Source organism: Acomys minous (assembly GCF_964271855.1).
Source record: "Acomys minous genome assembly, chromosome: 16".
NCBI lineage: Eukaryota > Metazoa > Chordata > Mammalia > Rodentia > Muridae > Acomys > Acomys minous.
Window position 1 is genome coordinate 64,206,833 of NC_140498.1, and position 282,743 is coordinate 64,489,575.

The following is a 282,743-nucleotide window of genomic DNA, read 5'->3' on the forward strand; positions in this document are numbered from 1 at the left end:
GAAGCCCCAGTAATTACAATACGCCATTCATTGGAAGATTTCAGATACTCCAAAGTATGAATTGATGATAGATGGTGTGTGTGTGGCTTCTCTGACTTAAAGTCCTAAAAACTGTTTGCATATTGCAAATTAATGCCATCTGTCCTCAGTTTAAATATATCACAGTGTGAGTAAGCTTTCTTTCTTTCTTATTTTTTTTTTCCCGTACTAGATGTATGTTGGGTTTGGTCTTGTAAATTGCAGTAATTTGAAATTAGCACGTTGAGTTACTTTAGGTTTAGGTGAATGAATTGGATGGCACTCCAGATCAGTGGGAGCATCATTTACTTTTCTTCAGTTTAGAAAAAAAATATATGTATATTTGAGCCAGATTTTGATATGAGCCATGTTGTCAGAAACCATGCAGGAATTGTTGACAGACCAGTTTGGGAGCCCAAGGTGGGGGAGGGGTGGCCCTGCCCAGCACCTTTTTAATGATTCAGGGTTCTTGGCAGAAAGCCTGCCCTGGAGAACACCTTAGCTACATCCAAACACTTGCAGCTTTGGAAGAACAGTGTTGGTATTTGAAAGCAGTCCGTCAGTTGGTTTTCCACCCTGAGCATGGACAGTATGCTGTAGGGCTTGACTGAATCACAGGCTGCCTAGGCAGCCGCTTGTGCTGTTGCTATAGGACATATTAAAGGTAAACTTAGGTGACACGTACAGAAGGTAGAAAGATATCTAATGGCACTTAATTTGAAATAAAAGGGAAATTACTCTCCAGGGGGGAGAGTTAACCAGCTGGAATCCTTTCCTCGTTACCTATGGACCAGTGTAGCTCAGACCAAGCCGGTGTAAGGCCTCCCAGCAGGCTTTGCAGAAAGCAGGAATTTACCAGTGTTGTCCCATGGGTTCAGCTCCAGTAGGGTGAGTCAGGGGTTCAGCAGTTCTTACACTGGTATAGACTGAGCTTTACTCAGAAAAGAAAACCTCGTTAATCAGAAGTGCATGCCTCATAGCCTAGGATTTATTTTAGTTAGTGTTTTTAAATAGGCAGCGTGCCTGCTAGCGACAGGGAAGGGTACCGAGGTCTGCGTGCAGCTCCATTGTCGGCTGCTGGCTTGACATGCACAAGCCCTGGCTTCAGTCCCAGGACCGTGCAGACAGGTGGGGTACATACCCATCACCTTAGCACTTGCCCTTTCAGGTAACCTAGACAACAGAGTAAAGCGTCTTTTCCTGCTTCTGGGTCTGCCTGAGTGGCTCGGTGGGACCGTTGTCTTCTTTCCCAGTTCCTGGTTGCTTTGCTGTTTAGTGCGGCTGAGGTGTGAAATGATCCCGCTCTGTCATGGAGTAGTACCCTGAAGCTTTGTGCCACCGTGGGCTCTCCATCCACCTGGGTCCCTTAACCGTCATTCAGAGCCAAGCTGTATCTTTGTCCCCGTCCTCCCCTAGCCAGCTGGTACTGGGCACAGGTAAGGCAGTACCAGCCAGGGAACCAGCCCTTGTTAATATTAATTTGTTTCTGTCATCTCAGCCCCTCCCAACTGATACACCCTGTTCCTTTTTGACAGCTGTGAAATGCATGATACTTTAAATGAACCCAGTTCAGATGATCTGATGGTTTGTTAAAGAACAAAGAATTGAAGAGTACCAGTTTTGAATAAATATTAGATCAAGCCTTCCCCCCAAATGGGTATATACCAATGGATACTTTATGAAACAAAACAAAAAACAACCCCCTACCTACTTGTTTAAAAAATATAAAGAAGACATAAGTATTATTTTAATGGGGTTCAAGTCTTCATTCTTTGGACATAATTTTTGTATTAGAATATGGTGTTCTGAGATTCTTTCTAGGGGAAAATAAACATGGAAGCCATGGCTACTGGCTGTGCTCCATGCAAGCTAGGCCCACAGAACAAAGGGTATTGGAAAGAGCTCCTGTGTTCTGCAGGGTCATCACAGGGCAGAGGTGGAAGACGCTGACTGAAATGCCAAGAGGCACTGAAAAATGTCCGCTTGGCAGGGAGCAGTTGGTGGGCCTGAGCTGTCTGGCTGCTCAGGAGATGGCTCTGCATGGGCAGCAGACGAGGACAGTGATGGCCAGAGGGACTGACTGTGTAGAGGGTGCTTGCGTGGGAGTCAGTGGGGGGCCGGGGATTGGAAGGAAGGGGCTGCTTCTTTCAGCCGCTGGGATGGCTGGGAGGTGGCCCCAGCACTAGAGGCAAGTGGCCTGGATCCCAGTCTTGGCCTGGCTGCTGCCATCTAAGTCTGGGACATGGTGGGGAGGGTGTGCACATAGTCCTTACTCTGATTGCTGCTGCCACCGCCACTGCTGCTGTCACTTGGAGAGGCACCTAGTGACAGAACGCTATCTAATGAGGGAATAAATTCCCCCTCCACAGAGTAGGAACTGTCATGTTCCTTTGCTTCTCTAAGTGCAGGCTGACAGTCTCTTAGGTGTTTTATAGGGACTCCTAAGTTAGCACTGGGTTAGAGATAAATGACCTACAGTTTCTTCTAAAAGACATTTGTTGGAGCAGGAAAGATGCTGCAGTGGTTAAGAGCACCACTGCTTTTCCGGAGGACTGGAGTTCCAGGCCCAGCACCTACGTTGGACTAGTCACAATTAATAGTTAATGCTGCGCCGGGAGGTCCAACACCCTCTTCTGGTCTCCATGTGCATAGCCACGTAGACAGATGTATAATTAAAAATAATTTTAAAAAAGATTTATTTTATTATTGTTATCTATGTATATGTATGTGGGTGCATGCATGTAAGTGCTGGTGCCTGTACAGGTTCTCGTGAAGCTGACTTACAGACAGCTGCAAGCCACCTCATGCTGGTGTTGGGTGTTAAGCCCAGACCTCTAGGAGAGCAGTATGTACCACTGAGCCATCTCTCTGGTACTGAAATGAAAACTTTTGAAAGACAAAAGTGCTAGGCTGTCAGGCAAGTAGCCGATGACGGCTGAGATGGAGAAGAGAAACACTATTGCCAGTTCTTTGTTACAAAGTTAACTTTCTGTTTCTGATTGGCCTTTGGTGGTGGTGGTGGGTACCACTATAGTTAGAGGAGGTTGAGACGCATCTCTGAGCAATTTATACACAAGCCTCAAAGATATTGTAACTCTAGGTGAAAAGTAGCCGTGGGGCTGGGGAGGTGGCTGAGTTGGGGAGTAGCACTTAGTATGTTAGAAAGAGGCTGGGGTTTGAGTCCCCAGCATCTGTACAGAAAGCGTCCTCTTGAAAGCCAGTAACCACAGGAGGCTCCCTGGGGCTTTCTGGCTTCCCGCCTAGCCTGGGCTTAGGTGGGTGACTCTGTCTCAAGAGTGTAGAGCAGGACACCCTGTGTCCTCCTCTGGGGTCAGGTTAAGGCTTTGGAAATGCAAGGCCTGCCTTGGCTATGGTGCTGGGTACTGGCATACTGTTGCTTGCTTTCTTAAACCCTTCTTACAAGCTCTAATTGGATCCCAGCGGTGGCTCATTCAGTGGGTGGTAAGCTGGTGTTTGTGTGGTGATTTTCCTCCCTCCCTTTCTGGCACGGTGCCGGATCCACTTGCACTCATACTGCAGGGATGGCTGGTCAAGCCTAGAGTAAGCAGGCCTGAATGTGCCAGAAGCTTCTTTCTGTTTCCCTTTCCTTAGGTCCGTACTGGCTCACTCAAAGCTAGAGCTTTGTAGCTTTCACACCCAGTGATTGGAGCCACCCCCTCCCCCCCAAATTCTAGAACAAGATACTGTCAAGGCCTAGCTTCAATGCTTCAGGATTGGGACATAATTCTTTGGGGGTGGGGTGTACCTTCTTTCTCCTGGTCCCTTTTTATGGAAACAAGGTCAGAGTTTATATGTTCTTTTAAAAATTATATGTATTTGTGTCTCTGTGCTGGTGTGCATGTTTGAATACAGAGTCCCTGGAGGCCAGAAAAGAGGGTGTTGGATCCCCTGGAGCTGGAGTCACAGGCAGCTGTGACCCACCTGACATGAGTACCGGAAACCAAACTGGATCTTTTTCTTTTAGACTTACCTGTTTATGTACATGAGCACTCTATTTGCATATATGCCTGCATGACAGAAGAGAACACAAGAAGACAGCATCAGACCCCATTATAGACCGTTGTGAGACACCATGTGGGTGCTGGGAATTGAACTGAGGACCTCCAAAAGAGCAGACAGTGCTCTCAACCACTGAGCCATCTCTCCTGCCCCCAAATTAGGATCTTCTAAAATAGCAGTAAACATTCTTAACCACCGTGCCGTCTGTCATCTCTCCCTGTTCTAGCATGTTCTTAGGAGAGCATGCCTGTTGGGAGATGGATGCAGCCTTGGGTTCTATCCTGAGCACAGAAGCCAGGAGTGATGATGCACGCCTGGGTGAACATAGGAGGACCGGAAGTGGAGAGTCAGCCCTTGCTACAGAGAGAATTAAGGCCCGCCTAGGTCATGTTAGATAGGTGCTGGAGAGAGTACACCATTGGGCCGTGTAGTAGTAAAGACAAGTCCGTTATTCAAGCTCTTGTTTTCCAAGCAGGAAGTGTGCTGCTCACTTTCGTTGAGTTTCCTCCTTTCCGTAAACTCAGGAGGTAGGTTGGATTGCTGTCCTCATTTTGGAGACACGCAAGACAGTGGAGTCAGTGCCCCAGTTCTAACCCACACCCCTGGCCTTGGGCAAACTGGGAGGTTCATCTTTCAGGCCAGACAATCCCTCCTTCATCCGAGTATTGCAAGGCTCCAATGAGGAAACCCAACACTCAGCTGTTGCTTAGCTCCCAGCAGGGACTGGCCTTGCCAAGGCTTTACTTAAGATGGTTTTGTAAGTGGACTCAAGTTGAAGTGCTGTGTGGAGCCCTTGGTTTCTTGCTTTATGAAGTGGAGGAGAGATTATGTCTGATATATATTATTTTTTTGCCATAACATAGCCCAGGTGGACTTCAACCTTGAATGCTGGGTATGGAACTCAGAGTTCTACATCTTCAGACCCGCCTCTGTGCCTATTTATCCAAATTAAAGCCTTACAGCCAGCCAGTCATTGAGCCTGAAGCCCTGTGACCTGCCCTGGAAGTGATCAGTCCAGGGATGTGTGGATCAGGAAGTGTTTCTCCCTTTCCTGGGCGATAAGACAACAAGGAGAGAGAGAATGTTTGTTCTGTCTGCATTGTGCTACTTTTACCAACCTAGTATTTATTTATCTTTTGTGGCCATTTACAATGTGCCTGACCTCTGCTATTGATGACTTACTAAAAATAGAGCAAACTTTGCCTTATTAGTTATTACTTAGGTTTTTTGGAAATGTTACTCAGCAGTTGCAGTTCCATTAAAAAGTTTCAGGGCTGGAAAAAAAAAATCGAGAAGCATAGAATGGCATATGCCCGTAGTCATTTACAGTGCTTTGGAGGTGGAGGCAAGCACGTCACGAGTTCAAGGTCATCCTTGGCTACGTAACAAGATCAAGGCCAGCCTGGGCTACATGAGAGCCTCTGTCAAAAAACCAAAATGAAATCCCAGTGACTTCCCAGAGATAGAGAATCCCTGCTGTCTCAGCCCCCCCTGGCTGTGTTGTGACTCTTGGTTCGTTTCCTTGGGTTTTGTCACCGGCTCCTTTTCTTGGAAGAACTTCACTTTCTTTCCATTTAGTCCACAGGGCAGGTTGTCACTTTGAGGCAGAGCAGCCTGCACCTCTGCTTCCTCAGCCTGTGAACTTGAGCACAAGGGGCAGGGGAGCTCTGTGAGCTGAACACTTGCTGGACTCTAGAGCCCTTTTGAATGGGACCTAACTGCCCGAGAGCCCCAAGAGGAGGGACATGAGACTGTGCTTCTGGGCTTGAGTTTGCCTGTGTATAATGTATAGGTAAGGCGGCTGATGTTTTCAGAATTCTGGAGGCTTAAGCCAGGCCTGATGGCACACACCTGTAATTCCTGTACTTGGAGGACTACAGCAGGAGGGGTGTGAGTTTGATACCAGCCTGGCTACATAGCAAGACCCTGACCAAAAAACAAACAAACAAACAAAACCACCAATAACAATAAAAAACCCCAATCAAATGAAAACTAAAAGCAGGTCGCTATGGTTGTTGTATATCCCAGGGCATTCATTGCTAACAGCATAACGTCACAGGTGGTACAGTGAGGGAGCCCGCACAGTGGCCCCACTGGGGCCCTGCCTGCCAGCAACCCACATTCCCACAGTGCCCAGAAGTCTAGGAGCCCCTCTTGGGCATGGCGCTATTATTTAACTGTTGAAGTGGGAGTGGACACGTTTTTAGTCACCTGCCAGTCACAGTGGCTGTGAGAAGACTTGTTGGGCAAGGGCACAGGAAGTTCTTCTGGTGGCCTGAGACCCCAGGCTTTTCCTGGGCTGTTGTTTATATGGGTCCAGCGTCACTTCCAGAGCTGGAGCGCCGTCTGGGAATGCTTCCCAGCAATCTGGGGGTGGAGCGAGGAGGAGGTCTAAGAACAGCCAGAAACTTCACTCTTTTTTCTCCGCTACAAGTTCTCTGCTGAGGTCTGTCTGCAGCCACAGCCTTAAAAAAGAAGAAGAAGAAACAGCTGCTGCTTTGGAACAGGATAGATCAACTAATTAGTAATTAAAAAATAACATGCACTACTTTTGTTTTAATTTGGTAATGGGATGTCCCAAAATTAGCTTTTAACTTAGTATTCATGGTATTTTTAAAATGCATTAATATTGCACGCAGGAGGCAGAGGCTGGCAGATTTCTGTGAACTTGAGGCTAACCTGTTCCACAGAGTGAGTTCCAGGCCAGCCAGGACAACATAGTGAGAGCCCATTTAAAAACAAACAAAGCATTACTCTGAAGTCTCAGCAGATTTGACCCGTATTTCCAAGTTTGTCCCATAAGTGGCCCATCTCCCCCTCTCTCCTGACTCAGCTCTGGTGCCACTGACACCCACTGCAGAGTATCCCTACTCTTAGAAAAAGCCCTGCAAAGCCTCTTTCCTTTACCTCACGGTTCCCTTTGCTAAAAGATTTTGTGTGGATTTAGAGCCCTTGATCACTAATTAGGGTGTGGCTGATGCCCGGAGCCAGTGTCTTTGGCTGTGAAGCACAGTTTTCCTTCCTAATCATCAGTGCGTTGATTTGTTTTGGAAAGTAGCGTGTTCCTCCCCGCCACACTGCTGCACGTGTGGGCTCCCAGCTGTGCGCCTGGCAAGAGTGGTGCAAGTCTTGAACCTAAATTTAGATTTCTTCAGAAGCTTCGAAAGGACTTCCTCAAATCCACAGGCTGCGAAGGCTGCTGCCGACTGAGGGCTTGCAGTGATGCCATGCGCCTCCCTCGGGGAGTGAGAGTGAGTGTGGGGCTGGAAGGGCCGGCTCTGCCTTCGTGGACTGCTTCACTGGGGGCTTCTGTTAAAAAAAAAATCAAGATTGGGAGGGAGAACTGGCAAGATGGCTTGGAGGGTGTAGGCACTTGCTGTCCATACTTGATGACTGTGTTCCAGAACTCTTGTGGTGACAGGAGAGAGCTGACTCCCACACGTTGTCTTCTAAGTCCATATGCATGCTGTGGCACTACACCCCCCCCCCCCACATAAATATAGCAGGAAAAAAAAAAAAAGATCGAGAGGGACTGGCGATATACTGCAGTTGGTAGCGTACTTATGTAGCATGACCAGAGCTCTGCCCCGTTCCAGCACTGCAGACGCCACACATGGTGTGCACGGCTGTGAGGTGGAGGCAGAAGATGGAGAAGTTCAAGTTCATGCCCAGCTGGGTAGTGAGCTGGACACTGGCCCGGATTACCCCTGTCTCAAGAAACTGGAAGGTCATGAATGACATTCTCAAAGAACAAATTTTAAAAGAATCTCCCCTTCCCTCCCTCTCCCTCTCCCTCCCCCTCTCCTCCCCCTTCCTGTCCTCCCCTCCCCCTCCTCTCTCATGTTGCAGAGAGGATTTGGTAGTAGTACGGCAGATGTGGAAGTAATCTGAGCTGTAGCACCTAGGTGGACTTCCTCACCTCTCTCTCTCTCTCTCTCTCTCTCTCTCTCTCTCTCTCTCTCTCTCTGTAGCACCTAGGTGGACTTCCTCACCTGTCTCTCTCTCTCTCTCTCTCTCTCTCTCTCTCTCTCTCTCTCTCTCTCTCTGTAGCACCTAGGTGGACTTCCTCACCTGTCTCTCTCTCTCTCTCTCTCTCTCTCTCTCTCTCTCTCTCTCTCTCTGTAGCACCTAGGTGGACTTCCTCACCTGTCTCTCTCTCTCTCTCTCTCTCTCTCTCTCTCTCTCTCTCTCTTACACACACACACACACACCATCAGTGTATATAGACAGTGGTTGAGTTGAATCTGGACATTGGGGGTTAAGGATAGTGATGGAATTGGAAGATTTTGAATCACGGGTGTTTTGTACAGTGACTTTCCCTCCTTGAGTCACAGAAATGGTATTTGAAGCTGAGTCACCTGGCTAAGGCAAGTAACCCTAGCCCTTGGCAGGCTGAGGCAGGAGGATCCTTGGTTGGTCTACGTAAGGAGACCCATTGCCAACGAAACCAAATGAAAAGCAGTGGTGTTTGTTCATTGTTTTGGTTGGTTGATTGGTTTGGTTTTTCAAGACAGGGTTTCTCTGCGTAGCCCTGGCTGTCCCGGAACTCACTCTATAGACCATGCTGACCTCAAACTACTCAGAGAGATCTGCCTGCCTCTGCTGTGATTAAAGGTCTGCCCCACCACCGCCCTACTAAAGCAGTGGTGTTTTAAGGCTTCTCTTGGCATGTCACTCTGTGATCTCGTAGGACTTGAAGGGGAGGCACAGACAGGAGAGCCCTGCAGAGGGTGCTGTGGGGGGCCCATGTGGAGATGCTCTTGCCCTAGAGGGACTTGTGTCCTCAGAGGTGTCTGTTGGGGGAAGGGCTTAGAGAAAGCGTCACCTGCCGCCTCTCCTGCACAGCCTTCAGCTCTGCAGTGTCTGTGGGACTCGCTTAATCTGGTTTTTATTTCATTTTGGGTTATTTGTTTGTTTGTTTTGTTTTTGTTTTGAGACAGGGTTTCTCTGTGTAGCTTTGGCTGTCTTAGAACTCACTCTGTATACCAGGCTGACCTCAAACTCAGATCCACCTGCCTCTGAGTGTTGGGATTAAAGGCAGCATGACTAGGGCCTAATCACATTCTTGAGAATTGTACCAAGGTCCATTACTGTTCAGTAAACACCCAGAATCTTATTCCCAGCAGCCGCGAGCCAGTTTCCCTTCTGTAACTTCCCTTTACTTACTTAAATATTTATTCCTTCAAAAAAGGTTAATTTGTTTTGGTGAGAAGGTAATGTGTGCACCGTGCAGCATGGAAGCTGTGACGTGGACCGTTTGAAGCGTCGTGCTTGGCCCATGGCCGCAAGTGGCTCTCGACAGGGGCAGCTGCAGTTGCTCATCTCCTCTTCCTCTGTACCCCCTAAAGGGGGAGCCTACTATTCACAGTTTTTTGTGTTGCTGCTTGAACTCACTGTATTTTGGACATCTTCCTTTGTCAGCATACTGTTGTAACAGCACGGTTTCGTGTTTTTTGAACCTTAAGCTGAGGTGTCAGAGAAGTGGCTTGCCAGTTCAGTTGTCTGCACTCACGTTGGGCCATTTGCACTGCCTGTAACTCCAGGCCGTACATGCTATAGACATGCATTCCAGCAGCACACTCAGCACAAAATAAGTACATCTTAAAGAAAAAAAAATTAGAGACAGATACTCACTGCATAGTTTATTCCTTCCTAAGGCTGCGCCCTGTAATACAGCTCCTCATGTGGTGGCCTCAACCATAAGGTCGTTTTCATTGCTACTTCATAACCAATTTGCTTCTGTTATGAATCATAATGCAAATATCTGTGTTTTTTTATGGTCTTAGGTGACCCCTGTGAAAGACTCAGTTGATGGGGCCATGACCCACAGATTGAAAACCACTGCTCTAAAACATTTTCATTGCCACCTCCCGCCTCTACCCCCAAAACAACAGCAGAAATCAGCACACCTTAGGCAGAGTCATGCCACCCCCACCCCACCCCAGCCCTGGCAACAACTAATGCGCTTGTTTCTAAGAACATACATGTCCCAGGTATTTCATACCAAAGGGATTGTGTAACATGTGGTCTCTTTAACTTGGTGCATGTTTTCAGATTTCATTCATCTTGGAATCTGTTGGTACCAGGTCTGCTACACAGCCCAAGACAGCCTCGGGCTCATAGTCTTCCCCTTTAGCCTCCTGGTTACTGTGTCTACGGGTGAGAGCCACCACAGCGGCCTGCCTTCCTCCTTGTCATAACTGAATAGTGTCCCATCGTCCAGAGAGGTCACTTTGTTGACATTGCAGAGGTTTGTACTTTTGGCTAGCACATAGGATGCTAGTAAGCATCTGTGGATCTTTACTGCCTTGGGTGCCCTGGGTGTGGAAGTGGCTGGGCTGGATGGGGACCTCCTTCAGTTCTGAGGAACTCCACATTGTTTCCCTGAGGTGACATTGTTTCACCACCCCAGCCAGTGCTCTATGTGGGCCTCAGTCTTCCACATCCTTGCCAGCACTTGATATTTTCTGTTGCTTGTTTTGGATTGGTTGTTTTTAGGTGTTATAGTCACCATGATGAGTCTGAAGTGTTTCTTTATGGTGTTGATTTAGTGGCTGATGATAATTTGTGTCCTTTCTGGGGTGGTTTTTTTTTTTTTTTTTTTTTGACAAATACCAGTTATTAAGTTGTCTTTGTTGTATTATGGACTTTTGTATCTTTATACTGTTTTTTAAAAAATAAATTTTAGCGTGTTGGTGTGGATGTTCATGTGTATGAGGTGTGTGTGTGTGTGTGCGCGCGCGTGCATGTGTGCACGCTATTTGGAATTGCTGTCTTCTGTTGATATATAGTGCTTCCTCCCTGATTGCTGTAGCTTCTCAGTAAGGTTTGAGAGGAGACAGACGAAAGACCTCCTTCTCCTTCTTCTCCTCCTCTTCCTCCTCCTCCTCCTCCTCTTCCCCCTTCTTCCTTTTTGTTGTGTTTTGTTTTTTCCAAGATAGCTTTAGCTGTTTGGAATTCCTGTAATTGATATGGATTTTAGCAGGAGTGCACACTTTCTGTTTTTAAGAGGTGGCTGGGGTTTAGGATGAGGTTGTTTGACTCTAGACTGACTCCAGCGTGATGCCATTTTCCTGTTAATAGCTCAGACTGTTGGTGGACATAGGCTAGCTTTCTGTTCCATTGCATTTCTCGAAGGAGTGTGTTGCAAGTTTTAGTGTGTGAGTCTTCTCTGCTCAAGTTTCTTCGTGTGTATTCTGCTCTTTGGTGTCTCTATAGAGATCCTTGTCCTTACTTTCACATAGGGATTGCCATGGCTAGTGTACAAAAGGAAGTTTGAGCCTAGTTTATTCTTATTCTGCAGCTTTACAGAGCTCATTCCCTGGCCAGCTCTCGTAGCTTTTGTGCCTTGTGTGTGTGGCATTGTCATTTCTGCATGAAGGTTTCTTTCTAATCTGTATGCCTCTTGTTTGACAAAAGCAGACAGCCCAGCCTTTTTCTCATTACTAAAAGGGAGATGATCCAGTCTCTCACCAGTGAGTGTGATGTCAGCTGTGGGGCCCATAGATGGCCTTTATGTAAATGAGGGAGTTCCCTTGAGTTGGTAGATTGTTGATTGCTTGCACCAGGAGAAGCTGTTGGAATCTGTCAAATGCCTTTTCTGTGTTACTTCCGGTTATACCATAGTTTTCTTCCCCCTTTATTCTAAGACGATGCATTGCACTCCTTGACTTGTGTACTGAATGGCTTTTTTGTCCCTGGGATGACTCTCTCGGTGGTGGTGCATAGCGCTTCCCTTGCAGTGCTGTATTCCACTTTCTAGTGCTGCCCAGGAGTGTCTGCATCTGTGTTCATGAAGATGCTGGCAGATGCAGGCCTTTACGGCTGCAACTGTCCTTCACTGCACCACTTCTGTGGAATCTCAAGCACTTCACTAGTTCATCTTTATTTCTTTCTCTGGAGAACTTCTAATTTGCCTTGTCATTGTTTGTGTGTGTGCCTTGGCACTCATGTGGAGGTCAGAGGATAACCCTGGGCATCAGTTTTTGCTTTCTGCCTTGTTTGAAACAGGGTTTCATCACTACTGTGCACTGTGGACTGGCTGGCCAGCCGGAGATCTTCTGGAGAGTCTCCCATCTCCCCATAGGACACCTGGGATTACAGAGATGTGCTGCAGCGTCCAGCTTTCTACACACTCAGGGGATCTGAACTCAGGTCCTCACATTTGCACTGCAAGCGCTTTACCCACGGCGATAGCTCCCATCCCTCCTCTGTCATTTTCCCTTGAGTTAAATTTGCTGTGTATTTCACACATGCATGCACTGCAGATCTCCCAGGTGCCCTGAGGGCAGAGGAAGATGCCCAGTGCCCTGGAACGGGAGTTACGGGTAGTTTCGAGCCATCTGATGTGGGTGCGGGAAACAAACCAGGTCCTCTACAAAGCACAGCAAGTGTTCTTGAGCACTGAAATCTCCTTCCAGCAGCCCCCCCCTCCAAAAACAAGGTGAGCACATGAACACAGATAAGTTCAGCTCTTCAAGTATACATACTATACAGTCTGGTTTAGCAGAGATCCTCTTCAATCTAAACTCACAAACAAAGAGGTTGAAAGTGAAATGCTAGGAAGAGCTAGTCTATGCAGAGTGCCCTCCAACCAGCGGGATGGCTGTAGTAAGACCCGCTCAAATACACTTGAAGCCAAAAATTGTCACAGGGGACAGACTCTCGTGTAATGGCGACGGTACAAGAGCTACAATCATATGTGCACTAACTAACTACAAGGTTCCAAACACTTGCTTGGAGACAGACAGACCCGAGGGAGCACACACAGCCCTGCAATGGCTGCCGGAGACATAACCCATTAGAGGAACAGACAGAAAACCACACTGGTCAGCAAGGAAACAGAAGACTGACACAAGATCATAATCCAACTAGACCTAACAAGGCCACAACACCCACCCAGCAATAACAGAGGCCATATCCATGTTAGGGATGGACGGGACATTCTCCAAGGTGTCACTAGCTGGGCCACAAACAAGTTTCAATTAATTTTAAGACACTGAAATCATTAAGTATCTGGAGCATATGCACATGTTGCATTTAAACTCACAGAGGCTCATACATACACATCAATTTAAAAAATAATCTTTGAACAGGAACTCACTATGTTGCCTAGGCTGGTCTCTGAATCCTCCTGTCTCAGCTCCCCAAATTGCTGTCACAAGCATGCACTACTGTGCCCAGCATCAGTCTGCCTTTTGTTTTCATATCTTACATTTTTTTCATCACTCTGTTCCTCCATTGCTGTTTTGTGGGTTTTTGTTTCTGTTTTCCCAGACAGTTTCTCTCTGTAGCCTTGGCTGTCCTGGACTTACTTTGTAGCCCAGGCTGGCCTCGAACTCACAGTGATCTGCCTGCCTCTGCCTCCTGAGTGCTGGGACTAAAGGCATGCGCTACCATGCCCAGTCACAGTTAAAATCTTAATTTATGACTATCTAGTTATTGATGTAGTATATAAAAAATATGCTCTCATTTTTCTTGTTATTATTACAAAAATATATGTCTCTACATCGTGCTAATCACCATAGATAAGTAGTTTGTCTATGACATCATATTTTAAACAAAGAAGTTACAGGATAAAACTACAGTATTGGGCTTTAGACTTAACCTTTGTATTTTCCTTTATTTATTTTATTTTATTGAAACAGCATCTCATTACTTAGACCTGACTGCCCTGGAACTTGTTGTGTAGACCCCACTAGGCTTGCACTCACAGGGATCTGCCTGTTTTCTCTAATGTAGTGCCCCACGTGGGGTGCCCTGCTTTTGTCATTTACTGTTTCCCTCCAGATCTTGTTTATCTTTTTTTTTTTTTAACGACCACATACAGTGTTGGGCCAGTTTTCTCACCCCGTCCTGTGCTGTTGGACCACTCAGTCTTCAGCAATGCACCAGCTAACACTTGCAGACAACATTTCTGTACATGCGCTAGGAGTCTGTGGACTGCTCTCCCAGAGCAAGACTGCTGAATTCAATAAGACACACACATGGGCTGGAGGGAGGTTGGCCATGAAAGGTTAAGGCTCCCCACTAACAGCACACACATTTTGAGAACTGTTCTAGATGGTTGGATTCCTGGGCAGCATTGTATGATTTTATGTCTGTCCCAGTCTGTTTTCTTCACTGTCTTTTCATGATTGTTTGCTGACCTTGGATTCTGCCAGTCTGGTTGGTGAGAAATAGCACCTCCATGGAGGCTTAATCTGCATCTGTTGTGTGAGGTTGAGCATCTTAACGGAGTCGAGAGGGCTGGTCAGGGTTATTTTCTGTGAACTATTTGTTGATATCATCTCTCCGGGAGAAGAGTGGGGCTGCTCTTCTGCTGCTTTAAGTTTCTAGGTTAATTTGGAAAGAACATGATAATGTTGACTCTTTCCCTCCACAGCTTAGATTTTCCCCGAATGTTCAGTTCTTAATTCCTGTCAGTGTTACCGCTGACACTTACAGCTGGGGATCTTATTTTTTTATTTATATGTTCTTCCTGAGCTCTCCCACCTACTCACCTTTGAACTGAGACTAGTGTATGTGCCTGGTTTTTTCCGGAATCCCTCTGGATAGTGCTTCAGCTGGTTCTTGAAGTAATCACAGTGTTTAAAATTGGGATGGCGGAGGAGCTTGTCTTTTTCTTTTGACACTTCCTTGTGTCCTGTTGAGGCCTTAGCACCCTGTGCGAGTCGTGAGCAGTGGTAGGGGAGCTGGTGGCTCTGGGTGTCCTTGCCTGATCTTGCCTTTGATGGAAGTATTTCTTGTTTCCTGCAAAGCCTAACCCTAGGCTTTAAATTGAAGTAGATATTTCTTGTTGTGTTGGGAACATTCTTCTGCCTTCTTTATCAGGTTTTGAAAGATGATGAAGGATGTGAGGCTTTTTTTTTTTCACATCTTATTTGGTGTCTGTGGTGATTCCAGCCTCTCAGGGCGGGTTGGAGGACAGCCTGGAGCTCAGCCTACAGGGTGTCTTGGAGGAGTGTGGAAGGCTGGATACGAGTGAGGAGAGAAGGTGGAGGCTGGAGCCACCATCTGCTCTGCTGTGGAGACACTGACAGAAACCAGGAAACAGGAAGGAGCTTTCTCTTGGTGTCAGACTTTAGAGCTCTGACAAGATACCTCAGAAGTGTAGGGGAAGGAGGACTGTTTGTTTACAGTTCTAGAAGGTTCCATCCATCCAAACAGGAAGGTGTGGACAGAGCACATCATGGTGGGCAGGAAGTAGAGCCAAACAGTACCAGGAAGAAGCCTGGATAAGACCTAGCTAGCCCCTAAGGACACATCTCCAGGGACCCACAAACCCGAACAAGGCAGTGCCTCTTTCCACAGCTCTGCCTCCCAATAGCCAGTTTCCAATCTTGAATCCATCAGTGGCTTGGCCATCGGGTCCCTCTTGATGTGGAAAAGCCCTTGCAAACACAAGTGTGCTGTACCAATCTTCTGGGTGCTACTTATTAAAAAGATGTTCAGTGTCTGTGTGAGTGTGTGTGCTCACAGGCGGATGCCATAGCACACATGTGACGGTCAGAAGCTAGCTCTGTGCCATTGGTTTTGTTGTTGTTGTTTTTTTTTCCTCGCACCGTGTGGGATTCTTTCAGGCCTGTGTGTAAGCCATCTCACTGGCCCCCCTAGGTACTTTTCAGTCCAGTCAAGGTGACTGTCAAGATTAACCATACTTTAATTGAGACTTCCCTTTATAGGAGTCGGCCTGCTGGGTTGTGGGAGACTTCAGAGGGGAGTGTACCAGAGTGGGTTTGGAGAAGAGAACAAACGGGCAAGTAACTGCATGAAGATGGGTGCCTCATCTTTCTCATGCTGCTTTGGGTGTCCAGAGTGCTTTTCTGTGGGGCGCGGTCACTTCCTCATAGCATGTCAGGATAAGCTGATGTCTTTAAATGGCTGATGTCTTGGCGGAATAAAGTTGTGCATATTGCGTTAGTCTGACAGCGGTGTCTCTAGTGACTAGGTAGAAAAGGTGGCTTTGCAGAGCCCTGACCTGTGCTGGGCAGCACTGCTGGGCCCCAGCTCCCCCTGCAGTGGGTAGGGGGTGAGCCGGCTCTTGCTTTAGCTTATGGGAAGAAGGCTCGGGTCAAGCCTTTGCCCTGCCGTAGCTTGCCTCTGTCTGTACTCTCAGGACACCCTGCTCAATTATGGGCTTACCAGGAGATGAATGTCATGGTGTGGCATCTGTGGCACATGGAAAATCATTTCCTGGAAAAAGGAAAGTTTTTTTTTTCTTTTTCTTTTTTTTCCCCTGGAGGGCATCTTCTAGGATAGCTCCAGTTTCTGATTCTGTCTAGACCAATTCTATGTCTAACCTGTTGTCCTGACATCATTATAGTGTGACCTTTTTCTAAGAAGTTTCCTGGTTTGTTTGAAGAGTGGCTTTACACAAAATCTACCTGACTGATATCTGAGCTAGCTTCTCCAGAACGCTCTCTATTTTAGACCTTTTAAAGTTACACTTCTCTCATGTTTTCACTCTCCCTGAAGGTCACCATGTGAGGCAGGTGTGCAAAGAGAAAGAGGTCTCTGTGGCCCCAAATGAGGGCCTTCGCTCACAGAGCCTGTTTCCAGTGTTAAGTGCTCTTATTGTTGAATAGAGGGACAATTCTTTGGGCTGGGGCTATAACTCAGTGGTTGAGCTCTTGCCTTGAGGTATGCCCTGGCTTGCATACCTCAGTGCCAGGGGTGTATTGGGGGGCGTGGCAGTTCTTTCAAGATGAGCGAGCCTGTTAGGATTTCACAGTTACAGTTTTTAAGTGCAAAGGCTTAGCAGGCAATGCCTGCTTGTGAGCCTCTTACTCAGGCTCTAGACTATGGCATCGGCCTTGTGCCCCGTGCGTGTGAGCAGGGTGTGGCTTCCTCACATTTGACTTGCTTTCCTCTTTTGGGGGCTTTCATAGTTTTTTCCTCAAACCTCTGTGTTTAGAGATGTCTGTGGGCAATGAGTTCTTAGACCCACTCAAGCAGCCTTGTTTTTCATCCTTTTGGAGGCTTGTCACGTGTTTTCTGGGACAATTGTGAGTCCATAAAATTAAGTTTGCTGGTAAGAGGAGCAGAATGTCTTTAATAGCTCTTTGTTGTTACTAAGACCCAGGAGGCAGTAAAGGCCACCTCTTTAGTCATGAGAGGTCCCTTAAGCTGGCCTCAGCAAGCCTAGGGGAAAGCCCGGGTTTCTTACTTCCTGAATTTTTGAGTGGAAGCTTGCTGCTGCTGGGAACTGCTGGGATTAATGCTCACCTTCTCTGTGTTTGAGGGAAGTTGTCCCCATTTATAGAGGATATGAGACCAGGGGGTTTCCGTGACAAGGCCATGTGGCTGGGTCATGAGGAGCCAGAAAGCCCAGTCAGGAGCGATTTCAAGTTTACATCCTATTTTTCATTATCAAGCTTTAGTTTTTACTCAAACAACACACTTCCCATTGTAAGGAGTGTGTGTGTGTGTGTGTGTGTGTGTGTGTGTGTGTGTGTGTGTGTATGTGTGTGTGTGTGTGTGTGTACACACGCACGCACGGCTGTCATGTCTACTGCTTCTTAGATGACCTCTTTCTCCCTTGGTCTGTAGCAATGTGGGCCACCAGTCACTTTTTTGTTCAATCTTGTTTCTTCTGGTGACACAGGATGTACCATTATTAAACACTTGTCACTGATTCAAATGTTACTTTTCCTCTTGGTTGGTAATTAAAGCAGCTTTAGTGTTTCTTTTATCTTGCTACATATATTTGGAGGCTGGCTAGTGTTTTGTCAACTTGACACAAACTGGACTTATCTGGGAAGAAAAAGTTCAGCTGAGAAAATGCCTCCATCAGATTGGCCTGTAGGCAGGCCTGTGGTACATTTTCTTGGTTAATGACAGATGTGAGAGGGTCCAGTCCCATAATGGATGGTGCTACCCATGGGCAGGTGGTCCCAAGTATATAAGAAAGCAGGCTGAGCAAGCCAGGAAGCAGCATTGCTTCATGGCCTCGGCATCAGCTCCTGCCTCCAGGTTCCTGCCCCGACTTCTCTCAGCAATAGACTGTTACCACAGAGTTTTAAGCGGAAAGAAACCCTTTCCTCCCCACGTTGCTTTTGGTCATGGTATTTTATCATGGCAGTAAAAACCCTGAGACAGTTGGGAAAGTACATGGTTCATCTTCAGCACAACAGTGTTGCCTGGGTGACAACTAGGAAGTGCTTCTTAATGTTGACAACTTCGGGGTCATCTGAGGAAGGCCAGCTAAGAGGGAAAGAAGGATGCAGAATTCATTCAGTCTCTGACTGCCCCTGCTTGTGGTTCAGGTTAAGTGTATACTCACTACTTAGCCCAGGGTAGCCTTGAGCTCAAGAATCTTCTATTTCCTGTGTGCTAGGATTGTAGGTGTGTACTACTGCACTAGGCAAGGGCTCCTTACTCCTTTAAATACAGGGTATTATGTGGCCCAGGCTGGCTTCTAAGTCCTTATGTAGCTGAGAGTGACCTTGGACTTCTGGGCCTCCTGTCTTTCTCTCTCTCCTGAGTGCTGGAGTCACATACACAGGCTACCCTCCGGGTTTATAGATGGTACTGGAGATGGAACCCAAGCTTTGCAGATGCTAGGCAAGCAGTCGCCAGCCCAAGGCCTTAGAATTCTTAAACTGAGAACCCGCCACCTGTCTGCCTGAGTGCCTGCTTACCCCCACTGCTCACTGTAGTGGCAGCCAGAGTTCAGGCTATTTTCCTGTGGTTCTTGTGACCTTGTGTTCCCACTGTTAGCAAATGCTTCAAATACTTTCCCCCAAATTTTGCCCTTCATTTCCCATAGTGCACATTCAGCCCATAAAAGGACCCATTGAGATAAATGTTAAAGTTCCAGAAATCACACAGTGTGTCTTAATGGTAGATTTTTAAAATCAGATTTGCAGAGGTCTTGGAGCAGTTTAATGATGGGTGGAACACTCCTAACTCTTTGATATTTCCCACTTGGTTTCTTGGGGATCACATCTCAAGAGAGAAATTTGAATACCCCAAATACCTCTAAGTTCAATAGTGATGTATTGGCAACTACTTCATGTAATATTCCCTTTGCAAAGGGAGAGACTTTGACTAAAAGTCTTGGCTTTCTAGAATTTCATACTGGTATAAAGGGGGTCGGGGAAGGAGCAGCTGACAATCCAGGAGATAGAGACGACCACAAGGGTGTGGAGTGGGGCCTGGGCACATGAGAGAAGGAGTGGGCAAAGGCATGGGGCAGGGAAGCAGGTGCCATTTGTATGGTAAGGGAAGGGGGTGGGTCATTTGGACTGCGTTGACATGTTCTTGTGAGAGAAAGCAGTATTGGAAATAGCATGGTGTTTATGGGAGCCCAACTGTGTGGTGAACATCCTTTTGCCATTTAGGTCTCATCTGTGAAATGCAGTGTAAGCTTAAAATATGTGATTAGAACTGAAATATCCATCTTTATAAAACAAACATGAAGAGCAGCACACCTGGTGGTTATGAACAGCATGAAAGTCAATTGTTTGATTTCAGATTGTTGGTAGCCTGGACATTTGCTGATAATCCCCCAGGAGGGGCTGGGGTGTGGCCCTGTTGTAGAGCAGCTGCCTAGAATCCCCCAGTGAGGGGCTGAGGGTTTGGCTCTGTGGTAGAGCACCTGCCTAGAACCCTATTTAATTTCTACTATTGTTTTTCTCTTTGAGTATCTCTCAATATAATCTTAAATTTTACTTTATTTTATTGTTTGTGTATGCTTATCATATGTGTGTGCACACATGCACGTGTACGTGCAAGCAATAGGATTACATACACAGGATCCAAAGAAGGCTGACAAGAGCACTGGATCGCTGGAGCTGGAATTGCAGGCAGTTGTGAGGGCACAGTATGGGTGCTAATCCCTGGCCACCCAAGAGCAGCAGGTGCCATCAATGTGACTTCAGATTTGAGTGGAGACAATGAAGAGCAATGGAGCGGAGTTCTTGCTCCCCAGTCTCCTCCAAACACAGCACTCATGGAACAACCTACCGAGGGCACACACTGGGCCCTTTCCCTAAGACTCCTATGAAATCAAATGCACTCCTGTGAAATTTCACTCCTCAGAAGATGTGAAGACACAGAAGAGTACTGAAAATGGGTGCCGCAGTGCCAGCTAACGCGCTTGTCATGAGTTACTGCGGTAAACGCATGGCTTTCATGCTACAACATGACAAAGCAGAACTCTTTACAGGTAGGTATTATGTCAGGCACTGATTTCAATCTATGACTCAGCGTATTTTAATATATATGTATGGAAACCACAGTTTTTTCATAACCAGACTTTGTAAACAAATGAATGCCAAGATGTGACAGACGCACATATTCCAAAGCTGCACACAGACCTTCCGTTTAAGGCAGAGACGATCTCATCTCTGCTTTTCTGTCAATTCAAGGACACTGCCTGGTGTCATGGTGACTGCTCTCACAGCCTATGCTAAAACATGGATGACACACAAGCTCAGAGATTAAATTCCTCTGTTAGTGGAGAGGATGGCTGGAGGTGAGGTTCAGGATTCTTTTCCCTTTGAGACCAGGTCTCACTATGTAGCCCAGGCTAGCCTCAAACTGACAAGGATCCTCCTGCCTCAGCCTCTCAAGTGCTGGGATTATCGGTATAAGCCTCTGTATGTTCTTGTCCCTGTATGTCCCAGGGAATAGATGTCTCAGTTTCCTCCTCACTGTAGCCAGGAACTCTTCCTTTCTAGTCTTCTATTTTGAGCCTCGGCTTGACTATTAATAGAGCATTTCCACTGTTGGCTTCCAGGCTCTGACTCTAGTTAAGGATGGCTGTTCTAACGGGTGGCGACTTACCCAGCTTGTCACTGATCCCCAGGGATGCCGCTGCGTGTGCCTGTAAGAGCTCGCAACCAGGAGCTGCTTTGTGTGCTTCAGATCAAAGTATTCCTCGTGGTAATGATGGCGACTTGGAGATGCCCAAGTTAGAACTGGGCTGAGTAGTCTTTATTGATGTCCTCTTGACTCTTGAAAACTGCTGTGCAGTGTAGAGGATTTGAGGGCTGCCGTGGGTGCCTTCAGGTGCTCCCGGGAAGTTGGTCAGCTGTACTTGGGAAGAGCTCCCCTTGGGGGGGGGGTGCCTCTAAGACCTTGCTGGTTTTCGTTACCTGCAGGTCAGGGGTGTCTTAGCCAAGTACATACTGTTTTTGCCTGTTCTGTGTGAGCTATTTTATGCAGACTTACAGTTCATGGGTTTGCTTCTGCGCCTGTAGGTCAGAGGTCAATGTTGAGGTGTTCCTGTGTCACTCTCTAGGTTCTGGTTTGTGACTTCTCCCACAGACCGTGGAGCTCACACGCTTAGTGACTGGCAGCAGTCCCAGGGATCTGCATTTGTGTCTCTGGCACTGAGTGTGCTGGGTTTTTCCGTGGGTGCTGGGGGTCTGAACTCTGGTCCTCACGCTCACATTGCAGATTGTTTTTCAGGATGAGCCGTATCTCCAGCTCCCTCTTTTATTACTTGATGGAGCTCAGTCCCAGAGATGGCGGACAGATTGCACTACCCTGTCCTGCTTTATCAGTTCCTGAACATCCCCAGCTGCGAACCCCTCCATTGTAGCCTCTGCCCCCTTTTTGTCTCCTCTCTTTCTGCGATTCCACTTAGGCTCAGTTTAGAGTTTCTTACTATGTGAGGTCAGTTTTTCTGTCTCTCTTTGTTGTTTGTTTGTTTGTTTGTTTGTTTGTTTTTTAAGACAGGATTTTGCTTTGTAGCCCTGTCTGTCTTGGAACTCTGTAGACCAGGCTGGCCTCGACCTCACAGAGATCTACCTGCCTCTGCCTCCCGAGTGCTGGGAGTAAAGACAGGCACCACCACGCCCAGCTCAGTTTTTCTGTTTCATAAGGCAGACTCATGGTATGGACTCATAATTTATGGGTTCTCTTCTTTTCCAATAAAGACATTTAGTTTTAGGGTTTTTTTTTTTCTCCTATAAAGGGGACAGCAAAATGGCTTAGCAGGTATTGTGAATGCCTGAGTTCAGCCCTGAAACTCTTGTGCAAAAGCAGATGTGGCAGTGCACATCTGCACTCCAGCATCCCTAAGACAGGATGGGAAGCAGAGTGAGGAGACTTGCCCTACAGCTAAGACATGCCGGCCTGAGGCATGCCGCGAGTCAGAAACATGGGGGCCCAGGCCGCAGCAGGTGGGAGGAGAGAACAGGGCCCCAAAAGCCGTCCTGTGACCTCCACACCTGAGCCATGCAAGAATTATTTAGAAGTGGGACGTTTAGTAGCCAAGTGTCTGCAGATTTTCCTATCTTCTTACACTGCTTCCTGCTTTCATTCCATGACTAGAAAACATACACTGCATGGTTGCAGTTCTAGCGGTTACAATGTTGACATCTTCCGCTGCTATTCTAGACTTTTCTATTTCTCTTGGAGTTCTGTCATGTTTGCTTAATGTATTTTGAGGATTTAGGCATAGACACAGATAGAACTGCAGACTTTTTGGTGAACTGATCTTTTTGTCATTACGCAATGTCCGCCTTTATCCCTCGTGATTTTCTTTGCCCTGAAGTCTGCTGGGTGTGTATGGATGGGGCTGGTCCAGCCTTTTTATGATTATTATTTACATGTTAACCCTTTTTCTTCCTTTTTGAGCCGAGATTGCCATCGCTGTTCATACGCTGAGTACCAACCAGAGTTACATTCTGACCATTTTTTAAAAAGATTTATTTATTTTTTTAAAAAATTTATGTGTATGGGTGTTTTGCCTGCATGCATGTCTGTGCACCATGTGCTTGCAGAGCTCGTGGATGCCCTGGAAGTGGAGTCCCCGAGGGTTGTGAGCTACCGCATAGTTGCTGAGAATCAAACCTGAGCCAAAGCTTTGGGCGAGCAGCTAGTGTTCTTAACCACTGAGCCGGCTCTCTAGCCCCGCCTTTTTGACTTGTATGTAGTAAGACTCAGTGTGCTATGAATGGGTATTGTAGGAGCGTACTGCTGCTTGTCTCAGGACATTTATTGTAACCAGCCTTTATGGTGCCTCCAGCATAAAGACAGTGCTGTCTGTCCGTTTGTTTGCTGCTTGGTGCTCACATGGCACCCGGGGCTGGTCATTTGTAATCAAAAGCCACCCATTGTCAGGCAGCACCCTGAGCCCAGGCGAGGGCTGCTGTCCGTACACTACCCCCAGGTACTGTCCTTTTGAGGGCTGACCCAGAGGGACCAACACTTCATCAGGGACCCCTTGCCTTAGTAGTTAGAGAACCACAGCCTCACCCTGAAGGCACTGGTCGGTAGGTTAAGGCTGAGACAAAGCACGGCCCCTGGGTTCCCTGTAGCTTCAGGCACTGCTGTGGATCTGGGCCTAGTATGTGTTTTGAGATGAGGTCTCATGTGGCCCAGGCTGGCCTTTTTACCTTGCTGTTAGCCAAGAAGGTCTAGAAGCTCCTGTCCCCACTCCCTGAGTGCTGGGATTACAGGTGTACACCGCCATGCTTGGTTTATGTGGTGCTGGGATCAGACTGAAGGCTTTGTGCATGCTAGGCAAGCACTCTATCCACCGAACTAAGTGCCCAGCCCTGCCAAGTGGAAGCCTGGCAGTGTTTGAGTAATGCATGGATGGTGGCATTTGGGGAGATGGTTGGCTGTAAGTAAAGGCCACCAACAGCAGCCAGTGCTCGGTGAGCCCTCAGCTTGGCATCAAGGCCCAGCCTGAGGATAGGCTCATGCTGAGGCCAGGCTAGAAAAGGCTTGCTTGATTCATTCATTCATTTCATTTCATCATACAGTGCAAGGAATTAAACCTAGGACTTGATACGTGCGAGAAATTCTCTGATGCTGAGCTACATCGCCCCCAGTCCATGCCTGAGATTTGTTTATAATCACCTCATAATTGAAGACTTGGCTTCTTTCGGTAGTTCAGCCTGGGCTAAGTAGTCTTCTCCTGTCATGTGCATCAGGGAAGCCTCAGCTGTTAAGAGCACTTGCTGCTCCACCAGGGGACCTCACTCCGGCTCCCACCCACCCATGTTGGGCGGCTCACAACCTCCTCTGATTTCATCTGCAAGGGATTCCATGCCCTCCTTTTTGCTCCACTGGCACCTGAATACACATGTCCACACTCACACACCAACACAAATACACATAAATAATAGAAATAGTAAAAGTGTAAACGTATACAATGTATATATTAGAGTGGGGCCAGTTTTCCTGGCCAGGTTTCTTAAGTGAACTCTCCATATGAGTAGAGTATACACGTGAGCTGTACTTCACTTGGCACACGATAACTTCTGTGTGAAGATTTTAGGCATGAAATGGCAGAATTGCTTGGGGTTTGGGTGCCATTTTTAGAAGATTCCAGCATTCGCAGTAGTTTCTTGTCATTATGGGGGCAATGGCTTTTGTTGACATGCTGCCACTCTTCTCCCAGGTACAACTCCACACATCACTATGGTGGTAATTACTTCTCACTTGATTTCTGTAACTACAGCTGGAAACAGTGGGTGAGGGGCTCTGGCAGGGGAGGAGAGCGAAGCCAACACTTATCCACAGCGCCGAGCTGAAGGCGGCTTTTAATTAGATTGATTCGTAATTCACTCTGGGGAACATTTCCTAAATATGACGGTTTCAGGAACACCAAAGCAGCTTATACATCCTGGAAGGAGTGGGCTGCGAGGAGCAGTGTGTTCTGAGTGTGCGGCTGAGTTCTCCCTGTCATTCCGCACAGGCTGCCCGGGGATGCTCTGTCTGCCGCCTCCTGACTGTGGCATGCTTGGTCCTGCCCACGCCCACATTCCCAGCCCTCCACCTGCTTGTCACACAGGTGATGTGGTGTGGCCAGGGGAAGGAATGTCACCAGAGACTTGTGTATTCCCCAGTGGGAATAAAACTGCTCTGACAGACAGTGGAAAGAGGGTGGCAGATGGGTCAGTTCTCATTGCTCACAGTCCTTAAGATCCCCGGGTCCTCTGAGGACAGTGAATTAGTGAGCACCGGGTCTGAGCTCCTGGAGGAACGCAGAGCACGCTTTCTGTCAGCCTCCATCACCAGCTGCCTCACAGACAGCCTAGTTTCACGTACGCTGCTTCTGGCTGTTGATTCGTGATGGCTGAACTCTGGGCTAACTACTCTGTAACCCAGGTCCAGACAAAACTTTGTGTTTGCCAGGCAAACATCCACCAAGCCACACTCGCAAGCCCCAAGCCTATTACTCTATCGGGGTAATATATAATCAGTTTACAGTTGAAGACTTGGCTTCCAGTCTCCGTTCAGGTTTGGCTGTTTGGCTGTTTGGCTGTTTGGTTTCTTGTTTGGTTGGGTTTTTCCCCCTATTGAAAAGAGACAACACATCAAGGAGCTGGAGAGATGGCTCAGCCTCGCATCCATGCTTAGAAACACTACCCAGCACTTTAGTATGACGTTTGGGGATTGTTTTTAAGTACGGACAAACCAGGAATCTGTTAAAAAACAAAGACAAAAAAACTTGACACCAGGCAGACTGTGAAAGGTAGCTTGTTTATAGTATCGAGTCTGGTAGAGTAGCGCCTCATCTGACCTCAGCCAGGATCACACACTGCTGGTGACGCCATAGCTTTTTTGCAGTAGCACTAGCATCCTCGTGGTACAGGTGGGAAGATGAAGGTCTGGAGAAATTGAATCATTTCCCTCATGGTGCCATCTGGTAAAGAGCTGCAGTCTGACTTGTTGGACTGTGCATTAGTACTTTTAAAACCCTCACCTGCCCATTGGCCTAGGGTAGTGAGGAAAGATTCTGTGTGGCCTGGGGCTTGCATAGTCGACTTTGGGGCACACTCACACCACTGAGGGCAGAGGTGGACAGGGGCATTTGTGACATGTGGCTAGAAATTAAGCTCCATGGCCCATCCTGGGAGGCAAAGACAATAAAATCCATTGCTTGGTGGCTATGACTGCAGATATCTGGGAAAGGAACCTGGCAGGGCACCTGCTGTGTTTGAAGAAGGCTGCGACTTGAGCCCCTTGGTATTTTCAGTTAGTTGGGCCACCTTCTTAGCTTCCTATACCTAAAGTTGCAAAGACTAGTCAGTCCTCATTGGCCTGGGCAGCTCCCGACCTTGGTAAGTCCTTAGTCTGTGAGAACCTTCGCTCCTATGGACAGCTGACATGGGAAGGGTGCTGGTGCCTTTTCACTTCTGAGACTAGGCTCGTTGTGTGTAGCTCAGCACGTGCCACCACAGTGGCTCTAGCTCGTTCCTGGAGTGCTTCTGAATATTGGCACGATGGGGTGTGTATGTGAAATGGATTGGGGGCCATCTCATTTCCTGTGCAGCCCTGACTCTGTGGGTGTGTAAGGCCTCAAAAAGACACCCACCTCCACTCTTCCAGCATCCTCAAAATGACATTCTGAGCCCAGGCCAAGCGGACCTGTAGGAATCCAGGTTCTCAGGGAGCCTCCTGCAAGCTTTCTCCTATTTCTTCCTCATTATCCTACAAATATTTTTCAGGAGATGCCAACATAGCAACTTGAGAGGAATGCTTCCTGGGCTGCCTATGGCCTGATATATCATATTTACATTTGTTCCAAGTTTGGTGGATACACATTATATGAACTTCTCCAAATTGTGTGTATTTCCAATTCATGTAAAGAAACGAATAAGTACCGAAAAGCTGGTGCTGTGTTTTGGGTATGCGTTTCTCTTAGATTCTTGGGGTTTACACACAAACTCCTGAAATGCCCGGATAGTAAATATTTTATGCTCGGCAGCCATATGGTCCCTATTGCAGCTACTCGAGTCTGGTGTTGTAGCCATGGAAACCAAGCAAGCCCCTGAGTGTGGCTGGGTGCCAGGGAAACTTTATATAAAACCAGGCCCAGTTTATTAACTGTGGCCTAGCTCAGAGCAGCTAGGGTTAAGCCCTTGCAGAGGCCTGCACACAGGCAGCCGAGGCATGCCATGTCAGAAAGATACTTCCATGGAACTTGGAGAAAAAGATTGTAATACCAGCCAGGTGTGGTGGCGCACGCCTTTAGTCCCAGCACTCGGGAGGCAGAGGCAGGCGGATCGCTGTGAGTTCGAGGCTAGCCTGGTCTACAAAGTGAGTCCAGGACAGCCAAGGCTACACAGAGAGACCCTGTCTTGAAAAACCAAAAAAAAAAAAAAAAAAGATTGTAATACCAAACCAATCAAGTCGTTGGGCATTGTGTCTTTTTTTTTTTTTAAAGGTTTGCTTTTCTTATCGTTAAGCTGTGTGTCTGTCTGTGAGTATGAGCGTGTAAGAGCAGGTGTGTGCTGAGTCCAGAAGAGAGCACGGGACTTCCTGGAGCCAGAGCTCCAGCTGTGAGAAGTTAGTGAGTGCTGCCTCTCTCTCTCTGACATGGAATGTTCTATTGTCCGGCCAGCTGGCCAGCCATACCTGCAGACACATACCCCTTAGTTTTTAAGGCAAGGTCTAACTCTGTAGCCCAGGCTGGCCTGGATTCTGCTGTGATCCTCCTGGCTAAGCCTTCTCAGGACTGGGTTTATAGCAGTGAACCACTGCTCCCGCCTCTTGTTTAATGCTTTCAAACTGTAAATTGACCTCTGAAACCTCAGAAACCAGGCCCTCAGATGTGAGAGATTCCTATATTTGATATTTTAAAATGGAAAGCAGAGTGTTTGCTTCGGTGTCATGGTCAGTCCCGTCTGTCTGTTCTTCGTCCAACCCCCACCCTGTGTCCCCATGTTCCCCTTTCTTGGTCTCTCCCCTTCTCCTCTTCATCCTGTGGTGTGATGGGAGCTGATTGTCAGTCAGGGTCAGCAGTTTATGTGGCAGCAAAGTCAAGAATTCTCCCTCCATCCCCCAGCAAGATGCCTCAGCCCCCCTCTGCTGTAGGGAAGGGGAGGGCCAGATTTCGAGCCTTTCAGCCAGGATCAACCTGTTTGACCAGTGATTATTTGTTTTTCAGTCAGTAGAAAGCCCACTTCTTAGAAAAGCTGTGTGCATGCAGCAGTGAGATAAAAGATTGACACATTTGGGTTTGCAGAAAAGCTTGCCTTAGGTCACAGAGGGGAACTTTGACCTTTGACTGCTGGAGCAAACTGAGCTACCTAGTGTTCTTTCTCTTCCTGTGGGCTGGTCCTGACAGGAAAGCTTTTTAAAGGTTTCAGGAAAAAAATCATTAACCAGTTTTATCTTACCTTTTTGTAAAATTATCAACTTATATGTATACATTAATTTTAATTATTACGGTGGCAGGGGGAGGGCATGCATGTGCTACAACACACATGTGGAGGTCAGAGAACAACTTTCAGGATGTTGGTTCGAACCGTCCTTCCACCGAAAACCGTGTAGGTTCTGAGGATCAAAGTAGGTCATCAGGTTTGGTGGCAAGCATCTTTGACCAAGCCGTCTTTGGTCCTGTTTTATTATTTGGAGGGGCTGCTGGGGATTGAACTCATGGCCTTTAGTATGCTGGGCAAGAGCTCTCCCTGGAGCCACACTGAATCCTCATCATTTAGATTTTCAAGACTCTGTAACCCCATCTACCTCACAGTATGCAAGCAATGGGCAGGCAAGTGCTGAGATCTGCCCACCATGTCTGATTTCTCATCCTGCGTATTTACGTCTGTCCCAAATCCACCCACTCCTGCAGATAAGCCGGTCTCAATTGCACCAAAGCAAACCCCCAGATGAAAGCAAACTTCCTGGTCCCAGCACAGCACGCTGTCTTGAGACAGATATCCTCTCTAGCTCAGCCCTGCGTTCTGGTTTCCCCTTGTCCTCCTCTCGAGGGCTGGGATTGCAGGTGGGCACAGCACACCCGGTCTATGGTGGACTTCGTGCATGCTAGATTGAGCTACAGCCCCAGCCCAGGTTTTTCTGAATTCTCATCTTCTTCACTTTAAAGTGTTGTTGCACTTGTCAGGATCCATCACCTTAGATAGACCTCTACCTGCTGCAGACTCTGCATCACGGGAGTTGAAAACTGGCTTGGAGAGTTGTATGGGCAGCTACTAGGGATATAGGGAGCATTACAGAGCCGTAAAGGCCAGCTGGCGGGCAGGAAGCTTCACGTAGCTCCTGGGGCAAGGTCTGGGCAGGAGAGGAGGAGGCGGTAGGCGCTAGATGGAGGAGTATGTTAGAGGGCTGTGTGGCGGTTCTGGGGCCCCGGAGGTGTGTGCAGTGTGTTCGGGTGTGTATATGGCAGTGTGCACACACTGTGTGGAGGCAGCTGCGTGCATCAGTACAAGCAGGCACACCTGGCTGTCTACCTCGGGGAAGGCTTCCGGATGGTGGTGATCACATGGGGAGTGGATGCTGAGTGCTAGGTGTTTATTCAGTTTACAGAACTGTTATATTTATTTACATTGTTTTGTGAGTGATGCTAATCTTAGCTGCCCCGGGTGTTGTCTAATGAAGTGCTTTATTCACTCATCCAACAAACCATTATTTCACGTTGAAAATGAATCAGAGCAAAGAGGTACCAGCGCCTGTTGTGGCAATCTTGACCGGAGAGTTGCCTGGGGCTGAGCAGTTGCAGCCAAGGACAGGCCGACTGGAAGCTGTGACAATGGTGAATTGAGGGGACCGGGTGAGGGGTTATGTGCAATTAGCCGATGCCATCTGCAGTGCTCATCAGTACAGTGCCCTAAGACTGAAGGGCTTGGCTTGCAAGGGGCAAATGCTACTGAGTAATTTCCAAGACACTGTTAAGTTTGCTCTTTGTTTTTAAGACAGGGACTCCCTTGGGCCAAGTTGGGCTGGAACTCACTGGAGATGAGGGCGGCCTTGAACTCTTGCTGCTTCTGCTCCCACCTCCTGGCTGCTGGCATGTAGTTGTGCACTACCATGCCTGATTTATGTGGTACTGGGGATGGAATCCAGGATTTTGTTCAGGCTGTGGCCCCAGCCTGATTTTTACTGAAATATAATTAGACCATAAGCGTCTCCACTACGGTAGACTTCACACCTGGAAGTTATTTCAGTCTTTAAAATGTTACTTTTTAGTTGTTAATGTATGTGTGGGTGTGTGCCCAGGGAGGTGGAGCTCCTGGGACTGTAGTTACAGGCAGTAGCGAGCTGCCCATTGTGGGAGCTGGGAACTGAACCAGGTCCTCTGCAAGCGCGGTGTGTGCTCTTAACCTCTGAGCTATCACCCCAGCCCCCAAGGCAGGCTTTTAGTATATGCAGAGCCCTCCCTGCCCTCCTTTGTAACCACTGGCAGCCACTAATCAACTTCCTGTGTCCTTAGGGTCTGCTTGCCTGTTCGGGGTATTCCCTATGAGTGAAATTGTGCGACGTATGTCTACTGCTTCTGGCTTTTCAGAGTTTTCACACTACATTGAAGGTGCATCCATGTTTTTACATGTATTTGTCATATTAGTACCCCCTCCTATGGCTTTTGTTTGTTTTTATTTTTTGAAACATCTTGAGCTGTGTAGCTGAGGCTAGCCTCGACCAATGATCCTCCTGCCTAAGTCCCCTCAATGCTGGGGTTCCAGCTGTGCATCACCTCAGCCCATATGGCAGGCCCCTCCCCTGTTCTGCAGCTGAATGATGTTCTGTGATGGATTGACCACGCTTGGTTCCTGCCTAATCAGATGATGGGCATACGGATGGTTTCTCTCCCTATCCTACACCACTCAGCTGTTCCGTGAGCCTAAAACTGGGAAATGGCTCAGTTTGGGAGGTGTTCATGAAGACTCCAATCTGAATCATTCCTCCTGGAGGGGACTGATGTAAATAGCCAGGCATGGCAGCCCCTGTGACCCCAGTGCTATGGGGTGGGAGGCTGGCCTATGTGGCAAAGCTAGTGGAAGGATTGATCTCTGACCTCAGAACATATGCTCTGTGTGTTTGCGTCTGCAGATCTGTGCACTTAGAGAGAAAAATCCCAGCTGTCCCCAGAGACCAGGGGGGCCATCAAGGGTCTTGGCCTTGAACTCGAAGGGGAGCAGTTTTGAGGCAGTGGAGAGTCTGGGGAATTGTGGAGGATTTCGCTAATGCTGAAGAATAATTCAGCATAGGTAGCAGGGGTGGTGTGAATCGTTGTCCAAGATTTGGTTTACATAGTGGGACGGCTACTAATGTGTCATCTGAAGTGTGGTCCATCAGCGTCCCACTTAATAACTGGCAAACGCGAGCAGCAGAGGCTTGCTCCCCTCCTCTGATGGTTTCATATTCCAGCCAATTATTTGAAATTTTGTTAATAGTCTGACTCAACAGAAATTTGCGGTTTCTGAGTAAAATCTAGTAAGGTGGCGGCGCTCAGAGTGGCTATCTTCAGCTACCTAAAGAGCTTGTGGCCAGCCTGGGGCACATGAGACTGTGGGGCAGGCCTTGAGTGGGTGTGTTCTCCGGGCGCGGCCATGGACATGTCAGGGACCGCAGCCTCAGGCTCGTGGGCAGATGGCGGTCTTCCTCTTGCTCCAGGTGTGGCTGTTAAGACATGTCTGTCATTGCTTTCTACCCCTGGATGTTTCCCACCTGCAGACTGCTCTCCTGCAGAGACTGTTCCCACTAAGATAGCTAAGCCTGCTTCCTGTTCAGCTGTATATACTTACCTGCCTCCTTGTCTGTCTGTAGTAACGCCTCCTCCATGTCCATCTGATCGCAACACACGCCGCTTCTGCAGTGCTGCAGCTACTCCATCAGAGAGCCCAGCTTTCCTGTGTGTCCATCTGTCTGTCTGCTCTCACTTCCCTACTCTAGGCCAAGTCCCTGGGGCTGTGCAAAAATGAGGCAAGACTTGGTCTCAAAAACTTCAAGAGTTCTCGACTAAATCCCCAGTGTTGTTAACAGTGTGTCTTCTGCATTGGTCTCACAGATCCTGTCTAGGTAACTGTGCAGCAGTGTGCTGAGTTAGGCTTGGTACTCAGAGGAACGCTGCTCTTTCTTTCTTTCTTTCTTTTTTTTTAATTTATTTTAATTTTAATTTATGTGCATTGGTGTGAGGGTGTCAGATATTGGAGTTACAGACAGTTGTGAGCTGCCATGTGGGTGCTGGGAATTGAATCCAGGTCCTTTGGAAGAGCAGGTGGTGCTCTTAACCACTGAGCCAACTCTCCAGTCCCCGCTGCTCTTTCTTGGTCGGTAACATTTAATTGAGATATAAATACTATATGCCATAAAATGTCGCCTTCTAGTATACCAGTCTCTGGTTTTTAGGATATCCTAAACTCACTACCATAGTCAATTATAGAGTGTTTCCTTCACCCCAAAGGACCCGCGTGCCTGCCTCCCTCAGCTCCCAAGTCTGACCCCACAAAGTCTGTGTGAGAGTTCCTGTCCTGGAACTAGCTCTGTAGACAGAGACCTGCCTGCCTCTGCCTCCCACGTGCTGGACTAAAGATGTGCGCTGCCACTACCCATATTGTCCTTATCTTTTAAAGATTTTACAAGCACCGTATTAATTATGTGGTGTATGCATTTCTCTGTGTGGGTGTGTGCACACTAGAGTAGGTGCCCGGAGGGTCTCGACCTCCGTTTGGGAACCAGCTGTGGAGCCTCTGCAAGGGTGGTTCACTCTGAGAACCACGGAGCATCTCCCCAGCCCCTGGTTTTGGTCTTTATAGATATTAGTTATAATTTCTTCTTTTCTCCAGCTTACTGGCACAAATGTGTTCTTTTCATTTTGTTTAGTTGTATTTTTATTTATTTTGTGTGTTAAGGTGTGCGCGTGTGCCAAGGCGTGGCTGTGGAGATCAGGGGTGTGGACACGTGGAAGTTGGAGGAAAATACCCAATTGTGTGTTCTGCCCTTCCACCCTGTGGAGCCGTCTAGCCAGCGCCTGTCTACTTGTGTTTTGTTTTGTTTTGTTTCAAACAGGGTAGCTGTAGCCCTGGAGCTCAGTCTGTATCCAGGCTGGCCTCAAACTCAGAAATGTGCTTACCTCTGCCTCCTGAGTTCTAGGATTAAAGGCGTGTGCTCCCATGCCTGCCTAGCCTGACCTTTTAGATCAGGACCTGGACTCTAGTTTGATGGTCAGTACTCCTGTAGTCTTTTTTTTAAATTGATGTGGGCTGTTTGTTGGCTTTATTTAGAATTATTTGTTGTTCTTTACTAAGGAGCTTTACTTTGTTTACAGTCCTTGGTTTTGTTTTGGTTGTTTGTTTGAGACAGTGTCCTATAATTTAGCTCAGGCTGGCCTTAAACTCAAGATTCTCCTATCTCAGCCTTCTGGGTGTTAGTGTTATGGGCGTGTCCTACACCCAACCCACCCCCTGCTGCTGCTTTTGCTGGACTATTTTTTTCATGTGTGTAGGCATATTTTTGCACGCGCACATGCGTGTGTGTGTGTGTGTGTGTGTGTCTGTATGTATGTCTGTGTGTGTGTCTCCCCATCCATATGTGTGCACAGGCTCAAGGTTGATGTCTGGAATTAACTTCTAGCTCTTGTGCCTTGTTCATTGAGTCAGCCTCTATGAATCAAGCCCAGAGCTCACTTACGTGGCCACTTTGCTCAGGGAATCCATCCTCATCTTCTGAGGCAGGAATTACAGGCTGGCTGCCATGACCACCAAGCATTTACATCAGTTCTAGAGATCTGAACACTGGTCCTCTCAGTTACATGACGGGTGCTTTGACCATTGAGCTACCTCCCCAGCTCTCTTGCTGGTTTCTAACAAATGAAATTTGCCTCTGCAATTTGAGGTAGGATTTTGTTATTGTATTCCACCGCTTTCAGTTCCCTGTTGCCTTTCTTTTTCATCCAAGAGCTGTTAGAAAACTTGAAAAATCTCCCTATGTGCGGGTTGATTCTAGCTGATGAAGTTGGTGTTTTTCTTCTATGCCTGTGACTTCTGTGGGGGAGTTTGGCAGTTGCTAGTTCTGCGTTCACTCTGCAGCTGGGGTTCCTGCCTCTCCATCCAGCGCATGAGAGCCGGGAGGAGGTGGGGATGTGATGCAGAGGTGTTCTCTTGAGGCTCTGTCTTCAGTTACCCAGGACACTGTCCTGTGCTCCCACCATCCCTCCTGAGATCTCTTCTGGACTTCTCCTGCCCACACACCCACATGGGCATGCTAGGAATGCTGCCCGTGAGGGAGCTCTGGGAGTGCGTGGAGGAGCTCTGTCCTGCTGCCTCATTATTCAGTGAGGAGGCGGAAGGCAGCACATGGGCAGCTTGACAACCTCCGCCTCCACATTTGAGCCCCGTCTCGGTAGGAAGTGGGAACTCGGGATGCCAACATGGTCACACACCTCACTGTGCTCTCTTGGTGCTGGGGTCGATCGAACCAGACCTGTGTACTGGAGGCAAGTGCATTCTCAGCCTCTGTTTGCCTTTTTAAGTGGAAAAAAAGACAGCACAGCTAACAGAATAAGCAAACGGACATCCTCACAGCCCTGTGAAAACTATTTTGTGAATCAATTTTTGAAAGAGTATATATTGAGGATAGTCTTGGGTTTTCTGTGTTTTTTTTTTTTTTTTGTTTTTTTTGTTTTTGCTCTTATGTCTTGAACCTCATCCCTTTTTCAGTTGCTTTGTCCTCTTCTGGTGTATTTATGCACCGACCTGGAGCAGTGCCATGGTCAGCCTTTGAGTTGGCTGATGGTGAGAATCATAAATGGCATATTAATAACCCGAGCAGAGGCTGCATGGGGTGAGCTAGCATAGCACTGGCAACTGGCTAAGAAGCTGACAAGAACACCAGCTCCTAGCCCTCCCCTCTCTTCTACAAAGTCGTTGATAATATGAAAGGTAAGATTTTCCTCATGAGTGTTTTTCATATAGTCAATTGGAAGGAAAAAAAACCTTACAACCTTAAAGTAAGAAAATTATGCCTTATTTCTTACTATTATTCTCAGCTTTTTTGTAACAACAAGTCACTCATGCTGTCCTTGAATTTGCTACAAAGCTGAGGTTACCCTTGAACTGCTAATACTTTGACTTCTGCTGGGATTATAGGTATGTGCCCTTGTGTCCAGATGTGAGTTTTTGATTTTGAGACAAGGTCTCACTTTATAGCCCCAGCTGACCCGAAACTGTAGACTAGGCTGGCCTGTAGTTTATGGAGAACCACCAGCCTCTGTCCCCTGAGTGCTGGGATTAAAGGCGTGGTCTACCTCATCCAGCAAAAAAAAAAACCCTACTGTGTGTATACATGTCCTCGTTGACTTGCTGTGTGTCCATGTGGAGGCCTCAGGTTTTGAACTCAGGTCATCAGGCTTAGTGGCAGATGCCTGTATTCACTAAGTTACTTTACTAGCCCCTGTTGTGTCTTTTTATTTGTTTTTATTTTTTGTTTGTTTGTTTGTTTTTGGTGCATTGTGTCTCATAGTCCAGGCTAGACTTAAACTCACATCACCAAGGATGACCTTGAACTTCTAATCCTCCGTCATGTATCACGCTGGACTTGGAAGTGTGTGTCTCCATGCCAGATTTCTACAGTGCTAGGAGTCACCCCACTAACCCGTACTCCATTGTGTATGATCCGTCATGGAGGAACAATACATCCTCCAGACAGGGTCATACTATACAACCTGTGGTTTTTTTGTCCTTTCCTGTTTGTTTATTTGTTTGTTTGTTTGTTTTAATCATCTGAAAGCTTTCCCAGTCCCAATGGACATGAGCTCTGGCTAGAGTCAGTGAACCAGTACTAATACGTTACTGTTGGCTGGGGCCCTTGCGGTCTTGAGGTTTCCCTAGTTTTTCAGTGTTCTTTTTCACTCCTTGGGCTCCTCTTGGGGAGACAGTCTTTCAACCTTTTCTTGTTAGGAGGCCATGGCAGTTTTTAGACATACTAGCTGGGTGTTTTGTGGACTTACTCAGTTGTTGGATGTCTCTCCCACTGAGAGACTGTAGGAGGCAGCTCCCTTGGGTACCGCTGTCATGTGCCATATCACATGCTGCACTAGCAATGGGACTTAACAGTGCTGACTCTGTGGCCACTTGGTTATAGTTGATTGTGTTGATTGCGTCCCCACTCTAAAGGCATTCTGTTCTGCTCCTTGCATACCTGTCGGTGTTTGGGTGTGGGCAGTTCTGCAACATTGTGAGGATGGAGCCAGCCTCATTGATTTGGGGTGCCTCTGCACACTCAGATGTCTTCTTTATTACTTTAATTACTTTACTGCCTCATTTAGCCGTATCAGTATGACTGCTTCATGGACACTGATGGTCCTGTTTTGGTTAAAGCTTGGACCTTGTTATTGCCTTGTTTCGTTGTATAGAACGTTCCAGGCTGGTCCTTATGAGCTGTTAACTGACTCCTCCATCCAGTCTGGGCTGATCTCCCTTTAAAACATTTTTTTTTAATTTTTATTATTTTATGTGTATGAGTATATGGTCTCTATGTATGGTACACTCCCTGTACCATGTGACCTAGAGCCCAGGAGAAGGCTGGGGAATTGAACCTAGGTCCTCTGGAAGAACAGTACTTGTTCTAACTGCTAAGCCATCTTTCCAGCCCATTGATCTCCCGCCCCCCTCTCTTTTGAGATATTGTCTTGTGTTACCCAAGCTGGCCCCTAACTCCTGTGCCTAAATGGACCTCCCGTCCCACCTCCCCCTCCCCAGTAACTGAACCATTTAGAGCCGTACCTGGCTCCTGCGTGCATTGTGCACTGAGGCACATCTGCATCTCAGTGGTTTGTCTCTTACTTGTTGCTTTGTGACCCTGGAATGGTACTGTGAACAGTGATGTATGCATACTTCATACGTGCATTTCCATTGGCTACACACCACAGCGTAGACTGATGGCTCATGATCAGCTGAAAGAAGACAGTTTTGAAGGATCTTCTCACTTCTGTCTTTGACCACAGTGCTTTGAGCATCTTAATGTTGGAAACATTGTCCCATTCTGAGTATGGTTCTTTAGTGCAGCAGCGGACTCCAGGGTCCTGTTGGAGCTTTAACTCACAAAGTAGGTCAAGTAAGAAGCTTTTTTTACATTTGCTTTCCGTGGGGAGGGATGCACATGCCACAGTGTGCTTGTGGACATAAGAGGACAGGAGTGGGTTTTCTCCTTTCACCCTGTGGGTCCTGGGCATTGAATTCTGGTCCTCAAGCTTGGTGGCTTTACCTGCTGAGGCCCAGCCCCGGATAGATGAGTGCTGATCAGTCATCGGCTCTGCTGGGTCATCCTGAGCAGTAGTATTGATCTCTGGGCACCTGTTTTCTTACCTACTATTGTTTATACTACCTGATTTATACTATGAGTGATGGCTAGCTAAGTAATTACACTGTGTGCAAGGTAGCCCTGAGTGCTTAGGTGTTCTGAAACCTACGCAGGAAAGAAAGGCCAGAGGAGCATGTTGTAGATGGTGATGGACATGGAGGGGGCGTTCCATAGCATGTGCGTGCTTCATAGCGTGTCACCTTGCTGAGCCTCGTCCCTTCTACATGTGGCTCTGTTAATGTAGTACTTAGGCTGCTGAAATGGGGCAGCAGCCAAGAGAGAACATTCTGGCAGCGCTGTTTCTCACTGTTATTTACTCCTCCCCCCTTTACTACTCCCCCCCCACCCCATTTATCTGGTCTGATGATGGAATTAGAGACCAATGTACATTAACTTTTTATCTGTGAAGTCACCCAGGCGTCCCCTTTACTCTGAGCGTTTAGATTGGCCTCATCAAAAGAAAGCTATGTCTTAGATGTATGCATGGACAGTTTATAGGAGCCAGATATGCATGCCTGCAGTTCTGGCATTCTAGATGCTGGGCTTCAGGTTCTAGGCCAGCCTGGGCTACACAGTGAGAGACAATGTTCAAAAAAGAGGCGGGGGTGGGGGGGTTAATTCCAAGGGTAGAACTAATTCCATTATTTTCTGGGGTGATGATCAGATCCATTTTGCTATTGAGAGACAACTAGGGGTTAAAGTTCTTTGCTTTTCTAGAAGGTTTTGTTTTTTTACGGTCCAGCTTTAAGAGGCCAGACCACGCCTAAGAAGTCAGTTGTAAGCTGCTGTAAAAAGTACAAAAAACTGAGAGTGATCTTAGTTCGCTTTGCTTAAAAGTCAAGCCCTTGGGGTCTGGCAAGGACAAGCAGCCTTTGTGTCTGTTCTTGCCAGTGTCCTCAGCTCCCGTCAGACCTTGGTGTGTGGTCCACCAACAGTAAGTTGTTGGTTAAATGTACAATGACATTGTAGTCCAGAACCCACAGATCTTCCCAACTGTGGCCTATTAAGCTGTTAGGACAGGGCCCACTCTCGTCCTCTCTCAGTCTCTCTCCCACCAAGGTTTCACATCGCCTCGGCTAGCTGCCAACTCTCCACAGAGCCAAGACAAAACCTTGCACTTCTCACCCCTCCCCCCTCCCACGTGCTGGCATTTCAAGCATGCGCCATCACGCCTGGCTTATGTGATGCTGATGGTGGAACATGGGACTTCATGTGTGCTGGGCAAACATTCCTGCAGATACATTTCTAGTCTGAGCTTTTTCGGCTCTTAAACCTTAGTTTTCTATGACCAATGAAATGATGGTAGAGGTGTAGCCATCTGGTGGAACTGGCATGGTCGTTAGCTGTGCTGTATGGGCAGGGCCTGCTCACCCTGTGACTAGCTCCACTGAAGAGAAGTAGGTTGTATTTTTAAATTCTCACATAACAGGATGTGCCAACAGCCCAGCACATTCCATTGATAGATTTCATTGAATACTTCCGGCGAGGGCATGGATGGGTTAGACGGTTGTCTGGGTGACAGTCTGTTCCCCGAGATGGTGTTGGAAGCACCTGCTTTGCAAAGCACTTGCTCATTAGCTCCTGGTTGTAGAATTACCCTGAGCTCTTTAGGAGATGGGTGACAACTAATGATTGCGGGATGCATTTGGGGGATTAATAAGCACTGTCCCACATGTGGTTTTTCAATTAGTGATACTGGAAAGGAGAAGTAAATTATATATGGAGACAGCATTCAATAGCTAATGATTTCTGAATACTTCTGGGTTATAGTATTTAATTAAAACTTTCACTGATAAAACACAAGTCTTCCTTTAGTTCAAGGGAAGGAAATCTGTCTTTACCTGTAAGTGCCCTGATTTTGTCGACCACTGTTGAGAAATGTCCTGCTGATTAGGAGAGAGATAAGACCTGGATAGTGTCTTAGTGACTTTTCTGTAGCTGTGACAAAACACCATGACCAAGCCAACTTATAAAAAGAGAGCGTTTAATTTAGGGCTCATGCTTTGGGGGATTACATGGCCATCATAGTGGGGACATGGCAGCAGTAAGGCATGCATGGCACTGGAGAAGTAGCTGAGAGCTTATGTATGATCCAAACACAGATAATGGAGGGAGGGAGAGAATGCTAACTGGAAATGGCTCTGGTCTTTCAAACCTCAAAGTCCACTCGGTAACACACCTCCTAATCGTTCTCAAACAGTTCAAACAACTGTAAGCCAAGTGTTCAAATATATGAGCCTATAGGGGCCATTCTGACTCAAACCACCATGGATGGAAATGGTTCTACTGAGACAGGCTCTAATTGAGACTGGTTTCCTATCTCCCAAAGCTATGGGGTACAATAAGTGATACTTGAAAAGAAATTATTTAAAAAAACGGAGCTCTGTAAATTATGTCCCGTGAGAACAACTTCTTTTGCCAGGAAGGGGCCATACTGTTTCAGGGGGCCAAACCCAGGGGATTAAAAAAACAATATTTAGGGTTACTGTGTAGCTCAGCAATAGTGTCCTTTCCTAGAATCCCTAGGAAGGGGCTGGGGCATGGCTCAGCTGTGAGCACCTACTTGCCTAGAATCCCCCAGTGAGGGGCTGGGGTGTGGCTCAGTGGTAGAGCCCCTGCCTAGAATCCCCCAGTGAGGGGCTGGGGTGTGGCTCAGTGATAGAGCACCTGCCTAGAATCCCCCAGTGAGGGGCTGGGATGTGGCTCAGTGGTAGAGCCCCTGCCTAGAATCCCCCAGTGAGGGGCTGGGATGTGGCTCAGTGGTAGAGCCCCTGCCTAGAATCCCCCAGTGAGGGGCTGGGGTGTGGCTCAGTGGTAGAGTACCTGCCTAGAATCCCCCAGTGAGGGGCTGGGATGTGGCTCAGTGGTAGAGCCCCTGCCTAGAATCCCCCAGTGAGGGGCTGGGGTGTGGCTCAGTGGTAGAGCCCCTGCCTAGAATACCCCAGTGAGGGGCTGGGGTGTGGCTCAGTGGTAGAGCACCTGCCTAGAATCCCCCAGTGAGAGGCTGGGGTGTGGTTCAGGGGTAGAGCCCCTGCCTAGAATCCCCCAGTGAGGGGCTGGGGTGTGGTTCAGGGGTAGAAGACTTGTCTACCAGGCACAAGGCCTTGGATTTCATTATCAGTACTGCACAAAGTAAAATTTAGAAACCATGTAGCTCAAATACGAGTTTTCTTAGAATTCAACATCCAAACAAATCCTTAGAGAGCATTGCTTAAGGTGTAATGGCTCTGTTCATTCATGAGACTTTCTTAAAAGTTCCAAACATCTTTGGGATTTTATTGCATCCTTTTGTCACATACGTTCTTTTCCTTTATTGTAAGAGCACCTCGGGCTTGAAACTACAGAGTATTCTTTTCTACTGCTAAAGTTGTCAGTAATGCTGCCTTAAGAAATGGGAGCTTATCCTGAAGAATAAACTCGGTTGGAAGGCAGGATGCAGGGCCACTGCGCTTTGAACTCTGGTCTTGGGAAGTTGTCACAGGATCCAGGGGTGTCACTGAAGAGGCTCTTGCAGATCATCTGCCTTCCTTCCTTCAGCCAGCCAAGCACGTGGTTATTCATCCTCAGCATTTATTGCTCACTGGCTTCCTGTGGTGTTTAGGTGGGATGGCTCAGAAGACAGCCCCTGTCCCTTAGAGTGGCTATTCAGTGGATAGATAGGCCGTCCCAGGGAGCTGGCTGGACGGGGTTATTGCCTACTTCATCTGCCTAGTAACTGATTCTAACGTTACCTCTGGGTAGCAGGTCCGCCTGGCCATGGGGACACGTGGGAAGAAGGAAGTCACAGCCTTCTTTCCAGTGCAGGTGGATGTCTAGGAGGTTATGTGGTAGCAGGGGACCTGGTTTCAGCCTCTGAAGAGAACAGCAGTGTCTGATAATGAGTGGAGGGAATGAGGCACTGGGATCCTGTGAGATTAGCTTCATGGTACTAGGGTAGAACCCAGTGTGCAGCCACCCGATCAGACACTTCAACCCACCAAGGTAGAGAAGCAACCCTGCCCTGGGCTGAGCCGCCACATCCTGTGAGAGTCAGTGCAAGTGCTTTTTACGTATATATACTTTCAGTACATTTTACTGTGTGTGTGTGTGTGTGTGTGTGAGAGAGAGGGGGGGGGGCGGGCGGGGGTAGTGTGGATGGGGCAGGGAACAATTTTTGGAAGGCAATCGTCTTCTACTTAATGGGGCCTGGGATTTGAACTCAGGTTGTCAGGCTTGCTGGCAGAGCATCTTTTACTCACTGAGCCACCTCCTCGGCCCAAAAGAACGCATTAAGTGATATAGGTGTTCACAGATGGCAGTAGTGGGTAGAGTGTGGTGACAAGCAGGGCAGACAGCCTCAGTCCCAGCAAGGAACCCTGGTGGCCATGCTCTGACAATCCCCTCACCTACAGGTTCTGGGGCGTGAGTGCAGCTCAGCACTCCACACTTCCGTGGCAGTAGTTCTCGGGCGTTTCTGGTCCTTTGTAACTTGATGCAGGGAGAATACAAATTTTGTCAGTTTAGTGGTGTCTGAATAGCTCGAATGTCCATGTGTGGTGGGAAGTTGCTGAGGGCCGGGGAGAGGTGTTTTGGTAGGTTGCTCATGCAGTAGTCAGCTCTGCCCTGTGCTGCGGTTTCACTCCCAAGTCTATTTAGATACAAGCTGCAATGTGATTATATGTGTATTTATTTATTTGTTAATTCATTCTTCGTCTTATAATTTTTTGTTGAAAAGGAAAGAAAAGAAAAAATAATATGCCTGGTGGTGGTGGTGGTGCAAACTTTTAATCCCAGTGTTCAGGAAGCAGAGACAGGTGAATCTCAAAGTTCAAGGACAGCCAGGGCTATACAGAGAAACCCGGTCTTGAAAAAAACAACAAAACAAAACCCATCAAACAAAAACACATTTGTTTGTATGTGTGCAAGTGCACTTGGAGGCTGCAGGAGGGCGTTGGACCCTTGAGCTAGGTAGCACAGTAGCAGGCTCTATGCCTGCTGACATCAGTGCTGAAAACTCAGGGCAGAGGACCAGTCTGTGCTCTTAGCCACGGAGCTGGCTCTCTGGCTTTCGTTTTGCCACTTAATACACATTCAGGGATTTCCTGAGATTGTAGGAGAATTTATGGGCAGTGGCTTTGGGACAGCAGCCTCGAGCTCAAGAGCCTCATGCTCTGCTTTGGGCAGCACTTATGTTCTTACTGGTCCCTGTCACTTAAACACTTTTGTTTTTAGATTTGTGAGACTGGGGCTCATCATGTAGCCTGGGCCACCAGGAAACTCAAAATCCTCCTGCTCCACCTCCTGAGTGTGGGATTATAGGCATGAATTATTTATATGGTGCTGGGGAGAAGCTACAGCAGCGCTGTGTGCCCTGAGCGCTCTCCTCCAGCAGCTGAGCCGCACCCATGCTCTCTAACAGTTGTTTTTAGTAATGGGTTGTAAGCTTTACAACGATAGTTTTCAGCATGATATCCTTCCTTCCTTCCTTCCTTCCTTCCTTCCTTCCTTCCTTCCATTTATTATTTATTTGCTTCTTCTTCTTCACAGGCCCCTGTTTTGTATGTGCATGCCATAGCCACTGTCACTACCAGACCATTTCTAATGGTGGAAACCTTCCCCTTCAGAGAAACCCACCTCACTGGCGTGGCAAGTCTACTTGTGTTATGAGCGTTCAAGCCATGTGGCTCTTCACCCCACGCCCTTCCTTCTAGAGGCAAGATCTCAGAGAGGCCTGGAGCTCTTGATTCATCTGCCTCACAGCATGCCTGGGCCACCATGCCCCCTTCAGCCATGTACTTCTTAAAATGTGATTACAAGGGAGAGAGTAGGTCACAGGTGGCTGGAGCAATAATTACCAGGTCAGTCAAGACGTTTATGTCAATGTGGGTATCCACACAGTATGGCCAGGGTGTTAGTGTTAAAGCCATTGATGTCCTTTTGTCTCGTTTTAATTAAAGAACATTTTAAGATGAAAAATTGACAAAGGCCTGGTGTCAGAATGTGGCATAGCTGCTTAATTGTACCATTGTCTGTCTGTGCTCTTTGGGGCTGGTGAAAATGCTGCCTGGGGGATGCTGTGGAAATCTTGGTCCGAGTGAGGCTTCATGAGGGAAGTGCCGGGCAACTGACGTGAATAGCCGGACTGAGGTCTGGGGTAGCCAGGAGTGGAGAACAAGGAGTAGTGGGGAGGCCATGTGCCACGAGGGCGTGGGAAACCTCAGAACACGAGGAAGCGTCTAGCACACAGTGTGACATAATACAGAGTTGATGAACAGACAAGTGCTGTCTCAACAGATGCACCTGTGCACACCTGTAATCCTAGCACCTGGAGGCTGAGGCAGGAGGATGGCAAGTTCATGATGAATCTGGTTACGTAGTTTCACGCCAGCCTGGGCTACATGGTGAGACTACCTGGTGATGCCCATGAAAAGCTAGGTGCCGTGGTATACGTGTGTAATCCTAGGGCTGGGGTGTGGAAACATGTTGGTAGATCTTGGGGCTCCTGCTGGCTAGTCTAGCCAAAGTGCAGAGCTGTAGATGCAGTGAGAAACCCCGACAAAAACTAGACAAACAACAACAAAACCCAAGTCACCTGGTACAGGCACTTGCCTTGCAAGTCCAGATGACCTGAGTTTGATGCCAGCGTCTCACAGAAGGCTGAAAGGAGGAACTAACTCCACAGAGTTTTTCTAGAGGACCCACATGAAGCCTGAGCTGCCCATTGGCTACATGTGTGTGGGGCCCTAGATCCAGTCCATGCATGGTCCTTGGTTGCTGTTTCAGTCTTAGCAGGCTCCTCTGGGCCCTGGCTGCTCGGCTCTATTGGTCTTCTTGTGGTGCTCCTGTCTCCTCCAAGTTCTTTTCTCCTTCCTCCCAATTTTCCACAAGACTCCCTACACATCACCCAGTGTTTGTGAGTGCCCACATCTGTTTGGAACCACTGCTGGGTAGAGCCTCTATCGGCTCCTGTCTGAAAGCATAGCAGAGTATCTTTAAAGTGTCAGGGGTTAACTCTCTCCCGTGGGATGGCTCTTGGGTCGTGCCAGGCATTGGTGGACAGTCCCTCAATCTCTCCGCTATCTGCTCTATCTTTATCCCTGCTCTTCTTGTAGGCAGGGTGGGTTTGGGGGTCAAAGCTTTTTTGGGTGGGTGAGCTTGGATATTTAAGAGGACGAGAGAGGAGTTAAAAAGAATGCAGTAGACATACAAACACCACAGTGCTATAATTCCAGTGTTTAGGAGGCTGAGGTAGGAGGATTGCTGCTGTGAGTTTAAGACCATTGTGAGCTATGCAGTGAGACCCAATCCCCCAAAAGAAAGTTTAAAGTTGCAGCAACAGTTTCTAGAAACTGAGACTAGGAAGCTAGTAAAACAGTGACACTTCTGATGTGGATGGTGTGTGTCACAAATAGCCATTTTGTAAGCAAAAACGCCTCCCTCCCAACTTTAAGGCTCAGGGAATGTGGTTACTCTTAGCGTAGCCACAGCTTGCGAGAGCTTAGGAGACCATGGGATACAGGAGAGGGGGCCAAGGACCAGGCCACTTCAGAGCTGGAGGCAAGCCTCGCCTGGTGCTGCACACCTGCAGGAGTAGAGAATAGGCAATAGCGGGCATAAGGAACAGTGATCTCAGCACTGAGGAGCTGGACGGAGGGTCTGCAGTCACAGTCACCCCAAGCTGTCTGATGGGTTCAGGGCCAGCTTGGACTACCTGAGACCCAGGCTCTATGAAACCCAAGCCGAGAGCTGAAATGGCGGCAACTGCACAGTGATCTGTTTTGAAAAATAAGTCAAGTTTTCCATAAATTTCTCTCCTTTTCTTTGTCGTTTTACTTTTTTAGACATTACAGTTCTCGTGTGGCTCAGGCTAGCCTCTGTCTCATTACATAGCTAAGGCTAGCCTCTGTCTCATTACATAGCTCAGGCTGGCCTTGAACTCCTCATCCCCCCACCCCACTCCCACCCCTGCCTCTACCTGCTGGTGCTGGGATTACAAAGTTTATGAAGTGCTAAGGATCAAACCCACAGCTTTGTGCATGCTAGGCAAGCACTCTACCATCCGAGTCTCAACCCCAACCTGAGTAAATGTCTTCTACTCATTGCCATGTCCCCAGAGTCCCACATGTAATTAGTGCATAAATGAATTTGTTTTAAAACAAAGGACAAAGCCAGACGTGGCAGTGAACACATTTAATCCCAGCACTTGGGGGGTCTGTGAGTTGGAGGCTAACCTGGACTACATAGCAAGTTCCAGGCCAACTAGGGCAACAGAGGGTGGTGAAAGTGGCCACTGTCTGTGCAGCATCATTTTGGACTGTAGGAAGAGTGAGCTCCCGTTATCCCTTGTCCCTCCTGTGTCAGCAGGAGGGTCAGAGAGGCCAGAGACTGCAAGTTGGCAGCCATTGCTTTCGTAAGAGAAGTTCTGTCTCTTTAGATTCAGTGACCCTCAGTGACCTGTACACAAACCGAGGCAAAGTTTTCTGGACACTAACGTTAAACCGTCTCCATTTTATGATGTAACCAAATTCCACTGGAACGAGCTCAAATGAAACCATCAGTAGCTTTGTAAATATGAATGATGATTATTAGGTTTGAAAAGTGAGATCAGCATTACTCCATTTAGGAGTCATCGGGCTCCAGGGCCCCAGAAACCTGGGCCCAGCTGTGGCGAGTGAGTAACGTGGAGGTAGAGGTCAAGGTGTGCTAGGTTCAGAGTTAGAAATGGGAAGCCGCTGTAGCATATTTATTTACAGGCAAGATCTTATGTAGTCCAGGCCGGCCTTGTACTCACTTTGTAGCTGAGGATGACCAGCACCTCCTGGTCTTCCTGCCTTTACCTCCCAAGTGCTGGTTTACAGGTGTGCACATCTGCACCTGGTTTGTGTAGTGGTGGGGACCAAACCCAGGACTGTCTCTGTTCGCTCGGTCTCCTTAGGAAACATTAATGTAGTGCCAGCCTTCTGCCGCCACACAGCCTGTGGCTCCGCTCATCAGGAATGTTCACAATTAAGCAAATTACCAGCACCAAGAAATAGACCAGTTGTTGCCTCAGGCTGGAAAGTTTGAGGTGATGGAAGTGGCTGCTACTGGGACAGCAGTTCTTTGGGGACAGTAAAAAAAAAAAAAATTTGAAGATGGATCATGGTGATAGCTGCGCATGAGAAACCATTGGGTTATATGGCGTCTGGAGTGGGGGAATTGGGTGGTGTGCAGATGGCATCGCTATAGCTGTTCCTTAAGAACAAAGTGGAAAAGTAGACAGTGCAGTGCAGTGAACATAGAACAGCATATCCCTGAAAACTAGCAAGGTGGGTGGAACAGGACAACAGGGAAGTGCATTGTGCATCTCCTCAGTGCTTCCACCGTGTGGCAGATGTGTGGCAAGATACACCAGCTGTTCACTTAGCATCTGTCTGACTGAGGCAGGGCCTGGCCACGTCCCTCACACTGGCGTGGAACTCATTAGCTAGCCCAGGTTGAACTCATGGTCCCCTGCCTCAGCCTCGCTGCGGTGGCCTCCACTACAGGTGTGAGGCCTTCACTCAGGAGATAAGGATACAGTTAGTTACGCTCTCGCTGTCCTCCCTTCTTTTAAAAGTTACTACATTTATTTATATATGTGGAGGATGGTGCAAGGGCAGCTCACACAAAAACTTGTGGGAGTCTCCTTCCACCTGTGGGTCCTGGGGAATTGAACTCAGGGTGTCAGGCTTGGCGGGACGCACCTTTCCCTGCTGAGCCTTCTTGCCAGCCTTTTCCTCCTCCTTTTTGGTTTGTTTGTTTTGAGACAGGCTTTCTCTCTGTAGCCCTAGCTGTCCTGGACTCACTCTGCAGACTACCCTGTCTTTGAATGTAAAAGATTCCCCCTCCCTCTGCCTTCCAGAGTAGTGGTGTGCACCACCACTGCGTGGATCCTGTGCAACCGTCTAAACATACAGCCTTACTTTTTCCCACAATACTCTGTTCATAGCTGTGTTTTCTACTATTCTTCCTTGTCTTCTAGTCTCCCGTGTACCAAAGTTTATGTTTGCAAAAGTACAGGATTATGTGTAGCTCAGAGACAGCCTGTATGCCTGGTGGATGCAAAGCCTCTCCTCCTCTGCCCCCCGCAACTCCCCCCTCCACAGAGTTATTTATCAGAATACCCAGAATGCATAGCTGCCTATGTTGTTAGCAGCTCTGTAAAGGTAAATGCACTAGCTCTTTAAAAATTAGTGTTTGTGTAAGCTTCAAAACATACCAGTAATTCCATCTCTGTGTTTGTGCATTTAATGTTTTAAGCTTAAATTGCAGTGTTTAAATTTGTTGATTCCCCAACTTGAGGAAAAATGCTTTTCAGATAGCTGCTAGGGATGTTTATCTAATGTGACACTAAGCTAGAGAGATCACTGGCACATTAACTTCTGTCATTTCCCCCTCCCATGGAAGTCTGCTCCATCAGTGCTAACTCCAGTGTTTGCTTGTTTTCAGTATTATGTGCCAAGAACCTTGCAAAGAAAGACTTCTTCAGTAAGTATCATCCAGCTTTGCTCTTGTATAATGCAATTTATGTACTTCTGAAAATTAATTTTCCCATGTGTGTATGTATATGCACACACATGCTCGTGTCTGTGTGTGTTTCCCACAGCGTGCATGTGGTGGTTCAAAGACAGCTTGCAGGAGTCACTTCTCCCCTTCCTCAATATTGGCACCAGGGATTGAATTTAGATCTTCTTGGCCCTGACATTTAATTTTTTAAAACATGAGTGTAGTCTTCTAAAAATCTAGGAGCCCAGAGCTTGACAAGCATCTCCCAGCTGCACACAGCATCAGTTTCATCCTCCATCCCAGCATGCCCGTGTCCCCTGCTTCCTGACCTAGTAGCTGCTAGGACCCTGCACTCTGCTGAGTGGGGTCATGTTCTTTGCTCCAGTGCAAATGAGGCCTTTCCGATGTAAGTGGCTTGACTAAAATTGCCAATCCAATTTTGCAAATTAAATCCCATTTTAAAATGTCTGTAATGGGAGGAACTATAAAGTAGTGAGGGCCGTGCCCCTGAGTGTGCCTCACCCGCGCTGAAGTCAGCGCCTACAGCCCTGAAAACTCCCACTTCCCAGTCCCCAGGGGCTCCGTGCTTAAGTGGCATCATCCACACTTTCAAGATGAGGAGACTTCGGCTCAAAGGCTTTATCCAAGTGGCCAGGGAACTCACAGCCAGGCCTGTTCCAAAACCTCCCGTGTTGCCTTGTCACTTGTCAGCTGCCATAAACCTGTCAGATTCATATGCTATCATTTAGGGACTTACCCCAATTACGACTTGGGGACTCTATGATGCCACAGCTAACACAGGCAAAAGGCCAGTAAACAAAGTTTCTGGGGACTGACTATCCAGACCTGTACTTCCTCACAGATCCCGTTCCTACATTTAGTCCCTTTAATGACCGAGAGAGGCGGGGCTGGCTGGAGAGAGACGGCACATGGCTCGGAGTGTCTGTGTCCCATCCCTCTCAGCAGCAGCTCACCACCTGCGGGAGATCTGACGCTTGTACCCACACACACATGTACGCACACATGCACATAAATAAACTGTAGCAATGTAGAACTCACTGGAGATGGACATTTGCATTTGAGCCTGTTTTCAGGCTCTTCTGATAATCCAAGTGTGACGGAGCGCAGTACGTCTCAGACTGTCTTTGCTAATGAGGACTAACCGTCAAAGCGAGACTAGTGAGCAGGGCCCCTTTGTCCCAAGGGGTGATCTCGCCGGTCTCTGCTCGTAGGACGCACTGTGCAGGTAGACTGCCCTCTCATCTGCCTGTGTGTGTCTCTCTCCCCCAGGACTCCCTGACCCCTTTGCCAAGATTGTAGTGGACGGCTCTGGGCAGTGCCACTCAACCGACACTGTGAAAAACACCTTGGACCCAAAGTGGAACCAGCACTATGACCTGTGAGTGAAACCTCCCATAAGGCTCTGGGGCTGCGGGTAAGCAGGTGTCAGGCTTTGCAGAGACACAACACACACACTTAGAGAAAGAAAAAAGATGGCTGACTTTTTACTGATAGCTAAAGGGATGGCCAAGCGAATGCTCATTGCCGACTCTGCAGTTAACATCTTCTGCTGTTCTTGGCTTTTGTTCTCACGGGTTTTCACGGTTTGTTGTCATCTTGGACATTTCAACCCTCCTTGTCGTTTTTTAGCAGAAAAACAAACAAAAAAGAGCTATGATTCATGAATGCCCCAGAGTGCTACTTTTTTTTTTCTCAGTGAAACAATGTTTCTTTGGTACTAATGTTCTCTACCCAACCCATTCTACAGTTTTGTATAGTCATTCCAAATTTAGGATCCTATGTTTATACGGACCCATGTCCCCACATGATGATTAGTAACACAAATTGCCCTGTGTGTGCATGCACAGGGTGGGGTTGTTAGTAGCAGTTGCATTTTGTGATTTTCTTCACATGGCTGGGATGTGGTTGCCTCGTCTTGATAGTTCTCCTGTGGACGACCCCTAGCATTGAGTAGGTTCTGATCTTGCGTGTGCCTTTGTGCATTTTGGATGGACCGTGGGATGGTAAGGAGCCCAGTGGTCTCTGTTAAGCCGGGGCCACTGCCTTCCACAAGTGCTAGAGCGTAGTCAGCCTCTTTGCAAGACCTTACCACGTGCTGGGCCTGCTGGAACAGGCCTGTAGTCCTGGCACTTTGGGAGGCTAAGGCAGGTGCATTGCAGGTTGAGGGCCTGCCTGGTTTACAGAGCCAGTTCAATCTAGCGGTTACATGGGGAGAAGTAAACACAAACACATACGGGCCAAGGCAATGACTCCACCAGAGTTCAGCTTGGGGTTGCTTACAGGAGGGTGGGTAAGGGGTGACTTAGAGGAGCAGCAGCAGCTCTGAAAGCACCCCCTTCCCCTTCCCCCCACCCCCCAGCACCAGTGATAGCCCCTGGAAGGTGGGCCCTGTTCTCTGCAGGACCTGCAGGCAGCTCAGCAGCTTGGAGAGTCCCCTCTCCTCAGCAGTCCTTATCATACAACCTGGAAGGGGAGGGAGGGGCCTTGTCAATCTGGTAAATTCAAGGACTTCCTGAGACTTGTGAGTTGCTTACTTCCTGTGTTTTATTGCAATTCCTTTAGAATTGCCTGAGTCTCAATAAGTCTCCTGGTATAGGATATTTCACTTCCAAGGATACTGCTTCCCAACACTAGCATGGGCAACTTCGACTCCATCTCAAAATGTTGTTGTTGTTGTTGTTAAAAGGGGTGGAGTGGGATGGGATTGATCATGTGGCTCAGGTAGAACACGTCCGTAATGTTCTTCACCCCTGCCAGGGAGAGGTTAAGGGTGTAGGTCAGTGGTGGAGTGCTTGCTTTGACCTGAGGGAGGCCCCCGGCTCAATCTTAGCACAATAAATAAATGAATAAAGGAAAAACAACATTTAAGACACTTACTACAGCATGGTTCCCAGCACTCAGTGCTTGTGTGTCTGGCTGGGGTCCTTTTCCCATGCTTGTGAGACATGGCCATGTCTACGCCCACCACAAGGATTCTGAGTCAGCCAGATGACTGTAGATGCGGCTGTCGTAGTTCAGAAGTGTGCCTGAACAAAGCCGTGTGCTCCCGCAGGTACGTTGGGAAGACCGACTCCATAACCATCAGCGTATGGAACCACAAGAAGATTCACAAGAAGCAGGGGGCTGGCTTCCTGGGCTGCGTGCGCCTGCTCTCCAACGCCATCAGCAGATTGAAAGACACTGGCTGTAAGAACCAAATGCTCTGCTGCCTCTCGGTGCAGCTGCAGAAAGCTTAGGAGGCACCCTTTCTCTCTTTCATTTGTTTTGAAAGCTGAATACAGAATTCCTGCTTTCCTCCCTAGTTAACGATCCTTGGGTTAAGTTTTGAATTGTTTGTTTGCAGACCAGCGTTTGGATCTATGCAAACTAAATCCCTCAGATACTGATGCGGTTCGTGGCCAAATAGTGGGTAAGAATTTTCTCATCTGCATAAAGGGCGCTTTGGCGGAACCCACCGTCCTGCTCCCAGTACGGATGGGGGACAGGCTCCCAGGGCAGACTACATCGGGCCATCTCTCCAGTACTAAGCCTTTCCTCTTGTGTGGTTTTCATTCTTTTCTCTGGTTCCCTTCATCCTGTCATTGAAACTGAGTTCATGTGACTCCAGTTGAGATGGGAGGTTGTGACTCATAAGTGCCGTGCTAATCACCACCAGCATGGACAGTTGGCTGTTAGGTTATGCAGGGGTAATACGAGCTGAGGCCACGTGCTGAAGAGTGGACTTGGGGCGGCCACCTATGCAAGAGCTGGAATGTATGGCTTCTCTGGGAAGCCCCATCCTATATGGCAAAAGCAAAGAAAATGTCGGACAAAGTCCATGTAATGTGATTGCTAGTCAGAGGATTCCACTGTGTGGAGAGAGTAAAATGTGCTTACAGCGTTGCCTGGAGGCACGCCGATGGAGTGACCTGTCCGAGTCGCCCGTCCCCCTGCCCACCCTGTTATTGGCAGTGTTTTAGGGGAAAGCACATGTTGGCTGTGTGCACTGCACGGAGTCAGTGGAGCAGTAGCCAGGCTGAGTCACTCTGCGACGCCACATGCCTCAGGCCCCAGGACAGGGAACAGTGCATCCGCCCGGGAAGCCACTTCAGGATAAAGTTCTCACGCACTGCATTCCCACTTGAATTTCTTCTCTCCTCTGTGGAGGGAGGTGTGAGGACAGAAACCAAAACACTGAAAACTTAAGAGCAAAACGTCTTTCTCATCTGCACCAGTGAGGCGAGAACATGAATGTTTTGGTTTTGTTTTGTTTTGTTTTTTAAAGATCAATGGTGTTTGTTTGTACCTTCACTAAACATAAATCAAATCTTCTTAAGATGGAATAACTCAATGGAATTAAATATTGTATTCTATAGCGTGGGGGGAAGCATGAGAAACCCAGCACCTCTTCTGCTCTCTGCTTTCGAGGAGTGTTCGGATGACTGTGGTGTGTGCAGCTGTTGGCCTGAGATGCTTCCCACTGAAAGCATGGGCTTGCACACTCCCTTCCTCTTTAGGGCAGGAGACATATGTTATAGAGTGTCAGTGGTGCACTGTGCTACAGGGGTGCAGAGCAGCCCTGGGTTTTAATGCAAGCTTCTCTTTTGTGTTGTAGTTAGTTTACAGACTCGAGACAGAATAGGCAGTGGCGGGTCGGTGGTGGACTGCAGAGGACTGCTGGAAAATGAAGGGTACGTACGCCGCCATGATGCCAGCCGTTTTCTCTTTCCCCGTAGAAGGAAATGCCAAACCGTACGTGACTGTGTAGGATAAACTATGCTCCAGGCTACTGGTTTATGAAGAAAGGTGTAACTAGCTCGGGGATTGTACCCCAAAGACTCAGGAGCCAAGTCAGGGCTCCTCCTACCGGCTAGAGGTGACAGTTTAGCTGGACATGATGGATAGGACTGTAATCTCAACACTAAGGGGACAGAAGCAAGAAGATCCCGAGTTCCAGGTGAGCCTGAGCTAGCGGGAGGTAGGGAGGAGGAGGAGGAGGAGGAGGAGGAGGAGGAGGAGGAGGAGGAGGAGGAGGAGGAGGAGGAGGAGGAGGAAGAGGTCGCAGAAACAGCTAGCGTTTGTATGGGTCAGCCTTGATGTCACTCCCTAGGACTCATGCACCTTGGCTTTTGAAATGGGGTCTTTCATTGGCTTAGGACCCACCAGTGAGCCCCAGGGATGCACCTGTCTCCTCCCCAGCGCTGGGATTACCAGCACAGGCTTCCACACCAGCTGGGCTTTGGTGAGGTCCCCACCGCTTACACAGTAAGCACTTTACCAGCGGAGCCATCTCCTCAGGCCCTGGATGTTAATAGTGATTTATAAGGCAGTTAGACATTTGAACATTGGCTTGTGTTTGATTTGCGGCGGTGGTGGTGTTCATCTGCAATAATGGGGCGGTCACTGTCTTCCTAAAAAGAAATGACTCTGTGCTAAAATGTGTCCAGGTAGAATGGTATGTGGTAAAGTGCCGGGATTGGGCTGACGGTGGCCTCGTGGGGGGAGGAATGGAGAGCAGCCTGGTGACACCGCCGGAACTGGCTGCTGCCCCCCGACAGAGGCCCATTGTTCTGGTCCTTCACGTCGTGCATGTATTTGAAAATTTTCAATATGAGGTGGTTTTTTTTTTTTAAGTATTTGATCATAAGGGGAAGTGACTCATTAAGGTGAATTGTTTTTTGAACTGCTGGAGGGAGAGTTAGAAAGCACTTAGACTCATAGTCTTCTATGGAACCGCGAATTCCATCCTCAAGTAAAATAACAAGGAAAAATGGAGCGTTTGGATACAATCAGGAAAAATGAAATGCGGGGAGCACCTGCTGCTTCTCCTAGGCCATCAGCAGCTGCACCTCAGGTGCCTCCACTGGCGCTCTGAGGCCTGGTTCGCTCTGGCCTCCTGTTCCTCGTCAGGGTCCCTCTCTCATTGGACACTCTGAGTATCATGAAACTTAGCATTGGGAACACTGTTCCTCGTTAAAGGGATATAAAGCAAACGCGTGTGACCTTTGAGTGTGTCTTGTGACCTTTCGTGATGTGTCCACACCTGCTCTGCCCCCTTCCAGAACAGTGTATGAGGACTCAGGCCCCGGAAGGCCACTCAGCTGCCTCATGGAGGAACCTGCCCCATATACAGACGGCACCGGTGCAGCAGCCGGAGGTGGCAACTGTCGGTTTGTGGAGTCTCCAAGCCAAGACCAGAGACTCCAGGTACAACGACTCCGAAATCCTGAGATTCGAGGGTCCCTACAGACGCCCCAGAATCGACCACATGGCCACCAGTCACCGGAGTTGCCTGAAGGCTATGGTGAGTGTCTTAGTTTGTTCCCTGTTGCTGTGCTATACACTGTGACTCAAAGTAATGGGGGAGGAAAGAGTTTGCTCAGGCTTATCAGCCGTAGCTGTAGCTGTCACTGAGGGCAGGCAGCGTAGGAACTGCAGCAGGCACTGAAGCGGAAGCCATGGAGGAGTGCTGCTGCTGCTGCTTGCTCCTCACGGCTCGTCCACCCTGCTTGCTTGCTTTTTTTGTTTTGTTTTTTTGAGACAGGGTCTCAGTCTGAAGTCCTGGCTGGTTTAGAAACTCACTATGCAGACCAGCCTGGCCTTGAACTCAGAGCTCCACCTGCCTCTGTCTCCTGAGTGCTAAGACTAAAGACATGTGCCACCATGCCTAGTCTCACCTGCTTTCTTATGCCATCCAGGACCATCTGCCCAGTGGACTGGGCCATCCCAAGTTAATCATTAATCAAGAAAGTGCCCCACAGACTGGCCTACAGGCCAATCTGATGGAGGCATTTTCAAGTATCCTGTGCACCACTGCTAGTGGCCTTGCTGTGCCTTTCATGGCTGTGACATTGGATGGCCCTGGCCACATGTGCATGGGAAAGCTGTAATGAACTCTGGAGCAGGCATCCTTTTTCTCTGTGGAGAGGCCACCTGGAAATGCTAGCTACATCTACACCAGAGAGACAAGGCAGTGTGAAGAAAGCAAGTAACTCACGGTGGTCTGAGATTTGGGCATGGAAGGGACGTCACGGGATGGAGTGAGCAGAGCCACGTGGCTTCGGTGGAGTGAAGGGCCAAGAGGGGGTGTTGACCACAGCAGCAGACCACCCAGGTGCACACACATTAGGAGGTGGAAGGTTGTGTCTGTGGCAGAAGTGGGTTGAGGCATCTGCTCCAGGGTGGCTCAGTGAGGGAAGGCCTAGGAGAAACGGGTTCTCCCCAAACATGGGGACAGAGTGGACTTGAAGCCAGCCACAGCCTTACAGTTCTGTTCTCGGTGATCATAAAGAGTGTTGAAAGAAGCAGGTACATGAGGTGCACACTTGCAGACATGTACAGGGGTGCACACCTGTGTTCACACCACTGAGGGTGTCAGACAGGTACAGGGGTGCACACCTGTGTTCACACCACTGAGGGTGTCAGACAGGTACAGGGGTGCACACCTATACACTACTGAGGATGCTAAAGCAGGAGAATCATGAGTTCAAGGCCAGTTTGGGCTACATCACAAAACCTGTGTCAGAACACCAGCATACGTACATACGTGCATACATACATACATCATACATAATATAACTTAAAAATAAAAATCTTAGGAGTCTGAAAGTGTTTAATCCCAGCACTTGGGAGGCAGAGGCAGGTGGATCGCTGTGAGTTCGAGGCCAGCCTGGTCTACAAAGTGAGTCTAGGACAGCCAGGGCTACACAGAGAGACTCTGTCTCGAAAAACCAAAAAAAAAAAAAAAAAAAAAAAAAAAAAAAAGAATCTGAAAGTGGGATTAGAGTAGAAACCGAGGTGGAATTTACTTACACAAATCTCCTTTCTCACGCAGAGCAAAGGACAACAATACAGGGACAAGTTTACTTTTTGCACACACAGACTGGAGTCAGCACATGGCACGACCCCAGGATCCCCAGGTAGGCCTCACAGGCCTGAGGAGCCAGCCCCGCTCTGGGAAGCTAACAGTGCAGCACTGTGGGAGGGGAGATGGAGGCTGGGACTTGCTGGGCAGGGGCGAGCGTGGGGGAGAGCAGAAATATGGTGGGCCCCGGTCGCTGTTGAAGATGGCCACGTGGCCACCTACTGTGGTGTCTGTCTGTCTGTCTGTCTGTCTGTCTGTCTGTCTGTCTCTCTCTCTATATATATATGTTTTTGTAAGTGTATAAACTTCCATGATAAAAAGTTAAAACAGGAAAGATAAAGACTCAGTCACCCATTTTCTCTTCTGCTTTGCTGCCCCTCTTGCTTCAGTCCCTTGGGGACCATTCCGGGGGGACATGAGGCTTTTCTATATGAATGCCTTCTACAAGGCCATACATCCGAGCCCAGGTCAGAGAGCTCCCGCCCCACCCCGTGCCAGAGTTAAGTTTCTTTCCTTCCTTGCTATTTCCCTTTTCTGTTCCCTTCTCCAGTAGCATTACTCCCTAAGAGACCTTGGGTAATGCTCATTTCCTTTTTATTCATAATTTGTTCCCCTCAAAAAGCAGCTTCCCATCTCTGCTGTTGAATTGAGTACTCAGGGTCTGCCATTTGCATGGGAGTATTACCTGCAAATGAATGAGACCCCTCTTGGTGTGCATCGGTAAGAAATAACAGGTCCCCTCTGCCTGGATCATAGTGAAGTTATCAAGGGACCAGAAGCAAAAGCACTTGCTGAACGTGGGGAGGCCTTGTTGTAGGCCGTCATGCCAGTGCGGGCATGCTCTGTCCTCCCCAGTCTTGAAAGTGTGGGGGCCTTAGAAGCTTTTCAGTGGAGGAATCTTTGCTACACCAAACATCTGGTTGCTTTGATTTGTGATTCCCAAGAGCTTACGGACAGAAGTCAGGTGCTTCCTGCTAGTCTGTCCCTCTGTTGTGTAAGAAAGGTTGTCCCTGGGGTAGCCTCCGCTCCTGTGGTGGACATAGACTCTCGAGGGTTGTGCTCTTACTAGCCAGGCGTGGCTGCTGTTTGTAGGCCAGAGGCTTGCACGTACTGGGCTTGGCACGAGTAGCAGTGTGACGGGACGTGAGCGCCTTGCTGGGAAACCCCTGTGGCTGCTGGCGCTGGCCTCGGTCTTACTCCTTGGTTTTCAGTGGGCTAAAGCTCTCTGTATGTTCTGTTTTGCTAGAGACCTTAACAGTGTGAACTGCGATGAACTCGGGCCGCTGCCTCCAGGCTGGGAAGTAAGAAGTACAGTGTCGGGAAGAATCTATTTTGTAGATCACAATAATAGGACAACCCAGTTTACAGACCCGCGGCTTCACCACATCATGAAGTAAGACCTTAGCATCTTTGCTGGCCTCTTTACTTTATAATTGGATGCTTCCTTGCAGCAACGTTGGTGTTAGGCAGGGGGTGGAGCGAGCGCTCGGCAGTGGTGTGGGTGTGTGCAGAGGCCATGGTCAATGTCGAGTTCTTCCTCCATCGTTCTCTACCCTAATTTTTGAGCAGGGTGACCTGGAACTCACCCCTTTGGCTTGTCTAGCTGTCTAGCAAGTCCCGGGATCTGCCTGCCTCCACCCCCACCCCACCCCCACCCCCCACCCCCGGCACCACTAGAGTTTTTACTTAGGTGCTGGGAATCTGAATTTAAGTCCTCGTGCTCACAAAGCAAGCACTTGACTTCCCGAAGCCATTCGCTCAACCCCACAGGAATAATTTTCTTAATGTATCTCCTGTAGTGTTTGCTTGATGGTGGGCACGAGGAAAACAAGGCAGACATTTGAACAGTGACACAGCTTAATAAGCCTGGAGATTAGCATAACCATTCCTAAGGCTAGCTCGTTGCTGGTGTCCTTTCCCTCCAAGCAGCCTGAGTGAAAATCCCCGAGATGCCGGCAGGAAGAGATTCTCCAGCAGCACATTCTATAAAGCCCTGCTGTACGGGGGCTGCTGCTTGCTGCAGGCTTTCCCGTGCCTGGCATTCCTGCCTCGGAAGTGGGTGTGATCGTTTGTGCCACCCGTAGTCAGTAGTCCACAGACACAGCCTCACACATAACTCTGCAGTGTGGCTGGCCTTAGTGGCAAAACTTGAATAAAGCAAAATGGCATGCTGTCCCTAGTGGCCCAAGTCCTGTCACTGATCTTCGTTCTTAGCTTGATCAGAACGAGGTGTGGGTACCACTGGGTGTCACGGGTCGTTTATGTTTCCCTCCTGGCCTGCCCCCCAGTGACCTCCTGTGACAGTCTCCTGCCAGCCTCATTGCATCCCTGCCAAGGCCCTTCCAAGGGCGTACTAGTTGGCATCAGTGACATACATAGATGCCTGACACACAGTGACAATTTCTGTCATAATTTTCAGTAATCATATAGCAGATTGTATTAGTCAGGTTCTCTAGAGGAACAGATTGATTAATCTGTGGTCCAGCTAATCCAGCCATTGTCCAAGAATCCAGGAGCTGGTCAGTCCATGAGGCTGGTGCCTCAGTATATGCTCAGTCTATGCGGGATCCTGAAGAAAGTAGGCATTAATTGCCAGTGAGGGAAATGGACTCACCAGGGCAAGAGCAAGCAGGCAAAGAGAGCGACCTTTCCTTCTTGTGTCCTGTATCTAGGCTGCCACCAGAAGGTATGGCCCAGATTAAATATGGATCTCCCACCTTCAAGGATCTGGATTAAAGCTCGTATCTCCCCACTTTACAGATCCAGATTAGAAATGGATCTTTCTACCTCAAATGACCTAATTAAACCAAAAAACAAAACCTTCTAGGTGTGCCCAGCCATTTGGGTTGTAGTTCATCCCTGTAGTAAAGTTGACAACCAAGAATAGCCATTGCATAGATAAATGACTGCTGGGAATTGGGGTGTCTCTGTATTTGTACCCCAGACTAGCAGTATCATTCATCGGAGCAGTCCTGTCATTAGAAGTGTGTGCTGGGGTTTAGTGTGGCCTGCCCAGTGACGGCTGTGTCTCTTTTTTGCAGTCACCAGTGCCAACTCAAGGAGCCCAGCCAGCCGCTGCAGTTGCCCAGCGAGGGCTCAGTGGAGGACGAGGAGCTGCCTGCCCAGAGATATGAGAGAGATTTAGTCCAGAAGCTCAAAGTTCTGAGGCACGAGCTCTCTCTTCAGCAGCCCCAAGCTGGTCATTGCCGCATAGAAGTTTCCAGAGAAGAAATATTTGAGGTAAAGAATTACATCTTGCTAAACCGTGTAGCCCCATGGAGAAACACGCACGGGGCGGGGTGGGGGGTGTTGTGTCAGGTGAGCTGTGTTTGCCACCTTGGTGGACTCGATGCTTTCTGCTTGGTATTCCAAGGATCAGTTGTACTGATTTGTTTCTGTTGTTCAATATTTTATTATAGCTAGGTGTAGTAGCACTTGCTTTTTATCCCTGTACTAGGGAGGCAGGGGCAGGTGGGTCTTCATGAGTTTGAGGCCAGTGTAGTCTATATAGTGAGTTCCAGGACAGCCAGGGTTACACAGTGTGACCCTGTTTCAAAAAAAAAAAAAAAGGCCTGTTTCCATCAGGGGTCGTCATTATGCACGGCTCTGCTGCACTGTTCTCGGCCTGTCTCGCGCAGCCTCTGCCCCCCACTTTCTTCCCTCCCATAGTCTTCTTGTTTCCCTAAAGTTTCGCTTCTGCTTAAATATGTGTATGATTTTAGATATCTATAAAATTTAGGAATCCAGTAAATGAGAAAAAAAAGCCCACATATTTTTCTAGGACAGGCTTAATTTACTCTCTGTGATTATCTCCATTGGCTTCCATTTTCCCTCCAAAGATAGAGCTTAATTCTACACATAAGAAAGATTCCGGTGCCTGTGCCGCCACATGTTCTTTGTGCACTCCCCTCTCGTTGGACACCTGGCTGGGTTGCATGATTCCGCTATGGAGAACAAGCATGGATGACTGTGGAACCCATGGAGCCCTCTGAAGTCCATACATGCACATTGTAATCCAGTCGTAGTTTGTTGAGAAACCTCCAGACTGACTTCTAGGGTGGCTGGATACTTCGCACTCCCACCCGCTGTGTATGAGCATTTCCCTTTGTTCACATTCTTAATAGCGTTTATTTATTTTCTTACTGCCTACTGTTCCGACAGGAGTGAAATGGACTCCCTGTGTAGTTCTTTTTGAGTTCCCTGTATAGTGTATGTATGAGTCCTCTGAGATGAGTACAGCTAGCAAATATTTTTCCCCCTGAGGGGTCACTTTTCTTGTGTAGTGAGATGCAGGGCTTGTCAGGACCAAGGCTCGTGCTGAGCGGAATTGTCTCTGACAGCAGTGCTGAGTGCTCAGTGGCTTCTGTGCAGAAGCTGGTCACTTGGGGCTGGGTTCCTAGGTGGCCATGAGCAGATGTCCATCATTTCTCAGCCTGGGTGTTCTCCTCACACACACTCATTCCTTCCAGAGTTTCAGCTGAGGCGCTTCCTTCTCAAGACAGTGTGTGGCCATTTAGCCTGGTCTTGTCTCTTAAGAGAAGGAAGGAAAGTGGTTCTGTCCCCTGCCAGTTCCTGGCAGTCAAAATCTCAACATGGTTAGGGCTTTCTGCACAAGAAAGTGGCTCATGAGGTAGAGCTGTGTTTGGGCTTCACCCTGCCCACTTATGTGGAGACACTTGGCAGAAACCATCAGAGGCAGTTTACCTGTTTGGACAACTTGGTGAGCACCTATCTCAAAGTTGTAAAAACAAAAAGGGGCTGGGATGTTGCTCAGCAGCAGAGCACCTGCCTAGAATCCCCCAGTGAGGGGCTGGGGTGTGGCTCAGTGGTAGAGCACCTGCCTAGAATCCCCCAGTGAGGGGCTGGGGTGTGGCTCAGTGGTAGAGCCCCTGCCTAGAATCCCCCAGTGAGGGGCTGGGGTGTGGCTCAGTGGTAGAGCCCCTGCCTAGAATCCCCCAGTGAGGGGCTAGGGTGTGGCTCAGTGGTAGAGCACCTGCCTAGAATCCCCCAGTGAGGGGCTAGGGTGTGGCTCAGTGGTAGTGCACCTGCCTAGAATCCCCCAGTGAGGGGCTGGGGTGTGGCTCAGTGGTAGAGCACCTGCCTAGAATCCCCCAGTGAGGGGCTGGGATGTGGCTCAGTGGTAGAACTCCTGCCTAGAATACCCCAGTGAGAGGCTGGGGTGTGGCTCAGTGGTAGAGCCCCTGCCTAGAATCCCCCAGTGAGGGGCTGGGGTGTGGCTCAGTGGTAGAGCCCCTGCCTAGAATCCCCCAGTGAGGGGCTGGGGTGTGGCTCAGTGGTAGAGCCCCTGCCTAGAATCCCCCAGTGAGGGGCTGGGGTGTGGCTCAGTGGTAGAGCACCTGCCTAGAATCCCCCAGTGAGGGGCTGAGGTGTGGCTCAGTGGTAGAGCCCCTGCCTAGAATCCCCCAGTGAGGGGCTGGGGTATGGCTCACTTGTAACACTTGTCTAATATGTTGAAGTACATGGGTTCCATCCATCCCATCCTCAGCCCCCCAAACAAAATCTTTTCTCTGAACCATGGCTTTGATGTGTAGGAGTCATATCGCCAGATCATGAAGATGCGGCCGAAAGACCTCAAGAAGCGCCTGATGGTGAAGTTCCGAGGGGAGGAAGGCTTGGACTATGGTGGAGTGGCACGGTGAGTTACTATCCATCTCCTTTCCCACGAGTCTCAGGCCACTGTGGCTGCATTTCAGGGGAGCTATTTGCCCCTCACTTCCCAAGTGGCACAGTGGAGCAGGGCTGGAGCATGCCCTGCTCCACTGCCCACATTCGCACGGGCACCCAGCTCCTCCTGCTGACTTGAGCTCCTGATGTCACCAGTTAGAAAATGGGTGATTGTCCCTTTGTTTACCTGGCATAGTCAGGATTAAACTCTTAAGCACACTCCTTCACCTCATGAATCGGAGCACAAGGGCCGCTCCTGAGCCTGACATGGAGGCAGATGGGGTGGGACCCACGTGTAAATTCTACTTGTCCCCAGGAAAATTTACAAGATGCTGGCATTCTGGTTGGACTAATTAAAGTAAATTTTAAAAGAATAATGAAAGCCTGTCTTTCCTGCCCAACTCTTTTCACTTTTCAGACAAGGGCTTCTTAAGTCTCCAAGTTTGTCCTAAGAGGCTTGTGGTATCATCCAGGCAGATGGCACCATCCGAGTTCAGGGATCTGGTCACAGCCATGGATGCTGGGCAGCAGTGGGGAAGGGATGAGCGTCTGCTGTAACATTGGCCTCTCTTCAGTCCTCCATGTCTGCCACTCAAGCTCTCTGAAACACTTTTCTTTTTAAAGACATTCTGACTTTATGTGTGGGTGTTTTGACTCCCTGTGTGTCTATGCACCATGGACATGCAGTACCTACTGACGCCAGAAGAGGGCATCAGACTCCCCTGGAACTGGGGTTACACATGGTTTTGTGAGCTGCCATGTCGGTGCTGCGAATCAAACCCAGGTAACCTGCAAGACCAGTCAGTATTCTTAACCACTGAGCTATCTCTCCAGCCCCTCTACTTTTAAATCACAGAATAATATTTAGCCCTTTACAGTTGGATTCGTGTGTGGAGTCCATGTTTTCTCTTGTGTTGTTTCTCCACATACTCCTCCCCATTTACCCTGCCCCAGAATTCACTACAGAGCATAGACTGGTCTAAAACAAAAGTGATCTTTCAGCCTTAACCTCTCGAGTGCTGGAATTACAGATATGAACCACCACACGTGGCTTCTTTTAAAAATTAGGCTTTTATCTTCCATGCCCCATAAATTAAAAAATGCCCCAGGACACCAAAGGCAGCCATCTCCTTAAAGGCCTGGTCTGTCCATGGCTCTCCAGCCTGAGCATCAGTATGAGCTTCCTCTGCTTCTGGGTCAGACCCTTGACATTGGGATCCCAGCCTCTTCTTTCTTGACTTCTCCCCTGTGCGGTGTAAATTTTCTTCTGTCTGTGCCCCTAACAGTGGCTGCATGGTGAGGAACTTTGTTTAGCTCATGGCCAGATCTCTAGCTCCAGAGTGGCTCTGATCCCAAGCTCCCAACTCTGTACATTCCTACTGTGCACAGAAGTCGCACTTTCTCACAGCTCCCCCCCTGCTCACAGCTCCCCCCCTGCTCACAGCTCCCCCCCTGCTCACAGCTCCTCCCCTGCTCACAGCTCCCCCTCCTGCTCACAGCTCCCCCTCCTGCTCACAGCTCCCCCTCCTGCTCACAGCTCCCCTCCTGCTCACAGCTCCTCCTCCTGCTCACAGCTCCCCCTCCTGCTCACAGCTCCCCCTCCTGCTCACAGCTTCCCCCCTGCTCACAGCTCCTCCTCCTGCTCACAGCTCCTCCTCCTGCTCACAGCTCCTCCTCCTGCTCACAGCTCCCCCTCCTGCTCACAGCTCCCCCTCCTGCTCACAGCTCCCCCTCCTGCTCACAGCTCCTCCTCCTGCTCACAGCTCCTCCTCCTGCTCACAGCTCCTCCTCCTGCTCACAGCTCCCCCTCCTGCTCACAGCTCCTCCTCCTGCTCACAGCTCCTCCTCCTGCTCACAGCTCCTCCCCTGCTCACAGCTCCCCCTCCTGCTCACAGCTCCTCCTCCTGCTCACAGCTCCTCCTCCTGCTCACAGCTCCTCCTCCTGCTCACAGCTCCTCCTCCTGCTCACAGCTCCCCCCCTGCTCACAGCTCCTCCTCCTGCTCACAGCTCCCCCTCCTGCTCACAGCTCCTCCTCCTGCTCACAGCTCCCCCCCTGCTCACAGCTCCCCCCCTGCTCACAGCTCCCCCTCCTGCTCACAGCTCCCCCTCCTGCTCACAGCTCCTCCTCCTGCTCACAGCTCCTCCTCCTGCTCACAGCTCCTCCCCTGCTCACAGCTCCCCCTCCTGCTCACAGCTCCTCCTCCTGCTCACAGCTCCTCCTCCTGCTCACAGCTCCTCCTCCTGCTCACAGCTCCTCCTCCTGCTCACAGCTCCCCCTCCTGCTCACAGCTCCTCCTCCTGCTCACAGCTCCCCCCCTGCTCACAGCTCCCCCCCTGCTCACAGCTCCCCCTCCTGCTCACAGCTCCCCCCCTGCTCACAGCTCCCCCTCCTGCTCACAGCTCCTCCTCCTGCTCACAGCTCCCCCCCTGCTCACAGCTCCCCCCCTGCTCACAGCTCCCCCTCCTGCTCACAGCTCCCCCCCTGCTCACAGCTCCCCCCCTGCTCACAGCTCCCCCCCTGCTCACAGCTCCCCCTCCTGCTCACAGCTCCCCCCCTGCTCACAGCTCCCCCCCTGCTCACAGCTCCCCCCCTGCTCACAGCTCCTCCCCTGCTCACAGCTCCCCCCCTGCTCACAGCTCCTCCTCCTGCTCACAGCTCCCCCTCCTGCTCACAGCTCCTCCTCCTGCTCACAGCTCCTCCTCCTGCTCACAGCTCCTCCTCCTGCTCACAGCTCCTCCTCCTGCTCACAGCTCCTCCTCCTGCTCACAGCTCCTCCTCCTGCTCACAGCTCCTCCTCCTGCTCACAGCTCCTCCTCCTGCTCACAGCTCCTCCTCCTGCTCACAGCTCCCCCCCTGCTCACAGCTCCCCCCCTGCTCACAGCTCCTCCTCCTGCTCACAGCTCCTCCTCCTGACAGCCTTTACCTTAATTCTCTTCTGTCTCTTCCCTTTTTTCTCTCTCCTTTCTGCAGTGTTTCCTTACCTTATCTCCCAGTGCTTGGAGGTGAGGCAGTGTTTTTAAGCTACTATATAACACAGTCATTTATTGAATTCCATTCTAGTCAAGTATGAAATGAGGAATTTAATGCATTAATGCATAGTTAAGTCTTCTCACTGGAGAGCCTCCCATCAGCCTCCCGAGCATGCTGTAGGAATTGCATGTACTCACTAGTCACCAGCTCCGGGGTCTTGGTAGTGACCTAGGTGCTGGGTGCAAGTGCACACCATGCATGTTCTCAGCCCCACAGTCACGTACTCGTAACCCGATGAGGGACATTGTGCTTAGAGAAGCGCACAAGGGCAGGGAAGCACATTTTTGGCAGACAAGACCAAGGAGGTCCCCTAGTCCTTAGAGGACGCACAACAGAAAGTCCAGATGGGAGAGCATCAGTCTTGCCAATTTGGTCTGACATGTCTGTGTATCTTTTGTGTATCTCCATCACTTCCTTGTACTGATGATTTTGATCTAACCTCTCTCTGTTTGAAGGAGTAAGAAACTCCACAGTAAAACTTGAGGCTGTTGTCTCGAGGTCTATCCATTTGGAAAGTGCTTTGCCCCAAGTACCTGCAGGATTGAACCCTTCCCATAGCACAGTGCCTCACAGCCCTTAATTGTGTTTCCAGCAAAAGTAGTTATTGCATTTTGCTGATTTTGATTTGGAATTTTTAAAAAAAATAGTAGAGTGATTCAAGCATTAAAGGAATGTAGAAAATAAACTAGCCAATGTATTCCTGCCAGATTTCTGAAACTCTTAGCGTTCTCCAATGCCTTTAGATTCATCTAGTTGGCTTTGGTTTTGGTTTTTACATTACACAGTGATGAGCGGCTGAGGAGATGCTTAGTCTGTAGCGTGTCTGCCCTGAAGGCGTGAGGACCTGAGTGCCAGCCTCAGAGCCCACACACGCCCCACACAGGCCATGTGTCCGTGACCCTGCAGCTGGGGAGGCGAGACAGGAAATTACCAGGACTCACTTGCCAGCCTGCCTCAAAAAACAGCCTGGAGAGCGATCAGGGACGACATATGAAGTCAACCTCTAACCTTCACATGAACACATTCACATAAACATGTGTACACACATACAAATAAAATTCCAAAAATGAAAGTGGTCCATGCGGCATGGTCCAGAGTAAGAATTCAGCTGGAACCTAGCAGGGTATAGTTGGCCACACAGTCTCTGCTTCCCGGGAGCTTGAAGCATTCCCCTATCAAACTCTTTACTGGAGAGTGCTTAGAAGTTGGAATGGGCAGTGGTGGTGCAGGTCTTTAATCCCAGCACTTGGGAGGCAGAGGCAGGTGGATCTCTGTGAGTTCAAGGCCAGCCTGGTCTACAGAGTGAGCCCAGGACAGCCAAGGCTACACAGAGAAACCTTGCCTCAAAAGAAAAAAAAAAAAAGAAACTGGAACTGGAGAGATGGCTCAGCAGTCAAGAGCACTTGCTGCTCCTGCAAAGGATCTCGCCTAGGTTCCCAGGACCTACATGGCAATTCACATCCTCCTGAAACTTCAGCTCCAGGGGATCTGATGCCCTCTTCTGGCCTTCTTTGGCATTGCACGCATGTAGCATACATTTTCATGTACTTAAAAAAAAAAAAAAAGTATGAAACCGATACTGTTAGCCCATGTGAGCTCTGTTGTTATTGTTCCCAGGGAGTGGCTGTATTTGTTGTGCCATGAAATGTTGAATCCGTATTATGGACTCTTCCAGTATTCCACGGACAATATTTACACACTGCAGATCAACCCAGACTCTTCTATCAACCCTGTGAGTATTACAGTGAGGACTGAGGAGTCCAGCTGGAGATGCTGAGGAGAACTCAGGGCAGGGGTGGGGACCACTTAACTTGCCAGACCTGATTCCATCCCAGATTCCAGCCAAGTTCAGATGCAGGGCCCGCTCTCTGCAGGGGAGGGATGTGGATCTGAGCTGCTCTGTCCCCAGCACTTTACCTTTGAGGAACTCTGATTTGGTGGTAGATCATACCCCTTTGACTGTCATATTAAGAGCTAGGTTGCCAAGTCTGTACTCTGGTCAAAAATGGAAAAGGCCCATAATTCAGCATGTGGTAGATATAAGAGACACACCCAAGGGTGGGTCTGAAACCATGGGGGACTTCTGTGGGACCACAGCCAGTGTCACAAGGCCACAGAGTTGAAATCAGGGTCAAGCTCTACTAGAGAATTTAAATACGAATAGACCTGTGGTTGGGAGAATGGCTCAGCCACACAAGCATGAAGACCTGAGTCAGACTGCAGAACCCACACAGAAAGTCTGATGTGCCTGAGCGTAGTGACACACACTTTAATTCCAGCTCTTGGGAGGTAGAGGCAGCCATATCTCTGAGTTAGAGCCCAGCCTGATCTACAGAGTGAGTTCAAGGACAGCCAGGGCTATGTAGAGAAACTCCATCTTAAAACTCCAAACAAAGCTGGGCGCAGTGGTGCATGCCTGTAATCCCAGCACTCAGGGAGGCAGGCAGATCAACAATGCCTGGTTCCAGGCCAGCCTGGTCAACAAAGCAAGCCCAGGCCAGCCAGGGCTACAGAAAGAAGCTATCTCAAACAAAAACCAAAAACAATGCCCGAAGCCAGGCATGGTGGCGTATGCAGTAGGGAGGTGGAAATGGGTGATCCCTGGAACTGGATGGCTGGGCAGCTAACCTGTAAGATCCAGGTTCAGTGAGAGGTCCCGGCAGAAAGTGGGCAGCACCTGAGGAATCAAGGTGACCCTGAGCTTTGCTGCGCACACACATGTGCACTTGCACATACTAACATGCACAGACACCACACATGCACAGACACACAGTGTGAGTAAACCTTTCCTCAGCCTGGGAGTGGAGTTCTGACATGTGTTCTGAGGTGGCTGTGACTCCGGGCTGGAATCGGACACATGAGCCTTGTCTGCCTCAGCACCACAAGCGCTTGAGGAAGGAGACACACCCTCTCAGTTGTCAGGGCAGCCGCCGTGTGTTAATTTTGTACCAGGCCCCTGCAAGTTAAGTGAAAGTTCTCAGGGAAGATAGCGGACCTCCACATACGGAGTGTTAGGCCAGGGTATGGTGGCACACGCCTATCCTCCCAGGACTCTGAGTGCTGAGGCAGGAGGATTCCCAGTACCAATCCCACCTGAGTTAGAAGTGAGTGACTCCGTAGCTAAATGGCAGCCTTGTCCTGTCTGGCCATGGGTGGTGATGGGCTGCTGAGGATATGTCTTGTTATTTCTCGAGTCAGGGGAAGCCTGTGGGGACTGGATGTCACCTGTGGGTCACCTACCCCACCCCACCCTCCCACCCCGAAGCAGCTCATCCTTGTAATGGCTTGCTGTTGTCTGGTGCCACCTACAGGACCATCTGTCTTACTTCCACTTTGTGGGTCGCATCATGGGTCTGGCTGTGTTCCATGGACACTACATAAACGGGGGCTTCACAGTCCCGTTCTACAAGCAGCTCCTGGGAAAACCCATCCAGCTGTCGGATCTGGAGTCAGTGGATCCAGAGCTGCACAAGAGCTTGGTGTGGATTCTGTAAGTGTCATCACTCCTGTCCCACAGCCCCAGAGCTCGCAGTGTGTTTGTGCTTTGGGGGGAATAGGAGTGAACTAAAGAGAGTGGCGAAACTATAACAAGGACAAGCATAGCATTGCGATTACAAATTAACAAACCAGGTGTAGCCGAATGTAACTGACTCTGTGTGTGTGTGTGTGTGTGTGTGTGTGAGAGAGAGAGAGAGAGAGAGAGAGAGAGAGAGAGAGAGAGAGAGAGAGAGAGAGAGAGAGAACACACAGCAAGTACTCCCATAGTTTCTCAGGTGATCTGTAGAAGGCAAGAGAAAGTATTAAAACAAAATTAATATTTAGTCACCTTTGCTTTAGAGTTAGCCAAAATGCTTTGCAAGGTAGCAGGAACAGGATGAGCTATGGGTTTGGTGTGTCCCTGTGGAAGAGCCAGGCCCTGAAAAGAGAAAGAGGGGGCTCAAGAGATGGCTCAGAGGTTAAGAGCACTGGCTGTTCTTTTAGAGGTCCTGAGTTCAATTCCCAGCAACCACATGGTGGCTCAGAGCCATCTATAGTGAGATCTGGTGCCCTCTTCTGGCGGGCAAGCACACATGCAGACAGGGTGTTGTATACATAATAAATAAAATAAATCTTAAAAAAAAAAAAGAAAGAAAGAAGAAAAGAGAAAGAGGCCTTATTTTCCTGGCTTCTGTCATTTTGACTCAGCTGCCTCTTCACAGCATCCTCCCATACTAATTGCCCCTAGAGCCTTATGTCCCATGGTGTCATAGGATGATTGAGTGACACCCCCAGGGAATGGGAGTCACAAAGTCAGGGGCAGAACCTGAGCTGGGCCCGCCAGCTACCCAGCACAGGCCTCTCCAGCCCCCTAGGAATCCCTGGCACAGGCCTAACCAGCGTTTGCCTGTGTCCACAGAGAGAATGACATCACGCCAGTGCTGGACCACACCTTCTGCGTGGAGCACAATGCTTTCGGGCGGATCCTTCAGCATGAACTGAAACCCAATGGTAGAAATGTCCCCGTCACTGAGGAGAATAAGAAAGAATACGTCCGGTAATATGCAGGGCTGGCTTCCGTGGGACAGCCCAGATCTGGGTGCAGAGGTGCCAAGCTGGGGTCAGCAGCGGTAGCTGCCAGTGTGTCCAAGGACTCCACTACAGTATCTCAGCGCCAACCTGAGGGGCATTTACATGCATTAGCCATTCAGAACTGTGGGTGTGTCATACTGTCAAGCGCACCTTGCAGACCCAATTGGAAATCTTGGCAGTCCTGGCAGGTCTCACTAATCCCTTTTGCCTTTTTTAGTAGAAAACCAGAATGTCAGGACTGGTTCGTTTTTAACTTGACATAAAGGCTGGGTATGTGGTATGTGATGCAGAGCTGTAATTCCTGCACTTGGGAGGCTGACACAGGAGACCAGCCTGGGCTACGGAGACCCGTTATTCAGGATGAGCGGGGAGAGAAGAACAAAGGGGACAGATAAAGCCAGATAGGATAGGACAGACCTTAATCCCAGCACTCAGAAGCTACAAATCAGTGGGATTCCAGGCCAGCCTCTAGGAGAGCCGGTTCAAGACCAGCCTGGGCTACATGAATGACGCCTTGTCTCAAAAGGGGCTGGAGTGATGACTTGGCTGTACTTGCCGCTCTTCCAGAGGACCTGCACCCACATGGTGGCTCGTAACTGTCTATAACTGCACCTCCTCTTCCGGCCTTCACAGGCACCAGGCACACACTTAATGCAGATATGCAGGGAAAGCATGCATGTGCTTAAAATAATCATTAAAGATAAGACCAGATGCATAAACTAAGCTACCAGGGGAGGCGGGGGCAGGCTGGTGTCCACTCAGCAGGTTCTAACCTTAACCTCATACCTGCTGTCACAGCTGCTCCAGCCACTGTGGGGACAGTGCGTGCGTTCATGGTCCCGCCCCAGTTACTTGAGTTGTATGGCTTTTCCCCTCAGGTTGTATGTTAACTGGAGGTTTATGAGAGGGATTGAAGCGCAGTTCTTAGCGCTGCAGAAAGGCTTCAATGAACTCATTCCCCAACACCTCCTGAAGCCCTTTGACCAGAAGGAGCTAGAGGTAAGTGCTAGGCCCCGGCTGGCCTCTGTGGGGAGGGAGACTGAGGCCACCTGAACTGCCTCGTCACACACTGGGAGGAGGCTGTCCCCTTGCGAGCAGTGGCTGAATCTTCCTGAATAGTTCCAGGTGTCCGTGCCTTGGATTTTTGGCATCTCTAGCCCTTATCTTGGACCCGGCCTCGCTCAGGCCAGTTCTCTGCTCTCCACTCTGGCTATTAATAGACTAAGAACATGTCATTGTCATAGACTTGGACAGTGACTCATTCATCCCTCGCCAGCTCTGCCTGGTGCCAAGTGGCCTGAGCCTTCCATCTTGTCCTCATAGCCAGCTGCACACTGTGACGCTGAGGGCTTCAGAGGGGAGCGTCTCTGTGTGAGGCAGTGAGTCGCCAGCAAGCTCTTAAAGTGGAGAGCATGCTCCAGGACCCCTCATCCCACGTGGCCTTTGGGGTTCTCTCCCTGCCGGCCATTTCCAGTCACTCTTCCCTGGTGCAGAGCAGCCTTACGCCTGTGGGTCTGGGATGTTGCCCACTGGCAGCAGTGTGCCAGACTGTGCCGCCAGAGGTGGCTGCTGGGCTTTGGGAGTTGCACTGTCAGTGCTTCCTGAGTGTCGGGAGTCGTGGAGGAGGGGGGGGTGGGGGCGGTGTGTTAGGCGGTGTAGGTGTGACCCCTGCCTGGTCCCTTTCCCCAGCTGATAATAGGTGGACTGGATAAGATAGACCTCAACGACTGGAAGTCCAACACAAGGCTGAAGCACTGCGTGGCCGACAGCAACATTGTCCGGTGGTTCTGGCAGGCGGTGGAGACCTTCGATGAGGAGAGGCGGGCCAGACTTCTGCAGTTCGTGACGGGCTCCACGCGCGTTCCTCTCCAAGGCTTCAAGGCTCTGCAAGGTGACTGACGTGGAGTCAGGGCCACTCCCTGGGGGTGTGTAGCTGCTGTGTTCTGTCCCAGGCTTCAGAAGCAAGCACTGAAATGTGGGCCATTCCACCAGAGAACGATGGTAGCCAGTTTTCTCATAACAAATGCTTAGTCCTGGGGTGCCTGGCAGGGGTGGGGGGGGGGTCACACCGGTGCCCCCTGTGGGCCTATGGATCCCATGTTCTCTAAAAATCTAAGAGTAGGAGGGTGTTCACAAACCAACATGGGTGCCCCTGAGCCTTGAGCGACAGCCTACCACCACCCTATAGGGGCAGGTGGAGGTCAGGGGGAGAGCCCTAGAGCTTAACTACTCTGGAGCTGCTGCAAGTGTGGAGTCCTCCTGGCCTTGAGGGACTGAACGTGACCTTATTTTCATAGGCAAGCCTGTAGGTGACTCTGCGGGAGCAACAGGGCTCCCTGCCCAGCACCCTGACTCTGGAGTCTTCACCTTGCCCTAGCATGGCTGCTAGTACTTGGCTAAGCCTGGGCTTGCTGCTTCTCCCCACACCAAGTGGGTGGGCGGAGCAGGGCCTGCTGCCCCTCATGCACCATGGTGCACTGCAGCACACTGAAGACATGGGCGTTATTCTCTGCCCGCTAAAGAAAAAACGGGTTCAGTAGTGAGTTGTGTAGGGGTTCAGATGTTTGTGACCCCACACCCCTCTTTCCTCATCTCACTAACCGCCCCCCGCCCCCCCAGCTGGTGTGTTTGCTAAACGTTCCCATTGAGAAAAACCCTTCTGTCACAAAGCTCTTTCTAAAATTCTCCAAGACCAGACAGGGGCGTGGGTGTGACCCAGGGTTGGGAACAGAGTCCCCATCCAGTCCCGGAGTGGCTGGTCCCCTGGGAAGGAAGAACGAATGCTTCCTAGAGCAAGGGCTTCACCTGGAGGCGCAGGCCAGGTGCTGGGTGACTGTGAGGCACCAGGGTCAATCTTCCCAGCCCAGCAGGCCACACTGCCCATCCTGCTGCTCTCAGCACGGCTTGGCCCCGCTTTGAGGAGTGTGTAACCCACCTGTCAGCACAGAGCATGTCCTGGCCGCTGTAGCTGCAGCAGCAGGAGGAGGCTAGGAACAGCCACAAGCATCCAGGAGACCAAAGTCCAGTGGCTTGTGTTTCCCGTCAACTAAAGTGCAGGGACAAACCAGTCTCTGCCTCAGTGACTCCAAAAGAGAGGTTCCTGGGCAGGCCCTACGTAGGGGCTCAGGAAGGCATCCGGCTGCCCGGGGCCCCCTCCCAGGCACTCCCAGGCTTTGTCTGTGAAGCGCCTTAACTAGAATGTTGTCTTGTAAGGCTCTACAGGCGCGGCAGGGCCCCGGCTGTTCACCATCCACCTCATAGACGCCAACACGGACAACCTACCCAAGGCCCATACCTGGTAAGCTCCCCACTGTGGGCTCATGTGTCGTGTCATCTTCAGTAGAACCTCCGATCACACCCGAGGGTCACACAAGACCGTAATTGACTCAGCAGGTCCCACTGTGTCATTGCTTTTGATGTGATACAGAGCAGTTAAAGCTATAGTGCCTACCACCTAGGGCTGGAAGGCTCATGGATGTCTCTTGGTTGTGTGTGTATGTGTGTGCGTGCGCGCGCGCATGCTCACACACATGTGCCCAGCGGAAAGGGGGAGTCACTGTCTATCTGATCTGTGGCTCCACATTTTTCCTTCTCAGAACTTCATTGACAATATTGTCCACAGTGGATTTGTGTCTTGGTAGTTAAACGATTCTGTCTCAGGGTCATTACCTCTACTTCAGGGTTCAGTTCCCAAGGTTGCTGGGGTGCTCCATGGTAGGACAGAAGGTTCAAACGCTGGCTGTGACCTAATGAAGACGTTTGTAGAGTGAACAGTTTATGTATTGCAGCTGGTGTTCACATCTGCACGATGGGCTAATGGGCTAACACTTTCATTCCCAGGATCATGTAGGACACCCAGGCTGCCTTGCACGGTATGCCATGTGTTCCTGCAGAGTGGGTGTGTGGCTTTGGCCTCTGTCCTTCAGTAACCTAGCATCTCTGGTCTAGATTTTTATTTTTTTTAATTTGAGACAGGGTCTCTCTGCGTAGCCTTGGATGTCCTGGACTCGCTTTGTAGACCAGGCTGGCCTTGAACTCACAGAGATCCACCTGCCTCTGCCTCCCAAGTGCTGGGGTTAAAGGTGTGCGCCACCACGCCAGGCTTCTGATCTAGATTTTTAAAGAGTGTACCCTTCACCCAGTTCCTTACCACCATTCCTGATTGTTCTGTGCCTGTGACTGACTGACAGGCCACAGCTCTTCTCTTTATTGGTTTCTAAAATTACTATAAGATAATAGATGTATCTCTTTGCACAAATACTTAAAATGAGTTTCCCCTAGGTGGTGAGTTTGGGATTCATCTCTCTTTCTAGGATTTGGCGTTGTCTCACTTGTCAGACCCAGCATGCTCTAGCAGGGAACTGACCAACCCCCAGCGGTCGGTAGGGTACCTGATGGTCAGGCCAGTGTGGAGAAATCAGCCAGAGACAGAACGGCGAGCAGGAAGTGTACAGGCTAACATTTTGGTTTTGTAGCTCTTAAGGTTTTGCTGTGGGTTGACTGGAAATACAAAAGCAAAGCAAAAAGAACCTGTGCTGAAAGCTGAAGCAGTGTGTTCTTCCCAGTGGAAGATGACCCTCCCCGTCCTGCGCCGCTGTGCTTGCTCGCAGTGTGTCTGAGGGCCGAGTGACGCCCAGCAGTGACTCTGGCTCCCTCTGTTCTTTTCCAGCTTTAACCGGATCGACATCCCACCCTATGAATCCTATGAAAAGCTCTATGAGAAGCTGCTGACGGCAGTGGAGGAGACCTGTGGCTTTGCCGTGGAGTGACGAGAAGCCAGGGGCTGCAGAGTCTCGCTCACAACCACCAGACCCAAAGCAAATGGCGTCTGCGCGCCTCCCGCATGGCGGGCTGAGGCCTGAGATTCTAGAAACCCGAGGGAAAAGGCTCGTCTCCCTCCTCCTCTGGGGCGGGCAGGCCAGGGGACTTTCACAGGTGGCTCCCACCCATTTATCCTTCCTTTATTACAGTTCACCACCCTCCATCACCCATCCAATAAAACGCAGCCAGGTTTCACCCTCAGCCTCCTGGGCATGGTGGGAAGGCTGTGGTGTCTCCGGGAGTATCGACCCATGATCAGGGCCAAGCTGGGCCCCTGAGGGTTGGGTGTGCATGGTCTCTGTGCCAGCTCTCCCCTCTCAGTGTAGCCTCAAGGCCTCTTTTCAAGTTTTAGCAGCTGCCGATAGCTCAGATCCCAGGCATCACAGGCTGGCAGCCTGTTGCAGGTAGCAGGTGGATTTCGAAGCAGGAAATAAACGCACAGTGTATGCTTGCTGGAATTCCACCATGGCAGGAAGCTCGAGGCAAAATGTGTTTTCTCCTTGGAGAGGTAAAGGAATTGGAGCAGCCTTCATGGAGGCCCAGGCTATTTCTTTTCAGGGTATCCTGGCTGAAAAGATGGTTTTGCACAGGGGGAAAAAAATCTTTAAAAGTCCAATTTGCTGTGTTCTCTACCCAGTTTGAAATTCTCATGTCATGGAGCTAAGCAAAGAATGACCAAAATCAGCCTCAGACCCCTGGGCCCAGCTCTGTGCCTGGGGATCCGGAGGCTCCTGGCTGTCTTGAAATGTTACTGGACTTTTTTTTATATGGGAATTGCTAAGAGCTAAACTAACCGAACAATTTTGTCACCACAGCCACTGGATTGGGACAGCAGGAGAGACTGCTGACCTGGGGTCCCCTGATGCAGCTCCCCAGGGTTGGTGCTATGCACAAAGCAGGGTGTGACGGAGCCTGTGGCAACAGGGTGGGGGCTTTACCTCCCTACATGGCCCTCTCCCCCAGTGGCAACGGTGATGCTAACAGTTCTACTCAATTTGCTTGCTCAGTCTTTGTCTTCTGATGAGCAAGGCCAAAGCCAGCCTAACGCCGCCGTCTCTAACACCACTTCCAATTTGCACAAGTGTTCAGAAGCGTTGACTCTTTCACCAGAGCGGCTGGATTCAGGCAGCTGAAGTCTGGTGAAAGGCAGAGCAGCGGCCATTCTCCATGTGTGGTTTTGTTGTTTTTGTTTGTGGTGGGAGCCAGAACAGGGTAATTCATTAGCAAGACATTTCATGGGTACTGGGGTTCAGGTTCAGCCATGAGTTGGGGTTGTGTGGGGAATGACCAGGACGGTCCTGTTGGGCCACTGGCTTTTGTGTTCTTTTCATTGCTTACCCTCAGGCTGGGGGGTGGGGAAGTGTCTTCCCTCCCGTCCCTGCTGCTTCTGTCCAGTGCACTCTGGAAGCAGTTTTGAAGTGACCGGCGGTGGCCGGATTCACAGGTCCCACGCACCCCCTCACCCGAGGTTTGTCCAGCTTGGTGGCCACTGGCACTATAGAGTGTGACTTAGCTGCACTCTGGTTGCAGTGCAAGGTCCGCAGACAGAAAGGATGCTAGGTACCCTCGTCGCACAAGGGCTGGATCCGTCCCACCTCCCAGGCCAGCCTGGGGCCTTATTCGTCTCTCGATTGTCTGCCTTGCCCCAATAGGGCTTCTGTGTTTCGTCCACCTTCGTGCTTCTGAGGGCGTTCCAAAACCCGGCTCCCTCAGGACTCAGAGTTTTAAAAAAAATGTGAGGAAGCCTGTGCCCTAAGTTGTAACCAGTCCATGGGAAGCAGCCAGACCCTGCAGAGTGACACTCTTTCTGAAGGTTAGAAACCCTGCCTGTTGCCATCGCGGTGTCCCAGGCTGCAGTGATGAAGGAAACCAGGGTCCTGTGCTTGGGAGATGTGCTGTCGAAGTGTCAAGTCACAGCGTTCCTGCTGCTGGAGCGATGGGGGACAAGCCTTAGGAGTCCCCTGTCAGCTTTCCTTTGAGGAAGAGCCAGAGGTCGGGCCCTCAGGGGCACACATCCCACCCACTAAGGCTTCTAACCGTCTTTCTGCTCGCGTCGCCTGTGGGTTCCTCCCGTGGCCACTTCCGAGTGTCACAGCCTCCCCCAGATGTCTGTTCTGCGCAGCACTGTCCTCTGTTGGTGCCGCTGCACTTCCTTGTCCGTCTACCGTGGTTAGGCCCTTCTGAAGCTCCTCAAAGGACACTGCGTGGCCGGCCCACGGCAAAGCTCCTGGTTGCCCTGCTTTGGGTCTGGGTGAAGCCCTTTCCTCGATTGTCATCCCTTCTGGTGGCCCCAGGCGATCCACTGTCACCACGTCACCCAGATGCTTCAGGGGCCCTGCTCTCCAGGCTCCCCTCACCAGCGGCCCGCAGCCACACTCAGGGATGCAGCAACACCACTCTGCTCCGCAGTGCTCCAGAGAGGAAGTGCCCGGCTGCAACAGTGGGGAGGCAGCGCGCCGCAGCCTCTTGCTTTCTGTTGGGAGACTCTGCCACAAGATGGGATGTTGACCCCTACCTTGGCTTGGCCACATGGTCAGGTTCAGGATAGGTGGACCTTGGACTGGCCTTCTGCAGAGAACATGCCCCACCCGACTGCAGCAGGTAGAGGGCCACCTGGCAGCCTTCTGAAACAGTGTGGATTTTTAAATGTGTTTATAATGTATTCTAATTTATTTTGTAAGGTCCTGTTTGAAGTGCTGCTGCTGCCCTAGTTGCTCTCCCAGTTTTTATTGCCATTTACTTGTGACAGTTGTACACTAATGTTCTGTTTTATGTCGGAATCGAAAGTATTTAAAGAAATGCTAGTTCTATTTAATGCAGTTGTGGAACCAGCTGGAAACAGGAAACATGACTGTAGAGCAGGCTGGACCCGGGAGGTCATTTTGTTACATATGCAATAAACTCACAACTTTACTTTTTTTTCTTTTTCCATCTGTTACTTTGATGTGGAGACAAGATTCTAGCGTATTTAATTTTACAAGCAATAAAGTCCAGCCTCCAAGAAAACAAGGAAAAGCTAGAACTTGGGGGGAAACAAATGAAAATATGAGTGCTAACCGGATGTAGTAGATGATACAGTTCAGTCTGTCCCTACCGCGTTGGACTTGAGGTGGCAGCTGGTGAGCCAGCCCCTTGTAAGCTCTCCTCTGCTTTGCTTATTTTGAATAAGGCTGCCCAGAATATAGGTGTACAAACAGGTTAGAATCCATATCACAGTAGAACTGTTGGGTCAGCATACCCCATGTTAACTTTTTGAGGACCCTTCCTACTGCAGATGCTTGTCATAAAACTTAAGACATTGTGGTAAACTTGTCCTGAATCAAAAATACCATTCACTCACCTGTGAGATGGTGCCACATCTCCTGACACCCCCCGTGGAGTTGGGTTGCAGCTAGTTTAGTCGGAACACTAAGCCCTGCTCCTTCCCAGAAGGTACTTGGTCTCTTCCATCTCTGCAAGAAAATGGAACAGACTGTGTGCCTTGAGCTCAACAGACTTCCCTCGAGATTGTGCGCATCTGAGAAGTGCACTGTCAGGTCCCATCTGCATCTGTGGGAGCCGCACCCCGACTCTCAGCATCAGCGGTGCTTCCTTGCTGTGTCCTCACACGGCAGCAGCAGTTGAGGGGCCCTGAGGTTTTCCATGAGGATCCTACCTTAGGACCCAGTCACCTCCCAGGGCTCACCTGCCAAGACCGTCATTGTAAAGGTTGAAACTTCAAGACAGGAATTATGGTGGGGGGCGGGGGCACACAAAACCCATAGCCGTGAGGCTCTTGCTTCATCAAGAGCATCCCAGGGACAGAGTGGCAGGCTGGTGTCACTTACCACTTGCTATCTCTATGCAGGGAACGCTGGGGGCAGTGTCCTCAGCCATCGGGGTCTTAGGCCTGCAGTTCACAGCTGGAGATGACATGGTCACTGCGCCTGGAAAACCCAGTGACTACAGTTGACTGTAGAGGGGAGAGGCACATGCCCAGGAGGGCCAGAGAACATGTCTTGGGGAGGCGCTACATGATGGTCTGTTTGACATCTCTACCCAGAACAGCTGGATGTGGAAGTTACTCTGCACACCAGTCTGGGCCAGCTCCCCAGCCAGAGGGGGCCCTGTAGCTGCCACCTTCAGCCCTCTCCATCCTGGCTCTTCCTGGAACAGCTCTGGACTGCGGCAGTCCCGCTTGGTGATTAGACCCTACCCATCCGAGTACCCACAATGCCACAGTCACCCATAATACTTCCTTCCCATTCCACCCCGCTGTTCTTCCTGGGCTGTCTTCTGCTGCTTCAGGAAGGGACAGGTTGGGTAACCTGACCCTAGACTGCCAACTCTACCCCTAATGGCCTGTCCTTGCCCAGCAGTGAAGACACCCTTAACCTGCCTGTCCAGCTTGGTGCTACACATCACTCTGGTCATAGGACCAAGTGTCAGGTGGTGAGAGCGCTGGATGTTCCAGCAAGCCCAGGCCCAATTGCCTGAGACAGCTAAGGAAGATGGTGACAGGATCACCTCTGAATTTTCATTTCATTGAGGAGGCATCAGCAGAGTGTCTGTTATGAAGAGAAGAAATTACACCAATTAGCTTTGTACAAAAACAGTGACCCGGATCATCCCAGCATGAGGGAAGTGGGCGAGGCAGGAGGAGCAAGGGTTAGCCTCAGCTCCATACGGAGTTTCAGCCTGGGTTACAACACACTATCAAAAAAAAAGAAATCCAAGTGTTGGACCGGTGAGACGGCTGCGGTCAGAGTGCCTGGCTGCACAGCCTGATGACCTGAGTCCACTCCCCAGATCCTTCAGTGAAAGGAAAGAACAGAAAACAGCTCCCCGAACACTTGTCTGACCTCTACTCACTCACCACAGCACATGGACATGGACACACACACACACATACAACACAACACAGTAAATAAAGGGCCCTTAAGCATTTACTAGTGTCTAGTAAATATTCAGCAAGTGTTGGCCTTTAAAAAAAAAAATCAGGAACCAGGAGGCCATTACTAGGGCTCCAACTCTGACTAGTGAGCTGGGCTAAGTGGGAAGAGCCCGTGCTGAACAAGTCTAAGGACCCGAGTTCAATCCTGGGAGGCCACGGACTGGAAGGAGAGAGCTGACTGACACAAGTAGTTATCTGACCTCTGCACGCTGCCCATGAACACAAAGATGCCAGGTGGTCCATGCCTTTAATCTCAGCACTCAGGAGGCAGAGGTGGGCAGATGTCTTGAGTGTGAGGTCAGCCTGGCCTATATAAATGAGTACGAGACCTGCCTGAGCTATATGTGTCTAAAGACAAAAACAAAAACCCGCCACCCTAGGCTACACAACAAAACCCTGTCTGAAAAGTCAGATAAGGCAGGCAGATCATTGTGAGTTCGAGGCCAGCCTAGTCTACAAAGTCTAGGACAGCTGGGGCTATTACACAGAGAAACCCTGTCTCGAAAAACCAAAAAAAAAAAAAAAAAAAAAAAAAAAAAAGCCAAATAAGGGATGGCAGGTAAGAGCTGAGCTGATGGCAGACATGAGAAAGTTCATTGAGCCGTCCTGAGTGCTGCCCTCGACCATGCAGTGTCACTTAGGAGCTTAGTTCCTGACTAACAGCCCTTTGGACGGTACTACAGATAACATTCTAATCTGGACTCAGATTCTGGTCTCAGGGAAGCAGCTGCTTTCAAAAGCAGACAGGGAGGAGACAAGTGTGGACAAGCCTACCTACCGCACAAAAGGACGTAGCCGACGGCTGAGCAGCAGGGCCGGGCAGTCAACAGTGGCTTCCATTGTGTTGAGTCCCTGGGTCAACCATGCGGGAATGAGAGCTGAGCTCCCACTGGGATCGGCTGAGCCCGTAGAGCCCTGTGCACGGCCCAGGGAAGGACAGGGAGGGTCTTTGGAGAAGATGTGGGTGGCCGTGGGAACTTACCCAGGAGGCAACAGCCATGTGAGGAAAGGGTGGGTGGGTCCTCAGGTCACGGGAGGGGAACTGGGAAGAGATCGGTACGGCCGACTTAAACACTTAGGCTAAAGCTAGTCTGAGCACAGCGACTCTTGCCTGTGATTGTAGTACCTGAGGCTTGCACAGGAGGATCGGAAGTTTGAGGACCACCCAGGCTGCGTTATGAAGGCCAGGCCATCCTGGGCTACACAGCTAGACCCCATGTGCTCAAAGTAAAGAACGGAGGCACGTGCCAAAGGGCGGAGAACAGTAGAGTCCTCAATCGCCTATGTGCTGTTTAGAAATCCCCAAACAGGGCTGGGGAGATGGCTCAGAGGTTAAGAGCACTGACTGTTCCTCCAGAGGTCCTGAGTTCAATTCCCAGCAACCACAGGGTGGCTCACAACCATCTATAATGAGATCTGGTGCCCTCTTCTGGCCTGCGGGTGTACATGCAGGCAGAGCACTATATATGTAATAATAAATAAATAAATCTTTAAAAAAGAAAAAAAGAAATCCCCAAATAGTCTGGAGAGATGGCTCCAAGGATCCTAGCTCAGTTTCCAACATTCAACCAGGTGCCTCAAAATCACCTCTAACTCCAGGGGATCTGGGCACTAGCACACATGTGGTAGGCAGGCAAACAAGTAGACATAATATACACGCGCACGTGCGCACACACACACACACACACACACACACCTTGTTGCAAATAAATCATTTGGCCAGTCCAAAAGAAAATAATGGTAGAAAACGCAGGTCCAGCAGACATGATGTCACTATAAGTGGATGTTGCAGGCTGGGGAGATGGCTCTGTGGCTAAAGCACATGTCACACAAGTGTGAGGATCTGAGTCCAAATCCTTGGGACCCAAGTAAAAGTTAGCCATGGTGTGGCACATGCCAGTCAGTGTTCAAGCTGCTCCTGTGGAGACAGAAGAGGGGGAGACAGGAGACTGCTGGGAAATGCCTGGGCTAGCTCACCTGGAACGAGGTGACCACCAATACTTGAGATTGTCTAACTACACAGGTACACCATGATGCACAAATGTCTGCGCGCGCGCACACACACACACACACACACACACCACCTGTCAGATGGCAGAGACAGCTCAGTTGGTCCTGTGCTTGCTGTGTAAGCATGAAGACCTGAGGTTGGTCCCCAGAACCCGTGTGACAGGCCAGGCGCAGGGGTGTGTGCTCGCAAAGATGGTAGCATCCTTAGGGGCTCACTAACCAAATCAGTGAGCTTCCAGGTTCAGCAAGAGCCCCTGCCACAAAAAGTGTGGTGAGTGAGCCGGGCGCAACGCTGCACACCTGTCGTCCCAGAACTAGGGAAGCAGAAACAGGTAGATCTCTGCGAGTTCGAGGCCAGCCTGGTCTACAAAGTGAGTCTAGGACAGCCAGGGCTACACAGAGAAACCATGTCTCAAAACAACAACAACAACAACAAAAAGTGTGTTGCGCAATTGAGAAAGACATCTGACTTTGAGCTCTGGCCTCCACATGAGTAAGCAAGTGCATATGCGCGTGTGCGTGTGCACACACACACACACACACACACACAAGAAAGGAATCTCTGCTAAACAGTCAACTGGGAGCAAACGTCCTGTGGAAAAAGTAGGCCATCTGGAAAGAGGTCAAAGGTCAGCCATGCCCGCAAAGAGCCAGCTGAGCAGCTTCACTGCCGTTCTCAAGGCCAGCTTCCTAGCGCAGGAAGGGTGTGTGGTCACTGTGAGGACACCGGGCCATCCTGACAGTCCCAGCCCTGCCTCATACTCCACTGCCCCTGGAGGACTCTCTCCTCCAAGGCTCTTTGCTGGCCCAGGACACCCTGTACTGACCACAGAAATAGCTGTTCCATAAACAACTACCTGAACTCCCGTTTCAGGGGGTCCAGCGCCCCCTGCTGGCCAAAGCATGTACTGCGTGAGTGGATGCATGTCATACACATAAAAGTAAAATAGCCCATATATACAGCAATGGTTTCCTTGGGAAGGTTTCTCACCCAGCTGAGGCTGGCCTCAAACGTGTTTCATCAGGGATGTCCTTAAACTTCTGGTCCTCCTGCCTCTGCCTTAGTGTTGGGGTTACAGGCATATGCCACCACATATGTATTTGCAGGGGTTGGTGTGGAGAGGGGACCAGGGCTTCAAGCATGCTAGGCAAGCCTACTACATCCTCAGCCATAATAGCCGCCATTTAAAAATACGCATTTATTTACTTTGTAGGCAGGACGGTTTTGCCTGCAAGTATGTATGTGCACTCGGAAGTCGGAAGGCAGTGTCGCTCCTGGAATTGGGGTTACAGATGGTTATAAGCCATTATGTGGGCGCTGGGAACCAAACCCAGGTCCCTCTGCAAGCACTACAAATACTCGTAACCTCTGAGCCATCTCCCCAGTCCACTAACAAGCTCCTTTAAAAATTATTACTATTGTGTGTGTATGGTGGGAGGTCAGAGGGTAGCCTTTTGCAGTCAGTTCTCTCCTTCCGCTGGGATTCCGGGAATCGAACTCGGGTTGGTATGCCTGTGCAGCTGGCACCTTTCCCCCACTGAGCCACCTCACCAGCCCCGCGCCACCCCCCACCCCCCACTAATAACTTTTATACTTGACAACTGCCTGGCTGTTGCCCTCTAGGTTTTTCCAATGTTACTGGCAGTACTGGAGCTCTCAAGCTTAGAGTACGTTTAACGACTGGGAAACTATTTCCATCCTCCCCGACTGTGGCAGTGGTAAGAAGAGCATTTGGGGTTTGCTAACTTAATGCGGTCTTTCTCTTAGCCTGGAAACAGCCGTTTCCTGTCTCTCCTCTTGGTGATTGTGATTATTTTCCTCACATAGTTTAATGATGGCAGCAACGTTGGTTTCCAACAGCTCAAATGGAAACTGAGCACCAATTACAATTCTTTAGGGCTCACTTTACTTAAAAGGGAATTTTATAAGGTGTTGTGGGCTTTTTGTTGTTTTTTGGTTTTTGTTTTATTTTGTCTTTGTTTCTTTTTTCTTGCCTAAAAGGATGGGAGGCCATGGCTGTCCGTCCCTGGTGCCTTTCCCTCCAGCTGAACTCTACAGTTTCCTCATGGAGCATCTTTGTAAGCCCAAGGCTGGACTCGGTCTACTTTTATGGAAAGTAGACTTGCTTAAAATAGTTTGTCATTTAAAAAAATTTATACTGGAGAAATGGCCCGGCTGCTCTTCCAGAGGGACCCAAGTTCAATCCCCAGCACCCACATGGCAGCTCACACCTGTCTGTAACTCCAGATCCAGGAGATCCGACACCCTCACACAGGCACACATGCAGGGAAAATAGCAATGCACATGAAATGAAATAAGTAAAAAAAAAAATTAAAACCTTACACTTTGGGGTTCAGTTCCCAGCACCCACATGGTTCACAACCATATTTAACTCCAGTTCCAGAGCCTCCAACTACATCTGAACTCTGCAGGTATCAGGCACACATATGGTGAGCATACATACACGCAGGCAGAACAGTAACATACATAAAATAAATCCAATTTTAAAAAATCTTATGCTTTTAGCCAGGCACGGTGAAGCACGCCAGTAATCCCAGCACTAGGGGAGGCAGAGGCAGCAGATCTCTGTGCGTTCGAGGCCAGCCTGGTCTACAGAGTGAGTCCAGGACAGCCAAGGCTACATAGAGAAACCCTGTCTTGAAAACAAAACAAAACAAAACAAATTTACGCTTTTGCAAATTTTTGATTCATGAAAAGAATAGTACATTCAAATAACAACAACACACGAGAGGTGTCAGCGTAGTCTGTAACGCGGTTGCTTCCCATGCATGAGGACCTGAATTCCATCCCTATAGGCAACATAAAAAGCAGGCACAGAGGAGGCTGCGACAGGCAGATCTCTGGGACTCACTGGCCAGGCAGCCTAGCCCACTTGGTGAACCCCAAGCCAAGGAGGGTCCCCATGTGGAAGGTGGTGACGTTGCACAAGATTACAACAGAGGATGGCGCCCAACACTGTCTTCTGGCCTACATGTGTACATCCACCTCTATGCCTGCTCCACAAAGACACACTGGCACATCAACACATCGGCAGTGTGGTGGACTGCAACATTTTAGACTCCGGTGGCTCAGACGGGAACTCTGATGGCCAACTAGAGCAGGCTCAAATACCTCCCCTGTGTAGAGCAACTGAACACACACGCAGCAGGAAGGGGCCGAGGAACGGCTCGGCAGGGAAAGGCACTTGCAGCTAAGGCTCATGGCCAGAGTTGGATCTTAGGTCCCACTTGGCAGCGAAAACCTTGACTACCACACGTTGTCATCTGATCACACACACATACCCAGGTGAGCGCATTCCTCCGTTTCCACCTCTCATTTTACATGTCATTGTCCCCAGCCCTCCCTGGCCTGGTGTAGACTGCAGGAAGTCAGAGTCTAGCCCTGGTTTCCTGCTGTGAGAGGAGAACAAAGGAAACCAGATACACATCTAAGCCGTATCAGGCCAGCCTGAGGCGCACAGCTCAGCTGTTTAACACAAGCAACGTGGCTTGCTAACAATTGCCGAGGAGGACTGTGAACACTGGGGTAGGGGGTGAGGGGATGTGAACACACAAGAGACCGCTGGTTGAAGAGAGAAGCTAAGACCCTGTGGAGAGGCTGGGGTGAGAGTAAAAATATATATATATAACATTTAAAAGCAGTTACGTGGCTTGGTAAGTAAGAGCACTTGGTGCACAAGCATGAGGACCTGAGTTCAAATCCCCAGCTCCCGTGGACAAAGCCAGGTACCCATAACCCCAGTGTACAGGGAGGTGGAGACAGAAGGATTAGTGAGTCTTGCTGGCTCCTGGTCTAGTTTCAGTTGTAGGAGACCTTGTCTCACAGTAAATGACAGAGCAGGCCATCCAACTCGCTCCTGTGGCCCCGGCACACAGCTGTACCTGTACAAGCCCTCCCGCCACGAGCAGTTAAATAAACTGATGTATATCAGAGATTACAACATCATCAACCCATTCACGCAGGCCAGGGCAGCTGCACGGCTGCAGACAAAGGGAGAAGTGGCTACTTTTTCCAGGTCCCATTTTCCCGGAAGAAAATCAGAAGACATACAACTAAACAAGAAAAAAAGACCATTTCAGGAGTGAAGACATAGCCTCATTGAGCCACCTCTGTAGCCTAAACACACACACACACACACACACACACACACACACACACACACACACACAGAGAGAGAGAGAGAGAGAGAGAGAGAGAGAGAGAGAGAGAGAGAGAGAGAGAGAGAGAGAATATGAATCATTGAAGAATAACAATATAGAAGTTATTAGAAAAAGACATTAGCCGGGCGGTGGTGGCGCACACCTTTAATCCCAGCACTCGGGAGGCAGAGGCAGGCGGATCCCTGTGAGTTCGAGGCCAGCCTGGTCTACAGAGTGAGTTCCAGGACAGCCAAGGCTACAGAGAGAAACCCTGTCTTTAAAAAAACAAAACAAAACAAAGGAGCTCAAAGTGTGTGTGTATGTGTGTGTGTGTGAGAGAGAGGGCAGGGGAGACAGAGGGAGAGAGGGAGAGGGGGAGAGAGGGAAGGGGAGAAAGAGACAAAGAGAGGGAGAGACAGAGGGAGGGAGAGAGAGAGATGGGGGGGCCCACTTAGATATATGAAAAACATGACTGCTGGGAACTGAACCATTGACTCGAGGGGTTCAATTACAGTCTTAAGCCAGCGGAAAGCAGAACCAGTGAGTCTGTCTGTCTATCTATCTTTCTTTCTTTCTTTCTTTCTTTTGGTTTTTTGAGACAAGGTTTCTCTGTGTAACAGCTCTGGCTATCCTGGAACTTGCTTCGTAGTCCAGGCTAGCCTTGAACTCACGGGAATCCGCCTGCCTCTGCCTCCCAAGTGCTGGGATTGAAGGCGTGCGCCACCACCATCTGCCAAACCAGCGAGTTTCAAGGCAGTTTATCTGAAATTATTAAGTGGGAGCAAAAGAGAAAAGAATGACCTCCCCCCCCCAAAAAAAATAGAATTCAAGGAAAGGGACCGAAAGGACACCATCAAGAAAGATTAACCCCAAAAGCCCCACACCATGTCCCACCATCAGTTGGTTGAGGGGCAAAGTCAAAGCAGAAGTATAGGGCTAGTTAAGAGAACTCTAGATCTGTACCTGGCACCCCCAATCAGGCCACAACTGCCTGTAGCTCCAGTTCCAGGGGATCTGGCATCCAGCATCCCCTGGCGTGTCCTGCAGGCATGAAGTGTCCATACAGACAAGTAGGCATGAGCACATAAGACAAGACGTAAAAGGAGGACGCACGCATGTGCTACTGTTGTGTGAGTTTCCTCCAATATGAAAGCTTTCCATCCAGTAGGGAGGGTCCTTAAGCAGGAAGGTAAGAACAAATCAAAACAACTTCCGGAAGTCCCTGAAGCTGATGAGACGCACTAGGCCCCTCCCTGCCAGAGGAAACAAAAGCTGAGAGCACCTCTTGGAGGAAGCGAAGCTGAGCTGTGAGGAAAGCCTGCCGACAATCCAAGCTGCAAAGGAGACTCTTGAGACCAGACCATCTGCCTCCAAGACACAGAAATCAGCTGACGCTACCGGAAAACATTTAGAGCAACTGAGTCGCTTGGAAAGGGCACTCTCCCACCAGGTGAGCTGCCTGCAGGCTGTGCAGTGCGCTCCCGGTTCCCAGGTTTTGTGAGCTGTCAGCCATGCTGGGGTGGGCTTTGGTCAAGCAGCTGTCTTTGCGGCAAGCCCATCCACTCATCCAAAATGGCCTTTGATGGTATCTGTATTTGGTCTGTCATGTATTTCCTATCTGGGGGTGAGTAGATATGTATGCTGCATCTCCCCAGGAAAAGTTTTGTCACGTAACAGTTATGTATGTTTGTGTGTGTTTGTGTGTGTGTGTGTGTGTGTGTGTGTGTATCAAAAGATATGAGAAAGTTCTTGCTACAATGGGTTAGCTGTGAATTTACAGCCCTCCTTCCTCTGCCTCCCAGATGTTGGGATAACTGACAGGCACCACAGGCAAACAAAACTTTGGGAGCAGAACAAGAGCAAGCTGTCATGAACAAGGGATGCTTGGCAAGATGAGAGGTGGATTTAAAGTGCTACACACACACACACACACACACACACACACACACACACACACACAAAATAAAGAAAGAAAGAAAGAAAGAAAGAAAAAGAAAGAAAGAAAGAAAGAAAGTGCTACACTACAGGTCTGCCAACTGTGCAGTCTAGTCAACAAAATGAAGGGAAAACTAAGATATCCCACAATTAAAAACAATAATGAAGACTGAAAAACAAGCAGTTCACGGCCAGTGGTACTACCTTACAGGATGGGACAAGCTTGAGATGGGAAAGCAGAAGTGGGAAGCTGTGTGAAAATGGCAGCTCTCCAGTGAAGGCAAGTGTGCGCTCAAACAAATCCTGCATGATTGTATGAATGGTTTAGTGATGGGCCACATTTCTCTTCATGACTTGGAAGATAAAAGGTGTACTTTTAAGGGGGGGGTGGTGGTATTTTATTTATACAACTGTGTGGCAGCCTGGGGGGGCCAAGAGAGGGAGTCTGACCCTTTGGAGCTAGTTACAGGTGGCTGTGAGCTTCCTGATGTTGGTGTGAGGAATGGAACTCTGGTCCTTTACAAGAGCAGCAGGTGCTTTTAACCACTGAACCATCTCTCTCCAGCCCCACGAAGCTGCAACCTCACATTTACAAAATGAGATGGAGCAGAGCTGTTTGCACAGCATCAAGTTCTTATATTGGGGTTAAAATTGGCAGAGCGTCAAATCAGACTGCTCTAATTTTAGGACATTAAGAGACAACAAATTATACTAAGTATTTATTTTTAAAAATTACTGATATAACTTTTTTGAGGTTTGTTTATTTTTGTTTTCTCGAGACAGGGTTTCTCTGTGTAGCCTTGGCTACCATGGACTCACTTTGTAGACCAGGCTGGCCCTGAACTCACAGCAGCCCGCCAGCCTCTGCCTCCCAAGTGCTGGGATTAAAAGTGTGTGCCATTGTGCCGGGCTTGATCTAAGTTTTATAAATAATAGGAGGGATCCCAAAAAGTGTCATTACAAAACACAATCGCTCAAGCACACAGGGGGCAGCAATGTAAGAGATAGGACACGAACCAGCAACTGGAAGACAGATGACAAAGCACAAGCCGGAGCCTTTCTGTTAGTAACTACTTTAAATGTAAATGGGTTAAACCCCAATCAAAAGATACAAACTAACAGAATTCATTAGAAACTAAAACAGTAACAGAATGCATTAGAAACTAAAACAGAAGCCAGGATCTAACGGCAGTCTGTTTACAAGAGAATCACATTAGTTCCCACGACAGTTAGACTGAAAGACAATTATTGTATTTAAATGGGAAACAAGTGTGGGGGTGGGGTAGGGGGGTTGGAGATATGCCAAAACCAACAAGAATCAGACATCAGGCCACTTAACCAACAGGGCCCCTTTACAAGCGCACACTGTCATTAACTCTTAAATTTCTGAAGCAAACATGGTAGAACAGAAGGAGAAACAATTCGGCCACATAGGCTGGAAACCAAACACTGTTTTCAGCAGATACAGCAAGGAGAAGGAGGGGTTGAGAGGAGAGAAGACTTGCACACTATATAGGCCAATCAGGCCTAACACAGAACAGAGGCTCGTCGGCGAGCTTTTAACCACTGTATTTCGGTTCTTATGCCTCTACCTACCTTCCAACCCTTATCCAAGGGGTGTAGGTCTCTTAACTATTTCCTGCTGGTTAGGGGCGTCAGGTTCTTTTAGGGGCATGTCCTAGTTAGTATTTGTAGTCAGGATATTCAGCAAAACAGCCAATGTGCCGGGCGTGGTGGCACACGCCTTTAATCTCATCACTCGGGAGGCAGAGGCAGGCGGATCGCTGAGTTCGAGGCCAGCCTGGTCTACAGAGCGAGTCCAGGACAGCCAAGGCTACACAGAGAAACCCTGTCTCAAAAAAAAAAACAAAAAAACAAAAACAAAAACAAAACAAAAAAACAAAACAGCCAATGTACCAGCAGGATGGCCCAGCAGCAGCAGCGGGCAGCGGCAGGAAGAGCAGTAGCTGCCTTCTTCCTTTGAGTGCCTCCATGCCTCTCTGGGATCTGGCATTTATATCTTCTCAGAATTAAATTATGCTCAGCTGGCAAGGATCACACCACTCTCATAGCATGGGAAAAAAAAAATCATAGTTAACACCTATGGACAAACTAAAACAGTCCCATACTCCACACCTGGCACTAAAACAAAAACATGTTATAAATGAGTTTTTTGTTTTTTTCTGTTTGTTTGTTCGAGACAGGGTTTCTCTGTGTAGCCTTGGCTGTCCTAGACTCACTCACTTTGTAGACCAGGCTGGCCTCCAACTCACAGCCATCCGCCTGCCTCTGCCTCCCGAGTACTGGGATTAAAGGTGTGCACCACCACTGCCCGGCTATAACTGAGTTTTTTAAGAAACCAAAACTTCCACTGCAGAGGCTCTATTGCAGAACAGAACAGTGTGTGTATCTTTAAGAACTGGAAACTTAACTCCAGGCTTCATGCATGCTAGGCAAGAGCTCTACCACCTAGGCACCACCTGGGCCACAAGATATCTTTTCCAAAGGCGCCTGAAATGCCACTTAGGGTTAACCAAATGTTTGGCCACCAAAAAAAGTCTAAATTCTTACAAGCCTGAAGGCATGGGCAGGCAAGGTGGATCAACACTTCCCACCATGTCTGACAACTTGAGTTCCATTCCCAGGTCCCACATGGAAGAAGAGAACCACTTCCTCAAAGTTGTCCTTTGACCTCCACAAGTGCTGCACACCCCCACACGCTTAAGTCCTGGCAGGTTTCCCAATCATAAATGGGAAAAATCTAGAAGCCAATCAGAGAAGAAAACCCAAAAAACTCACAAGACTGTGAAAAATACACACTAATGGTTCAAATGTTAGACAATGGAACAGGTTTAAATCAACCGGGCAGTTCATACAATAGACCCAGTGTACGCACACACAAACACACCATCAGTTGGTTGTCAGCTGCCAAGACCTTCTTAAACAAAATAGTCATCAGCCAATGGTGTTGGGAAAGTAATACAAACATACAAAAGAATTAAGCTGCACACTTACCTCACACCAGATACGCGTGTTAACTCAGGAGGGACGATAAATATAAAACACATCAAAATTAAATACTTGTTCTCGGAATGTGGAGGCCGAGGCAGGAAGATTGCTTCAAGTTTAAGATCAGCTTGGGTGGCCACACAGTAAGTTCCAGGCCAGCCAAGCTAGATAAATCCCTGTCTAAACAACCCAAGAGGGCCTGGGCAGGACTGGAGCAGAGTGCTTCCCTAGTATGCAGACTGCCCGGGGTTCGATTCCCAGAGCATCATAAACAGGGCATGGTGGTACATGCATGAGGGAGGTGGAGGCAGCCATGAGAGACTAGCCTGGGCTATACAGGACCCTGTCTTTTAAAAGAATAGTTTGCTTGTTTGTTTTGGGTTTGTTTTTGTTTTTTCTTTTTCTCTTTTCCAGACAGGGTTTCTCTGTGTAGCCTTGGCTGTCCTAGACTTGCTAATTTATAGACCAGCCTGGCCTCGAACTCACAGAGCTCCACCTGCCTCTGCCTCATGAGTGCTGGGATTTAAGGTGTGTGCCACCACCGCCCGGCTAAGAACAGAATTCTTCACACACACACACACACACAACACACACACACACACACACACACACACACACACACACACACGCATACACGCATGCATAGACACAAGACTAAGGATTTTAACTTACCTCAAAATGGTAATTATCTATAAATGTGCCCTCTGTAGATAAGTGCCTACCTTCTGACTAGGCAGCCTTGAGCACAGCAGCAGACATCACTACCACAGGGGGCTCAGAACATCTCGGCTCATGTCACCACAGCCTCCTGGGGCCCTAATCTTTCCCAGTCTTTCACTGGGGAAGCCTCCTTCTTGTCCTGGCCACTGCAATGAGGTTGGTTGCTAGCAGAAAGCGGAGGCAGTTCCAGAGGGGTGTCATGGCTGAGCCTGGAAGGGAGCCTCAGGCCTCTTCCCCAGGTAGTGCTGACTCCAGACTGGCTTGCAGAGAGAATCAACTTTCCTTTGCTTCCCTGCTCGACCTTGTGTGACAACGATGACTTCCATGTCACCATCAGCCATCAACTCCCGCCATTCCAGCATCCAAGACATTTTTCTCACAGAGGGAGCAATTCTCAGGACACTAAGACAGATAGCCAGAGGCGCCAGCTGATAGGTCCATGAGATGGACTCCGTCCAGCCCCTCAGCCAGTCCGTAATCCAGGGTGCAGCTTAGCAGGATGGCACTGAGCTGGCTTGGCTCTGGGACCTTGGGAGGCTCCTCACCCTCTTTTCAGCAGGCAGGTCACTTTCTGTAACGTGTAGAGCCATCCCTATCGACTGAGGGCCCGTACAGTCCAAGGACTGGGGGTAGACAAAGACACCAGCAAGGCTACTGGTGCTAACCAGCCACAAGGGAGCTTGTAGCCAGGTCATGTTCCAGCCATATGCTGGGATGTACAGCTAGTTTCCTCTTAGGAAGGAGCCAGGAGGCTGCAACTCTCACACTTGACTTCTCAGACTAGGGTAAGCTTAGCCTCAGGAAACGGGTCTATGCAAGCTGGGGACAAAGGGAAGGCAGAGAGTCCAGGGCCAACAAAGGGTTGTGGCGATCCATGCCATGTGTCATACACAGCTGTGCAGAGTCCTTGTAGAAAGTTGGCACCTGTGAAGACTAACTCTGTTAGGTTTGGGTGGAGCCTGGGTTCAAGCGGCAGCTACACACATCCTGTGCCCCGCTGATGTCATAGCCACATGCTTAGGACTATCTCGCGTCCATCTGTACTTTGATTCACACTGTTTTCCCCAAATGGAAATCTGGCCAGGGTTGAGATGGGACAGATAAAGGAGAAGCGACAGGGTTCCCCATACATGGTTAGAGGCAGTAGGATGAAGATGGGCAGTCCAGGGACACTGCCAAAGTCAGGACTGGTAGTCCTGTCACTGCCTTTAAACACACTGGTTAGCTTCTGACTGTTGGAGCCAAGACCCCACCCACCTGTGACCAGGGACACGGTGTCCCCACAGGCAGCACCACCCCATCATCTAGTATCCACGCCCCAAGGTGTCTAGGAGGGGCCAGCAGATGCTGGGGTAGAGGAGACACCACAGAGAAACCAATGCTAACACAAAAATAGGGAACAGCAAATACTTTTATAAAATATTTATTCTAAAAAAAAAAAAATCACACTGTACAAATTTAGCTAGAACGTTCTCAATGCTCAGATTTATAAAAATGTCAACATAACAGAGACTAAAAGGGACAAACTTTCACTGCTTTCTTTTAAAATTAGGAAGGAAAAACAAAATGATTTTGTCTTTTTTTTTTCCTGGTACAATGATAGTAAATTTCTAAAAGATATCCGACAAGCCAGCAGTAAAAAGTACAAGGTTGGCCTGCTGGCCTCCACAGTTCTGTTTCCGCCCAGCTGAAACGGAATCTGATGAGGCCCAGGGCAGCTTCCCCCTGCGGGCAACGCGGGCTCACTGAGCCGCACTGTCAGACTTAGCGAGATTTCCAAAGCAGTGATGGAGAGTGTGAAAACCTGTGCTCAGAGAAGAACGCCTGTCTGTCTGGTTCCTGATTCCTGTTTCTCTAACACTGTGGATTTCTTTCCTGGACCCCGCCGAAGGTCTCTGCACAGAGCACAGCTGCTCTGAGGTATGGTTTCTGGGAGCTAGGGGACGTGGGGGGGCATTCTCAGTCTGCCCTTCACACTGAGGCAGGAGTACCACAAGCGGTAACCCCAGCCTGGGAGCCCTTAGGTTAAAAAGCATCTCAGAAGCTACTTAGCTCGGCTCTGCCATCTCTAATGGCCTGGCCACCCTTGTGTGCAGGGCCCCCTCTGGGACTAATCTCACACTCTTTCACACACAAACTACTGGGAAAGAAACTAAATAAAGTGGGCAACAAGGCAGAGAGAGGTCTCAACAGCCAGGGGCTCAGAGGCTGAGAGGCACATTTCACATTCCGGGTTGGGTGACAGCTGAGGTCACAGCCATGGGTGCCAGGCAGGGTCCATGCGACATAGGTTGTCCAGGCTATTGGCAGCGGCCACTAGGGTGTTCACCTTGCTTTCCCCACCATCGAACTGGGCCAGGTTGTGCAGGCGGGTCATGATGGCAGTGACAGCTTTCTGAACCAAGGAGACCAGCTGCTGGCTGTCCATGTTCTCAGGCTGCCCGGCGGCCGACAGCGGCGACGAAGTGTCTTCCTGGGTCTTTTTGTGCCAAGCAATGATCTCGTCCCGGAGCACAGTTTTCAGAATGCCATCCACCTGTGCAAAGGAGATGAGGAGATGGCTTGTGTCCCACCAGGGGTGACCCATCTAACATGAGTGGCCAACGCCAGGCTGCCACCTAGGGACTGAACAAAGCACCTGTTCTCTCACATAATGCTGGGACAATCTGATGAGAATCCATTGAAATGTAGTCAGTGTCCTGGGCACCGGGGAGGACACCAAAACTGGCAGACTTGAATGTTGTGTCCTGCCACGGTCTGTGTTCAGAGCAGAAAGCCCTGCGCTGGCCAAGGTGCTGATGGCATGTTGGTGAGGCAGGCAAGCAGAGGACAGGTAAATCCGTCACCTCTTGGCTTGAGTTGCACACACAACCTCTCTGAACAAGGCCATTGCATCATTTACCTATAGCTCCCTAGTGACCCTTTGTAACTCCCATTTTGTGGTAAACAGCTCCTGGGAAATTAGGGACACTGGGCTGCTCTGGTCTGGATTGTTTTAGGTGCATGCACAGAAAGACAAACTGTCCTCTAAATGACCCCCTAGGGAGAAAAAGACCCTAAGTATCATTTTATACCCATGAATAACGGCATTCATGAGCACTCAAAACCGAGTTGGACATAACTCAAGGCTGTCAATCAAAACAAAAATCCTAGCTACTTCACACCCTTAGGAACCAACTTTTCTCTTGCTGCTCCCAGCATCTGCTCCACACGGGCACTTTATCTCTGAACATCCCTTGTTATTTGCCTACTTGTTAATTATTTATTTTTAAAATATTTAAACTAATTTTATTTTATGCATAGGAATATTTTTGCCTGCAACATTTATGTGTATGACATGTGTGCCTGGTACCCGCGTAAGTCAGAAAAGGGCATTGGATTCTCTAGAACTGGAGTTACAGATGGTCATGAGCCAGCATGTGGGTGTTGGGAATTGAACCGGGGTCCTCAGCAAAAGGAACGAGTGCCCTTAACCCCTGAGTCCTTTCTCTAGCTTCCACCATCATTTTTTTTTTTAAACAAGGGCCTCAAAACTCCTTCCTTATCTATAGCAGCAACCATTGGTACTACCAGTGCCTTGCATTTTCCCTAGGTGTCTGTGTCTGCTTGGGCCTCACTCCAGCCCTGTGGAAGGGAGGCAGTGAGCCAGAACATACTTCTGCCTTTCCTGTGAGGAAGATGTGTAAGACAGGAGCTGGAAGTGGCTATAGGGAAGCAGCAAGCAGCAGACCAAGGGCTGTAGTCTGCTTCTGGCAAAGTGGCCTCCTTCCTGCATTTTTAGGCAATGAGCACTCCAACCCTTCTCCAAACACTCCATCCTATCAGCTCCTTCCTGGTTCACAGGCCTCCAGCACCACCGAGAAGATGTCTGGACCCACCTTGAAGTTTGGCTGGGCAAAGCACCGTGCAACAGCGATCATGGAGGCGGTCAGCGGGCCAGAGACACCAATGGTGGTCAGGAACTCAGATATGTTGGGTGTGAGGCGGAAAGGGACTGGACGGTTGGCATCCAAGTCCCCAGTCGCATCATTTATGTCAAATCGGAAGTAAGCAACATTCAGCTTGCCTGTGTCCTACATTTCAGAGGGAGACACTTTTTAAGGTCCACATCAGCAGGACAGAGGCATGAGAGCAGTGTCTGGCTGATGACAGCAAGTTACCTGAGCAATCTGTAACATCTCAGGGTTGAGCCTATTGAGATGCAGGACGAACTCCGCAAAGCCGATGAGCGCCAACTGGATGGTGAACATCTTCCGGAAGGTCCAGTAGTCGGTAGCGTTGGGGAACGTGTGCAGGGCCCACTCCTTCAGCATGCTCCGGGGCACCATGTTGCCCTGGACCTCTTTGAGAATGTCTCGGAGGACCTGGAACACACCACTGTGTGACTCTTTGCCCATTATGTCCCAGCAGGTGGAAAGCTCTCGCATTGCCTGAACACGGCACACCGCACTCCCCTCAGCGCTTCCTGTACCCACCGCCAGTGCAACTGTCTGAATGGAAGCGACTGCTGTGCAGAACACGCCTCTCAAGGGCAATACACAAACTACTTTCACCTCACGACCGCCAAACGCGAGAGCCAGCTAACGAAAGGGACAAAGGCTAGCTGGGTAGCAATATCCTCTTTAGATCACGTACAGACAAATGTCATAAACCCAAGAGCTAACCAAAAAAAAAAGAGCGGAACAGACATTTGTATGAACTCAGTTCTGTCCTGTAAGTCACCAAATCTCAGGAACTTAGAGACAGCTTTAGCCCAACTGGAGAAGGCCAACAGCAGGCTAAGTCCTGGCAAGAGCAGCGAGCTTGGTGGCAACTTCCTGTGTCTTTCTGCCGCCACAGTAGCCAGGACTACTAACCCGCAACCCTGGAGCTGCTCCCCCACCCCCCCCAGCATCCTACAGAACATCCCACTGACAAGGTCTGTCTGTATTTAACACTGCAGGAGCCGGAGACCACACCAGCAGCTGGAGCCCTCAGGAGCCGGGCCAAACAGAACAGCGGGTACAGAAGATGGGGGTCTTCAGCACATTCCAGAACCTAGAAGGCCGAGTGTGCTTGAGTGGATGTGCCCCTGAAGCTCTGCCACAGCAGAAGTGAGGGCAAAGGCAAAGCTACGGACCACCGGCTCATGATGCCGCATGTCCCCAGACACCGTCACAACAGACACGAGGCGTGTCGGTTCAGACATCAAAGAAAAGCTGTCAAAGCAAGAGCTGGGCTGGTAGTTTAGTGGTAGAGTGCTTGCCCACCATAGGTGAGGCCCTCGGCTCAATCCCCGGTACCGCCAGTACACGTGCAGGCATGCACACTCGCATGCACACACACAGATCTATCTTGTCACACCATCTACTGACGACCAAACGGAATTGATATCAATGGCTACATGTGACAGAAGAACAGACTTCACAAAGTGAGCCCAGAAAAGTCACTACGCCATGTAAGAATGTCTAGAAATCACTATAAAAAGACAAGTCAGGAGCTGGGGGAGATGGCTCGACAGTAGGGCACTCTCGCAGAGGACCTGGGTTGGGCTGCCAGCAAGCTTATGTGACCCCAGTTCCAGGAGGTCCACTGCCCCCTTCTGACCTTCACAGGCACCAGGCGTGCAGAGGACAGACAGACAGACAGACAGACAGACACACACACACACACACACACGTGCATTCAGGCCAAACACCCATATACGTAAGAATGGATATTTAAAAAAAGACAAACTGTCCAACAGAGAATTTGAACAGGTATCTTGCAAGGAAAAAAGACAAATAGCCAGCAACACAGAAAACGCTCTTGTCATCCCCAGGGAGCAACTACAGCGATGAAGCCAGGACTAGCCCTTCATGCCTTCCAGGTGGCTGCAGTAAAAAGAAGGGGGGGGGGCGGTAAAAAAAAAGCAGGCAGTAAGTGTTGGGAAGGACAGAGAGGAATTAGGACACACACTGTAGGCACCTAAAATATAGCTCACTAAAATTTTAAACATGGAGTCACCAATCAACCCAGGAATTCTACACCCAGGTGTAAAGACAGGAAGAAATGAACACATATTCACACAGACAAGTGTGACAATGTCCACAGGAGCTCTCACTACATGACAAGAAGCCCATCAACAGACAAACCAACAACACTGTGTTCATCCCCTAGAAAACAACGTGACAATGAATAAGGAACAGAGTGCTGACACAGGCCAACAGAGTGGCTTAGAAACCATCGCAGTGAGAATGCAGACACCAAAGTCTAATTTCCTTCATGCCGTGCCAAGAACAGGCAAATGCAAAGACAGAAAGACCTGCGGTCCACCTGGGGCTGGGACTGGGACTGCAGCGAGACGGGGAGTGATCGGTGATGGCCCTACAGGGGGAGTCAGCTACACACACTCGGTGCCTTCTATCTATGTGAATTCTATCTCTCAGCAAAAAGTGTTATTAAAAACACAGAACTGAATCAGTCAACACAAACCACCCAAGTGCAGAGAGGAGCCTGAGGGGCTGGGAGTCACGCAGTGGGCTTGTGTCCCTACTCAGGCAGTGCTTGTAAGCGGGACACCACTACTCCTTGGGTCACTGGTGGAGCACACAGCTGTAGCTATGGCTTCCTCTGTCAGACAAGAATGGATACGTCATGTCTGCCAAGGGGACACAGAGTGACCAAGTCGTGACCTGTGCTATAACAAATCCAATTCTCAAAGGAGGCCCCAGTTCTGTCCAGAAGCCTGTGAGGAAGCAGGGGTTCACTCCCCGTGCCTGAAGAGCAGGAGCTGCCTCAGGCCCTGCAGCCAGGACCCTAGCTTAAATAAAACTCAAAGCTGCAGGACCCAGAGAAACTACAATGAGCCCCGGGCAATACAGGGGAGGTCATGGCTTCCACCCCGTGGCCTCTCCTGGTAATGCACAGAAGGACCCCGTGGCACCTGGGGAGGGGCCAAAACAGCTGCCTCTTGCCGCTCCACACCACCCTGGACAAAATCTTCCCAGCCAAGGGCAGGAATCTGCAAATAAGGAGAGGGCCCTCTGTCACCTAGGGAGCACAAGCTGTCTGGGACTCCTGTGGCCCACTTAGTGCTCCTGCCCCAGGCAACCCAAACAGCTGGGTCCCCAAGGTTTCAACCCACGGGGTCTAGAGGTGTGTTACCCAATCACTGGCTGCCAGGTGAGCATGCCATCCATTGGTGTTCACAGTCTAATTTCTGAGCTTTTCTGTAAGCGCAGGATGGGGACAACGGACTCTCTGAGGTCAGGAACCTCACCACAAACCCCCTGCAGCAGACGGCCACCAGCCATCTGACCTCGGCCATCTGGTGAGAAGTGACCTCCGCAACCAAGCAGAATGGGTGGAGGCCCTGGGCAGCGGCCGGCCTCCTGCCTGGTACCTGGTGGCTGGCCTGCGTCCCCCGTGCCTGCACTGTGGCCAGCCTGTCGTAGTAACGGGAGATGGGGTTGTCGTGCTCGATGCCTTTCTTGGCACAGCGCTGCTTGTAGATCTCCACGAGGGAAAGCGAAGACGGGTTGTCTTCCACAAGGCGCATCTGCGGGGACACGGCCACAACCCGCGGAACTGAGGAAGAGAAGGAGGAAAGTGAGGGACAGTGAGCAGGGGTGAGGGAGAGTGAGCAGGTTAGCGCTCAGCCTCCCCTTCCCGCCACCAGCCCAGAGCACAGTTAACTATGTACCAGACAAGGCTGGGAGAGCCCAGGCCACACGCCTCATTTACCCAGCAGAGGCCGGCAGCACCAGATGGAGGGTACATCCTCCCTGGGGGCCCCAGGCATCTGTCAGCAGGGACTCTACCCACACTCACTCCTCGGAGGCCTTCCCTAGCTGGACCCCAGCTCTGGCCTAAGGCACCTGTCACATTTGTCTCCTTGCAACTAGAAGGGCCAGCTCCCTCTTAGCATAGTCAGGTAACTGACACTCCTCTGTAACCTGACGGTCAGGGATGGACTCCATGCAGGACACAAGTTCCACTGCTCTGTTCCCATGACTACTACCTCCTTGAGGGGTGGCTTCTTGAGCAGTGTGTATTTTGAGATGGCATTTGTCATGGGCAAACTCCTGAGCTCCAGCTAAGAGCCACCCAGCAGGCAGGTGTGTGCCATCTGCCACCTCTGCACCACAGCTGTCTGTGATGACAGCTGTCAGAGTCACTTGACTTTGGGTTCTTAACCCCCGTGGGGGCAGGTCATTGATAAAACAGGGTAATAATTAAGATGCCATTTTAAGGAATAAAGAGATTCTGCTGAAATCAGTGGGAGGGAGCCAAGACTGACTTCCTTGGCTGCAAAACCTGGTGCACCCTGTTCCGGCTGCTGAGTCCTAAGCATGGGGTAGTGCTAAGGGGTGCATCACAGCTGCCTGTGTTTTCTAATGACAGAGTAAGCTGAGGAGACAGACTGCAGCTAAACCACAGCTGCTCTGGCTTCCATCCATGAGAAATTCCCATGATTCCAAGATACCAAGTTGGACTATTACTAACCACTAGCCCAGTGATGGGAATTTAGCACAAATCATGGCACATACATGTCACAGTGCACACAGCTTGCTGACACATGACAAATTTCTTCAGATGCCTTTTTTAATTCTTTCAAAAGATCTCTTGAGTTCAAGGCCACCTTGGCCCACACTGTGAGTTTCAGAATAGCCAAGGCTTCATCGTAAGCCCCTATCTCAAAACAACCTAAAAAATATTTAACGAACAAAACACCTCCCAAAACCTAAAGAGTCACTTTTATCTAGGCATTCACTTTTTAACTTTTAAAAAGATTTACTTCTAATGCGAGTATGCTTTGCCTAGATGTACGTATGTGCACTGTGGGAATGCCCGGGTACACACAGAGACCAGCAGAGTGCTACAAATGGTTGTGAGGCACCATGGGATAGCTGGGAAACAAAACCCAGTCCTCTGTAAGAGCAACCAGCACTCTTAAACGCTGAGCCATTTCCCTAGTCCTTTATTTTTATTTTTAATTTTCTGTATATAGTGCATGTGTGTGTGCATGTGAGTGCAGCCGCCCACGGAGGCCGAAGAGGGAGCCATATCCTTGCAACTGGAGTGACAGGCAGCAATGTGGGTGCTGGAAACCGAACTCTTGCAATAGCAGCATGAGGGCTTCTCCAGCTCCCAAATCTACTGATTTTGAGATATTAAAAGTTAAATGCCAGACGTCTCTCATCAAAATGTTCTAGGTTAAGCTAGGCAAGGAGGGGTGGGGGGGTGGGGGTGCCTTTAATCATAGCACCTGGGAGGTAGGAAGGCTGATCTCTGAGTTTGAGGCCAGTCTTGTCTCCATAGTGAGTTCCAGGCAAAAGAGACTATCTCAAAAGAAAAAAGAAAAGTTGGGTTGGGTGGGGAGGGCTGGTTACACCGTTACTGTCACGGCTTGTTCCATATAGGATTTGAGCACAGGCATTGCAGGAGCTCCCAGCTTTAGAGATCACACACCAAAATGCCAGCAACCCAGGTGTGGAGCGACTGCACTCAGTACTAGCTGACGGCATCACTTGCTGCTCGCGGGTTAGCTCTGAGATTAAAAGCAACGCCACACAGGGCTACAGCACCCAAACCAGACTGTGCAGAGCTGGTCACAGGAGAGTGGGGCCTGAGTGTGCGCTCTAACTCCACAGTGAGAGGCCAGCGGGACAGGGCATGCAGGCTGCTGCTCCTTCAAGCTTCCCACGAGAAGGTGGCCTGAGCTGCCCTGTCCCCGAGGTGTGGCCCTCGTACCTGTGAAGAACAAGTGCCTCTTGGTGGTCTCCTTCCGCTTCTCCAGGCAAGGGTTCAGCAGGCGGAGCAGCTGCAGCACACGCTCCTCCCGCCGTGACTCGGTGAGGCAGGCGTCATTCATGACGAGGTACGGGTAGATCTTGCCATTGTGTCCGCGGATGTACAGCCTCCGGGCAGCTGTGTTATGCTTCTGCACAATCTCCACGCGGGGCATAAAGCTACAGGGCAACAAGGAGAGCATGAAGCAGACCCTTCCGTGGGGAAGACAAAGTCGAGAACTGTCACAGACACGCAGGCTGGGTGGCTCAATGGCCACCCAGAGATGCTACAGTAATCTAGGACTGGTGGAAGACAGGGAGGAGCAGGTGTGGGTGTGTGGAAAGGCAGAGCCAAGTCAGAAATAAGAAACCAGGTGCACGTTGGTTGCTGGAGGCGGCTTCTCCCGAGTGCTGCTCACATCTCAAGGGGGACCCAACACCAGGCAACGCTACAGCTGCCAACTCTGCTTTTGCTTTTAGTTACTTATCTTGACTTTTCCCCAATTACATTTCTATTTTCATTTTGCATACATGGTGTGTTTATGTCAGTCAGAGTGGATTCCAGGTATCGAACTTGGATCATCGGACTTGGTGGCAGTCCTCGTTACTTACTGAGCCATTCGCTGGCCCTTTTTCTGGTGTTCTAGATAGAGTTTTAACCAGACCTGCCCGGCCTAGTACTTGCTGTGGAACCCAGAGTGGCTCTAACTCAGAACCATGTTCCTGCCTTAGCATCCTGAGTTGAGGACTTGCAGATGTGCACTACCACACCTGGGTCTAGTTATGCTTTTAATATTGCATGTTAAGAGTTAATAAACACATTCAGTTTACCAAGTTCTATGGTGATTCAGAAAAGGTTTCTACAAGTAAACCTGGCCTTTTCTCAGGACATTAACCCTACAGTCAGCTCAGGTCCTGGAAGAAACCAACAACGCAACTGTACACCCCATGCCAAGGACCCAGCAAGGCAGCAGCCCACAGCCAGCCTGAAGCCCCTCTGTGTGCTGGGCCCCACCCCCAGCCCCGTGTGCTCACCGAGCGATCTTGATGTAGTAATGCGTCGGCTTAGGCATCAAAAACTCCCCAGGGATCTCCACTTCAGCCGTCTGAGCTGAGAAGTTGCTCAGGAACCGACACTTTTCTTCAATGAGGAAGAATTTGGGAAGCTGCTTGGTTTTAGCCTCAAGGATTTTGATCCACTTTTTCAATTTAGAAATCAGATTATGAAGCTTCATGGATCCTGGGACACTGAAGTCAAAATCTGTGGAATAAAATAAACACAATTAGAACCAGCTGCAGGGGCTAAGTATCGCATAAGCTGGGTTGGTTAGAGTTGAGCACGAAGGAAGTGCCATCCAGGAACAGGGCGGAGAGGGAGAGGGAGAGGGAGACAGAGCTCCAGGCCTTTGGCTGTCCCAGCCAGCAGCCCCGGCACGACCTCCACTGCAACGTAAGCAGTCTGTTTCAGGCTTTCTTTTGATGACATCGCTCTGGTTTACTACTGGCCTTTACACGATGACTGAGGGGCGCACACACACTGAGTTGCACTTTACGCCCTGTCATTGCTCAGATAAAAGAGGCTGGGGATGCGGCTCGGCAGTAGCTCACTCAAGTCCTGGATCCAGTCCTGGCACCACTAGCACGGGCTCTGAGGCTCCTCCCAGCTCAGGTGTGCTCCCTTCCACTGTTGAGTCAGGATTATTCTATACTCCTCCTCCTGAAGGGAACCCGGCGGTTTTTAGTTTGTGGACCAGCAGTGAATAGTCACGCACACCTTGCTACGTGAAAAGGCCGAGTGCCCTCCCTTCTCTTTAGGGCTGCTGGTGGAGACAAGCTCATCACACACCCAGGCCCGTCACAAGCGGCCTGTGGGAGCAGGTCAGCAGCTGGTCAGACTGTTCTCGTTCAACTTTGGCTGTGATCTGAGGAAACCTTGTGATTTTAACTTTTTTTTTTTTTTTTTTGAGTTTTTGATTTTTGTAGCTTTTACATTGAGATCCAAGCACTTCGGCCCATGTCTGGTTCTATTTCAGACTACATTTGATGGAAGGATCTGACGTTTTAGATAAAGACACCAAGCCTTCAGATAAAAGTAGGCTGGTCCTCAGTATCTTTAAGAAAAATGTAATGGCTGGCTCCCTTCCCCCTAGCTGGGATGCCTTGCCAAGCCACAGTGAGGGAGGACACGCTTAGTCCTGCTGTGACTTGAGGTACCTGGGTAGGTTGACTGATACCCTTTGGGAGTCTGTCTCTTCTCTGGGAAAAAGGAAGGGGGTGGGGTGGGGGAGGGGTGAGGGAGGGGAGCAGGAGGGTGGGACTGGGAGGAGAGAAGGGAAGGGGCTGGGATCAGGCTGTAAAGACATTAAATTGATAAATGAAACAAAAGTATGATGGTAAAGTGCTGATCTCACACACTTCCCTCTTTATTAGGGCAATGGCACTGCAGACTTCAGAGGCAAGAGTCTTAAAAGAAACAGAGGGCAGAACCCAAATTCTTTTTCTTTTCTTATTATGTACATCTCTGTGGGTGTGTGATGTCTGTGTGTGTGAATACACCACACAGAGTGCAGGGGTTGCCAACATGCATGCGCGTCCCCAGGTGTGACCTAACATAGGCTACCATGTGGAAGCCGCAGGCAGAGGCAGATCATGTTACCCTCAAGCACTTTATTTTCACAAGCAGGAGCCCAGGGGTTTCCAGACCACCTGTGAGGTGACAGGGTCACATTCTGTACGTCAGGTGGAGTCACAGGAGGCTGCATAATTAACAGGAATCTACCATACAGACACAACACACAGTTTTAGTAGCACTCTTTAAGGGCAGTAAGGCTTGAAAAATTACTGAAATTTTTGGGTGCAGGTGTGGCTTAGTGGCTGAAGACTTAGCCAGCTTGAGAGAAACAGGGTGATGCACCACATGTCCCCTGTGGTACCAGTGAATAAAGGATGGTTTTACACAATCACAAAAACTGTAAGCAAAAATGGTTCACTTAATTTTGAGAAGCTGAGGCAAATCTTGTTTCCATGCCTACAGTTGATTCAGATGGCTGAAGAAATCTGTTTGGGGCAAGTTGCTCTGAACAGTATGGGGGGCAGTGTGTCATGTAAACACACATACATGTGAGCTAGGGAGGCTTTCCTAGGAAAGAAAATGTCTTCACTTGAACCACAGACAAGTAATGGAAATAGTCCCCGTCATCCCACCTCCTACTTGGCAAGTTTGCACCCCATCTGTTGCTTTGAACTCTGCATTTTAATCTGTTCCCCCCCACCACTCTAGTTTTTCAAGACAAGGTTCTCTGTGTCACAGCCCTGGCTGTCCTGGAACTCACAGTGATCCACCTGCTTCTGCCTCCCGAGTGTTGAGATTACAGGTGTGCGCCACCACGCTGGACCGCACCTTAACCTTTAAAACCCTCCACCTCGCCGAGCAGTGGTGGCGCACACCTTTAATCCCAGCACTTGGGAGGCAGAGGCAGGCGGATCGATGTGAGTTCGAGGCCAGCCTGATCTACAAAGTCAGTCCAGGACAGTCAAGGCTACACAGAGAAACCTTGTCTCGAAAAACAAACCAAAGAAACAAACCTTTCACCTCAACTTATAGCTTTCCCCTAAAACCAAGAGAGAAAAGGCAAGGGTTTGGCTTAAAAGACCTATCCTTTTCTATCCCGTTTCTGAAGGCTAAACTCCAGCCCTTCAGTGGAAAATAAGACATGAAGTCAGACTGCTGGTAGTCACGGCTTCCTTATGATTGAGTACTGAGACAGGGTCTCACCATGCAGCGCTGGGTGTCCTGGGACTTGTTATATAGGCCAAGCTGTCCTGGAACTCCTGAGTGCTGGGATCAAAGGTGCACACACCACCACATCTGGCCCGAGTTTATGTTTTAAGAAAGTCTAACAGGCACATGCCCAGTGCAAGGCTCACCTGTGGTGAACTGGCCCTTCAGCTTCTGGAAGACGGGGTCCTGGGCTGTGGCTTGTGCACGGCGGGCCAGAGACTCGGAGGCTGCGCTGGAGAACATGGTTGAGACATTGGACACGTTCTCCAGGCCTACTCCGAAAGTGCTCACTAGCTTCTTAACGAAGTTAAGAGTGTGAGGGGTGATCTTGGCGTCCGATACGGCACCGCTCTTTTCAAAGGCGACAGAGTAACATTTTGCAAGGCCCTGCTGGAGTTGCCTGAGCACCTGGCGGAAGGGACGAAGACCATCAGCCAGAGAGCAGTGAGGGAGCCCGTGCCACGCTGGGCCCACTCACCACAGGTCACTTCCGCCTTTACCAGCACCCAGCGTTACCTACAGACTCCCACAGCAACAGGGAGCCGGCCCAGAGCACAGTAAGATACACTACTGGGCAGGAAAGCGTGCTGTGTTTTATCCCCAGCGGAAGTGACTGCCCTTAAGGAGATAGCGGAGTTGAAAATAGGCTGAAAGTAGCAACCTATACCACAACCACAGCCCTTCCGTCACACAGGAGCCACCAGCAGCCAAACTGTAACTGAGGCCACAGAGGTGTGAACTGCAGGCTGCCTTAACTCCATTTCCTTCGCAATATCACACGCAGCCCAGGCTGGCCTTGAACTCCTGATCTTCCTGCCCTTTCTCCTGAGTTCCAGGATGGCAGGACCAGACCCCCATGGCTTACACGGTGCTGGGATGAAGTCCAGGGCTCTGGATATCCCAGGCAACCACTCTGCCTACTGAGCTTCAACAGCCTCATCCTCATCCTTCAGTGACTTGAAGCTGTACTGCTGTCCAGAGAACATCTGTTCACCTGGTCCATGGTTACACTCAACTGTGAACAGCTGGGCTGACCAGACACCCCCGTCTGAACACAGCATGCCTGCAGACACTTCCGGTACCATCCTCCTCTGCGGGGAGGTGGCAGCAGCGACAGCAGCAGGCTCACCTACCTCTTCATGCCAGTTCTCTCTGAACCAGACCATCTGGTCGACGATGCCTTCCAGGGAAGACAGGAGGGTGGGGTGAAGCTCCCGCTGCATGTGCATGATTCGGCTGCAGCGCCACATGGGCGCTGTTGCTCTTATGGGCCCTGGATCTGATGCAGAATGGGACTGGTTACCCACTGAACTGGGCTGCTGCTGTCCAGAATCTGAGAGCAACACACACAACGCCAATGTCAGCGCAAGGCCCACTGATGCCAGGCTCAGGGCGCTACAGGACCTACTGGCCACAAGGCCAGCAGTTCCTGCCATTGTGGGACAAGATCTTTCCTCCCCAGGGACAGGGTAAAGATGCCCTGGTTCTAACAACAGCTGTCTTGCTAGATTGGGGAGCAGAGAGCGAGTCTCTGCCCTGACTACAGGTGGTCCAGGGAGACGCTAGCATGTGCCCACAGACCACCTGCCACTAAAGGTCAAAGAACCTAAAAGCAGCTAAAGAAAAATTGGCCTACACACTTGATCCAGGAAGGCCAACCCCCACTTGCAAAATGACATTCTTGAAAAATAGTCACTCTCTGAGAAATATGCTGCAGCTCTGGCTCAAGCTCACTGTATTTAGTCAAGAACTAAGAAAAATAACCTCAATTTTCAAATGACCAAGCCAGAGCAATGAAGGCACTGTGCCCCATATGCCCCACTCAGTCTTACTCCCTTTGGGAAGCCCTGTGCCACGTGAGGAGGCCAGCTGGCTTATGAAGCACCATGCTAACCAAGTCCCCCCACTGTTAAGTCAGCTCTCTCCTCACTAAGGCTAGCCAAGGCAGGCTTAAAGTCATGCTCGCTGTCTGTTCTTAGGAACAAGAGACCAGACTGCCGATAGCTCAAGACAGTCTTTGTCAGGCGTGCAGCACATCTACACACGGACAGCTTTGTTGTTGAGGAGGAGAAAGAGCGCTCTAATCTCCTATGGCTGGGACCTCATGGACTCTATTCCACCTCTAGTACGTCAGCCCCATGAACGCCTGTCCCACTGTGACAGGGAAGAACCTCAGACTCTCTCAGCTGTTAGGCTTGGTCCTCTGGTCCTGACTGAAAAGACTGACCACATGTAGAAGGGGAGCCGTGGGGCACAGATGTGCCTGTAGCGGTAGTGATGTAGGGTACCCCATGATTGAGCCCTCTGAGGCGCCACCCCAGGCAAGACGCACCACTCTTGTAGCGCTCCCTCTGCTCAATCTTCAGGGTCAGGTACAGAGTCCGGATGGGAAAGTAGACCGCTTGCGGATACACCCGTCCAACCTGCTGGGGACAGCGAGGAGTCAGAGGCATTACTCCCCAATACACACAGTGAAAGGGGTTTTGTTGTGCATTTGGGCCAAAGAGAGCAACAGCAAGCAACAGGTGTAATACATAAAGCTGTTGACCAACACATGAAATAGCTTGTTCAGTTGTTTAAAACCCCACCAGACCATGTGCGTCTCACGAATGCCACCTGGTCACCATTCATGGCAGATACCACGCTCCATTCCCGTCAGTAAATCTTAGGATAGCAAGGAACACTAACCCCAGTCCTTAGCCAATGAAAGACACCTGTGCACCTGTTAGTCATATTGGGCACAACCATTCCTGTCATAAAGGGCTCCAGTTAAAGCACAAGCCCAGCAGGGGCAGCTTCCGGCTGCGTAACTGCAGGAGTCAAAGAAACACGGATTCAAGGTGGTGGGCGCCAACTCTACCATATCAGCTTGTGACCAAGAAGAAGACACCCTGTCGCTCAGACCTTTCCAGATGTGCCACAGAGAAACTGCCAAGGCCACAGGGCACCTGGCTCCTGTGTGTGCAGCTGCTGCATAGATAACAATACGGGAGGGACCGAGGCAGTAACCTGGCAGCTAAGCTCTAGGCCACATGCCAGGGTTCAGGAGTATCGCCCACGTGCTCGCAAGCAAAAGGAAAGCCTTCTCGAGGAATTACAGGACAATCTCCACGCAGAGGGAACGAACTGGAGAGGTGCTGCCTGGTCTGCCGGGCACAGCCGGTGGCTGCTCGTTCAGGAGGAGCTGTGATTTTCAGGTAACAGAGGCTCCGCGTATCCCAATCTAACTGACTACACTACTACTAAAGTCATCATGGCTCAGGCCCCCTACAGACACACAAGCGGATGGCAGCTCCACCTGGCTGATGAGGTTCAGCAGCAGCTTGCCCTCAGAGCCCACCAGGCAGGTGAGTAGCTGTGGGATCCACGCCAGCCACTGGATGGGGGGCACACCGATGCAGTACTTGTCCACAGCATCCGCCAGAGTGTTTTTGTCATCATCGAAACTCAGGAGCCACAGCACCTAAGGCAGAGGACAAGTTTTAGCTACATGAGAATTCTGCGAGCCGCAAGAGGCTTTTCCCAACCTTACATGGAGCGGTGTTAGCAAGCACGAGGGAGAATCAAAACAGAGCTTAAAGTGCCAGTGTCGCAGTTGAGCAGATTCTATGATTTGCATCTAGCTTTTCTTTTGAGTTAACCTGACCGACAACTGCTACTTGAGTCAAGCTGACGTCCGGCAGTAATTGCACTGAGACAACAGGCACATAACCTGCTTGTTCACAGATGTGCTCTCACCCAAGCAAAACGAATTTCTTAGAGAATCTGATTATCAGCAACCAGCACCAGGCAGACTACGGGCTGGTGCCCGGCATCCTTCAGTGTTGACAGATGGGCCTCCAGAAGCTTGTGACTGTCAAGTGCATGAGGGTGGTGATGCCACGACAGGGTAGGGTCGGCAGCTGGCTTAACCACCATGTGTGCTGATGCATACTCCACAGCTCATGCTCAACTAGGGATTCACAAGACGCCAGGGAGTTTATTCCTAGGCCTGCTGCAAACACTGATCCAGCCATGCTGAGGTGCTGCATGGAGAGCGCGGAAGCGGGTGGCCTAGAAGGCTTTGTCCAGGGCGTGACCCCAGAGAGCACCAGACATAAAGGCCAGGATGTTCAGACCTCTAAGTTACTCTGCGGGGTGACAGGAAGTGAGTGAGGCAGGAAAGCTGACCTCAGATCTGAATCTGGATCTGCACCCACGCTCAAAAGCTACCAGCTGCTCCATGGCAAAGAGGAGCCTCCCAATCTCACCTTGGCTAGGTACTTCCTTGACTTGCTCTCGTTCTGATGCCGGCAGGCGTGCAGGTAGCAGGTGATGGCAGACACGCCCAGATGCAGCTGCCGCTCCTTCACGAAGATGCTCTCCAGGTAGTCCCCCCACATGGCCCAGGCCTTCACCAGCACGTCATGCATCTGCACGGCCGCTGAGAACGCCTTATTGGCTTCCTCAGATCTGTGTGGAACCAACACACATGGCATAAGACACCACATAGCTTCAGAGGCAGGATTTCAACTGATGGCGGCACCTGTCACCCAGTGTGAGATTCTAGATGGCCTGAGTTCAGCAGGGACATTATTAGCTAGATGGCCTGGGCTCAGCGGTGATATTGTTAGCTAAAGAAACATAAGATTCCAGGAGGCTCAGACCTAGCGTTTGCCAGCTGAGCAAACAGGTTGAGAATTGCGGGCTGACAACAAGAACAAATTGAGGAGAACGAGTTAAAGATTCTCCACTAGCCTCCACCTCAACCCTGCCCCCAGAATTTACTACCTCAGACCCCCATGTACCTGAAAGCTATCTACCTCCCCCACTTAGAATGTACTACCTCAGACCCCATTCACCTAAAAGGTCACCTATTGTTAGCCTTTCACCTGATAACTAACCACGGTTGTTACGTTCTGCTTCTGTGAGAGGGTATTTAAACTCTCTACCATTACAAGCTCTCTACGGAGCTTGGTGGACCCCGACCTGTCGGCTAATAAATTCCTTTGCTTTTGCATTGACTTTGGACTCTGTCTCTCAAATGGGCTTCCAGGAATAGACTCAGATGACCTGAGTTTTACACTAGCACTTGGGAGGCGAAGGCAGGCGGGAGGATCTTAGCCTAGGACACATAGCGAGCTACAGGTCAGCCTCAGCTGGGCTGTCAGGTACTATTTCAAAAATTCATAGCCAGCTAACCAAACAAACTGAACACTGCGGAATAGTTAACATTTGGTGGAACTGTTGGTGTGGCCTTCCCTAAAGCGCCACTCTGATTCCCGGCAATGCCACCAATCTGCTCTCCATCTCTGGGTTCTGAAGAATTTAACACACTTCTTATAAATCAAGCTATTCAGCCTACGACCTTTTAAGTCAGACTTCACCTAGTGCAAATCCACAATGAAGCACATGGCAGACACCATTTTGTCTTGTAGCTGCAATTCCCACTGTGGGTGCAGAGCTGGCTGTCACTTAACACTGATGCTATTTACACATCCTGCCTGTAGTGACTAGTGCTGCTCCACACACACTGTGTGGAACAAGGACTTGACTGCTTAGATCTTTTTAGACCAGTGCTTTTCAACCTTCCTAATGCTGTGACCCTTTAATTCAGTTCCTCATGTTGTGGTGACCCCCAGCCATAAAATTATCTCATTGCTATTTCATAACTATAATTTTGCTTCTGTTATGAATTGTTGTGCAAACACCTGATACGCAGGGTGTCTGTTATGTAACACCTGTGAAAGGTGTCCTCCTTGGGAGCTGCGACCCACAGGCTAGAAAACACTGTTTTAAGACCAAGGAACAAATCTCTGGGGCCCACGGCAACTCAGTATTAATGTTTAGTGCGCAACTGCCTCTTGTCGAACTGTTGCAGGACATGGATACCAGATACCATTTTCCTACCACGCTATTGTTGTATATAAGACGAACCAAGAAATCATAGGCCTCTGTCCTTTACGAATATAAAGGCTCAATCCCCAGACAAACTAGCAGCCAATTCCAGAAGCATAGGAAAGGCTGTGACCAAGTAGAACTTGTGTAGCGAGACATGGGTGGGGTTCAATATAACTTCATCCTTGAAACTGGATCATGGATAGATTTGGCCCACAGTCAGGGATGATGCATCTTTGGCTCTAAAACAAAAACTACTCTCCTAAGTCAGGCAGGGGTACAGTGCTTGTATCTTCTATTTGGGGGACCCAACAGGATGACTGAGGATCGGAGCTTGAGCCCTGACTGGGTAATGCAACAAGTCCACCTAGAACAGAAGACACAAAAGAAACTATGCTCCCAGCAGAGGCTGAGGGCAGGGCCCTTGTCCCCAGCACGTCTGTGCTCCTGCCGCGCTCCTCTGAGACGCTGTGCAGGGCTACACGTGGCTCTGCTGGGAGCTCCTCGCCACAGTGGGGACCACACACAGACTGTCTCACTTGTCACTGTGAAACTGTGCTGGCTTCAAGTCCTTAATGGCCAGTTAGAGAGCCTGCCCTGCTTACTCCCGCCACACACGGCCCCCCATCAACGCAGCATACGTACTTGTTGATCTGAGCCAGGAACATTCCCTTCAGAGCATAAAACTCAGCTGTCATCTCCTTTGTGAAGTATTTTAGGTTTGTGGACTCGATAACTTCAAGGCCCTGTTCAGAAATGGAGAGGGGACAAAGGCTCTTGAAATTTCTACATAATTCACCGAGTGCTTACAAAGCCCTTCTTCCTTTCTTTTATTAACTTATTCATATTACAACTCAATTGTTCTCCCATCACTTGTATCCTTCTGTTCCTGCCTCCCTCCCACCTCCACCCTATTCCCCTACCCTAGGCCCATGCCCGAGAGGGATTTCTTCCCCCACTTTATGGTCATAGGCTATCAAGTCTCATCTTGGTGGCCTGCCTATTCTTTGAGTGGCACCAGGGTTCCCCACCAAGGGGAGGATGTCAAATATGGGGCACCAAAGTTCATGTTAGAGTTAGTCCCCACTCTCCACATAACTGTGGAGAATGTCCTGTCCATTGGCTACATCAGCATAGGGGTTTGATGTTTACTGCATGTACTGTCCTTGGTTAGTGCAATAGTTTGAGCAGACCCCCCTGGGCCCTGATCCACCCGTTATGATGTTCTTCTTGTAGGTTTCTAAGATCCTCTGGATCCTTCTATTTCCCCATCTCCCATATTTCTCTCACCTACAGTCCCAGTAGGATGTTCTCACATCTATCCCAATCTCCTGGTAAGTGAAGACTTTCATGGGACATGCCTTTTGGGCTAGTGCCCAATTATAAGTGAATATATACCATGTGAGTCTTTCTGCTTCTGGGTTAACTCACTCAGTATGATCATTTCTAGTTCCATCCATTTGTCCACAAATTTCAGTATTTCCTTGTTTTTAGTAGCTGAGTAGTATTCCATAGTGTAAATGTACCACAGTTTCTTTATCCATTCTTCAACTGAGGGACATTTAGGCTGTTTCTACGTTCTGGCTATTATGAATAAGGCTGCTATGAACATGGTTGAGCATATGTCCTTGTTGTGTGCTGGAGCATCTCCTGGGTATATTCCAAGGAGTGGGATAGCTGGGTCTTGAGGAAGCCCTATTCCCAGTTTTCTGAGAAAGCACCAGACAGATTTCCAAAGTGGTTGTACAGTTTGCATTCCCACCAGCAATGAAATAGTGTTCCTCTTTCTCCACATCCTTGCCAGCATGTGGTGTCACTTGAATTTTTGATCTTAATCATTCTGATAGATGTAAGATGCAATCTCAGAGTTGTTTTGATTTGCATTTCCCTGATGACTAAGGAGGTTGAGCATTTCTTTAAGTGTTTCTCGGCCATTTGATATTCCTCTGTTGAGAATTCTCTGTTTAGTTCTGAGCCCCATTTCTTAATTGGGTTATTTGGTTTGACGGTGTTTAAGTTCTTGAGTTCTTTATATATTTTGGATATTAGACCTTTGTCAGATAAAGGGTTGGTGAAGATCTTTTCCTAGTCTGTAGGCTGTCGCTTTGTTCTCTTGACAGTGTCTCCTGCCTTACAGAAGCTTCTCAGCCTCATGAGGTCCCATTTGTTAATTGTTGACTTTAAGGCCTAGGCTGTTGGTGTTCTGCTCAGGAAGTTGTCTCCTGTGCCAATGTGTTCCAGGCTCTTCACTTTTTCTTCAAACCGATTTAGTGTCTCTGGTTTTATATTGAGGTCTTTAATCGACTTGGACTTGAGTTTTGTACATGGTGACAAATATGGGTCTAATTGCATTTTTCTACATGTAGACATCCAGTTAGACCAGCACATTTGTTGAAGATGCTATCGTTTTTCCACTGAATAGATTTGGCTTCTTTGTCAAAAACCAAGTGACCATATGTGTATGGATTATTTCTGGGTCTTCGACTCGATTCCATTGATTAACCAGCCTATTGTTATGCCAGTACCATGCTGTTTTAATTACTGTTGCTCTATAGTACAGCTTGAGATCAGGAATGGAGATGCCTCTGGAGGATCTTTTATTGTATAGGATTGTTTTAGCTATTCTGGTTTTTTGTTTTTCCATATGAAGTTGAGAATTGACCTTTCAATGTCTTTTTAAAAATTGTGTAGGTATTTTGATAGGGATTGCATTGAATCTGTAAATTACTTTTGGTAAGATGGCCATTTTTACTATGTTAATTCTCCGGATCCATGAACAAGGGAGATCCTTCTGTCTTTTCATGTCATCTTCAATCTCTTCAGAGATTTAAAGTTTTTTTCAAACAAGTCCTTGATTTGCTTGGTTAGAGGTAATTCCTTGATATTTTATATTGCTTGTGGCTATTGTGAAGGGTGTAGTTTTCCTAATTTCTTCCTCTGCATGATTGTCATTTGTATATAGGAAGGCTACTGACTTTTTTGAGTTAATTTTTTATCTAGCCCATTTGCTGAAGGTGTTTATCAGCTATACAAGTTCTCTGGTGGAATTCTGGGGGTCACTTATGTACACTATCATATCATCTGCAAATAGGGATAATTTGACTTCCTCCTTTCCCATTTGGATCCCCTTAATCTCCTTTTGTTGTCTTATTGCTCTGAAAGCCCTTCTTTCTGAAGACCACGTCCAGCCACACTCACTGTCTCTTCCACATGGTCGTCTGGGCACAGGCAAGGCCAGAACCAGCCTTACCTCCTCCTTTATAATAGTATGTTTCTTCCTTAAACACATCAGCTAAACACTTGGTGGAATCGTGACCACAGATGCAGTTCTAACACTAAATGGTTTCCTCTCCTTTCTTCCTCGGATGAACAGTTTCCCACTCTCCTCCTCCTTCCTCTCTGCGTGGCCCAGGAGCCCCGACATGAACACCCCGCTAGGGCCCTACCTGCATGCACTCGTTCTTGCCCATCACTCCTGCCAGCTGGAGGTAGCACTTCACTTGCTGTCGAATCTTCTGGAAGCAATCCACGATGGGAACAGTGGGAATGGTATGAATACGGCTCAGTATATCCAGCGCCACATTAACTAGACCTTGTTTCCGGGCAATTTTCCCATACTGGATGATGGCAGAGGCTGAGGCATGAACTCCAAGCATGGCATTATTGGAACTTGGGTCATGGTGAGAGCTATTTTCATATGCAGTTACAATAGCTAAAGAGCAAAGGAAGTCGCTGTTAGGCACGCCACATGCTTTCTCCTAAGTGTGCTACAACCGGGCTTAAAGAAAAAAATGAAGAACACACATAACATGGCTCATGAAAACAGGATCCCCCTGCCTCTCTCCCTGGAATCCTGCATCACAGACTTGAGCCGAGAATAAGGCTTAGTTAGTAGATAGCCGTCTAAGATGCACAAAGCCCTGGATTTGCTCCCTAATACAACCAAGATGGGTCACAGCGAAGCACATCTGTAGCCCCAGTATTCGGGAGACTGAGGAGGAAGGATCAGAAGCCCAGGTTACCCTCAGCCCTCAGCCATACAGTGAATGGGACCAGTGTGGGCTGTATGAGGCCCTGCCTCCAAAAAAAGGGGAGAAAGAGTACAGTGTGTCTGTCTTCCCTGAGGTCACAGAATCACAAAGGTGGGTCCTCAGTGGAAGGATTCCTGGTGGGTTTCGGGCAGGAAACGAGGACTGGACACAAGCCACCTGGGCACAGGCATTTTCTAGGCAGGGGCCTGCACCGCCGAGGTCTAGCAGGAGGAATTCCTGGCTAACTGGAAACATTATCAAGTGGGCACAGGGCTGAGCACAAAATCTTCCCACTTTCATCTTTGCCCCTCACCATTACTACCACTACCTCAAAGTCTGTGGGGAGGAAACAAAAAACAAAACAAAACAAAGACATGAAACCAGCACAGCAGGGCGTCTGGAAAATTACATGATGAATGCATGCTGGACCAGGTCGGTTTACCCTGGTAATGGTGCTGCCGCCACATGAAGACGCTGCTCCAGTGGGACAAGTCGTCAGACACGATGGGCAGCCGATTCCGCCAGGTCTTCACCACTGTCTTCATGTCATGGAGGCTGTTGTTCCTGCCTAGGTTGGTCGGCTGCAGGCCTGCATTTATCTGTGCAGCTTCCTGGAGCTCGATGATCTGCTGGGCAGCCTGAGGGGAGCACGGGAGAGTCCACAGCTGAGGGCTGGGCCAAGAGCTCAGCGGGCAAGCCTGACAACCCGAGTTTGATCCCCAGAACCCGCAAGGCAGAAGGACAGAACTGATTCTAGAAAACTGTCCTCTGACCTTCATAAGCCAGGCCAAGACGCACACACAAATACAAAGCCAAACAATCCAAACCAATGAAAGGCTGGCTTCCCAGAAGTATTTTTATGGGGATTGCCTGGGATTTCCCTAAGATGTCTTAGCTGGGGGCTGTGAGACGGGGCTCAATGGTAAAGGTGCTGACTGCAAGACTGAGGAACTGAACTGGTCAGTGGAAGGAGAGAACCAACGATCCCAAGACGTCCTCAGACTTCCACACACATACATATAGAAGGTAAAATAAGACACTAGATGTGGTGGTGTCTGTGTTTGAGCATTTGGAAGGAAGAAGCAAGTGGATCTCTATGTATGAGTTTGAAGCCAGCCTAACTTCTAGGCCAATCAAGGCTACACAGAGAGACCCTACCCTGTCTCAGAAAACTAAACAGCTGGGTATGGGGGCACACGCCATTTATCCCAGCACTCAGATCTTTGAGTTTGAGGCCAGTCTGGTCTATAGAGCAGGTTCCAGGATAGTCGGGCTACATAAGGAATCCTGCCTTGAAAAACAAAAACAACAACAAAAACATTTCTTAGCTGTATGGAGGCAACTATCACTTACGTTAGGTCCCCTAGAACTGCCATTACAGATGGCTGGCTATGAGCCATCATGTGGGTGCTAGGAATTGAACCTAGGTCCTCTGGAATAGCAGTCAATGCTCTTAACTACTGAGCTATCTTTCCAGCCCTAGTAATTATCTCTTTAAATGCAGTCCATAGACAGACAACCAAAAAATACTTCTATTACAAACCATGAGAGAAGTAGTAAGGCAATCAATAGATCAAACTGTTTTTCACTCAGTTTCCAAGACATTCAGACATCAGGATCATGTGACACACTGCAGTTTAAACTCTATGCTTTGAATATGTAACTGCATAATAATTTCTATGTTTTACAATTAACTGTCACTCGTGGCTGCTACTTTTATCAAATAATTCATAAATGCAGCCATTAACTATTTCTAGGCATAGAAACTATCTCAGTAGTCGCAAGAGGGGGCTGCTTGCCTAGCATTAAGGCCCTGGGTCCAATCCTGTGTGTGTGTGTGTGTGTAAGGAATCAAAGGAAGTCAGAAAACCCTGGGAAAACCCTGGAACTCCAGCAGCCACAGCAGCATTGACCCTGTCTTACACTACAGAGGAAAGGTCTGCTTACAACTAAAAGCTTGAGAATATCTCAGTAACCTAAATTTGGACGATCGCATATGTGCAAAAGAACTGTCATTTTAGGGCACTTTCCAAAAAAGCAAAGGTAATAGACACATAGAAAAGCACCAAAATGACAACAAGACGTTGGTCAGTTAAGCCATGGCTCCTCAGGCTCAGACAGGAAGTCCACATGCTTCTGAGAAGACGCACTGCCCCGCCCCGAATCCCTGCTCCTAAAACTCTCTGGGATTTAATCTCCTGAAACAAGCTACAGGGTTTAGGGGATGCTCAGGACTGGATCAGCAGCAGGGAAGCCCCAGATAAAATACTAGTAGCCCTGGTAGGAAACAGCAAAAGACCTCCCCCAAACCCCCCCCCCCATTCTATCTGATGTCCCACACAACTCTTCCCAGAAAGAAAACTTGTCACAAGATGTGGTCCTCTTGTGGTCCTACTTTATACTCCTAGAAAGTAACCTCAAATGAACCATCTGCAACGGTTCACACGGAAGCCCACACTATAGCTAACACTGTGCTGTTAACAACATAAAACAGACTAATATGTACACCGTGACAAACTCCAGTGCCAGAGTATTTATTCATTCAATCACCAGAAACATTGCTACTGATGCCCACGAAGACAACAGGGCACAAGGCACTTCAGTCTTTCAAAGCTGGATGAGGCCACCTGAATGGGAGTGTGCCAAAGAAGGTCCTATGGGAACAGCAAGACCACTCAGGAGAATGTTTCAGACCCTGGAATTCCAAAATGAAAAGCCACATGGTTCTGACTCTGGCGCTCCTTTCTCTGAGGCTGACTTCCCATGGGAAAGGACAAGGCCCGGGCCTGAGAGCTGGCCCTGCCACCTGGCTCCTCTATGGCCCTCAGCTGCTCCAGGCTGAGGAGCTCCAGAAGGGAAGAGGAAAGCACCTACCTGCAGAAGCGGAGTGTGCACATGGGACACCACATGGGGCAGCCGCCGCCACTCGCGGATGGCCAGGCTGCTGGCCATCTCCACCAGGCGCTCGATGAAGCTGAGCTGCTGCTCCTCCGGGTGGCAGATGGCCAGGTATCCTCGGTACATGTTAACCTTCCAAGCCATCTCCTTTGGACAGCTGACCTCCACCTGGGGTGAGGGAGGACAGGCGAGTGGTGATGGCTCTCTCCCCACTCTTCCCAACAGAGAAGGCAGCTGTTTACACTGCTCTTCTGAGTTTCTCTCCTAAACTCCAGTGAGCGGCCAATCTCCAGGTTGTGGACCACACCACAAAAACTCCCAGAGAGAGGACAGAGACTGGACTCCTGTCATGGCGCCATATGCACCGACTCCTCAGGACCCAGTCATCGTAAACATGCCCCTCACACTACGCATCACACACCCATGCCTGCCCACAGGAGCCTGTCCCATCCACGCTCTTCAGATAGCAGAGAACACGCTGGCCTCTCTGGCTCCAGGCTTTTGTGTTATTTCTGATGATTATTCTAACGAAGTCTGCTAACTACAATTGTTCCCAGCATCTTCATGGTGTTACTTTTGTCCTCAGAGGTTCAGGTGTCCATACCTAATACTAATTTTCAAAGGAAACTGAATGCCAGGATGGAGAGATGGCTAGCGCTGTGGCTCTCAACCTTCCTAATACTTTAATACAGTTCCTCGTGGAGTGGCAACCCCTCCCCAGCCATAAAATTATTTTTATTGCTACTTTATAACTGTGCTACAGTTATGAATCATAATGAAACATTTTTGTTTTCTGAGGGTCTTAGGCAACCCCTGTGAAAGGGTCTTTTGACCTCCAAAAGGTCACGACCCTCATGACCCATAGGTCGAGAAACACTGGCTTAGCAGGTCAGGAACACTTGCTGCTCTTGTAGAGACCTGCAGTGTTGTCTGAACATCCACAAAGGACAGCTTACCTGTACACCTGTAACCAGCTATAGGAGATCTAATGCCTTCTGGCCTCTGCAGGCACTGCACTGTTGTACGTGGACACACACACTCTAACAGAATGCTCACCTAATACCAAACTTAACTCAAATTTAGTAAAGATCAGCCAGGCGTGGTAGCACACACCTGCAATCCCAGCACTTGGGAAGCAGAGGCAGGTGGATGTCTGTGAGTTCGAGGCCAGTCTGGTCTACAGAGTGAGTCTAGGACAGCCAAGGCTACACACAGAGAAACCCTGTCTCAACAAAACAAAACAAAATAAAACAAACCTTTCAGGAAAGATCTCAGTAACGACATGACAGGGGTCTTACCTGCACCAGTGCCTCCTTCATGGCGGTCCAGTTGGACACCCTCCACGCACACTCCAGGACGAGGTAGGGATTTATGTGGCCTTTGGACTGGCCAAACTCAGTCAGGGCTTCCCACTGGTTCAGCTCCTTGGAACACCTAGGAGACCAGGGTTATGAGTAGACGCTCAACCAGGACAACACACTGACAGACTGAGGAAGGCAAAGAAGGGTTCTAAGACAGCGTCAATGCGGAAGAAAAGAATGCGGGGGGGGGGGGGGCCACTCTCAGGCTGCCTGCCTGCCTGCCTGCCTGCCCTATGACCACACAGACGCAGAGCAGAGCTCCAGACCCCGAGGAGAGGCAGGAACGGTTTGTTTCCTCACCAGCACATTTAATTACACAAAACATGTAATGAATTTCTCAGATTTTGTACCAAGCAACCCTTTTGAGAAGCACTCAAGAAGAATTCACAGACACGTTCCCTTGGTTCTTTAGTTCATTCATAATTAATTAAACCCCTGATGGGGTCTCAAACTCAGAGGTCCACCTGCTTCTGCCTCTAATGTGCTGGGATTAAAGGTGTGTGCCACCACACGCAGCCCATCCATGACCTTCTAAAGCAGCGGCTGCGGCTCCACAGGGGAGTCAGTAATGGAATCTGAGGGTGGCAAGCAACTAAAGGGCTCTGAAGACACAGCAAGCACAGCAGCTTAAAATCAAACATATGACTAATCCGAGATGCTCCTGGTAGCACTTGCTGTGTTGAATTACACTACTTTCCCACACACAGCCTTGTGGCCACTTTGAGGATGCCCATGCCCACAAGGCCACGAGATACCAGTCAATGATGCTGGAAACACCTCGGTTCAGATTCCAGACAAACAGCCGTGTGCTAGGACTGCAGTGCTTTACTGCTCATACAGTTTTCTGGTCTAAAAGAAAATAGCGTAGTAATGAAAAACGAAGACTTTAGTGGGTGTTTTTCTATTATTCCTCAGCCCACATGTATCAAGTTAATGTATCTCTGTAAACTGTATTATGTTAGAAGGCTAGATTGAAAAAAAAAAAACAAACTTGTGTTTGAGCAGGTGATGGCAACACATGCCTTTAATCCCAGCACTCGGGAGGCAGAGACAGGCAGATCTCTGTTGAGTTTGAGGCCAGCCTGGTCTACAGAGTTCCAGGCTACACAGAGAAACCCTGTCTTGAAAAACCACAACAAACAAACAAACAAACAAACGGGTGTTTGATGGGCTGGCAAGATGTCTATGTGGTAATGGTGCTTGCCAGCAAGCCTGAGACACATGCAAATACATAGGTGTTATTTGAATCTTTTAAAAAATCTATCAAAAAAGCCCCAGCAAGTCCTGGGCCAGCTCACCTGATCCAGTGGTCCTCCCACAGCTGGTACTCGGGGAAAATGGCGGGGGAGGCATTGCTCCGCTCGTGTTCCTTTTTGGCTTTGTCCATGGCCTTTTCATAGGATTCTTGGGCCTAAAAAGGTAACAATGCCATCAGACTACAGGAAATAGTGTTTTCCTTGTCTCCTCTCATCTGTTTGGGGCAAGCTAGACACAAACCTGGGAGCAGCTATAGCCTTCTTGCCCAAGGATACTTGATGCCCACACCTCCTCCCTTAGAGACAAAACCCAGAAGGAAAGAATCGCCCTCACAAAGGTGGCAGAGAGCGCCACAGGACACGCAGTGCGTTCGGCTCTAGGCCCAAGCGTCACCCTGTAAGCAGTGCCTGTGCCACACAGGAAGCACGAGGCTGAGGACTGGAGCCCAAGCCCCGAACGCATCTACCCACTGTCTCAGCGGGTGACGGCTTCAGGCTTCACAAGCTGGGCCTGAGCCCGGTGTAAAGGCAGCAGGAGAGAGAAGTCTACACAAAGCTGCCCTCGACCTCCATACGTGTGCCATGTCACATGTGCTCGTACATGCACACACACGTGCACAGAAAATTATAAAGTTTAAACCATGTAAGGCACATAACAAAACTTCAAAGGGTCTTCATGAGCAGATAACACAGTGTAGCTGGGGTCCAGAAGGCTTGCTGAGCCTACTGACGCTCTGGGTTCTGAGTACCTCAACAGGTGACGACAACACTCAGTGAGACGGCAATCTTCCCAGTGTAAACTTATTGTAACAGGAGGGAAAGCCACCAGCTGTCACCCGGAGGCATCACCTGCTCAAAGAAGCCGTGCTGCTCATAAGCAATGGCGGTGGCAGTCTCCGAGAACTTGCATCGCTTCTGCCACAGGCCTGCCCACATGTCCTCTTCTTGTAACAGGGAGTAAAGCTCCGCGAGGGAATCCAGTATCTCCTGAAAGACACCATTGTTTCTGAGTGCTTGGGTCAGACACAGACTTCTCCCTGAAGCGTGCTTTAGAACCTCTGGGGAGAGGTACTTATTGAGAGGTCACTGATGGGATGAGGAGAGTCACCTGCTGAGGTGGCGTTATGCTCTCCTGCTCGTAGAACTCGGCTGTTTGCTTCGGCTTGATCTGCAGGCTCAGCCCCTTCTCAAAGGCCTGGTGCTCCAGCATCAAGGTAGAACGGAACCACAGGTTGTGGGTCTTCCCCAGGTACTTCAGCACGCAGGGTCTCATGGGGATCGGGGGGACACACTGGGACATGGCTTCCACAAAGCAGTTCAGTGCGCTTGGCTGACAGTCTCGCTGCACCTGATGACTGCCACTGCACAGGAACGGGCTGATCTCCCCCGCCAGGGCCTAGAACCAAAGAGTGAGCTGTTTCCGATCTTCATTTATAACATGACAAGCCTGAAGCAAGTAAGCTATTGCACACATGTAATCCCAGTACTTAAGAGGCTGAGGCAGGGGATGTTGAGTGTAAGGCCAGCCTGGGCTATGAGCTGAGCTTGTGGTCAACCTGGGGTATGTACTGAGACTCTATCTCAAACACAAATACGAAGACTGGGTCTTCCCTCGGCACCTGGCAGCACCGTGAAAACTGGTCCCTGGGTGAGAACCCGTATTTTTATCACGCTCTGGAACTTACCACCATGCTCATTTAGGGTTCTTTATCAAAAGCAAGCTTTAAGATGTGACTCACATGCTGCTGTCTGTCAGAGAGGATTTTCCACAGCCTCGGGAAAAGCTGGACCCAGGTCTTCTCGGCCAGCGTGGTAGAAATGTGGCACAGCTGAACAAAGGCACTGAGCAGTGCTCCGGTCTGTGGGCAGAAGAGGCCGCGCTTAGACGTGTTTCCTGCACCCCCACTCTGAGGGTCACCAAGGCCATTGCTGCGTCAAGCCCCACCCACAGAGGCGTCAAGTGTGGGAGCAGAGCCACAGCCTCCTTGCTTCCTAGCAGCAACGGCAGCATGAAAGACGGTGCGTGAGGGTATCCTATGCCTGCTCCCTCAGCATGCTATGATGTCCCAGGACAGCAACAGATAGAAGTTCAAAGACTGACTGGTTATCAAGAAAATGCAATACAGAATACAGAAATTATCAACTGATAAGTAACTGATTTTTCTTCCTTCGAGGCCCACATAAACAGCATTGCCATTACTTCTGTGTGATACTCCTCAAAAGTGACTGGGTGCACAAAGCCTTAACTGATCACAGAGTCAAAAAGCAATAGTTCCGGGCTGGAGAGATAGCTCAGTGGTTAAGAGCACTGTCTGCTCTTCCAGAGGTCCTGAGTTCAATTCCCAGCAACTACATGGTGGCAGCTCACAACCATCTATAATGTGATCTGATGCCCTCTTCTGGTGTGTAGGTGTACATGCAGGCAGAGCACTGTATACACAATAAATAAATAAATAAATAGATCTTTTAAAAAAAGCAACAGTACCCACACCCAGGATTAACCAGTGTCTACGGAAGCCACAGTGCCTATCTGAGGAAATTGAGGAGACTGCCGACAGCAGGGGCGTGGGGAGGCCTCTCTCCAGATGACAAAGTCAGCCTGTCTTCCCACTTCACAACATCTCCTGACTGGAGGCACGTCAATGTTAACCCAGAGTTACTGCTCGTTATTGGCATCCCTAAGTCATTTTACCATTTCCACAGTACAGTAAGGAGTAGAGACATCAGCTCCCCTGTGTTCCCTCTACAGCCCTGCATCTGCTTCCTTGATTACACTAAACGCTGACTCCAGACGCTCCCAGAACCATAGCCAGAAGCTATATGGCTTCAGCTGGGGTAGGAGGGAGAACACAGAAACTGGTAAGAGGATGGTGTACTGGTGCGGAAAGACCCTGTGCAGAAACAAGAAAATAAAGGTGGAGGCAGAAGACATTCACTTCCAGACTTGCCCACAGACCTTCACTTCCCGGAGCGTATCAAGGAATTTGTCGTGTCGGTTGGTGAGCATGTGCAGCTGGTTGCCAATGTCCTTCTCAGAAAGCTCTTTGGTTTTGGGTGTGCTGGTCTGATCGCCAGGAGCCAGCTCAATATCAATCTCTACGTCCTAAACAGAACACACGCACACACAGAAATGCAGCTGGTCAAGGGATTCGCAAGAACTCCACATACGCAGCTCCTATCAACCGCCTAGAAACTTTCAAAAGGTGTTTAATTCTGTGTCCATGTGTCTGTGGGGAACGTGCATCTGAGTGCAGGTGCTCACAGAAGCTAGAAGGGGGCCTCAGGTCCCCTGGAGCTGGAGTAGCCAGTGCTGTGCTGACACCTGAACATGGTGTGACCTCTGTGAGGGTGGCAAATATCTTAGTCACTGAGCCAGGTCTCCACCTCTCCATTTTTGAGTGATATTTTTCTTAGTTTTCTAGAAGCTTTTCCCAGAGTATGGGCTGAGTACTCCTACCTAATCGGAAAGCCACTAAATGTGAAGGGCTTCAAATGCTAGGCTTCTTAAGCACTCATAAGATGCTCAAATTTTGGAGTTGTTGAACATTCACACTTTAGAATTTGGGGTCTCAGATATAAAACTACAGGGGATAGAAATACTCAAAATGTGCAATTTATGTGTTTCTAAGCATTTTAGATCATCATTTCTTTCTGTGTTTGAATTATAGGAAGCAAAATAAATAGTACAAACTTCAGTGGGATCAGAAAAGTGTATCGTTGGTTCTGAGAAGCAGCCAGGCTCCCCAGCAGCCTCGCTCCGTCACATTAACGCTGCTGAATCACTGAACAGGACATGTCTGGGACACTGTTTGCTATGCCATTAACAGGAACGAACTTCCTGTCTTGAGCTTCTAGAAAGTCACAGTCAGCAAGGAAAAAGGAAACTATCCCTGAAAGTCAACAGGTTAACTATACTTCCACATTGAGAGTCACTGAGGGTGGCTACTGATGTCACTCAGACCGTATCAAATGACCTGAGTAGCCACACTTCTCATTTAACTGAGTTGTGTAGGGGCTTCACACACGCTAGGCAAGTGGTACTCTGCCAACCAAGCTACAACGCCAGCCCCAAACTCCCCCTTTTAGAGCAAAGTGAACAAGTGTTCTACCTTGTTGCTAAGTGACTTTCTTCTAAAATCCACACCCCCAGCGAGGTGTGCTTCACAAAGCCAGTAGCCTCAAGAGTGCCAGCATATGCACTCCCATGAGACTGAGGCACCAGCGTCTTTCTAGATGCACTTTCAGCTCCATGCTATCATCCAGGCAGCTGGTGATACACAGGGCTCCCAGAAGGCTCAGCTCAGCACTGGGCTCCTGAGTGATGGGCATCGCTTCTAGTCCAAGTACAGCATCAAAGCATCACATTCACGAGGGAAATATCTCAAAATAAACTCCTGTTTTAAGCAGAACTGGCTCAAAGCGATGCCACCAGGGCATGGCAACTAAGATGCTTTTCATTTTTTATGGCAAGGAAGTCTAAACTCAGGCACCACACTCAGCTTTCGGGCAGTAACAAGTTCTGATGCAGTTCTTGCCAACGCAAAACTAGTGGCAACTTTGTCCAGGCAGCCAGAGCCTCACCTCTTCTTTAGACTCACTGTTCTCTCGCTCCCGAGGCTCCTGCTTGACGTGAGTGACCATGGCGAAGGCAGCTCGGTCGTGGCTGTCGGCCAGGTTGATGACGTTGGTAATGGATGGGAGCACAGCTCCCTGGCAGCTGGTACCAATGGGCGTGCTCTTCTCACACACGGCCAGGAGGAGCTAGAGGATCATGGGAGAAAACACCAGGTAAAAGGCAGCGCCTGGCACTGGGAATGTGAGAACACTGGAACAGCAGAACAGCAGCTGCCACACAGACAATCCCAGGCCCACAGCTCAGGTCACAGTGCCCCCATCTCCACCCCAGGCTAACTGCGGGCCAGAACTGGCTTTCCAACTGACCTTAAGCCAACTTACTGTGGCTTAGCATCCTCTGTCTGCCCAGAGGCATTATCCAGGCAGAGATCCTGCTTCAAGTCCCTCTATTCTTTTCTCTTCCTACATGCGGCACAGCCCCAAGGGCCAGCCCAGGGAGCCTCCTAGGCCAGCTTTAGACCCACTCTCTCAAAAGCATCTCTTTCCACAGAGCTAGCCCCATGAGTCTCCTCACTCCCTCAACCCCTCAAGACTTTTCATAGCCTCAGAGAAACAGCCCATACTTCTCAAGGGGCAGGGGCATGAGGACACGTAAGCCCTCCTGTGACGGGGCATCAGCCCTTGACTGCCTATGAAACCTCTGTGTTCTCAGCACTTCCCTGATGCATTTCCACCTGCAGCAGTCCCTGTGTGATCACTACACAGCCACTGCCTGTGCCGCCCCAGGCACTAAGGGGAAATCAGCTGTCCCTGTTGCCAAGCCTTAGCTGCACGATGTGGACTGAAATCCTCTGGAACCATATGCCCAATCACACGCTTTCTTTCCTAAGTTGCCAAGGCCATGGTTTTATCACAGCAACAGAAAAGTGACCAATTCAGATTACCTGCTGCCTTCTGTCCCCTCTTAGAAAGCCCCCAGGCTCTCCCAGCCACAGAGCTGAGTTCACCCGCCCTACCTCAATGCACTGCTTGATCCAGAAGTGGCTCCCCATGGCTTCCCAATTCTGGGAACAGGTGACATATAGCAGGCGCTCATAGACACGGCGTTTCATAGAGTTGTCAAAAACCTCGAAAAACTTGGCCCTGATCAACGGCTGGGCACAACGCAGCCCAGAGAGAAAGGCAGGCTCAAGCTTTGCAGTCAGCTCACTGCCAGAAAGTGCCTCATCCCTGTAATGAGAGGACGCAAGAGAAGAGCCAAGTGACCACCTGTATCAATGCTCACAATAATGTAAACCAGGCCCAACCCAACAACCCCACTGTAACAGCAAGGGCGTGCTTCCACCAGGAAGCCGTAAGCAGCATTTCTGCAAGGTGCTAGAGAGATGGGTCAACAGTTGAGAGAGCAGTGCTTCCAGAGGACCTGGGTTCGAGTCCCAGAACCCACATGGCCACTCACAACCCTCTGTCACTCTAGTTCCAGTAGATCTGGCACCCTCTTCTGGCCTCCATGGATACTGCACATATACACATGCAGATAAAAACACCCGCACACATAAAATAAATCTTAAAGAAATGCCATAAAGGTGTTGCCTTACTGTCAGTGAGTATTCAATTTAGTTGGAAGTAGAAGATTAAAGTCACACTGGGTGGGGAGCACATCACGGACCCACAGGCAACGTGACCAGTGCTCAATTACCTGTAGACATAGTTGACAAGGTCCAAAAACTGGGCATTTAGTTCAAGATCCTCTGGAAAGCGTTTCTCTATGTAAGTCATCATCTTCACCAGCAAGACTGACTTCTCCCGGAGTGTAGGTGTCTACAAAATTGGTTTCCCCAAAGAAAGTGCCAATTACTTCTACTTGAAAAAAAAAACCCACAAATCTGAAAGCACTTCACAGCCACCTGCCCGACTCTCCATGCTCCTGCTACTTTACCAATAGCTTAATTATTTACTGCAATCATGCCAGCTCATTTTTAAAGAGAAAAAAAAATTAAATGTGATTGTGATTATCATTGGGTGCAAAGTCAAGTTACAATAACCTGACTCACTGGGAACAAGTCAGCTCCCACGCACCCTCCTACAGGACAGTCCTCACCTGCAACAGTATCTTACAGCTCACTGCTACAGCCATTAAAGAATAAACTTACAAGATTCATGTAACCTTTTAACAAAAGAAAAGCCACTGTGAGAAGTCGGCTTGGCCCACACAGTGGCCCAGTGACCCAGTCAAGCAAAGCCACTGTGGGGCCTACATACCAACAAGCCCTCTGCTCTGCATGCTTCAGAGCTCCCAGGTTCCAGACAGGACCAATGTGGCAGAGTGTGGCGCCCTCCTGTCAGCTCACCTGATTGGCTGCCATTGGGGAATTATTCTTAACCCACTCTTCCACGATCTTCACGACGGCTCGGAGGATCTTGGCATCTGGGGACTTCTCGATGAGGGAGGTCAGGATGGTCTGGATGAAGTTTTTCCGCATCTCCATGCTCATCACCGCCAGACGCGTCTTCACAAGATCCAGGCTCAGCATCACCAGCTCACTTGTTCCAGCTGTGCAGGCGAAGAACAAATACGTGAGCCCGACCCTACAGCTGTACTTAACGGAACCACTGTCTGTAGAACACATTCACAAATGCTCGCTCTCTAAGCCTCTTCTCCGGACACTGGCATGCTGGGATCTGAAATAACGCCATTTCTTTATGGCTGCACCTTGCAAGGTGCCCTCTAGCAGTGTCAGCCACAAGAAAGGGACGACAGCACAGCAACCTGCTACCCCTCATCTCTCTCCCCCTCCCACCCCCACTATCCCCCTCACCCCCACCACAAACACACGCTGGTGGGAGCCTTGCTCAGTTCTGGAAGTTGACATAACCCTGATCAGGCACTCTGCCGCAAAGCACTGGGATAACTTGGTGGCAGTGCTGAGGGTTCGTAATCTCTCCATTTTCAACTGCTTTTCATTCTTACACTCAGAGTTTTTAAACTAAACTCTTAGCCTGAGCCATGTTCTGACTTTAAGCCTGCTACAAGAGCATGTCAACAGAATTTCATGTTAACCCATGTACACGGCAATGTTCAAGCACACAGCCTGCCATGAGAAGAAGACCCACAAAGTCCATGGAGAAAGAACAGCAGCCCCAGGCTGTCACCTGCGGTGGCTTCGGGGCTCCCAGATGCTGCCTGCGGATTTAAATGCTCTCGGACCATCTTCTGTAGGGAGCGCATGAAGACAGAGATGAGCCTGTCGATGTAGCTGGGGTTGTTGCAGCAGGCCGACTTCAGGATCATAAGTGTCCCTGTGGAGGAACAGCAGCTATCTTACAACTGAGCTGTGTTCCATTAGTATGGAGCTAGCCTAGCAAACCCAAGGACCCAAGGTTGATCCCCAAAAGTCAGAGGGGATGCCACACAATGTCTGAGTATCTGCCAAGAATTGATCTTTAACATCATCTTGACCCTGACAGAACAGGAACACCACTCCTGGGTCACGGACAGAGCTCTCAGAGGGCATTCGCCATAAATGTGCCAGCATCTCAGCTGTGGACAACGCTGGCTGCTCTGGTTGCATAGCAGCCATGGTACAGCCAGCCTGATTTTAAGGCAGGTAACTGAGTCCATGATAAAAAAGGGATGTGTCCTGCTGTGCGCTCCTCTAACAGTGACAGAGCTAAGTCCACCAGACAAGGAGTTTGGCACAGCCAGCTCCCCTAGGCTGCAGTCACCTACAGAGGAGGGAGGCAGAGCCCATGGAGGTCCCCCCTACACAGGAAGGAGGCCAGCTCTCCTCTGAGCACCTTGGAGAATGAACAAGCAGAGATGTTCCTTTACCCTGTGATGGAAGCCAAAACACCCAAGATGGTCTCCTTGACATCACAAAAGCCAGTCAACTGGCTCTAGAGCAGCCAGGTGTAAACAGGAAAACAGACTAATTAAACCAAACGTACTTAGGCCCTGAATTTCAGAGAGCAAACAGCCAGTTTTGGAAAACAGGATTTTTTGTGAAATTAGTAATTAAATTTATCCAGAATTCAGGTTCTGACACTAGCATTTTCATAAAAGGGCAATTTATATATATGTTCTTATATATAGATAATAATACATAAGGGCTGGAGAGAGAGCTCAGTGGTTAAGAGCACATTCTGCTCTTGCAGATGACCTGGGCTGGTTCTCAAAACCACTGCTGAGCAGCTGACAGCCACTGTTCCCTCCAGCTCTAGGGGAATCAGGCCTCCACAGGCACTCTGCATGCACATGCACACACACAAAAATAAAACATTTAGCTGGGTGATGGTGGCGCACACTTTTAATCCCAGCGCTCAGGAGGCAGAAGCAGGCGGATCTTTGTGAGTATGAGGACAGCCTGGTCTACAAAGTGAGTCCAGGAGAGCCAGGGCTGCACACAGAAACCATGGGGGTGGGGGTAGGGGCATGGGGGGAAATGATGATAACAAGAAACCCACTTAAATTTTTTTTAAAAAAAGAAAAGAAAATGGTATACGCCAACTTATTACTAATTATGGCTAATAGAGAGGCTTCCAGATAACTTTCATTTAGTGTAAATAAAAATATTGATTTCTCAAGTTTTACAGGATGACAATGTAATAACGGGAGGAAAAAAAAAATATGGTACCAACACAATTCCAAGTCTAAATGTGAACTAATGTGATAAGGGCAAAGGAGTACATCTAGCTCAGACTTCTGGGTATCTGGGGCAGTTATCCAGCTGTCTGTGTTACGAGGGCAGAGACACGCCCTATGAATAGCTGTGAACTGGCACAGCGCAGGAGGCATCGATTCCCACGCCAGCGCACAGGCAACTCCCTTCAAACCATGTCTACACCGAGGCTGAGCAAAAGACTCAAGAGAATTCTTTCTGCACAAGTGATGGACCAGCACATCAGCCTGAAGGGCGCCCCCAGCCTCTCTCTAGACAGCTGTCCAGTGAGCAGGGAGCACAGCCCACGTGCACCACTTCTGGGAAACCGCATAGGCGCTTACCGAAGAGCTGGGAGGGGTTCGCGTTGGTAGCCTTCTCGTAGTTCGTGAGTCCCTCATAGATGACCTTGCCCACGGCTGCGTAGAGGCACTCCAGCTCCTCATACTTGGAGGCCACACTTGACGTGCCTGAAACAGCAGTGGGGCAGGGAGCGGGGGTTAGGCTTTTAGGGCACACAGCCCCAGAGAGCAAGCTCTAGCGCTGGTGTGTGCAGCACAGTGCCCTTCCTTCCACCACAGGACAGTCTGCGCACGATCTGGGAGTGACTGTTTCCCAGCATTAAGGACAACTCTTATCCTGACAGCTCTAAGTGCGCTTAATCAGAACACGAGCAATTACAATGTTTGCTATGGTACTTTAACCTAACCTCCTTTAAATACCTGAAGAAAAAGAGAATCATGAATTTCCAAAGAGACACAAGCCAAGTCAAGTAACATTTTAAAAGAGAGACAGAGAGCCTGGTCTTGGTGGCACATGCCTTTATTCCCAGCACTCGGGAGGCCTAAGCAGGCAGATCTTTGAGAGCTCAAGACCAGCCTGACCCACATGTAAGACTGTTGAGGGGATGATCTGATGTATTTTGATGCTAATTAATAAACAGCCATTCCACCTGGGCAGGGCAGAGGAGAAGGAAAGAGTGGAGAGAGAGAGGGATGGGGGGGGGGAGAAGAGGAGGAAGGAGAAGGAAGACAAGGAGAGGGTCCCGAGAGGAGAAAGAAGAAGGCCACATGGGTTAGATGGAAGAGAAACGTGTGACAGACATGATGGAGATTCAGCCCAGATGAAGAATATTAGCAAGTATTTGAGATTATGAATGGGAGGTAGCTTGACAGAAGTTATTAGAAGCAGAAGGCATGGGATTGAGACAGGGATCCCATACCTGCCTCACTATGGGAAGTAGTTTAGAGGATTAATGTCTGCCCTGCCCCAGGTTAACTAAGGCTAGTTTAAAATATAAACAGTTGTCAGTGTCTTTATTGATTGCCAGCTGGGCATATTGAATATATATAATTAAAAACAATAAGTGGTGCCCAACATGGGGCCCAGGTATCCACACTCTTAAAAGCCATATTTTATCATAGTCTGAAAGGGGTTAATAGCTCCCAGAGAGCGTCCATGAGCCAGAGAAAAGATGGCCACAGACATGTGGCCAGTTGGAGACGCAGAACTAGGAGGCTGGCAGTTTTATAATCTGGCCTAGGAAATAGAATTAACACCCTAAAATAATAATAAAATAAAAACTACTACGGTCCCTCTCCAAGGCACCATGGCAGAAGGCCCCTGAATCTTTTTTGGCTTTGTTTTGGTGTTTATGAATTTGTTTGCAACGGGCTTAGTCATGGTCACACTTCTCCTTACCCTCTCTAAAAAAGTTCAGGGAGACAGGCAGAGAGCCGAGGAATGTGAGACTAAGTTACTAGCAACCATAAAGGGGAAAGAAACTGAACTTTTCATAGAGTTGATAATGCCTGGGATTCAAAGCTCCTTAGCTGCAAGGTGTTTATCAGGGCTTTCTGGAAAAGGTCCACCAGAAAGATAAAACAAAAACTAAATTCCAAGGAATGGAGGACAGGATTTCACTAACTGAAGGCTAAATTGGCACAAATGGCCCAAGGCTTAGACTTTTCTTGTTTCCTTGCTTGATTTTTTGCTGAGATTCCTAAAGATTTTGACTAAATTGGGATGAAATAGTTAAACAAGGTGGTAATGACACCAGCCTTTAATCCCAACTCCGGGAGTTCCAACCCGGCCTCCATAGCTTGGCCCCCTGCTGATAAATTACTTAAGATTTAAACTGGCAAAATTTTTGATACATTCTTTTAACAATGAATTATATGTGCTTTTTGATCTAAAAGATATATACACATCAATCTGAGGTTTATGTATATTAAAAAAAGGCAATAAAAATGCTTTTAAAAAGGCCAGCCAATCTCCTTAAAAGTAAAACTTCCAGGAGAGATATGGTGCCAAAGGGTCAATCAGCCTAAGAAATATGTTTTCTTGGTCAAAGTAAAGACTAAGGTTGAACAGGTAGACAGACCAGGTGCCATAGAGCCTAGAGAAGGACATTTAGAACTATATAATCTTGTTTTGATTTCAATATGACGATAATCGTATGTTCATTGTTATATGTTAATGGTGATGTTATATTTTGTCTTTAAAAGAGGTCAAAATGAAACAGACCTAGATAAAAACGAGTCTGCTACCTTAAGTGAGTCTATGTTTACACCAATTCAAACTGCAGAACAAGCAGTTAACTTATCTTGCTAATCCCACTACCTGGAAATAGCTCTGAGACTGGCTGAGACCTGTGCATCCTGCACACCTAATACATTCATAGTTTTAGAACCGTATAACGCTTGTGAGAAATTATATGCTTTCAGAATAAAAGAACAGAACACTGACGCTGGATCAGACCTGACAGGATTCATTCCTCCAACATGCTGAGACGCTGACATCCTGCATCCTTCATGTTACAGCCCCAAGTGTTTCGGTTCTGGTTCCTCATCAGAAAAGGACAGCTTCAAAGAAGGCTCCTGATCCCAATTGGTCCAGCATTTCACTGTCCCACACAGGACTAATATTAAGCCTGAAATTTCTCAACATTTAGAGACTGGACCACAAATACTGTTTCCCAGCTTGTTTAACCATTTAAAAAAAAAAATTTGGGCCCCCTACAGGTATTCCCCACCCCAAATCAGCTTGAGGAAGCTTTAAGAGAAAGATGCCCCATTTCTTAAGGGGATTGGGTAGGTTTTTGGTTGCTTTCTCAGGCTATAGATATATATTGTCATTAAAAGGCATAGAGGTAGGGATTATAAAGAAAGGGAGTATAGAGATATGTAGGGATGATAGGACAAAAAGTAGATTATTGAATCTACTTCTCAACTTAAGGCCTTAATTATTACTCACAAATAAAGTTAATTTTAATTCATTGATATAGAATTTTATATATTGATACAAAATAAGTTTAATTTTGATACATTGAACTAGAATTCAAATTTAATATTATTTTTCACACATTATATTTCTACTCTAATATAAGGTGTTGTACACATACAATTCACTTAATACATGGTTTACTTCCAATACTCGGATGGTGTTATTGTTGGCTGTTTAGGATAATTAAGTAATACAAGCCAATTGTTGATCAATCCGTAGTCATGTCAAGTATAAGAACTTACATGCTAGGTTTAACAGATGTGATTCTATAGATGGATATAGTTGGGTAAGGTTTTCAAAACCTTCAAAGACCTCAGAGGCCTACAGAATATGACATTTTAAAATGGTTTTTATTGTTTTAAGGATTTTTTTGACAATAAGACAGGTTAATTCCTGGCAGCACTCAGCCCAGCACATAGAAGATGAGAAGCATCGAAGAACCTCCATGTGGAGATGGCTTCAAGTGTGCAAAATAGCCACTGGACAAAAGTGTCCTGGGTTCTTCCACAAAGTTCTGCCTAAAATGGGCAAACTTGGTTGCAGGCAGAGTTGACGGCCAGACTCTGCCAAGACAGGGTAAGCAAGTCCTCAATGATCCCTGCTTCACAAAAATGTCTGTCAGGTACACTGGGCCGGAAGGCTGAAGATGATGCTCCAACGTTATATAGTTTTGGGTGCCTGTTCAAGCAGTAAACTGTTGCTGTCATTTTTTCAGTTAAGCTGCTAAGCTGCACTTCCCTTTTACTCCAGTAGTTATATTTATTCCTTCTCAAGTCTCTGATGGGGTTGAAGATCAGATAGTTTTAAAATGAAACAGCTGTTTAGGAGTTAAGATACTTTTATGTCTAAATAAATATTTTTAGGTTGATAGATATAATCTTTGATAGATGTTGATTAGACATTATGTGTGTTAGCCTTATCTATTGGTTTTTATAGTTTTTTATAATTGTACTTACTGTATATATTTTTTAAATGGCCTTTTTTTATTTAGACAGAAAAGGGAAATTGTTGGGGGATGGGCTGATGTATTTTGATGCTAATTAATAAACAGCCATCCCACCTGGGCAGGGCAGAGGAGAAAGAGGTGTGGCTAAGATACCTGGGCTTAGAGAGAGAGGAGAGAGAGAGGAGAGAGAGAGGAGAGAGAGGAATTCGGGGAAGAGGAGGAGGAAGGAGAAAGAAGGCAAGGAGAGGGTCCCGAGAGGAGAAAGAAGAAGGCCACCATGGGTTAGATGGAAAAGAAACGTGTGACAGACATGATGGAGATTCAGCCCTGATGAAGAATATTAGCAAGTATTTGGGATTATGGACGGGAGGTAGCTTGACAGAAGTTATTATAGAAGCAGAAGGGCATGGGATTGAGGCAGGGATCCCATGCCTGCCCCACTATGGGAAGTAGTTTAGAGGATTAATGTCTGCCCTGCCCCAGGTTAACTAAGGCTATTTTAAAATATAACCAATGTCAGTGTCTTAACTGATCGCTAGCTGGGCATACTGATAATACTAATAATACATATAATTAACAAAACAAAATAAAAAAGTAGTGTTGGAAGTAAAACGAAATGGGACAACATGTACACTAACTGCTGTAGGATGAGTACTCTCAGGGAACAGTCCCCAGGGCCCCTCCGTCCCTGCAAAGGAGGGGCAAGGGGGACGGGGCCACTTACTTGGCTCTGTGGGGAAAATGCTCATCAGTCGGGAGAGGAGGCTGTGGACGGCTCGCAGCACCTTGGTGTTTCCACACGTCATGCAGGCTGCGATGCCCCGCTGCAGCGGCTTGAAGCTACTGAGGATGGCTGGCGACTGCAGCACAGTTAGCAGGAAGTTCAGCACTTCCAATCCTGTGCAGATATTCCCATAATTCACCTGGTTAGGCTGCTCCTGGAAAGGGAAAACAGGCTACTCTCAGGTAAAGTAAGTGGAGAAGCAAAACCAGAGAGTTCTGAAACCAGATGCCATCGAGTATTTGGAACTAGGTGAAAAGCCACTGAAGAATGAACACAGCACAGCTGGCACAGCACAGTAGGACTTTTATAAGACTGCATCCTCTAGAATATCACTAAAAGTTGGACCAAGATGGCAAGTTATTATAATGCAGGATGCTTCTCTTGGCTACTTACTTAAAATACAAAAATCCATACCAAGAGAAATGCTTTTCAAATTGCATTATTTAATCAATGTACTAGATGATGGTGTCATTAAAAATAAAAACTGTTTGTAGGAAACACAGGCACGGCTTCCAGAAACTTCCAGTCCTGTGGTTTACATGCATGATGTATACAGCTGTGAGGTCAGGTCCCAGCAGTTACTCGGGAGCACAGCAGCAATGGTGTCTGGGATGTGAGCTGTTACAGCTAGCCACCTGACAGGAAAGCTAGTCACTATTTCAAAGAGGCAGTGAGGAAATCAGACAACCAGTTTGATTTGCAGCACGAGCCCCCACACCTGCCCTCATGGCCTTCTTTTAACCTCTGACAGCAGTGTTGACTCTTTTTGCAGTCCCAATCAGTCAACACCTACACTAGGCTTCCTGATGGCCAAGAGTGAAAGCTTTCAAAGTCCACCAACAACCAGACAGGGGGAAACTGAGGTGGCAACTGGAGACCAGGCCTTTGCTGCCATCAGAAAACCCAAAGATCGAGGTCTTCAGGAAAACAAGACAGTCACAACCAGGAATGGCACCAAGTGCATGCCACCTGCCTGTGCTGAGTGTCCTGCAGGGCTGAGTAATGGTCCACTGAAGAAATTCTTCACAAAACCTAACTTACCGTAAAGAATATTGTATCAGTCAATCACAGCAGTTTATACCAAGCCAGCTAGGTAAGACATGCACTTTCCAGAAAGAAGAAATGCATCTGAAATAGGGAAGACACTGCTGATCTAGTCTAAGCTCTCTGGGCTGACTGAGAACTGAGGTTCAAAGTCATGTTCAGTGAGCCGGAAGTTAAAGTGAAGAGGCTGCGGAGTGCGCACAAGTGAGCAAAGCTTAAGGTTTAGACTCAGGCCCAGAAGAGACGCACACCTCTGTGTCCACACCAGAGCGAGGTGACAGCATGAACTAACACCCTGCACACCTACCACAGTCATCAGCAGCTTGTCAAACCACTGCAGTTTGAGCTCAGACTTGCACCACATATCTGGCCGCAGAGCAGTCTTGAGAAGATTCACACAGCGGCGGGATAGCACCTCCCCGGGTGACCCTGCGGTGTTGGTGTTGTCGTTTACCTGGAAAAATGCCAACCAGTTGGTCACTGAACACCAGTTTACAGGTACAGAAGAACAGAGGCATTTCCCAAATGTCCCCGCACGCCTGCACATCCCAGCACTCTGCCTCCCGGGCATCTCCCCCCTACCCGGCCTTCCTTCTCCCTGCATCTCTTCACCTACATACTCCCCTGCAGCAGGCGTCTGCAGTAGCTGAGAGAAGGGCACACACACAGCAAAGAAACAAGAAATCTTCTTGTTGGAAGACTCAGGGGATTCTTCAAAATACTTAGTGATCTTCAGCATTTCACAAAACACAGTATTTTGTTTGATAGCTTTAAGGATTGAAGAACCCACTCCCAAACTAAAATGAAAATTTGATTCCCCGCCCCCCAGATTTATTTGTTTTATGTGCCTGGGTGTTTTGCCTGCATGTGTGGCTGATCTACCATGTACATGCCTGCTGCCTCCCAAGGCCAGAGGAGGGGATTGAATCTTCTGGGACTGGAGCGACAGAGGGTGTGAGCACACTGTAGGTGCTGGGACTCAAACCCAGGTCCCATGGTGTAGACAGTGTTCTTCATTGTTGAGGCATCTTCCCCCTCCCCCAGCCCCCCCACCCCCAACAATGTTTCCTTAAAAATTTTTTTTTCATTTATTTTGTGTTTTGGAAAACAAAAATGACAAGTTTTAGAAATAGATTCCCAGCAACTCTATGAGACCATAAATACTAATGATTGGTGAGCCCAAGCTACAAGCAATGCTACAAATAAATGCAGGCTGCACAGATCCCTGCAGGCTGGGCAACTCACTGCCATGAGCTATGCATCATCCCCAACTAGATATAGGAAAGAAAACAGGGAAGCGGACGAATGGCCAAGATCCCTCAACCATACCAAGACGCTGCCAACTGTAAGACATGCTGGGCTGGGACAGCAGGCGGCAAGGGTACTTGCTGCCGTGCCTGACAACCTGAGCTCCCACTGCGGTAAGAGAGCCGATTCCCCCAAGTTGTCCTGTGACGTCTATGTAACATATTAAGCAGATGTTAAATTTCTCACCAAGTCATGCCATTATTTCGTTAACACTGAAAGGAGAAACTAAAGAGGCAGACATGCCTATCAATAAAAAGACAGAGGCAGCCAAGTGCGGTGGGTTCAAGTAGGACTGCAAATTAGAGGCCAGCCCAAGCTACACACCATGTTCCAGAAAACATAAGCCAGGCATACTATCAGAGCGACTGGGCAGCGAGGTAGGAGGCCTCTTCTCGGCCCGGTCACAGACACCATGCTCCAGGGTCACTGGGCAGCAGCTGTTAAGCATTCTCGTACCTGGCAGGCCACTCGGATGAGGAAGTTCACCACGGTGTCCGTGTGCTGCTTGTCAATGGGCTTGGCAAGAAGAGAGTCAGCTCCCGGCAGTGACTGGCTCCTCCCAAACACCTACAAAAGGATTGTCCTTTAGAGTGGGAAGGGTCTCCACAGCAAGCTGCTCCCAGGGGGTGCTGACTCATCCTGCCAGCTGACAAGTGCTGGCAGCCCCCCAGGTTACAGGCACGGAGGGCTGCAGGGGCAGGAGAGCCCTCCTTGTGAAGCATACAGAGCTGGCAGGGGGCACGTGACTTAATGCACAAACTGGCAGTGAGGAACGATGGCTCATGGGACAGATGACCAGAGGGAATGTGGCAGTGAAAAGATGGGCGAGCCTGAGAAGAAGCCAATGGCAAGGGGGAAAAATTGACTTTGGTAGAGATGCAAGAGCCAAGTGACAAAGCGGAGAGGAGGCTTGGAGCTTCTGCACTGCAGGAAGAGCTGTGTAAGGCACAAAGAAGGAGACGTGTGCCACCAGCAGGCCTCTGTCAAGGACCAGCAAGGCACTCTGACCTCACGTCTCACTTTAAATGATCTAAACATCCATTCATGACGTAGTTATAAAAGCAGTTATAAAAGCATGCCTTTAATGGAGAAAAGGAAGGATTCTGGATCCTGCTTTGTGAAGACATTATCAGCAGTGACAGAAAAAGGGAGGGGCTACAGATACTAATTGGTGATGTTCGTGATGGATGCTGATGGGGAGAAGGAAGCGGACAAGGCAGACATGGGTCCAGGTTTCCACTTGGTGCCCTGAGCAGCTGTGGAGACCAGCAGGAGTTGGGCAAGAATCTAGAAGTGGTGTCAGCCAAGTCAGTGCCAACAAGCCCCAATGCCAAGCAAGAAGAGAGCTCAAGGTTCCCAGAGCTAGCACCAAGCTATGAGTGAGGAGCCAACGCCCAAGACCCTCTAGGTGAGGTGTCTTTTTAAAAAGCAAAAAAGTAGACACACATTCTCAACCGTTTTAGTTCAAAGAGTGTTTCTGTTTGTCTGTTTCCTTTCTTTAAAAGGAAATGGGTTTGCTATGAATGGGCCCCAGGGTCTTACACATACTGGGCAAGCTCTATCCTGCCAGCCACACCCCAGCCCCTCACTGGGGGATTCTAGGCAGGTGCTCTACCACTGAGCCACACCCCAGCCCCTCACTGGGGGATTCTAGGCAGGTGCTCTACCACTGAGCCACACCCCAGCCCCTCACTGGGGCATTCTAGGCAGGTGCTCTACTGCTGAGCTGACCCTAGCCTCTCACTATTAGATTCTAAGCAGGAAGCCCATCACCAGGCCATAGTCTTGGCTCCTCACTGGTGGAACCCAGGCTGCTGTGCCACACCCCAGCTTCTTCTTATGGCCTTTTCTGCAAATAACTAACAGACTCCTGATGGTCCTAAGCCAGAGAAGAGGAATGACGGAAAGGAAAACACCTCCAGTGGGTGCCGTGCCTTGGAGCCATTCCCAGTCACCAGCTAACTCTTGGGCAGTTGGCTCAAGAAAGCTCCAAATGCATGGATCACATGACATGCAGAGTCCCAGGAAGCGAGCAGGCACAGAGAAGGGAAGCACACGTTCTTACTGCACTGATGGCTCCAGTGGCTGCCCTGAAGCGTTTCACATCCTGCGCAGAGTCTACAGACAGACCTCTCTTAATGGACACGGAGTTGACGCCCTCTCCACCAGAATTTGGGTCCATGTCAGAATCCGGCTTGAAAAGCACATATACACACCATGTTTCAGTGACTGAGTCCCAGGGGAAGCCTAAGGAGCCCGAGGAGAGAGAGTGCGAGCAGAGGCGGCAGTCCTACCTGCTGGTCCTTGATCCTCTGCAGCTCCCACTTGATTACAACTTCCGAGAGGTCCACAGCCAGCCTCCGCTGCTCAATGGTGACACTGGGTGTGAAGCCCAGCCTCTGCATGGCACTGACCATGTGCTGTACCAAGTGGTGCCGCACCGGGTAGTACACCTGCAGACACAGCCCACAGCATACTAGCTTTTACGGAAGGTCAGTGGCCACCCTATTATAGCAAGAGTAGGGGCTCGAAGGCAGCATCTGAGACTGCAACACACAAGGCTGCTGTTGCTTTCCATACCTTAAAGTGCTGCACAATGAGGTGAAGAATGTGGACCAGCTGTGGGACCGTGTGCCCCTCCTCCACGATGATCTTCCTGGTCCAGTGCGTCAGCATCTGGTGTCCATCCTCCATTCGGGCTGGCACCGCTGGGGTCAAAATGGCCATTGCTTGTCTCACAATCGCTCGGGCTTCCATGGCATGAGCTTTGAGAAGACTGTGGAAAACCTAGAAGAAGAAATGCCAGTTTCAGGAGATCTGATGCCCTTTTTTGTTCCCTGTTACACATGTAAAACATGTGTGTATGTATGTGAATGCATGCATGCACACACACACACACACACACACACACCACACATGTATACATATGCATATATACACATATCATGCACACCAAACTCTCATATATATAAAACTTTTTAAAGTTTTTTTTTTCCATAGGAAGGTCAAAATTAGAAGCCTGCAAGATGACTCAGCAATCAAGAAACCACACAAACCTGCTGACCTGGGTTTAACCCCTAGAACCCACACAGATAAAAAGGAATCACCTCTGAATGGCATTTAAGCATTCCCACAAACATCCCTCTCCCCCTCTCCCCAACACACACACAAGGTAAAATAAACTGTTCCCAAGAATTAGAAAGGCAAACGCACTGGGTAGGGGAGCCTGAGGAAGACCAGAAGCAAGGCTGGAAAGGAAGCTGGGACAGAGCAGCAACGAGGAAGGAGCAGTCACCACAGGTGGAGTGTACACTCTAGCCATCAAGTTTGGCTTTACCACCCTCTCAAAGTTTTTACTAAGAAACACACTGACACAGAGGCTTAAGTGTGATAACTGCACTCTGCAAGGATGCCACCTTGGTTATAAACACACTGGTGATGCTCCAGCAGACCATCCTACCACCCTGCAAATCCTGCAAAACCTGCAAATCACAGTACTTTCTTCTCTCAGACTGAGAGTCTGACCCAGCCCAGTACTGGCTTCAACTTCAGGGGCTGAAGCAGGAGCATCACTGCAAGTTCCAGGACAGCCTGGGCTAGAATAAGATCCTATCTCATGAGCTCTCTGGTCACCATCCGCAGTCTCTGTCAACCTCATTACTTTTCTCTACAATTTTGATCATTCATTAGGAGAATCCAATAGTGATTGCTTCCTTAGTTTCTGTAAAGCAGGAATGAGCCTCCACACACATACTTTTCTAGTGACTTTGAAGAAAGATGAGAGAGCAGATGAGGTTGTCCAGAGAGCAAGGAGTAGCTTGGGGGAACAGGTAAGAACACGGGAGACAGGAGGGAGCCCTAGGGGGCACCTGGAGGACGATCTTCTTATGTATGGCGAACTTGGCAATGATGTGCGCCAGCAGCAGGTGTCCGCTGTACTTGCAAGCAGGGTCCACACAAGCCTTGGAGAGCAGGCAGGGCCAGGCGAAGGTCATCAGGCGGCGCAGCTTGCTGTTGCGGTTCTTGTTGTTGTCGTGGATGTGGTGGGGGGCATGCTCCACCAGCAATGTGGCATACTGCAGGAGGTAGATCCGCAGGGAATCCAGCATGTCTGCCTGCTTCTCAGGGTCCAGGACCTGAAAGGAACATGAACTCACTTTGGATTTCTATTATCACGTAAGTCTGACCCTTAAAAACATGCTTTTGGGAGCTGAGGAGAGGACTTGGTGGATAAAGACAGTTGCTACGAAGGCTTGCAACCTGGGTTTAATTCCCATAAACCACACAGATACACACACACACACAGACAAACACAAAGACACAGATACACACACACACACACACACAGAGACATACACACACACACACACACAGACACACACACACACACACACAGACACACAGACACACACAGACACACACACACACAACACACAGACACACACACACTGTGGGGGAGCCCAAAGGAAAGTCTTATTTCTACAAACCCAGACCACAAGCATACACATTCACCCATCTGAAGGGGCTCGCCATGTAGAAGTGCTTCTGGGGACACCACCTTGGTTATGAACACACTGGTGATGCTCTCTGGGTTGTCCCCTTCTGGATTCGGTGGCCCTAGGAGCTGCTCTCCTTCCCCCTTCTCAAAGCTGTACAAGAAGGCAGGATTCAGGATGTGCTGCAGAACCTGGGGAAAGACCACACATGGAGCAGGAGAACAGAGCTGTGCCCGGCCCCCCCCCCAAAAAAAATCTTTGGGATGGGGTGGGGAGTCAGGTAGAAATGCAAGGCCTTTTCACATCCTACACCATCAAGGTAGGACTTGGCCAAGAGAGCAACTGCTCATCCTCACTTCCAGCCAAATGGCAACTGTCAGAGGCAGCCAAAAACTTCAGGAAGAGAGCGCCAACCTCAGCCTGGCTTTCTGCCCTCCCTTACACTGGTTCACAGCGTGACCTGCCCGGTGTTAAGACCACTCACGGTCAGACCCGCTGCATAAGCATCCACAGAGACCCAGCTCATCAGGATTAGAACTCAGGTTCCCTAGGAAACAGCCCCAGCACCCACTGCCACCTCCTGCTAACAACAGGACTCACCTTTGCTTTCAGTTCATCTCCAAAGTTGGGGTCATTAAACTCTACAAAGCGGAAAAAGAGTGCACGCTTTTGAGCGATGCTGTAATTTTTGGGGATCTCTTCTTCCATGTACTCTTTCAAGAAAGTCATGTTACACAGGAAGCGACCGGTGAAGGCGCGGAGTAGCTGGAACAGCAGCTCTATGTCGCCATAGTTCCTTCTGAAGGGCCAGAACGAGGGAGCAGTTGGTTAGCGTAGGGCCGATTCTTTAAGATAGAAAATCCAGACTTGTTCCTTCTTTCTTTCTTTTTCCATTTTTATCTGTGCATCATGCACATTCATATGTGTGATTTTGCATATGTGTGGGAGGCTGATGATGTCTGGAATCATCTTAAATTGCTCTTCCACTTTATTGATGGAGAGAAGTCTCTCTCAATCAAACCCAAAACTCACTGATAAGGGATAGTTTTGCTAACCAGCTCTCCCTGGGGAACCCCATCTCTGCCTTCTAAGGCTGGAATTACAGGCTACACCCTCCTGCCATTTCGGTTGGGTTTCTGGGGATCCTAACTCAGGTCTTTGTGGGTGCAAAGCATAGAATCACCTCCTCAGACCCCTGACTCACTTGGAAGACTTGAGTTACCATCCACCCTCTATAACAAATCTGACCACCAATATCCAAGGACCTGAAAATTAGGCACATGAGGAACACGCCCACGATCTAGGTTTTACACGGATGAAGCCAATGCACCCACTTGCAATAGTTCAGCAGACAGAAGGCCAGAAGCTTGGGCTCCTTCCAGTTGGTGGCGGCCATGTTCTCTTTGCGGTGTCTTTCTTGAAAGGTCTCGCTTACCCACACTCGCCTCAACTGGCTCACCAAAGAGTGCTGATTGGCCAGCCAGGCGTCGTCATTTTTAACTATGATGCTTATGATCTGTAAGAAAAGAGGCATGCATCAGGGACCTGCAGCTCAGCCTGACCACAGGGGTTTTGGGTTGTAATGAAGATGTGCTACCTTGATGGCCTGGAACTGGAGGTCCAGGCGCATGTTGCTGGTGCTGGGTGAGCCGGGGCGGACCGCTGTCTGCGCACCACCGGGCAGTAGCAGGGTGATGAACCTGTTGGGGTTTGCTGCCAACACATCCCTCAGAGGTCTGGCGTCTTTGTGTTTTAAGAAACTCTGAAAGCAAAAGAATGAAGAAGGCTGCTTGGATCAGATCAAACTCACAAAGATGGGAAGACACAATTCCTAAGATTCCTGGTCATTTCTTAAGGGTGGCAAACAAGCAAAATCAACAACAAATAAAAAACAAAATGGCAACCACCTAAAAAAAGCTGTAGGTGCCTGGGAATGGTGGCGCTCGCCTTTCATCCCAGCACTCGGGAGACAGAGAGCAGCCAGTCCCAGGCCAGCCAGGGTTACACAGAGAACTCCTCCTCCAAAAAGTTAAAAAATAAAGATGCCAGGCTGGAGAGATGGCTCAGCAGCTAAACAGCAACGCTGCTCTTCCAGAGGTCCCGAGTTTAAATCCTAGCACCCACAAGAGTGGCTCACAACTATAATCCCATGAGGTCAAAGGCCCTCTTCTAGTGTGCAGACAAAACTCCCATACACATAAAAACGCACATCAATAAATCTTTCAGGACCAACAAGTCAACTCAGTGGGTAAAGATGCTGCCAGTGAGCCCGAAGTCCTGAGTTAGATTCCTGGGACCCACGTGGTGGATAGAGACAGCCAATTCCTGAAAGCCACCTTCTGACCTCTATTCATGCACTGTGGCACATGCACACCCGCACACATAAACAGGTATAGTATGAAAAAATTGATGTTTCCCAAGAGTATTTTTTTGCTTGTGAATTCATAATCCTAATTGTATTCATCTGCTACATCCACCAAAATCCTCTCAGCTAACTCTTGGGCTGGAGCTTTGCCAAACATGATCAAACAGCAATAATGTTCCTGACCTGCAGACCTCTGAGACACAGGAGCCAGGACACTCAGTGGTGAAGTGTAGGTTTGTCCCAGGCCGAGCACACTGGCTGGCAGCGCCTGGCAAGGGCCCACTACAGTCACACAGGCTCCTACCATGAACATCCGGCTCCACTGGGGGTCGTTCAGCGTTGCCTCCATCATGAAGAGCTCCACTGTCTGCGAGGGATGGCGCGTGAGGAACTTGATAAGAGGCTCTCGGAATGGACTGCCAGCCTACAAAACATTAGGCAGAGATGCAACCCACACCATCCTCAAAGGCCTGCCAACCGCCACCGGGATAACAGTGCAACCTCCTCCACCTGCTCCATAGTCAAGTATTAACACCAACATCCTTATACTGTCAGATGTTCTCATTTAAAGCATTTTAACAAAGTGAACCAGGTACAGCGGAACACTCCTGTGGTCCCAGGGTTTGGGGGGCTAAATGCAGAAGTCGGCTACATGCTTAAGACCAGCCTGGGATCCTTAGCAAGATCTGCAGGTTGTCCTCTGACCTCCACAGTGCAGTGTTGTTAGCATGTGTGTGCTCACACAACACACAAACAGGCACGGGGGAAAACCGTGATGCTTTCCAGTAATTGTTTTGTTTTGGTAAAGACCCCATGTTGGCCACAATGCCAGTCGCACGCTACTCTCAGCCTTAATCAGAGAAGCTTCTCTTGATAATTAACAACAGCAGATGTAGAGACTTAGGCTGTGACAGATGCTGAAAAGTAAGGATATGAGTGGGCTCAGTCCTCACTAGGCCACTTTCACCACCCTCTCTAAGGCCTAGGGAAGACTGTTGGAAGAAGGAACGAGAAAAAGAACCTAAAAGCCACAAACAGGGAGATGGATGTGGCATAGCCAATGAAGCGATCTCACAGCAGCCATGGCTGCCTGCACTAAACCTGCACGAGACTGGGCCTGTCACCAGCCAGTCAGGGATGCAGCTGTAGCTGGTGGAGGCCCCACCCCTCTCTGATGGATCCTGGGAGAAGTGGGTGTCTGAAATGACTGGTGAGCCTAAGAGGCGCCACTGGGTCATTATATGCCTATGGTCATTAGATTATTCCTAGTAAAACTCATTGGGTCACAAAACAACAATAACAACAACAACAAAAACAAACAAACAAAAAGACACACAGAAAAGGACCTATAGGTATGAGGGAGGATTGACAGGTGTGGGAGGAAGATAAGAAATAATACTGGGTGAAATTAATCATAATGCACTACATATGCATGTATGAAGTTGTCAAATACTAACAAAGATAAACTAAAGAAAAAACTAAATAGGCAAACACCAAAACTAGATAACATAGTTTTCAGCAACATGGCCACTGGTGTGTTTGCCCATGCTCTAGTGGACACACTCCTGAGTCAAACAGGAAGATGTTAACAAGTTTAGGAAAGTGGCCCTGGTCAAACTTAGTGAGTCACAAAACAACACACACACACACACACACACACACACACACACACACACACACACACACACGAAACCTGGAGGCAACAGGATGGGATACATATCATCAAAATGTACTACATAGTTGTATAAAATTGCCATATGAACACATTTTAAATTAAAAATATCCCAAGCAATAGATGGAAGGCAAATCAGAATTAACCCTTAGTCTGGCCATACCTCAATCAGCATGGCACGCTCTGTCTTCATTACAACCTCCAACAAAGGTTTGACCAGAGTTTGAGGTGCAGCTGGGATCAGATGGAAAAGGTTTATAATTGCCGAGCAAATCTTCATTTCCTGGTAAAGAGAACCAGAAGCCATAAATAGGTCAATGAGCTTTGTGAATGGGGAGTAATCACTACAGACCTCACTACTGCCTAGCTACATTCACAAGGTTGGCCACCGAAGCAGAGTTAACATGGAAAAGCCACACTTACCGGACTTACAGCACAATTCTGTTTTGTCCTGAGGAAACTGTCTGCTCTTGCCCTTCATTCATCTGTCTCTGGGGGATAGGGCTCAGTGTGCCTGACGTGTTTACTATGCCCTCTGGACCCTGTGTTACCTACGCTAGCCTTCTCCCATACAGGCAGGGACCATCAGTCACACCTGAGGTGACAGTGAGGCCACTGCATCACGGGAACATCTAAGACATCAAGTTCTGAGAGCACAGAATCTTTCTGCCCTCAAAAAAAAAAAAAAAAAAGTTCACATACCAGTGTGAACAATGACTGGGAACGGTGCTAAGAATGTGTCAGCCAGGCTGGAGGTAAAGCTGACTAATGGCTGTGTTGGGTCCTGTTAGTGTGGGGACACCTGAATATGGCACTGTGCTTGGTGCTGGGCGGCTCCAGCAAGGGTCATCCCAACGCCCTGTTCTCTGATCAGTCTTCTGCTGCTGCTAAGGGACCTCTCTCCCTGGCTCCTGGGAAGGAAGAGCCCAGAGGTGCTACCCTCCACTGTGTGTGAACTGTGTCTGTGGCTCTGGAGGTAAAATGGGGGTGACAGACACTGGCCAGCAGGAACCTGATCCCAGGATGAGACGGTGCTCAAACACCAAAGTAGGAACCCAGCTGTAAGCCAACAAACTGCTCAAAATCACCTCACCCAACTTCACACTTAAGTCTTTAAAGAGAGCACATTCTCTTCTAAAGTTACATTTTTTTAATGGTAATTTATGCTACAGATTCAAAGCAGAAATAGTGAAAATAGTCTTTGTTTTCTGTAAAGAGTGCCAGAAAAATGTCATCATCCCCATTTTACAGAGGGAGACCTCCGCTAGGCTGTCCAAAGACACAGTGCTCTAACTGCATCAGTCAGTGTGTGCGGGCATTCATGAGAACAGAAGGGGTAGAGTGTGTGTGCGTGTGTGTGTGCGCACACGTGCAGGGCAGACAGGCTCTGTCTAGGTTGAGGGAATTGGTGAGTCAGCGTGACAGAGGATGCAGTCACTCTCAGCTTGTAGCAGGCATGGCTACCCTGGGTGGACTTTCTTCTCAGGACACTGCCGGAGGCTTGCGCTTATCATGAATGCTAGGCCAGGGGAGTCGGTTCAGCCTTAGCTAGCACTGAGAGACTGCAATTCTCACACACAGGAAACACAAGAACTTAGGATCTGGCTTAGACATCCTAATAGAGAAGAACATGCTTGGCATCCCGACAGGTCACAGCAATGATACTACGACAGCTCCGCCACAGACAAGACAGTACAGGTCACCGCACTCAAGGGCACAAGGCACTCTGTCCACTACAGAATCACAACACAGCTAACGAAGTCACAGCAAAACCAAATGCGACAACGACCCCGTCCGGCAGCTGCACTGCAGTTCTCACCTCTACCCCTTCCATGGCAGGCTGAACCAAAACAAAAGTCACAGCATGAAAAAACGGGCAACCAAACGGTACGGAGAAAAGAAAAAGGAAAAAAATCAAAAGTGTTCTTCACATTGCAAGTCATAACTGACTTAGAGAAGGTTGCTCTCACCTCAAACTGACAGAATGGAGACAAGGAGCACCTCCCGCACTCTGAAATGCTCTCCTGAGGATGGGGAGGAAAATCGTCTTTGTCTATTGACGTCATTGACAGAGAAACTTCCCACACACTCCAACACAGGCAAGGTTATTGGGGTTAACAAGACAGGACAGGCACGAAATCAGAAAGCACACGGTAGTTAGACACTCTGCAGCAGAAAGCACGCCTTCCACGCTCACATGTCAACTGCCCTCGTACAGGGTCTAATAGACTGGGCTTCTTTCCTAGGTCAAATGTTCAAATCAGTTTCACAATTCTTGTGCAAGGAGAGAAACAGTAAGACTTTGTTGAACGCAAAACACGCTTCGAAAAGACTTCTCAGAGTGAATAATTCACAATTTTATGTCAAGTGCTGAAATGGTTTTTAAAACAAGGACAAAACTCTTTTCCAGCCAGTCGAGAGAGGGCCAGATGGAACAGCCTCACTCACTAGGCATGTGCAAGCCCCCCAACCCATGAAGAGCACTTGGCTGTTAGTGCAACAACCCCTACCTCAGCCAGTGGCACCTGTCAGTGTCTCAACTGAGGAACTGCCCACATCAGCCTGGCCTGTGGGCACCATCTGTGGGGATTGCTTTGATTAACTGATGAAGGCGGGCCCAGCTCAGGGTGGGCAGTAGCATTTTCTAGGCTAGTTAAGCACAAGTCTGGGAAGGAGGCAGCAAGCAGTGTTCCTTCACAGTTTCTGCTTCAAGTCCCTGCCAACTGCCCTCGGTGATGCTCTGTAGCCTGTAAACTAAATAACCCTTTCCTCTCTGACCTGCTTTAGTTCAAAGTGTCTTATCACAGCAACAGAGACAACTAGAAAGTCCCCAGAGTGGTTTATGCTATGTGGTTAAGCAGCCTCTGCACAACCAGCATTGTGCAGTGTGTACAGGTATCACACACAGTTCTGTATAAGCTCTCATCATCAAAAAGAAAAGGCTGCCCAGACATGGAGTCTGCCCAAAGCTCAATGCCCAGAGAAATCAAATTACACAGGAGTCTGTGTTTCTCTTTCAATCAACTACTTAGTACGCATTCAAATATGGGGTCTCAACTAAGAGCTCAAGAGCTGAGCCGTGGTCTTGGCCCTGGGTGAAAATGATAAAGTCAGGCCACCCGCTCTGCTATGAAACCCAATGCCATGGCCTGAACTTCAGATGTGGCCATCAAAGCAGAGCCTGCTCTGCCCTGTTGTTCAGTGGGGCACTCACTGCACAAGGACAATGTCCCATGCTTGGGGACACACCTGCACTCATGCCTTCTCAACCCACACCTCCAAATCACATTCTATAAAAGCTCACAGTATTGTTTTAATTTAATAGAAGTCATTTACTTACACTAGATTTCTAGCTTTTGTTGTTCTTAAAACACTTTTCTTAGTACATTCATTTACTGGATGCAGGCACGTGAAGAGCACACAGGGGTGTGAGGGGACAACTTCCGAGAACTTTAGTTCTCTCTTTCCATTACGTGGGTACCAGGGACTGAACGCGGCCACTGAACCATCTCATAGGCCCTCTGATTGTTTAAGAGTTCGTTTAAATGTTTATTCTCGAACCGACTGTGTGTTTTAAAGACCTGTTTTATTTTTTCAGGGTCTGTGTGGGCATCTAAGAGAGGAGATGGGAGAACAGGCAGAGAGAGGGCTGGCTGCCCTCTAACATACAAGTAAGAAACCGTCCAATGGGCCTTACAAGAAAGAGGCTTAAAGTCCTGGTTGACATCTGCTTAGCTGGCACTTTAGAAGCAGAAGAAACAGGACACCGAAACAAAACACCTTGAAGACAGGATGTCCAAAACAAATGACACAGTAAAGCCAGAAAAGGATTCCAAGTTGGAATGGGGAAAAGCATCCAACAAGGAGGCACAAGGGGACAAGAGGCACGCTGCGTGGGGTTCCTGAAGGGGGTCGCCACTATAAAAGGTCCCACCAGGTATCAAACTTACAGAAAACATTGTAAAAATTAGCATGTGCGACTTTAGAGTCAAACAGCAAGAAGCTTGCATTTTTAAAGAGACAAGAGGCTTTGAGGGCAGACATCAGATACTTCAGGAGACTTAAGTTATATTCGTTTGCCCTAAAAAAAGATGTAAAGTTGCTGCATGTGCCAGTCATTTAATTTTTAATAAACAACAAGAGGTGCGAGGAGGAGACTGTTCCTCAGCCACAGCAATGTTGGTATTTATGGGATGCTTTTTAAAGTCCCAACAAATCTCCTGGTTTTATTGGGCGCTCGTAATTGGTTAGACACAGGAAGTGGTTACCAAGCACTGAGTGAAGGAAAGCTGTGAGACGGAAGGGAGCACCACACGTAAACACCACCACAAAAGAAACGCCGCTTAAAAAAAAAAAGACTAGTAAGATGGAAACACATCGCATACTTCCAGAATGCTATCAACAGAAAAGTCACATTAAGGTGAGCAAAAGGGAGCTTGTAAGGAAACATAAAGAGGACTGGTCAGCCATTAGGAGCAATAAAGCACACGGCACATACTATGATCTCTGCTACAGGCGTGCACCACGGCCGGCTGCCAACAGCAGCTGTGCAGCGTGGGCACCCTCCCAGAACCACGCTAGTCACTCACGTTTCCGTCACTCCTCTGGCCGCCTTTGTGGGTGATGACCACCACTTCCATCCACTTGCGCAGATGTTGCTGTTGAAAAAGGGAAAAACAACAACACATCCTCAGACACAACTCCATGAGAAACACTGCCATTCAGCAGACAGAAATCTGCAATCATTTGGTTTCCCTTGTACGTAATGGGACCAGCATTCCTGTTACAGTAAAACTGTCCAATCATCCAGCAAGCGATGAGTGTCAGGGGTGGTATCTGGTGCTATAAACAAAAAGGCCAGGCTTCAGCAGGAGGCAGCACAATTTTACTATCCTTTTTTCGAGACAGGGTTTCTCTGTGTAGCCTTGGCTGTCCTAGACTCGCTTTGTAGACCAGGCTGGCCTTGAACTCATAGAGATCTACCTGCCTCTGCCTCCCGAGTACTGGGATGAAAAGCATACGTCACAGAGCCTGGCTCACAGTTTCATTTTTTAATAAACACCTGAAGTAGAGGCAGCACAGCTCCAGGCCCAGAATTTTCCTTTCCAGTTACCATCACTGTTCTCTGGCTACTGTGGCAGAAACAGAAAGGTGAACAGAGACTCCATCTGGGCCAGGAGCTTCTGGGCCAGAGAGGAAACCAAGTGAACCACAAGGTGCATGCTATGTATAAGACAAAGCGCATTTATGAAAAGCGGCGAGCGGCAGATGGGATGGGGCGCTCGTGCAGAAACTGGGATGTCTAAGAAGGGACTGGAAGGAGAGCCCAGCTCCTGTGGCTGAAGGGAACCAAAGGGAGAGGGCTAGGGCTGGGGAGAGCAACACTGATTCCTTCTGCTCCGTCTGGGAGGCATCATGAAGCCCAGTAGCACGCAGAAGCCTCTCAGCATCCACAGGGAGCGACGGTGCGCTAACAGGCAAAGCATGCAGACAAGGACTGCTGTGTTCCTTTGGAACAAGTCGCATGCCCTGTGATAAATGCATAAGACCCGGAAGGACACACAGGCTGCCTTCAGGAACGGGTACCAGGGACGGGAAGGAAACTGACTACTTTTTGCACCTTTAGTAATTTGTTGTTGTTGTTGTTGTTTTATTGTATGTAGCCCAGGCTGGCCTCAAGATCACAGCAATCTACCTGCCTGTCTCCCAAGAGCAGGGATTAAACAAAGGAGTGCACCAACAAGGAGTGCACCCAGCCACCTTTTGCATTTATTGTTATTTTGTTTTATTTGTTTGTCTTTGTTTTTGTTGTTTTTGTTTTTGTTTTTTCGAGACAGGGTTTCTCTGTGTAGCCTCAGCTGTCCTGGACTCACTTTGTAGACCAGGCTGGCCTTGAACTCAGAGATCTGCCTACCTCTGCCTCCCGAGTGCTGGGATTAAAGGCGTGCGCCACCACGCCCAGCCACCTTTTGCATTTAAACACTATGTTTATTTCTAAAGCCCTCTCATTTGTTCATTGCAATCTGGAGTAAGTTTAAACCCACTTAGCTTACCATCATCTGATCGCAAAACTTGTCATTGAAGGAATTTGGGAAGAGGCGAGTAACGGAGGTCAGCCGATTCACGACATTCAGGGTCAAGCTCCGGTAATCTCCCAGCATCATCAGCAAAGGCCGCATGTGCGTATGAATCTGATCTACTTCTATGGTGGCACCTTCCAAAAACTAGTGAGAAGGGCGAGTTACCCAGAGAAGCAGGCAGCAGACAAAGCAACAGCTCACAATCAACTCCACTGTCAGCCTGCCTGGGGAAGGCATTTGACTTCAGGGTTCCCAGAAAGTGTTGTTGAGTTTGGACTCAGCCTTACTGAGTTTCAAGACTCGGTAGGACACAGGCAGCGCCCCTGCAGGTCTGTGAGTCCTGACCAGACAGGCCCAAGGACCCCAGGTGCAGGGCTCACCTTCCTCATGCAGGCTTCTCCGGCCTCCTGCAGCTCACTGTTGGTGGAGTTGAGGGCTTTGAAGAGAGCAGCAATGATTTTCTCCCTGGACTGAGGTAGGTAATTGCAGGCAGCGAGGGCATCTTTGGAGAGAAAAATGAGTAAAGTTTTTACTATTCCCCAGAGAAACACCGTAGTAATTTTCTTCTTTAAAGAATCCTTCCAATCACAAACCACTAAGCTTCCCTCCTGTTAGCTGCCTCGAGAAAGACGAAAGAGCACACACCTTTAGCCCCAGCACTCTCTGAGTTCAAGACCAGCCTGATCAACAGAGCCAGTCCAAAGACAGACGGAGTTACACAGAGAATCCCTGTTTCAAAACACTAAAATAAATAAGGGGGAGCCTCTGAGTCTGAGACAGGGCTCCTCTGTGGAGCCCTGGCTGTTCTAGAACTTGCTCTGTAGGCCAGGCTGGCCTCGAACTCACAGAGATCCGCCTGCCTCTGCCTCTCAGAGTGCTGGGATTATGGGCATGCGCCATCATGTCCAGCTATGACAGTTCTCTGAAACCAGAACATCTGATTGAAGAAGTGTATAGCATAAAGACAAAACTACTTAAATCCTAACAGTGCCAGTACAACTTGACAACCAGGACAGTTTTCTGAGTCTACCTTTAAAAGACCATTCAAAACTAGACATTTTAGACTAACTAGCAGGAAGGCCCACCACCTCCTTTGTATGACCATCCTGTGCTCTACAGCTGGATTCACACTGGCATGCACTTACTTAATGCTGCGATCCGTAAAGGCACAAGCGAGGGAAGGCTTTTATAGCAGGGCAGCTTGGTCAGAGCCGAATCCTCAGCCTCACACAAATTCAGGAGCTGGGAGAGAAAAAAAACCAAAGGTTTAAGTATATCCCACTTCTCCTGGGGGAACAGAAAGATTACACGTTACACACCACATCAGTTTGTCACACAGTGCAACAAAATTAATCCAGCAACTCAACTCAAAGCCTAAAGAACGCCAACCATCAACTGAGCCCCTGCTTCCTCATCCTAAAGTGAAGCTCAGTTAAAGCCTCAGGGGTGAAATAAACCCAAGATTATACCCGACTCGCTGTGATAGCAAGTTTTTTTCTGACAATTCCATACTAGCCAGTGTGCTCTGTTCTGTTCAGATCTTCCCCAGGGATGAACAGGCAGACAGGCCACATCCCACGTAGTCCTGTGACAATTAGTTTTAATTATCAACTTGGAAGGAGTCTCAGTGGGGCAGAGTCTAGATCAGGCAGGCTGTGCATATGTCTTTGGGGCATTGCTTGACTGTGTTAATTACTGTGAGAAGCTGCCTCAACAAGGCAGCACCGTTCTCGGGGTGCTTGCTTCTCTCTGTTCTAACCTCCTGCCCTGGCCCCCTTGCAGTGACAGACGATAGCCTGGATCTGTGAGCAGAAACCCTTTTCCCCTTACGTTAACTTTTTGCCGGTGTTACTTTAATCACAACAACACTACAGGAAAGGATAACAAGGGACGCTGATGGCCACCGGGAGGCCACCAGCTACACCTGCACACAGTGGCACACAGGCACCTGTATGTCCAGCACCTAAAACACCACGTGCTTTTTCTACTAATACTTCCCCTCCTCCCTACTCACAGCTTGAAAATCTAGGACAAGCTTTTAAGCTTTATCATTTCTTCTAAAGATGTACTTATTTCTACTTTTCCACATGTATGAGTGTTTTTGCCTGGTACCTGAGGAGACTAATATAGAGCTGTATCATCCCCTGAAGGTAGAGTTACAGACACTTGTGAGCTGCCATGTGGCACGCATGCACATCTACACAACAGCAAGTACATGAAATCTATTTAAAAGCACACTGGAATATAGCCTGCAGATGCTAAACCAGAGCAAGGCAACACTGCGTTGCTAACTCTGGGTCCCACGTCTCCTTGGATCCCAGGAGGGGCACGCGTGCTCCAAGTGCCATGCCAGGCAACAGCTGGTTATCTCTGCAGCTGCCCAAGCCTGTTCCGAAAGCTGCCTGACCTCAAGCACACTCTAGCAGCCATCAACACCCACACCCTCACACACCGTACCTCTGTGTAGAACACCTTGTGCTCCACCACATTGAGATCCATTGTGAAGAGCCGAGGCTGCAGCGTGGTGCAGAACGTGTTGCCCTCCATCAGACCGATCTGTGCATTGGCAGGCTGGTGACGCAGCAGGTGCTTCTTCGGTGGGACCATGTCCTGAAGGACCTGGAAAAAACCAAGGAGGGGTGCTACCCATCAGATGGCCCACAAAAAGCAATGACCTCACCATATTCCACAGTAGCCAAACTGAAAAAATGTGACATCAAGTCATTACAGAGGCCTAAGCTTTCGTTAGGAGGAGGACATATCACATGTTAGAACGCCGTGTAGACCATGTCAGATACACTTAGTTCCTAGCACATCAAAGTGACCTCACAAACTACCACCACAAAAGTCCCACTGGCTGATACACACCCAGGAAGCCAGCCTTCGTTCTATTCTTGTGACCAGCTGTGGACACGCACTGCTATCGGTACAGTGAAGGCTGCCCTTCTGACACGGGCTCATGAATCGAGTAGTACTGGTACCTCAGATTTGAAGCACACGGAGCCCGGCTGTCCGTGTCAGAATCTTACCTCTTTGTGTGGCTCCATAATCACTGTCACACTTTTTCCGGTGACCTGGGCCAAGACCTGCAGCGAATGCATGGCTTGCTTTCTCACAGTCGAGTTTGGAGAGGTGACTTCACGAACCAAATCATGGGTCACATGGTGAAAAGACTTCTCCTGAGCCACCACAATCTCTTCAGCTCGCTCCTCATCTTTCAGGGGTGTCGCACACCTCATCAGGAGCTGTTCCAGGGTGGTCTTCGCCATGGCGACTGCCCCATTGGAAACCTGGCGGTTGGGGGGAGCCTTAGAAGAAATGCAGGTTGTTGCCACCCACCAGCCTCCCAAGTCTCTATACGTCCAGGGAGGGGAGAGCTCGTGGCTACCATGCCAGCTTCAAGGAGAAAAGACTACTACACAGCATCCATTCGGCACAGTAAGGTACTTCCTGTTTGCTCTTCAGAAAAGGTCATCTAGACATGACCTTAGCATTGACCAGAGACCCTGGTAAGCCCACCAGATTCTACCAGGATGAGGCAGAGCTGCACACGGGCTCATAAATAATGACAAGCCTGGGGCTGGCCACAGGGCTCAGAGGGCAAAGGATTCGCTGCGCATCCTGACCGCACCACGTGGTACAGAACTAACTCCCACACGCTGTCCTCTGCCCTCCACACTCATGGCAAGTCCCCATCCCAGAAAGCAGCGCTCCCTTCAGAGCCACTCTGAACCAAGGTAACAGGGAAGGCACCTGGAGATAACATGCGGGGTTAAGAGCTGTGCCTGTATTAAAGATGCTACCCCGGAAAGCAAGTATCAAAGCTCCTTAGCCGGGAGGAGTGTGTGAGACCCAAGAGCTCTGCAGGCAGAACAGCGCTTTACAAGCAGCGTCATTACTGCGCCTCAGGGCCACCAATGACCTACCTCTCCAGTCAGGTCCATCATAACAAAGAGCAGAGCTTTGAGGAAAGTCTGCTGGTTCTGGAGAACCCACGTGAGTGGAAGCCGCTCCATGAGAAACTTGATGGACACCACGCCCCCCAGCTTTGCGTACCAGGCCTGCTCGTAGCAGCAGGCGCACAGGCGCTCCACGATGTAGGAGAAGAGGGGCAGCTGGCACGCCTGCAGAGACACAAGGCAAGGATAAGGCAGTGCTACCCTCCTGGGGCCACCAGCTTCTAAACCAAGAGCCTTCCAATCGTCCAGATGGCCTCACCCTCTCCTTTGAGCCCAAGATGATGCTTGCCACATCGAATATCACAGCTAGGGCCACCTCCCCGATTTTGCACAGTTCCTTTTCTTCATAGGCCATACAGATAGCTATTGCATCAATAAGGACCAAGGGATCCATCCCTTTGGACCCGTTTTCTTCACTGTGGAACATGGCTGTGCTGGGCTGGCTGCCCACCTGGTAGCAAGGTAGCAAGAAAGGACCTGGAAAGAAAGGGAACAGGCACACAAAACTGTGTTCATTCGAGGGGACACACACGACCTCCAACTACAAATCTGCTTAATTTTCCCCTGGGGTTAAGAACTCAGAAGCCAGCACTAATATTCTAATTACAGTTTGCTACTCTCTGCATGTACAGATTGTATGTGGCCAAGCATATGGCATGGGCCATGGGCCTCTGCACACATGCGGAGGGAAGAGGACAAATTGTAAGAGTTGGTTCTTTCTTCCACTGTGTGGATCTAAGGAGTGAACTCAGAGCCCCCAAGCTTATCTACAAGCATCCTTAGTAGGTGAGCCATCTTACTAGCCCCGGAAACAGTACTCCAAACCAACCTCCATTAAACTGCAATTGGCGCTGGAGAGATGGCTCAGAGGTTAAGGGCACTGACTGCGATTCCAGAGGTCCTGAGTTCAATTCCCAGCAACCACATGGTGGCTCACAACCACCTACAATGTGATCTGATGCATACTGTATACATAATAAATAAGTCTTTTTTAAAAACTACAATTGATTAAAAAAAAACAACAACAACAACAACTGTAGTTGTTTGAAAACCAAGTAGTCTAATTCACATTACAGTCACTTTTCTGAATGTTTCCAACAACATGTTGTATTCAGTGATTTCAACTGAAATTCAAATCTGAAGCTGGGCACATAGCTAACTTAGGAGCATGTGCAGCACACGCAGAGCCCTCACACTGAGAAGCCAGACTTGGCGATGCACATCTGTGTAAGCCCAGAAGTAGGAGAATGAGAAGTTGAAAGCTACACTTGGCTAAAATCATGTGTTAGTTCTTTTAAAGGAGAAAAGAGAGGCGTGGGCAGTTAGATAGCTGTGCAGGTAGAAGCACCAAGCTTTCTGACTTGAATTCAGTCCCCAGGGCTCGGCGGGAAGACAGAACTGACCTCTGACCTCTACAAGCCTGCTGTGGCACTAACATGCTTGCACTCGTCCACACACACACATAGCACTACTAAATGTTTAATAGCTCAAAGATGTGCTAGGTTAAAGTGAGGACATCTAAGTATCTTTCCTAATACCACTGATCAGCTGTAACGATGGGACTTAACCCAGCCAAACAGTAACAAAAAACACAAGGGACAGCCCCACCCCAGAACACAGGTGATCACAGGACAGTTGGGCACAGCTACTTGAAAGAAGTATCCCTTAAGTCCCTAGCCATAGAACCATATAGAGGTTACCAAGATTAACTTTAAGGTTACCACAAATAAACACTAGGAAACAACTTGTGTTCAGCTGTCCAGCTCTGACTGGGCCAGCCAAGGAGAACGCAGAGGGGCCAGAGTTCATCAACATCACTGGTGAGCACAGGGCTTTCTGGCTCTGAGGTGAACCAAGCAGGCAAGAACTACTCAAGTGTGCTCTACAATTATTACTGCTTCTGGAATTAAGACACAGAAATCTGAGCGTAACCTTTTAGAAAGCCAGGGGTAACTGTCAGGGCCAAGGGCATTTGCTACTGTGTTCTATAGAGGCACGGTTTGGGGGTGGGGGAGCACAAAAACAGTATGGGTAACAGCCAGGGAGCAAACAGGAACATTGCAAAAGGACGTAAGGAGCTGGGGGAGGGGCAGAGTGGGTGATACAGGCAGAGGGCTAGCCTTGGGTAACACTACTAGAGAGGGGAAGTTCAGAAGCCATCTTGTTTGAAGTGAACTATGTTTCTTTCTTGTGCGTGTGTACACACGCACGAATGAGGGTATTACACATGGACGCCTGCATGTAGAGGTCAGAGGGCAGTGGGAGTCAGTTGTGTTCTATCATCTGGGCCCCTGGGGACTGAATTCAGGCTTGGTGACCAGTACCTTAGTCACTGAGCCATCTCGCCAGCCCATCTCCTTTTCTTTTCCTTACTGTTTGCCCAATATACCCAGACCCACTTCTCACAAGATAAGACTTGGTAGTAACTTCCACAGTGCTCACCACCCAAAATACCACTTTACTGATGAAGGCCATTAAAGAAAAAAAACCTCTGCCTCAGCTTCTCTCAAATGACAACTTGTCCTGACAGGCTTTGCTCCCACAGGCCCCAAACTCACCACACTGCTGGGCCACCGCTACCATGGTGTAGTGACGGATCAAGCTGGCTACAAAGGGCAGGGCGCTGGGTCGCAGGTCTTTAATGACTGCCGACATGAACGCCCCAGTCAGAGCCTGCTCAAATGTCTTCCGGGCTGGAGTGTCCTGGGCTTTGTAGCGGTGTGAAATAATTACATTGGGAATGGTCTTTTCAGTGAAGCTGGAAGATAAAATTACAGCTGTCACCACACTCAGAGTCTAAGCAGAGTCTGGGGTCACAACAAGCTCTCGTGTACAGTGGCCTGAGTTCACCTCTGCTCCAATTCCAGCAGCATTTTGGTATCAGACACGGACTTCATTTTTCAACAGTGTTTCAAGATAGCAAATTATATTCTGCCTAACACAAACACAGACTTAGAAGTAAATTAAGAAATGGCGGTAGTCAGTATTTTGTCATTGTTTTCTACATTTACTGTAACGGCTGAGTGGTCAAAAGCACGGACCGTTCTTTGTAAAGACATTTCTGTCTTCATGTGAATGTTTTGCCTACATGTATGTATGAGTGTGCACCACACACATGCCTGTTGCCAGTGTATTTTAGAAGAAGGCAGAGGAGCCTTAGAACTGGAGCCATAACAGACTGTGAGCCGCTATGTGGGTTCCAGAAGTGGTACCCAGGTCTGCAGTAAGAGCAGCACGTGCTCTTAACCACTGAGCCGTATTTCAGCAAAGGATCTGAGTTCAATTCCCAGCATCCACTTGGCAGCTTACAACCACCCAAAAACTCTAGTCCCAGGGAATCTTATGCCTCTTCTGGCCTCTGAGGGCACCAGGCATGCCCATGGAGCGCACACATGCATACAGACAAGAATGCATACACACAAAATAAAAATTGTTTTTAAGAAGAGAAAGAAAGGGTTTTTTGTTTGTTTGCTTTTCTCTGCTGCTACAACGTGCATGCTTCGGGTACTGTCACTGTCACGTCTGAGGAAAGCACGGCTACTGTGGGTATAATGGATGGCAGTGCTGCTTCACAGACATGCTCGAGACCACCTTGGCCCACCAAGACCTGGCTTGTGAAATTTCCAAAGCTTCTTGAGCCTTAAGCCCAGGCCCATCTTTGTGTGCTTGCATCCAACTGTGATGAGCCTGTATATGCTAAACTCGGGAAGGCTCTTGGTAATGATTACAAGAATCAGAGGGCTGGGGAGGTTGCACAGAGCTGATCAGAAGGAGAAACCCAGGGCTAGAGGGACGGCTCAGAGGTTAAGAGCACTGGCTGCTCTTCCAAAAGTCATGAGTTCAATTCCCAGCAGCCACACAACCATCTATAATGAGATCTGGTGCCTTCTTCTGGCCTACAGGCACTCATGCAGGCAGAATACTGTATAAATAATAAATCTGTTTTTTTTTTAAAGGAGAAACCCTGTGAAGTGGCTGGTTGCAGTTATACAGTGGTTAAAGATGACAGCGAAGATCTCAGGGCAAGATGTCATCCAAGAGTCTAATGAACAAATTTTAAAACCATGGGCTAAAAAAAGTATGGGTGGCTGGAAGATGGCTCAGCAGTGGCTAAGAATGTTTGTTTACAAACCAAGAGCATGTCCAATCTAGAACTCAGAGAGGTACGGACCCACACGTGCCTATAACAGCATCACTAGGTAGGAGAGGGCGACGCAAGAGGACACTGGGGCTTGTTGGTTGCCAGCCGAGACATCAAAAGTCCTCTGGCCTCCCTGAATAGACAGCCACTGACTTGCACATACAAGTAGGAAAAGAGTATCAATTTTTAAAAAATAAAGTTTAAAGCTAGTGTGCGTGGGAGTGGGCAGGAATGGTGGCACACCTTAATCTCAGCACTGTGGAGGCAGAAGCCTACATAACAAGCTCCTGGTCTATCAAGAACACACAGAGAAACCCTGCCTCCAAAATAAAGCCAAACTATAAGAATTAAATCGCTGATGAAGTGAGAATGAGAACAGGGCTGTCGGTCTGAGACACGGCTGTGTCAGCAGAGACCTGTCTCTGAGCATCCATAAGCTAGAGGCAGGAGGGCCCAAAGTTCAAGCTATCCTCAGCTACATACTGAGTTTGGGGCCAGCCTGGGGTACATGAGAGTCTATCTCTAAGCCAAAAAAAGAAGCAATGTTTAAATGTTAAAAATGCCAAACACAGAGCTGGAGAGATGGCTCAGCGGTTAAGAGCACTCATTGCCTGCTCTTCCAGAGGTCCTGAGTTCAATTCCCAGCAACCACATGGTGGCTCACAACCATCTATAATGTAACCTGATGCCCTGTTCTGGCCTGCGAGTGTACATGCAGGTAGGCAGAGCTCTGTATACATAATAATAATAAAGAAAGAAAGAAAGAAAGAAAGAGAGAGAGAGAGAGAAAGAAAGAAAGAAAGAAAGAAAGAAAGAAAGGGGGAAAAAAATGCCAAACACAGAAACATGACCTTGATGGCAAAGCACATAGTGGCCTGGATCCGAGACCAACTCCTACTGTGGGCGCCCATGTTCTCACTCCATCTTCCCAATGCTGTGGCCCTTTAATACAATTCCTGATGTTATGGTGACCCCAACCACAAAAATCATTTCATTGATACTTCATAACTCTAATTTTGCTACTGTTATGAGTCATAATGTAATGTGTTTTCGATGGTCTTGGGAGACCCCTACAAAAGAGTCATTTGCTCCCAAAGGGGTCATGACCCACAGCATAAGAACCCTTGCTCTAGAGGCTATATGATGCATCGCTGTAAGCTGCACGCTACCTGGGCCACTGGAAGGGGCACACTCCTAACAGACTCCTGGGGAGTCACTTATGTTCCTAATTTCTCAGCAAGCGGCACCGGTCCCAAAGACTAGGCCAAGCACGTACTTGGGGTGTGCCAGCAGCTGGTAGAGCGCATGCTTATTGTCCTCCAGGCTCATCATGGCCACCAGGAAGCACCTGATCACCTCCCAAGCCTGCCTCCGGTAGTAGGGCTCCGTGTTGGCACTTTTCAGACAGTCCAGGGCAGTCTCAATGGCCTAGGACAAAAAGCACAGAATGTACAATGTGCAATGAATGGCAGCCCCCCTCATTCATACAAACACACACACACACACACACACACACACACACACACACACACACACAGCCTTCGTGTTTGCTGGTGAAACCCAAGCAGGGCCACAGTCTAACAGGCACCCACAAGCAAGAGTTCTGAAAATGGAGACAGCGAAGAAAATGAGCTGCGTGGCTCCAGATAAAATTAACAGCACACATTAACTCTAGCGTTAAGATTTACTTCTCTTTGAAAGCTCCCCCAAACCTGCACATCTGTTTGCCTACATATGTACACACAGAAAACAAGACAGATACAGAGAGAAACACAGAGGAACAATTTTATACTAATTCACTTCCAAAGAGCCAGAGCCAGAAGGGAGAGAACAGGAGGGTTAGAATAAATTTTTTAAAAATGGGAGAAAGCTAGCTCCTGGGATCCCAGGGGCCGGAGGCAATTACAGATCCACCTCCACTCTCCACGCTCCAGGAAATAAGACCCGGCAAGATCACAACAGATCAGGACGAGTTCAGGTGAGCTGGTCACTGGGAAGGAAGGACTCTTACTTTCAAGAGTCCTAAACTCCTGAATGACAGACACCTCCCACTGGCCTACAAGCGGCATGCAAGCCACCTCCCCAGCCAAACAGATCACCATTAACTCCCGTGCTGAGTGAGAGTCCTTCCCTCAAAGTTGACTCACAAACAGGGTCTCCCCGGAGCTCCCGACTTTACCTTCTCCATTGGAAGCTGGAGAGAAGCTTTGCAATCAGAGAACTCCACCGTAATGCTGGGGCCTTGAACTTCAGTTACAACATAGTGCAGCTTCTGCGACTCCTTTAGCATCTTCCTGTTGCTGCCGCCAAACTTGCCAAGCACACGGTAGGCCACATGGGAGATGCTGTCTGCGGGGTTTCGAAGCGTGCGCCATAAAGCCTAATTAAAAAAAAAAAATCAATGGGAGGCAGAGGCAGGCGGGTCGCTGTGAGCTGGAGGCCAGCCTGATCTAGTCCAAGACAGCCAAGGCTACACAGTGAAACCTTGTGTGTGTGGGGGGGGGGGGGGACGACACACAACACAGGCTGTCATTGAAGGCGTGGCCAGGCAACAAGTACACACAGTCTACGACCACAATTCCAATTTGTTAGATGTGAGGACTCTGCCTCCTGCTTCAGTTCCCCTAAACATGGTTTCCCCTTTTGGGGGAAAAACAAACAAAGAAACAAAGAAACAAAGAAACAATGTTAATAGTCTTGCTTCTCCTCCCCCAAGGAAGTTCAGTGTCTTTACTAAGCAAACAAATAAACAAACATTTTGGTTCTCTTTTATACAAAAGATGGCGCAGAATGAAAAGCCAAGGGGTGGGGCTGGAGAGCTGGCTCAGCGGCTGCTCTTCCGGTGTACCCGGCTTTAGTCCCCAACACTTACAGGTGGCTCGGTACTCTGTAACTCCAGCCCCTCTTCTGACCTCTTCAGGTGCTGCACAGATGGGATGTAGATACACACATGCAAGCAGCCATACACTAAAGTACATACTTCTTTAAATAAATAAAAGGCTTCAAGAGCCGAGTGAAAAGCTACAATCCTCAGGCATGAAGTGGGATGAGGCACAGGCTGACTGGCTGGACATTCTTGTCCTGGACTTTTTTCTTCTACTTAGAAACATGACAAATAAATGACTTCATGTATTTTAAATCCCCATTAAAGGAGAGTAAGGAAAAGAAAAGCAGAAAATAACCACAAGGACCAAGCAATGTCCTTGAATATACATAAACCTCCTGCAACCCTTCCTTGTTCAGTAAACCTTCCATACGGACAGAGAGGCCTCCATGGGGTTGGTTTAGTCTCCTCCAAAATACTTAGGTGAGACCTTGCAATATTATCTCCACATCTGGGCCATCTTTAGAACCCTATCTCCTGGGTTTTAACAACCAATAAAATGTTAGCACATGTGAGAGACAACCAAGCAAGGTCACATAAAAGTCCGGCTTTGCTGTGCTCAGCACTCGCTGCTTTGAAGCCTCGGTATGCTGTCTCTTTGTTCATGACAGCACTTGAGGCAGGACTGCAGGGTTAGCTAAGCTCAGTATGCCCCGCATGGCAAACACCTGTACCACCTGCTGCATCCACTGCCCATGTGTTCCCTCACCTGAATTAACTACATCTCAAAATTACTGCTGTCCTTGTTTTAAGCCTACTTTCTTGCATCACGACACTCAATGTTAGATTCCAACAATACTCAAGCTTAACATAAAATCCTGGGTCATTTCCCCCCACCAAGAAAAACCCGTTTCTCTCGTGTTCTTGCAGGTCTTAACCACTGAGGATGCCCTGTAAGACTCTTCTCTGCCTCAACATCCTCTTCTCCCTCAGGAAGGGGTCTTTTGCCCCTTAAGTGTGTGAGGGCAGCCCTGAGGCTCAGTGAGCAGATCAGGAGAGACCAACACTGCCACTCTGTCTTGGGGGGGGGGGTCCTGGCCTCCAGAAACCAAAAGGGACCTTTAACCTGTATCCCTGAAGGTTATCGTGCTAAAGCAAACTGGGGCCCAACACCACCTCAGCCCCAGCAGCCACCCTCGCCTCCACTCCCCCCTGTGCTGCCCCGTCCACACTAGACAAGCTCTGCTGTCTAGAACTGACAGTGTGGCTCTCAGAGCAGGCTCTGCAGGGCCTCCCGTGACAAGTGGACCCCATGCCATCTTCTTCCAGGACAGAGACCAAGAAATAATTTCAGGATAGGCAGGAAAGGTCTGTTAGTCCTATGGTCAGTCCAAGTCACACAGAAGCATGCATGCTCTTACCCTGGAGGAGGTTCGGGAGGAGAGGCAGAAACTCCTGTTACAGGAGGTCATGGCTGCCGCCTCCCACGAAGCGGAAGAGGGCACGGAGCAGCCCTCCAATCCAACTTAGAGCTGCTAAGCCTCCACAGGGGGCTATGCTAGAGAGGCAGAAGACTAAAGAGCCTCCCTACCCCCAATGACTACCAATCCATTCTTAATCACAGCACAAAGCACAGTGAAAAGGGGATACTTATAATGCCTGATTTCTAATGAACAAAAAAAAAACAAAAATCAAAAAAAAAAAAAATAAGGCTTCAAAACAACCTTTTATTATCTGTTCTTTTTTCTTGGAGTGAGCTGGGGCAGGCAAGGTGCCATAAGCTTCAGGGAAGAGTTGCATGTTTTTACTATAAAACAGAAAGTCTCTGTGGATACAGAAAGTTTTTTCCTGGAAGCACCAGCATCTACACAGCAACTATAACATTTGCCTTCACACTGGCTTAGGGAGACTAGGATGCTTGGGAAAGTTCTAAACAAGACATAACACTGCCACGCAGCTGCTCACCCCCTACAGCAGTGCTAAATGTGTTTAGTACATCCCAAGGCTCGGCAAGCAAGCACGACCCAGTCTGCCTCTAAATTGGCTACAGTGAATCCTTAGGACAAACGGGAGACATGAAGAGCTGATGCCCCCTGCTGGTTCAGAGGTGAAAGTGCATGTACCTGCATGAGCTCTGCGCGCACAGGCTGAATGTGGTCATAGAGGAAATCCGGTTGCAAGTTGTCCACACACAACTCCAAGGTCCTCAGGCCTTGGCTGACCAACGTCTGAGACCCATTGAGGGCGGACACCAGGGGATCCATCAACATGGGCAGATAGGGTAGGAGAGAGCTCAGCCGCACTGGCACCGTGAGACACAGCTCTACAAAGAGGTCCTTCATGTGCTGCTTATGCAGGCCGCTCTGCAACATGTTCAGTCCTAGAAACAGGGTTGGAGGGGCGTGTTACTTCCCTAGTGCATGGCAGTCAGCTGGAAAAGCCACAGGCCACTGCTCACCACTGCTAAGCAACTGCAATTACAGCCCCTTTCACAATGACAATCCAAGCTGTGGGCAGTTCCTGCATGTATAAAAACCCTAGGTTTTTACAAATATCATGTTATGCTTTTTGTGATGTATCTAAGTGCCAGCTGCAAAAGTCAGGGAGAGAGGAAGGAGGCAGACCTGGCAGAAGGAGGAAATCAGCCTAAGACCAGAACTGACACCAGAGCAAGGACTGGACGCGAGGCTGAGCGGGGACAAGGGCATACTGTGGGAAACCCAAAGTATTTTACACTCCACACCATTTGTATGGACGTGAAGCTGCAGCAAACACAGATAAGACCTTTAAGTGAAAAAGTCCTGTGTGGTTTGATTACAGAAACTAATAGTTACTTTCTAACTAAGTTTGGGGGAGGGGGGTTTCCCAGCACCCGCCCGCCTCCCATGAGCTCGGCCAGGCAGAGGATCAGCGGGTCACAGGAAGCATGTACGCTCTTACCTTGGAGGAGGTTCGGGAGGAGAGGCAGAAACTCCTGATACAGGAGGTCATGGCTGCCGCCTCCTATGGAGCGGAAGAGGGCACGCAGCAGAAGGAAGTAGTTGTAAGGCTCCTTGGCAGTCTGCGCCAGCTCCATGGAGCTATTCACAATCTTGTGCAGGTGAGGCTGGGCAGAGGGGAGGCAGACACGTAGGTGAGCACTGGGCAGAGGGGAGGCAGACACGTAGGTGAGCCCTGGCGAGGAGTGGCCAGGCCATCCAGGCTGGAGCTCACAGGCGCCCCAACCCTGCCATGGGCGGCAGGCAGGAAGAAGTTACTCCATCAAAGGGAACAAAAGACTGCAGTAAGTGGTGTACAGAGGCTTCTGCCCTCTGGCTATGAAATGTGTACGGAGTTGGTTCCCAGGTTAGTATGCAGTTCCCTGAGGGTGGCATGTGTTTTAAGGCTTTTGAGATGGGGGCTGACCAAGCTGGCCTCAATTTGCTAAGTGGCTGCAGCTGCCTTGATCCTACTGCCTGCGGTAGGATTGCAAGCCTGCAGACAAGGCCATGATTCGCAATCATCTACTGCCACCTGGCAGAGCAATTAAGCATTACCCAGTAGCATCTGAATTGTTGTTAGCACGTGGGCCCTTATTTGTGGCCCAACAAACCTAAGGAGCGTTTTACACACATAATACGGAGTCACTGTACTTTCTATTAAAAAACAGAAACGGTCAACGCCCCCCAGTGGCCCTCAGCACGCAGTGCACGTTACCTTCAGCATCTGCTCATTTTCCGCTGCAAACAGGGACACTGAGCCAAAGACCAACTTGAACAGCTTGAGGTACAAGTTGGAGAGTTCCACGTTGGAGCCCATTTCTGGCAGCCGGTCCAGAAGGTACTCCACCAGGATTGTGGCAAACAGAGCAGAGGTAGTAGGATTTGCCAAGAAAGAGTTGGCAACAATCTGTCAAAACAAGAAATGCCCGTGATGGGCTGGGGATCAGCTCTGTGGTAGAGGGACTGCCTAGCACACACAAGGCCCTGGGTTCCAGCCTCAGCTCCGGAGAGGGGAGAAATGTTTTTAAAGAAATGCCCATGACAAAAATAATCCCCTTCCTCAAAGCAGCTGTAAAAAGCAAAGTAGAGCTTCTCAGACAAAACCCACTGGCTGCGGACATGCTTAGAAGACCATCAAATAAGCTGTAGGCCACTACCAGAGGACGTGCACTTGACTGGCCATTCCCTGACAGCCTGCATTTAACACTCGTTAGCTTCTACTCTTTAAAGGAGCTGGCCCAAGGTATCTGAGGGGTTGAAATTTTTTCGAACATATCGTGCGTTATTTCTCTACAAGCAAACTGAGGGACAGCATCCTCAAAGTAGATGAGTAAATATAAAACATGATTTAAAGTCAATATTGAAAGAATATAAAAAGGGCTGGCACATACCACAAGACCTGAGTTCAAGCCCCAAGCACCATGTGGTGGAAGGAGAGAACCCCACAAATTGTCCTGTGACCCCAACCCACACCCACACTTACTACACCCCTACCTTCTTTAACTATAAAAAGGGATTTTATACCTGAAGAGCATAATTTTTTGAGATCCTTTCTACCATATAGGGGACTGTAGTCTGGAAGATCTCTTTGAACGTTAGGGGGTTCATCATGGTGAAGACACCCGCAAAGTGCTCCAGCACCTCCTTTTCTTCCTTCATCCTCACGGTCTGGCAATTGGCCACTCGGATGTATGTCTGTCCGTTTCCTGCAATCTGGACCTAGGATGGGAACCAGCAGGCCATCAGCAGTACCTTCTACTGAACATTTAACAAAATTACAAGTTATATACTTAAAACAGGGCGCCGATCTCAATAAGGGCTTTCCTCCTTCTAAACTCTCTGTTCTTGCAAAAAACTAGATGCTCACACAAGGGAAAAAAAAAAATTAAGTAAACTTAGGAGGCCCGAGAGCAGGCTCAGAGGGTAATGACAAGCCCCTGTCACATAAACTGCTTCTGTCTGATTATTTTACTGTAACAACAAAGGGAGCTAAGACAGCAACACACAGGAAGCCTGGGCTTGATCTCCAGCAGCACATAAACAGGCATGAAGACATACGTGTGTTTGTTATCCCAGCAAAACTCAAAGCTGGGCCATGCAAACGGCACTGGGCGCTGAAGGCCTGCTCTGCCACCAGCATTCTGCGGGCTCTCGAGGCACATTCCACACAACCCAGGATGGTCTGCGGACACTTCATACCTGATAAATATCCAAGGCCTGCATGGCATACTTCACGAGTTTGATGTAAATCTGAGTTTCTTTGGGTTGTAACTGCTTGTTAGGAATAAACTGAGCTTCTAGAAGAGACAGAATACATTAAAACCTGGCAAACACACCAGCTCAAAATGATGTCAGTGTAAACGGTGTAAGAGTAGAATTACCACCAGGTGCTTTACATGACGTTATGCCCCACGTGATGGTCTTGACGCCGCAGACTAACGTTTTCACCAAACTCCGGCAGTCTGTGACCTGGAACGTCTGCTTATCCTCCTTGTCCTTTTCTCCTTGTTTCTCAAATGGGGGCACCGGGGCGGGGGTCACCGGGGTGGCTGGCGCGGGGGCTGGGGGTGGAGGGGGAGCAGGGGCAGGCACAGGGGCAGGGGAAGGTGCTGGGCCAGGGGCAGCAGGAGCTGTGGGCACCCCAGGCAGCGCAGCTTCTGCAGCCCCCAGTTCAGATTGAGGCTTGCATTTCTTAAAAATGGCTGAGAGTTGGTACCGGGCGATGGTGTGGAACTTGAGGACAAAAACCTAATGGCAAAAGAAATCGGGGTTGAGGGAAGGAAACCAAAGTTAACAGCCAGATATCTGAAACCACTCGAAGCCAAAAGGCTGAGTCTGAAAGTGCTGGCCTTGTAAGCATGAGGCTCTGTGTGTACAGCTCACAGAACCCATACAGAAGAGCAGGGAAAGGCAGCATGCTCTTGTCATCCCAGCTCTGGGGAGGCAGACCCAGCAGGGATCCCTGGGGCGGGCTAACCAGCCAGCAGAGCCTACGGGGTGAACTACAGGTCAACAAGACTGTGTTGTAAAAATACAAAATATGCCAGATGGTGGTGGTGCACCCCTGTAATCCCAGCACTTGGGAGGCAGAGGCAGGCGGATCTCTGAGAGTTCTAGGACAGCTACATACGCAGAGAAACCCTGTCTCAAAAAACAAATATACGCTGAACAGATGCTCAGCTAAAGAGAGCTCATACTTTTCTTCCATTCCCACCACTCACGTGGGATGGCACACATGAGCATATGCACAACACACACATACACATCATTAAAACTTGAATCTTTAGAAAAACCAAAACCTAAAGTGGATGGCCCTATTGTGGCCCTACACTCATGTGCACAAAGGTCAATAGCTGCTGTTTTCTGAGCTTGGTGAGCTTTGACTCAGCACTGCTGGAGTGGCCCTCCAGTGTCCTGGGAAACCTTTTGTCCCTCCAGCACCCACAGAGACTGGGGTCTCCCCAGAAATGCCTTGACTATGGCTGCCCAGAAGGGAGCTCTTCCAAGTACCACCAGGAAGTACACAGAGAGCCATAAGGAGCTGCTCTGATGCTGACCAAAGACTGCAAAGAAACGTACAGAAATAAGCAGCTTCCGCCCACGGCTGCCAGCAGCAGGAGGAGGCAGGCTTTGAACAACGTGGTCTAACAACTCTGGAAGCCTAACTTTTACATGGCCACTTCATTCCCCCACATTTAACGACGCTTAAGATAAATCGCGGCAGCCAGTACCTCCAGCATCCGCATCAAGACGTCCCTGCCGTTGCCACTCTCCTGCTCACTCTTGGAGCGGATGCAGTCCACCAGGTTCAGCAGGAGCTTGCAGGACATGGTTTGGATGCTACTGGGCAGGGACTCATCATCGATGTTCTTGGCAAAGAGCTGGACGGCGAGGGAAAGATCGCTGAGGGGCAGGTGCTGGCGAACGTGATGCACAAGGTCGGCGAGTGTGCTGTAGGCGAGGGGCCTGCAGGAAGAGATGCCAGCAGTGTGTTCTCTGCTGCCGCTGCTGGGACTAACTGGGGAGAGTCCAGCATGGCCTAAAGGTAACCCTGCTTGCTCTCCCAGCTGCCACCTGAAAGGCCTGGCCTTTCTTATCACGCTCCAGTCTTTACTTTCCACGATGAAAAGCTAACATTCATGCATGTCATCAAGTTCCTGTGTCGCTGGCTTTTCTGTTACCGTGATAGAACTCCAACCCAAGAAAGTTAAGGGAGGGAAGGTGTACTTGGCTTACACGTTCAGGCCACAGTCCATCACTGCAGGAACTCAGGGAAGGAATTCAAGTAAGAGCTTGAAGCAGCAACAAGGGGGAACGCCGCATCCTGGCTCACTCAGCTAGTCTTTCTCTACAGCCCAAGATCACCCACCTAGGGGTGGGTGCCACCCATGGTGGGCTGGGCTCTCCCGCTAATTAGCAAGGAAGAATACGCCTCACAGACATGACCACAGGCCAGTATGACAGTTCTTCAATGAGGTTCCTTCTTGTCAGATGACTAGGTCAGCTATGGCAGGTGACGGCTTCTTGGCAAGAATGGGTTCTTTAAGGTAGCAGTTCTCAACCTGTGGGTCGTGACCCCTTTGGGGGTTGAGAAGCACTGCTCTAGATTATGTCAAGCCAACAATAATAACTAATAGAGAAAATACCTAATAGATCCTGGCAGATGTGCCAACCAGAGTGCAAATGATCACCAGCTTGTTCGTGCACTGAGTGGGGTTTGCTGCTCAAAAATGAACAATGTGCCAGGCATGGTGGTGAACACCTTTAATCCCAGCACTGAGGAGACAGAGGCAGGTGGATCTCTGTGAGTTCTAGGCCAACCACAGCTACAAAGAGAGACTGGCTCCACATGTTACCTAGTTAACAGGTTAATGCCCTATATGTAATGCACTGTATGTTATGACCACTATATGCATATGCAGCAATATTACTGGGTTATTAAATCAGGTTGTTCACTGACCTCTACACCTTGGCATGAATGCATGAGGTGCACACACATACCAAATAAATTCCAAAAAAATTTTTTTTAATTTATTTTACATATACAAATGCTCTGTCTGCATGTATGTCTGCATGTCAGAAGAGGGCATCATATCACATTACAGATGGTTGTGAGCCACCATGTGGTTGCTGAGAATTGAACTCAGGACCTCTAGAAGAGCAGATGGTGCTCTTAACCCCTGAGCCATTCTTCAGCTCCCAAAAATGTTTTTAAAAGGAGTTTTTTTTAACAACCTAAGGTCATCCATACTTGCTCCCATTCTAAAGCCAATAGGTGAGTAGGGCACAGTGGCCTGCATTGCTAAAGGCCCTACCAATGCTAAGCGCAGGTGATCCTGTCCCTAGCAATCACACCCAGCAGGCCTGTACCCTGGGTCTAATAATGCTGTACCTGAGTGTCTCCCGTGCTGTGTACCCAGAGCCAATCAGGATGGATTCATCAAACAGCTTCTCCATGGAGGTGATGAACTCTAGGAAACACATGAGAACATTAAAGACTCCGCAAACCTTTTACAGTGGTCAGCCTAAGGCCTGTGCAAAGAAAAGGGCACAGAAAAGCCCAGAAAGGCCCTGTATGGTGAGACGCTGGCTCTGCTGGGCCACACAAGCCACCTGCCCACAAAGACACAGTGAGGGTAATATTCAGTGTTAGAGAACTGACCAAGACAGGCTGGAGAGATGGCTCAGTCGTTCTGACCAAGGCAGGCTGGAGAGACAGCACAGTCGTACGAAAGAGATAAGAGAATTGATCTCTTAAGAATATGGATGACAAGCCCACAGGACATTTAGACTCTGAACAGCCTGGCACACAGCCAGCTTAGTTCTAAAGTTAAGTACATTTCATGCCTCAGGCCTCCTGCGGGCACCTGCACTCATATGTACAGCCCACCACCCTAGCATGCACAGAAACAATTAATAAAAATAAATCTTTAGTAAAAAGAGAGCTAACCAGGCATGGTAATACACACACACACACACACACACACACACACACACACACACCTTTAATACCAGCACTTACAGAGGCGGGTGGATCTCTGAGTTCGAGACCAGCCTGGTCTACAGATCATGATCTGAGCCAGAGCTACACAGTGAAACCCTGTTTCAAAAAAACTGGAAAGAAGAAAGAGGGGGAGGAGAGGGGAGGGGAAGAAAGGAAAGGGAAAGGAAGGGGAGGGGAAGGGAGGGAAGGGAAGGGAAGGGAGGAAAGGGGAGGGGGAGGGAAGGAGAGGGGAGGGGAGGGGAAGGGAGGGGGGGAAGGGAAGGGGAGGGGAAGGGAAAAAGAAGGGAAAGGGAAGAGAAGGGGAAGGGAAGGGAAGGGGAGGGGAAGGGAAAAAGGAAGGAAGAGAGGAGAGAACTAGATAGAGTCTGTTCAGTAGAAGATGATTCCTAGCACCCACATGGCAGCTCAACACTGCCTGGAACTCCAGTCTGAGGGGATCTGAAGCCCTCTTCTGGTCTCTGCAGACCACAGACACAGCTGTAGTGCATAGACATACAAAGATGCAAGTGAAACACCCATACATCCATGCACATAAAAGTAAAAAGGTAAGTATTAAAAAAAAAAAAAAAATTAAAGACCCAGGACAGCAATAAGGAAAGAACATGCGGAAGACCAGGTAGAACCTCCAGGAAGTCAGCAAGCCTTGCTCTACAGATGGCAGAGGCTACACAGGCCTTGAAAGAAAAGCTAGCCTTACGGTTTCTCAGCTCTGTGGTGAGGATGTGCTTGGCCGCGATGAGAAGCTCCTTCCTGAGGTGTGCCGTCTCTGCTGGGCAATTGGAAAGCAACTGCAGCATGCCTTTCACCATCTGCGAAGCGTACTTGGTCACTAGCTCCTGTCACGGCAAAGAAGACAACAGTCATAACGGGGGGGGGGGGGGGGGGGGGGCTGCACAGACACCCAAGTGCTACCACAAAGCATCAAGCCAAGAACACACCACCCAAAAGGTTTTAGTGTGTATTTGTGTACCCACAACCATACAGCCAGTGTCATTTTGAGGGAAAAGTACCACAACATAAGCAGATGGTCTTCCATGTGGCATAAGAGAGGATGCAGTGTTTGTATTGCTTTATTGTTTTACAAATTTAAATAGTGAATATGCATTACTTCCTAGTAAAAGCCTGTTTTAAAAAATACTCTGGCTGGGCCCAGCACTTGGGAGGCAGAGGCAGGCAGATCTCTGTGAGTTCAAGGTCAACCTGGTCTATAAATTGAGTCCAGGACACTCAAATCTTTATTTAATTAGCAGTTAGATTCATTCAAGAAAGTGAAAACAGAGCCTGGTGTGGTGGCTCACACCTTTAATCCCAGCACTCTGGAGGCAAAGGCAGGTGGATCTCTGCAAGTTTGAGGGCAGCCTGGTGTACAAAGTGAGTCCAGGACAGCCAGGGCAGTTACAAAGAGAAACCCTGTCTCGAAAAACCAAAAATATGAAATAAAATAAAAATAGCTTGGCCGTTAAGGGTGCTTGATGCTCTTCCAGAGGACCCCCATTCAGTTCCTAGCACCCATGGACAGGTCATCCAGCTCCAGAGGATCCAATGCCCTCTTCTGGCTTTCATATGCGTGCGCACACACCTTTTTAAAATAAGTAAATGCCAGGCATGATAGCTCACACCTTTAATTCCACCACTCAGGAGGCAGAGGCAGGCAGATGTCTGTGAGGCCACCCTGGTCTACTTGACAAGTTCCAGACCAGCCAAGGCTGCATAGTGACAGCCCTGGTGGTACTCAAAGAAAGAATAAGCAGGCTACCAATATGAGACTTGATAGCCTATGACCATACAGTGGGGGAGGAGGTCCCCCTCGGTCCTAGACCTACGGGAGGGGGAATAAGGTGAAAGTGGGAGGGAGGGAGGAATGGGAGGATACAAGTGATGGGATAACAACTGAGTTGTAATCTGAATAAATTAATTAAATTAAAATTAATTAATTAATCAATCTTCTACTTAGTCATCCCAGTAACATGAGTTGAATGAAAACAGAGATATTAACTCTGACAATTCTAACAGCTCTTCCTGACCCTTCATTTATCTGGTCATGATGGTAATCGCCCATAACCCAGCACTCTGAAGATTGAAGATTGTGGGCTAAGGGCCAGCCTGGGCTACGTAGTGAGACTATGTCTCATAAAATGTGTTTATAAAATCAAAAGTGGTTTTTATTTTTAAAACAACTGTTAGACACTTACAAAGTTACAGAGAATTATATTCACTTCACCATTTAGGACAATCCTTAACTGCTTACATGAGAATTAATTACATTCAATTACATTTAACAATGTACATACAATTAAAAATTACATAGCTCAAGCCAGGTATTGATGCTCAAAGCCTGCAATTCCAGTGTTGAGTGGCTGAAGCCAAGGATCACTGCACACTGGAGACCAGCCCAGTTACCATAGTGAATCATGACAACCAGGCCGGAGTGAGGCCACACCAAGCAAAGAAAAGGATGGAGTCCATCAGTAAGACAGCTCAGTAGGTAACAGCACCTGCCATGCAAGCCTGGTGACATGCTGTTGGAGACCCTGTGGTTTAAGGTTGCAGTCCACCAAGTCTGGAAAGCCTCTCTGAGCATGGCGCCAGCAGGCCCTTCTGCTCTCTGACTGACCTCATCTGGAGAGTGTCCTTAGGCACAGATACCTCTAACCATATGTGGAATATGACCTTTGGCCCAGTTCCCTGCTAGCACTCTCCCCTGCACCTATAGGATAATTACGTTCTGCGTTCCCGTTCATCTGTCTGGACTATACCGCCAAATGCAAAGAAAGCATCCCTGGCCCTGCTATCTCCAGTGTGCACCTACCCAAGGAACCCTCCTCCCACTCCCCAAGAACTATGCAGCCTTTGTTCACTCCGAATAAAGTGGAGCAATCTTGCTGAAGCTGATGCTGGAAGGTCATTTCCGGCATACTCACAGACATCTGAGCTCTGCCCCCTGCCCCTCCCCCCTCCTTACTCTCCAACCTCTGCTCCTCTTTGCCCTCCAGGACCAGTAGCCAAGGATCCCTGGGGTGTGGGGGAGGGAGCCCCCCAGCAACCTGAATTAGAGCCCCAGAACCCCAAAAAGGAGGAAGCAGAGAACTACACAGAATAAAATGTTTAAAGAAAAACAAACATGTAGCCTAAATGACAGGAGCTGAGGCCCCTTTCCCTTTCCTTCTGATTTAAGAGAAGTGGCTCAGCAGTGATGAAACGCGGCTGACGTCTTCGCACGCCTGCCTAGTGAAAGAAGGCAGACATGGGCTACAGACAGCACACGGGAGACACGGGGGACTCTGCCTACAAAACAGAAAAGGCCTGGAGAGGCCGGGCAGTGGTGGCTGGTGGCGCACGCCTTTAATCCCAGCACTGGGGAAGCAGAGGCAGGTGGATCGCTGTAAGTTCGAGGCAAGCCTGGTCTACAAAGTGAGTCCAGGAGAGCCAGGGCTACACAGAGAAACCTTGTCGCAAAAAAAAAAAAAAAAAAAAAAAAAAAAAAAAAAAAAAGGCATGGAAAGGCCTGGAAAGGCCAGGACAAACATGAAACTTTGCTAAGGGGAGGGGTGGGGGTATGGGACACAGAAACCTTCTATATGTTAATGGGCTGACTGGAAGCAACAGTCAATTAAAGGACACATTTATAGAAAATGGATTTTATTGTATGTAAAATATAGCAAAAACAGGGTGGAGAAATAAACTCACAGGCTAAGATGCTTGCCATGCAAGTAAGAGAATCAGAGACCAGATCTCCAGAAGCTACATAAACTCTGGGTGGGCAAGGCTGCAGTAACTCCACCCTAGGAAGGCAGACAGGATCCCGGGCAGGCTGCTGACAACACTGAGCACAGCAGCGAGCTCTGGGCTGACCTTAAGATACCCTGCCTCAAAACAAAAGAGGTGGGGAGTGATGGAGGAAGAGTCCCTACATCAACCTCTGGCCTCGGCACACACATAAGTACAAATACATCACACACACAAACACACACACACACACACACACACACAAACACACACACTGGGGGGAAAAGAAGCTCAACAAGCCAGGAAACTTACCTGGTAAATTCTGATGATATAGGCTAAAAATGACAACGTTTTGATCTGAGCAGCAATAAAATCAGCATACAGCTCCTTGTTGTAAAGCTTATGTTGCCTGGGCAGGAAGTGAATATAAGCCCGATATTAGTCCTTTAGGTGACTTGGAATTAAACACCTACAACAAGACTAAGCACTGACACTCTCTCATTTACACACAGACCAGAAGCACCACAGAAATATAAAGGCATCAAACTTCAAAGCAGTTTCAAATCACATGAAAGAGGACTGGAGAGGCTCAGAGCACCTGAGAGCACTTCCTGTTTACAGAGGACACAGGTTCAGTTCCCAGAATCCATGCTGGACAGCTCACAACCTCCTGAACGACAGCTCCAGGGGAATCGGGAGCCATCTTTTGGCCTCCATGGGCACTGTACTCAAGTACACATACCCACACAGAGACATGCACACGTACACATAATTTTTAAAGATGGAATAAAATCACATAGCATCGAAGTTCTAAAAGGCCCAAACCAAACCGTACCACAGGTTCCCAGGGCGGACCCCTATCACCCATGCTGCATGATCTGCACTCCTCAGAGCACCTGAGCGCTTAATACAAGCTCTGGGAACGGCTGTAGCATCTTTTCAACTACGGAACTAAGAGGCCCGTGACATGGCTCAGCAGGCAAGGGCAGCTGTTGCCAAGACTGACAGCCTGAGTTCAGTCCCTGGGACCCACAAGCTGGAAGGCGAGAACTGACTCCTGTAAGCTGGTCCTCTGACCTCCACAGCGCATGCTATGGCATGGACACGCACGTGCACATCTGCAGTCACACAGGATGGATACAACTTAACAGGAAATGTATAAAGGAACTAGAGTCATCATAGCCATCACTGCTTCAGCAGGAGCTTAAAAGAAGTCAAAACATGCACGCGTTGTAACTCACGTAGTTCTCACATCTCAAGAATGGGGGTAATAAGCAATTACGACATCACTGTGCCATCCGCTCAGTCGCTCTGAGGAAAGCTCACCTGGCCTGTACAGACACCTGAATTGCGATGGTATTCATGATCAAGGGCACAAACTCAGCAACGACATTGTGGATGTTCAGTTTGTACAGCTGAAGAGAAACAGACGTTAGTGCTTTTACAGTCGTGTACCACAGAAGGAGGCTGCCTACCACAGAGACAGCAGCATGCTCTGCACCCAAGAGCAGGTGGGGTCCCTGTACACCTTAAGCGCTGAAGGAAAATAGACATGAACTTCTGTACTGGCAATTCTGGAATTTTGGTCTAAAAAACACAGAACTATTACAAGAATATACTTTCATTTTAATTCCAGGTGTGGGAATGTGGGGCTGCTTCGGACTGTCCACAGCAGCTATGATTTGCCTGGTGCTCTGGCAGAGGCATGGTTTTGACGGCTGAAGAGAGTTTCTGGGAACGTGTCACACCTGGAATTCTGGGAACTTTTTAATAGGTATATAAACATTGGGGTCCCATAGGAGGGGGTTGGTGGTCATTCATTGTAGTTTGTTAATAGTTGTACTCAAAGAAGAAACAAGAAAGATCTCCCTCCGCCACACCCCAAATCCTTCTTTCTCTCCTATCTAACAACAGGGGATGAAACTGAGGGGATAAAGGGTGGGAAAAAGAACCCATAAAGTAGCAAAGACCAGTTACAAACTTTCACATAAAAAAAAAAACAACAAAAATTATTAAGGGGTACACGCACCTGGTACATTAGTACAACAATGATGGGCAGCTCGGCCAGGACTTTCAGTGAAAGGGATCCTCGTGGGATGATGGAATGCTGTGAGATGCAGAGAGAAGAGGCAGCCATCAGCTCTGTGGTACAAGCATCCAGCCAGTCCCACCGAGCACCACAATGAAGAGACACTGATGCTCCTTACAAGCATCTGTGGGGGGCCCAAACTAAGCACACAGAAGTGTTTCCTTCATAGGAGACAAAATCTTGGGAAGAAACCCAATATTCATCACCTGAGAAATCTGGGGTTTGTGGATATTCTTGTGAGGGTAGGAAGCCTGGTTTGGAGACAAGAGGGTCTCCCTACATACACTTGGATGACGTCAAACTTGCAGTGATCCTCCTGCCTCTGCATCCCAAAATGCTGGGAACATGCACCACTAGGCCCAGTTATCTCACTGCATAACCTAGGCTGGCTTTGAAATCACTATTTAGCCAAGGTGAACTTGTAACTCACAGCAATCCTCCTGCCTCAGCCATGTAATACAACATCTAACTAGCTGGCTTTTCTTTCTTTCTTTCCTTCTTTCTTTCAAGACAGGATGACTTGAAACTCAGAGAAACCCATCTGCATCTGCCTCGAGAGAGCTGGGAATAAAGGCCCAGCCTAGCAACCTACCCAGCTTTTAAGCCACTATTTGACGTAAAAGGACAAGAAAAACTTCGGAGTCCAATTTAGCCCAATGGTTTTATTTAATATTTATATACAAGAGAGCTGAGTGAGCTTATTAAGGGCTCTCAAAAGATGAAAGAGGGATGGTGCAAACCACCAGCAAGCAATGAACTGAAAAGATAAGCAAACAGTAAAGAGAGCATAGGGTGCAAGCTTTGCTTAAAATTCAGTTTGGTTCTCTTCAGCATAAGCTGAAGCCTTGGCTCAGATAAGTACAAATGCTACCGTTTCTTTCTTTAGGCTAGTAAGGGCCCCATGGAGCCCAAGCAGGCATCCACCGTGCTGTGTAGCTGAGGCAGCCGTCAACTGATCCCACGCCTCCCTCATGCTGGGTTTAGGAATGGACCACAGACAGCGCTAAGCCCATCTAGTGCTGAGGATCGAACCCAGGGGCCTTTCTGTATGCAGGCAAACATTCCCCCAATGAACATAGGCCCCTAGCCCCAGTAAAACATTGTTTCCTTAATTAAGCTCCAAGAGTGAGTCATGGTAAAAAGTCACCACTTATCCCGTACGTGACAGGCAACACTTGCATTGCCTTTGCAAAGCACAAGTCCCTGGTTTCCAGATAATAATAGGAAAAACAAGGTAAGGGTGAAGATTCGTGAACTTCGACAGAGTCGGGAAACCAGAGTGGCACTGGAGCATCATCTTAGTTCACTCTGGCCCAGAGAAGCCTCCATTTTACCTGTAGCTTCAAAGGACTTCCAGCAGAGCAGAACCTCTCTGCCCTGTGCCTCATCTGCGGCTCTTGCCAGCAGGAGAGCCCGGTTTCCTCAGCAGGCTGGTATTTACAGCCGGGCAACACCTGTCCCTGGGGGCTCACCTTCACCCCCTAGGCTTAGGCCTCCAGGGTAAAGGAAAGAAAAAGGGAGAAAAAAAAAACCCCCAAATGGTCTAAGTTATCTCATTTTCTTCTCTACCACATAGAGGAGCCACAGATTTGGGGAAAGAAGAACCCAAAGCTCGACGCAGCGGTCAGCAGCAGGAAGCGGGGAGGAACACCCACCGTCCGGGTCTCGCTGTCCTCGCGTTCAGGGTTGACCTTCACGGCTAGTGTCGTGATCATGCCGACCATTTCCGGTGGAGGCACCGTGTTCTCAGGGATGCCCTGGGGGTTCTCAAAGTAGCGGTTCTACGCAGAAAGAACACACCAATGGCAAGCAGTGCCTCTTGCGGTGCTTATATTTCCCATCCTAAAGCCAGGAACGCCACCCCAGGACTTCGTCAACTAAACTGCTCCAAATCCCCTTACGGAAAGGTGGCAAACAAATAAATATAAGCAGCAAACCCAAACGCAAACAAAAACATACCACTACTTTTGGAAGCTCCTTGTAAATCTGCTTCACAAAATCCAAAAAGTGATGAATCTAAAAAAATAACAAAAGACAGAAACACCTGAGTGTAAGAACACACTTACAGGGCCAGTGGCGGCTCAGCTGGTAACCTCACTGACCCCTGAAGATGCGCCAGAGTTGTCCTCCGACCTCCACACACGAGCTTAGGCATACTCACACCCCGCCCCGCCCCTAGGTACTTCTTCAGTTAAAAAGGGACTATCATGCACAATACAAATGAACAGTGGGCACGGAGGAGGAGGAGAAGGAAGAAGAAGAGGAGGGAAAGAGGAAGGGAAGGAGGAACGGGAGGAGAGGAAGAGGAGGAAGAGGGAAGAGGAGGAGGAAAGGAGGAGGGGGGAAGAGGAGAAGAAGAAGAAGAAGAAGAAGAAGAAGAAGAAGAAGAAGAAGAAGAAGAAGAAAAGACAGACACTGACATGACAAACAGAAATCAATTTTCTATTTTAGAAATAGTCAAAGGAGTAGGTTCCGTGGTATAATGGTTAGCACTCTGGACTCTGAATCCAGCAAACCAAGTTCAATTCTTGGAGGGACCTCACTGTTCAGTCTGAGTTTTCTTTCAAGGGGATAACAATCAGGAAATAATCTGGATAAATTATAATAAATTAAAATTTTTTTCAAGAGAAAAAGAAATAGGCAAAGGATGAAAGCTAAGGAAAGGCCATTTATGCTCTTCAGAAGGTAGTGAATTGAGGGTTGGAGAGATGGCCCTGCAACTGAGAGCACCAGCTGCTCTTGTGGAGGACCAGATCAGATTCCCAGCACCCACATTATCTGGTAGCTCAGAGCTGCCTTCTGGAACTCCAGTTCTGGGAAATCCAGCACCCTTATTTGACTTCAGATGACACGCGCGACACACACCCACACACCATATATGGACAAGAAGGCACATACATACTTTAAAAATAAAATTAAAAAACACATAAAGCTTGAGATGGTGCAAGAATAGATTCTTATCTATCAAGGGAATCAAAGCAACAAGCCTTTGCAGGAGCCAGCCTGGGGACACCTATGTCAAACAGTGGAACTGTACTTTGACTCAGTAGCTCGGCTTCTGCAAGCCTAGTTAATTAAATAACCTGAATCATATACAAGAAATACTTGGCAATAGCCATTGAGGAAAAAAATAATTGAAGCTGGGCATGGAGGCACACGCCTTTAATCCCAGCACTCAGGAGGCAGAGGCAGGAGGATCTCTGTGAGTTTGAGGCCAGCCTGGTCTACAGAGTTCCAGAATAGCCAGGACTACACAGAAAGACCCTGTCTTGAAAAACAAAATCAAAAACAAGGGGAAAAAAAAGGAAAAAAAGCTTATAAAATTTTAAATATCTAGAAAAATACTCATTAAAAAAATAAATAAATACACACACACACACACACACACACACACAAAGGCTGGAGAGGTGGCTCAGGGATTAGGAGCAGTTCCTGCTCTATCAGAGGATCAGTTTCTAGCACCCACAGTGGGTTGGCTTACAACCACCCGTAACTCCACCTCCAAGGGATGTGACATGGACACCTACATACACATATACCCAGCTACAATGCGGCTCCCAAAACCTACAGCTCACCCAGTGTTGCTCTGCTACTAGGCTACTGAGATCCAAACCTAGCTCCAACTTCAGAACTCCCTTTAATCCTTACCCCAAAGAAAATGGCTGCAACTTCCAGTCCATCACAGACTTTGCGCTGACCCACAACCCTCCAACTACTGAGAAAATTCAGGAAGCTGTTTGTGCACTCATCCGAACACAAATCATCAAGACAGCTCGAAGAGGGGGGAGCAGTGGAGCAGAGCAGGAATGTGCTCAAGGCGCATCACATACTTCATGAAAATGCCCTCACAGAACCCTGCACAGGAGCAGGGAGGAGTGCAGACACAGTTCCTCCCAGCTCAGGCTCTATTCTCCACACAGGTCTTGTTCATTCAACCCAAGTAAGGGTGAGGGCCAGAGAGACGGCTCAGAAGGGGACAGTGCTTGCCACCAAGCCTAACAGTCTGAATTTGATTCCTGGGGCCCACATGACAGAAGGAGAGAACAACCCCCTACCCCAAGATTTTCTCTACCATGCATATGCCATGTCACATGTGTGCGCACACAAACAAAAACCCAAACAAATAAATAAATGTAATGAACAACTTACTTCTTGCGTGATTGGTGGCCTGAACTGTTTGTGCAGTTCAATAATTATTCTTAGACAAATAAGAACATTTTCTTCATTTTCCGTCTTTAAAACAAAACAAAACAAAAAATCAAGTTATATTTCTGAAGACATTTTCATCTCAAGGGTAAAGACAAAGTGTCAATGAGCATAATGGCGTGCTTGGGAGGCAGAGGCAGGCAGCTTCCTTAAGTCTGAGGTTAGCCTGATGTACAGTGAGCTCCGGGCCAACCCAGAGTACACAGTGAGACCCCATCTCAAAAAACCAATAGTCTACACACTTTCTGCAAGTTTCTCTTCCACACACCTGCATCAACCAGCTTACATTTGAATAGCTGAAAACCACGGTTGCAAGATACAGCTGTCTAGACAGAAAGAGCCAAGGTCTTTGTAGGACCATGTGAACAGCATCCCAACAACATGTTAGAATAACTCAGACAGGTGAACAGCAGTTGGCAGAGGACAGTCATGCCATGAACTACACTGCCTCTTCCCTCCTTCTCACAGACTGTGTCATGTAGCCCAGGCCTGGCCTGGCACCCACTACATGTCTAAGGACGACCTTCAACTCCTGAATGCTGGCGGGGTAAGAGGTGCGCTTCACCTAGCCTGGCTTATGTGGTACCTACAATGGAATACCCAGGATTTCAGGCATGCTAGGAAAGCACTCTACCAGCAGAGATGCATTCCCCAGTCCTGAACTAATGTTTTAGCTTTAACAGGGTCTCACTGTGTAATCCTGGCTGGCCTCAAACTGAGAGCTGCCCGCCTCCTTGGCCCAAGTGTTGGTATTAGCGAGGTTCACCATGACAACCTGAATTGATGCTTTGGTGACTAAACGGCATCCTACCTGAAGCAAACAACAGAAAGTAGTTCACTGCTCAGAAATACAGGCTGTTCAGTCCAGACCCAAAAGCCTACAACCTGAACTGTTCTAAAATCCTAAACCTTGTGAGCACCTGCAAGATACCAGTGCAGGCAAAGTTTACGCCTGACTTCATGTAATGGCTCATAGCTGAAACAAACAGACAAGGTAAAAACACTGCATAAAATAACCTTCGGGCTATCTGCAGAAGGTGCCAATGACATTATTTTAAAAACTTCACATTTAGGCTCAGACTATATCCCTAAAGCACATATATATATATATATGCGCAAACATTCCAAAACTCAAAATAAAATAAAAATTCCAAACACTCTCATTCCCCAGTTATGTGGAGTAAGCTGGGCATGGTGGCGCACACCTGAAATCACAGCACTTGGGGAGGCAGAGACAGGCAGATACCTGTGTGTTCGAGGCCAGCCTGGTCTACAAAGTCCAGTATAGCCAAGGCTACACCGAGAGCCCCTGTCTGGAACACAACAACAAAAAGTTATGTGGGGTAAGGGGTGCTCAAGCCATGTTGACGAAAGGCCAACAATGACACAGCAGCTACTGGGAACCTACTGTGGCCTGGATGGGGTGCTAAGTGTAAGCCAGTGCTGTGCTCTTTGAGGATGGACCAGACACATCCTACCCTCGGGGTCACGGAGCCTCAGACACCTGATGCAGCTAATGCGGTCAGCCAGGAACGACAGAGCTGAGGTAAGAACCCAAGTCTATCCCCTAACGTCCTTATCTTCCCAAAAGCCCGAGGCTCAGTGGGATTCTGAGCACGTCAAGACAGGAGAGACCAAAAAGATTAACAAATGCAATCACCTATGAAGCTAAGGCCTTGATGGGCATCAGAGCACACACCTTTAATCCCACTACTCGAGAGGCAGAGGCAGGCTAAGCTGGTCCACACAGAAACTCCCAGACAAGTCAGGGTCACATAGTCAGACCTTGCCTCAAAAGAAAAAGAGAGCCAGGTGTCTGGGCATACATTTAAAATTTTAAATCCCAGTACTCAGGAGGCAGAGGCTAGGGAATCTCTGTGAACTGAAGGCCACTTTGGTCTACGTAGGGAGTTCCAGGCCAGCATGGCTACACTATGACACCCTATCTGAAAAAAAAAGAAAGAAAGAAAAGGGGCTGGCGAGATTGCTCAGCAGTTCAGAGCATTTGGCTGCCCTTCCAGAGGAGCCTAAATATGAAATTTTTTATAATGTTCAATTCCCAGCACCTATACGGCAGTTCACAGCTGTCTGTAACTCAAGTTCTAATGGATCTGGCTCCCTCACTCATTCATGTAGGCCAAAGACCAAATGCACATAAAAATAAATAAATAATAACTTAAACAAAAGGAGAGAAATAGAACAAAACAAAAAAATCTTCAATTAAGTAGTCTTTCTGAATTAAACAAAGATGGGAGAAAAAAAACATTAAGAAAATTTTCACTCATTTAAGCAGATCTTTGGTGGAGCATGGACTGCTACTGGATAATTATCATACGAAAAATCACAACATGTTTTAAATACAGCTATTAAGAGAATTCTCAAAGATTACCTCTAAAAATCGAAACATCACCGAGAGAACATTTTTCGTATGGGGACGAAGATGCTCATTGGTTGGTATCCTGTGGAGTATTTCAAGTACTAGCTTCCGTAGTTGCTGGCAGAGAAAGATAAATGTAAAAGACACCAAAGTTAGGATCTCACTGCTTAACCTTACACACACATCACATGGATGCCTGTACCAGCATCAGCAACCACCATCTGACAAGACCTTAGAAGAACACCTGCCAATTATTTATATGTACCCCACAGCATGTGCGCAAATCTTCAGTATCCCCACAACCAAGTTAACAAATAAACTCCAGTACTTTTTACAACTTTGTGAGCCTTTGTCACAGCTACCTTTAACTCTAGCTCCAAAGGATCCAACACTCTCTTCTGACCTCCAAGAGACCCTGAACTCACAAGTGTTTATGCACATGCACACAGAGACATATAATTCATAATAAAATACATCAAGCTGAAGAGATGGCTCAGCAGTTAAGAGCACTGACTGCTTTTCCAGAGGTTCTGAGTTCAATTCCCAGCAACCACATGGTAACTCACAACCATCTGTAATAGGATCTGATGCCCTCTTCTGGTGGATATGAAGATAGCATACTCATATACATAAAATAAATAAATCTTTAGAAACAACTTAAATACATCTTTTGGGCTAAAGAAACTGCTTAGTGGTTAAGAAAACTGGCTGCTCTTCCAGAGAACCTGGATTCCATTCCCAGGACCCACTGTGGCTCACAGCCACTTATAACTCCAGTGCCAGAGACCAGCACCCTCTTCTGGCCTCAGGCATGCTTGAAACATATAAATTCACCATCAGGCAAAACACAGATACACAATTTTCTTTTTAAGTTTTAACTGGGGGGGGGGGGGGATCCTTAAAAGAGAAAAGAGAAGCCTGGTGGTGGCAGCACACGCCTGTAATCCCAGCAATCTTGGAGTCAGAGGTAGGTAGACCTGAGTTCAAGGTCAGCCTGGTATACAAAGAAAGTTGCAGGACAGAGAAACCTTGTCTCAAAAGAGAAAGGGGGTGGGGGATGGGGGAGAAAGTAGAAAATACAAAATAACTAACTTGCAGTCTCCCCTGACACTGCTCATCTTCGCCACCATGCACAATCGTGATCCTGCCGCCTCTATGATCCTGCAGGGCAGCTCAGAACTAGGAGGCTGGTCATACACTTAAGCTCACAAAAATGGTACAACCGAAAAATGTTCCACGGAGCAACAAATCTCATCAGCACTACAATTTTTTTTCAAATTCTTTTAAGAAATAAAAGCTGCCAGTGGTGGTGCACACCTTTAATCCCAGCACCTGGGAGGCAGAGGCAGGCGGATCACTGGGAGTTCAAGGCCAGCCTGATCTACAAAGTGAGTCCAGGACAGCCAAGGACACACAGAGAAACCGTCTCGAAAAACCAAAAAAAAGAAAGAAAGAAAGAAAGAAAGGAAGGAAGGAAGGAAAGAAAGAAAGAAAAGCTGACAGAGAAAAAACAATAGGATAGTGAATCTCCCTTAAAATATTCAAGATGGAAAAGGGGATGTGTGGAATGCATAGAGAAAAAAAATCAAAACTGGCCGGAAATGGAAAAAACTGAGATAAATAATGTTCAGGTGATTAGAAGTACTGAGAAGTGATGTCAAACTATCTATTCTCTTTTGTGTACAACTGAATATGAATTTTTAAATTGATTTTTACATGTATGCACATGTGTATCATGGAGCAGGTGTAGGGTCAATGCTCGCCTTCTAGCATGTGAGTCTCACCAGACTGAACTCAGGTCTACCTTTGCCTGCTGAGCCATCTCACCAGCCCTCTTTTGTGCCCAGTTGAACTAATCCGCAGATACAGACACCCCTGGTTGGCAGATGCAAGTAACGTAACACAGAAAAGATGAATGACGCCAACGAGCCGATGGGCCTGGATGGCTACCTCACTGGCAGCACCTTTTTCATTCCTTGGTTGTATTATATGGTTTTGATTTATCTGTTCACCGGTGTGGCATTATTTTTCGCCGCTGCTGTTAACACATTACCTGGGCTGGCTTTTCCTGAAGAAACTGGACTTCTCCATCTTGGAGAAACGTAAGGAATCGGGGGATGATGTGTTCCAGGAATGTAGAATACTGAGGAGATGACGTGACATTCTAGTTGGCAATTTAAAAAAAGAAAAGAAAAGGCACAGTAAATTATATGCATATTTTCATTCTAAATTCACATAACGTCAGTTCAAGGCCAGCCTGGTCTACGAAGTGAGCCCAAGACAGCCAAGGCTACACAGGGACACCTTGTCTTGAAATACAAACAAGCAAACAAACAATTCACCTAACAATCTCAAAGGAAACCACAAAATAAGGGTTTTGTTTTTATTTTTATTTTGTGCTTGTATCTGCCGGCATGTTTTTGTTTGTGTATTTGTTTTCCCTCAAGAGAGGATTTCTCTGTGTAGCCCTGGCTGTCCTGGAACTCACTCTGTAGACCAGGCTGGCCTCGAACTCAAGAGATCCACCTGCCTCTGCCTCCTGAGTGCTGGGATTACAGGCATGCGACACCACACCTGGCACCTGCATGAGTTTTTATGTGCACCACATGCATGCAAGTTTCAAAGGAGGCAGGGATTCCCTTGGGACTGGAGTTGAAAGCCACTGTGAGCTGGAACCAGGTCCTCTATAAGAGCTGGCAACACTCATAATGGCATCTCAATATTTCCAGAGCTGACAGTAATTTTCAATCCTTTCAGATGCTTCTGAGTTAAAAGGATTAAGTAAATTAAGATTTGAAATCTAGGGGCTGGAAAGATGGCCCAGTGGTTAAGAGCACTGCCTGCTCTTCCAAAGGACCTGGGTTCAATTCCCAGCACCCACATGGCAGCTCACAACTGTCTGTAACTCCAAGATCTGACACTCTCATACTAAAGCACATTAAAATTAAATATTTTTTTAAAAATTTGAAATCTAATAAAGAGAATTACGTACTAAAATTTACTGTTAAAATCAGCTATGGCAGGGGTAACAGAGTTAAGCTTTCTGTCTTTCTCTTCCTCTGGGCCTGAGTCTAGCACCCACACAGGTGGCTCACAACTGCCTGTAACTCCAGCTCAAGGGGATTCAACATTCTCTTCTGGAATCCACGGGTATCCACATACACGTGGGACACACACACACACACACACACACACACACACACACACATAGGAAATTGCAAGCTAGATACACAACTCAGTGATCAAACATTTGCCTAGCAGGCCTGAGGTTCTGGCTTTAATTCCCAGGACAACACACACACACACACACACACACACACACACACACACACACACAGTTGCTTGCATTCCTCCCATGTTCAACACAGAACAATTCACAAGAGCCAAGACACAGAAGTAACACAAGTGTCCGTCAAATGACTGGTTCATCAAAATGTGGTACATAAGTACAGTGGGATACCACCCTCAACCATTACAAAGAAGGGGACCCTGTCCTGTCCTTTGGAAAAGGATCACAGCATTAAGTGAGATGAGCTACAGAGAAAGCTAAGCTCCACAGCCTCACTCATGGGTACTCTTTTGGTTTTTTTGGTTTTTTGGTTTTTTGGTTTTTTTTGAGACAGGGACTCATGGGTACTCCTAAAGGCTGACCTCATACAAGTTGAACCCAAAAATTATGTCCAAGGCTGGGGAGAATGTGGGGGACAGAGAAAGGCTGCTCAGTGCAGATGACAAGTTCTGAAGGTACACCGCTACAGGGTGGGGTGACTCAACAACACTCTGCACCTCTGAAAGAGCGTGGCCTTTAATCTCAGCACTTGGGTGGCAGAGGCAAACGCATTTATGTAAGTATGAGGCCAGCCTAGTCTACGTAGTGAGTTCCAGAACAGTTGAGGCTATATAGAGCAATCCTATCTCAAAAAATATACACGTAATATAATTATACATATAATATTATATATGTAAATAAAGGAGCTAGAAGGATTCTAAATATTTTCTCCATAAGAAAATAGTGTTTTGAGAAGACATGTTTAACCTGACGTAAACACTGTACAATGTGCACACGGATCAGAATACTACCTGGCACATCACCCTATATGTACATCATTTTAAAATGCATTTAGGGTTGGCAAGATGGTCTAATGGGTTAAGGAGCCAAGTTCAATCCCTGGGACCCACACGGTAGGAGAGGTCACTCCTGCAAATTATCCTGTAAGCTACCGAACATTCAAGGCTGACCTCCAAAGAGCCATTCAACAGAGTGCTGTGACGCATGCATGGAACCAGAGGAGGAGGAGGACGAGGTGGGAGGACCATGAGTGGGAGGACCCTGAGTTAGAGTCCACTCTTTGCTACAAAGCCAGATGTTGTCTCAAAAGGGGGTAAAAAAGAATCGCTTGGGCGTTCACTTAGAAGAAAGGCTCATACACATAATATAAATTCATCTTTTCTAAACACTGAAGTATTAGCCAGGAGCAGTGGTAAAATGTTTCAATCCCAGCACTGAAGAGGCAGAGGCAAGTAGATCTCTGAGTTTCAGGCCAGCCTCCACTATATACTGAGTTATAGACCAACCAGGGCTACAGTCTCAAAAGAAAGATTTGAAAGCAGCCATTATAAAGTCAGTACATACCACATAATATTGGACCACATGTGACAGTGGCCCTGCAAAATCCTAAAGGAGCCAAAGAGTCCTACCTATCACCTGGTGACGCCCCTGCATCAGGTACAGTGTGCACTGTCTCTGTGTGGTAAGATGCCAACACGTCCATGCTGCCTCCCAGAGAAGAGAACTGCACACGCCTCTGTGTTCAGGGTTTAAAACCCAAGAGCAGCAGGCAGCTGCCTTACAGTCTCTGTACTAGTTCCACTATGCTTTTCTAGCACTTTCTTTTTAAAGGCACAATGGGTATGAGATGCATTACTACACATGCTTTGGTGGGGTGCAGAACTCAGGAGAGAGGACGCCCTCAGAAATGCAGGGCCTGCCATTGGCCAGGTGACACTTATGGACGTATCTGAGCCGTAGCCAAGGGACACACCACTTCCCAGCCACCCTGTCACCAAGTTCCTCTGAAGTAAGCAGGGTGAAGGCCCACTTTTTTCCTGCTGGCCGGAGCCCTGGAGCCTGCCTCCACAGCAGGCCTCCTTCGTATATTTCTTACTCGGCAGCTGGGTGCAGATAAACCGACCCTGGCCAGCATGAACTCTGGCCACCGTGCCCCAGGGCTTCCCAAAGGCACCCTGCACACCTTCCTGAAGACGGGGCTGGAGACAGCAATGAACCGGAGACAGGGTTATCTGCAAGAAAACTGTCTTCAGAGTCCCTCAGGGTGACCCACATAAGCTACAGGCTGCTTATGCTCAAGGAGGTGGCTGTTTGCAGCCCTTGCACTCCACATCCACACCAGGAAAGGGACTTTCTGCTTAAGTGACTGCAGAGTTTTTCAATTTTGTGACACAGAGCCTGATGATGTTGCCCCACTGGGGTAAATGGGCGCATGTCACCAGGCATGTATGTCATTGTTATTTGAGTGTAAACATACTTAAATGCCACTTACTGTCAAATAGTTTGCTGTGTTACACACTGGCAGTCGCCTCAAACATTTTGTGTTCACTACAACTTGACTATATGAAGAGCAGGCAGAGGTCCCAGCCCCTGAGCAGCAGCTCCCAGGGACCCACACGCTGAGAGAACCGACTCCTTGGAATCCTCCCCTAGCCTCTGCACACACTCTGGCATGCACACACATATACAAAGTGTAAATTTTGTTTTGCTTTACTTTGTTTCCCTGTGTAGCCTTAGCTGTCCTGAATTCACTTTGTAGACCAGGCTGGCCTCAAACTCACAGCAATCTGCCTGCCTCTGGCTCCCAGAGTGCCAGGATTACAGGGTGTGCGCCACCGTGCCTGGCTACACTGTAAATTTTTTTAAGAGCCGATGTTGACTAACTGACCTAGGCCACCTATATCTGTGTAAGTATACTCACTGTTATCCAAATAACAGAACTGCCAATCGACACACAATTCTTAGAATGTATCCCTATTGTTAAATGCATGGTTGGTCATAAAAAAAATTTAAAAAATAAAATAAAAAACACAATGTGTGAACAGACAAGGAATGGACAGAGAAATGAAATTCAAAGAACACAATGGAAAATCTAGAACTAAAAGTAACTTTAAAAACATATAGAGAAGTATACTGAAAAAAAAAAGTTTGGAGATACTAGAACTCCTAAGACTCCTACAAAGCGGGAGATGGCGCAGTGGGTAGGAAGGCTTACTATTCTTGCAGGAGACTGGGCCCGACTTCCCTGCACCTCTCTGGCTTCTCACAACCCTTTACCTCCCCTTCCTTCAGGGGGCTGACCCGCTCTCCTGGCCTCCACCACACTGCATGCATGTGCCACACAGTCACACACTCAGGCATTTGGAGGCATACACATAAGGATGAAAATTCTTTTTTTTTTTTCCTTTCAAAAATCAATTATTTTCCAGTCTAAAAACAAATCAAAGACCATTTGCAGACAAAGTCTGAGGGATAATATAAAATCACAGAAATAGCAGAAACTCAGAAGGAAGCAATTGCTTTATCAAGGTCACTGATACCTTAAGTACCAAAACCACAAAGGGCAGGCAACCCATTGCCAGATGAGCTACCACTTGAAGAAAAGGAATCACAACAGAACCTTGAATGCATTCAAGAGAAAACAGGTTAAGAGAAACCGCCTTTTAAAAACAAAAATGCCATAGCAATAAAAAAAAAAGCCAACATTCCTAAAAACAATGTTGGGACTACCCCTAGGAAGATGAGCAATACTCTGTACGACATCTTGAAAATCCTTATTTTGCAATACAATTAGCTGTACTGACTCTGTGGGGCGTGGTGACTGGCTCAGAGGGCAAAGACTGCTTGTCACCAAGCCTGAGAAGAGCCCACAGTGGGGAAGGGAAGCTGTTCTCTGAGCGCTACCTGCACCTCACAGCATGCGTGTGCCCAGACACGTAAGCACACAAAATAAGTGAACATATAGGAAAAAAAGCAAACAAACAAAGCCTCCTTTCAAAACATTTGCTCCCTCTATCCCGGGCTTGGGTCGCGCTGTACTACAGCCCAGCAACCTTCCCGCTTCAGGTTTCCTACTGCTGGAATTAGGGGTAGGCCAGGCCAGGGCGGCCTTCATCAGCAGTTACCTCCCAGTCAGCAACCAAAAGGCAGAGGGGATCTGACAGGGCTGGAGAGCCAGCTGAGCGTGGTGGTGCACACCTTTAATCCCTGCATTCGGGAGGCAGAGGCAGGCGGATCCCTGTGAGTTCAAGGCCAGCCTGGTCTACAAAGTGAATCAAGGACAGCCAGGGCTACACAGAGAAACCCTGTCTTGAAAAAACAGAAAACAAACTAGAGCCTGGGTAGAGGTGAAGAGGGAAGGGAAAGGCAATTCCCAAAGCTGTGCTCTGACCTTCACGTGACACCACAGCGCTTCCGTTCGCCCATCTCCCAACACATCAATGTGTAATAAGGATGACAAGATGACTCGGCAGGTCACCTGACGACCTGAGTTCAAGACCCAAAACCCACGGAAAGGCAGCAGAGAACCACTCCACAATGCTGCCCTGAGCTCCATGTAAACACTGTGGTGGCTTGTACACCGCCCTTCCCACCCACGTCTTATACACAATAATAACTAATAAAAGTTTTAAACTACTGACAGAGTGAAAATAGGAGAAAGCACAGATAACGACAACAAAAAATGTGTGTGTGTGTAACATAGATAGATAGATCTGTAGACAGACAGACAGACAGACAGATAGAAAGATATATCCATCGAAATGTTCAGCGTTCAACCCCCCAGGCCCACATCATGAAAGGAAAGAGCACACTCCCTCAGACTGTCTTGTGACAGGCATACAGCACTGTGACACAGACACAAAGTTAAGTGTGACTTTAAAAAAAAAAAAAAGAAGCAAAGCATAAAGCTCATACCTCAAAGTTTTCACTAACTTCCTGCATCATTTTCAACTTCGTCTCGTCAGCTGTAAAAGGCCAAACACACTGGTCAGGTCAGGACACTGAAACCGCCTTACGGAGGCTTCACAAATCACTGGATTTAGAGTTGAAGAGAAGCAATCAGATCTTATCAGTTTTGACTGTCACCGCCCAGAAGATGGCACATGGCTAGGTCCCTACCACCAGTCACACACATCCATCCTCCCAGACTCACATGTGCATGCACGGACAAGGGTACACACTCACACGCAGGCGCCCGCACACACACTGTGCCTCTTTGGGGCTCCAGCCGTATTGCTCATCATTCTGCTTCTCCCCAAAATGGGGGGGGGGGGGGAACCAAGGATAAACATTAAAGGCGCTATTTTTCCCAATGTGCATAAAGAAAAAAAAAAAAAAAGATCAACTCACGTGTATTTACATCCGTGAGAGCTGCCACAAACTGAAGGTACTTCTTCATCAGAGTGGTTTGGTCAACCACCGTGGCCCCCTGGGTTGCGACGAACGCCATCTTTCTTCTGAGTTTGTCTCCTCCTCAACACTGAAGTACCAAGGCCATGGATTCACCCAGCCTGTGAAAAGATCCATCCCATTAGCAGCTGTCAAGGATACAGGCTTGTAACCTACCTGTGAAAGATTTTACCCAAGTACCTACTAAAATTACATCCATGTATTCATCCTGTGGGGAGAGAACCCTGTGCCTCCACAGATGGGTGGAGGGCAGAGGAACTGCACAGAAGTCAAGGGAATCGAACTCAGGTCTTCGGGGTTGGCGCCATCTCACTTCCCTGCTGAGCCATCTCACTGCCCATCCCCTAAATGACTCTGTAGGGATCCAGGTCGTAACACTGTTCTTTGTGGATTGTTTTTGTTTTGGACATAATGTTTCAGCATAAAGCTTACCCAGACCCACTGTTTAAACATCGTATTTCGAGCACCGCCTGCTCTTCCAAAGGTCCTGAGTTCAAGTCCCAGCAACCACATGGTGGCTCACAACCATCTATAATGAGATCTGATGCCCTCTTCTGACCTGCAGGTGTACATGTAGACAGAATACTGTATACACAGTAATAAATAAATCTTTAAAAAATATATAATATTTCAACATGGGAAGGTTTCTTTCCCATTATATATCCTTCTTTCAACAAGCCAGGAGATGGCAAACATTTTGTAAAAGAGCTGTTGAGAACGCAGGGAGAGACGGGGCTATATCTCAGGGGAGAGAGGGCTGGCCCTGAGTTTGATCCCCAACACTGCATAAAGCAGGTTGTAATGCCAGCACTTGAGAAGTACAGAGAAAAGGCTGAATGGCAGGCGCGTGGGGGTGGGGTAGGGAGCCAGACGGTAATAATTTTAGTCTTTGTAGCTGTGCAATGTCTACCATAGTGGCCCAGTTCTCCCATAGTCAGAAAAGGGTCACAAATCTATAAATGAGTAACGGCAGCTGTGTTCAAAAAAACCAATCATGAATGCTTAAATATGAATTTTGGATAATTTGCACTCATCAAGAAACACTATTCTTCTTCAATCCCCCTCCCCCACTTTAAGAAAATAGCAAAACAGCTAAGTATGGTGATTAAACACTTTTTTTTTTTTTTGGTTTTTCGAGACAGGGTTTCTCTGTGTAGCCTTGACTGTCCTGGACTCACTTTGTAGACCAGGCTGGCCTTGAACTCACAGCGATCCGCCTGCCTCTGGCTACCGAGTGCTGGGATTAAAGGCGTGCGCCACCACGCCCAACCCAATTAAACACTTTTAATCCCAGCACTCAAGAGGCCAGAGGCCAGAGGCCAGGCCGGCAAAGTGGTGGCTCACGCCTTTAATCTCAGCACTCAGGAAGCAGAGTAAGGCAGATATCTGGGAGTTGGAGGTCAGCCTAGGCTCCAAAGAGAGTCCAGGACAGACAAGGTAGTAGAGAAACCTTGTCTCAAACTGCACCTCCCCCCCCCCACACACAAATAAAAATAAATAAAAATAAAGAGGCAAGAGGCCAGCCTGATCTACAAAGTAAGTTCTAGGCCAGCCAGGGATCTTGTCTCAAAAGAAAATACGCAGGAGTTGGGCGCAGTGGCGAACACCTTTATTGTCAGCATGCAGGAGCATGGGCAGGCGGAGCTCTCAGAGTTCAAGGCCAGACTGGTGTTGTACAAAGGGAGCTCCAGAGAAACCCCGACTTAAAAAAAAGAAAGAAAGAGAGAGAGAGAGAGAGAGAGAGAGAGAGAGAGAGAGAGAGAGAGATACAGACACACTTTGTCCTGGGTTTTTAATCCCAAGACTATGTACATAATAAGTCAACCATTCTCCTAAGCATTAGCTCAAAGACTGTAAAGAGAGCAGGAAGCTGTGGATTTTATCTACAGTTGAGGCACAGAACACACTCAAAGAACACTTCAGTTTTATGAATACATTTACTTATCGGGGTGGAGGGAGGTGTGTGCCATACTGCACATGAGGAGGTCAGGGGCCAACTTGTGAGGAGTCCATCCCTTTCGCCCACCATTTGGGGTCTCAGGGATTTAACTCAGGTCACCTCTCTGAGCAGCAAGCACTTTTACCCAACAACCCGGGGACCTGGCCCCAAAGCCTGCTTTAAAAGCACCTCAGTGAGGTGGAAAACAGGATGTTGACCCCCTAGCTCATAACCGTATAGAAAGTGCTTGCTGCCGATCCCGGAAGCCTGACTTGGTACCTATGCCCACAGGGTGAAAGGAGAAAACGGACTCGCTCAAGCTGTCCTCTAACTCCACCTGCACGCCCAACACACACACACACACACACACACACACACACACACAACCAACAAAGCAATGCTAAAAGTAAAAAAATAAAAATAAAAAGCTGACTGTGGTGATGCACACCTTTAATCCCGGCACTCTGAGGGGTATCTCTGTGAGCTGCACAACAGCCAGGCCTACATAGTACCAGACAGCCTGTTTGCAGGGAGGGAAAAAAAAAAAAAAAAGTCCAAAGCTAAGGATACTATCAGCCTTGCTACGGTGACTTGGCAAACTCTTGCCTTTTCCTATCACACAGTTCCTCCTCCAAACACTGGAGGCTTCTCATACAGCCCGCTAAAATAACAAGGATCAGGGTCACAGCCATCACAGAAGCCCTAATCTTTGACCAAACTTTTTTTTTTAATCGAACTTTGCTGTAGAGGTAGTATTATGTCGCTCGTGTAGGGAGGAGCAGGCTGAGGACGAGATGGCTTTGATTCTTGAGCCTCCAGCCACCGCCCCGCCCCCCCCCCCCCCGCATCCCCGATCCCTGACAAGGCTGTGTACCATCACCCCAAGTTTAGGAGGTTCCGGGGAATCGAACCCAGGGGGGTTTGGTGTGCTAGGAGGCCACCCTACCCTCTGAGCTATAGTCCAAATATCTGCGCAAACTTTTGCGACGCTTAATCCCCTTTGTAGATGCCACTCATTAAATATGCCACTTCCAAGCTCCCCACCCAAACCTCTCAGCGGCCTGGCCTAGCTTCTCCCTGGGCCATGACCCTGCCAGCAGGAAAAGACCCTATTCCGCCTGTGGAGTGGGGAAGGAGGTTCTGAGCCTTTCGGGAGGATACGGGGAATCAGGCCTGGGTGCCCGCGAGCGCACGCTGTCTCCCACCCAGGTAAGGAAAAGGCAAACGGCCCCCACAACCCGCCGTCCTCCGTGGGGTCCGCCCCGCCCACGACGCTCGGCTGGCTGGACACCGCGCCTCCACGTCGCCAGGGGGCGCTGTAGCCAGTGCTACCTTCACTCTCAGCGTCTGGCCCCGAGAGCCAGGTGCCTGCGTGGAGGCCCGCAGATGCCAGGATGGCTTTGGTGGGGCGCCGTAGCCCCCGCAACTCCTCACTCTATCCTTTCCCGTCGCAAACGGCCTTCGGGCTCCCTCCTTTTGTCGCCGGTCCTTCCCGGGACTCTCAGCGACAGCTCTCTCCCCACCCCACCCCCTCCCGACAGGCCGCTGAGCTACGGCGAGCGCCGAGGGCCAATCCCCGCGGCCGCTAGCGCTGCGCGTCCCACCGTCTGCTCCAGTGCAGCCTGGCGCCGCGGAGGATCAGACGCCGCAGCAAGGCTCATCTAGCCAGGAAGGGCTCCCGTAAAGGCTGAGGAACCCCGGCCAAGCCTGGACAGCCCTTTCCGCTTCTCCATGAAGCCGTCTTGCTGCACCGACCTACACGCAATAGGCGCGCGCGTGCATCTTCCCGGGGCCGTTCGCCCGCTCTCCCCGCGCTTACCGAGACCTGCCAGCTAGCCTCCTGAATCCAGGCCCGGAGTCCCCAAGAACTCTCGCCACCGACGCCGCCGCTGCTCCGCGCTCAGTCCCGCCCCTACTTAAAGCCGCGGCGTCCGCCCACCGAGAACTAAGCCCGGGCGCACCGCCCCCAAGTGGGTGCGGCCTGAGCGGGCGGCGGGACAGGGAGGGGCAGTCAGCCGCCTGGGTGGGCGCCTTGTCCTTTTAAATCATCGCCTGGGGTGACCTAGCTGCTGAGCATCGAGGCCTATGGGGGCGGTGGGCTGCTGCAGCTTCAAAATTCCTGATTCCTCCCTATGTCCCTTTTCCTCTCAGGAGCCAAACTGAAGGGTGATGGACAGCCGAAATAACTCTGCAGTTGGTCCACATAGTTAGACTGAGAGTGTGTGTGTGTGTGTATGTGTGTGTGGCCATCAGGGCTGGACTTCCCTTCTGAGAGATTTTTTTTTCTTCTTTTTTTTTTTCTTTTTCCTCTTCCTGCAATGCTGGGTGTTGAACTCAGGGCCCCACGTTCTCTAGGCCGGCGCTCTACTGTTGATCTATAGTCTCAGCTGCTTGAGAGTCGTAGTTCCGTGCACGTAGGAAAAGACAAGGAAAGGTTTTGGGAAAGTGGCAGATAGACCTGACTCCCGGTTAGCTTAAAGGAAAGCGCCTGTAGTGTGCAGCTAGTTTCCTGCTTGTAGCTGATGCCCTCCATCCAAGACAAAATTGGAAGGAGCCAGGCCAGAACAATAAGGAAACATTGTGGGGAGTAGGGGAAATGAATTTTGTGATACCCAGACGAGACAGCACAAGCTGGACCAAGAGGCCTTTCTTTGCAAGGGACAAGAACTATCAATTCCGACTGGGTTCTGTGACAGCCGCTAACAGAGAGAGGCAAGCTCAGTAACCATAGTTACGGGTTTTGATGAGCAACACGGTAAATGATGGCCTAAACCCCCACTACCTCCAGTCTCCTTAAATTTACATCCTGCAACTTCCTGTTCCTACTGGGAGGCGGGGGAGGGAGGGGGGGGACACGACCTGGAACCACCAGGCTGTGTTCTGATCCTAAATTGATACATTTTTGCACTTGGCAATAAACAAATCTTGCTGTGCCTGCGAAGGAACACCAGAGGAAAGATGAACCTTTGAGAGCATGCTCCTGGGCTGGGCGCGGCACGTGCCTTTAGTCTCAGCACTCAGGAGGCCGAGGCAGGAGGATCGCTGTGAGTTCGAGGTCAGCCTGGTCTATATAGCGAGTCTAGGACAAAGATACACAGAGAAACCCTGTCTCAAAATAACAAAAAAATAAAAAAGAAAGGAAGAAAGAAAGAAACAAAGAAAACATGCTCCTTTATTGGTTTATTGTTGCCACAAAAGATCTAGCTGTAGCTGAAACTTTGGGAATGTTTTTAATGACTTTTTTTTTCCTCCCTCTTGAAAAAAAAAAACAAAACTGTCGGTTTACAAATAAAAGTCTACGCCCCACTATCAGAACCTCCAAAAGTGGCAGCCCTAAAGTCTGAGAAGGACTTAAAAGAGCGATCAAATCAATGCCCTGGGTTTTATAATTAAAAAAAAAAAAAAACTGGGCGGTGGTGGCGCAAGCCTTTAATCCCAGCATTTGGGAGGCAGAGGCAGGTGGATCTCCATGAGTTTGAGGCCAGCCTGGACTACAGAGCGAGTTCCAGGACACCCAGAGCTGTTACACAGAGAAACCCTGTCTTGAAAAAAACCAAAAAAAAAAAAAAATAATAATAATAATAAGATGCCAGTCAACAAATATTAGATATGGAGATGTTTATTTAAATGAGTTTGGGGAAAGGAGAGGAGGAGAGGAGAGAGGTGAGAGAGAAAGGGGAGTAAAAAGTTAAGAGACGCCAGGTGGGTGGGTCTGTCCTTTTATATACTGGGCAGGGCCATGTCCCCCCCTGGCTGGTAGGCAATGATGCCCACTACTGAACCGGAATCCTAACACTGAGAGTTGTTTGTAACATTTGGAAGAAAAAGAAGGTAGGCCCCGTGAGGTCGTAAGTAGATTGATTACTGGCTGGTTTGTAGTTCAGAGGGTAGATTGCTTGTCTAGCACATAAGCACCTAGGAAGGCCTGGGTTTCACTCAGAATTGGCTCCTGCCTATAATCTCAATACTTGGTAGATGATGTGTTCCAAGGCAGTTTCTTCCCTCCAGGCTAAACATGTTTACCCCATTACTGTTGGGGGGTGGGGGGGGCACGGAGGGTAGAGGGGGCAGGATAGAAACTAAGTGCTTGCTGAAGAGAACTGACTCCACAAAGTTGTCCTGTGACTTGCACAGGGCCGGGTGCCAGAGGGCTCGCTCACGCTGTTAGGAGTTTGCTTGTTTGTCTCCTGAAGCCCAGGTTGGGTTAGGAACAGGGTCAACCCCAACCCAATTAAGTAAAGTAGATTCAAGTCTCCCTGCTAAGAATCCTACGAAGGCCGGGCGTGGTGGCGCACACCTTTAATCCCAGCACTCGGGAGGCAGAGGCAGGCGGATCGCTGTGAGTTCAAGGCCAGCCTGGTCTACAAAGTGAGTCCAGGACAGTCAAGGCTACACAGAGAAACCCTGTCTTGAAAAACCAAAAAAAAAAAAAAAAAAAAAAAAGAATCCTACGAAGACTTTGCAGTCCCTCCATAGCTTCTCCGCCCCGCCTGTCCGCCTTGTCACACAACTCTGCCCAGATCACCTTTCAGCTTCCTTGCTCTGCTTGACATCCACCCACACGGTTCCTGTCTTAGGTCCTTTAAAGTTCGTCTGCCTGTTTGCAATCGCCTCCCCTCAAGGCCACCAAGTCTTGCTCATCTGAAACATCGTGTATTGCGCTCAGGAGGAAGAATGGCTGTAGAGCACGTAGAAGGCCTGGGGGTTTCACCCCAAGCTTACTGTCGCCTGTAACCAAGGTAGGTGAAATGCTGTGAGGCAGTTAGTTATTTCCCTTTGGGGCATAACATGTTTACCCCTGATGCTGCCTTGGAGTAGAAACTACAGAGGCCTAGTAGCCTTGGGGATCAGAAAGGAACAACGCAGTGATAGCCACAGTAGCACAGATAGGTTTGTGGTCATGTTAATGCATAGGCAGGGTTACAAGACCCTCTCTCTCCTGCACATCCCCAGGTGCGAGTGATCTTGGCGTAGATATTCTAGAATATCTAGAAATTGGAAGTTTGACTGACTGATGCAGCTTCCATGAAGTCATCATCCATCAGTGGGAGTTGTTTGGGGTGGGGGGTGGGGTCATCCACACTCCTGTAAGTAACCCCTCACCCTTGCTCTGTAAATAAGTCAAATAAACTCATTGGTTCGCCAGTGGGCTTAGGTGGAATTACAGCAGATGAGTCAGGTTCGACTCACCCCACAGCCACATAGCAGCTTACAACTGTCTGTAACTCCAGTTCCAGGCGATCCAATGCCCTCTTCTGTCCTATGTGGGCACTGGGCACACAAGTGGTACACGTGAGAACAAAATGTTTTAAGTTACAGAGCATCGGAAAAAAGATTGGTGGGGCATAAAAAGGCGGGATGGCGGGAGGATGAGAAATGACACAATGCTCGCCGCCCAGCTTTGCATCTCTGTAACAAACACCCGAGACAACCGACTGCAGAGACGGTGCAGCGCTTAGGACCATTCGCTGCTCTTGCAGAGGTGCCGAGTTCAGTTCTCAATCATCCCGTTGAGTGACTTATAAGCAACTGTAACTCCAGCGCCAGGAAATATGGCACTCTCTTCTGGCCTCTTTAGGCACGGGCACTGAAGTGTACGTATACACAGATGCTCATAAGTGCAGATGCTTGTGGAAGCCAGAAAAAGTGTTGGCTGTTTGGAGCTGGAGTGGCTACTGGCTGTGAGCCGCTCAAGATGGATGCCGCTAACCAAACCACGGTCCTCTAAAAGATCAGTGAACACTCCTCACTGCTGAGCCATCTCTCCAGCACTGCATTCCCTACTTTCCAATTTACAGAAGATCCAGCATGTGGCCCGGGCTGACCTTCAATTCTCAATCCTCCTGCCTCAGCTTCCTCAGTGCTAGAATAGCAGACATGCCACCGTACCCAGTCCGAGACTGTCATTTTGAAAGCCACCAAGATGCCGTCCTCCCTTCTCTGCTTGGGTCCCTGTTCCACAGGCCTTTGGTTTACAGGTTAAGGCTGAGCTGAGAGTTTTCTGTTTTGTTTTCCTCCGTGTGATGAACTTTCCACTATAGTAAATCAATATCCCAGCAGCCTGTCCTCCCAACGTCTCTGGTGAGTTTCAACGGGGTGACTTGGTCTGACAAGTCAAGCTGCCCTGGCAGAGTGAGCATGAAGGCCAGAAGCCATAAGTTAAATTCCATTTTGACCCCTGCAACTTACCACAGGATTTAGAACCACACCATATGCCCACTGGTCCTTATTTCCTGTTGTGGGACATTTGATCCCATTGTAATCCCTGCGATTATGAACTGTAAAAACCTGTCTTTTGGTTTGGTACAGTTGAGCCCTAGCACACACCTTCAAGCCAAAAGTTTTCTGTACACAGGATTTAATAAAGTTAACCCTAGGAGGAGGAGCAAGAAACCAATTGACAGGGAGTAAAGAGTAGGAGGGACTTTGAGTTGTGGGGTTTTTAAGACAGCGTGTAGGGGCTGGAGAGATGGCTCAGAGGTTGGCTGCTCTTCCAAAGGTACTGAATTCAACTCCCAGCAATCACATGGTGGCTCACAACCATCTATAATGAGATCTTGTGCCCTCTTCTGGCCGGCAGGTGTACATGCTAGTGAAACAATGTATATATAATAAATAAATCTTTAAAAAAAAAACAAAACAGCATGTAAAAGTAGAAGGGCCCGGGCATGGTGGCGCTCACCTTTAATCCCAGCACTGAGGAAGCAAGGAGGCAGAGGCAGGTGGATCGCTGTGAGTTCAAGCCCAGCCTGGTCCACAAAGAGAGTCCAGAACAATCAGAGCTGTTACACAGAGAAATTCTGTCTCAGAAAACAACAACAAAAACAGACAAACAGTTTCTTCAGACTGGTGAGATACCACAGCAAGACCCCATAACTTGAAAGGAGTCATTTCTTTCCTTTTGTCATGTGGATTGAATTCAGTTGTCAGACTCAGCCATAGGAACCTTTACCCACTGTTCTGTCTTGCTATCCTGCGTTGGAGATTTTGTTAAAGGTGTGTGTGTGTGTGTGTGTGTGTGTGTGTGTTTATGGCATTGGTGTTTTGCCTGTATATATGTTTGTTTGAGGATGTGGGATCCCCCTGGAACTGGAGTTACAGACAGTTGTGAGCCACCATGTGGGTGCCGGGAATTGAACCTGCGTCCTCTGGAAGAGCAGCCAATGCTGTTAACCACTGAGCCATCTATCTCTCCGGCACCTTGTTAAAGATATTTTAATATAGGCTTAATCCGGAGGGTCAAGAGAAAGGAGAAGTGCTTAGAAGAAGAAGAAAAATGGATATCTGAATGGGGGCATGTGCTTTCTAAGGGAGAGCCATAGGAAGTAGGGTATAAGCAAGCGGGGGTATGGACTCCTCATGGGAGAGTAAGCAATTAATTGTCTGAGCATTAGCCGTATCTACTGTTTTGCTGGTTCTCATCGCAAAAGATTGCTCATAGGAGCTGGAGAAACAAGTTGGCTGCTAAGAGCACTTCCTTGCTGCTCTTCCAGAGAACCTGAGTTTGTTTCCCAGGATTCCTGCTCACAACTGCCTGTAACTCCTTTTCTTTGCTTTTTTTCTGAGACAGGGTTTCTTTGTGTGGCCCTGGCCATCTTGAACTGGCTTTGTAGACCAGGCTGCCCTCTGCCTCTCAAATGCTGGGATTAAAGGCACGCGCCACCACCACCCAACAAAACTTAGCCTCTTTTTTTTTTTTTTTTTTTTTTTTTTGAGACAGGGTTTCTCTGTGTAGCCTTGGCTGTCCTGGACTCGCTTTGTAGACCAGGCTGGCCTCAAACTCACAGAGATCCACCTGCCTCTGCCTCCCGAGTGCTGGGATTACAGGTGTGCGCCACCAAGCCTCGCTCCTGTAACTCCATTTCTAAAGGATCCAGTACCCTCTTCTGTCCTCTGTGCATGCTTGTACTCAGGTGTGCACACACTCAGACACAAACACACATAAATAAAAATAAATTTAAATCTTTTTTTCTAAAGGTTACCAAGAAGCACCCCTCATCTATTCTCTTTTATGGATGGAATTATAGGGCAGGCCTAGGATGGTATTATAGTATGACAAACTAAAACCAGAAGCTACAAATGCTCAGACAGGGTTTAGTACATGTGCTTTTCCTGAAAATAGATGTTCCAGTAAGAATCTTAGGGAACTGCCTATTTAAAGCTGGGAAGGGAGAAAGGCCTTAAGCAGTTGTTAACTATGCTGGAGTTCTTTTTAAAAAATATCTTTGCAGGGCAGTGGTGGCACACACCTTTGATCCCAGAACTGGGGAGGCAGAAGCAGGCAGATCTCTATGTGTTTGCAGCCAGTCTGGTCTACAAAGCGAGTCCTGGACAGCCAGGGCAATTACACAGAAAAATGCTTTCTTGAAACCCCTCCCCTCCCAAAAAACTTAAATATTTTATCAGTGTACATGCATGTGTATGCATGAACATATGTGATATATATGCAGGTGTGCAGGAATTCTTGCTTCTCTCCTGGCAAGATGCTTCAAGCAGGTTCTAAGATGAGAGAATACCTTTCTCCTTCTCATGTGGCCAAGATTTTCCTGGCCTCTCTATCTTGCCTCAGTAGGAATATGAACCCTAGGGCTTGCTAGGACCAACAGGCAGAACAACCTGCTTTCTAAAGGTTGTAATGAACAAAAATCAGTAAGGGGGTCAACAAGATGGGTTGGCAGGCTTTGCCAGACCACCTAATGACCTGAGTTTGATCCCCTGGAGCCCTGTGGTAGAGGGGTGACTCAGCTCCTGCAAGCTGTCTTCTGACTGCCACACATACACTGTAGCATGCATTCAAGTACATGTATATACATACAAATCTACAGAGATAGATAGATGGATGGATAGATAGATGATAGGTAGATAGATAGATAGATAGATGGAAGATAGATAATAGATAATGTGTAGATAATAGATGATTGACAGAAGATAGATAGATAGATAGATAGATAGATAGATAGATAGATAGGTAGATAAGAATAAACTTTCTATTACCCAATGTAGAGGATCATGGCTGCTCTGGCAAGAGATCACATCCAAAGACCTTCTAGGTCAGTGCGATCTGCCTGAAAGACAGACACGCCTTTAACCCCAGCACTTAGGAGACAAAGGCATGCAGATCTGAGTTCTCTTCGGGGAGTTGGTTGAGTCAGTGAGTTGAGGGGCAGTGCGGGTGGAGTTGAGTTTGTGACAGTTCACTTCGTGGAATTCAGAGGCAGTTTTACCAGGACAGGTGTACAGAGGAAGGCTGCAGAGAGAGAGAGAGAACAAGCTAGACCCAGGAGAAGACAGAAGGAGCCAGAGAATGCGAAGGAGCCAAAAGATAGAACAGATTGCTAGAGTTAGTTTGAGGCCAAGCAGAGCAATTCAGTGAGAAACTGAGAGAAGCCAGATTGAATCAGTCAGCTTGGAGAGGAGTTTGAGCCAGAACAGCTGGGTTGAACCAGCCAGCCCAGAGCTCAGCAAGAACAAGAAGGGAGGAGCTTATTGAGAAGTAAGTCTCAGAGGCTAAACACATTCTAGGCCAATATTAGACTATATAGAGGCTAGAAGCTTCCAGGACTAGGCCTAGGTTATCAGATGGAGTCGGTAAGCCTCCGAGACAACAAGTATATCAGGACAATAAAAGATACCTTAATAACTCAGAAAAATTAAATTAGTCCGAACAGGCCAGTGTTAAAAGGAATGAAGTTCTATTAGCCATAATCTATTGTCTACCCCTGGGTCCTCTGATTTTTTTTTTAAGATTTATTTATTTATTTATGTATACAATGTTCTGCCTGTATGTGTACCTGCAGGCCAGAAGAGATCATCGGATCTCACTATAAACGGTTATGAGTCCCCATGTGGTTGCTGGGAATTGAACTCGGGACCTCTGGAAGAGCAGCCAGTGCTCTTAACCTCTGATCCATCTCTCCAGCCTGGGTCCTCTGATCTTAATAGTCATTATCTTCATTGGAGACGCTGCAACTGCTTGCCAGGGACCTTCAAGATTTGGCCTACTGGCAGGTGAGTTTCCCTCATAGAAGAAGTATGAGGAAGGTCACCGGACCTCCTTTTTCCTGTCCCCACTACTCAGCCTTGTACCTCTCCCCTAGCTGTATGCAGTTCTACACTAATTGTGGACGTGTGTCCCTGGGAAGCACTACAATGTAAACATTGCAGAAGCTTAACAGAAACAGGGGAACTCCATCTATGCAAGGGAAAGCTTTGGCTGGACCTTAGGAGGAGGGAGGTAGCAGGAGCCTAGTTGCCCGGAAATTATAAAACAGCTACAAAGTGCGTTCCAGGCCAGTTTAAGATATACATCGGGCCGGGCGGTGGTGGCGCACGCCTTTAATCCCAGCACACGGGAGGCAGAAGCAGGAGGAGGATTGCTGTGAGTTCGAAGAAGCAGGAGGCAGGAGGAGGATCGCTGTGAGTTCGAGGCCAGCCTGGTCTACAAACTTAGTACATGACAGCCAAGGCTACACAGAGAAACCCTGTCTGGAAAAAAAATACACACACACACACACACACACACACACACACACACATCGGAAAGCCTGTCTCGAAGAGCAAAAACAAAGTTAGACAACATCGGTTGAGTCTGTGCGTTATTCTTCAACAGGGCTATCCCCAAGGAACTGTGCTAAGTTTGAGTGGAGATGCTCTGTAAGTGCAAAATGTATACCAAGTAGTGAAAACTTAGGACAGTAAGAGAGACTAAGGGAGAGAGAGCACCTGGTGGTTTGTTTGCTGCTCAAGGATGAGAATCTGAGTCCGATCACCAGCACCCACGTAAAAGTCAGCGGTGGTGAAGGCTCTGTAACAGCCCCAGCGCGCGAAGGAAATGGAGACAGGCAGATTCCTGGGGCTCCCTATAGGTTCTGTAAAGAGACCCTGTCTCAGGCTGGAAAGATGGCTCTGGACCCGACACAAGCAGGATGCTGGCAGGGAGCATGCGCACCTGGCAAAGCAAGGATGGTCTCTGTGGTCCCTAGAGGGGAGGGACTCTCGGGGAGGGCTGTGTGGGCGGAGGTGGCTGCAGGCGGGGACAGGCGAGCGCTGCGTCTCTACGCACAGCTATACGGAGCCGCCACTGCGGAGCTCCAGCCCAGCTCCCAGCTCATCTGCGCGGCGCCCTTCGTATCCACGCTGCGCCATGGCCAAGGCCACCGATGCCTGGTCTCACCTCGGCCTCGTCTTCTGCCTCGCCTTCCTCCTGCCCTTGGGCCCAGCGAGGGTGGCCGCAGGTAAGCCAGAGCCTGCCTAGAGCTGTCCAGTACCGTTCCGGAATCTGAGCTACCGAGAAGACTCGGTGCGCTCTGCCCCTGCCGGGCATCCTACTGCCCAGAGTGCCCAGGCGCTTGGTTTCTCGTCCTGTTACCCACCGATGGCTTGTCTCCATCACTCTGCCCTGGGAAGTACATCCATCCAGTCTCAATGCTTGAGACTGGTGCTCATTAGGGGAGGTATAGGACGCATGCAGGGAGGCACCTGCGAGCTGGCTGGGAGAGGTCATCGCACCTCAGCCACCCCAAGGGAGAACCGCCCCCTTGCCTGCATGGGGTAGCGCTTTTGCTTTTAAGATGTCACCTTTTTCTAGAGATTTCCACCGCGAGAGCGTTGGCTAAGGGATGGCGGGTACTAGTCTAGCCCAGAAGTCTGTCATTTCCTCCCTGGGAATGATTTTATTTATTTATTTATTTATTTATTTATTTTAATGAGACCCTGAGCCGACAGGTTTCCCCCCAGGCTTACCAGGGGATCCATCTCTCCGTGATGAAAAGACCAACACCAACCTTCCTATCCCATTTTAGGAGTAACAAAAGACCCCGATTCGAGAATTATCTGAGACCGGTGGGTTGTGAACAGCTGGAGAGAAAAAAAAAAAGTCGTCATTCTTCGCAGCACATCCGCCCATTAGGAGAGGGGGAGGGGGAGAGGGGACCTGGTGCAGATTCGTGAGAACAGCAGAGCCACGAAGCAAATTAAAAATAAAAGGACAACCTGCGTTTGGGGCACGAATTAGAGGATTTTGTGGGAATTTTGCATTTTTTAAATCCCCTGCACCCTCTCCCGCTCCTGGAAATTCAACATAGAATTCATCTGGAAATGGTCACTATGGTCCATTAGGTTATATATGTCCGGAAGTTATGTTATTTAAATTATAAGAAATACCCAACTAAATTATCTATCTATCTATGTATTTATCATCTATCTATCTATTTACTTATTTCTAGGCATGGTTTCTCTGTATAGCCCCGGCTGTCCTGGAACTCACTCTGTGGAGCTTCCTGGCCTCGAACCCAGAGATTCACCTACCTCAGACTCCCAATCACTGGGATTAAGGCATGTGCCACCACATTGGGCTGTATTTATTTTGAGACAAGGTCTTCATGAATTGCCCAACCTGGCCTCTAACTGGCACCCTCCTCCCTAGTGCTGGGGTTATAAGCATGTGTCACCACTCCAGTCACTTTTTCTTTCTTTCTTTCTTTCTTTCTTTCTTTCTTTTTTTCTTTCTTTCTTTGTCTCTCTGTCTCTCTTTCTTTCTTTTTTGGAGATAGGGCTTTATGTAGCCCAGGCTGGCCTAGAACTCACTATATAGCTGAGGATGGCCTTGAACTTCTGATCCCCCTAGCACTTGAAAGGCAGGGGAAAGCAGATTTTGGGTGTTCCTTAGACCATCACAGGTGCTTTTGGGTACGCACATGTGCTATGTGAAAAGGCCACAGTAGTCACTTTCTAGAATGTTCCAGGCCCCACATGTACCACAGGGAAACAATGGAGTCCTGAGAACCTGGCAGGAAACTGGGGCTGTGTTTTTTGAGGCAGCTGTCCCTTCTTCCTGTTTTTGACACCTTTAGTTCTGTGTCACTCGAGGGCACTAGGGGATGGCTCCAAGCCCTTTTGCCTCAGTGGCAGTGCTCTGTATTTCTAGGTTCTGTATTCATCTGGGCTCCCAAACATGAAAGATGAGCCTGGATGAACGGAGTAGCAGGGAATGCACAGGCCTGGATCCTTCAGCCACGCTTGGCAATGGTCTTCACTGGCCACTTTAGCCTGGATACCCTTGTCCCTTCCCAAAAGCCCAGAGGAAGACAGGTACTGTCACGTGGACCCAGTGACAGGAGTCCAGGTCCCCCCCCTTTTTTTTTTTAAGACAAGGTCTCATGTAGCCTGAGAGCTGGTCTCAAACTCCAACAGCCAAGGATGACCTTGAACTTCTAATCCTCGTGCTCCTATCTGCAGCGTTTCGGGATTACAGGCGTGTACCACCACACTCTGTGTGACGAAGTACCGGGTCATCATGAAGTACCGTGTCTCAGGGCATTGTGGGTTTTAGGTAGTTATTCATTGAGCTATCCTCCCAGCCCTAGCTTCCTATTTGTTGGTTTGGATGGTTTTTGCTGTAGGTGTTATTTTGTTTTGTTTAAGACAGGGTCTCATGGCATCCCATGCCAACTGGCGTAGAATTCATTTATAGAGACCACACTAGCATTGAACTTGAAGTGATCTGCATCTCTCTGCCTCCCAAGTGCATTAAAGACATGCACCAGCCGGGCTCTGTGGTGCACACCTGTAATGCCAGCACTTGGAGAGGCAGAATCAGGCAGACTGCTGTGCTTTTGAGAGAGGCCAGCCTGGTCTACAAAGTGAGTCTAGGACAGCCAAGGCTACACAGAGAAACCCTGTCTCAAAAGACAAAAAAAAAAAAAAAAGACATGTACCACCATGCCTGGTGCAGCTTCTGTTTTTAATTTCCTTTTAGTTTTTTGACATTTATTTCTCTTTATGTGTGTGCACATTTATCTAAGTGAGTCTAATGTTCACATGGGTGTGTAAACGCCCGTAGATGGTGGAAGAAGGTAATGGAGCCCCAGGATCTGGGGCCACAGACAGTTGTGAGCTGTCCATAGTAGATGCTAGAAACTAAACCCAGGTCCTCCGAAAGAACAGCAAGGGCTCTTAACCACAGAGGCGTCTCTCTAGCCCAGGTTCTGATCTGGTTTTTTTTTTAAAAAAAAAGACTATCGTGGTCTCTTCCAGGCAGGGCTGGTGGGAGTTCCTGGGAGCTGGGCAACCATTTGCAACAGCATCGTCAGTGGGCCCTCCTTCTTCTCCAGCCAGCAGTTGCATTTCCATGGCAACGGATCTGCGTCAGCCAGATCTCACTGCAGATGCAGGATGGCAGTTAACATGCAGCTCAGTGTGTGTCCCCCCCCCCCCCCCCGCCACCTCAGCGCCTCATTCTGGTCCTTGCTCCCTCCTCAGCTTGAGTGGGAGGGAGAAGGGGGGGGGCGGGTGGTGGTGGAGCGGGGAGACAGGCGAGAGAGCCCTCAAGAAGAGGGAGGTAATGCCTGCCAACAAGAGGGGGAGAAAATCGCCTCAACGAGTAGCCATAGTAACCCGTGCCTTCTGTACTACGTACTTGCCTGGGTGCTATGACAAAATAGCTGGAAATGGGGCTGTGTAGATGCCTCCGAGGGTAAAGGCTCTTGCTGCCAAAGCTGAAGACCTGAATTTGAGTTTGATTCCTGGAACCCATATGGTAGACAGGGAAAGCTGACCCCTGCTATATGCTCATTGTGGCACGCACACACACACACTAAACAAACAAACAAACAAACAAATAAAAAGTGTGAAATGCCCAACAAAAGCAACTTTAACGAAGGGTTTATTTTGGCTCACAATTCAAAGTACAGCTGATTACGTCAGGGAAGTTATGGCAAAAGGAGCCATGGAAACTGATCACACTGTATCTTTGTGAGTTCAAAGCCAATTTGGTCTACATAGGGAGTTCCAGCACAGCCAGGACTACATAGAGAGATCTTGTCTCAAAAACAAAACGAAGCCAGGCAGGGTGGTGCATGCCTGTAATCCCAGCGCTTGGGGAAGCAGAGGCAAGCGGATCTCTGCGAGTTCAAGGCCAGCCTGGTCTACAAAGCAAGTCCAGCACAGCTAAGTCTACACAGAGAAACCCTGTCTTGAAAAACAAAACAAAGAAACAAAAAAGAAACAAAAATGAACAAACAAACAAACAAAACAAAACCCTAAGCTAAACCAAATACCACCGTGTTGGCGGTATTAACCCTCAAACCTATGGTATTTTGGAAGGTAGGAGTGGCCAATGCCTTTTGCATCTTGCCTCAAACAGCTTTATACCTCAACAAGTGAATCTGAAGGAAAGGGATTCTTAGAAACATGAGGTAGAGTGACAGAAAGTACTGAAGCCACCAAAGTCCCCAACGGGGACAGGAAATGACTTTATGAAGTAAATGGGGGCACATTTGCAGATGGATTCCTCTCCAAGGTTTGCTGAAGACTCCAGCGCCTTCCTGTGAACTCCATCAGAGAAGGAACATGTCCTTCAGTTATGGGTAACCCCAGCACCTGTGGGGGTGGGGAACACAGAAGGGGTTCAGTCAGTAACCCCCAGGTGAGTAGTCTTCTGGGGCAGGACCAGGTGGCCTGGACCTTGTGCTATGCTTTCCTCTGCAAGTGTCACGTGGCACAGAAGTACCACTGAACACTTACCCTACAGTTCATGTGTGCACGTGGGTATTCGCGATGGTGCACGTGCATTCACGTGCACGCACCAGTGTGTGGAGGTGAGAGCCTGCCCTGGGATGTCTTCCTCAGATTGTCTCCTCGCAGTGGTCACTGCCTCATACCGGCCACTAACAACATATGGTTGTGATTAAACACTTGGGATTTTGCTAATGTGATCTTGAGGCCTGACTCTTAGTTTTAATTAAATTGAAACCATCACAGTAGAATCTGGAGCTTGCTGATTCTACTGGACAGACTGGTCAGCAAGCTCCAAAGAGCCTCCTGTCCCTGCCACCCAAGGTCAGGACATGGGTACATGCTTGGTTCAATTTTGCTTTTGTGTTTTTTAGATTTCTTTATTTCGTTTCTGTGTATGAGTGCTCTATCTACATATAGAGTCTGTATGCCAGGAGAGGACGTTGGATCTCATTATAAACGCCTGTGAGCTACTTTGTGGCTGGGAACTGAACTAAGGACCTCTGCAAGAGCTGCCAGTGCTCCTAACCACTGAGCCATCTCGCCAGCCCTTCTATTTGTTTTTTTGAGGCAGAGTTTTTCTGTGTAGCCCTGGCTATCCCGGTGTCCTGGAACTCCGTAGACCAAACAGGCCTTTAACTCAGAGATCTGCCTGCCTTTGCCTCTGCCTCCCAAGTGCTGGGAATAAAGGCATGCAACGGCGCTGCCTGGCTTTTTGACGCAGGTCTGAAGGTCCTCTACCTATGCAGCAAGTGCTCTTACCCACGGAGCCATGTCCCCAGCTCCTCGCTATATAGCAAGCATTTTGCTGTGCACAGTAGAGAAGCATATGACCCATGTCCTCAAGGAATTCAAAGGACAGTGGGGGAGGAGAAGAAGTCTTCGTTCAGTGTGTCAGTGACAGTGGTGTCTCCAGCCTGTCGGGAGAGCACTGAGGGATCAGGGCACAGGAGAGCTTCCTGAAAGGACTGTGGCCCAGAAGATAGAACAGGCACTCTTTTTTTTTTTTTTTTTTTGGATTCAATTTGTTTACAGTAGAGTGTTTGCATACCCAGGGATCAAATTCAGGTCCTCAGGCTTGGCACCAATCGCCATTCCCACCGAGCCAGCCCATAAAAAAGGTCCTGAAGTCATAAGGACCAAAGCATCCAAAGCATCCTGGGAACTGGCTTGTGTGTGTGTGTGTGTGTGTGTGTGTGTGTGTTTTAAGAAAGGGTCTCACTATGTAGCCCTGGCTAGCCTAGAACTTACAATGTAGATCAGGCTGTCCACAAACTCAGAGGTCTCCTTGCCTCAGCCTCCTGAGTGTTGAGATTTTTTGTTTGTTTGTTTGTTTTTTTGGTTTTTCGAGACAGGGTCTCTCTGTGTTAGCCTTGGCTGTCCTGGACTCACTTTGTAGACCAGGCTGACCTCGAACTCACAGCGATCCGCCCGCCTCTGCCTCCCGAGTGCTGGGATTAAAGGCGTGCGCCACCACGCCCGGCGAGTGTTGGGATTTAAAGGCGTGTACTATTGTGCCCTTGCTGGAACTGCAAGAGTTAAAGTGACTGGCTCCCAGGTGAGAGTTTCCCAAGTGTGACCCTAGACACCATAAGAAGGTTCAGGTTAGAGTGGATGCTACTGGAAGCTTGTGTCAACAAGAGGTGGTGCACAGAGTCAGGGCCAGAACGGAGCAGAGATCCAGATGCGTGTGGGGGCCCTTGAAGTGGGAGAGAGTGATTGATGCTGCAGAAGAGAGAGGTGTGCCCAGAAAAGAGAAAGTTGGAAGCCTGTGTCTGGTGCATGGAACTGCTGGCTTTTGTTAGTTTTTCTTCTTCTTCTTCTTCTTCCTTTTCTGTTTTGTTTTGAAACACTCTGGTATAGCATAGGCTAGCTTCAAATTCACTATGCAGCTGAGGGGTGGCCTTGAACTTGTGGACCGCTTGTTTATTCCTCCTGAGCGCTAGGATAATGGGTGTCTGCCATCAAGGTTTATGGAATGAATGGGATGGGATGCCAGAGCTTCACTCACTCGGGCAAGCACTTTACCTACCAAGCTACATTGCCCCGCCCCAGCCCCACCCCCGCCCCGCCCCGCCCCGCCCCGCCCCATCTCACCCCACGCCACCCCAGCTGGCTCTTTTTATCTTGACAAGAAGTGAAGAAGGAGCAAAAATTCAGAGACACTCAATCACCCATGGGAAATAGAGCTTTGGACAAACATAAAAATATTCTTTTAAAAAATATATATATAAGTTCTTTTTTTGAGACACGGTCTCTCTGTGTAGCCCTGGCTGTCCTGGACTTGCTTTGTAAACCAAGCTGGCCTCGAACTCACATCAATCCGCCTGCCTTTGCCTCCCAAGTGCTGGGATTAAAGGCGTGAGCCACACCATGCCCGGCAGAACATAAAAATATTCTGCGTGCCTGTAGATGATTGACCATGAACCCCTACAACCTTGTTAAAAGCACTTGGGGTGTGGCTGCAGCGACTGAGAAACAGAATGCTTGATTTAAGCAAACGTAAGGAATCACGTTTAGAGGTGTAGTTTATTCCTAGTTGCACGTGGTCGCAGCGCAGAGAGAATAGACCCCACCGCTTGCTGCATCGATGCCTAGGAAAATTTGAGCCATGAGCAGTGACTGTGGCTGGGAGAGTGGGTTTAAGTGAAATGAGTGGAGTCGAACTGGGTGTAGAGTACTCCGGAGGAAGACGCAGGAGGACTGCTGCAAGTTCAAAACCAGCCTGGACCGTGTAGGAAGAATCAAGGCCTTTTTTGTTTTTGTTTGTTTGTTTGTTTTGTGACGGGGTCCCTTTAGTGAGAGCTGGCCTTGAACACGCTATAAAATCAACAATGAGCTCGAATTTCGGATTCTCCTATCTCCACCTCCTGCGTGCTGGGGGTGTGAGCGTGCACTACCACACCTAGTTTATGAAATGCTTGGGGTTAAACTGAGAACACTGGGCTGGAGAGATGGCTCAGCGGTTAAGAGCACAGGCTGCACTTCCAGAGCTCAATTCCCAGCTACCACATGGTACCTCAAAATAGAGCACTCATATACATAAAATAAATAATAAATATTAAAAAAAAAAAAAACAAATAAAGCGAGAACATCACTGCGCAGCCTTGACTGGCCTGGAGCTCACTATATAGACCGGGCTGGCTTCAGACTCACAGAGATCAAGCTGCTCTTGCCTCCCTGGTTCTGGGGTTAAAGGTACGCACCACCGTGCCTGGCTCATATTGTTATTGCCTTAGTTAGGGTTCATATTTCCGTGAGGAAACACCATGACCAAAACCAACTTGTGGAGGAAGGGGTTTCCTTTGCGTTACCACATTACTGTTCACCATTGAAGGAAGTCAGGACAGGAACGCAAAACAGGGCAGGAACTTGGGCTCAGGAACTGATGTAGAGGCCATGGAGGAGTGCTGCTTACTGGCTTGCCCTCATGGCTTGTTCAGTCTGCTTTCTTTTCTTTTCTTTTCTTTCTTTCTTTCTTTTTTTATTTTTATTTGTTGTTGTTGTTGTTTTTTGAGACAGGGTTTCTCTGTGTAGCCCTGGCTGTCCTGGACTCGCTTTGCAGACCAGGCTGGCCTCGAACTCACAGAGATCCATCTGCCTCTGCCTCCCAAGTGCTGAGATTAAAGGCGTGCGCCACCACGCCTGGCTCCTGCTTTCTTATATAACCTAGGACCACCATCCCATGGGTGGCAGCACCCGTAATGGGCCCTCCCCCCATCAATAACTAATTTTAAAAAATGTCCTATAGCCAGGCCTCATAGAGACATTTTCTCAGTTGTGGTTCCCTCCTCCCAGATGATTCTTCCATTGTTTCAAGTTGACATAAAACCAACTGGAACAATTATTATTACATTAATTATGTATATATATATATGTATATGTGTGTGTGTGTGTGTGTGTGTGTGTGTGTGTGTGTGTGTGTGTGTGTCCGTGTGGTCTGTATTCATGCATGCAGTGCCAGCAGAGGCCAGAAGGGGGCATCAGATCCATCCAGAGCTGGAGTTAAAGGTGGTTTTGTCAGCTGCCAGATGCCGGTGCCGGGGAACTGAACCCCACTCCTTTGCAAGAACAGTACATGCTCTTCACTGCTGAGCCATCTCTGCAGCCCTGTCACCCGCCATGTTTTATTTCTTTAGGTGGAGTCACACTATATAGTCCAAAGTAGTCTTAAACTCAGTCGCTATGACACCCAAGGTGGACTCAAACACTTAATCCCCTTGCTCCCCTTGCCTCCCCAGTGCTGGAATTACTGACAGATACCACCACTCTTAGTTTCACTTTATTATTAGTTACTATTGTTAATCTCTTACTTTGCCTGATTTAAACTTTACTATGAACTGTATGAGTGAGTGAGTGAGTGAACAATGAAAAAAAAACAAAACAAAACCAAAACCCACAGGATATACTGGGTCAGGAGCTTTCTTTGATTTGATTTCAGACACCAAGTAGGGGGTCTTAGTAAGGACCCCCTTACCATAGGGGGACATTTTGTTATGTTACACTTATTTTGTGTGTGGGGGGGCCAGGGAGGAGAAGGGTTCAGAGGAAGATTTGGGGGAGTTTGCCTTCTTCTTTGACAAGGGAATCAAACTCAAGTCATCAGTCAGGCTTGGTGTGCTGAGCCATCTTGCTGGCCCCAGTGTTGTAACTGATGATTGGAAAGGTAAGCGAAGGGGTCCTTGCCGTCGTCCTGAACCCTGGCCTGCGTGTGTCTCCTAGGTCTCTATAATCTCAGTCTCACTACTGATGCTCCTGCTACCATGGGCACGGAAGTGACCATCTCAGCCAGCCTGGTGGTCAAGGACAACAGCAGCCTGCCTCTGCCTGCGGACACCCACCTCTACCGTTTCCACTGGATCCACACGCCACTGACCCTCACTGCCAAGACCGAGAAGAATCTAACCTCCACCATCCGAGTGGTAGGCAGCGCACCTGGGGACTTCGCAGTCTCTGTCTGGGTCACTGCTGTCGACTGCTGGATGTGCAAGCCGTTGGCCAGGAGCTCCCTGGTGGTCCCCATCCAAGGTGAGGGTGTCTGAGGGCCTCTCTCGTTTACCTGTTTGCCTTCAAGCTCTTTCACGTTGTGGAACCCAGGGCCTCCAACAAGCGGGTCAAGTGCTTCACCACTCAGCTACAACAGCAGGCCTGCCTTCAAACTTTGTGTATGTGTGTATGCATGTGAGTGTGTGCATATGTGTGCTTCTATAGCAGGAGACAGCCCCTGGGGTTGCTATTCAGGCAGCCCCCACCGGCTTTGTTTTGTTTTGTTTTGTTTTGTTTTGTTTTGTTTTGTTTGAGACAGGACCCAGTTCCAACTGGGATCACAAATGCAATCCGCTACCGTGCGCAGGTTTTTTTTTTTGGCTTCTTGCGATCAAAATCAGGTTTTGATGCTTTCATGGCAAACGCCTCACTGACTGAGCCATCTCCCGCCTTGTCAAGCTCTCTACAGAGAAAAATATCCAGCCTTGATGTGCGACAGTAAGCAAATAGACGCAAATTATAAGCATGGATTTTTTTCTTGGTTGCTCGTTAGGTTAAAAAGAATCAGAGAGTAGAGTCAAACAAGATGGCTCAGCAGGTAAGGGTGCTTGCTGCAGAGCCTGGTGACCCGAGTTTGGTCCCCGGGACCTGCATGATGGAAAGAGAGCACCCACTCCTCAAAGTTAATCTCTGACCTGAACACCTACAGCATGACTGGGGTGCGCACGCACACACACACACACACACACACACACACACACACACACACACCACAACAAAAATAAAATAAAGAATCAAGGACTGGAGAAATGGTTCATCAGATAAGAGCACTTGCTGCCCTTGCAGAGGACCAGAGTTCGAATCCCATCACCCACGAAGGCCTTACAGTCAAAATGAGTTTTTTTTTGTATTCAGGAAATAAGCCTTTATTTAGGCAATGCTTTAGGCAAACCATATATATATATGGTATAAACAAGTGAAATACGCAACCCTTAGGGGGACTGACTAAAGACAACTGAAATAATTTGTGAGTCTTTTGTTTTTGTTTTCCAAGGCAGGGTTTCTCTGTGTAGCCCTAGCTGTCCTGAAACTCAATTTGTAGACCAGGCTGGCCTTGAATTTACAGAGATCCACTTGTCTTTGCCTCCTGAGTGCTGGGGATTAAAGGCGTGAGCCGCCACGCCCAGCAATTTATGTGCCTTTTTGGGGGGTTGAGGGATGGGAGGGAGTCTTGCTATAGAGCCCTGGCTGGCTTTGAACTGGAGAAGATCCTTCTGCCTCAGCTTCCTCAGTGCTAGGATTATAGGCATCTGCTATGACACACAGCTAATTTATGGAACTATTTACATTTTCACTATGTTAATTAGTTAATTAATTAATTAATGGAGGGTGTTTATGTGTGTGAGTTCCTGGGCCATGTGGAGGTCAGAGGACAACCTGCAAGAGTTGATTTTCTCTTTCTACTATGTAGGACCTGGGGACTGAACTCATATCATCAGACTTGATGGTAGGTGTCTTACCTATTGAGATAGTAGGAGCCGCCAGGCATGGTGGCTCTCGCCTCTAACCTCAGCACTCGGGAGGCAGAGGCAGGTGGATCTCTGTGAATTCCAGGCCAGCCTGGTCTACAAAGCGAGTCCAAGACAGCCAAGATAATACAGAGAAACCCTGTCTCAAAACACCAGAGAGAGAGACAGAGAGAGGGAGAGAGAGAGATGGTAGAGGCCAGCTCAATAGCCCCAGTGTTTGTAATTGTTAATCATGACCCTTACAGTGAGTTTATAATGTCCTGAGTTTAAAATGCTCATGCCTGTAAAATTATATAGAAAGGAAAGCAAGCATAGACTTATGTAACTAATTCCTTAAATTTGGCTAATGTAAATGTATGCGTTGCCATTGGAGGCCAGAAGAGGGCGTTAGGTACCTCAAAGGCACAGCTACAGATGCTCTGTGAGTCATCCATTGTGGATGCTGGGATCTGAACTCTGGTCCTCATGATACAGCACCAAGTGCTCTTAACCTCTGGAGCCATCTCTCCAGTTCAACCCCTCCACTGTGTGTGTGTGCGCACGCACCGTGCGTGTGCGTGTGCGTGTGTGTGTGTGTGTGTGTGTGTGTGTGTGTGTGTGTGTGTTGGGGGTGGAACTCAAAGCCTCCCGAGGGTTAGGCATTTGCTGCACAACTAAGCCACATTCCCAGCTCCTGTATCCTTTAAATGTCTCCTGATGCCTTTCAGGGTCAGATACAATGTAAACACTATTGAGTAACTGTTAGACTTTATTGCCTAGAGACTAAGAACAGCAAGAATAGTCTGTGTGTGTTCAGTTCTGACACAAATTTATGTTTTGAGGCTTGTCGTCTGTAGCCCCAGGCTGACCTCCCGCTCACTGTGTAGCTAGGGATAGCCTTGAACTCTTGATCCTCCCGCCTCAGCCCCACCCCCCCACCCCCCAGGTGCTGGAATGCCAAGTGTGGGCGTCACAACCTGCTTCAGTCTGTGTGTTTCTTCCTGGTGGGCATCCCTGTGAGAGGAGGTGGGAAAGGGGCCCAGGTGGAGCATCTAACACCTGCTGTGAGTCACTGCCAGCAGCCGGACACTGGGATGTCTCAGTGTTGAAGGATCCTCGGGGTCCTCAGATCTCACATGGCTCTGCACCGGCGGCAGGAGGCCAGGGAATAACTGCTTTGCTCCAGCCCAAGGTCACACGCAGGCTCTTTCTGCCTTGTGCCTCTGGGAACTCTCTCTCTCTCTCTCTCTCTCTCTCTCTCTCTCTCTCTCTCTCTCTCTCTCTCTCTCTCTCTCTGTCTTTCCCAGAGTCCCTTGTGGGGAACCTAGTCATTACCCAAAACACCTCCGTGACTTGGCCGAACGCCTACATCACCAAGAGAAGCCTTAGACTCGCCTTTCTCCTCCATGACCCGAGCGACTTCTTCAAGTCGGCTACCTTCTTCTACCGATGGGACTTCGGAGACGGGTATGCGTTTATTCTCTCCCTCCCTCTATCTCTCTCTCTCTCTCTTTACAGGGTCTAAGGGTCTTGGCTGCCCTGGAACTCAATATACAGACCAGGTGCCTCTCAAGGACTAAAGGTGTGGGCTCCCGTAACCAGCTCCTTATACTTTTTTTTTGAGAGAGGGTTTCTCTGTGTAGCCTTGGCCATCTTGGACTCACTTTGTAGACCAGGCTGGCCTCGAACTCACAGTGATCCACCTGCCTCTGCCTCCCGAGTGCTGGGATTAAAGGCGTGCGCCACCACGCCCGGCTTCCTTATACTTTTAAAAGATGTTTTCTGGGGGTGGGGGTGGGGTGGGGTGGGGAGAGATAGCTCTGTAGACCAGGCTGGTCTTGAACTCAGAAATGTGCCTGCCTCTGCCTCTCAAGTCCTGGGATTGAAGGTGTGTGCCACCACTGCCTGGCCTTCCCCGCCACCTAAAGATTTGTTTTTATTCTTTTTAATCATGTGAACATGTGTTCATGTCTATAGATATGTGTAATTGAGTGCCAGGAGCCTTTGAAGGCCAGAGGAGGGAGACAGATCCCCTAGGGTTGTTGGTTACGAGCTGCCCGACATGGGTTTTGGGAACCAACAGAACTCAGATCCTCTGTAAGAGCAGTACATGGTCTTATCCACTGGGGGGGAAAAATCTTTCCAACTTTAAGAAAGAAGGAAAACCTGAGCCAGGCGTGGTGGCGCACGCCTTTAATCCCAGCACCAGAGGCAGGCGGATCGATGTGAGTTCGAGGCCAGCCTGGTCTACAAAGCGAGTCCAGGACAGCCAAGGCTACACAGAGAGACCCTGTCTCGAAAAACCAAAAAAAAAAAAAAAAAAAAAAAAAAAAAAAAGAAGGAAAACCTGTTATCATTGTACAGGCCTTAATTTCAGCACTTGAGAGGTGTGAGCATTCAGGTCATCCTGAGCTACAGAGCCGGACCAAGGCTAATTTGGGCTTATAAGTCTCTACCTCAAAAGACAAAACCAACCAAACAAATGTAGAAAGCTAGAACCAACAAGTTCAAATTGAAAAGCTACAGATCTTTGTTTTGATTTTTGAGACAAAGTTTGTCAGTGTTAGCCCAGGCTGGTCTTTAATTTAAGATCCTCCTGCCTATTGGAGCTGGAGAGATGGCTCAGAGGTTAAGAGCACCACTGGCTGCTCTTCCAGAGGTCCTGAGTTCAATTCCCAGCAACTACATGGTGGTGACCCACAACCATCTGTAGTGGGATCTGATGTTCTCTTCTGATGGCGTGAAGACAAATCACTCATATACATAAAATAAATAAATAGTTTTGTTTTTGTTTTTGAGACAGGGTTTCTTTGTGTCCTGGAACTTGGTCTGTAGACCAGGCTGGCCTCGAACTCACATCAATTCACCTGCCTCTGCCTCCCGAGTACTGGGATTAAAGGCATGTGCCACCACTGCCTGGCTCTTTTTTTTTTTCACTTTTTTATATGTATATATATGAAAAAGTTTACTGTAGGAGTGTGGGAGAGCAGGAAAGGGAGAGGGGCACCCCAGAGAGAAAGAGAGACAGAAACAGCAAGGGAAAAACAAGAGTGAGGAAAGAGAAAGGAGAGGAAGAGAGTGAGAGAGGTAAAAGGCAAATAAATAAATCTTAAAAAAAAAAAAAGTTCCTCCTTCCTCAGCCTCTCCAGTGCTGTAACTACAGGCATTTCCATGATGCCTTGCTGGGTTCCCTTTCGGATTACTGGAAGGGGGAACAGTGATGTCTATGTCCCTTCTCTTTGTCATCTGATAGGACCTTGCTGATAACCGACAACCCTGTGGTGTATTACAACTATTCAAGTGCCGGAACCTTCACGGCGAAAGTCAGGGTGGTGGCAGAATGGGAGCAGATAAAGCCAGATGCCACGAAAGGCATCCTGCAGAGGACTGGTGACTTCTCAGCATCCTTAAGACTGAGGGGTAGGTCTCCTGCCAGACTGGCTCTACCCAACAACTCTCCTTCCAGATTGAAGTTTCTACAGCTAGAATCCGGCTGCTCTTGAATGGGTATTCTCAGAAGCATCTCCACTGCCCTATCTGCTTCAGAGAGTCTGCCGAAGGCCACAGGCAGCCACTCTGTAGCAGAGCTGGCATTTGAATTCAGGTCACCCTGAACACCCAGAGCCTGACCTTGACCAGACACCTGTCACAAGGGAGCTGGTCTTTAATGCTCTTTGTTCTGAGGTTGTTGTTTTAATTGAAAATCCCAGATCATCCTATTTTACCAATAAAGACTCGGGAGCCAGATGCTGGGGTGGAAAATCCTGCTAGCTCAGAGAGGCAGAGAAAGCACCCTAGCTGACCTTCCTACTCAGCTCACATCCCAATGGAGAAGGCCCAGAGGCTCGCTAGCTCAGCTGGCAAGCCCAGGAGGAAAAGGCCAGAAAATCTAAGGCCAAAGGCTTGCTAGCTTAAGGCCCAAAAAGCCAAAGGCCAAGGAGCTAAGGAGCTCAAGAGCTCAAGAGCTAAGCTATAATCCCAAGCTAAAGTGCCAAAGACCCCTTCTACTGCTACACGCTGTCTTAAATACCCCTTGACTCAAAGTCCCTCCTGCTCTTTACTCCCTGTCAGCTGGCTTCTTGCTCCACCTCTTGACCTAGGGTTAACTTTATTAAATCCTGTGTACAGAAAGCTCTTGGATTAAAGATGTGTGTAAGGCTGGCTAAACCACACCGTAATCACCTGTTTACAATAAACAGAAAGGTCTTGGATTAAAGGTGTGTTAAGGGCTCAAAGCCACAAGAAACAGGGGCGTACAGTTCAGTCTCAGGGACCGCAATGGGATTCATGACGAGTTTTTACAGTTCACAATCTCATGGATCACACTGGGATCAAATAGTTTGCAACACTCAAGTCATTTCAGTTCAGGTCAAAGCTGGCTATGGAGGGTGGGAAGCCTCGGTCTAAGCTGCCTGGCTTTGGGCAGTTTTCAGAGATCTCTTTGTATGTGTGTGTATATGTGGGGGCAAAGGGATATGCACGATATTCATGTGCACCTTGAGTCCACATTCAACACATGTGTGTACGTGGGTATGCACATATGTGTGTTTGCATGTGGAGGTCAGAGGAGAACCTTGAATTTTCAGATGATGACCTACCTTTTAAAAACCAATAATTAATTGTTTTCGACAGTGTAGCCCTGACTGGCTTGGAACTCACAGAGATTTTCCCCTTACCTCTGCCTCCAAGTGCTAAGAAAAAAGGAATGAGCCATCAGCCCAGGCTCAACAACCTTCTTTTGATAAAAGTATTTGCCACTGGCTTGGAACTCGCCTCATATTTGAGCCTGGCTGGGCAGTGACTCTCAGGGATCCACAAATCTCCACCACCCAGGTCTGGGATTTGAAGCAGGTGTCACCATACCCAACATTTTTTTTTTTTGAGGTGCCGAGGGTGGAATTCAGTTCTATGCTTTACCAACTGTTCTATTTTGGTCCTCTGTTTGCTGTGATTAAACACCAACTGACCAAAAGCCACTCAGGGGAGGGAGAGTTTTGTCTGGTGTGCACTCCAGGTCCCAGCACGTCACCGAAAGAAGTCAGGGCAAAAGCCCGAGGCGGCAACCTGAAAGCCCAACTGCTTGCTATTCCCCAAAACATTACCTCCAGCCAGAGAACTCACGTCAGGGAAGAACAGAAGAAACTTACGGATGGCATGTCGGCTCACTCACCAGCTCTTGCTCAGATAGCCTTCTTACACAGCCCAGGACCTCCTGCCTAGGGAATGGTGCTGCCCACAGTGGACTGGTTCCTCCTACCTCACAGAGCTGTCCACAAGCCAATCTGATCCGGACAACCCCTTAGTTAAGACTCTCTTCTCTAGGCTGTGTCAAGTTGACAGAGCCAACTAACTAGGACTCTCCAGCACGCACTTGTGAACTATTGTCTTTGGTAATGGCTGATGCATTTCTTGTGGCATAGGCAGTGGCTTAGTGACAGTGGGTAAGACGGTGTCTCAAAGACTTGGCTCTTGCTTGCTTCTCCACTTGCCTCCCTCTGACCCAGCACCAAGAACAGAGTCAAGGACACAGAGATGACCACACAGCCTAAAGGGGAGTGCACCCTGTGTCTTTCCTCAGCCGCTGGGTCTAATGGGTCCCTCCTTTCTTACAGAGATGCTTCAAGGCATGCAGGTGCTGGGCCCCACCCTAATGCAGACATTCCAAAAGTTGACAATGACCATGAACTTCTTCGGGAGGTGAGTGAACACACAGAGTGTTGTACGGGTGTTCTGTGGCCTCTCTCCACTACCAGTGATGCCACAGAGCCTGCCGTGTCCTTTAAGGAGCCTAGGGAGAAGATGATACCATTCTGTCCTGTGACTGTAAGCTGGGGAAAACTGTGGGCATAGCTGTGCTGTTAGGGACCTGCACCAGAGATTTCCAGGATCTTGGTCTCTTAGCCAAATGATTGAAAATAAGGGCTGGCACAGATTTCTAAAAAGAAGCAAGGTAAGTGCCGGGCGTGGTGGCGCACGCCTTTAATCCCAGCATTCGGGAGGCAGAGGCAGGCGGATCGCTGTGAGTTCGAGGCCAGCCTGGTCTACAAAAGCAAGTCCAGGACAGCCAAGGCTACACAGAGAAACCCTGTCTCCAAAAACAAAAAACAAAACAAAACAAAACAAAGAAGCAAGGTACTTCAGAGCTAAGCAGCCGTACAGGTCACAGCCTTGGTTCTCAACCTGTGGGTCGAGACCCCTCGGGAGGGGGTTGAACGACCCTTTCACAGGGGGTCACATATCAGATATCTTGCATATCTGCATATTTACACTATGATTCCTAACAATAGCAAGATTACAGTTATGAAGTAGCAATGAAAACAATTTTCCATGGCTGGGGGTCACCACACCATGAGGGACTGTGTTAAAGGGTCGCAGCGTTAGGAAGGCTGAGAGCCCTGGGGATTAGAGTAGAGTGACACGTTGTCAAGATGGACGGCAGGCAACACGAGTGAGAGTGTTCAAGGGCCTCCAGGTTACAGCCTAGAGTCTCTGTTTATAAAGTTTAAAAGCAGGAGGGGCTGGTTCTTCTTCTTTTTTTTTTTTTTTTGTTTTGTTTTGTTTTTCAAGACAGGGTTTCTCTGTGTAGCCTTGCCTGTCCTGGACCCGCTTTGTAGACCAGGTTGGCTTCGAACTCACAGCGATCCGCCTGCCTCTGCCTCCCGAGTGCTGGGATTATAGGGGTGCGCCACCACGCCCGGCTGAGGGGCTGGTTCTTAATAGGCACAGTTTAGATGGTTCTCTACTTCAACCGATAGGTTAGATCATATATTCATTTTTCCCAACATACATACCCCTTCCCACAATGCATCTGATTTTTAGCTGTATGTCCACCAAATTATATATATTTCCATTTTTATTTATTATTCTCTCATGCAATTTTTTTTAATTTAAAATTTATTTTAGATTTATTTCTCGTACACGTATGTGTGTTTTGCCCACACGTTTGTCTGTGTACCACATGAATGTCTGATGCCCAGGGAGATCAGAAGAGGACATCCAGTCTTCTAGAACTGGAGTTACAGATGGTTTGTAAGCTGATGTGTGGGTGCTGGGAATGGAACCTGAGTCCTGTGCAAGAGCAGCAAGTGCTCTTAACCACTGAGCCATCGCTCCAGCCCATGGTACATATAGGCAGAAGACAATAAACACGGGGTTCTTCCTAAGGGATTGCTAGAGGCCACAGTTTTAATTTACAGCCATGCACCCTAAACTGTTGCTGGATTGACTTTTCTATTCCTCGTTCCCCGATTCATCAGTGATACACTTGGATAGAAACTGTATTTGATTATTGCTTGGGACAGGGAAACCATACTTTTGTTTAGAGATGGGAGTTTACATAGCCTTGTGAATAGGGTTTAGGAGGTTCTGAGGTTGCTAGGTGGATTGTTTAGAGGTGTGTGTGTGTGTGTGTGTGTGTGTGTGTGTGTGTGTGTGTCTGTGTGTCTGTGCACGCACGCGCGCACACGCACACCTGCGCATAGTATATGCAAGTGAGGGAGCTATGCTGCCAAATGCATCATTAGAAAGGGTATTGTGGGTTACATAACCCAAACCAAGCAGTGTCCCGGGATAAGCTGTCTTCTATACTTGCCTGCCTGACCTCCATTCTCAAGGCCCTGGGGAGTGATGATGGGTCTTCTGAGGTTGTCTGCAATATGAGAATTAGCAAGACACTAGGGGACTCCATCCTGTGCAGAGCCCTCTGCGAATGACGTGGCCTTGGTCTGTATCTGCCTGCAATCCCCCAGTGAGGGGCTGGGGTGTGGCTCAGTGGTAGAGCACCTGCCTAGAATCCCCCAGTGAGGGGCTGGGGTGTGGCTCAGTGGTAGAGCACCTGCCTAGAATCCCCCAGTGAGGGGCTGGGGTGTGGCTCAGTGGTAGAGCACCTGCCTAGAATCCCTCAGTGAGGGGCTGGGGTGTAGCTCAGTGGTAGAGCACCTGCCTAGAATCCCTCAGTGAGGGGCTGGGGTGTGGCTCAGTGGTAGAGCACCTGCCTAGAATCCCTCAGTGAGGGGCTGGGGTGTAGCTCAGTGGTAGAGCACCTGCCTAGAATCCTCCAGTGAGGGGCTGGGGTGTTGCTCAGTGGTAGAGCACCTGCCTAGAATCCCCCAGTGAGGGGCTGGGGTGTGGCTCAGTGGTAGAGCCCCTGCCTAGAATCCCCCAGTGAGGGGCTGGGGTGTGGCTCAGTGGTAGAGCCCCTGCCTAGAATCCCCCAGTGAGGGGCTGGGGTGTGGCTCAGTGGTAGAGCACCTGCCTAGAATCCCCCAGTGAGGGGCTGGGGTGTGGCTCAGTGGTAGAGCACCTGCCTAGAATCCCTCAGTGAGGGGCTGGGGTGTAGCTCAGTGGTAGAGCACCTGCCTAGAATCCCTCAGTGAGGGGCTGGGGTGTGGCTCAGTGGTAGAGCACCTGCCTAGAATCCCCCAGTGAGGGGCTGGGGTGTAGCTCAGTGGTAGAGCACCTGCCTAGAATCCTCCAGTGAGGGGCTGGGGTGTTGCTCAGTGGTAGAACACCTGCCTAGAATCCCCCAGTGAGGGGCTGGGGTGTGGCTCAGTGGTAGAGCCCCTGCCTAGAATCCCCCAGTGAGGGGCTGGGGTGTGGCTCAGTGGTAGAGCCCCTGCCTAGAATCCCCCAGTGAGGGGCTGGGGTGTGGCTCAGTGGTAGAGCACCTGCCTAGAATCCCCCAGTGAGGGGCTGGGGTGTGGCTCAGTGGTAGAGCACCTGCCTAGAACCCCCCAGTGAGGGGCTGGGGTGTGGCTCAGTGGTAGAGCCCCTGCCTAGAATCCCCCAGTGAGGGGCTGGGGTGTGGCTCAGTGGTAGAGCCCCTGCCTAGAATCCCCCAGTGAGGGGCTAGGGTGTGGCTCAGTGGTAGAGCACCAGCCTGGAATCCCCCCATGAGGATGTGGCTCAATGATAGAGTTCTTGTCTAGCATGCTATAGATTTGATTATTCAGTCTAGAAAACAAAGAAAGAAAGAAAAGTGAGCAGAGAGGCCAAGGACAGCGGGAGAGAAGCTAAGTTACGGACTGGCATTTTGACCTCCATGGTGGCACGTGGATAACGGGACACCTGTTATCCTTTCTACCCTAGCAAAAGTTTGCATAGCTTCTCAGATGCTGCTTCACTGTCACCTCCTCCACGAAGCCACCCCTGTCATCTGAGCCATCTGAGCACTGTTCTGTCCCCTGCCACCGCTGTCTGGTGCTATGGACACATCTCTGCCTCACTAGGCCGGGATCTCCTGAGGGTCCCAGGCCAACTCTTTTGTGCTTTTGAGTTCTGGCATCTGGCATGTTTGATGTTAAGATGTGTCAGCTAATTTTTTTTTTTTCATTGCTGGGACAAAAGCCCTGATGAAAGCAGTGGAAGGAAGGAAGGTCTTGTTTGGGCTAACGATCCATGGTGGGCAGGCATAGCGCAAGGGTCTTTAGATGGCTGGTCACATGGCGTCCACAGTTAGGAAGCAGAGAGGGGTGAGTGAAGGTGCTCATCTTTCTCCTTTTATTTAACCCAGGACCGTAACCCACTGAGCAGCGTCGCCTACATTCAGGGTGGGTCTTCCCACGTTAATTAACCAAACCTAGAAACCCTGGCATAAGCAGGCCCCTCCCACTCCCACCCCCATTTGTCTCCATGGTGATTCATTGAATGGAGCAGCCTAGTATCCTGTATGGAAAGGACTCCCGAAGTTTCTGCTCTACTCTAGGCTTGCTCTAGGCTCCTGCCCCTGACCAAACCACTTCCGAAAACGCTGCTTTCTTTCTGTTCTTCTGTAGCCCGCCTCTGCAGGTGTGCTGGGGCCTCAAGCCGGAATGTCTCCCACTGGAGGACAGAGAGTGCCATCCTGTGTTGGTGACGGAAACGTCTTTTAACCTGACCCACGTCTTCCAGGACCCTGGGGACTACTGCTTCATCTTCCGCGCCGAGAATGCCATCAGCAAGACTCACCAGTACCACAGGATCCAGGTGTGGCCCTCCAGTAAGTGACACCTTGCCACACAGGCATCACAACCCTGTCCCCCACCTCCGGTGACCAGCTGAATCCTTTGGTAGCCCGATCCTACCAAGGCCATCAAGAACTGATCCCACCAGCACTAAGGTCGTGAGTAGTTCTCCTGGGTAAAGAAACAACTCACATATCACATGACCAAATGGTAAGGCTACCACCAGCACGCACACCGTCATCACCAGCCCTCACCAACAACCAACACTCTACCAATCTTAGCACCAACGCAAAACTCCATTATTATCCTGGCCACTCTGCCAACCTTAGTACCAATAATGAACTCCACCAATATCATCAATGGCACTCTACCGCTTCAGCCCCACCACCAACCCCACCAGTGCCATCTCTACCACCCTGTCAGCACCAGCACCAGCACCAAACACCACCAGACCCATCCTCAACAGACTACCAAAGTCATCACACTCTACAGACTTTTTATACTGTTATGCCTACATTTTGAGAGACTCCTTGAACAGACCACCCAAGAGCCGAGTCCAAATGCAATGGCAAGGCAGTCTTTAATTGCAGGTTTGAACCCGGGACACAGCTCTAAAATGCACTGACACAGCAGATACAGGGAAGTGACCTGCAGTCTCAATTGAGAAGGTTTTTTTTTTATATAAATAGGTTTTAGACAAAGAAATGGGTTTTTACAGTGTATGATTAGATGACATTTGGGCAGAAAACTTGCAAGCAGGGAGTTACAAGCCTTGGCATTTCATGGTTGGGTATAGGTGTAAGGGCAAGTTGGCCTGTAGAAAAGATTGGACGAAGCAGTCGTGGAGGCGTTAGGAACTTTGGCCTGGCTTCTCCTAACTGGTTGTTGCTATGTACCAGACCACCTGCTGGTCAGCTTGACCAGCAGAGAGTATATTTGGACTTTCCCAAGGTGAGCTGATTGTGTTGCTAGGGAATATTTTTTCTCTTTAGACTTGTTTGTGGTTTTTCTGAAATCAAGGGTCAGCCCTTGGCTAGGTTTAACACAAAATGGAGTTTCTTTTTCAAAATGGAGTTTGTCTGGTCCTTTCTTTTTTTTTTTTTTTTTTTTTTTTTGGTTTTTCGAGACAGGGTTTCTCTGTGTAGCCTTGGCTGTCCTGGACTTGCTTTGTAGACCAGGCTGGCCTCGAACTCACAGCGATCCGCCTGCCTCTGCCTCCCGAGTGCTGAGACTAAAGGCGTGCGCCACCGCGCCCGGCTCGTCTGGTCTTTTCATTACCACCACCAAACTCCATTAATACCACTATGAGCACTTTGGTTTTGGTGTCGGGGTTGAGACAGGGTTTCTCTATGTAGTCCTGGCCAGCCTAGAACTTGCTCTGTTCCACCTGCCTATGCATCCTGAGTGCTGGGATTAAACGACTGCATCACCAATGCCTGCGCCACCACCAACACTTTACCAACTCCAGTGCTACCACCAAATTCCATCAGTACCATCCCTGACAGTCTACCAACTTCAACACCTCCACTAAATAATATTTACAACACTCTACCCACCAAACTCTGCCAATACAATCCTTAACCATCTACCAACCTAGTAACACACCCACCGACGACGCCCTCATGAACATCAGCATCATTAAGAGTAACAATGAAGCTCCCACATGGTCCCAACTCATTGCCATCATCATTACGGCTCCCTCTATTCTCTGGTCCCTTTCTGAACACTGAGAAGATGCTCTATCCCAATCCGAGCCCTGGATGACCTCAGGGGCCTCATTGGGTACCTTGGTCTCTGCTGGCTCCAGCAGGCTCTGGTGAGTGTCCAGAAGCCGGTGAATTCCATGGAGGAGAAAGTGGTCCCAGGCTAGAGAGGTGGCTCAGTAGGTAAAGTGCTTGCTGTACTAGGACAAAGACCTGAGTTCCGATCCCCAGAACAGGGTGAGGGCCTGGAGAGATTGCTCAATGGTTCAGAGCACTGGTTGCTCTTCCATAGGATCCTGGTTCAATTCCCAGCACCCACATGGCAGCTCATAGTTGTCTGTGACTCCAGTACCAGGGGATCTGATGCCTTAATCTGGATTCTGTAGGCTGTATGCACATACTGCACAGACAGACAGACAGGCAAAACACCCATACACATTACAAAAAAAAAAAAGTGGTGGGATGCAGCAGCCTGTGTTTGTAACCCCAGTACAAAGGGAAGGGATGTGGGGAATGGGGGACCCCTCCGGCTCCCCGGCAGGCCATTCTAGCCAAGTTGGTGAGCTCGGAATTCAGTAAGAGACCCTGTCTAAACAAAAGTAAGGTAGAAGCAGGGTGTGGTGGTGCATATCTACAATTTCAGTATTAGGGAGGCGGAGGCAAGCAGAGCTTTGTGAGTTCAAAGCAAGCCTAGTTTATGTTGAAGTTCCAGGCCAGCCAGGGCTACCATGTGGGGCCTTCTGTCAAACAAACAACCCAAGATTAAAAAAAAAAAAGGGCTGACAAGATGGCTCAGTGGGTAAAGGTGTTGAACATTAAGCCCGACAGTCTGAAGTCTAGCCCGGGGAGGGACATGGTGGAAGAAGAAAACTAACTCTACAAAGTTGTCTTCTGACCTCCACACACTCGCAAATAAGGATGCAAATAAATAAATAATGCGTAAGTGCAATTAAAAATAAATCCAACAAAACAAAACAAGCCCACTGAAAGACAAAGTAGAGAGTGTACACTTGGTGTCCACCTCTGGCCTCCACGACATGCGTGCACAGGGCAATACACCACACACACACACACACACACACACACACACACACACACACATACACACACACACACATACACACACACATACACACACACACATACACACACACACTCACACACATACACACACACACATACACACACACACATACACACACACACTCACACACATACACACACACACACACACACATACACACACACACATACACACACACACACACACACACACACACATACACACACACACATACACACACACATACACACACACACATACACACACACACTCACACACATACACACATACACACACACACACACACACACACTCACACACATACACACACACACACACACACACACACATACACACATACACACATACACACACACATACACACACACACTCACACACATACACACACACACACACACACACACACACACACTCATGTACACTGCCTTTTCTTGGGAAGCAGCGTCATGCTGGTGTAGGAAGAGTGGCCACCCGTGAGCCAACACATTCACATCCCTCATTTACTTCGTCACTTTCCCTTGGCAGCCTCTCAGCTCAGCATAAGCATCCGTAGCATAGACAGAGCCGGGATTTGAACCCATGACCACCTCACTACAGACACTGATTCTAGGTCATGACAGATTCACAGTTCACCATCACATCTTCTCCAAAGCCCCTCCCTCTTCCCGCCTACTGTCTCCCAACAATGCCATCCCACTGTGATGCTATCAAGAGATTAATCCAGTGACTAGGCCAGAGCACTCAGAAGCTCGGCGTCTACGGGAATGCCCAGAGGGATGTACTTGGCACATCTTCCAGTCCAATCCAGCTGACACGGGGGCTATGACAGGGGTCCTTCCCTTGTTCACGAGGTAGAGGATGGAGTCACGCCATTCACTCTTATCGACTACTCATTGAGTCCAGCACACACACCAGGGGCCCCTGAGAAGATACTATCGAATGACTTTATTAAGAGAAATAAAAGGAGGAGGGCATGACTACTCCTAAATTATGGAGAAGATTTTTTGTTGTTGTTGTTGTTGATATAAAGGAGAAAGAAGGCAGAGAGAAGAGCCCAGGCTGAACACGGCTGCCAGACTAAACCAGACCGTGAAGAGGAGAGATGGGGAGAGAGGGAGAGTAAGAAAGGTGCCCTGGGGGCTGGAGAGATGGCTCAGTGGTTAAGAGCACTGTCTGCTCTTCCAGAGGTCCTGAGTTCAATTCCCAGCAACCACGTGGTGGCTCACAACCATCTATAATGAGATCTGGTGCCCTCTTCTGGCCTGAACGTGTATGTGCAAATAGAGCACTCATATACATACAAATAAATATTAAAGAAAGAAAGAAAGAAAGAAAGAAAGAAAGATGGCCTGGGCCAAGAGACCAAGAGACTGGTATAGCCAAAATGGCTGTTATAGAGGGATCAGGCTGGGAGAAGGGAAGTGGAAGCTCAGGCCCTGGGAGGGAGAGGTTTAAGGGTAAGGGCAGGATAAGAACGCTAGCAAAGGCACTTGAGGGATGCTGGGAGATCTGGGAGGAGCCACAGATCTGGGTTACTGAGTCCCAGGTTTCTTTGAGACCTGACACCTTCCAAGTAGATTGCGAATATGTTTTAAAATAGTCTCACACTTCACAGTATTTATTTCTTTTCTTTTATGTGTGGGGAGGTGGGGGTGGGGAGGGGAGGGGATGGGATGGGGGTGGGGATGGTGACGCTAAAGGCCTAGGTAGATGCCTGAGTTTCACACATCCTCTGGGGAGCTGGAGAGGTGGCTGAGCAGTCAAGAGCACTTGTTGCTCTTGTAGAGGCCCGAGGTTCGGTTCCCAGCACCTACACGGTGCCTTACAACCTTCTGTAACTACAGTTCCAGGGTATCCATATGAACACACACACACACACACACACACACACACACACACACACCTGTGCAACGCCCCTACACACACGTTTGTGGGCATGCACACTTGCATGCATAATACATTCACATGCTCACAAACATAAGTAGTTTAAAAAAAAAACACTACTTGAGCCAGGCGTTGTGGAGCACATCTTTAATCCCAGCACTCAGGAGGCAGAGGCAGGCAGATCGCTGTGAGTTCCAGGCCAGCCTGGTCTACAAAGCGAGTCCAGGATGGCCAAGATAACACAGAGAAACCTTGTCTCAAAAAACCAATCCAAACCAAACAAATAAAAAAAAACACTACTTATTTTGTATGTTTGTTTTTGTTATTTCATTTGGTTTGGTTTGATTTGGTTTGATTTGAGACAGGGTTTCTTTGGCTGTCCTGTAACCCATTCTGTTCCAGGGTATAGACCAGGCTGGCCTCGAACTCACAGAGACTCGCCTGCCTCTGCCTCCCGAGTGCTGGGATTAAAGGCGTGTGCCAACACCACCTGGCTACTGTGTGTACTTATATGTGAGGGCCATGACCCACACATGGAGGCCCGGGGACAACTTGGGGGCGTTGCTTATCTCCTTCCATTATCATGTCGGCTCCTGGGGTAGAATTCAGGTTCTCCGGCTTAGCAGAACCTGCCTTTCCCCACGAACCAGTGTTTTAACCCTGGCTATCCAATCCTGTAACTCCTCCCCGCCTCTCTCTCCCTCTCTCTCTCCCTCTCCCTCTCCCTCTCAGGTTTCCAGCCATTTGTCTTTGCTTTCCCTTGCGCCACGCTGATCACCGTGTTGCTGGTTTTCACCATGTACATGACTGTGCGGAACGCCACTAACCAGAAAGACGAGGTAGGTACTCTGCAGGATGGAGGCTAGACCACTGAGTACTCTGCAGGATGGAGGCTAGACCACTGAGTACTCTGCAGGATGGAGGCTAGACCACTGAGTACTCTGCAGGATGGAGGCTAGACCACTGAGTACTCTGTAGGATGGAGGCTGGACCACTGAGTACTCTGTAGGGTGGAGGCTGGGCCACTGAGCCTTAGTTAGGAGAGGGTATGGTAGGCAGACCAGAATTCCATAGGCGGAACCCTGCTAAACCCGGAAGCTAGGACCGACGCACCGAAGAGGCGTGGCTAGACTGGGTAGAATTAGCTGACGTCCCATCTGACTCATCATCACCTTTCCACCGAGCTCTCAAGCCCACCGAGTGGGCTGCGGGGGGGGGGGGCTCCCACGGTGGCGGGGAGTGGGATAGGGTGGTAGTTGACCCGTGGGGTTTTAGTCACCATTGGTGGCTGATTTTGACTTTTTCCCCTCCCGTGTCTGACAAGAGCCCGGAGGCCACCGGCCTCAAGTGCTGCTGCCAGGTGTGCTGCGGCTCCCTCTTTCTGGACTCACCATCCGAGTACCTGGAAATCGTCCGAGAGAACCACGGGCTGCTTCCGCCCCTCTACAAACCTGTGAAAACTTACAACGTGTGAACTCCCCACCCCGTACCTCTCAGTGTTCGCTGATCACCCATTGGGAGCTCCGGGCAGGGTGGCACAGGCTACTGAGCAGGAGGGGTTTACCCACGTGTGACCATTTGCCCAGACTGGTCATTGAGCTGTACAGTCCAACTGTTGTCATCCGTCCTTTGTGTCACCCTCCCAGCTGTCACCCACTCATCTGTGCAGTCTAGTTACCGCTGTAAAGCTTTCCTCGGTCGCCCTCCAACCCCTCCAACCAAGCAGGATTCTGGCATTTGGTGTGTTGTGTAAGAGTCTCCCAAGTGGGCCTGGCTGCCTCTCGCCCGTTGCTTTCACGTGACCGCGTCTGTTGCTTACTGGGGGTTTCGTGAGGCCTTCAGCAATGCAGCTCTGCCTCAACCAGAGAGAAACTAGGAGGGAGGACCCAGAGGGTAAGGATGCTCGGATGGGCACACCCACAGCAAGGAAGGATATACGGGGTACGATGGAGCATCTCAGATGATTTGCTGTGTGTCTGTAAAGCTTGTGGCTGCGACGGACCTGAACTAGGACACGCGTGCACATGAGTGTAGCCTCACCTCTGTCTTTTGTCTCTGCAGTTTTATAACCAGGCAGTTCTATTCTCTGCCTGCTTGCTGGGAGCTAGGCCGGGGACGGGGGTGGTGGGGGGTGGGGCGCAGATGAATACCCTGTGAGTGTGGAATGCTTTATAAGTGGACTCTAAAAGAGAATTGAAACAAAAAGGAAGGTTAGTCTAGCAAGGACTTGGATATTCTCTCTCTCTCTCTCTCTCTCTCTCTCTCTCTCTCTCTCTCTCTCTCTCTCCCTCCCTCCCCCTTTCTCTCCCTCCCTCCCTTCCCCTCCCCCTTTCTTTCTGTGACACCTTGCTTACTCAGTTGCTCCCAAAGTAGCAGATGGAAGAAGCTGGAGGCAGAGGATGCCCCGAAAGATGAGTAGAAGCCTGGCATGGTGGCTCACACCTTTAATCCCAGCATTGAGGAGGCCAAAGCAGGCAGATCTGTGGTCAGAGTTCAAGATCAGCCTGGTCTACATAGTGAGTTCCAGGACAGCCAGAGCCACATAGGGAGTTCTAGCCCACACACAACTCCCTCCCCCTCCCCTGCCAAGAGAAAAGAAGAAACAAAGAAGAAGGGAAGGAAGGAAAAGAAAAGAAAAAAGAGAGGGAGAGAGATGGTAAGTGGGTACAGATAGAAGCATCCAGGCTTACCTGGGTACCTAGCATATTCAGGCAGCCTGCACCTGCTGGATGCTTAGGCCCAGGTGCACACATCCAGGTGTGCCAAGGAAGCCTGCACCTGTTGGATGGTTAGGCCCAGATGCACACATCCAGGTGTGCCAAGAAAGCCTGCACCTGCTAGATGGTTAGGCCCAGGTGCACACATCCAGGTGTGCCAAGGAAGCCTGCACCTGCTGGATGGTTAGATCCAGGTGCACACATCCAGGTGTGCCAAGGAAGCCTGCACCTGCTGGATGGTTAGACCCAGGTGCACACATCCAGGTGCAAGGAAGCCTGCACCTGCTGGATGGTTAGATCCAGGTGCACACATCCAGGTGTGCCAAGGAAGCCTGCACCTGCTGGCTAAGGATGGTCAAGACTGTCTAGATCTCTGTCACTGTGACTGTTGGCCCTTGGAGATCCTGCTGAAATAGTGTTCTCGTACCATTCATCCCTGTGATGTACTGCCGTCATTCCTGAATAAAAGCTTCACCAAGCACACTCTGTGTGGCAGAGTGGCTTTTTTTTTTTCTCCCTGTGTGCCAATGAAGCTTCGTAAGAGCTCTGCAGCAACAGGCTGTCCTTGGGGCACCCTGCAGTGATGGGGACTAACTGGAACCCCTCAGAGGTGGCATGACCCAAGAGTGTCAGTGCCTTTTCTCATCACCATTAAAATTCCCAACCGAAGCAACCTAGAGGAGGCTTTGTTTTGTCTCCTGTGTCTCCTGGTGTATGTAGGCAGACAGTCCATCACAGAGGGGCGCCCATGGCAACAGGAGCACGCGGCGGCAGGTCGCTAGCTGGCCACTTTCTCTTTTTTAAGTTTAGTCCATGGGTCCATGGAACCACGCCCACATTCAGAGAGGCTCTTCCCTCCTTTGCTAAATCTTTCTAGGTGCTTCTAAGTTCCATCAAATGGACAATCAAGATTAACCAAACCGGGTGATGGTGGCACATGCTGCAGCACTCCTGAGGCAGAGGCGGGCGGATTGCTGAGTTGGAGACCAGCCTGGTCTACAAAGGACAACCAAGGGTACACAGAAAAACCCTGTCTTGAAACAAACAGACAAAACGAAAAAGATTACCCATTATAGGCCCCCTACCTGTTGAACTGGGAAAGTGTTTTCCTTGAGGCCGGGAGTTGGATTCTGAGAGCCCATGGTTTGTTGTTTGCTTGTTTTTTTGTTTCTTTGCTGTTATTGTTGTCTTGTTAAACAAACAAACAAACAAAAAGCCTGGCAGGGTGGTTGGGGAGACAGAAAGGATCCCTGGGACACACTCATTGGCTGGCTATCCTAGCTGAGTCAGCAATCTCCAGAAAGGATCCCTGGGACGCACTCATTGGCTGGCTATCCTAGCTGAGTCAGCAATCTCCAGGCCAGCAAGAAATGGTGTCTCAAAAAACACAAGGTGGGCCGGGCGTGGTGGTCGCCCGTAATCCCAGCACTCAGGAGACAGAAGCATGTGGATCTCTGAGTTCAAGACCAGCCTGGTCTACAGAGTGAGTTCCAGGACAGCCAAGGCTACACAGAGAAACCCTGTCTTGAAAAAAGCAAACCAACCACCACCGAAAACCAAACACAAGGTGGGGAGAATGACTGAAGAATGGCACCTGAGGTTAAGCTTTAGCATCCACATGTATGTGCACACACGTGCACAAGCACTCACATAGGTAAACAAGCACATACTAGAATTTTAATACAATTGCTTTCCTTTGCAATACTTTTGTTATGCTTTTGAAAAACTACGCCTCTGTGAATTATTATGTAGAGAGGTCCCTGGAGACCACAGGGTGTGGCGGAGGACCCTGTTTTTTACTGCTGAACAGAACCGGTTAGTTGGAACCCAGGAGAGCCTGTGCCAGCCTGCATTTCCCAATATTTCCAGCAGGTGGCAGTGTTCACTTGGCCTAATCTGGCAGTTTCCTTTGCCAAGCATTGCCCAAGCCCAAGAGTCAAGACGGGTGTAGACTCCTGTGGCACCCCAACAGCTGCAGCGAGCGCGCGCGGACACACACACACACACACACACACACACACACACACACACACACACACACACACACACACACACACACACCACACATGCATGCTTATATTCTTACAGCTGAGACAGCCAGTTTGGCAATCAGCTTCGAGAACGTTCAGCCCCTTCCAGCACAAAACCGTTTAGAACTTCTAACCCCCTCACAAAAGGCCAGGCATGGCTGCACACACGCCTATAACCAAAACGCCACAGGAGGCTGGCTGCTAGGGCTGCCGCCCTAACTCCAAGTTCAGAGAGAGGCCCTGACTCAAACGAGTAAGACAGAGTGATAGCACGGGGCTCCCGACGGCTTCCTTTGGACTCCACAAACACACATGAACACACACACAGTGGCAGAGGATGGGACAACTGGTTCCAGGAGAGGCAAGAGGTATCGCCCAGACAGGGAGGACCTCTCTCCTCATGCCTCTGTGGGACAGCCTGCTCACGGTGGGTTTTCTGTCATCCTGTCTGTAACCCAGATGCCCACAAGGGTCAGGGATGTTCTGACTTCTGTCTTGCTCTTCTTACAGAACTTTACCTTTATTATTATTATTTTTAAAATTTTTATTTCCATCTTTATTCTGTGTTTTCTGTGCCCCTTGCAGACAGCCCATGGCTGTGATGAAACACCAGCTTGGACAGGAAAGGGTTTATCTTACTCATACTTTCATATAAACAGTTCATCATCAAAAGTCGTGAGGGGCAGAAGCCTGGAGGCAGGAGCTGATGTAGAGGCCGAGGAGGGGCGCCACCACGCTGGCTTGCTCCCTGTGCCTTGCTCAGCCTGCTTTCTTATAGAATCCTGGCCCACCAGCTGAGGGATGGCATCACCCACAAAGGCCTGGGCCCTCTCCCGTCAATCACTAATTAAGACGATATCCTGCAGGCATTTCTGCAGTCCGAACTTTTGGAGGCATTTTTTTTCAACTGTGGCTCCCTCTTTTCAGATGATTCTAGCTTGTGTCAAGTGGATGTAAAATTAGCCAGCACGTTTTCCATCGAAATGACCCCCAATATTTGTCTCCAGCTCAGACTATACCAAGCCCATGATGAGCCTATTTATTTGCGGCCCGTTTTTTGACTTCTCACATCTTCCCTGTCCAGAACTAGTTTCCAGTCTAGCCCAAACTTGTCTTCTAAGTTGAAATCTTCTACCAAAGCCAAACGTCTCTCTCACCGCCTGGTCCCTCCATGAAAATCCCAGTGCAATTCCAATAATGGACACCAGGGGGTGCTACAAGCTTTTGCAAGAAGTAGGGGGTGACCAGTCTTCCACTTCCTTGAGCATTTGGTTTTGGGGCCATAGTCTGGTTTATCTGCAGCCATGCTGTTTCTAAAACTATCAATCAGTTCATTCCCTTTCAACAGCCCCCCCTCAACGACTCCCCAAGCCTTCAGCACTAATCTCAGTTCCCAGGATCCAACATTGAGTTTTGGACACTCCAGTCCAAGATTGGAGGTTAGGCAGATCAAGAGTTCAAGGTTATCCTCAGCAACGTAGTTGAGTCTGAGGCCAGCCTGGGATGTGTGAGACTCTATCTCAAAAAGTAAACGAGGGCAGGGGAGATGGCTCAGTGGTTAAAGTACGCACCTGGCTTTAACCCTGAAGCCAGGGTTGTCCTGGATAGAGGCTCCCTGAAGCCAGGTGTCTATGGAGCTAGTCATCTTGATGAGCTCTGGGTTTGACCCAGACCCTGCCTCACTGAAAAAAAAAAATGCAAGTGTGATAGAAGATGATTTTGGACATTGACCTTAGGCCTCCATGTGCACAGCCACACACATGCAAAAAAAAAAAAAAAAAAAGTACATACCTGACCACACATAAAAATAGAAAAAAAAAATCAAAGCAAACCTCCCCCCATGGGTCTTGAGGGACACCCAACACCCAGGGTACAGCGCTGCACAAAACACATCATTTGGCGTCACAGTTTATCCCTCGTCCGTTCGGGGAGATGTTCCTGATTCCCACACTGAGGGTGCAACAGTGAGCAAAGCCAGGGTAGCCTCAACATCTTCCCATCTCTCCTGGTTAATAATGGTCAGCTGCCAACTTGGCACAGCCCAGCAGTTATATGAGGGAGTCTCATTTTGGGAGTGTTGCCTGGATCACACTGGCCTCTGGGCATAACTGCCCCAGGACTGTCATAATGGCTAGTCGATATGGGAAAGCCCAGTCCACTGTGAGAGGTCCTCCCAGACTCCAAGGTAGACCTGGCCTGTATCAGAAAGGGTGGGGGGGACCTCAAGCCTGAGAATGAGGCAGCAAGCAGCTTCTCTCCAAGTCTCTGCTTCCAGTTCCAGCCCCGTCTGGAGCCCTGCCCTGACTTCCCTCACTGTGTAGTGACTCAGCCTGGTTGTCAACTTGACCACACCCCAAGCTTTCCCAGGGGTCGCTTATCAGATAACCCGTGTATCAGCGGTTTACCTCACGATTTGTAACAGCAGCAAAATTACAGCGATGAAGCCGCAACAAAGTACGTTTATGGTTGGATGAGGTGGTCACCACAGCATGAGGAGCTCTATTAAAAGGCCGCTTGGAAAGCCCCTGCTCCAGGCCTTCAGCCCCAGACTGACACTGCTAAGCCGTCTAGTCTGTGGGCTGACTGACTACAGGATTCTCTGCCTCTCCAGCGTGAGGCAGCTGTTGGTGGACCACCTGGACTGCATCCCGTATACAGACCCAACAGATAGCCTTTTAATGTGTGTTCACCCATCACTTCTTCCTTTAGAGAAGCCTGATTGTTTCAGATGGTAGCCACTGAGATGAAGTAAACCCTTCATCCTCACGTTGTTATTGGTTGTGGTGTTTAATCACAGAAATGGATAGCGAAGCAGGGCCAGCATCCCCACACAGATACAGTTGTAGGATTTGGGAGCATCATGGGTTCTAGGCCTCTTTTCTTTGTCTTGCCCGGGGGTGGGGAGGGGTGTGTGTGGGGGGGGAACATGACTGAAGTTTGACCAGTACCCAGCTTGAAGGCTGTCATGGAAAAGACCAAATTTCTTCACTGGTCCCAACGGTTGTAATGAGGTTTGGTAACTGTCTTAGTCACTGTCCTATTGTTCTGCTCTCTATCCTGAACCACAGGCAGCAGGAGGGGGGGTGGGGAAAAGAGAGAGAGAGAGAAAGAGAGAGAGAGAGAGAGAGAAAGAGAGAGAGAGAGAGAGAGAGAGAGAGAGAGAGAGAGAGAGAGAGAGAGAAAGTGCACATGCCAAGCCACACCTACTCCAACAAGGCCACACCTACTCCAACAAGGCCACACCTACTCCAACAAGGCCACACCCACTCCAACAAGGCCACACCTCCTAATCCTTCTAATCCTTTCCAAACAGTTCACCAACTAGGAACCAAGCGTTTAAATATATGAGCCTTATTGGGCGACCATATGTGGTTTGGGCAGAAAGCCACAAGGTCCTGGGCCTGGTGACACAGGTCTGTCATTCTTCCTTTGGGGAAACTGAGTCAGGAGGTCCACACTTTGCACTACAGAGTGAGTTCAAGGTCAGCCTGGGTAACTTAGTGAGACCCTGCCTCAAAATAAAAGGTAATAGAATGAGTTCTAGTCAGCAGCTCCCATGATAATCCATCAAATTAAGAAGTAAAGCAAGGGTGCAGTGTAGCTCAATGGCAGAGCTCCTGCCTGGGGTGCCCCAGTGAAGGGCGGGTGTGTGGCTCTGCAGGAGAGGCAGCAAGTGAGGCACTGGGCTCCACAAGGATTTTTTTAAAATTTTTTTTCTTTAATCAATGTTTTCATTATTGACAGACTTCAAACCTCTCAAACTTTTTTTTTTAAAGATGTATTTATTTATTATGTATACAGTGCTCTGCCTGCATGTACACCTTCAGGCCAGAAGAGGGCACCAGATTTCATTACAGGTGGTTGTGAGCCACCATGTGGTTGCTGGGAATTGAACTCAGGACCTCTGGAGGAGCAGCCAGTGCTCTTAACCTCTGAGCCATCTCTCCGGCCCCCACAAGGATTTTCTTAACGAGGTGGACCAGTTCACGGTTCCTCACTCTGCGGGTCCCCACTTTTCCCAAAAGGTTATGGAGACAGCGACAGATTGCCAGTGATGGCGCTCAGGGTGTGTGACACAGGACAGACATTACCTCTGTTTAGTAAATACTCGAAGGTAAAGGAAGTTGGGGTTCCCAGAGCACTCGTGGCAGCTCACACTCATTTGTAACCTCCGTTTCAAGGGAGCTGGAGCTCTCTTCTGCCTTCTGTGGGCATTGCCACCTGTGGTTCCCAGACATAAACACAGGCAAGCACTCACACATATAAAATAAAGTGGAAAAAAAAAAATCCCTTGACAGTGTAGCCCAGGCAAGGAAGCAAGGACTTAGGCAGGACTTAGAAAAAAAAAATCTCATGGAGGTTCCTCTTCACCTCATTTATAAGACAAGGTCAGGGGCCTGGAGAGATGGCTCAGAGGATAAGAGCACTGGCTGTTCTTCCAGAGGTCCTGAGTTCAATTCCCAGCAACCACATGGTGCCTCACAACCATCTGTAGTGGGATCTAATGCCCTCTTCTGGCCTGCAGGTGCACATGCAGATAGAACACTGTATATTAATTAGAAATAAATACATCTTTAATAATAATAATAAAAAAAGAACAAGGTCAGATCACAATATCCCTCAAACTTCTCTTTCTTTGCCTCCAAAATGCTTGACTAACCTGGGGACAGTGGTACAGTTTTGTCATCCCAGCTGCTCGGGAGAGTGAGGCATAAGGATTGTGGGGCTTAAGAGTCCCAGGCTGCTGCAAATAATACAGAAATGAGGAAGGTGAGGTATGGGCTGAGGTTAAATAAACGATTTGTCCCACTGGCCAATTGGAACAAATGTTCACCAGCTACCCTACCCCCTTTGTGTGTGTGTTTAAACAAAACTCACTAAGTAGCCCCGGCTAGCCCGGAATTTGCTATGTAGACCAGGCTAGTAATCAAGTTGCAGTGACCTTCTTGCCTCTGCTTCTTAGAGTGCAGAAGTTACAGGCACAGCTGGCCCGTTCAGCCCTTTGCTGGAGCTAGTGTGTCTTGGCGACATCTGGCTGGCTAGGGACAAAGCACCCTGTCTGTCCTAATCATTTTTCACTTCTTCCTAACTAGCAACCAAAAAGCAGGGCCGCGGAAAAGGTTCAGTGGGTGAGTCCCCGGGTCTCACACGGCGGAGGGAGAGAACCTGTTAATCCCGAAGGTTGAAGGAGAAAGACCACTGACACAAACCACCGTGGACAAACTAATTAAAGCAAGTTTTTTTGTTTTGTTTTGTTTTTGTTTTTAATTCATGTACATGGGCTGCCTCCCCCTCAGGCAGGGTTCGAGAAGTCAGCATTGGTTGTGAGGAAGACTGCTATGAATTATAATTATGTGGCAAGAGGGTACCATGGCGGGGCCCATGCCAAGTTATGCCCCTGAGGAATTCCGCCATGCAACGGCTGTGGTATAAGGAGGTTTACTGGGGGGGAGCGGAAGGGGGGCTTGGGGAAGGGGTAGAGGCAGGAGAGTGGCCATGTATACAGGCAGGTAAATGAGAATAGAGCCATGACAGGAGGCAGCGGCACAGAGAAGGACACAAAGTGGGGGGGGGGGGGGGAGAGCCAGAAAGAGAGAGAGAGAGAACTGGGGTGGCAGAGAGTCCTTTTACCCAGCAGCCCACACCTGGCTGGAGGTGGTGGCAGGCGGTGTCGTAAGATGTTGCTAGGTCTCTGAGAGGCAGGCCAGTAGAATTGCCTGTACACTAACAAAGACAAGGAAGGCAGGGCTCAGAGGCAGGGGGGCGTTTCCAAATGGGGGAAACAGGCAGGGTTACAGGAACAGAACGTTAATTAGCAGGTGGTCAGAATGAGGCAGTCATAACAGGGCGGGCATAGGCCGCAGGATGGTTACAAGCAACTTTTTTTTTTTTAAATTTTTAAAGGTTTATTTATTATGTATACCATATCTTGCCTGCAGGCCAGAAGAGGACACCAGATCTCATTATAGATGGTTGTGAGCCACCATGTGGTTGCTGGGGATTGAACTCATGACCTTCGGAAGAACAGGCGGCGCTCTTAACCACTGAGCCATCTCTCCAGCCCACAAGCAACTTTTGAAACGAAGACATGATTGGCATTCCTGGAGCAGGCAGGACAGGACCATTTGCAGTTAAGGTTACAGGTGAGGCCTAGTCCAATCCTGAGCAAACAGAGATTTAATTAAAAACAGGAATGAGGGACTCTAGGTGAGAGAAGTATGGGAGAATGGGGAACTAGAAGGATCCAGAGGGTCCTAGAAACCTACAAGTAGAACATTATGATGGGCAGATCTGGGCCCAGGGGTTCGGCTCAAACTATGGCACCAGCCAAGGACAATACATGCAGTAAACTTCGAACCCTTACCCAGATCTAGCCAATGGACAGGACATTCTCCACAGTTGAGTGGAGAGTGGGGTCTGACTTTCACATGAACTCTGGTGCCCCATATTTGATCACGTCCCCTTGATAGGGAGGCCTAGTGGCATTCAGAGGAAGGATAGCAAGCTACCAAGAAGAGCCTTATGAGCATATACAGGGGGAGGAGGTCCCCCTCAGTCACAGTCATAGGGGAGGGGAATAGGGTGAAAGTGGGAGGGAGGGAGGAATGGGAGGATAGAAGGGATGGGATAACAATTGAGATGTAATACGAATGAATGAATGAATAAATGAATAAATAAATAAATAAATAAATAAATAAATAAATAAATAAATAAAAAACCAGGAATGAACCTATTTTGCCTTTAGCATAAGATGGCTTTTAAGCCTGCAACGGAGGAAGACTGGTTCTTCAAACCGACGCCTGAAAGTTGTACTCTGACCTCTGTATGTTTGCCTCTCTGACAATAAATAAATAAGTGTATGCAATAAAACAACAACAGAACAAAGCCCACACTGTTTGTGTGTCTAACTTCTGAGCCACAGGCCAATCCCATAGTGAGAGGCAACTGCCCCTTTCTTTTCCACAGGGCATAGGTCCTAGGCAATGATCTTTCTGTAAAAAGCTCTCTGCTCTAAGCCAGACTTGTTTCTCCGTTGTCTCTCAGAGAGTACCAGGATGAATTGGGTTTCAAAAGACCAGCAGGTGCCTTGGGATGCCTGAAGACTCTGCCCCATCCCATCCCTCTCAGTCCCCCAAAGAATTGGGAGCACAGGGGTCCCAAAGTTGTTGAGACAAAGGGGTTTCTTGTTACCAGAATTGTTAGGGTCAGAGCCTGGGCCCTGGCAAACCTTAATGAACCAGGCTCAGCTGGTGTCTCAATAAAACAATTAAAGATACAGGCAAAAAAAAAAAAAAAAAAAGCCAGTCCAAGGCAAGGCGTCATGGCACACACTATTAATTCAGCATTTGAGAGGCAGAGCATTCCAGGCCAGCCTGATTTACAGAGAGGATATACCAAGGGAGGCCCTATGTAAAAGAGAGAGCCGGGGGTGGGGGTAGGGTGGGGATGAGGGGTTCCCACTCTACAGACAAAGTGCTGTTCCCCCATGGTGGCAGGCATGCAAGGCAACGGACAAGTAGTTGAGAGCCACATCCTGATTTGCAAGGCAGGGAGAGATGTGTGTGTGTGTGTGTGTGTTTGTGTGTGTGTGTGTGTGTGTGTGTTTATTCAAAGTGGCCATATTAACAAGAGGAACAAAGAAGTACAGTGACCTCCTCCCAAGCCCACAGCCTACCTCTGGCCACTGACAGAGGTTTAGGTTTAACAGAGGTATTAAGTAGCCATGGCCTAAGGCGTGGCCATGCCCCAACAGCGACCTGTCCGTCATGGTCTCTACTACAGTCTCTCCTGCAAGGTGGTCCGACTGTGTAAAATCTCTTCCTGAGAGACATGCTTTATCCATCACCCCGGCCTCAGCCTGCTTTTTCCTCAGCAGGAGATTCCTGGTGGAGTGTTCGTTGTTTCACGAGTTTGATAAGTGAGTGGCGGGGAGGGTGTACCAGTGTCTCTTTAGAACCTCTTCCTTCCTTCCAGGACAGTTACAAAAGCACAGAGATCTCACCAACTCAGAGACGCCGCCCCCCTTCACCCCCCCCCCCCCCCCCCCCCGCCGCGCCAGGGGAATACTCTTTCCCATTAACAGGAGGTTACTGTGAAAGATACTTGTCAGGAAAGAGAGATTATCTGATTCAAAGACACAGAGGCCACTGAACACTGCTGCCCGTCCCCCCTCCCCCCGCCCCCGCCCCGTATCTGCATGAAAGTTGACAGGAGAATTGCATTAAAATACATACATTGTCTGGTGATGATGATGATGACAACGAGGACGAGGAAAAAGACGAGGAAGATGACGACGACGAAGATGATGGCGGGGCGGCGGCGGTGGTGATTTATTCCTACCTATATATCTCACCAAAGCAACAGAGCCGGGGATGGCACAGCTAAGATTAACTCTGGATTCCTCCCCGATACCCTCATGGTGGGCTTCCCCACTGCTCCGCCGAGCGACCGGAAGCTCACGGGCCTAAGGCTCACCTGTGCTGGGAGTAGCCAGGTGGAAGCCGGATCAAGAAGTGGCTAAAGCCGGGCATGGGGGCGCACACCTTTAATCATCCCAGCACTTGGGAGGCAGAGGCAGGCAGGTCGCTATGAGTTCGCGGCCAGCCTGGTCTACAAAACGAGTCCAAGATAGCCAAGGCTACCCAGAAAAACCAGGTCTCGGAAAAAAAAAAAAGTTGCAGCGTATTCTGTGACCACCAGGGGGCATCAAGGTTCCAAAGTAGGAAGAAGGACTTTCCAGTGGAAATACCAGATTCAAACTCTGGGAAGTTGGCTCTCTGTTGAGGACATCAGTTCGGATCCCCAGAACCCCTGTAAAACTCTAGAGGGTAGGGGCTCTCTCGTCAGTCAGCCTAGCCAGAACTGCACGCTTCAGCTTCAGTGAGAGATAAATAAGAATAAGGCGGAGCTGCCTAGATAGCTTAGTGGCTAGTGGCATTTGCTTGCATTTTTTGTTTGTTTGTTTTGTTTTGTTTTTCAAGACAGGGTCTCTCTGTGTTAGCCTTGGCTGTCCTGGACTCACTTTGTAGACCAGGCTGGCCTTGAACTCACAGCGATCCTCCTGCCTCTGCCTCCCGAGTGCTGGGATTAAAGGCATGCGCCACCATGCCCGGCTGGCACTTACTTTTTAATGGATAAAGGTGCTTGCTGCCAGGCAACCTGAGGCTGGACACACATGGTATACAGATAGAACTGACTCCCACAGGTTGTCTGCTGATCCACAAGTGTACCACAGCATGCACATACACACACACACACACATACACATACACACACACACACACACACACACACACACAGAGTAAATTAAAATAAAGCCAAAATATGATAAAAATTATTTTAAAATAAGGTGAAGAATGACAGAGGAAGACACTGACACTAACATGCTCGCAGGTTAGCACATACACTAGCCCACTAAATCCACGTTCAAGAGCCAGTGAGATGGCTTGGCAGGTAAAGGCCCTTGTCACTAAGTCTGGTGACCTGAGTCCAATCCCCACATGATGGAAGGAGAGAACCCACTCCTGCAAGCTGTCCTCTGACTTCTATGTTGTAGCATGTGCATGCCCCAGTACATACACAAATAAATAAATGTTATAATAAAATATGTGCTCTTAACAACCGTGGACGTAAGGCTAGCAGGGCTGCCTGGGCTCACACTCCTGTAAGCCCTGTGACTTTGGACAGCGCACAAAGACGCCTTCTAGTGGACTCTGTGAGCTATGAGCTGAGGACTCAGAAAATATTAAATGTCACTTTTGCTACTATCAAGTCAATGTGGCAGGCTATTTTTCCTCATTGTGATCCCTGAGATAGGGAATGGTAAAAACCTGTTTCTTGTTTGGTGTGGCTCAGCCCTAACCCTCACCTTTAACCCAAGAGCTTTCTGTTTACTGTAAACAAGTACTTGTGGTGTGCCTCATCTCTAGCACGCACCTGTAATCCAAGAGCTTTCTATAAACAGAATTAAGTAAAGTTAACCCTGGGTCAAGGGGCATAGCAAGCAACCAGCTAACAGGGATAAAACAGAAAGGGAAGGTGGGGAGGGACACTGAGAGAAGCATATTTAAGACAGCATGGAGAGCCAGGTGTGGTGGCGCACGCCTTTAATCCCAGCACTCGGGAGGCAGAGGCAGGCAGGTCGCTGTGAGTTCAAGGACAGCCTGGTCTACAAATCGAGTCTCGAGTCTAGGACAGCTAAGGCTACACAGAGAAACCTTGTCCAAAAAAAAAAAAAAAAAAAAAGACAGCATGGAGAGCTGGGCACGTGCTTGCCTTTAATTCCCAGCATTCAGAGAGGCAGAGGCAGGTGGTTTGCTGTGAGTTAGTTCAAGGCCAGTCTGGTCTACAAGGCAAGTCCAGGACAGGCAAGGCTACACAGAGAAACCCTGTTTCGAACAAATAAACAAAGGTAGTGTGGAAAAGAAGAAGGGGCTTTTGGCTTTTTCCTTCTGGGATGTCAGCTGAGAAGGAAAATCATCTGGGTGCTTTCTCTGCCTCTCTGAGCTAGTAAATTTTTTTCTTTTACTTTCTTCTTTTTGGGGGGTGGGGGTGGGGGTGTCTTCAGGATAGGGTTTCTCTGTGTAGCCTTGGTTGGCCTGGACTTGCTTTGTAGATCAGGCTGGCCTCGAACTCACAAAGATCCACCTGCTTCTGCCTCCCGAGTGCTCGGATTACAGGTGTGCACCACCATGCCCGGCAGAGCTAGTAGATTTTCACCCCAGCATCTGGCTCCTGAGTTTTCATTGGTAAAAATTGAACGTTTGAGATTTTCTTTCTTTATAACAACAATCCAATCTACAGATCAGGGATCTTAGGTAACTGGTATACAGAAAGTAAGATTTAAAAACTCAGCTACCAGCATGGCCCAGACAGGCTTTCAAAGTTCAAGTATCTTTCAAGTAATTTATAGTAGGCTAGAGAGCAAGGCTGAAAGCTAGAGCCACAATGAAGCAGAGAACCCCAGGTTTGATTGTCAGTATCTTGGCTAAACATAGGTATGTGGCCCTCTCTTGGCCTCAGTTTCCCTGAATGAGGCCTTAAAAGTAATTGAGAATTAGGGAATAAAGAGAAGATTCTGGGGCTAAGAGCACTTGTTCAGGTAGAGGACCAGCATCTGGGTCCTCTTGTACTCCAGCTTTAGGGACTCCAGCGCCCTCTTCTGGCCTCTATAAGCAATGCACCCACGTGCGCATACTCTCACATAAGACATGTACATGTCAAATAAAATGAAGTAGCCAAGATTGAGGTGGGAAAGCTTTGCTTGTGGCCACAGCGGCCACAGCTTGGTGCTTTATGAAGTCAGGTGCAGTGTCCTGAGGGACAGAGGAGGCAAGGAGACCAGTGTCTAAGAATCACAAAATCCTTGGCTCCAAGAGACCAGGCTGGGGGACACTGTACAGAATGGAGGGGCACTACTGCCACAGCTGTTCCAAGGAGACTGAGTGACAGTGAGAAGATGTTGTAATAAGGCCCGGTAACATGGGGTTCCCGGGGTAGCCACCAACCCTCGCTCTCATCCTTGAATTCTGGTTGACCTTCAAGAGCGAGCGGACTGGCTCTCTGTGACTTTCCACATTGCCTCGCCTGCAGCTCCATCTTTAAAAATAGTTGCCGACAAGCCCATTGCTTATTCAATGAGCTCTTTTGTGAAAGGGGGAGAGGAGGAAAAAAAAAAGCCTCAGCTTTAGTTTGTTTAGCTCATAAAAGGCCCACTGCTATTATCAAAGAACTCGGCTCATTAAAGACAAAAACAGGAGGATGGGAGGGGGGAGGGCAGGCAGGGAGGGGGGAGGGGAGGCAATGGGAGCCCAGGTGGGTGGTGGCCTAGGGAAAAGGCAGGCTTTGCAAAGCTGGGACAGCCATTCCGCCTCTCTGAGCTTGACTTTTTGCTAATGCTTTTGGGACTGACAGTTGATAAGGCATAAGGGCCGGGAAGGTGGGTCAGTGGGGGAAGGTGCTTGCTGCCAGGCCTGGTGACCCAAGTTCAGTCGCCGGGACCCAGCGGTGCAAGGAGGGAGAGGACGGATTGTTGAAACTTAGCTTCAGACCTCCACACAGGCACACGTGAGCCTCCCACAGTAAACAAACAAACAAGCAAGATTAAAAAAAAAAAAAAGCAGGTCTGTAACCCCAGCTATTTGTAAGACCGAGGCAAGAAGACCACAAGTCGAAGGCTATCGTAGAACACAGAATGAATTCGGGTCCAGCCTGGGCTACAGAGCGTCTCAAAATAAAGACAAAGAAACAAGGCTGGCTTTGTAGCTCGGTGGCAAAGACCTTGATGACGTGTGTGAAGCCTTGGGTTCCAACTTCAGTATCATGAGGAAAATAATGGTTAATACTGGATGCTGAGACGTATATATAAAAAGTATGCATGTGTGTGTCTGTGTGTGTGTGTGTGTGTGTGTGTGTGTGTGTGTGTGTGTGTGTGTGTCCTCTGGCTACTTTGGGCTTCTAGCTTCTCACTCTGAAACCACATCTGTTGAGGCATTGAGAATAATTTAGGCAGGGGCTCTACCACTGAGCCACACCCCAGCCCCTCACTGGGGGATTCTAGGCAGGTGCTCTACCACTGAGTCACACCCCAGCCCCTCACTGGGGGATTCTAGGCAGGGGCTCTACCACTGAGCCACACCCCAGCCCCTCACTGGGGGATCCTAGGCAGGGGCTCTACCACTGAGCCACACCTCAGCCCCTCACTGGGGGATTCTAGGCAGGTGCTCTACCACTGAGCCACACCCCAGCCCCTCACTGGGGGATCCTAGGCGGGTGTTCTACCACTAAACAACATCTCCAGAACTTCAATGTCTCAGGTCTTTATTCTCAGGCTTCTGCCATTTTATTTGTCCCCCTTTCCTGGAGTCGCCTCACCAATAACCAGCAAGTGTACTGACTTTCTCCTCCACAGACCAGGCCTGTTGGGGGCTGGTCTGGTGCTATGTATTTTGATGCTAATTACTAATCTAGTTGCTGCCCAGACAGGCGCATTCTCACACACACACCTGTCCTTGTTGTGCAAACCTTGCTCTACCTACTTAAAGTTGATTGGTTAATAAAAAATGCTGAAGCTTGGGTTGGCAGGCCTGGGGTCTGGGAACCATAAGGCAGAGAGAGAGAGAGAGAGAGAGAGACAGACGGTGGGGGTGGGGTGGGGTAGGGGGGAAAGGAGGAGGAGACGGAGGTGGAGGAAGGAGGAAGAGGAGGAGAGGAGACAGGAGGTACAGGAGGAGGAAAAAAGAAAGAGGAGGTCGCGATGGGTTACCATGGAGAGAAGCACAAGGCTAGCTTGGCGTGGATGGAGGAAAGCAACCCAGATGGAGAACATTAGCAAGTGTTTTGGGATCATGAATGGGAAGCAGCCCAGATAGAATAATTAAAGCAGATGACCTGGGCAGGGGGCTGGGGAGGTGATCAGGATAGTTTAGAGGGTTACTGCCCAGTCCCAGGTTAGATGAGGCCATTCTAAAATACCACAGCTATCTGTCTTTATTGATTATAATAGCAGGATAGATAAGGCCTCCACAGTAATTATAGGTATTTAATAATAAACATTATTAGTTATATTTTTATATTTACCATAACACAGTGCGATGGCCATGTGAAGGTTGGAGGTCTTCTCCGAATCAAAGCCACTCTCTCTGAAGTTGCCAGCGTAATCCTCCAAGCGTCGACAGCTGACACTGCCGTTGCTCCGCGCGGTTATCTTCTATGGCTCCCCATCACTCAGAAAGAAGTTCAAATGGCTATCAGGCCCTGAAACCTTCAGAGCTGTCAATTTCACTGTCTACCCATCTTCTGAAAAAAATTATAGCCTGGCTATAATTTTATCTTTTCCTTTTTACGAGTGTTTTTTAATAATTAATTAATTAATTTGTGTGTGTGTGGGGGGGGGCTCCTCTATCAGGTAAGACCTGGGGACTGAACTCAGGTCATTAGGTTTGGCAGCAAGCACCTTTACCTGCTGAGCCATCTTGCTAACCCTCAGTGTAAAACTTATTAGTGTTTTCTTTCACTTCCTTAATGCTATCTGGCCTATTCTCTCCTTACAGAATATTGCAACTTGATCTGTATTTAAACTCCATAAGATACACAGTGGAGAAAGGACACACTGTAACCAAAGTTGTTTCAAATAGAATTAAGTCTTCCAATGAAGGAATCAAGAGTCCAATTCCAGCCCTTGGGAGGCACAGGGAGATCCCTGTGAGCTTCTGGCCAGCTAGAGCTACAGAGTGAGACTATGACCTTCACAAATAAAACAGAAGAGGAGGAGGAGGAAGGAGAGAGGCAGGAGGGGGGAGGCTGTGGAGGGGGAGAGAGGAGGAGAAGGTGACAGGGGTCACAAGGTGAAATAAAATTTAAAATGGACTTTCTGGGGCTGGAGAGATGGCTCCGAAGTTAAGAACACTGGCTACTCTTGCAGAGGACCCGAGTTCAATACCCAGCACCCGCATGAAGGCTCACAACCACCTGCAACTCCAGATCCGGGGGAGCTGATGCCCTCTTCTGGCCTCAAAAGGTACACATATGGTGCACATACATGCATGCAAGCAAAACAGTCATACACATTAAAAAAAAAAACCCCAAGATTTTATATATATATATATATATATATATATATATATATATATATGTATGTATTTTATTTTATTTTTTTAAGTTGAGTTTCTTAGTCAAAGAACTCACCTGTAGTCCTAGAACTTGAGATGATATGAGGGTGAGGAGTTCAGCCTGGGAAAGGTATAAATAAGACCCTGGGTGGTTTGAATAGGTTTGCGGGGTGGGGGCGGGGGCTGGGGGCGTAGACTTATCTGTTTGAATGCTTGGCCTACAGGGAGTGGCACTGTTAGGAGGCGTGGCCTCGTTAGAGTAGGTGTGGGCTTGTGGGAGGAAGTGCGTCACTGTGGGGGGCGGGTTTAAGGATTTATTTGGAGCGGCTTTCTAGGCTTTGGCTCACTTAATCTGCACACCAACCCTATGCTGTGCTTGCTAGCTTTAACGATGAAGGGGGAATCGGGGCACAGAGATGCTTAGAAAGTTGCTCACAGTCAGTGGCAGAGCCAGAATCATATAATCTGGTGGCAAAGGCCATGGTCAAAACAACTGTGAGAGGCGAACTTCCAGATTCTTGGATCACGGCCTTGTAGTGAGAAGTTCGCCAACACTCAGATTCACATGTGAGTGCATAAGAAAGTTTTATGAACTCTCAATTATATAATAACATGCCACACCTTCTGGTGTGGTCTCGTCTGTACTGCTCTCTCTTATTCTGTCTTCTAAGAAATGCTGGGGCTGGCGAGATGGCTCGGCTGTTAGGAGCATTTGTGCTGCTCTTAGAGAGGGCGTGAGATCTACCCAGATGCTTGTGACTCTGCCTCCAGGGCATCATAAGCCCTCTCCTGGCCACTGTAGGCACCTGCACACACACACACACACGCGCGCGCGCACACACACACACACACGAAAGAAAATAAATCTTTAAAATGATGTTGGTTGTGGGGCTGGAGAGATAGCATAGAGGTAAAAGCTTGCTGTGTAAGCAGGAAGACCTGCATTCTACCCCTGACATCTGTGTAAACAGGCAGGTGTGCGGGGTGTGCACACTCATGATCCCAGTCTGGGGGAGGCAGAGACAGATGGGTCCCTCGGGCCTGCTGGCCAGCCAGCCTAACTGAATTAACAAACTCCCAGCTGGAGAGAGATACTGGCCCCCAGAACAAAACAGATGGCTTTTAAGGAATGACACTTGAGGTTGGCCTCTGGTCTTTGTACACAGGTGTACCTTCCCACACAAAACATGTACACATATGAACACAAATACACAAACATGTTTGGTGAGACCCATCAAATTAATTTCCTGGGGGCTGGAGAACGGCTCAAGGGTTAAGAGCACTGACTGCTCTTCCAGAGGTCCTGAGTTCAATTCCCCAGCCACTACATGGTGCTCACAACCACCTATAATGTGATCTAATGCCCTCTTCTGGCCTGCAGGTGTATTGCAGGCAGAGTATTGTCTATATAATAAATAAATCTTAAAAAAAATTAATTTCATGGCCCGTTCTACTATTTTTTACAAACTTAATGTTTTTCCCCAAGACAGGGTTTCTCTATGTAGCCTTGGCTGTCCTGGACTCACCTTTTAGACCAGGCTGGCCTTGAACTCACAGAGATCTGCCTGCCTCTGTCTCCTAGAGTGCAGGGATTATAGGCATGTGACATCATGCCCGGCTTGAACTTAAATTTTTTTTTTTTTTTTTGTTTTTTGAGACAGGGTTTCTCTGTACAGCCTTGGCTGTCCTGGACTCACTTTGTAGACCAGGCTGGCCTCGAACTCACAGCGATCCGCCTGCCTCTGACTCCCGAGTGCTGGGATTAAAGGCGTGCGCCACCACGCCCGGCTTTGAACTTAAATTTTTAAAGAAAATATTTGTTTATTTTATTTTACATATGTGAGTGTTTTGCCTACATATATGTTTGTACATATGTGTGTGTGTGTCTGTGTGTGTGTCTGTGTGTCTTTGTGTCTGTGTGCCTTGTACTTTTGGAGGTGAGAGGAGGGCGCTAGGTCTCCTGCAATGGATCTGTAGGTGGTTGTGAGCTGCAATGTAGGTGCTGGGAAATTGAACCTGGGACCAGAGCCTTTATTTAACCTTTCTTATACCTGGGACCAGAGCCTTTATTTAACCTTTCTTATACCTGGGACCAGAGCCTTTATTTAACCTTTCTTATACCTGGGACCAGAGCCTTTATTTAACCTTTCTTATACCTCTGTATCAACTACAGCTCCACTGAGGGTTAGGTCTCTGGCATGTGAGTTTGGGGAGAGGGCACAAGGGTTCTACTCTTAACAGTGCTGTGGGTTTTTTATTTGTTTGTTTGTTTGTTTGTTTTAGCAAAGATGCTTCCTGTGAGGGGGAGGGGGAATGGGTTTTCAGGTTGCAGCCGAGAGAAGGGACCGGGAAGGTACTAAGCTCTGCCCATCTCATGGTCCAGTGTCCTCGGATCTAAAGTGTTCGGGGAGGTTATTTTCTGCAGAACTGCGAACTTCTAGCTACAACAGGGCCCTGTCCATGCAGGATTCTGAGGTATGGAGAGCCCCCTGCCCCAACCTCTGTTGGTCCTATGGGCTGGCGTGAAGACCTCAGCAGATATAGACTCTGGTTTTCCAGAACCACTGACTCAAAAAATGGGAAATGCTGGGGATGTGGCTCCGTCGTTGAGGTGCACACCTAGAACGCATGAAGCCCTGGGTTCGAACCTTAGCAGCTCATAAACTAAGGGTGGTGGGGTGGGGTACACTTGCCATTCCCGTCCTCCTCAGGAGGTGGAGGTAGGAAGGCCAGAAGTTTGAAGTCATCCCGGCCCTATATATAAGGCTAGCCTGGACTGCTGGAGACCGTATCTCTCCAAACAAACGAACAAACAACAAACACACTGACGGATGGCTCGCCTCGGGCACGTGCCGTGCTTTCTGACTTCGGCCTTCCCTCTGTAAGACCAGGCGTTTCAGATCTGTATGCTTCGGCTTGTAAATCCCTGGATCCTTGCCAGTTCAGCTGAAGGCCGGCGCTTCCCAGCCAAATACCAGTGGGGCTATCGGGCTTACGGTTTCTAAAAGGGTCCAGAGATCTACTGCCCTTTGGAATGTGAAGTGGGGGGGGACGACCCCTGAGCAGAACCTGGGAGATTCCACCCAAGGGACGGAGGAAGGGACTATCAAGTCTTTGGTAGGCCATCCATTTTGTTGTTATTTCCAGACAGAGCTCCTGTAGCGAGGGATGACCTTGAGTTTCTGATCTTGCCCCCAGCTCCTGAGTGCTGGAGTCACATTGTATCACTAAGCAATGTTCTGCTGGGTCAAGAAGCCTTGAGGCCAGATTCTGTTGGGAGGAGAAAGGGTAGGTAGGAACGGGTTGGCTGAGGGGCACATTTAGAGTCAAGGTTTTCTCCTTTCAGCTTGCCTATGGTCAAGATTGTGACAGAACCTGGCAAAAGCCACCTTATCAACTGCTTTGAGTCCGGTACTCTGCTGGATGCGGCGTCTGGCTGAGGAGGGACCGGCTGGCTTTGGGGCATGCCACATCACAGGGCAGATGGAGGACACAGGAGGGGAGCCAGAACATGCTGCCAGGTGGGCCTGAAGCCACGCCAGCTCACAAAGAATCCCCAGGGAGTCGGGGGGGGGGGGCGGGGGGGGGGGGAGAAGAACCTGGCTTTCCTCCCAGGCTCTGGACGGGTGCCGAGCCCGATTTGGCTGAAATATTTCAGGACAAGGTGACTGCAGATGTTAGGTGGGCTTGAAAGTGACGGGAGAGGCTGCGAGCGGTGTGAGGAAATCTAGGCGGGAATGTCTCTTGGCTTCCTCAAATGCGTGCTCACACTTGCCTGTGGCCGGCAGGTGCGCACACCTGTGTGGGTGTTGGTGCGTGGGCTTCCATTTGCACGCACACAGCAGGCACATGCAGACCTGCGGCAGCGGTGGCAGTGGGGGGTGGGGGTGGGGGAGGGCGGGGCGGTGGGCTCACCTCCTCCGCCACCTCACGCCTCCACGGTCTTTCCTAGAGGTGTGTTAGCCTAGAAATCCCTCTCGCTTCCAGGATTTCTCTGCTGCTGCAGCCAATTTTCATTCGTGCCGTGAAACTCCTCAGCCGGCCCTGCCAGGAACATCTCTTTCTCGTTTATTTCAGGCTCCAGAGAAGCAAGCGAGAGGGGAAGAGCCCTGCAGATGGTTCCCTGGGATTTTCATCAACATGACAGCCTCCCGGAGCACACACGCGGTGGAAGCCAGGGCCTGGCTCCAAAAGAGGCGGAGCCCAATCCAGAACAGGTAGGGCGTGCTCCAGGACAAAGCGGGTTGAGTTCTAGAATAGCCAAGCGCCTGGCCAGACCAGAGCCTCTGGCTGAGGGGTGGAGAACCAGGGTGGAGGTGGGTCACAATATACTTGTGCCCCTTGAACTATCATGATTGTCCGTGAGAGAAATGGCCTCAAGGGAGCGGCTGGCGGTTGTAGCTCTAGGGCCCAGCATGGTGCCTGGTTCTCGAAGGATTCAGGTCTACTGGGATGTGGAATTCTGTTAGGAGAGACTGTCCCCTCTGAAAGTGAACAGGAAGATGGCTCTGGGTGAAGGCTCCTGCTTCCGAGCTGGAGGACCCGAGTCAGTCTTCCCAGCCTACAGGATGGAAAGGGAGAAGTGACTTCTGCAAGTTGTTGTCCTTGTGATTGCCACCTGGCTGCCCTGACATGCAACCCCCCCCACCCCATCCCCCCACCCCTGCTGCTGCTGCCAATAAATAAACAAATAAACACACGCAAAAGTTTAAAAATATATCGGCCCCTTCCAGGAGTCCTCTCTTGAGTCTGGACTTTTCAGTGGTTTTTTTTTTGGGGGGGGTCACCCCTGGAAGTAAGCCCTCATCCACGCTACTATAAGTACCTGTTCAATAAATTCGTAGGTTCACCAAGCTAGAAAACCTTTGGGAGCTGTTTATTTCCCTTCCACCATGGTTCTAGGGGCTGAAGTCAGGCCACCAGCCTTGGTGGTGAGTGATTTTTCTAACTGGGCCACCTTGCCCTCCCTTGTTTGTTTTATTTTGAGGTAGTCTCCTGTAGCCCAGGCTGGCCTCAAACTCATTTCATATTGTAGGCTGACCTGAATGCCAAATCGACTTGCCTCTGCCTCCTCCCAGCTTGGACGGCAGGTGTCCACAATCAGAGGATTATTATCAGGCACCAGCTGGGTGAAATTGTCTCCTGGTGCCTCAGATTCCATATCTACAGGATGGACGTGTTGGGCATCTTCCTCCCAGCATTGACAGGGAAATTATGTAATATGTTTTCCTAGTGTCATGTCTGTTGCTATGATAAAATACTCTGATGAAAAGCAGCAGGGGGAGCGGGAAGAAAGGGGTGTCTGGCTTAGTCCTGGCTTGTGATTCCAAATTACACTCGATCATTGTGGGGAAGTCAGGGAAGGGACTTCAAACAGCCGGTCACATGACATTCACAGTCAAGACCAAAGAGAAGTGGTCGTATGCAGGTGATCAGCCTAATTTTCCCTCTCTCGGGAGCAGCCCCACTCCATCCCCCAGCCTAGGGAATGGTGCTGACCATAGTGGGCCCAGTCTTCCCAAATCAATGAACTCAATTGAGACAAGCTCCAGTGACTTGTCCACAGGCCGATCTGACCTCGACAGCCCCCCACTGAGACTCTCAGGTGATCCCAGGTTGTGTTGAGTTGACAATGAAGCCAACCATCACAGACGGCATCTACAAGAGGTTCCAGCCTGGTGCCTGGCACCCAGCAGGCATTCAGTACGTCCTTGTTCACCAGATGAACACTGTCCTCAGCTTAGTCCCTCACACACAGCTCAGGAAGGCAGGGTGCAGCTCAGGACAGCAGTGCCGCCCCGGCCTTATGCCTGACTCACAGTTGACTCATCCTTAGCCTCAGGACAGGGAGATCTGAGGGTCCTCCACTGAGGTGTGGGCTTCTTAAAGGGTGAGCTGGCAGATTGACTACAGAGTAAGAGCTGAGCTCATTCTGTGCGGCCTTTTTTTTGATGAATCATTAAAAAAAAAACCCTCGAGCCTTATACTGAGGATGCAGAAGGGAGAAAGGGTGGCTATTGGCAGATACACATGTCCCCCTTCACACCTCACCCGTCACCCAAGCAAGAGGAATTCCAAGAGCTCCTTTCAGGGAGAGGTAGCCTTCACGCAGAATGACCAAGCAAGCACGGGACTGAGGAGAGCTATGCCAGGGACTAGAGTCTCCATCAAGGAAAGGCAGACAGGTCAGGCATCAAATCGATGAGCCTGAGGGTCAGAGAAGTTCTCAAAAAATAAGGTAGCAGGGCTGAGGCGATGCTCAGCAGTTACAAACACTCCACTGGGAAAGCATGAGGACCTGAGTTCAAATCCCTAGGACCCATGTATATGGCAGGTGTGTTTGGCGGCCTGCTTGGAGGTCCAGGCTCAGAAGGTGAAGACAGAAGATCCTCAGGGCAAGCTAGCTAGAGAGATTAGAGACGAGCTATATTGATAAGCTCTGGGTTTGATTGAGAGACTTTGCCTCAATGAATAAGATGAACAAGTGATGGAGCGTGATTCTGGACATTAACCTTGGGTCTCCACAGCATGAATACACGTACAGACATGTACATCACACACACACATGAACATGCACATGCACATCTTAAGATTTATTTTTAATTTAAAAAATTGTGGATATGGAGAGATGGCTCAGCAGTTAAGAGCACTAGGTGCTCTTCCAGAAGACCTGGGTTCAATTCCCAGCACCCATATGGAATCTCACACCTGTCTCTAACTCCAGTTCCAGAGGGATCTGTCTATCTGTCTGTCTGTCTGTCTGTCTGTCTGTCTGTCTGTCTGTCTCTGTCTCTGTCTGTCTGTCTGTCTGTCTGTCTGTCTCTCTCTCTTACACACACACACACACACACACACACACACACACACACACACACACTCCCAAGAGCACATGGCAAAAAATACCAATGCACATAAAATAAAATTTAAAAAAATCTTTTAAAACAGTCATGTGTGGTGTTTTCCCTGTATGGATGTCAGTGCACCGTGCACATGCCTGGTGCCCAGAAGGCCAGAAGAGGGGGTCCAAACCTCTATAACTGGAGTTACAGACAGTAAAAGAGCCTCCATGTCGGTTTTGGGAACTGAACCTCGGTCCTTTGGGAGAGAATGGCTTTTATTAAACACTGAGCCATTACCTCAGCCCTAAGATTTATTATTTTACTTTTAATTATGTGTATGTGTGCATGTGGTTATACGCACCACAGTGCATGCATCCCTGGAGGCCAGAGGCATTGGATGTCCCTGGAGCTGGAGTTATAGGTGGTTGTGAGCTGTCTGATGTGGATGCTGGGCACCAAACTCAGGTCCTCTGCAGGAACAGCACAGGTTTTACTAGCTGAACCAACTCTTCAGTCTAGGTTTTGTTTTTCTAAGACAGGGTGTTATGTGACCCAGGCTGGTCTTGAACTCATTACCTAATTGAGGATGACCTTGAACCCGTCGCCTTTACCTCTCAGGCACTAGGATTACAAGCTTGCTCTGCCATGTGTGGTATCCATTTGTATTAATTACGGGATTTGATTCATTCACTCTGCACGCTAGGCCCTGAGGCAGGCGACTGCTCTGTCTCCAGACGTCTCCAGATGTTTGCAGGTTCATTATCGTCTCTTTAGCAATATCGTAATTATCGTTAACCACAACCAAGTCTCTGGAAATTAACCCTAGGACAGGCAGACAGTTGCAAGGCCCACAGCAGCTGAGGTGGAACACGTGCCTTGAACTGTTCTGTCCACAAGGTTTCCCTAGCTGTTTGGTCCTGGAATGAGCTGGGGAGAGGAGATTCCTATCTCTGTGCCGAGCACCGACGACGACGACAGGCTTTTTTTTTCTGTGTGCCACTAGACTGGTGAGTAACTGTCACCCAGTCCAGGCTCTTGCATCTATTTCCCTCAACGTTTTTCACAACCTGCCAAGTCCTGTGCCCCTAGGGCCACCCGTCATAATCTTCAGCAGCCTGGTCACTACCCTTCATCCTGAGTCTCCAGGCTCTGGCTAGGGACCAATTGCCAAAACATACACACTGGCCCTAGTGCCTAGGTGACGGGAAAAGCAGCCATTGAATTTGGGAAGGTGGTAACTTCTGAGAGTCAGCTGGAAGTTTTATGGAATGAAAAACCTGTAATCTAGACTTCCAGAGCTGAGTTAAAGACCTACCTGCTTGAGGTGGTTGGTCTTAAAAGTCAACTTGCAGGGCTGGAGAGATGGCTCAGCTCTTATGACATTGTGCTGTTTCTGTAGAGGATTCTTGTTCAGTCCCCAGTGCCCATGAAGTGACTCACAACTGCCTATCACTCTCCTCCAGGGACTCTGGATCCCCCTTGTGGCCTCCAAGGCGTGCATCATGTGCATATACACATTCTTAATAGAAATCTTTAAAAAAAAAAAAGATTTATTTATTTATTATTTATACAGTATTCTACCCAGACATGTGCCTGCACACCGGAAGAGGGCATCAGAGCTCAGTATGGATGGCTGTGAGCTGCCACGTGGTTTCCGGGAATTGAACTCAGGACCTTTGGAAGAGCAGACAATGCTCTTAACCTCTGAGCCATCTCTCCAGCCCCACGTAGACATTAAAAAAAAAAAAAGTCATTTGCCACGATTTAGAACAATCCAAGAGGAGAGCCTCAACTGAGGAACTGTCTAGATCAAGTTGGCTGGTGGGAGGGATTGTCTTAACTGTTAATTGATGTAAGAAGACCCAGTCCATCATGGGTAACACCATTCCCTAGGCTGGCCCCTATACTATATAAGGGTGAATAACGCTTGCAAGCAAATAGGGAGCACTGATGTCTTCATTTCTCTGCGCTCTTGACTGTGCATATGTTGTGACCAGCTGTCTCAAAACTCCTGCCTCTATGCCTTCCCTGCACCAATGAATTGTTACTTGGAATTGTAAGTGGGATGAAGCCCCGCATCCGTAGGTTGCTTTTTGTCAGGGTATTTTATCACAGCAACAGAAAGAAAACTAGGACAGCCTTTGAAAGAGAATCATCTAGTCATTCTACTGGACGGGATTTTATTTTTCTTTAAACCTCAACTCCCAGAGTTGAGGTTAAAAAGCAGGTTGAGACTCTAAGGCTCGGGCATGGAGAGATGGCTCAGTGGCTAAGAGCAAGTATTGTTCTTGCTGAGGATACTTGCTGAGGACCAGAGTTCAAAACTCATGCCAGGAAGTTCACAGCCACCACTAACTTTAGCTCCGGGGGAATCTGATGCCCTCCTCTGGCCTCTGTAGACACCTGCATTTACATGTCCACACACCTATCACATGCGTGTAATTTAAAAAAAGAAAATAAACCTAAAACACCAAAAACAACAGCAACAAAAAGACTCTAAGGCTCATACTTGGGGACAGAGTATCTCAGATGTCTGGACCCCAGGCAATCCATCTGTAACCTCTCTCACTAGAGTGACGGAAAGAAAGCTTCCATTGTCAAGACAGATCTGTGAGCAGGACTATAAAACCTAACGCAGTTGCCAGGGAGAGGACATTTTAATAAAAGCCACGATACACCCTTTCCCAGACAGGCTTCTTTGATGAATAGCTCGGATGAGCCTAATAAAGTTATAGGTGAATAGAAATTAGATCTTTAATGGGGCCAACAGCAGCAGGGGGAGATGGCTGGTGTCTCCTTTGGTATAAGACTAGGCTGGTGTGCCCTTCCCCCTTCATTCCCTCAAGTCCACCTTGGAGAAAAGGTCCTCTCAGCTGAGGCCTAGAATGTTCTAATTACTCTCCGGCAGTCATCTGGCCCTTCCACGTTCTTTTTGTTTGTTTGTTTGTTTGGTTTGTTTTAAAGAGAATCGTGCTTCCAATCACTTTTTAAACTTTATTTGTATGTGTGTGACTGTGTGCCTGCACTATGTATGTGTGTGTGTGCCAGTGCCCCCAGAGGCCAGAAGAGTGTGTTTTGCCCCTGGAACTGGCTTTACACATGGTTGTGAGCTTCTTGATGTGTAGGTGCTACGAACTAAACCTGGGTTCTCTACAAAGAACAACAACTGCTCTTTAATGCTGAGCCATCTCTCCAGCCCCACATGCTTTTAAATTAAAACAGTGTATTGAGGGCTGGAGAGATGGCTCAGTGGTTAAGAGCACCGCCTGCTCTTCCAAAGGTCCTCAGTTCAATTCCCAGCAACCACATGGTGGCTCACAACCATCTATAATGAGATCTGATGCTCTTTTCTAGCCTGCAGGTGTACATGCAGACAGAGCACTGTATACATAATAATAAATAAATCTTAAAAAAAAACCCAAAAAAACCCATTGTATTGATTGATTGATTCAGTGGTGTGTGTGTGTGTGTGTGTGTGTGTGTATGCGTATGTATGTGTGTATATATGTGTGTATATGTGTGTATGTGTGTGTATATGTGTGTCTGTGTGTGTATGTGTGTGTATATGTGTGTGCATATATGTGTGTATGTATATGTATGCGTATATGTGTATATGTGTGTGTATGTGTGTGTTATATATGTGAGTATGTGTATGTGAATGTGTGTGTATATGTGTGTATGTGCGTGTGTGTATTGAATGTTAAAGGAGAACTTTCAGAAGTCCATTCTCTCCTATCATGTGGGACGTCTCAAAGAAGAGTTGTCTAGATTAGGTTGGCCCATGGGTATGGGGGCCATGTCTTGACTATGTTAATTGGGAAAACCCAGCCTGAAAGTAGACAGCACTAGTGCCTGGTTTGGGTGAGCGAAGAAAGGTCTGAGTATTAGGCATGAAGGCATTTGTTCTCCCTCTGCTCTTGACTGTGGATGTGACATCACCTGGTGTCTCAAGCTCCTGTGATTTCCCTGCAGTGACAGACGGCAGCCTGGAACTGTGAGCTAACGCAAACCTCCATCTCCCCTAAGTTGTTGCTGTCAGGGTTTTTTTTTAATCACAGCTGCAGAAACGAAACTAGGACAGGATGTCACTGTCCCATTGTGTTGGAGACCAGACACAGTAAGGAGGAAAAGATGAAAATTATCAGCTACTAATGTTCCCCCCTTTGTTTCCTGGTCCACCATGGTGTGAACGGAGTCTATGACGCACTTCTGCTTCTGTCAGTATGCACCGTGATGCTCCGAGTACCTTCCCTGCTCTGACACGGCGATGGCTCATCTTGGTTGCCAGTCTGACCACATCTGGAATCAGTTAAAACCCAAAATGCTGGGCACTCCTCTGAGGGCTTTTGTTACCACATCATTTGAAGCAGAAAGACCCACACTGAATCTGGGCCACTCTTTCTAGTGGCTGCCCCACAGAAAAGGACACAGAAGAAGGAAGTGTTTGCCTGCTTGCTCTCACTCTTGTTGGCAAGTTCACCTATCCTGTTGCTGAGGCATCCCTTCGCTGGTACTAAAACTTCCTTCTTCGGGTTTCTGGCATAGACTAAAGACCAGCGGCTCTCTAGGAATCCTTTGGGACTCCAGCACCAGGTTAGGATTGCTGAAACATCCAGCCTTGTGGACTGAACAATGACTTGGCTTTCCCATCAGGAGACAGTCATTGTGGGACTACCCAGATCTCAGCCTCTAAGTCGCTCTAATAAATAACACACACACACACACACACACACACACACACACACACACACAATGCACAGATGTGTTCTTATTTGGTATTTTTGTCATAGCGTTGCAGAAGTAACTAATACCTTATAAAAAGTAACTATTACTCTCCCTAGAAGGCAGGTGTAGCTGTGTAATATATTTGCAGAAGTCTTTGGACACTCATGCAAACACACAAGGCCCCTCCATGGTGACTGCTGCTCTGCAATGACATCCCCCAAAGCATGTGAGCTGTCAGCACTTGAGCACATCCCTTAGATCCCAGGCAGGCTGGGAAGAGAGCAGGTGGCTATGTGTTTGTGGAGCCAGTGCCCCAGGCCAGCAAGTCAGGACACAGCACAGTCACAACTCAGATCGCAAGCTTTCTATCCTGCCACCCAACTGGGATGCTGCTCGGCTTGGACAACGGCCTGTTGGCAATCTCTCTCGCTGCCTTCAGTAATTTATCTTTTTTTTTTTTTTTTGGACACAGAGTGGACTGTTGGATGTTATCATGTCTGTTTACTGTCCTGTGAAGACCCATGAAGCACATTTGATGTAAACTGGGATGAAAGAAAATGAGACAGTTAAAAACAAAACAAAACAAAACAAAAAACCAACAACCCAAAGACAGCTACAGATAATTTCCAGGGTACACAGGGCTTCCCGGCTCCCGCAGGGGCTGCCTCCCAGGAAGAGTTTTCAGAGCTCGTCGTTGCCTTGGTACGATGGACAGGATGAATGAGTGAGGAATGAACTGGATTTTCCATTAGAGCTGTCATGTTCATTTTCAAGTTCTTCTCACTGACAGCATCATAAGAGGTGGGGGCTCAGAAAACTACACACACACACACACGCACACACACAGTACCCACAGCAAACACATGCACACCATACACACACGCAACTATACAACATACCCATACATAGCATACATACAAATACACAATACACACACACACAAACACATACAGATACATACACCACACATATACATACACACAACCTACACAAATACACATGCATACACACCATGTACACACAAATATACACACATACATACACACAACACACCCTCTCACCCTGCATCTAGATCTGTATACATCTCTGTTTCATTTCTATCTTTAATCTTTATCTCAGTAAGTCTATCTGTCTGCCTGTCTGTCTGTCTGTCTGTCTATCTATCCATCTATCTACCATCTCTCTACCTATACATCCATCTGTCGATCTTTCTATCTGTTTTTGTTTTTCGAGACAGGGTTTCCCTGTGTAGCCCTGGCTGTCCTGGACTTGCTCTGTAGACCAGGCTGTCTTCGAACTCACGGCAATCCACCTGCCTCTGCCTCCCAAGTGCTGGGATTAAAGGCGCGCCACCACGTCCAGTGATCTTTCCATCTGGATATGAAGTTTTACTATGTACTCCAGGCTTGCCTTGAACTCATTCTCTTCCTGTCTTGGCCTCTGGAGTGCTAGGCTTACAGGTGTGTGCCACCACCTCAGATGGAATGTGACTCATTGTGAGCCACTAAAAGGGGGACCAGGTGGGATCTTTAAGTGGTAGTTAGAGGTCTGGGGTCAGTAGATACTTGCTTTGCAAGCACGGAGAACCCAAGTTGGATCCCCAGAGCCAAAACATTGGGCAAAGTTATGTGTTGCGATACCTGCACTCTGGAGGCAGACACAGGTCAACCCATGGAGCCTAGCTTATTTGGTGAGTTCCAGGACACTGAGAGATCCTATCTCAAAACCACAAAAGACGGACAGAGCCTGAGGAATGACACATGAGGTTGCCCTCTGACCTCCACACATACGCATATACATATGCATGTGCCCCTCGTCATACATAAATGTGCACACGCATACAGGCGTAAAACAACCAAAGGAACCATGCCCTTGAAAGGCATGGTCCCCAGTGACCTAATTCCTCTGGCTAAGCCATACCTCTTTTTGTTTTTGTTTTTGTTTGTTTGGTTTGGTTTTTCCAGACAGGCTTGTGCTGGAACTCACTCTGTAGACCAGGCTGCTCTCATACTCAGATCTGCCTGCCTCCTGCATGCTGGGATTACAGGCATGTGCCGCTGCTGCCCGGCCATATCTTCTTATTTCTACTTCCTAATAATGCTGCTATGTTAGGGATCAATCCAGGGGTTAATCTATAGTCATGAAAGCGGAACTCTCTGGATCCAGTCCTGTCACCAAGGTTGCATCCGCCTGCAGAGGACCGAGCTTCAACACACAAGCTTTTGGGGAGGAGACTTCATCTTCAAACAATAACAATATTTACTTTTTATCAGTTCCTCATCTCTGACAGCCCACCAATGCAACAGAAAATACACCGAGACATCTTAGCGTTCATCTGTCGGCCGGAAGCAGTGTTCTTGGAATTGAAGGATTAATTAGACATGGACATGTAAGGCAAAGGGCTCTACAAGGAAGCTATACCCTCACTTTTCTTTTTACTTTTTTGTGGGATAGTCTTATTAGACAGGCTTTGAGTTCCTTCTGTAGCACCAGGTTGGTCTCGAACTTGTGAACCTCCTGCCTCAGCCTCTTGAGTAACTTGGATTACCGGTCTATGCTAGCATGCCTGGCTTGATTTCCTTTTTAAGGCCTGGTTGTCCTATATTTTCCTATATGGAGTGTCTTAATTTGCTTTCTATTGCTGTGATACAGACCATTACCAAAAGCAACTTGGTGAGGAAAGGGTTAATTTGTTTTCATCTAACCCAAAGTTCCAGGCATATCTATAATCTTACCCCAAACAAGGTCAAGTCTGTCACAGCAATACCTGCATCGGTTTGCTTTCTGTTGCCGGGAAAAACACCTTGACCAAGGCAACTTATAGAGGAAAGGGTTTATCTTGGCTGATGGATCCAGGCAGTTCGGGTCCATAATGGCAGAATGGAGGCAGCGGACAGACATGGTAACTGGAGTATGCAGCAGAGGGTTCACATTTTGAACCCGGAGCACAAAGCAGAGAAAACAAACTGCAATCAGGTGAGGTTTTACATTCTAAAAGCCCACTTCCAGTGACATACTTCCTCCAGCCTAGCTACTCCTCCAAACCCTCCCAAACAGTGCATCAAACTGGGGACCATCAAACTGGGGACCGAGCGTAAAAATGGCTAGGAGGGACTTTCTCATTCAAACCACTACTTGAGGCAAAACCATTCATAACAGAGTCTGTGTCATTTCATAACAGGACAATGGTGGTCAGTCACTGCTAGTCAGTAGACATGATCATTGAAGCATGCACAAGAGCCGCAGAAAAGAGATTCAGTTCAGCAGTAGAGCACCTGCCTAGAATCCCCCAGTGAGGGGCTGGGGTGTGGCTCAGTGGTACAGCACCTGCCTAGAATCCCCCAGTGAGGGGCTGGGGTGTGGCTCAGTGGTAGAGCCCCTGCCTAGAATCCCCCAGTGAGGGGCTGGGGTGTGGCTCAGTGGTAGAGCACCTGCCTAGAATCCCCCAGTGAGGGGCTGGGGTGTGGCTCAGTGGTAGAGCCCCTGCCTAGAATCCCCCAGTGAGGGGCTGGGGTGTGGCTCAGTGGTAGAGCACCTGCCTAGAATTCCCCAGTGAGGGGCTGGGGTGTGGCTCAGTGGTAGAGCCCCTGCCTAGAATCCCCCAGTAAGGGGCTGGGGTGTGGCTCAGTGGTAGAGCACCTGCCTAGAATCCCCCAGTGAGGGGCTGGGGTGTGGCTCAGTAGCAGAGCCCCTGCCTAGAATCCCCCAGTGAGGGGCTGGGGTGTGGCTCAGTGGTAGAACCCCTGCCTAGAATTCCCCAGTGAGGGGCTGTGGGTGTGGCTCAGTGGTAGAGCACCTGCCTAGAATCCCCCAGTGAGGGGCTGGGGTGTGGCTCAGTGGTAGAGCACCTGCCTAGAATCCCCCAGTGAGGGGCTGGGGTGTGACTCAGTGGTAGAGCACCTGCCTAGAATCCCCCAGTGAGGGGCTGGGGTGTGGCTTAGTGGTAGAGCACCTGCCTAGAATCTGCCAGTAAGGGGCTGGGATGTGGCTCAGTGGTAGAGTCCCTGCCTAGAATCCCCCAGTGAGGTGATAAGGGCATGACTGTAGCACAATACACCCTGGATTCAATCTATAGTCATGCAGAAGTTTTTAATGCCACAGAAAGAGTTCTCCTTTCTCTCTGTGGCTCAGACATACACCCCAAGAGTATCCGGAATCCCCTTGGCTACTTGTGGCTCCCATGGCCTGGTGGACATTGGTGTTCTTGTCAAGGCTCAGAGCTGTTCCCACATGAGGCCCGTGACCCACTCGTGGTTTTTGGTGCTTTCAGGAACATCGGGTCCCTTTCCAGTGCTTTAGGAAGTAGCAGTGTGGGAGGAAGTCAGGGTGCGCTGCGCAGGCGGGTGCTTTGGCCTACTTTCTCTCAGCTTGCTCTGGCTCAGGCTGCAGCCCGGGGACCTGGGGAGCTTGTGATCTGCCGGCTGCCAGAAGCCATTCTTGTCTTCACCCCAGTTTTTCAAGCCTGTGGGTTTCAGTTGCCAGCTTGTGGCCTGGAAATGGGAAGCCAGTGACCCCCCACAACCCATCCTGGGAGGTGGGTACCGTGGTTGTCATGGTGATGCTCTCTCTCTCAACCCTTTGTATCTTTGTAAGGGATGGCCTGCCAGGCAGAGTTCCAGGTTGGGATATGGTTTCTGGCAGGAGAGGAATCCAGCTAGGACACAGCAGTCACAGTGACCCACATGTCTTGTGCCCAGTGCTCCCCCCTCCCCCAGGCAGGACTCTGTGTAAGTCCTCTATGGAAGGGGAAGCTGAGGCCACGTGTCCTGGATGGTCATTGCTATGGACAGCTGGTACTGCTGGCCCTGAGTATACACTAACCCAGTGGCAATGCTTTTACTGAATTAAAAAAAAAAAAAAAAGCCTGCATGTGCCTTAACATTCACATGTGTCACTACCTGTGTGAGTGTGTGTGAGGTCAGCTTTTTCGGACTTGGACTTGGTTCTCTCTTTACACGATGTGGGTCCCAAGGATTTAATCCAGGTTGCCAAGGTCTCAGTGGCAATCACTTTTACCTGTTGAGCTATCACGCTGGCCCTTGCTTTTCAGTTTTGAAACAGGATCTCACGTAACCCAGGCTAGCCGTGAACTTAGTAAGCAAGTGAGGGTGACTTTGAACTATTGCTACTTCCGTTGCCTTTATCTCTTGAGTGGTGGGGTTATAGGCAGGCATCACCACACTTAGGCTTACACACAGGGCTGAGAACAAAGCTCAGGGCTTCTCCGTACAAGCTAGCCAAATGCTAGAGAGCTTAGTCACATCCCTAGCCCCCAGAGGAACTCCTTTCCCACCCATTTTTTCGTGTGTGTGTGTGTGTGTGTGTGTGTGTGTGTGTGTGTGTGTGTGTGTACACAGTTTTGCATATAGGTAGGTAGGTGTGTGTCGGTGTCCATACGCCTGATGTTGGGAGTTATACTCTAGTCCTTTTTGATCTTATCCAACGAGCCAGGCTCTCTCGGTTAAACCCAGCGCTCTGATATGGCTAGTCTTTCTAGCTGTCTTGCTCTGGGAATTCCATCTCTGGTTCCTGAGGCTAGAATTGTAGGTGTGCCACCACACCTACCTGGTTTTCCCTTGAGTTTCACTGGAGATCTCTACTCTGGGCCTCATGTTTTCATGGCAAGCATTTTTCATTGTTGAGCCATCTCCTCAGCTTCCGAAACAATTTTTAAAACATTATATTATTATTATTATTGTTGTTGTTGTTGTTGTTGTTGTTGTTATTATTATTATTATTATTATTATTATTATTATTATTATTATTATTACTATTATTTGCATTCAGCATGTGTGTGCATGTGTGAGTGTAAATACAGGTCCCCGGGGATGCCTGCAGAAGGCAGTTAGAGACTTTGAAACTGCAGTTACAGGATGATTGTGGGCCACCCAACCTGTGGGTGCTGTTCCTCGGTGTTGTGTAGCAGTTTCTTCCCTGGTTAAAAGCTTTCCATTTTTGGATGCAAAGCTCCTTTGAGGTGCAGGATGCTAAAGGGGAGGCCAGCCATTCCATTTTGCAGGGAAGCTTGCTAAGCTCAGGAAGCAAACCGCTCAGTAGCTTCAGGAAGTTCGTGAAACTGACCGGATTCACTAGGCCCCTCCCTCCTCCAGCATCCTTAAGCTGTAAGAACTGCTGAGTGACACTCGCAGACAAGCTGCCTAGCAGAGGCTCAGACAAACTGAGGTGTCTGAACGAGACACATTCTATCCTATTGAGCTGCCTGCAGGCTGGGCAGTGAGCTCCAGATTGCCCTGTGTTGTGAGCTGCCATCCTTGCTGGGATTGGCGTTGGTGACAAAGCTGTCACTTCTGCTCCTGTAAGTGACCCCTCCCCCCTAGTTCTACAACTAACCCTGGTAAAACTCACTACGTTGGTGGTATTCTTACTTTGTCTGACATCAGTTCCGTTTATTCACATCTCCCCGGGAACAGTGTCACTCACCACTTGGATCCGCTGCAAGAGCATCAAGTGCTCTTAATGGTTGAGCCATCTCACCAGCTCCCACAAAGCAAGGATTTATTGGCACGATTTGTCACACGAGACAGGGACATCTAGCAGATGTCAGGATGGTTGTGTGGTCATTGTCAGGGCGTTCTGTCATCCTTCAAACCCTCAGGCATCAGGAAAGGTGGGAGGTGGCTTCTTGTCTGTAGATCTGTCTGTCCTGGACCGTGGTAGGCAAAATGGCAGAGTCAGCCCCACCCAGGACCAGAGCTTGCTCACCTTTGCACCTGCCTAGCCTCATCCTTACCCTGGCCGATCCTGGTCCTCCCCAACACACCTGCCTTCATCCACCGTCAGCCACCGCTTGCAAGATTCAACCTCCCAGGTAGAGTGAAGAAGACTGATTTCGGAGTGTTGGGCTCAACGGCCCCACTTACAGGGCCCAGAGTGGAGGTCTGGCCACGAAGGAGGGGATTGTGGGTAAACACAGAGGAAAAATGACAGCGCTTTATATGGTGCCAGGCCAGTTTGCATCTTAGAGGCAGCCCAGGTGCTTATTAGCTGTGTGACATTGTGGAAGTCTCTTGACTGAGCTGAGGCTTGCCTACCTCCTCTGAACCCTTTGCACAGTGTGCCTATTTCCTTGAATGGCAGTAAGCAGATGAGAAGGGATTAAAAAAAAAAAAAGAGGTGGATGTGATCAGAGCTTAAGTATGTACTTCTAAATGTGATTAATGGGCGGGTGAGATGGCTTAGCGGGTAAAGGTGCTTGCTAGAAAGCCCGATTCCATACCTAGGACCCACTGGATGAAAGGAAAGAGCCAAATTCTGTGAGTTGGACTCTGACACGACATATACACAAACGCACACATACACGCACACACAAATAAATGCAATTAAGGAAAGGGTCACTAATAATCCCACATTAGTGGGTCTGTGTCAGATGCTGGGAAGTAGCTTTGCATTTGAGACTTATCTCAGGTGGATGCTAGGAACTAAACTTGGGTAACTTGGGTCTTCTGCATGAGCAGTACCTGCTCTTAAGCATGGAGATGCCTCTCCAGACCTTTCATATTATCCCCTCCCAACCCCCACCCACCCCCCTCTGTGTGTGTGTGTTTTAAAAACATTTTTAATGATTTTTTAAATTTTTTTTATTTTTTTTTGAGACAGGATTTCTCTGTGTAGCCTTGGCTGTCCTGGACTCCCTTTGTAGACCAGGCTGGCCTCGAACTCACAGAGATCCGCCTGCCTCTGCCTCCCGAGTGCTGGGATTACAGGCCTGCACCACTGCTGCCCTGCCATTTATTTTTATTTTAAGTGCATTGATGTTTTGCCTGCATGTGTGTCTGTGTGAGGGTGCTGGATCCCCTGTGACCGGAGTTACAGACAGTTGTGAGCTGCCACGTGGGTGATACGAATTAGATCCAGGTGCTTCTGGAAGAGCAGCCAGAGAGCTCTTAACCACTCTCTCTAGCCCGGTATTGTTTCTTTTTGAGACAGAATCTCATGTAGCCTTGGGTGGTCCTACACTCGAGGACAGCCTTGAAATCCTGATCTTCCTGCCTCTTCACTCAAGCACTGGGATTTAAAAAACAAAATAAAACAAACAAACAAACAAACAAAACCCAACCACCCCTGGCTCCCCGTTTCAAAATCGTATTTAAAAAAAAAAAAAACTTAGAAAAAAGATGCACCTACAGGGATAGAGGACACTTGACATTTGGGGATGCCCACCTGTGTTTCTTAGGAAGGCCTCTGTTCTGCCTGGTTGCACATTGCTGGAACCATCTGTGTGCGCGTCTGTCTCCTTGGCCTGCAGGCAGGATCCGCGTCCCATTCATCTTTCCCACACTCACAGTAAGCGGTTAACATTAGTCAGGGGGTAGGCAGAGGCCGAGCTGATGCCATCTTACAGTAACAGTACGGCCCTGGGGGGAAAAAATCCCAGGCCCTTAGCAGCCTCGTTATCATGTCCAGAAAACCCATCTCGTAACCAGCGTGGTCATGCAGCATCGGGTACCCGTGCCTCCCCAGCCTTGGTCCTTCCCGGGCTGTGAAATCGGAAGTTGCTCTCCCCCTCCTCCTTAACTTCTGCTGACAGCTCAAGAATCCCGTGATTTATACGATTAATATGAAAAGCAACAGCATTCTTCTGTTAATATATTATTCATTTCACTGCTGATCTATTCTCTCCACACCCAGCTCCGTGAGTCAACTCCCCCCCCCCGCACCCCCCTCCCCGCTATTTTAATAGAGCTGCATTTTAAATGGTGGGAACAGTACATTAAACATGTATAAGATGTAATCTCATTTAGAATGCTCTCTTCCAGCAGATCCGCCTCATAAGCATAAACACAACAATGTCGTCTTCTCTTCTAGGGCGGGGGTGGGGTGGGGGTAGGGGTAGGGACGGGGGCGGGCTGCACCCAGGTTGGGGTCAGGCGGGGTGGGGGTGGGGTGTGCGGCTGGGCACGGTCTGGCTCTAATTAAGGAACCTGCTAACTTTGGGTATGAGCCTTTTCCCCTTGGCCAAGGAGAACCAGGTTGGTCCCAGATGGTGAGGATGGTAGAGGCTCTGTCCACTCTCACTCCCTGCTAGCCACACCCATAATCAAGTGGCAGTCTTGGGGAGGAGGGGGAGGGGCCCTGCAAGAGCGGGAATCTTCTCTTCGGTTTGATTAAAAGGCGCTTTGGAGCTGGGACTGGTGATTTAGGCCTGCTGTCCCAGCTCCATGAGAGGTTGGAGCTAGAAGATTGAAAGTATAAGAACTGGCTGGGCAAGAGACTGAGTTCAAGGCCAGGCTGGGCAACTTCATGAGAACTTAGTTCAAGATAAAAGTCTAAAGAAGACTGGAGTATGACTCAGTGGTGGAGCACCTGCCTACCACCCCCCAGTGAGGGGCTGGGGTGTGGCTCAGTGGTAGAGCACCTGCCTAGAATCCCCCAGTGAGGGCCTGGGGTGTGGCTCAGTGATAGAGCACCTGCCTAGAATCCCCCAGTGAGGGCCTGGGGTGTGGCTCAGTGATAGAGCACCTGCCTAGAATCCCCCAGTGAGGGGCTAGGGTATGGCTCAGTGGTAGAGCCCCTGCCTAGAATCCCCCAGTGAGGGGCTGGGGTGTGGCTCAGTGGTAGAGCCCCTGCCTAGAATCCCCCAGTGAGGGCCTGGGGTGTGGCTCAGTGATAGAGCACCTGCCTAGAATCCCCCAGTGAGGGGCTAGGGTATGGCTCAGTGGTAGAGCCCCTGCCTAGAATCCCCCAGTGAAGGGCTGGGGTGTGGCTCAGTGGTAGAGCACCTGCCTAGAATCCCCCAGTGAGGGGCTGGGGTGTGGCTCAGTGGTAGAGCACCTGCCTAGAATTCTCCAGTGAGGGCTTAGGGGGTGTGGCTCAGGGTTAGAGTACTTGACTATCATGCTAGGATCAATCCCTGGTAGTACAAAGTACTTCGGATAGTTCCAGTCCTTTTTGTTTTTGTTTTTTTAATGTTTGTCTTACTGAAATTCCCAGGGTGAATTTCTTTCTTTCTTTCTTTCTTTTTTCTTTTTTTTCTTTTCTTTTCTTTCTTTTTTTTTTTTTTTTTTTTGAGACAGAATTTCTCTGTGTAGCCTTGGCTGTCCTGGATGGACTTTGTAGACCAGGCTGGCCTCGAACTCACAAGAATCCGCCTGCCTCTGCCTCCCGAGTGCTGGGATTAAAGGCGTGCACCACCACCTCCAGGCCCCCCCGGGGTGAATTTCTAACCCTCTGGCCCAGCCTTTCAGTTGCTGGGATTATAGGTGTGCGCCACCAATCCTGGCTCGCGACTAATAGGTCATAAATCCAACCTGGTTTGTCAAGGATGTTTTCACGCGCTGTCCCAAGTAATGCACACTGGTGTTGGTGAGACAGTGGTGAGGAAAAGGAGAAGGAGGAGACGGGAGAGAGAGAAAGGATGAAGAGGAGGAGGAGGTAAGGGCGAGGGAGAAGAGGAGGAAGACATACATGGTGGCTAATCTTGGTTGTTAACCTGACTACATCCAGAATCAACTCAAACCCAAGCAGCTAAGCACAACGCTGAAGGATTTTCTTGATTGGATCAATTGAGGGGGGAAGACCTATCCTAAATCTGGGCTGCCCCTTCTCATGGCAGCTCACTTAGAGGACATGGAAAAAGGAAGCTTTTGCTTTTTGCCTTCTTGCTCTCACTCTTGCTGGCAAGTTCACCTACCCCTTTCCGGAGGCATTTCTTCACTGATGTTAGAACCAACTTCTTCAGGATCCCGATGTAGACTGAAGACCAGGAAGACTTCTTTGGGACTCCAGCACCAGACTGGGACTGCTGAGACATCCAGTCTGAAGGGCTGAACAGCAGCCAGATCCCAGGCCTTTCTGCCAGGAGACAGCCATGGTCACAGCCTGCAAGCCACTCTTATCTATCTATTTATCATCTATCTATCTATGTATTCAATTCTATTTGTTCCTTTATAGAACCCTGTCTAATATGATGAGGAAGAGGAGAAGGAAAAACAGAAGGAGAAAGAAGCAGGAAAAGACAGACAGAGAAGGGGAAGAAAGGAAAGGAGGAGGAAGAGGAAGCAAAAAGTGGGAATAAGAGGAAGGAAAGAAAGAAGAAAGGAAGGAAGGAAGGAAGGAAGGAAGGAAGGACAGAAGAGGCTTCATTTTCATGAGTTGTCACCCATGCTGGTGAGCTTTTGGTGATGCAGATGCCTTTGAGTCCCCTGAATAACTCACTGGCTCCCAGGCTAGACTTGGGTGGAGTCATCTTGGTCTACTCTGGGTGCACTATTGGGTGTACTATTACGCCTGTTGATGTCTCTCAGGAAAGGCTAATGAAATAGTAGCCCAGGCTGGCCTTGAACTCATAATCCTCCTGCTTCACCAAACGCTGGAATGACATCACCACACCTGGGTTATTCCTGTGTATTTAATATATCTGGGCAATTAAAAATCTAGAAAGTTCCTTGGAAGAATGAAGTTGGGAAAAGATTGCGAGATGCTAATGAAGAGGACCAGTTCATTTTCTTGCCTGTAGGAGGCAGAGAGGTCTTTGTGTTCAAAGATAAGCACTAGGGCAACCTGGAGTGTCAAAACGCACAGGCTTGTCCGTCAAAGGAAGAGATGTATGTCTCTTCCTCTTCTGGCATCCGGAAGGCTAAGAGGGCATGTGGCTAAGGGCCTGGTGACCTATGAGCTATCTGTATGGCCAAGACCACATAGGTGCTCCCCCAGACCCTGACTGTGAGCTTGTTTTTCTCAGTCAAGCTATAGAACTCATCTTCATGGAAGGTGTCACATGTCATCATCTACAGACCCCATCTTTATTGAAGGTGTCACATGTCATCTATAGACCCCATCTTTATTGAAGGTGTCACATGTCATCTATAGATCTCCTCTTTACAGAAGGGGTCACTTGCAGTCAATCTACAGAACCCATCTTTATTTCGCTTACTTTTTAACTTTGTGCTTTAGCATGCACATGGGATTGAGTTAATTATCACAAGAAAAAGTTTCACCAAACCGTGCTGTCCTTAAATATTTCCCAAGTTACTACTCAGGGTCAGACTCCTGAAGTTTGAACCAACAGCGGCTCCTGAGTTGTGCTGAACTGAGCTACCTTGTTGCCTCCTGCAGATCTCACTCTGCTGGCCATGGTAGTCACAGAGAACCCCATAGCGGCCCATATTTTTATTATTTTAAAAGTGTGTGTGTGTGTGTGTGTGTGTGTGTGTGTGTGTGTGTGTGTGTGTGTGTGTTTTGACTATAGTGCTTCCAGAGGCCAGAGAAGAACATCAGCTCCCCTGGAACAGGGTTACAGACAATTGTGAGCTGCCTAACATGGGTGCTGGGAACTGAACTCAGGCCCTCTGCAGAGGCAGTATGCGCCATCTCACCACAAAGCCACCTTTCTAGACCCCTCCATTTCCTTTTCTGTGCCTCCTGTCCACCATGACCTGAGTTGTTTTGTGCCGCCATGTCCTGGCCACCGTGATTGGATGGAACCCTTTGAAACCGTGGCCCAATGTAAATCCCTCCTCTTCTTTAGTTGTTCTGAGACACCCTGGTCACAGCTCCACAGAAGTAATTAAGACCCTTACAGTGCACTTCATGTAGAAGAAGGGGCCAATCTCTCGGAAAAGTGATTCTCTCAAAGCAGTGGCTTGGGACTCTCTCCACAATGGCATTTCGTGAATGAATGATAAATCTTACAGTGTGGACACAGAGGAGCAAGGAGTTCAGGCTTCAAAAGGTGGCAAAACTATGGGAAGATAATAAAGTCTTCTGGTTCTCTTGGTGCCCTCATCTGGTTGATTGGTGTTACCGCTAAAGGACAATTTATTTTTGTTTTGTTTTGGCTTTTGTTATGCTTGTTTGTTTGTTTTTTCTTTTTCTTTAAAAAAAAAAATCTTATTGACTTATTCACTTCACATCTCCACTGTAGGCCCCACCCTCCTCTCCTCCTGGTCCCCCCTCCTTCCCTCTTCCCTCATCCCCCCCGATCCCCTATTCCTCAGAAAGGGGGAGCCCCCACCCGCCCTAGCTTGTCAAGTCGAAACAGGACTGAGCATATGCTCTTCCCCTGTGGCCTGACAAGGTAGCCCCAGCAAGGAGGAGTGATCAAAAGGCAGGCAAAAGAGTCCATGTCAGAGACAGCCCCCACTCCCCTTACTAGGGATGCTGCCCATTGACTACATCTGTGTAGGGGGCCTAGGTCCAGTCTATGCATGGTCCTTGGTTGGTACTTCAATCTCTGCAAGCTCCTCTGGGCCCTGGCTAGTTGGCTCTGTTGGTCTTCTTGTGGTACTTCTGTCACTACCAGGTCCCTCTATCCTTCCTCCAACAAGGTAGGAGATGGAACACAGAGAGAAATGAAGGCGGAGGCCCCTCCAGGCAAGAGGATGGAGGGCCTACTGCGAGCAGAGAAGCTGTGGGTGGGAGCATCTCTGTAACAAGCTGGAGACCTAAGGCATGGTAGGCTTCTGGGAAGATATGGGAGTGACTCCAGCTGAGACTCCTAGTAGCAAAGGTCATGGAAACTGAAGAGGACACCCTATTAACTAGACAGGACTCCTAGTGAAAGGAGGGAAACACCAACCTACTCACAAAATCTTTGACCCAAAATTTACCCTGCCTTACAAGATGTGCAGGGATAAAGATAGAGCAGAGATTGAGGAAATGTCCAACCAATGCCTGGCCCAACCTGAGACCCACCCCATGGGAGAGAGCCAACACTTGACACTACTAACAATAGTCTGCAATACTCACAGACAGGAGCCTAGCATAGCTGGCCTCTGAGAGGCTCCACTCAGCACTGGATCAAAACAGATGCCGAGACTAACAGCCAAACATTGGGGAAAGCATAGGGAGAGGGCTTTTTGTTTTGTTTTTGTTTTTGTTTTTGAGACACGGTTTCTCTGGGTAGCCTTTGGCACACCACATCCTCTCTGGAAAAGCTCTTTTCTTTTTGTGTGGAATGGGGTTGATGATAGTAAGGTACTTATCCCCAGGGGCTGTGGGAGGAATGCATATTTTATGGGGCCTGGCACACAGATTTTAGCTCAATAAGACCTCTGGGTGACACGTCCCTCCCCTGAGAACCGAAGATGCAAGGCTGCACCTGGTGGCAGTGACTAGCACGTGGGAAACAAGGGATGAGTCTGCTCAGGACGGAACCCCTTTCTTTCTTTCTAAAATCTCTTCCCCTAAACCACCCACTCCCATGTGTGTTGAACCTCCCACTCATCCCCATCGGTGAGCAGGGAAGATGCTTCCAGAAAGGAAGGTTCTTCACACTCTGCCTTTCCTGCCCCCATGTGGACCTACTATGAGACTCTGGGCAAGTCCCCATATTTTCATGAAGCCCTTTGGAGGGCAAAGCGGCTCTGCAGGATGGCCTCTCATGATGTAGCCCAGGACCTAGAGCTGATGTAATTCCCTCCTGTTGCTGAAAGGCTGCATGCTGGGGACTGCAGAGGTGACTCACAGGCTAAGAGCAAGGGGCCACTCTTGCAGAGGACCCAGGTTCAACCCCCAGGTTCAACAGGGCAGCCCACAACTATCTGTAACTTCTAGGGCAGTGTTTCTCAACCTGTGGGGTCATGACCCCATTGGGGGGGGTGGTCAAAGGACCTTTTCACAGGGGTTGCATATCAGATATCCTGCGTGCCTGATGTTTACATTATGGTTCACAACAGTAGCAAAACTACAGTTATGAAGTAGCAACAAAATAATTTTATGGTTGGTGGGGGGGGGTGGTGATCACTATAACATGAAGAACTGTATTAAAGGGTCACAGCGTTAGGAAGGTTGAGACCCACTGGTCCAGGGGATCTGATGCCCTCTTCTGGCTTCTGAAGATGCTGAATGCACGTGGTGCAGACAAAACACTCACACGCATAAAAATAAAGGGAGACTCTTAAAAAAAAAAAAAGCTACATGCAGGGACTATGGCTCAGTCTGCAAAGTGTTTCTTTTGTGAACACGAGGACCCGAGTTCAAGTCCCCAGATCCCACATAGGGCTGGGTGTGGTAGCACACATCTGTAATCCCAGATCTGCTGTGGTGAGCAGAAAGGTAGAGACAGAATTCCTGGAAGCTTGTGGACCAGCTAGCCTGGCATACTTAGTGGTAAACAACAGGAAGAGACTGTCTCAAACAGGGTGGAGGGCCAGGCATGGTGATGTATGTCTTTAGTCCCAGCACTTGAGAGGCAGAGGCAGAGGCAGAGGCAGAGGCAGAGGCAGAGGCAGAGGCAGAGGCAGAGGCAGAGGCAGAGGCAGAGGCAGAGGCAGAGGCAGAGGCAGAGGCAGGCAAATCTCTGTGTGTTCAGGCCAGTCAGGTATATTTATATAATGAACTCCAGGACAGCCAGGGCTACATAACGAGCCTGTGTCTCAAAAAGGAAAATATGAATGCTGGAATATTTCATCGATGATGAGGAGGACTTAGAACTCAGAGCAGAATGGTGGGAGCTAGGGGCTGGGGAGAAAAACGGGGAGCTAGTGCTTAATGGGACAGAGTTTAAGTTTGGGGGCATGGGAACACTTCAGGGGATGGATTGTGGTGATTGGCTCACAAAAGTGTGGAAGTATTTAACGTCGCTAAACAGTGCAGTCAGAAATGGAGCCAGTAGCTACACTTGGTGCTGGGAATGTAGCTCAGTTGTAGAGCCCCTGCCTAGAATCCCCCAGTGAGGGGCTGGGGTGTGGCTCAGTGGTAGAGCCCCTGCCTAGAATCCCCCAGTGAGGGGCTGGGGCGTGGCTCAGTGGTAGAGCACCTACCTAGAATCCCCCAGTGAGGGGCTGGGGTGTGGCTCAGTGGTAGAGCACCTGCCTAGAATCCCCCAGTGAGGGGCTGGGGTGTGGCTCAGTGGTAGAGCACCTGCCTAGAATCCCCCAGTGAGGGGCTGGGGTATGGCTCAGTGGTAGAGCACCTGCCTAGAATCCCCCAGTGAGGGGCTGGGGCGTGGCTCAGTGGTAGAGCCCCTGCCTAGAATCCCCCAGTGAGGGGCTGGGGTATGGCTCAGTGGTAGAGCCCCTGCCTAGAATCCCCCAGTGAGGGCCTGGGGTGTGGCTCAGTGGTAGAGCCCCTGCCTAGAATCCCCCAGTGAGGGGCTGGGGTGTGGCTCAGTGGTAGAGCCCCTGCCTAGAATCCCCCAGTGAGGGGCTGGGGTGTGGGTCAGTGGTAGAGCCCCTGCCTAGAATCCCCCAGTGAGGGGCTGGGGTGTGGCTCAGTGGTAGAGCACCTGCCTAGAATCCCCCAGTGAGGAGCTGGGGTGTGGCTCAGTGGTAGAGCACCTGCCTAGAATCCCCCAGTGAGGGGCTGGGGTGTGGCTCAGTGGTAGAGCACCTACCTAGAATCCCCCAGTGAAGGGCTGTGGTGTGGCTCAGCAGTACAGAGCTAGCTTAGTAAGCACAAGCCCCTCAGTTCCATCTCCAGGAACCTCTTTCTGAGCAAGCACTAACTCTTACTAAGTCTACTGAACCACAATACAGACAGATCTAAATGAAAAGCAGCCAAGAAGTGATGGGGTTGTGTGGGAAGGACTGTAAGCTTTGTGAACACAGTCTTGGCGGGCTTTGCCCTTGGACACACCACGAATACTCCCTGAGATTAACCTTGAGATAGACTGGGTGGAGCCATCCTGGCCCTTACATGTGACAGACAGGCAAGTGGAGGGACAGAGAGAGGAGCAGCAGGGTCAGACCGGACTTGGACGCACGTGGATCGGGAAGAGGATCAGTGAGCAGGCCGGACCAGCGCACAGGCCAGAGACACCTAGGGACCCGTCTCATGGAACAGACACCGGAAGGTTCACTCTTTTTTCCCTTTAACCTTTTTTCCCTTTTGTGTAAGCTAGTTGGGTTGTATAATAAAGTTTAATTGTTAAGAAACAGAGCCAACAGGGTTAGGACCCTCAGTGGCTGTCCGTTTATGTGCCTGGGCTGACCCAGATCTAACTATCTCCAGAACCTGGTACAGTGGTGGCCCGCCCTGGGTCTGACAGAGGACCCACTTTGTCTCAGTAAGTCACCAGGCAAAACAGCCCTAGGCACCTGCCATATGAGATTACAGTCTCAGTCCAAAGCCTTAGGGAGACATGGGGCTGAGGTCACATAAACAAGCCAAGGGACTCAGTGTTTTTGTGTCCTACAGTGTTAGAGATTGACCACAAATGTGAGGCCTGCAGAGCTAACTCTACTCATCTGGAGAAAGAGTGATCAGAGCAGGGGACACTAAGTCTGGGTAGAAGGTTCTGGGGACCAGATGTGGCCAGAGGAACAGACAGGCTTCAGGTCTTTAGGTCTTCCCTCTCCTCTCTCTCTCTCTCTCTCTCTCTCTCTCTCTCTCTCTCTCTCTCCCCAATGTCGTGGCACATATGTGCAGGTCAGGGGATAATTTGGGGGAGTGGTTTTCTCCACCACGTGACCACCTGAGTCCCAGGGATCAAACTCAGATCACCAGATAACCTGTGGAGCCATCTCCACAGCCATTTTTGCTTGTTTTGAGGCAGTGTCCCTCACTGGCCTAGAACTCACAAAGTAGGCTAGGCTGGCCAGTCAGCAAGCCCAAGGGACCTGCCTGTCTCCATCTTCCCTGTGTTGGGATCACGGGAACATATGATGACCAATACTTTTTTACATGGGTTCTGGGCTTGAATTCGGGTCCTTTGCAAGACACAAACATCACTGGTCCAATCTATCTTCCTAGCACCCCCCCCCCACATATATTTTAATCCAGCTGGGTAGAGCAGGTGAGATGTGGAGGAGGGGGTGAGCCATCATCATCTGCTGCAGCTTTTTCATCGCTATGACAACACTAGACCAGAAGTATTCCAGGTACAGGCATTCTGAATCCTATTAAGACTAACTTGGTACCACGCCTGTTTTATGAAGGCTCCGAGCGAATGGGACTGGCTCAGGGTCACACAGCAGGTAGAAGGCAGGCCTAGAAGGTTACCCACAGCAGGAGCTTGGAAGCCCCTGGTCACCTAGGCATGTGGGAGAGTCTGTTGAGGCACAGTGCTCCTGGTTGAAAGGTGGGTGAATGGAAAGAAGAATAAGAGAGGCCCCCTCCCACTTAGCATCTCTGTCCCCTCCAGTTGCAGATGCAGCTGGATGGGGTCTGATTGCTATCTGCTCTGGCAGCAAGCCAAAGCTGGGGACCACAGGTGCCATCGCCATGGAAACTCCAAGTCAGGGCCGCACTTAGCAGAGCCAAGTGCGCCAGAGGCTCTAAGGGCCTCTAGTCTGCCAGTGGGAAGGGCATCTCCTGGCATCTCCTTGGGACTCATTAGCGGAGTGCAGTGGCAGGAAGAGGGGAGGGGTGATGGAAGGGGAGGAGGAAAACAAATAACGAACCACATGGCTTTGGGAATGGCTTTCGGGATGCCAAGCCCAGATCATAAGGGCTGAGAGGTGTTTCCTGCCAAATAACCTAATGTACTGTGTACTTAAGCTAAGAGGCCTAATTGCCCAGGAGAACACAGCACAGGGCCAGGCCCCAGACATAGCTTTCTCTCTGTGTGTAAGGGGATCTGTGTGTGTGTGTGTGTGTGTGTGTGTGTGTGTGTGTGTGTGTGTGTGTGTAGGCCAGGTGTTCCTCAAGTGCAGTCCTGGAATTTGCCCAATAGCCTGGGTTGGTTGGCCAGGGACCCACCAAGGATCCATTTGCCTCCACCTCCCCAGGGCTGGGATTACAAGAGCACACATGTGGGAAGAAGAAAGGGTGAAATCCAAAGTGTTAGGGGAAGAATGCCTCTAAGAAAGAGAAAAGGGAGAAGAGGGAAGGTTTTGCTTTTCTGTGCCGTTAGAGAAGCAGGCTGACGCAGGAAGCTGTGTGGCTACACTCTGTAAGGGACTCTGCTGGAGAGTGGGAAGTCCGCAAAGGCAAAGTACACATCTCACTGAAAGCTTAGTTACTCCTCCTGTCTCTTTACTTTAGCTTAAGATGAACCTGCCTTCCCGAGGGATGGTTCCCTGGCCAGGTGATTGGCTGGGTCAACCAGGCTAACTTTGTTTGTTTGTTTTGTTTTTTTGAGACAGGGTTTCTCTGTGTAGCCTTGGCTGTCCTAGACTCACTTTGCAGACCAGGCTGGCCTTGAACTCACAGAGATCCACCTGCTTCTGCCTCCCGTGTGCTGGGATTAAAGGCGTGCACCATCATCTAACATTTATTTTTAATATGTGTGTGTGTGCGTGTGCGTGTGTGCTACCTTCATGTTGTTTCTGCACCACGTGTGAACCTGGTACCCAAGGAGGCCAGAACTAGGGCTACAGATGGTTGTGAGCTCCCATGTGGGTGCTGGGAACCAAACCTGAATCCTCTGTAAGAGCAGTTAAGGGCCCTTCACCTGGATTAACTCTCTAGGGAGGAGACAGCAGCCTGCCTCCACCCAGAGGCAGGCGCCATTCTTTTTGGCTAAGAGGCATCAGCTTTCTCTTACTGTGTTCTCAATGCTACCGGAACATTATAAGGTCCCCAGAGTGTTGAGCTTCATAGAGAGAGAGAGAGAGAAGCACGGCTCCCAGGGCTCCCAGGCCTCCCAGGGCCTGCAGAAGGGAAGAGCAAGCTAGTGTTTTAGCAGGTTGAATCTCACGTTAGCAAATCTGAAAAAAATTAAATCTGAAAAGGTTTGGGGAATCTGTTCCGCAATAAAGTGAGTATGTGCAACGCTATGGAGCTGTGCGTATGCAGAGGTCGAGGCGAGGGCTGGAAATATAGCTCAGTTCATCACGTGCTTTCCTAACATGCACTGCAGTGTAAGACTCTGATCGGGAGACTCTATACCAGGAAGCATCAAATGAGAGAGACAGAGACCGGGTCGGTGCAAAAGCAAGAGGCTTCAATGTTCCAGCGCGCTGGGGTCCACCTGCACACAGGAGTCAAAGGTTACAAGCACTGGCTGCTCTTCCAAAGGCCCTGAGTTCAATTCCAGCAACCACATGATGGCTCACAACCTTCTGTAATGAGAGAACTGGTGCCCTCTTCTGGCGTGCAGGAGTACATGCAGGCAAAAACACTGTATACGTAAGAAATAAATCTTTAAAACAAACGAACTAAGTAAAAAAAATTCTAAAAAAAGTTAAACACAGAGCGACCACATGCTCCAGCAGTTCCTCTTCTGGAATATATGAAAATGAATGGGAGGTGGGGACTTGAACAGATATGTGGCCATCCCTCTTAATACAATATTATCTGCAGGAGTGAAAGGCCATCCACCAGCCAGTGGATCGCACGCAAATGTGATGTGTGCTTTCAAATATGGTAAGGGACTGAGGCAGGAGACTGGGCATTTTAGTAAGATTCTGTCTGAAAACGAGAGGGGGGGGGGAGGGAACTGGGATATAGCTCAGCAGTAGGGCACTGGCTCAGGGTAAACACAGGGACCTGAGTTCAGAGCCCAGTATTGCAAGGAGGGTAAATGTTAGATTACTTTAAGGCAGCTGTAGAGAGACGGTAGGTGAAGAGAGAGGCTGGGTCTGATCTTAGCTGAGACCATGTTTATTCACAGCAAGGAAGCGTTTTTGTTACCCACTAAAGTGCGTGGCCAACAAGCCCACAGGAGAAGATGGGAGACTTCATAGTCTGCAAGGGAAGCTGGGAAGTGTAGTTTTTCATCAGGAAACTTATGAAGGAAGAAAGGGTGGGGGTGGAGGAGAAGGAAAGAAGGAAGGAAGCAGGGTGGGGTGGGGGGAAGAAAAAAGATTAATAAAGAAGAGGAGGAAGAGGGAGAGAAATTACTCTGACCCATGCTACAACATGGATGAGTCTGGAGGGCGTGGTGTCCAGAGAAATTAAAGCACGTGCCACCGTGGGCTCAGCCTATCTCAAAAGCAAAACAAGCCCTGATGTAAAGAGAGGGCCAAAACTTGAGATTGTCTTATGGCCTTTACATATGCATTACATCACATACACACACACACACACACACACACACACACACACACACACGGAAGGCCAGATAGGGTGGTTTGCTCTTATAATCCCAGCTGGGAGGTGGAGACAAGTGGGGGAATCCTACATCCTTTTTCATCTAATTGATTTCACTCAGTATTATATCTCCCAAGTTCTTTCCTATTTACTTACCTGTGTGTTCACTTGTGTGTGCCTAAGTGTATGTCTGTGCACCACGTGTGCACAGTGTCCATGGGAGGTCAGAAGGGGCATCGGGTTCTATGGAACTGGAGCCACGGATGGTTGCACACATGCAGGTCAAACACTCATATACACATAAAACAAAAAACTTAAAATATTAAAAAAACAAATTAAAAAACCCATGCCCTGTAAAAACAGGGGGGCACAAAGACCCCTTTGGTGTAGATGAGAATCTGGAGGGATTTCCCACTAGCAAACCCCACTGACAGATTCAAGTCGGTAAGAAGAAAGACTTGGGATACAGGAATTGCCTTTCGGGGGCTGGGAAGATGGCTCAGTTAATAAAAGCATGAGGAACCGAGTTCAAGCCCCAAGCACCCTTGTAAGAAAAGCTAGTGTGGACTGGGAAGGCAAAAATGGCTCAGAAGGAAAAGGTAGGTGCTTGCTGCCAAGCCTGATGAGCTGAGTCCCGCCCCTCCCCCTGCCCTCCCCCTCCCCCTGCCCCCACCCCTCCTCCTCCCCCATCCCCTCCCCCCTGTAACCTCCCCCCCCCAATCTCTCTCTCTCATAAACCAAGCCAGGTGTGGAAGTAATTGGGACCTACTGGCCAGCCAATCAAGCCTACTTGGTGAACTCCAGGCCAGTGAGAGATCCTGTCCCCTAAAAGCAAGATGGGCGATTCCTGAGGAACAGCAGCCAAGGTTGACCTCTGGCCTGCACAGTCACATGCCTGTGGATGCACACACGCACACATGTGAAATTGCCTCCCTGTTTTGTAACCAAAAGAATTAAGGCACAGAAAGGAATCCTGAACAAATTCCTTTAACATGCTGGTTCCCCCCCCCCCATCCCCCCCCCCCCCCCCCACCACCACACATACTTTATGGGGCAGCATAGAGGCACGCCATCCTAGGGCTCTGGTTATGGGACGGCAGTCCTGGATTCCTGCTTCAGCATCCAGTGAGCCCACTGTGAG

General features: G+C 49.0%; 3 protein-coding genes and 1 long non-coding RNA gene across 18 annotated transcripts in view; 2 read left to right on the plus strand and 2 right to left on the minus strand.

Annotated features, from left to right (window-relative positions):
* Nucleotides 1-76,440, plus strand: part of SMURF1 (SMAD specific E3 ubiquitin protein ligase 1) — a 92,679-nt gene extending 16,239 nt beyond the window's left edge. The window contains exons 2-18 of one of the 2 annotated variants that reach the window (XM_084762930.1): nt 47,500-47,538; nt 48,847-48,955; nt 50,630-50,763; nt 50,921-50,986; nt 52,172-52,247; nt 53,619-53,860; nt 55,391-55,475; nt 56,667-56,813; nt 58,462-58,660; nt 60,973-61,076; nt 65,755-65,869; nt 67,449-67,627; nt 68,534-68,671; nt 69,585-69,705; nt 70,396-70,597; nt 71,929-72,004; nt 73,376-76,440. In XM_084762930.1, the coding sequence (XP_084619056.1) occupies nt 47,500-47,538; nt 48,847-48,955; nt 50,630-50,763; nt 50,921-50,986; nt 52,172-52,247; nt 53,619-53,860; nt 55,391-55,475; nt 56,667-56,813; nt 58,462-58,660; nt 60,973-61,076; nt 65,755-65,869; nt 67,449-67,627; nt 68,534-68,671; nt 69,585-69,705; nt 70,396-70,597; nt 71,929-72,004; nt 73,376-73,475 (2,132 nt within the window). In that variant the 3' untranslated portion in view covers nt 73,476-76,440. Of the gene's footprint in view, nt 1-47,499; nt 47,539-48,846; nt 48,956-50,629; nt 50,764-50,920; nt 50,987-52,171; nt 52,248-53,618; nt 53,861-55,390; nt 55,476-56,666; nt 56,814-58,461; nt 58,661-60,972; nt 61,077-65,754; nt 65,870-67,448; nt 67,628-68,533; nt 68,672-69,584; nt 69,706-70,395; nt 70,598-71,919; nt 72,005-73,375 lie in introns of both variants that reach the window. The other variant, XM_084762931.1, reaches the window with a different exon arrangement.
* A 15,262-nt stretch (nt 76,441-91,702) lies between these two features.
* TRRAP (transformation/transcription domain associated protein) lies at nt 91,703-195,132 on the minus strand. Of its 14 annotated transcripts, none has more exons than XM_084762499.1 (72): nt 195,009-195,132; nt 191,191-191,351; nt 190,756-190,805; nt 184,825-184,935; nt 182,784-182,888; nt 180,338-180,421; nt 178,148-178,204; nt 177,844-177,969; nt 176,129-176,206; nt 175,426-175,514; nt 174,412-174,508; nt 171,071-171,209; nt 169,762-169,840; nt 168,101-168,335; nt 166,751-167,117; nt 166,569-166,663; nt 165,894-166,088; nt 165,085-165,276; nt 164,329-164,494; nt 163,512-163,768; nt 160,744-160,944; nt 159,841-159,992; nt 156,982-157,181; nt 154,683-154,900; nt 154,391-154,588; nt 153,494-153,754; nt 152,922-153,083; nt 151,610-151,706; nt 150,845-150,966; nt 150,438-150,608; nt 148,974-149,042; nt 144,548-144,667; nt 143,017-143,136; nt 141,945-142,133; nt 141,682-141,863; nt 140,948-141,146; nt 140,356-140,538; nt 139,721-139,987; nt 138,432-138,638; nt 138,146-138,304; nt 137,917-138,045; nt 136,308-136,418; nt 134,851-134,997; nt 133,440-133,653; nt 128,829-128,954; nt 126,980-127,126; nt 126,178-126,380; nt 125,526-125,647; nt 124,843-125,056; nt 123,833-124,012; nt 122,208-122,354; nt 120,991-121,110; nt 120,360-120,647; nt 120,101-120,238; nt 119,294-119,406; nt 117,933-118,068; nt 116,611-116,802; nt 114,146-114,374; nt 113,152-113,417; nt 110,351-110,451; nt 108,079-108,280; nt 107,127-107,291; nt 106,161-106,254; nt 104,962-105,161; nt 103,975-104,236; nt 101,083-101,308; nt 100,010-100,227; nt 97,659-97,843; nt 97,200-97,277; nt 94,456-94,659; nt 94,174-94,368; nt 91,703-92,831 (listed from the first exon to the last, which is right to left on the minus strand). In XM_084762499.1, exons 2-72 carry the CDS (start codon nt 191,288-191,290, stop codon nt 92,547-92,549), a joined length of 11,736 nt encoding a protein of 3,911 aa, XP_084618625.1. In that variant the 5' UTR covers nt 191,291-191,351; nt 195,009-195,132; the 3' UTR covers nt 91,703-92,546. The 14 variants fall into 14 exon arrangements, with proteins under 14 accessions (XP_084618625.1, XP_084618620.1, XP_084618618.1 ...); XM_084762494.1 differs by having other exon boundaries at nt 106,161-106,251; nt 114,179-114,374; nt 140,410-140,538; nt 141,945-142,109; nt 166,569-166,666; XM_084762492.1 differs by having other exon boundaries at nt 106,161-106,251; nt 140,410-140,538; nt 141,945-142,109; nt 166,569-166,666.
* Nucleotides 195,133-204,212: 9,080 nt separating this feature from the next.
* Nucleotides 204,213-233,008, plus strand: TMEM130 (transmembrane protein 130). The gene is made up of 9 exons (XM_084762520.1): nt 204,213-204,423; nt 213,425-213,730; nt 216,504-216,663; nt 218,450-218,616; nt 220,809-220,893; nt 224,970-225,172; nt 230,541-230,647; nt 231,133-232,775; nt 232,829-233,008. The coding sequence occupies exons 1-8, from the start codon at nt 204,333-204,335 to the stop codon at nt 231,280-231,282; spliced, it is 1,269 nt and encodes a 422-aa protein (XP_084618646.1). The 5' UTR covers nt 204,213-204,332; the 3' UTR covers nt 231,283-232,775; nt 232,829-233,008.
* A 7,427-nt stretch (nt 233,009-240,435) lies between these two features.
* Nucleotides 240,436-242,915, minus strand: LOC311586479. Its single transcript, XR_014775540.1, has 2 exons — nt 242,790-242,915; nt 240,436-240,716 (listed from the first exon to the last, which is right to left on the minus strand). It is a non-coding gene; the product is annotated as an uncharacterized lncRNA (long non-coding RNA).
* Nucleotides 242,916-282,743: the final 39,828 nt, after the last annotated feature.

Coding starts and splice junctions, on each gene's coding strand:
- TRRAP (XM_084762491.1), bottom strand. CDS start 191,290: ATGGCGTTCGTCGCAACCCAGGGGGCCACGGTGGTTGACCAAACCACT. Junction 163,769..164,328: donor CCTCCCGAACCTCCTCCAAG/GTAAGAGCGTAC, acceptor CCCTGTTTCTAG/GACTGAACATGTTGCAGAGC. Junction 149,043..150,437: donor AGTTTTGCGATCAGATGATG/GTAAGCTAAGTG, acceptor CTTTTTCAACAG/CAACATCTGCGCAAGTGGAT.
- TMEM130 (XM_084762520.1), top strand. CDS start 204,333: ATGGCCAAGGCCACCGATGCCTGGTCTCACCTCGGCCTCGTCTTCTGC. Junction 218,617..220,808: donor AGCATCCTTAAGACTGAGGG/GTAGGTCTCCTG, acceptor CCTTTCTTACAG/AGATGCTTCAAGGCATGCAG. Junction 225,173..230,540: donor GATCCAGGTGTGGCCCTCCA/GTAAGTGACACC, acceptor TCTCCCTCTCAG/GTTTCCAGCCATTTGTCTTT.